Source organism: Pyrgilauda ruficollis, unplaced genomic scaffold (assembly GCF_017590135.1).
Source record: "Pyrgilauda ruficollis isolate IOZ18807 unplaced genomic scaffold, ASM1759013v1 scaffold62, whole genome shotgun sequence".
Lineage (NCBI taxonomy): Eukaryota > Metazoa > Chordata > Aves > Passeriformes > Passeridae > Pyrgilauda > Pyrgilauda ruficollis.
The window spans coordinates 1,171,029-1,448,933 of NW_024527933.1; the positions used below are offsets into that span (position 1 = coordinate 1,171,029).

General features: G+C 50.8%; 11 protein-coding genes across 30 annotated transcripts in view; 9 read left to right on the top strand and 2 right to left on the bottom strand.

Moving 5' to 3' along the window:
* The first annotated feature begins 36,212 nt into the window (after positions 1-36,212).
* Positions 36,213-78,155, top strand: NOTCH1 (notch receptor 1). Of its 2 annotated transcripts, none has more exons than XM_041483901.1 (34): positions 36,213-36,434; positions 38,156-38,237; positions 54,214-54,476; positions 54,744-55,082; positions 58,040-58,162; positions 58,312-58,545; positions 58,649-58,804; positions 58,894-59,079; positions 59,468-59,581; positions 60,205-60,318; positions 61,267-61,500; positions 61,854-61,964; positions 62,640-62,832; positions 63,067-63,212; positions 63,676-63,789; positions 64,691-64,810; positions 65,063-65,215; positions 65,612-65,840; positions 65,975-66,176; positions 66,288-66,441; positions 66,684-66,868; positions 67,054-67,186; positions 67,494-67,751; positions 67,861-67,973; positions 68,414-68,985; positions 69,682-70,110; positions 70,906-71,054; positions 71,676-71,892; positions 72,231-72,321; positions 72,540-72,705; positions 73,388-73,683; positions 74,023-74,170; positions 74,282-74,379; positions 74,796-78,155. In XM_041483901.1, exons 1-34 carry the CDS (start codon positions 36,377-36,379, stop codon positions 76,284-76,286), a joined length of 7,671 nt encoding a protein of 2,556 aa, XP_041339835.1. In that variant the 5' UTR covers positions 36,213-36,376; the 3' UTR covers positions 76,287-78,155. The 2 variants fall into 2 exon arrangements, with proteins under 2 accessions (XP_041339835.1, XP_041339836.1); XM_041483902.1 differs by having other exon boundaries at positions 67,632-67,751.
* A 4,294-nt stretch (positions 78,156-82,449) lies between these two features.
* On the top strand, positions 82,450-109,274 carry SEC16A (SEC16 homolog A, endoplasmic reticulum export factor). Of its 5 annotated transcripts, XM_041483896.1 has the most exons (32): positions 82,450-82,574; positions 86,549-89,094; positions 89,839-90,348; positions 90,898-91,040; positions 93,354-93,439; positions 94,137-94,266; positions 95,117-95,315; positions 96,341-96,512; positions 96,924-97,066; positions 97,496-97,557; positions 97,774-97,912; positions 98,171-98,413; positions 98,643-98,740; positions 99,217-99,298; positions 99,454-99,571; positions 99,793-99,904; positions 100,131-100,236; positions 100,706-100,846; positions 100,942-101,055; positions 101,641-101,842; positions 102,037-102,276; positions 102,952-103,040; positions 103,433-103,591; positions 103,843-103,920; positions 104,143-104,199; positions 104,364-104,475; positions 104,782-104,919; positions 104,996-105,096; positions 105,466-105,540; positions 106,154-106,213; positions 107,105-107,179; positions 107,598-109,274. In XM_041483896.1, exons 2-32 carry the CDS (start codon positions 86,620-86,622, stop codon positions 107,664-107,666), a joined length of 6,528 nt encoding a protein of 2,175 aa, XP_041339830.1. In that variant the 5' UTR covers positions 82,450-82,574; positions 86,549-86,619; the 3' UTR covers positions 107,667-109,274. The 5 variants fall into 5 exon arrangements, with proteins under 5 accessions (XP_041339830.1, XP_041339826.1, XP_041339829.1 ...); XM_041483892.1 differs by having other exon boundaries at positions 86,549-90,348; XM_041483895.1 differs by having other exon boundaries at positions 86,549-90,348; positions 96,401-96,512.
* A 528-nt stretch (positions 109,275-109,802) lies between these two features.
* Positions 109,803-119,810, top strand: INPP5E (inositol polyphosphate-5-phosphatase E). 4 transcript variants are annotated; one of them, XR_005956510.1, is made up of 12 exons: positions 109,803-109,922; positions 111,105-112,155; positions 113,616-113,739; positions 113,946-114,043; positions 114,580-114,704; positions 114,824-114,943; positions 115,312-115,419; positions 116,166-116,327; positions 116,867-116,982; positions 117,341-117,477; positions 118,458-118,952; positions 119,305-119,810. XR_005956510.1 is itself a non-coding variant. In XM_041484058.1 (11 exons), exons 2-11 carry the CDS (start codon positions 111,314-111,316, stop codon positions 118,588-118,590), a joined length of 1,965 nt encoding a protein of 654 aa, XP_041339992.1. In that variant the 5' UTR covers positions 109,803-109,922; positions 111,105-111,313; the 3' UTR covers positions 118,591-119,810. The 4 variants fall into 4 exon arrangements, 3 of the variants coding, with proteins under 3 accessions (XP_041339992.1, XP_041339994.1, XP_041339993.1); XM_041484058.1 differs by having other exon boundaries at positions 118,458-119,810; XM_041484060.1 differs by lacking the exon at positions 119,305-119,810 and having other exon boundaries at positions 117,771-118,594.
* A 192-nt stretch (positions 119,811-120,002) lies between these two features.
* On the bottom strand, positions 120,003-126,084 carry PMPCA (peptidase, mitochondrial processing subunit alpha). Its single transcript, XM_041484061.1, has 13 exons — positions 126,006-126,084; positions 125,635-125,837; positions 125,418-125,497; positions 125,032-125,114; positions 124,642-124,736; positions 124,397-124,497; positions 123,765-124,028; positions 123,478-123,570; positions 123,123-123,241; positions 122,611-122,701; positions 122,452-122,514; positions 121,941-122,085; positions 120,003-121,643 (listed from the first exon to the last, which is right to left on the bottom strand). Exons 1-13 carry the CDS (start codon positions 126,056-126,058, stop codon positions 121,474-121,476), a joined length of 1,560 nt encoding a protein of 519 aa, XP_041339995.1. The 5' UTR covers positions 126,059-126,084; the 3' UTR covers positions 120,003-121,473.
* Positions 126,085-126,153: 69 nt separating this feature from the next.
* Positions 126,154-128,968, top strand: ENTR1 (endosome associated trafficking regulator 1). Its single transcript, XM_041484062.1, has 7 exons — positions 126,154-126,279; positions 126,356-126,523; positions 126,948-127,021; positions 127,150-127,261; positions 127,765-127,827; positions 128,373-128,509; positions 128,811-128,968. The coding sequence occupies exons 1-7, from the start codon at positions 126,181-126,183 to the stop codon at positions 128,902-128,904; spliced, it is 747 nt and encodes a 248-aa protein (XP_041339996.1). The 5' UTR covers positions 126,154-126,180; the 3' UTR covers positions 128,905-128,968.
* A 90-nt stretch (positions 128,969-129,058) lies between these two features.
* Positions 129,059-142,763, top strand: SNAPC4 (small nuclear RNA activating complex polypeptide 4). 3 transcript variants are annotated; one of them, XM_041484057.1, is made up of 24 exons: positions 129,059-129,282; positions 129,314-129,722; positions 130,265-130,311; positions 130,583-130,750; positions 131,126-131,251; positions 131,926-132,004; positions 132,579-132,660; positions 133,177-133,281; positions 133,733-133,805; positions 134,068-134,232; positions 134,449-134,596; positions 134,892-134,998; positions 135,258-135,352; positions 135,471-135,565; positions 135,843-135,928; positions 136,374-136,775; positions 137,155-137,244; positions 137,463-137,697; positions 137,787-137,857; positions 138,170-138,268; positions 138,514-138,541; positions 138,972-141,022; positions 141,484-141,614; positions 142,239-142,763. In XM_041484057.1, exons 2-23 carry the CDS (start codon positions 129,557-129,559, stop codon positions 141,601-141,603), a joined length of 4,638 nt encoding a protein of 1,545 aa, XP_041339991.1. In that variant the 5' UTR covers positions 129,059-129,282; positions 129,314-129,556; the 3' UTR covers positions 141,604-141,614; positions 142,239-142,763. The 3 variants fall into 3 exon arrangements, with proteins under 3 accessions (XP_041339991.1, XP_041339989.1, XP_041339990.1); XM_041484055.1 differs by having other exon boundaries at positions 129,112-129,722; positions 136,377-136,775; XM_041484056.1 differs by lacking the exon at positions 130,265-130,311 and having other exon boundaries at positions 129,112-129,722.
* Positions 142,764-143,418: 655 nt separating this feature from the next.
* CARD9 (caspase recruitment domain family member 9) lies at positions 143,419-150,887 on the top strand. Of its 5 annotated transcripts, none has more exons than XM_041483882.1 (12): positions 143,419-145,199; positions 145,536-145,673; positions 146,027-146,352; positions 146,751-146,930; positions 147,097-147,297; positions 147,509-147,634; positions 147,723-147,914; positions 148,438-148,479; positions 149,060-149,105; positions 149,736-149,806; positions 150,314-150,399; positions 150,562-150,887. In XM_041483882.1, the coding sequence occupies exons 1-12, from the start codon at positions 145,016-145,018 to the stop codon at positions 150,656-150,658; spliced, it is 1,689 nt and encodes a 562-aa protein (XP_041339816.1). In that variant the 5' UTR covers positions 143,419-145,015; the 3' UTR covers positions 150,659-150,887. The 5 variants fall into 5 exon arrangements, with proteins under 5 accessions (XP_041339816.1, XP_041339819.1, XP_041339818.1 ...); XM_041483885.1 differs by having other exon boundaries at positions 143,420-145,199; positions 150,314-150,387; XM_041483884.1 differs by having other exon boundaries at positions 143,421-145,199; positions 150,311-150,387.
* A 61-nt stretch (positions 150,888-150,948) lies between these two features.
* On the top strand, positions 150,949-152,738 carry DNLZ (DNL-type zinc finger). Its single transcript, XM_041483888.1, is given in 4 exon segments — positions 150,949-150,990; positions 150,993-151,286; positions 151,702-151,841; positions 152,405-152,738. Coding segments are annotated over 4 exon segments (648 nt in total). The 3' UTR covers positions 152,577-152,738.
* A 3,114-nt stretch (positions 152,739-155,852) lies between these two features.
* GPSM1 (G protein signaling modulator 1) lies at positions 155,853-219,926 on the bottom strand. 5 transcript variants are annotated; one of them, XM_041483878.1, is made up of 14 exons: positions 219,820-219,926; positions 198,965-199,186; positions 198,401-198,536; positions 197,811-197,953; positions 196,566-196,689; positions 195,500-195,615; positions 194,860-195,015; positions 193,136-193,244; positions 190,584-190,710; positions 179,370-179,440; positions 177,127-177,291; positions 160,085-160,244; positions 157,886-158,094; positions 155,853-157,793 (listed from the first exon to the last, which is right to left on the bottom strand). In XM_041483878.1, exons 1-14 carry the CDS (start codon positions 219,876-219,878, stop codon positions 157,605-157,607), a joined length of 1,986 nt encoding a protein of 661 aa, XP_041339812.1. In that variant the 5' UTR covers positions 219,879-219,926; the 3' UTR covers positions 155,853-157,604. The 5 variants fall into 5 exon arrangements, with proteins under 5 accessions (XP_041339812.1, XP_041339813.1, XP_041339811.1 ...); XM_041483879.1 differs by having other exon boundaries at positions 177,139-177,297; XM_041483877.1 differs by having other exon boundaries at positions 177,127-177,297.
* Positions 219,927-246,411: 26,485 nt separating this feature from the next.
* On the top strand, positions 246,412-264,304 carry CCDC187 (coiled-coil domain containing 187). 2 transcript variants are annotated; one of them, XM_041484035.1, is made up of 17 exons: positions 246,412-246,509; positions 246,657-246,850; positions 252,371-252,468; positions 252,816-252,926; positions 253,213-253,325; positions 253,804-253,937; positions 254,421-254,545; positions 254,668-254,855; positions 255,604-255,691; positions 256,444-256,658; positions 257,803-257,986; positions 258,173-258,335; positions 259,059-261,400; positions 261,754-262,095; positions 262,436-262,579; positions 263,000-263,125; positions 263,410-264,304. In XM_041484035.1, the coding sequence occupies exons 2-17, from the start codon at positions 246,733-246,735 to the stop codon at positions 263,593-263,595; spliced, it is 4,677 nt and encodes a 1,558-aa protein (XP_041339969.1). In that variant the 5' UTR covers positions 246,412-246,509; positions 246,657-246,732; the 3' UTR covers positions 263,596-264,304. The 2 variants fall into 2 exon arrangements, with proteins under 2 accessions (XP_041339969.1, XP_041339970.1); XM_041484036.1 differs by lacking the exon at positions 263,000-263,125.
* A 2,434-nt stretch (positions 264,305-266,738) lies between these two features.
* QSOX2 (quiescin sulfhydryl oxidase 2) overlaps positions 266,739-277,905 on the top strand; it is a 23,126-nt gene continuing 11,959 nt past the window's right edge. The window contains exons 1-7 of the mRNA XM_041483865.1: positions 266,739-267,015; positions 271,474-271,574; positions 272,745-272,793; positions 273,889-273,997; positions 274,195-274,285; positions 275,493-275,638; positions 276,163-276,306. Coding sequence (XP_041339799.1) covers positions 266,739-267,015; positions 271,474-271,574; positions 272,745-272,793; positions 273,889-273,997; positions 274,195-274,285; positions 275,493-275,638; positions 276,163-276,306 — 917 coding nt within the window. The remainder of the gene's footprint in view (positions 267,016-271,473; positions 271,575-272,744; positions 272,794-273,888; positions 273,998-274,194; positions 274,286-275,492; positions 275,639-276,162; positions 276,307-277,905) is intronic.

Genomic DNA, 277,905 nt, shown 5'->3' on the forward strand with positions numbered 1-277,905 from the left:
GCTGTGCCAGCCCCTGTGCAGCCTGGCACCGCAGTGCCACGGGCTCAGGGCGGCTCTGCCATGCCACCACCGTGCTCTGCAGCTCTGTCAGGAATTGTGTGACACCAAGCTTTGCTGAGCTCTTTTTTTCTCCCTGTTGATAAAAGGATGTTGTGGCCATGCCCAGGGTGGGGTTCTCTGTGGAAAGGGGGATCCATCTGGCTCGACCTGAAGCTCCCAGGATGGAGTCACAAACTTCCTTGGAAACTGAGGGATGGGACATCTCCTTGGCTTGGGCATAACCAGAGGTGGGCAGGGCCAGATTCTTAGGTCTTGTGGCCCTGGTGACACTGACCACCATGCTGCCATCCCCAAAATGCTGGTGCCACGTGGCCCTGGCAGGGGACAGCTGCTGGCACCCAGCACTTGGCAGGGCTCAGAGGAGGATCTCAGGAGTTTGTGTTGGAAGCCACGGGCAGCTGGGGCTGGGGGGTGTGGAGAAGGGTGGCTGCGTTTTCAAATCCATTGGTTCACAGAGGAGCCAGCGAGGGAGGGGCAAGGAGCAGCCTGCCTCGTAATTATAATTGTAATTGTGTTAATTACCCGGGCTGGCTCCGAGCAGGATCCCACACTGAGGCAGGTGCCTCATCATCCCCTACCCTGGCCACCATTCCCTCCTGTCCCCAGCATCCCAGCACAACATCCAGCCAGGCCTCTGCTCCAAAGGTGGCTCCCAGCCGGCGTCCCCACCCCTGCCACACACCCAGGGTCACATCTGGGGCCACCCCGAGCGTGCAGCTCGTGACACCACGGCTTTTGGCTGAGCCCACACGCTGCTGTCGGGAGGGCAGGGCAGGGATCTCATGATGCTCAGGGGTGTCACCAGGGTCCCTGAGTCCTGTCAATCACTCAGGGCTGTGCTCTGCAGGAGCAGGCAGGGTGGTGTGTGTGGGATCTGGCCCCGGGGCGCTGGCTCAGCCGGGTCCAAGTGACGCAATGGAAAGCAGCAAGCAGGAGCGTGCCTTGCCCCTACTTGCAGCTCTTCCAGCTCTAGGGCTCGATGCTGGAGATAAACGGCCTTGATGGGACGGCAGGACAAGTTCCAACACTGCTTCCCAGTGGCTGCTGCCAGCTCCAGAGCGTGAGAAAATACCAGGCAGGGAGGGAAGGATCAGCATCGCACGGATGTTTGGAGATGATTGATATTTTTATGGTGAAGTTGGGATTTTTGGGTTCCTCCATCCCCTCCACGTGGCAGGTTCCTTGGCTCGGGCTTGCACGCACGTGTTGGGCACTGTGCTGCCCACGGGCACCCAGGGACATGCCAAGGGCTGGGCTGCACCCCAGCTCCTCACCTGGGCACCCACAGCGGGGTGCAGGCACCCTCTGAGGCCCTGCACAGCAGCCCTGTCCCTGTCCTCTCTTCACACCAGCGTCCCCCAGGCTGGCTAGGATGGACCCTCAAAACCAGCGAGTTTGAAAGTAAATCAAGCAAAACACTGGAAGCACAAGTGCCCCATGAATGTCCATCCATCCCAAGGACAGGGATTCCCTTGGTGCTGTCATGAATGTCCATCCATCCCAAGGACAGGGATTCCCTTGGTGCTGTCATGAGTGTCCATCAATCTCCAAGCACGTGGACTCCCTGGGTACTGTTATGAATGTCCATCCATCCCAAGGACAGGGATTCCCTGGGTGCTGTCATGAATGTCCATCAATTTCCAAGGACATGGACTCCCTGGGTGCCTGTCATGTGTCCATCCACCTTCAAGGACATGGACTCCCTGGGTACTGTTATGAATGTCCATCCATCCCCAAGGACAGGGATTCCCTGGGTGCTGTCATGGCTGTCCAGCGTCCATCAATCTCCAAGCACGTGGACTCCCTGGGTACTGTTATGAATGTCCATCCATCCCAAGGAAGGGATTCCCTTGGTGCTGTCATGAGAGTCCATCAATCTCCAAGGACAGGGATTCCCTGGGTACTGTCATGAATGTCCATCCATCCCAAGGACAGGGATTCCCTGGGTACTGTCATGAATGTCCATCCATCCCAAGGACAGGGATTCCTTCGGTGCTGTCATGGCTGTCCATGGCTGTCCCAAGGACAGGGATTCCCTGGGTGCTGTCATGAATGTCCATCAATTTCCAAGGACATGGACTCCCTGGGTGCCTGTCATGTGTCCATCCACCTTCAAGGACATGGACTCCCTGGGTACTGTTATGAATGTCCATCCATCCCCAAGGACAGGGATTCCCTGGGTGCTGTCATGGCTGTCCATGGCTGTCCCAAGGACAGGGATTCCCAGGAGTTGCCACCTCCCTGCCCACGGTGCAGCTGGCTTCAGGGACTGGCCGTAGGGGAGGGCTCTGGTTAAAGAAGCAGCAGAGAGAACTTGTTGCTCCTCAAGCAGGCAGTGAAAAACCCTCTCCCCTCAGCTCCCAAAGCTGTGGGGATCAGAGGGTCTCTCTCCCCGCCTTGTTTTGGCTCTTTGCATTTACAGCAGCTCCAGCACTGACTGAGGGAGTGAATTCTGGCCAGCTGGGAAGGACCAGACTCTCCTCAAGATGTCCTAGGCCATGGCCTCCCTCTCCTGCCACCAGTTCTCCCTTCGTAGCACTGGGAAGAAGGAAAGCAGGGCAGGGAACACTCTCTCCTAGCTCTCTCCTAGCAGGTTGTGGGACATGTCTGGGCATAAACCATCTCCTGCTGCAGATGTGGAGCCACCGTGTGCTCCAGGGATGCTCCCTCCATGCAGGGGTCTGATGTGGGCAGGAGCTTCAGGACATGTCCCCAGGAGGGCCCTGTGCCGATCTGGATCCCACTGGAGAGGGGAAACCACAGAAAGCAAGCTCAGCTCTCTGGGAAAGCTCCCTGCCTGCATCCCTTGGGGTCGAGCAGAGGAATTCAGCCTGATTATCATTAGAATAAAGGCCAAAGGAGCTCGGCTCACCCTGGCTCCCTGCTCTCAGGTTCCCACCGTGGATCCAGCTCAGGACCTGCTCTGGGATGCAGCTGGAGTCCTGCCTGGTGCAGGAGCTTGCTGTGGGGCAGGCAGGGCTGGTGTGAAATGGCAGGAGATGGGCCACGCTTCCAGCAATTCCATTTTATCAGCTCCCAGGCCCTCCAAAATCAGCCACGCTCTCTGTTACCTGCCTGACCATCAGCACATGAAATTCAGGAAGGGGGAGATGGTAAAAGGATGCACTCCTGACCCTCCTGCAGCATCTTGTCAGTGCTTCCACTGGGTCAGGAGCAGGTGAAGCTGGAGGAGGGAGCCTGCTCCTTCCCAGACCTACGTGCCTCCCCGAGGTGAGGCTGCAATTGCTAAAAGGGACTATTTTCCTGAATAAAGATGAGGCTTAGCCACAGAACTGAACTAAAAAAGACACAATCTGCTTCAAAATGAATGTCCGGAGCGGCTGCTCCGGGCAAGGAGAGCCTTTGCAAAGGCACTCCCCACCCAGCAGTGCCCCCGGCAATCCTCCCGCACCACCTGCGGACGCTCCAGAAAAGAGGGAGACAAACCTACCCGGGTAACTGGGTGTTCTATCAATTAATTTATATCTGAGTGTGCAAAAAAAAAAAAAAAAAAACAAAAAAAAAACAAAACAAAACAACCACCACGCACCTTGGAAGCCGGGCACGGGCTTTTTTTTTTTTCTTTTTTTTTTTTTTTTTTTTTTTTCTTTTTTTTTTTTTTTTGCCTGGGGCGCTCCCAGTAAACGCCGCGTTTCCGACAGCACCCGGGGGCTCGCTCTCGCCTCCTTATCGCAGCCGGGACGCGTGTGGTTTTGTGATGCGGAATTGTGGCCCGGGGCTCTCCACCTGCCGGCTCCCCCCGGCCGCTCCCCGCGGAGGAGGAGGCTCCGCACCGTGGGATCCTCATCCTCCGCAGCAGCGGCCGGGGAAGCGGCCGTGCCCGGGCAGGTCCCCGCAGCAGGCAGAGCTGGGATTGCTGCTCCCTGGCCATGAGCTCACCCCAGACACTCAGCCCGGCTCTCTCGTGTTTTCCCCTAAGGAATTTTGGCTCCTCTGTGCAGGTGTGAGAGGAGGCTGGACTGGGGGTTTCAAAGCCCAGACCCTCACGCTGTCCTCAAACACCTGCACAGCCACGCTTTAACCCCGCTCTGGTCCCTCTCCAGCCTTTGGGCAGTTTCCTTGCAGGTCCAAAATGTTTCTGTGAGGATTATGATCCTGCAAATTCCTGCAGTGGGGCTGGAGCACAGGAAGTGTTTCTATCCAACCTCTAAACCAGTGGTTTTCAGGGAACTGATCTGCATGAGCAGGATTGTACCAGCCTGTCCACATCCCTGCGTCAGTGATGCTGGCAGGGCTGGAGGGCTCAGAATGTCCCCCCTGTCCCTGTCCCTGTCCCTGCTGCACTGGCCCAGCCTGGGGACACCCATCGGGCAGCACCTGATATGGGCACACCTGGAAAGTCCCAACCAGCTGTGCCAGGAGGAGCAGAGGGGACACTGAGAGCTGTCCTCATGGATTGTCCCTGCCCTGCTCCCTGAACAGAGCTCGATGCTGCCCCAGCTGAAAGGGGGCTGGGGCTGAGGTGCCAATGCCTTGGAACAAAAGGTTGGGAGTTTAATATTACAGCAGGAAAACAACTGGCTGGAAAGCTGCCACAGTTCCTAAATAAACAAGGCACCAGCCCTGACAGGTCCAGCTCACAGCTCTGATGACACAACCGTTCTTCCCTGTGCCCTTTGAAAAGCAGGAGTGTGGACAGGGAGCATCCTCCCCCTGCACACCCCAGCCAGGGATTGTGCCAGGCAGGCAGCTGCTGCACTGGCCAGGGACAGTGGCTTTTTCCCAGCCACTGGCCATGGCTCATCCTGGCAAAGCCACAATTCCTGTGGCCCATTCCCTTGGCCCATCCCACATTCCCCATGCTGGACACTGCGAGGTGGGGAGTGGTACCTGGGAATGGTGATCCTTACCTGGGCAATACCTGCCCTGACAGCAGCAGGGAAGCCCAGGACAGGAGGAAATCTGATCTCTAGAGCATGACTAACCCCTGGAAAGCAGAGGTGACTGACAGCTGTCAATCAACAAATGACACAAAGCAGGAATGGCAATTTGGGTGCATCTGGCCTCCAGTGGGGGCCCAGGCCAAGCATCTGCCTGCCGGGCTACTGATAAAAAATGGTGTTTTCATAAAACTGAGATTTGGGGGGAGGGCGCGTGGGGGGTGACATTTCCAACAAAACTCTTCTCTAGTGCCGGAACAGCAATCATTTTTATCACTTTTTGGCAGCCAACCAGATTTACAACGGCCTTTCACTGAAGAAACAGAGCTTCTGTTTGTTTTCGGGGCACCCACATTCCCAGGGTTTGACAGAAATTATTATTTTCCCCCCTTTTCTTCCAAATGTTGACACAAGAGTGAAACACTGCTGCCAGGCTGAGAAAGGGAAATGAGCTTGGCCAGAGGAGAGGCCAGGCCATGGCCCTGGGATGCTCCACCCAGCCAAGGTTGTTCTGAGCTCAGAGCAGCTGCTCTGGCCCTGCTGTACCAGAATTCATCTCTTGGCTTCTGGGCCAGAGCCTGGGGAGGGGGATGAGCCACTGGGAGCTCCTCTGACACTGTCCCCCCACCAAGGCTGAGTCCAGCTGTGTCCCATGGGCTGGCCAGACATGTCCCTGCACAGCTGCCTGTGTCTGTGGCTCCTTCTGCAAGAACTGGGAGCTGCAGCATCCTCCCCCTCTCCTGCCTGTGCTGGGTGTTTGCATCCCCTGGCATGGGGGAAGCAAATCCCCCCGGCCATCCGCTTCCCCTGCTGCTGCCAGTGCTGGCTGTGCAGCCCCCAGAGCCATGCAAGGATAAATCTGGGGGTGCAGGGCTGATGGCTGGGCCCCGTGGCACTGTGGATTTACATCTCCACTCTTGGGGATGGTGTTTGCAGACCCAGACCAGAGCAGGGGGAGCTCCCAGCTCTCTCTGCCCACCGTGGCAAAGCCCCGGCGCTTGGGAAGCTGGAGCACCCTTCCTCTGGGAAACACCAGTGCCAGATTCCCAGGGAACTTGAAACAAAGCAAATCCAGTCCAAGACACGCATCTCCAAGCTCTGTAGCTGGAGGGCACTGGGGGAAGCTCAGGGGGGAGCAGGCTGAGGGGAATCAAAACTCCTTTTTGCAGCCAAGTGCTGGTTTTCCCAAATCCTTTGCAGCGCCTGCATCAGAGGCTGCAATTACCCCGACTTGCCCTCTCTGTCTGCACGAGGCTGCCGTGCTGGGTGCTGCCCCACGCTTTGAAGTTGCTCCTCACAGCAGGGTGAAGGTTCATTAAGTCTTTGGGGGTGAGCAGAGAGACCTCCAGCATCCCCTGGATGGTCAGCAGGGAGAGCACCCGCAGCACCACGCTCGGCCTCGAGCTGATGTGCCAAACACCTGCCCCTGCCACAGCTGTGCCTGGCAGGGCCATCCTGCCGTGCTCCTGCCCTGCTGCCAGATGGGGACATCAGCCCAGCGAGGGCTCAGCCACGTCCTGCAGAGCTGATGCTTCCTGCATCCCTGCAGGCGCTGGCCAGCGGCACGGCCGGACGTGTCAGCAGATGGCAATGTTTCTGTGCTCTGCTTATCTCTGCTGCTGGCTGCTGTTCAGCCCACAGCCCACCACCAAACCCCAGCAGGACCCTCCCCAGGGCTCCAGTCATCACCCAACCCAGAAAATCCAGAGCAGCAAGGCCCAAAGGTGCAAAAACCTCCAGCACCCTGCTAGCAGGATCTCCCAACCCTTCTCCTCTGTCCGTGGATGTGGTCATCTCATCCTCTCCATCGTGGTGGTGCTGTTTCTGGCCTCAGCCCCTGCCAGGAAGGGCAGAGGCGCTGACAAAAATAGCCAACAAACTGTTCAATGAAGCTGTTTCAGACGCTTGGGTGTGGTGTGACTTTTGGGCAAGAGATCAGGGGTTGGCTTTTCCCATCCAGCACTGCACTGGCTTGGCCCGGTTTGGCTCGGCTCAGCTTGGCTGCTCCAGGAGTTTGGGAGCACTAAGGGAAGCAGGGAGAGGCTGGGAACAGCAGAGGAGGTGGAAGAAGTCTGTTCCGGTGGTTAAATGTCAGCCAAAACATCCCTGTGGGGAGCTCTGCAATGCAAGGTGTGAAGGGCAGCAGGTCACAGGTCGGGGCTCTCTGTCCTCAGCCTCCTCCGGCCACAGCACCCCCTGAGCTGTGCCTGCCTGGCCAAACCCAGCCTAGCCAAGCCAAACCCAGCCTAGCACGGTCTGGCCCAGCCCAGCCCAGCCCAGCCCAGCCAAACCCAGCCTAGCACGGTCTGGCCCAGCCCAGCCAAGCCAAACCCAGCCTAGCACGGTCTGGCCCAGCCCAGCCCAGCCCAGCCCAGCCAAACCCAGCCTAGCACGGTCTGGCCCAGCCCAGCCCAGCCCGCCTCGCTCGCAGCGGCAGATTTCGATTTCCCAGACTTCCTCTTTCGGGTGAGATTTATGGAGGTCTGATCACAGCAATTAGGAACCGGGAATGACCCAGCCAGGCTGCCCCAGGGGGTAAAAATAGCCCTGGCTGGTGACTCACTGCGCGGAGCCCCGGGCTGGGGACACGCTCCTGGCTGGGGACACAGCCCTGCGTCACCCTCTGTGCCCTCCTCCTGTCCTGCTGATGTGTCTCCCACACTGATGAACCCCATGGGGAGCTTCCAGAGGCATCCAGGTGTGCGGAGTGCGGGGAAAAAAAAGCTTCATTGAACAGCATGTTGGCTATTTTTGTCAATTTGCATGGTGGAGCTCCAGGTGTGACCCAGCTCGCTGGAGCTGATGCCCACGGCCTGGCAGAGCCTGGCCAGCGGTGCCCATGGATGGGGGCTGCCTTCCCAGGAGCCTCACGCCCTGCCTGGGAAAGCACCATGGCAGCAAGGATCTGGAAAAAGCCAGGCTGGACCTTGGGAATGTCTGGGGATTACCTTTTACCTCCCGATGCAAACACCTGCAGCCCAGCAGCTCCGTCCCTCCCTGCCCGCAGGCTGGGACTGGAGGGGGGCCAGACCCTTGGTGTGAGCACTGCGTGTCCCTGCCACATCCCCGTGCTGTTCCCTTTCCCTGTCTGATCCCATCAGGCACCAAGCTCTGCTGAAGCAGAAGTGTCTGCTGAGGGTGGGTGTTCCTGCAGGGCAATTGTGCTTCCTCCCTGCCAGCTAAAAATAGGTGTCAGAGCTCAGAGAACAAGGTGCTGGGTGCACCTCAGCAGTGCAGGGCACGGGAAGCAGGATCTGGGGAGTTGTTGCAAGAGCAGCTCAATTCCAACGCTCCAGTTTCAGGACTCCCCTTTTGTTTTCACGGGAGATTTGCACTTGAAAAGCCACTGTCAAATTTGCATGCACAAACATGTAGCCAGGCCAGGAACAGGAATGGTGCCCTCTGTTTTCCAGAGCCATCCCAGTGCCTGTTGCACACCCACGGAGCAGCACCAGGCTGCCGAGCTGGCCCGGAGTGGAGGCTCCATGGCACATCCACCAGCACCGCTGAGTGCTGAACCCTCATCCCATCACCAGGCAGACGAAGCTGCCCTGCCCGCTGATTAATGACCCTCTGCTGAGGTTTCCCAGGAGGAAACAAGCGTCTTCCCACTGGAAGGAGCTCGTTTCTAACGACAGGGCCCTGACAGCTCCCGCCATCCATGGCAAAAGCGGCTTTGACCGTGAACTCCCACCCTGCAGGCTGACTGTGCATTCCCGACTGGGGAACAGCAGCAGTGCCAGTCCCTGCGGTGCCCTGTGATGCCCTGCGGTGCCCTGGGGCACTCAGGAACAGGCACACATCGCCCTGGAGCGGAGCAGAGCTGATCCCTGGCTCAGCCCCTCTCTCCTTTGACAGCGAGCTGTTCCCTCGCGTGGCGACACGTCCCCAGCCGCGCCACCCAGCGCAGGCAGCGCCGTGCCAGCTCCTCTTTAAGGCTGAATTCTCTTTAAAGCTGAATTCTCTTTAAAGCAGCTTAAGGGAGCTGTGTGCTCCGAGCATCACCACGAGGCTGCCCCGTGGGGGCTCGCTCCCAGCACACGAGGCTGCACGGTGCCAGGGCCTGCGGGGAGCGCGGCTGCTGGGAATGCTGAAAGGAGCCACTTTTAGGGCCAGGGTGTCCCCACACGCATGGTTTGCACTCCTGTGGATGGTTTTGCATCATCTCAGAATGGGGGAAGCCACAATCCTGGCAGGCCTCAACCATCCCACTGCCTCAGCTGGCATCCTTGGGGCTGGCCACATCCAGGGAGAGTTTGCTCCAAGTGCTTTTGGTCAAGCACAGAGAGCTGGAGAGGGTTCGTGCCAAGAGCTGGTCCTCTCCCACTCGCTGCTGGAAGGGTTATCAGGACAGGAGTGAAATCTGGAGCACGGCCGAGGTGGGAGAGGTGTGGGAACGCAGACAAGGCAGGGTTATTTCCCCTGCTCTGTGGAGAAGCCAGGCAGGAAAGACACACAAATAGACATAATTGAGGCTAAATGTCTTAGGTTTTTGAATCAACATGCACCACTGAGAGCACAATCAAAGGCTCTTTAGTAATTTATTGACTTACCACGAAGTAAAATTATCTGCGTGTATTTATCACACCCACACCCACCCCCACCCCTTCCTATTAGGTAACTGAGTCCTTCCACAGCGCTCAGCTCCCCAGTGCCACATGCCAGGGGGAGGAGGACGGGATGTGGGACAGGGAATTCTGTGCAGGAACCAGCCCCACACCAGCCAGGTGCACAGCAGCACCCACAAGGTGCAGCTTTGCTGAAGGTCAGCGGACACAGCCGGATCCTGCTGCTCTGAAATTCAAATTACATCCAAACACAGCTCCTGACACATCCCCAGTGGCTCTGTGGGCATGGGACACAGGGAGATTCCTTGGCTGGCTCAGCAGCACCGTGGCATCCATCACACCTCCCTGCCCAGCCCAGCAGCACAGAGGTTCCCTCAGAGTGCTGGGAGGTGCCTTAAAATTATTTTGGGTTCATCACCCCACGATGTCCCACCTCCCCATGCTGGTGCTCCTAGTGGGAGTCATCACCTCCCTGCCCAGCCCAGCAGCACAGAGGTTCCCTCAGAGTGCTGGGAGGTGCCTTAAAATTATTTTGGGTTCATCACCCCACGATGTCCCACCTCCCCATGCTGGTGCTCCCAGTGGGGAGTCATCACCTCCCTGTCTATGCCCAAGCAAACTCAGGGCAGGGCTGTCCCTTCCTGCCTCCAGGCCAGCTCGAGTGACGTGCCAGGCTCTCCTTGCAGGCAGAAAGGGGAAGGTGGCAGTGACAGGCGCAGCCAGCAGGCCCCGAGGTCAGGCTGGGTTCCAAAAGGCACGTGCAGGTTCTCTGCGCTTGCAAAACTTCCCCAGCCCTCCTCTTACGAAAGACCCTCGGCTTGCAAAAGAGCAGGGCCTTGGGAACAGGCGGGAAAATAAACAAATGGTAAAGAAAAACCGCACTTAAGGTGTCTGGCTCTGAGTTCCCCTCCACAGCAGCGGCGAGGGCGGCTCGTGCCTCAGTTTCCCCTTCAGCTGGGGGAGCAGCCAGTGCCACAAGGCTCAGGCTGTGCTCCCAGTCCTGCTCCCATTCTGGCACCCAGCCCTGGCCCAGGGGCTCGGAAAAACCTTCCCTCCCCACCCCAGAGTGCAGATTCAGAGAGCTGATTTTGATTACTGGCACATGAGGCGGCAGACAATGGAGGAGGAGGCCAATCCTGACCCCGCATCCCTGGAAAGCACCGACTGCAGCTGTGGGCAGCTGGGATGCAAAAGGGCTTCCATCGCTTCCAAAAGGGCTCCAGCTCCCACAGAAGGGGAGATGAATCACCAGGAGATGAAGCTTCTCCAGTGGGAAACCCCAGCACCAGGCACAGCCCTCCCACAGGGCATCACCACACCCCGGGGTGGTTATGGGGGGGTAAAACACAACTGGAGGGGGCAGAAGCAGTTTGACATCCCAAGGATTCACCCCTGGGCACCAGTGTGGGGTAGAGCCAAGCCAGAGGGCTGCTCCAAAGGAGCAGAGGATGTTCAGGCTCCAGCTGGAGAGGTGCAGGGTCCAGCCTGACCCATAAATGAGGGGGGGGATCACACACACCAAAGCCCCCAGGGGGATTTGGGGTGTTTTCCCTCTCCACTCCAGCCCTATCACCCGAAACCAGCATGGGAAACTGTGAGTGTGACAAAGATAGTGCCCAAGGGCAGATATCAGCCGCACTTCCTGCAGCACACTCAGCCCTCCACCCACCCACAGCCCCTCCGGCCCCCAGCTCACCCACCCTGGCATCAATTAGCCTGATTAACACCAGAACTTGTGTAGTGATTAGAGGGAGAGCCCCAGCCCGCTGCAGCAAAGCCTGGTCTGTGCATGGATCAGGGGATGCTTCTTCCCAGGCTGGTGTTACCCCAAAAAGGAGCAGAGCTGATGGCCCTGATACATTTTGGTTGCAGGCTGGCCCTGGATGGACAGTGTCCCACGACACAGCTGGGAAAAGCTTCAGCCTTCCCTCCAAACCATCTCTGGGTGTGCCCACAACCACACTGCCCACGTGGCCCCAGACCTCTGCCAGACACCCCCTGCAGGGGCCTGATGGGGAAAGATTTGACCCCAAAAAACCCCAAATCCCATATTTCTGAGCAGAATCATGCCTGAATCCCACTGCTGTGCCCATACCATGGAGAACAGAGAGCCATGGGTGTGAGCAGGCACAGGTGAGTGTGCAAGGACAAGTGAGTGTGCAAGGACAGGTGACACCTCGGGATGTCACTGGCAGCAGGCAGGAGGTCAGAGCCCAGGTCAAGCCCTTCCCCGTGCAGGCTGTGAAGCCCAGGAGCTGGGAAGGGGCAGGGACGGATGCTGGCGTGGTCCCCAGTGACAAAGCCAGCCTTGGGAACAATCGCCAGCAGCTCGGCTGGGGCTGCCCTGAATTATGGACACCAGTCCCCGCGGCAGAAGGCACTGCTTGGGTTCAGCCCTCCCAGCTGCCTCCCCAGGGCTCCCCGGGGATGGCAGCCCTGGGAACGGGCACGGGGGGAGCTCATCCATCCCAGGATGGGACCTGCAGCTGCTGCTCTGCCCTGGCAGCACCACTGCCGTGCCCTGGGGTGAGGCACAGCACCCAGAGCGCTGCAGAGCCAGCCCGGAGCTGCTCGTGCTCCCAGCACAGCCCACGGGGGTCCTGCAGCTGGGGAAGGGCAATCCACCCCATAAATCCATCAGTTGTACTGGGAAAATGTCTGGGAAGATCACACAATCACAGAATCCCACAATCACAGAACCATGGAATCCCATAATCCCAGAATCCCAGAATCCCACAATCTCAGAATCACACAATCACAGAATCTCAGAATCACAGAATCACAGAATCACACAATCCCACAATCTCAGAATCACAGAATCACACAATCCCAAAATCCCACAGTTTCAGAATCCCACAATCCCAGAATCCCACAATCCCAGAATCAGAGAATCCCATAATGACAGAATGCCACAATCACAGAATCCCATAATCACACAATCACAGAATCAATCACAGAATCACTGGGTGGGAAGAGACCTTCAAGGTCATCGAGTCCAACCCAGCCCCAACACCTCAACTCACAATCCAGACCCAGTGCCAATCCAGGCTTTGTTAAACACACCCAGGGATGGTGACTCCACCACATCCCTGGGCAGCCATTCCAGAACTTCCTCACTCTTTCCATAGATGTCATGGTTAAAGTCAGCAGGGTGCTGTGCTCAGCTGGGGGGAGGTGTGGGGTGAGACAACACAGAGCTGCACAAGGGCTCCCAAAACTCTGGCAGCAACCCCATCCCCACACGCAGGATTGGATCCACTCATCCCTATCCCAGGGCCAGGGTGTCCCATTGGGGTTTTCTCACCCAGTCCCACAGGTCTGAGTGTGGAGTCCCTGTGCTGGCTTACAGCAGGATAAATCCTGGCCCTGGAGCAGTGAGGAGCCCAGCTCGAGGCAGCTGGGGACAATCCCTGGGCGAGGAAGATGTGTGGGGGCAGGAAAACACAAGGCAGGGAAATGTGGCAGCACTGGGAAAAGTCAGCGCTTTTTTTTTTTTTTTTTTTTTTTTTTGGGGGTTTTTTTTTTTTTTTTTTTTTTTTCTTCTTTTTTTTTTTTTTTTCGGAAGGTGCCTGGGAAAGGAAGCGATTGTTTGGAGCAGATCTTGATGGCTCCAGGCCCCTCATTGGGGAGATAACCAGGCACAGCCCCTCTGCCGTGTGAGACCCGGCCTGGCCCCCGGTGGGAAATGTCCCTCTGCAGCTGGGCAGCTGCAGGGGGGCTCAGACACCAAAACCCACCCCCCTCAGAGCTGGACTGACTCGGGGAGGGGGTTCTTGGGGTCCCCCAGCAGTGCCACCCCCACAGCCGCAGCTCCAGGCCGTGTCCCCACCTCGGTCCTGTCTGTTTGAGGCTATTTTGGGGGTAAGCAGGAATTAGGCAGCTTTAACTCCTTTCTGATGTTGCTGCCAAAAATCTTGGCTAAGCATATGTAATGAGGGACTCGGTCATTCCTGGAGCTGTTACCCCCCTGCCCAGCGCTGATTTGCAATATCCACCTCTTAAACACCACCGGCCTGGCCCTCTCCTCTGCTTCCCACCACCTCTCACGGCTCGGGCTGGAGATTAGGAAACAAGAGAGGGGTTTGGGGCCTCGCTGTCAGCCAGGAGATAGAGCGGGGTTTGCTCTGAGGAGGGAATTATTCTGGGTATGAATTATGTCATTTTCCTCTCCGGAAGCGGCGCATGCTCCCGGGTGTCACAGCTGCCGGGGCCGAGGGGGAGGCTCCTTCCCCGGCACGTCCCGGCTCCCTGGCTCCCCAAACCACGAGGAGAACAACGGCAGCAGCCAGAGGGGGAAGGAAAATGAGCAGTGGCTCCTTTTCCCTGTCCCCCTCCATCCCAGCTGCCTGGAGGATGCGGCCGCAGTTGTGCCGGGGCCGTGCTGGGCCCCGCGGGCTCAGCTGTGCCCGGAGCAGGGGAGATGTGCGGAGGATCAAAGAGCCTGAGCCCCTCTCCCAGCCCCCCGAGGAGCCCCCGCAGGGTCCGGGCTCTGCGGCACGTGGAGCATCCCAAGAATCAGAGCAAATGGTGGGGGGCTGCATCCCCCTGCCCTTGGCGGGGCGGTTAAAGATAGAAATGAGGGGATGGGATGGTGAGCGGAGCCAGGCTGGGGTGCAGCACCCCACACGCTCCCACAAACCCCTCTGGGAGCTCCTGAGGAGCAATGAGCACCCCCCAGCCCCTCTCCCGACGGCAGCCCTTGGATTCCTGGTGAAAGGGAGCATTTAGGGCCACGCTGGCACCCTTGGCAGGCGCCGGGGCGCGCGGCCGGCCCAGCTGCTGCCGCTGGCGCCAGAGCCGGCGGCGCGGGCCGGGGGCAGGTGGACGGCTGGCTCGGCCGCCTCGCTCCCCACAAAGGCTCCCCTTTCTCCGAGGCAGGCAGCATCGGAGCTGAATGAATCCGCCTGATTTATCTGGCCTCGTTTCCTCAAACGGTTTTTCCGCCCCGCGAGCGTGTCCGTGCTGCCGCTCCCCCTCCTGCTGCTGGCACGGCCCTGGAGCTCCTGCAGCAGCAGGTGGGGGGGTCACAGCTCTGGGGATCCCCCTGAAAATGTCCAGGGAATGGGACACATGAGCATTTTTTGGGGAGAGGCCAAGTGATTCACCAGCACCCAGGGAAGATGCTGGGGGCATGTGCAAGGAGTGAACTGCTGGTGGGACTTGCACCAGAGGCTCACATTTACCCCAAATTCCTTCAAAAGCACACTGTGACCTGCCCACATCCTCCTTGAGTGCTGGGCACGCAGAGGGAGAAGCACAGCAAAGCCCTGCTCCATGCCTGGGGGTATCACCCTGCCCACCCCGCACCCTGACCCCAGCAGCACCCAGGGGCCCGGGGTTCTGCGGGAGAGCTGGGGCTCAGACATGAAAAGGGCTCTGTGCTTTCTTCTTCCTGGTGTTATCCCAGCACAATGTCAATTAAAACCCTCTCTGTGTGAGGATGCAAATGCTGCCTGGCGTGCCGGTGCAGACCGAGGGAGTCACCCCGTCTCTGTTGGTGAGGGCCCAGATCTGCTCATTTCGCTATCTCACCCCGTCAGAAACCTTAATTAAACACTGCCTTTGATTCGGGTGTGCTCCTGCACCCCGTGCAGCTCCTGCCGGGGCGTGCAAGCCTCCCCCAGCACCCACCCACTCCTCCTGCCCTACACCCACAGATCCTGGGGGTGGTGGGTGCAAACCCCCCCCGAGTCAGGGGGTCCCTGAACGCCGTGACATGGCACCACACGTGCGGCAGGTGTGGTAAAACAGGACCTGAGATAGGAAAATCTTCATCAGCTGTAGAAGGCTGAGATTGGAGGCTGTTGGAGGTGCCTTTTCCTTCCAGGGTTTTCCACTTCAGTTGACATCCACCCAGCCGGCCATGCATGGCTGTGTGTCAGGTGCTTAAAAACTTTTTAAAAAAAGAGAAATATCAACCCCAAGAAGACGCCGGGAGTCGTGGCTGCTGTTTGCACACCCTGGTGACAGATAAAAAGCCATCCACGCTTATCAGAGACGCCTTCCCCCAGCATCCCCCCAGCCCTGGTGACTTTTGCCGGCGCAGCCCCCTCCTCCTGCTCGGGACACGCTGCCTGCGGGGGGGTTCCAGCCGGAGGGAGAAGCCAGGCGGGTGCCTGACAGCTCACAGATGGGGCAGAGCAGCAAAGTAGGACAGCTTGGGGAGGCAGCTCTGCCTGCCCGGCCCCATTGTCCCCTTTTCTTCGCGGGAGGACGCGCGGGGCTCAGCATCACGCCGTCGGGTTTCCATGGCATTTCCCTGCCAACCCCAGCCAGCGGCTGCCCCGATCCCGGCCCCTCCGTGCCTGCTGCTGCCTGAGCCCCGCGTGCTCGGCACGGCCGAGCCTCCCTCCCTCCTTCCCTCCCTCCCTTCCTCCAGCCTCTCCTCCGAGCTGGACCATGAGCAGCCGTTGGGGATGGAAGCTGCGGGCAGGAATTCATTGACCTGATGGCAGCTGCTCCAAGGATGTGTTTCACCTGCCTGGTGAAATCTGGGACTTTCCTGCCCGGCTAACTTGGACCAAGCACAGGATCAGCTCGTTTGCTGCTAATTTGCTATTTTGTTCCTGCTGCTACGGCAAATATTTGTGTGTGGTATGTGTGGAGAAGTTCCTCCTTTGTTCAGCTGCCTCTCCCTCTGCCAGTCCCTGCAGCAAAGGCAGTCTGGGCTGACTGTTGATGTAAAGTGGTTTGGCAAGGAAGATCCTGTCTCTCCCCAAAATCTCCATCAGCGATGGGCTCGGGATGGCACCAGGCTCCACTTCCCACCTCTCCCCCTCCCACAGACCAAGGGAAGAGGGGCTGTGCAGGGAAGTGAAAAGTCTGTAGGAATCCACAGCCAAGTTTGCAAAGATTTCAGGCATGCACTTCTGCAGACTCCTCTGTAGCAGAGCCAGAGGAGCTCCTGCTTCCCAAGGCATGGGAACAAACTGTTCACAGACTCTGTGCTGGAAGCCTTGATGACCCGAAAAACCCCCAAATCCCAGCTCAGGGCACCTGGGCTTGCTGGAAATACTGCCCTGTCCCAAGGACCTGTCCCTCCTGCAGCCAGTGTGCTGGAGCAGAACATTCCTTCATGGAAAATCAGGGGCTTTTATTGGATGCTGAGCTGCCCCACAGCTCCTGGGGCCACCCCTAGCCACAGATGGTGTCTGCTGCAGTGCAGGGAGGGGTTGGAAGGATGGCAGGGATGGCTGGGAGCATTTACACACCCTGGTCCGTCCTGTGCTCCTCACAGAGCTCCAAAATGAGGGCAAGTACCATGCCAAATCCAGCCCTGAAGACAGAAACCAAAATTCATTTGCTTTGTTAATTACCTAATTACCCTGGAGATAAACAACAGAGAACATCTTGGGGGCCTTTCAGTGTGTTGGATGTCAAATCCCTCCGGCCTCTGAGCCCACCCACAGCACACCAGACCGATTTTGGGGTGCCTTGTGCAAGGGGCAGTGCTGCTGAGCTGGGCAACAGCTCAACTCCCACCCTCCAGGGCCAGGAAAGGAATTTGGCCTGCAGGGCCACGTGAATTAGGATTCCTCCTCGCTGCTGCAGCCAGGTTCCCTTCACATCTGTGAGCTTTGCAAACACCCACATCCCTGCTGTGGGACATGTGGGTCCAAGGAGCCTGGGATGCACCAGCCCAGCTCCACAGGTGCCTCCACATCCACCTGCTGCCCCATCCCCGGAGCCGAGACAAAGCGCGGCTGCTTCCCTCACCCTCCCGCTGCTGGGATGTGCCCGGACAGATCCCCCTCGCCTCGATGCAGCCACCCAAAACTGGCTCTGCTGGAGTTCAAACGTGCAGGGATGTCCCGGGGCACACGCAGAGGGGACTGTGCCGACACGTCGCCCGCGCGTGGGGTCCTCGTGCCTCTGTCGGGAGCTCCACAAACCCTCTGGAGCTGGGAAGGAAGGATCCCAGCTGGGATAATTCACCCCAGGCCTCCCCGTGGTGCCAAACCCCCCCGAGGTGCCCATGGAGGTGCGTGGGCAGGGGGTGCTGGTGCCGGAGCTCCCCGAACCGGCCGAGCCCCGCGTTTCCGCAGCCGCGCTGGTTTCACGGAGCAGGCAGGGCTCCAGCTGGGGCCCAGCCAAAACCAACCCATTCGTTACAGTCCGGGTCTCAGACTGGGCTTTACAGCACCCGCGGGCCTGGCGTGGAGGGGGGGATGCCCAAACCCACGGCTCCTGCCTGTGTCCCTGCCTGTGTCCCTCCAGAGCCAGCTCCGGAGCTGCGGGGTCAGAGCTCTGCTGGCAGAACGGAGGGTGGGGCTGCACTGCTTTAGCCGTGGAGAGGATTTTCTGCTCCCAAGGGCCAGGTTGCTCCCAGGAAAGCCTCGTGGTGGAGGCACAAAAGGTGCTTCTGCTCCCGTGGGGATCCTCAGGAGCCAAGCCCAGTGTGGTGGCAGGGAGAGTGCAGGAAACGCTCAGGCTGGGACTGGGGGGGATGAGGAACAGGGAAAAACATCTCCAACCCTCCCTCCACTGGGATCCTTACGCTTAACACTAAACGCCTTTGGCACAAACGTGCCGCTTGCTCAAGCCCTGAGGAGGCTCCGGGGGCCGGCGGCGAGCCGGGGGCGTGCAGGAAGGCGGCTTGAATTACCCCAGCGGCCTCTGCAGAGCCAAGACCTTGGAAAGACTCTCCGGAGCCTGGGAAGGGTCTCTCTGCCAGGTGACGCTTGGGAGCGCAAAACCCTCTCGGCGTTTGGGATCCCGCATCGCAGCCGGGGGATACGGGATGCGGGATGCGGGATGCGGGATGCGGCGCAGCAGAAGCGGCGGCTGCGGAGGCACGAGCAGCTCCCGGCTCGCTGCCCCGGGGCTGGGATGGCTCCAGCTGGAGCGAGAGCAGCCCCGTGGGCCGGCCGGGGGGAGCGGTGGCACAGCTGGACGCAGCGGTGGCACTGGGGACAGAGGCGCCGCAGCTGCCGTTCCGCAGAGCTGGAGCGGCTCGAGTGCCTCGCTTTCCCTTGCCGCAGTTTGGGGGTTTGTGCTTGGAAAGGCAAGAAGCGGTCCCCAAAAGTTTGATGATTTCTTCCGCGCCCCCCCTCCCTCCTTCTCGCAAGCAGCGCGAGTTGAATTTAATGTTGTTAGTCAGGCAGTGCCTGGCTGGCTGTGCCGCTCTGCAAGCTGATGGGGAAACCAATTGAGGGCAAAATTGCTGCAAACAATTGTCCTTTTGTCCCTTTCCCTGGGGTCTGTCTGCCAAGGTTAGTGGAGCTGAATAAAACTCACTTGAGCTGCAACTCACACAACATACCAAGGGCTCCTTTCGGGGCTCGGCGGGGCGAGAGGAGGGGGAGAGCAGAGCAGGGGAGGATGGGGAGCAGGAGGGAACGGAGAGGGGAGGACACACCAGCGGGCACCGCGATGTGGAGGTGGCACAGGGAGCATCCTGCAGCCCCAAGCTCTCCATGAGCTAAGCCGCTGGGATTGGGGCTGTCCCGGCACCAAGGGTGGCTCTGCTCACCCTCAGCACCCCAAAACTGCCAGTGCTGCCTGCCTGGGGAGCCCGGAGGGGCTGCTCTCCCATTGCCCCCTGCCCAGTGCCAGCCCAGAAGCCGTCTGGCCGGTCCCTCCTCATGCCCTAAGGAATCGTTCCTCCGTGCCCGTGGGCAAACCCGTGTAAAACACACGGAAATCAATGCCTCCTCCAAATAAATAATAGCACACTTGTTTGATTTCCTGAGCACAATAATTAAAAAGCCCGGGGGCAGGAGGCATTGTCTGGGCGCCCCTGGGACCCAGCTCCCTCAGCTGACTCTTTCTATTCCCCCAGTTATTCTTTGCATTCTTTTTTTTTTTTTTTTTTTTTTTTTTTTAGCTTCTCCGTTGGCGAATGAAAAATAAAAGCACTTTTTTTCCATCAATCTGGCTTTGTTACTGGAAGCTGATGCCTGAAAAGAACTTCTGTGGGGTTTTTTTCATGAGTAATGAGCACTTCTGTTCTCGCTGCCCAAACATGTATGTGTTTTCCCATGGGGATGCCCCTGGCTTCCTCTCCCCCCACTCCTCCACGTCTGTCCCAGGAGATTTCTTGTGTTATCTGTGTGATGTTTTAGAGTCACTTTTCCCTTTCCCTGCCATGGTGCTCATCTTTAGGTATTTCCTCACCTGCCAGGTGGTGCAGCAAGGCCCTGGTGGGACCAGCAGGCTCGAGGTGAGGGGCTGCTGAACTTCTGGACTGGCACATCTGTCCCAGCCCCATGCCAGGGGAAAAGTGACATCTCACAAGGGAAGGAGAGGCTCAGCCTCACCAGCACCTGACACAATATTTGGTGCTCCTCTGCTCTGATATGGAGACACTTCAGTCAGAGGGGCTGCTGCAGCCTCCAGCCACCGCCAGACCGTGGTGGGAAGCTGCAACGTGCAAGAAAAACAAAGCAAAACGACACCAAAGAGGGACTGGCTGCATCCCTATTATCATTCCTGGGTTTGTTTGCAAAGCTGCACTGGGCAAAATCCAATTTCTGGGGCTGTCTGGGAGCTGGTTTTCTAGGAACCAGCCGTGGGAAGGACGAGGGGCAGGCGGGCTGGTGGCGGCTGTGCTGCCGTGACAGGAGCGGTTCGCTGCCAGCACGGGCAGGTTTCGGTTCCTCCTGGGATCGTCTGCCGGAGCAGAGCGGGGCTGTTCCCCACCTGTCCGTGCTGGCAGCCCCAGGAAAGGCACATTCCCACCCTGGGCTGGGGTCCCACAGGCACAGGGGAGGGAAGAGGGGCTGCTCCAGCTGCTGGGGTGAGCGTTCCCACAGGTGACGGTGCTCCGGGTGTTTTTATTCCCCCCTGGAGGCCCTGATTTGCCCAGGGATGAGAAATCTCTCGCCTGCTTGTGAAGAGCAGCTGGGACAGCTGCCCCTAACTCAGTGCTTCCAGTGTCCCAGCACAATCCACGTGGACACAGCTCTGGCCCAGCCACCCCTGGGACACCCCACTTGTACTGGACCATGAGCCTGAGGAGACCAAGCCCTCCTTGCACACCCCATGACCCCCAAAATCCTGCAGCATTCGCAGGAGAAACCTCCAAGAGGGACATCAGGAAGGGTCCCATCACCTGGCCACCACCTCGGAAATATTTTGCCTTTCCATTTTTAGCTTTGCTGATGAGGAAAACCAAGAAACACCCCCAAAGGAGCTGTGGGAAGGGGAGAATGCCTGAAAACAAATCAGCCAAAGCCAGGCATTGCAGTTTGCAGCCAGGAGTGCTGGGAAGAGCTCAGCAAGTGCTGCACCAATGTGGCAATTAGGTTCATTTCCCAGGAAAACATCCTCGAACACCAGCTGAGTGTTGGTTAACCAGGCATTGGGTTTGGTGCTTGGTTTGGTGAGCTGGAAACCAGAGAGGCAAAGTAATATCCAACAAAGGTTTGCCAGCACTGCCCACAGAGCTGTGCTCCCACCAGCCCAGATGTGATTCCGACCCAGAGTGGTTTTAGTTTACAGTTGTGAAATGCAAAAAAAAAAAAAAAAAAATCAAGCCTGAACCATTCTTTTTATCCCTTTTTGGCAAGTTTTGTTCTGAAAAACCTCGGAGTGCTGTAGTATTGTTGTCTCTTTCCATCCCAGAGCCTGCCTGGTGATTTGAACCATCAATGAAAGCTGCTGCCCCGGCCACAGCAAAATGAGGCACTTTGAGCAGCCTGGACGTGTCGTTGGGAAGTTGCCATCAAACGCTGGTTAAAAAAACACAGCATAAAAAAAACCCTCAAAACAAAGGCAAGAGTACAAACAGACAGAGCTTGGGATCAGACCGAAGGCAGGAAGAAAAAGGAGTTATGAACTATATTTACTCTGCCCGAGATCCTTCACTTCTCTGTGTGGTTATTTATTCACCGAGGGCCAAATCGCAGGAAGCGCTCGGAGCCGGCGGCTCCTGGCAAGTCACTGGAGCTGCTGCAGCTGCCACGGCCATCCTGCCTCCCACACCCCTCTGGGACCCTCTCCCAGCAATCCTGGCTCCCTCATCCCTCAGGGAGCCTCTCCCAGCAATCCTGGCTCCTGCATCCTCAGGGAGCCTCTCCCAGCAATCCTGGCTCCCTCATCCCTCAGGAAGCCTCTCCCAGCAATCCTGGCTCCCTCATCCTTCAGGGACCTTCTCCTGGCACAGCCTGGAGTCAGCGTCCTGGCTGGAGAGCGCAGCATTCCCAGAGGCTGCAGTGGTCCCTGTGGTGGTTCCCCCACTTCCAGGTGGTGGTTCCCAGCTTTTCCAGGTGGTTTTTGTCCATTGCAAGCTGCCACCACCAGCAGCGTCTCAGCAGAGCTGAGTTGGTTAAATGAGAGCCCAAATTTCACGTGTTTGACCACAGGAGCTGGGGAGGGGCTGGTTGGGCACCCAAAACTGAGTCCAGCCCACTTGAGTTTTGTAAGGCAAGTGCAGAGGAGTTCAGACCCACCCCAGCATGGCCAGGCTGCTCAAAAGCAAAATACAGCAAACGCTGATGGCTGCGTCCACATCATTTTTACTTTTGTTACTTAATTTTTTCCACTGAAATGCCTCCTGCTGGGGCCTGGGGTTTTCCTAGGGAGCCCCAGGTGGATCCCTGACCCTGCTTTCACCCCTTTCAGGGGCAGCAGGTGGGGAATGACTTGAAATGCAAAATCTCCCTTGTTTTCAGATGCTCTTAACACCTCGCTCAGGCCGGCAGTGAAAGCGTGGGCAGCCCTGCCGAGCACTTCACACCCAAGTGTGCAGTGCTGTGCCATCCCCAGCCCCAGATGCCGGCACTGGGACCAGCCAGAGGCTGCAGGAAGGTTTCCCTTGGACTCTGCTGCTTTCCAGGAGCAGCAGCCCCAGCGAGGGGTTTCTGCTCCTGCGGCTGCCAGGGCTCAGCATTCCCACGTGCCTCCACGCAAGGTTATTTTTCTAACATTTCTTGGTTGTTTTTTTTTTTTTTCCACTCATCCGGTACGGTTGTTGTGACACTGCAGTCAGCAAATATCACTGAGCAGTAGGAAACGTGAGGTTTTACTGCTTCAGTGAGACTCGGCTGATGAAAAGGGGAAGAGAGAAACCCTCTCTGAGAGGGTGTGAAGCCTTCGTGTGTCACCCAGGGCCTCCCTGCACCCCTGCACTGCTCAGACCCCAAAATCTGAGCAGGGTCTGCTCCAGTGAAGCACACTTGGGGTGGGTGGGACTGTGGTGTCACCCACTGAGATGCCAGGGTGTCACTGCTTTCCTGGCACCCCTGGGCTGGAGAGCAGGCTGGGACTCCCTCTCTGCAGGCAGCACACGAGTGGGGTGCTGCTCCCAAATTCTGTCTAAACCCCACGGGCTCGTGCTGGTGGCCATGGGCAGCACAGCTGCTTTATCTGATGGGACATTTCGAGGGAACAATGTCCCCCGTGGCAGAGCTGGGGTGAACAATGGGCGCGGGGCCGCTGGGCGGCCGGGCTGCGGGACCCCGGGCGCCCCGGCCCACAGGAAATCCTTTTATTTTTCACTTGTGCACTGAAACAAACACAAGCTCCTGTTTATTTCCTGGTCGATTGTATTTTGGAGGATGGAGGTGGCTTCCCCACGCCGGCGGTTTAACTCCTGCCGTGCCAGCTGGGACTGTCCCCCCCTCTCTAGCGAGGTCGTTCCTCGCACGCCGGTGGCCACGAGCGGGACCCCGCTTCCCCCGCCCCCGCTAATTTATGTTTAATTTGAAAACCTGCGGGTCATAAATAACACGTGCTGGCGTGGGAAGTCTGGGAAGCGGGAAGCCAGCCCATCCCCTCCCCTGGATGAGGCCGGGGAGTCTGGAGCTGCTGCTGGAGGAGTGATGCAACATCCCTGAGGCTGCTCCACACCAGCCACGCTCCCGTGGGATGTCCCGCTCTGAAGCACAGGGAAACGGGGTGGCTCTGGCTCAGCTGGGCACCTCTGTCCCTCCTGTCTCCATGCCATGCCCAGCCCAGACAGCCACCATCCCTCGAGCAGGGGCTGGCATTGCCCCAGAGCCCTGTCCTGTGAGGAAGAGGCTCCCACGGTGAGGCCGAAGGTTTGCCGACCTCAGGCTTTTCTCACAGCTTCCCCATCACATCCTCCCCTCTCCCACGTCTGCCGTTCACAGGCGCTGCTCTCTTGGCTCCCGGCCCCGGGGCCTGTGCCTGGGTGGAAACAGCATCCAGATGGAGCTATTTTTTCACATTTTTGGGGGGGAGGGGAGGAAGGTTTGGGAAAATGCTGCCGGGACCAGGAAAGCAGAGGGAAGGAGAGGATTTGAAAGGGGTCTGGTTAGCATGGCCCCGTTTCTGCAGGGAATGGAGGGCTTGGCAGGGAAACTGAGGCACAGAGCATCCCACCAGGGCAGTGTCCTGGCTGACAGTGAACTCTGACTCCTGCCCCAGGAATTAAATCCTTTAGCTCCTGCCCTCAATGCAATTAGGGCCACAGCACGGTGCAGATCCCACTTCCATCAGCGGGAGCAGCTGCCCAGACAAGGAATTCGGTGCCACAGGCAGAACCCAAACTCATCTCTCGCTCATCCAGAGCCCAGAGGGGGAGGAAAAGCCCTTCCACCCCTCCAGCCTTAAATCTCATCCACAGAAAACTTTTGAAACCCCACCATTGTGCGAGAGGATAAACATTTATTGAATATTTCCTGTTTGGCACAAATTCTCTGCGAGTCCTCTACAGCCTTTTTCTTCTCGGGTCTTTAAATGAGAATTATTTGAGTTGAATGTAAAGGAAAAGTATCCCCCGAGCGTGGAGCCCCTGGGAGCAGGGAACGAAGGGAAGCCCACGTGTGTGCCATGCCTGCTTGCTGTTAGCTATTAATTTCTGTCTCCCGAGGTCTGACATGAGCAATGCATTATGCAAAGGTTGTGGGAATATTTCAGACTCCGCATCCCGGGAGAACTACAATTTCAGTTTTACAGGGTTTGGGGTATTTTTTTTTTCCCTATTTCTTTCAAATGTGTTATTTCACTGAGTTGGAGCAGTGGTTATGAGTTACACGGTGCAGGGAAGGACGAGATGGGTCTGGCTGGGGTGGCCAAGGCATCAGTGCCTGGCCCCTTGTGTCCACAGAGCTCTCCAAAGTGAGTATGCATCAAATGCAGGAGCAGCAGTGTGACCCCACTTGCATATTTGGGTGCAGGAAAAACCTGTGGGGGTGGAGAGGGGCAAAAATCAGAGCTGGAAAGGGGCTGGAAGTGGGGATGTGAACCCTGGGCAGCTGATGCTGAGGCAGCAGCCAGGGTGGGAGGCTGGTGAGATGGGGAACACACTGGGGTTTGGGCCAACACTTGGCATACCCTGGGCTGGGAAAAGCCTTGCAAAACATGAATTTTTCCAGCAGATCAGTCTTGCAACAGGCAGCAGCCACTGGGGGTCTTCTGCTCACCACCAGTGCTTGGGATGTGCCAGCACAGAGCCTCTGGGCTGGAGCTGGAGAAGGTGGGGGCACTCAGAGCCACCCTGTCTTGTGCCAGAGGCAGAGAGGCTCAGGCTGAGATGAAGCTGAACAGGGTTTGGTCTGAAGGCATTCTAATTCTGGCCCGGGCACAATCCAAAGGGATTTATTTTTAGGCTCTGGGCTATCGCTGCTTTGGGTAATTGAATGGAAAATGTATATTTAGCTTCTTTGGTGATATGCTTAGAAAAATAAGCTCCTGTCACTGTTGTGGGTGGTGATTTGTGCCAGCCCTGCCCTTGCCAGTGCAGGGAGGCATCGCCCACCTCACAGCTGGAGCCCTCAGCCCTGGATCTCTTGGACAGCACGGAGCTGGGGGCTGGATTCCAGGCTTCCTTCTCTTTTGCATCTCAGAAGGATCTTGCCACCCATCCCGCAGGCTTTGCCCTCGCTGTGCAGGTGTTGAGGGCAGCACCAGGTGCCCTCCGTGTCCCCCACATCCCCGTGCCATGGGTTATCCCACCTGGCATCCCAGCCGGGCCCAGCACTGTCCCCACAGCAGGGACACTGTCACTTTGTGCTTGGTGCCCCTGGGAAGCTTTGGGGGCCTCTCTGGTGTGGAAGCCATGCATGAACACACCACAGGGAGATGGGGTTTCCTCCCTGAAACGCAGGTGAGAGGCAGAAGGGCAGCACTCCCGAGCCTCTCACACTATAAATACACCACATGCACAGGAACCCGGGGCTATTTTTGCCTGCAGGAAGCCAGGACGAGAAGGAGAGCATCCCTCCCTCCCTCCCCAGCACGTTGCTGGCAGTGGGACGTGCCCAGGGCCAGGACTGCCTCTGGCAGAGGGTGCAGGGTTCCAAGCTGCTTCCCATCATCTCCAGGTGATGGGAATGGCTGGGATAGAGCCTGTGGTGGGTGACTCCAGAGCCACTGGACCCCATCATGTTCCCCAGCACCCTCTGGTTGGGCAGCTAATGGAATAGCTTGGAAAGTTGCCTTCTGCAGGACTGAAATCAGCTCCACGTCCCACGGAGATCTGACTGATGTCCTGCTCCTCTGGCATGGGAAACACCAGCACTGGGTGAGGCCTCTGCAGCCCAGCCAGTGTGGGAGGCACCACTGGGGCTGCCTCCTCCTCCGATCAGCTCTCAGACAGCTCTCTCTGTCCTGACTGCCTCCTTGCTCAGCTGTGTCTTGGCTGGCATCACTTCCCTGGAAGAAGCCAAAGGCAAAAATTGCACAGAACCAGGCACCATCAATGGCAAATCCCCAGCAGCAGCATCACTAATTGCACAGATGTTATCACCCCCTCCAGCAGTGCCTGTCTGTCTCTGCATCCTCTCACCTCTGGAAACTGGGACCCAGAAATGTTTCTTGGTGCAGAAAAACTTAAAGCAGAGTCCTGTCTTTGCCAGGTGCTTGCTCAGTACCTACCTGTGTGTGTGCCTCTGGGATTGAGTGTGTTTGTGAGCGTGTAGAAAGCACATTTTGCAACAGACAAATGGGGACGAAATATTTCAAGAATGTCTCTTAAATCAAGTAATCTTGGGGAATTTGACAGCCAAGGTCACCAATGACTTTTGGTTCTTGTTTGCTCAGTGTGGAGCCAGGGCTGGGCTCTGCCTGGGCAGGGCCCCATGGCTGAGGGGGGTGTCTGGTCCCCAGCACCCCGAGGAAAAGCTGTGTGTCTTGAGATCTATGTCCAAGAGCAGGAATAGCTTCAGGACGTGGCTGGAACCCAGAGCTTCCACCTCAGGAGCAACCCTGCCTGGGGAGTGCCTCTCCTCCGAGTCCTGGCGTGACCTGCCGGGGCACGCTCCAGCTCCGGCATTCACCAAGAGAAAAGAAGCAGGAAAAAAAAGTCAGCTCCTCGTGATGCAGCCCAGTAATTACCTGTTATTCTCATATCGAGGTAATTAACAATTAGGCAGCTGTCTGAATCACATGCAGAAGAACAATCATTTTGTTATTAATGGATTCTATTTAACAGGTCCGATTTTCCCAGTTTTTTTTTTTTTCTTCTTCCTTGTGCTCTCATGAATTATCCTCGCAATTAAACCTGCACCAGAAAGAGGGAGGAGTAGTCCTAATATTTACTGAACCTTGCAAAGCATCACATTTCTCAGCTTATGAACCTGTCACAAGCCATCGGGGGGCTCTGGCGGTGATGGGGAACCCGTAACCCAACACCGTGCGCTGTCACCTGCGCAGCCCCACCGGCTCTGCCCCGCTGCTGCCGGCAGCTTATTCATTTCACTGCAGATAAAAGCCATTATTTACAGTCAGTTACATATTTCCGTTGGAAAACCTCCTCCCTCAAGAGCAGGTTTGAAAACATCCCGCTCAGCAAACTGAAGCCAGCCTGCTCTGGCATGGGGAGCGGTGCCCCCCTGCCCGCCCCGTGCCCCGTGGGGCTGTGCTGGGTGTCACCCCGCCATGGTTGTGGTTTGGGGGGCAGGGATAGCCTGGATGGGCCCCTCACCCTCGTGTTCCCTTTGCTGGAGGCACCTTGGGCTGTCCCCAGGAGTGCTGTGGGGTGGGATGAGTTCCCCTTTCCTGAGCGCTGTGTTGTTGCTCCCGCATTGCTGTGCCTGAGCAGAGAAACACATTCGTGTTTTCATTTAAATAATGTTTTAATTTAAACCCCCTGAACACTTAGCACAGCCCAGATCTGACCCTTAGAGTCATCTCCCATGGGTGCAGAGGGGGTTTTGGTCACACTGCCAGGACTCTCCAGGGATGGGGACCTGCTGGGCTGCCTGGGGGACAGCAAGGATGAGGTGGAGAGGAATAGGCACATGGGGGATAATCCTTCTCCAGGGAAAATTTAGTTTTCATTTTCTCACCTTTTCACTTTTTCTCATGCCCCAAAGCAGGAGGGTTTGACTCCCTCCCAAACCCCTGAGTCTGGAGTTTCTTTGGAGAGGGGATTTTTTTGAGTTGTTTCCTCCATTTCTGACTGTGGACCAGTCCAGCTCCGGAGTTTGTGTTTCCAACAGCCAGCCAAGGCTGTGCCCTTGCAGCTACCCTGCACAGGGCCAGGCACCTGCTCCGCTCTCATTTGTTTGTTCCAGGCATGGAGTTAGGGATTTCGCTGAAAAACAGGAACTTTGCTGGACAGCAGCTGCTCCGAGGCAGTGAATCAGCTCATCCCACTGACGCCCAGCGGAGCCGTGCCAGCGCCGCGCTCCCACGTCCAGTGCTGGCATGGCTGGGGTCCCCACGTGTCCCCAGCAGTGTCCCCAGCAGTGTCCAGGGACTCAGCCAGTGGTGTGACCACCCACAAGGCAGCAGTGAGGGGTCTGTGGCTGCTGCCCTGGCCCCACCACTGTGCGGGAGTCAGCGGCCACGGCCAGGCACGGACAGCTAATGCCTTTTGTCCCAGCCTGACTTTTCGCCTCCCAGCGGGATTAGGATGGGATGACCGGCAAGGAGGACCTTAATCCCATTAGGGATCCTGGCGCAGCCCTGTGGGGCAGCCCTGGGAACCGGCCTAGGCTCTGGGGAAGCAGCAGGAGAAGCAGCAGCCTGCAACACCCCGTGTGCCACCATCCCACTCAGCCCTGTCTCCACCAGTTGTCCTAAATCCACTTTGCTCAGAGCGCTGAGCACAATGCCCTGGTATGCACGGGCAGCAAGGGGCACATGGGCATCCACAACCCCTGGCAGGGTTCAGCCCCCCACAGCCACCCACCCAGCAGCATTTGGAGCAGGTGGCCCTTTTGGCCCATTTGGCCCATTTGGCTCATTTGGCTCATTTCTCCACAGGGTCACAGCTGAGCAGGCAGCAAACCTTCTCCCGCCTGGAGAGAGAGTTGTTTTTCTCCCCCGCCAGTTGTGAGGAGCCGTGTTTGTCTTTCTGTCCCTTCCTGTTTACTCGCTGCCATCAGGACACGCTTTGATGTGTTTATGCTGCTGGACATCCGTGGGAGCATCGTCCCGCGGGCTCCTGCAGCTCCCTGCTCCATGGGGCAGGGCTGTGGCTCCATCCAGGCCTTGGCAGAACCCAGGTGCCACAGGGGCACGGCTCAGCCATGTGCCAGAGCAGGACACCACCACCCTCGGCAGCTTCTGCACTCCAAAGTCCAGGTGACAGCACCAGCCCAGCCCAGCTGTGCCAGGAGCAGACTCCAAAGGCACAGAATCCTGCCAGGAGTGGGGAGCTGGTGCTGGCACGTGGGTCCCACCAGGCAGCATCACCTTGTCCCCATATGTTGGGACAGGGGGTCGTTCCCATCCATCCTGGGCTCCAGGTGTGTGTGGTTTCTTTCTCTCTCCTGCAGTCCCTGCTTCCTCCCGGCCTGGGAGTCTCCCCGCCCTGCGCGGGAGCTGCTGCATTTGAAAGGTCACCGGGCTTTGAAGTCGGCGGCTGCGGGCGGCGGAGGAGGGATCACACCTTGCTGGCATCTCCCGGCCGGCCGGTTCCCAGCCCGCCGCCCGCGCCGGCCCGTGCCGCAGGCGGAGGTGCTGCCGGGGGTGGAACGGCACACGGCCCGGCCCGTGCCACCGGGCTGTGCCCGCAGCGTGCCACGGCAGCAGCGACCCCGTCCCTGCAGATGGGGGAACAGCCAGGAAACCCCGAGCCCCCACCCCGCTGCCTCTCCGGCGAACAGGAGTGACCTCTCCCCGCGAAGGGGTGACAAAGGATTCTGGCAAGGCAGGGACTTGTAGTTAAATTTATTTTTCAGGCTAAAGCTGAGAAAAACAATAGTTATCTAGGAAAGCCAGTAGATGTAATCATTGTGAACTTCAGCAAGGTTTCGATACCATCTCTCACAGTATCGTGTACAGGGTCTGGAATTGAACTCCACGATCCTGACAGGTCCCTTCCAACTCAGCATACTGTGTGATTCTGTGAAAACCCACAATGATTTTCTGGGAAAGAAATCACTCACGTAGAGCTGCCCATGAGCAGAGGTCTGGGAATGGGCTCTGGGGCTCCTCCAAACCCTTTGGAACCGGCTGTGGCACCACCAAACCCCACAGCCAGCGCTGCGGCACGGGGCAGGGGATCCGGCCCAGGGGGTGCACTGGGCATCACGGGGGATTCCTGCAGCTCCTGGGTACCCCAAGAATGGCTTGCAGGGTCCTCCCTCCCTGCCAGGCTGTGGTGGGACACCCTGTGATAGCACAGGGGGCTCCGTGCCACTGCTCTCCCAGCGGAAATGGCATCTTTGGGCCGATTTCTCCTGGTTCCCGTCTTCGTGTGCCTGGCTTTGATTCGCAGCCGAGCCCTGTGATAATGTGGCTGCCTGGGAAGGAAGGGAGTAGAAGGAACTGGCTATTGTGTTTGGCCCCTCTCCAGGAGGTGTTTTTGCTGGGAGGCACCAAGGTCAGAGCTGGGTGGGAAGCGTTCCCCGACAGCAGCCCTCACACATGTGCCCAGCCATGGCAGGGGGGGACAAAGGAGCACCCCCAGCACCCCAGCACGGGGCTGCCATTGCTACTGCAACAGCCCAGCACACCCTGCAGCAGTGCAGAGGATGTGTGGGCCTCCCTGTGGGTGTTTCAGGGGGCAAAGACTGCTTTGCAGACGTTCTGGAAAGTGAAACATCTCCCAGTCTTCCCGTTTCCATGAGGAAGGAAAGAGGGGGCGGTGGGTGGGAGTGCCCGTGAATGGAGCATCAGCAAAGGCTGCTGTGCAGAAAATCCTTTTTTACTGTCTTTTTGTAATCACTTAAGAATTTCAGCTGTCTTCATCCCAGCACAGGAGTCCCAAATCCCAGAGCTGTGAGAACAGAGCTGGCACAGAACTACCCCTGAAACTCCCTGCTGGTATCAGTGGCATCCCAGGACCCTGCAAGGCAGCCCCCCCAGGGCCAGCACAGCGAGAAGGGGCACGCCCAGATCTCTGTGAGTGATGTCTCCCAGAAAACCTGCCCGAAACCTCTGCGGGGCGAGTGTCCACACGGCATGACGTTTTTCTTGAGCATGTGCCCTGGGAGAGGCAAATCCCAGCAGCACAGAGCCGGGTGAAACTGCGGGGATGCCAGCGTGACTTGGATGAGCTTGGCATTGCACCACGGTCCAGAAATCCAGTATCAGGTTCATGCCTGGGCTTGTGCACAGAGAATCACGCTTGGGTTTTCACTGCTGTGAGCGATGGTTTTCGATTATTTCATGGAGATATCAGAGGAGGTTTGATCCTGATTTCACACACCCCGGTGAGCAATTTATTTGCTGAGGTGATGAAAACTGCCTCGGCAGGAAAAGGGGGAATGGAAGAAAAAGCAAAGAACGGATGGCCTTGAAGGAAGATGCATGTGAAATACAAATGTGTCCCACATGTCCCCAGGACTGGGACAAATCTGGGCTGGGGCCTGCACTCCAGAGAGTCGGGGTCACTCCCTGCACCTCCTCTGTGGGTGGGAGCTGGTGTGTGCAGAGCTGCCCCATCCCCGAGCTGGGTGTCTGTGACACCCTGAGTAACCGAGGGACAGGAGAGGGACACGCAGGGTCTGCAGCACCAGGGTGCAGACAAAGGCGTGAACAAGCACGGAGGGAACAGGGACACGCACCAAAGGACAGGGAGAACTGCATTTCCAGCAGCCCGTGTGGTTGGGATGGGCCTGGGGACAAGCACATTGTCACTCGCAGCTCCATAAACCCCACCAGGCTCTGTTTACACAACAGAGAATGTTTCAGTTGTTTTATGGAGCTGGATAGGAACAGCACAGGGACCAAGGGGCCAGGGCCAGGCTGAGCAATGCCTGCCCAGCACCTGCTCTCCCCTCACAGCCCATAAAGACATTTTATTTTAAATGTGACACAGATTTTATAGCGCAATTCTGCAGCAACACCTTTCACCCAGGTACAAACAGTGCGGGCAAAGCTGCTCCTCGGGGACGTCTTCCCGCCTGTCACTAATCCCTGGGTGAGAGTTCCTGAGCTGACTTTACACTCTCAGAAATGATGGCCAGGAGCAACCCTGCAATTAAAACCAGTTTCAGCAGCCCGTGAGGAGGAAAACTCCGTGAGTGCCAAGCCTGGTGCGGCAGCCGTGCCAGGGCAGGGACACACATGGCACCAATCTCTGCCCATGGCAGCAAGGACTGATTGTCCTTTGTCCCATCCCAGCCCTGGACATCCTGATGGGACCAAATGCCACTGCACTGGTGGGAGGAAAGTCATCTTTCATGAGGACGTGCTGCCAGAGCACTGTGGCAGAGGGATGGCGCTCGGTGTGATTTAAGCTGTGACTGTTCAGGCACAATCCTCCACTCAGCTATTTAAGAAAGATAAGATTAAAACAAATCAGGATTTAGACCATTCTTGCAAATCCAGCCTCTTTTCTCTGGTGCCCCAGAGAATCATGCCTTAATCCCATTATGGAGAAGTTTGGGGATAGTTTCACCTCACAGACTCCATGACCAGTGCATTTTTATCTGCTCAGACTTTCCAGGATGCTCTACCTGCTTTGATTCACACTTAATTACTAAAAATTAGGTTTTTTCAGAGCATGAGGGAGGGTGGGGGTGCATGTACCAGCATGAGGAGGGCTAACGCTCCGTGCTGCTCCAAAATCCAGGCGGCAAAGCAATGCCAAGTCAAGCACGGTGGGGAAAGCAGGAGAGATCCAGTTTGATGTCTGCCTTATCAGTCTTATTTTTATTGCGAAGGTATAAGAGCAAAATATTGATTGTGATGATAAAGAGATGAAAGTGTCAAGAAGGAATAGGCACACAAGTTACTCAGGCGATTGGAAGCCGCCTTGGTTGTATTTAACAGGCATTTGCCATTAAAGAAAAACGCCTGTTTTTATTTAAATAGCCTCGGGCAAATTTCTCACTAAACCAACTTTCCCACGCCAGCCCAGTGCTCTAACTCTGGTTTTTGGCAAATTTTTTCCTGAGCTGTCAAGGCAAAATATATATAAGAATGCTGGTCTCACTTAGGTTTTTTTCCAGCCCCTGGAGACATGAAAATAATTTACAGATGTGCATTACCTGTTTATATTTGTATTAAGTTTTGCTTAACGGACATGATTTTCTTAGCTTGCAGTAACAAAAAAATATTCCCAGAGTTTCACTCATTTAATTTTAACTTATTAAAACTTTTAAACATGTGTGGAGGTTTCATGTTTTTAAATCACTAATCACATGGACAGTTGCCAAGGTTTCTATTAAAGCCTTTTACAAACACTATTTTTAAAAGGACCTAAAATCCCATTATTTTTAACCCCTGAAGACCACTCAAAAGAAAAAATTTCTTTAGATTTATGTCTTATTCACCTCTTATTGCAAAAAGATTTATGCTCAGTGCTGACTTCTGCCTTCCTCCCTTTTTTACTTTTGCTGGTAGGAGTCTCTGGAGGAGGCGTGTGGGAGAAGGAAACTTGAGGAGGTTCCCCACGAGGATCTTGCAGCAGATCCCTCAGTACCAGGGGAAGGATGGAACCAGATTAAAGCGGGACATCTCGCAGCAGCGCCTGCCTGGAGGAGCCATCCTCGTGTTCAGGCTTCCATGGGAAACCACAGAGGACCCTTTTAGCTCCCTCCCAGCAGAACCTTTTCCCCAAGCAGAGCCCCAGAGCTGCGGGGTCACAGAGCCCCGGGGTGATGGCAATAAATAGATGTATTTGACCTCCTGTGCTCGGGGGACGAGGCGACGCGGCTGCGCGGCCGCACGCCCGGTCCGCCTGTGTTTATGCTGTGGACACCACACAGACCCTTCCAGCCACGGAGGAAACCCAGGGCCAGGGCTCTCTCCTGGCTTCCCATGTGCCTTTCCAGTCCAGCACCTCCAGGAGCAGCCTGGGACACACGGTTATCCGGTGTCTCCACCGCCCTGCACATCCCTCAGCATCACCAGCTCTCCATCCTCAGAGGGCACATCCCCTTCCTCTTTCCCAGATGTGGCACCCTGAGTGCCCCGTGTCCCCTGGCACGCCCATGATGATCCAGAAGGGCAGGGGGGTCTCTCCCAAGTCTCAGGGATCATGTCCCAGAGCGCAGCTGAGCTGAATGCACGGTGCTTTCTGCACATGGGGAACAAGCCCGGGCAAAGCTGCGGCCGGTATTTCCAGGCAGGTGGAGCTGAGATGCTCCCTGCTCCAGGGGCTCTGATGGAGAGGGGGAAAAGGGGGAGATGGAGAAAGAGCACAGAGTCTCCATCTCCAAGGATGGCCAAGTGGAGAAACCTCAGGCTGTCCTCACACCTCCAGATGAGGCTGAGGATGGTGACAAGGTTGTGGTGGCACAGCTGGGGTCACATCCCACTGCCCAGTTGTTGTCACCATACGTGTGTCTGCATGGAGGATAGAACAGGCAGCATCCACATTTTGGAATTATTCCAGGCTCAAGCTACCAGTGGACCCTGAGTGGCACCACAGAGGGCCCTGGCTCCCCAGCCCTGATCAGGGCACTGCTTTAGAGCCCAGAGTGGGGAAGGCAGGAGGAGCAGGGAAGGAGGGAGCCGCGGGAGCGAGGTACCGCTGCAGGGCTCACGCCTTTGATCTGGTGAGCAGACTCTGCCCTTCGGTTTGTTTAATTGTTTCACACTTGCTCTGGAAATAGTTTACAACAGGAAGCAGTGGGATAACAGCAGGGCTGGCATGGGATGGGATGAGCCCGGGGGCTAGTGGAGAGGTACCCTGAGATGAGAGACACAGATGACCACGGTGTCACCTCCCTCCCATTAACCCGTTGCCGACCCTCCTTCCCCTTCCTCTTTCCCAAGCTTTCAGCCAGATGCTGGCAGCCATCCCTCCATGTCCTCACGTTTAGAGCTGTAAAAGCACCATCCAATACCCTCCAACAACCTTGAGGTAGACACAAGGGTCCAATGGGATTTGAGTACCCACATCCCATGAAGAGCTGGTACCCCAAATTCTCCACACTGAGTTTTTTCTCCCCACTTTTGCAGGCACTGCAGCCTCGCTGAACAGGACTGGCCGCCAAAACCTCATGAGGAAACATCATTTTTAAGTACCCTCACATGGGCTGTTCCCATCAGTGGTGCTCTGTGGGTACAGCCCTGAGCACCCCCTGCAGCCACTGCTTGCAGGAGACATCCACAAACACTGGATTAAGGGCTTCAACCTGTCCTGGGCTCAGGGCCTGGATGGATTTCAGGTGGGGCATTCCAGCTTGGTTTTCCAGGCTTGATTGTGGCCCAGTGGCAACTGGGGCAGGAGTGGGGCTCTGGGGATGAGGTCACGGGGACCCCCTGTCACCACTGCTCTAATAGGAACCTGCACACGTGTGGGGGTTGTGGGGCTGCCCCTGGGTTTGGCTTCCCCGCTTCTCCCAGAGTGTTTGTTTATTTGTGGATGTGGTGCACGGGGCTGGCCAGGCTCTGCCTGGGAGTTCATGAGTTCACAGCACAAAACAAACAACATCCGACCCAGCTGCAGCACCTGCGGGGGAGCTGGGTGGGAAACGGCTCCACGTACCTGTGCACACCTGAGTCCTGCTGGGGGTCAGAAGGGGAACCCCACACTGCGCTTCCCAGCACCCAGGGGTGGTCAGTCCGTGTCCTGGTCCCCCAGTAAAGCCACCCCATTGCCGTGTGTCCCATGGTTTGTGTGCCCCAGGTCCTTGCAGGGACACACCATGGGACGGGCTGGGCCTGGGGTCTCCTGTGGTCACTCAGTGGCTACTGCGGTCCCAGGGACTGTGCAGGAACTGGGGGGGCTGTGCAGGAACTGGGGGGCTGCGCACTGGGGAAGTTGTGCATGAACTGGGCGGGCTGCACTGGGGAAGCTGTGCAGGAACTGGGGGGCTGCACTGGGGAAGTTGTGCAAGAACTCCACTGGGACCATGGAGGAGCTACACTGGGATTATGAAGGGTGTGCATGGGGGAGGGCTGCGTTAATACTGGGGTGGGGGCTGAACTGGGGGTGTCCGGAGCTGCACTGGGGAAATGCGGGGCTGCTTGTGGGGGCTGTATGGAGGTGTCCAGAGCTCTGCTGAGGCTCTGTAGTGGTTGCACGTGAGAACTGTGCTGGAGCTGCACTGGGAATGGGGGGCTGCCCTGCGGAGTTTGGGAGACTGCAGGGGGAGGCTGCACCGGGGGTGAGCGGTGGCTGCACGGAGAGAAGGAGCTGCACCCGCTGCATCCGTGTCTGCTCGCGGGGGGCTGCACCGGGGGTGTCCGGTGGCTGCACAGAGGGACGCGGCCACCCCGGGGCTGCCCGTAGAGTCTGAACGGACCCCGCAGCCCCACTCGGGGACCCTCCCTGGCGGGAAGGGGGTTCCCAGCGGCGGCCCCCCGGGCTGGGCAGGGAGGAGCGTCTCTCCCGTCCCGTCCCATCCCCTCCCGTCCCGTGGCGCCCGGCCCGCCCCGCACCGTCCCGTCCCGCCCCCCGCCGCCCGGCCCGGCCCGCCGGGGCTGAGCAGCCGCGGGAGGCGCCGCGTTCGGAGTCGCTGCGCTCGGGCGCGCTGTGTTTGGGGCTCCCGGCGGGGCGGCGCGGACCCGCACAGGCACCGGCTCGGCTCGGCTCGGCTCGGCCGAGGCCCCGCGGATCTATGCGGCTGTGAGCGGCGGGAGCAGAGCGGGATGGAGCGGCTCCTGGCGCCCGGCCTCCTGGTGCTCCTGCTGCCCGCCCTGACGCGAGGTGAGGGCCGCCGCCGCGGGCCCCGCACCGGCCGCCCCGCAGGAAGTTTGCCGGGAGCGGGGCCGGGAGCGGCGGGCACCGGAGCCCAGCGGGGCACGGCGGGCACCGGAGCCCGGCGCCGTCGGGGGGTCCGGGCCGAGAGGTTCCCGTGGGAACCGGGACTCGGCTTCTGCGGCGGGACCGGAGCGCGGCGCCCTCGGGGGGGTTCCGGGCGCGGGGTCCTCGTGGGAACCGGGGTGCGACGGGACTGGGCTCGGCTCTTGCGGGAGAACCGGAGCTCGTTGCCAGCGGGAGACGCGGGACCGGAACCGTGTTGGGAGAGCGGGGCTGAGCCCCGCGGGGGTGGCCGAAGCTCGGGGGAGCCGGGGCCGGGACGGCGCGGGAGAGCGCGGCGGGGCCGGGGCTCGGTGCCCCGAAGGAGGCGCTCGGGGCCACCGGGAGCCGGAGCTGGGTGCCCGGGGCTGCCGGGGGAGCGGCGCACTCTGCCGTCGGGGGGAGCGGAGCTCGGTGCCGGGGGAGCCAGGAGAGCCGGGGCTCGGCCCGGCGGAGGGGCGCGCAGGGCGGCCGCGCTCCTGCTGCTGTTCTGCGAGAGCTTTTGACCGTTTTGCAAATTTTTCTCGGTTTCCTGTTTCTTGAAAGTCGGGGCCCCCCGGGGCCCCCCCCTCCGGGGCGGGTCCGGGGGTTTCGCCGCAAAGCGCTGCGCGACCGTCGGGGGCAGCGGGTCGAGGCACGGGAAAAGAGCCCCTAAAGCGGCCGGGGGTGCGGGACGGAGTGGGGAGCAGCCCATCCCGGGGGGTCGGGACCCTGTAGTGCCCTTCTCCCCCGGGACCCAGCTAGTAGCCCCCTCCGGAGAGCCCTGAGAGGATTTTGGGGAGCGAAGGCAGCGGTGCTGCTCCCACAGCAGGGCTGGGAGCCGTCGGAGGCGAAGTTAGCAGAAAGTTGTGGCCGGCCGGAGCGGTCCCCAGCACCGCTCTGGAGCGGTCCCCAGCACCCCTCTGGAGCGGTCCCCAGCAGCGCAGTCCGTGTGCCGTGGAACACGGAGCCCCCGCGGGGTGACCCCGGGCTGCGTGGGCTCGGAGCCCATCCAGGGCAGGATCTGGGTTGTGGCGGTGGCGGTGCGAAGCTGCAGTCGCTCAATGTGAAACTGGCCCGGCTGCACACGCGTGTCGCAGAACCAGTTACCGTGAAGAGCGAGCGGGCAGAGAAGGGGAAGAGCGAGCCGGGGTGGAAATCGGAAGCGATTCTGGTACTTTCAGCGAGTTGCTGTGGTAACTCTGCAGAATTTGGCTCTCAGGGCCAGACAATGAAACCTTTACTCATAGCAAGTTATGACGGGAGACTCATTTCGTTACCGAGCTCGTGGTAACTAATGGGCCCCGGGCTGGATGTTTTTTCCCAAATGGCATTTGTCAGTCGAGGGCCTGATCTGGGGTTTCTCTCTGTCAGTCCTCCTGCTGGAGGAGCAGGCACAGCCTATCCTCAAACCCACCCTGGGTTTATTTTTAGGTGAGCCTCTCAGTGCAGGGGCCACACAGTCCCTGTCCCGTCCATCACCCTGCGGGTGAGGGCTGCCAGGTGCTGGACCACACCAGGCTGTGCAGGCACAGGGGGTCTGGGGGTCTCAGTGAGCCTGTCCCCAGCCCAGGTGACACCAGGGGATGCAGCCCCCCTGCTGCCACCAGGGCCCTGAGCTGTGGCTAATGCTGTCCCTCTGTTTGCAGGTTTACGGTGCTCGCAGCTTGCCGAATCCTGCCTCAACGGGGGCAAGTGTGAAACTTTTCCCAACGGGACGGAGGTGTGCCAGTAAGTATGGAACAGCCAGAGGATTTTCATCTCCCCCGACCAAAGTTATTGACATGCATGTTGACTTTGCTTTGAAGGCTCTGGATTTAATAGGGCAAGATGCGTTTTCTTTCCTTGAGTGGCAAGAATAACCTGCTTGTGTAGGAGTCACCGCGAGTTTGGCAGGATTGGGGCTTTGTTCCTGGCTGGGTGGAAAAACATGGGCAAAGGGCCATGTTTTGCTGGTGTTAGCCTATGCAGACTGCCCTGCTGATGGAGCAGGAGGTAGGGCCAGCCTGCGGCGCTCCTTGGACCGTCGGGCGGGGAGGGAGGCTGTCTGTCTGTCTGTTTTCCAGCTACTCCCTCCTGGCCCCGAAGCATTGCCTTTCAGTCCCTTGCACACCAGGGTGACCGGTACATCTCCAGTAAACACTCAGGAGAGGTTCCATGGCATGGCTCTGGCTGCTGGAGCTGCCCCAGTGGTGTCCGTGGGCTGATGAGGCACTGCCAGGGGAGCAGGGCACCTCCTCCTGCAGCTCTGCCAGTGCTGGTGCCAAGCTGTGGTCTAGCCTGGCGTTCCTGGTGGGACCTGGCACCCAGACTGGGTCTTTCTCCAAGCTGATTGTGGGGGAACGGATGTGTAAAGCGTTGGGACTCTTTGAAGGACCAACCGACCCACCGCAGCGATGGCCGATTCACTCCAGGCTCCCAGGGAACAATAACCAAGAGAAATGAATAAGACTCCAGCTCCCTTTTTAAAACTATTCCATAAAAGAAATGTGAATGGGCAAGGCTCTGTTTTCCGGCCAGATTTCCCCTCTGCCTGTTGAACATGGCCTGAGCTGCGAGCAGGCGGGGAGACGTTCCCACCCACCCCAAATTTCCAAATAGGAAGTCCTCGGCGGAGGAACCTGAAGGCATTTCCAATCCCAACCTGTTGAATGGCAGTTTCCCTTGACAATGTGTGTTGCTTTTTTGCAAATCCGCCTGGGTGCCGTTACTCTGCCCAGTAGCCGGGCACCTCCCGCCCCTTCTCCAAGCTGAGCCCCCCATCCCTTTGGTGCAAATAAATCAGCAAATCAATCAGGCACATGAGCAATTTAATGGACAAAGGCTGGGTCCCTTTGTGAGGCACTAATGAATGCACGCCACTTTTTTTTGCACAGAAGCCCTTACCAACGCTTGACGCTCTAAATCTTGTTTTCTTTCATTCAAAGAGCGACAGCTGGGATTCGGTCGAAATTCGGCAGCTATTGTTAAGGGAGGCAGATTAATGCTGTGTGACTAATCATGTATGGCTTCCCAGAATGCCCAACCCTCCACCCCCTCCCCAACCTTACACCCCTCCTTTTCCTTGTGGTCATTCTTTCCTTTTTTTCTTAAGTCTCTGCAACTCCTGATTTACATTTCATGTGCAGATGGTGATGGAATCTAATTAGATCTGATGTGTGCGAGCTCTATTTGGAGAAGCCTCCAAAGTAGGCTCGGGGTGGGTTGGTTTTTTTTTTTTGAGAGAAAAAGTTAACTTTAAAGAAGTTCTTGGTTGCTGGCTGTGAATAACCACTTCTCTCTTGGCTGCGGATGCCTTGTGAGCGGGTGTGAGTTATTTTTGCAGGAGCACAAGGTGCGTGCTCTGGGTGTGTTAAAGCTCTTGTCCCGTGCAGGGCGATGGGGGCAGATACTGGAGTTACAGCCAGACTGAAGGAGGTGCAACTTCCCAAGTTACCTGATAGCGACTCGCAAAATCCTGGTTTTTCACTTTGTTTGAATATCTCTTGACGAGGAGCTTTGCTTCCAAGCTTCTTAAACAAAGCAGAGCCAAGAGCACAAGATACCAGACACAGAAAAGCTTGGCACTGCCCTTTGGCGCCTGCGTGAAATGCACCATTTTGGCTGCTGGCCACATCTCTGCTCGGCCTGGCACTTAACAAAGTTTGGCCATAAAGCCCCTTTGTGCTGCCCCCACAAATCCAATTAGAAAGTGGAGTGAAATAAATAGTGTACGAGGGGGATGCTGCTCCAGAGGACGAGTGTCCTGGCGTTTGTGGCGGGACAGAGCTCGTTGGGTTACGTGGAGCCAACTCTGATAACTCCAAGCCCAGGTTATCAGCCCTGCTACGGAAGGGAAACCGCCAGTGCAAGACCAGGAGCTTTCTCTGCTTTTTATTATTTTACAAGGATAGTTTGTAAAGCTCCAGGTGCCTTATCTTGCTTGTCCCTTTGCCAGGCAGTGCAGGGCACGCAGGGCTTTAATTGAATGGAGGGACCAAGCATTGGATTGGAGGGCTTGAGACAGAAGCACCCTAATTAGGCTCCTTTGGAGCTGCTTTCCATCTTGGCAGGGTAATCGGGGTCTTTCAGCACAGGCAGAGCAGCAGCAGTTTTGTGGGTCTTGCACAGACCCCAGCTGAAGGCTCTGGGTGTTTTTGTCCCAGAGCTGGAGCTTTAAAAGGTCCAGGCTGGAGTTGGTGGCTGCTGCAGGGCTTGGTGGGAGGTTCCGTGCTGCTGGGAGCTGTGACATTCCAGAAAAGGCCCTTGCCTTGGACTAAGGCATTTTCCCAGACTAAATGAGAAGGTTTTTCCAAGAGGTCGTTTTTGACTTCTAGTGATAGCTCCTAATTAGACTGTTGGATAACCCTGGTTTTGACTGGCATCCCTGCAAATGAGCCGGGCTGATTTTAGCTCCCTGTGCCATGTGACATTTATTCCCAGGACCTCCCTTGCTCCGCTAGTTAAAAGCAGATGGCATTGAAAGAGGGCTGAGCTTCCAGCCCTGCCCCACCAGTCTCTCACCATTAAAGCCAGAGGAGCTGTGCCTGGGTTCTCCTCTTGCTCAGAGAAGCAGAAGAGATGGTGGAGGGAAAGAATAAGTTAAATTAATCACTGGGCTTGTGCTGAAAAGGGGGAAAAGTCGGTTTGCTAAAGTACTTCCTCTGTTTATGAATCAGCACAGCGTTGTCGTTCAGCCAGGGCAGTGGCTCCTGAGCTGGTGCCCGTTGCCACCACCAGCTTCCATGGGCAGCGGGCCAGAAACATGGGAAGAAACATTCTGAAGGGGACCGTAGCGGGAAGAGGTGATTATTTTAGCTCAAAACTCTTTCAGGAGACAACCAGGAAGGCAGAGGAGTGATGTGAGCCCCGCGAGCTTCTGTGCCCTTCAAGTTATTCAACTGCTCAGTCATTGTTATCTCATTGTAAAGGGCGGAAGTTTCCTTCTGGTTTGGTTTTTCTCATGTGCTTTAAACCCAACGTTATTTCCATGAAATAATAACAAAGAAAAAATGCAGTCTCGGTGCTGGAGAGGAAGAGGGTGGAGTGTTGAACAATCAACCAGAGGAAGCTCTTAAAGAAGTAGACGAGCAGTGATTCAGCCATGTTGAGAACTCTTGTTGGCTCTTTCGAGTCTGATCTCATTCTCGGAAAGAACAAGGTGGAAATGGGTAAGAGGGGAGATTAAAAATACCAAAGTGTCACCTGTTGCGGATTCCAGTGGAATAGAAACTGAAGCCCAGCTGCTGAGGTCATTGGGACAGCAGTGGGGGTGTTAGCTCTTGTCTAAGAGAATCTCTTTGTGTCTCTGCTCTCTGCAAGGTGTCTCAATGGTTATCAGTTGTCTCAGGTGGTCCCACTCACTTCTGCTCTGTGTCCTTGCGATTTTATTGCTTGGGCTGAGGTTTTTTTGCTTGGTTTTTCTCGTGGCTTGGATGCCTGTGGTGGCCAGAGGGTTGTCCTGTGTGACGGGCGTGGGATGTGTTTGAGGGGAGATCTCTCAGCAGGTGCCACAGCACAGAGGTGAGCAGGAGAGATGGGGTGATGCAGAGGGGATCAGGAGCTCACAGTGGTGTTCACCACCTCGCATGAGTGGGGCTGTCCCCCACCAGGCACTCGAAGCTGTGTGCTCACAGAATGGTTTGGGTCAGAAAGGACCTTTAAAGGTCATCTGCAGCGAGCAGGGACATCTTCAATTTCCATGGTCTCGTGGTGTGAGCAGTGCACGGGGCTCTGCTCCCTGGGGCTGGAGGTCACTCACTCCGTGGTGTGGGGTATGTTTTATTCCACCAAAATCTCTTCCATCTCAACACCTGACTCGCTGTCTTCCTTCCTGCTGGCAGCCACAACACGTCCATTTGTTCCAGATGATACCTCACACCTGGCCTCACCTCCCAGGCTATTATGGTTTATTGTATGTAGCATGAGGGTGACACGTATAAGTCACTGCTAGACCAGGCTATTCACCAATTAAGGGCTCGGACAACATAATCAGGAGGCAGTTAGCAAGTTTTAAAATAACATTGTTTGGAAATTAACCTGCTTTTTCCAAGCCTGGAGGTGTGGTGACCCTCGTTTTGCTCGTGTTGGTTGGTGTCCCAAGTGGTGGCAGCGTGTGTACATGAGTGGAATGTGAATTTTATAGAGCATCAGCGTGTTTAACGAGGGAGTAGCCCCAGGGTGCACTCAGGGAGAGCTGGTGAGCTCTGGATCTGGATGGAGACTTCTCTGTGGTTAACGTGCTGCCAGGTGAAGGTTTTGCACCATGTGTTGGGGCTGCAGAGTGGAAGAGCCTCTGAGGTATAACTTAAACCCCCCTGAGAAAGCAGACCTGCTGTGGGGTCTTGGTTGAGTCCTGCCTTCTTCCCAGTGGCCAAGAAAGTACTCAGGGTCCCCTGCTGCACTCAGGGCTGTGTGCAGGCATCCTTGAGGACCTGCCTGGGATGGGGCAGCACCAAGGGGCACTTGGGCTGCTCACTCACCACTCCCCAAGCTGGGCTACCCTGCAGCTCTGCTTTGTGTTCAGAGTTAGAAACACCAGCAGTCTGAGGAAGTGATGGTTTGGGCTGATTCCGGTTTCTTCCCAAATGGTGTTTTCATCTCATTGCATGCCCCTGGCACAGGGTGCTGAGCCCCATGCCTGAAGGGTGGTGCTATCCCCCCATCCCAGCAGCTGTGCCCAAATCCCATCAGACCCTGATGCTGCCTTGCTGCAGGGTGCCCTCAGGAGCCCGGGTTTGCTGCAGCCAGAGTTCGGGAATAAGGACGGAAATGCTGCTCTGGGGTCAAGGGAAAATGCTGGATTTTTGATTTCTCGGGTCTCTATGAGTGTGGAGGCACCCAGGAGCAGAGAGCTGTGAGGGTCGGGCCCTGCTGACTGGACTGCATAGCAGAGCTCCTGTGTGTGATGTTGGGAAGTCTTTGCAGCACCTGCTGGTGCCAGTGACACCAGACCATGGCAGCTCCCCAGGACAGTTAGAGATGCCCAGCTGGGAACTCCCCGGGGTTTAACACCTGGGTTGTGCTGGTAGAGCAGCTCAGTGCTGCTTCCAGCTGAGCATCTGGCCAGGTGTGATGGTGCCTGGACACCCACATCTGGACTCTGCCTTCCTCTTGTGCACATCTGGTGGGTCAGGTCCTCTCCTGTCACCTCCTCGTGCTGGCAGGTCCCCCACGGGCAGGTCTGTGGTTGGGGTTTCCACATATCTCAACAATTTGCTGGTGGTTGATAGGGTGATAATGGAATTGTGGAATAGTTGGGGTTGGAAAGGACCTTAAAGGTCTCGTTCCACCCCCTACCACGGTCAGGGACACCTTCCACTAACCCAGGCTGCTCCAAACCCTGTCCAGCCTGGCCTGGGACACTTCCAGGGATCCAAGGGCAACCACAGCTGGAGGTTCCCACTGGTAAATGCAGTGCTGGGTGTGAGAGATGCATGAATAAAACCTCTCTGAGGTGTTTGGAATGGGGGAGAGATGTTTGGCTGGGCTGTATGGGGAGCTCTGCCCCCAAAAAGATTATTTTCTGTTGGAAGGAACCTACCATGATCACTGAGTCCAACTCATGCCTACCACATACAGCAGAATTTGTGCTGTGTTTAAAGCCAGCCATACCCAAAATCAGTTCTGTTGGGAATCCCAGAACACCCTGAGCTGGAAAGGCCCCACAAGGATCATTGAGTCCAACTCTTGGCCCTGCACAGAACAAACCCAAAATCCCAGTGTGTGCCATGGGAGCAGGATGCTGGTGAGCTCAGGGTGTGCCTCCCTCACACAGCAGTAATTAATGTCTGCTTTAAGCTCTCACCCATCACGTCCTCCCCTTCCCCCCGTGGCAGCCTGGAGTTAATATTGGAAAAGCCAGTTAAACAGTTAATGTTTAGGCCATGGTTATTAGGCTCTTGCACATTTCCAGCAAAGGGAGCCGAGTCGCATTTTAATGGGAAACTTTCATGCTCAGTCAAGTTGCAAAAATTTATTTGCGCCGAAGTAATTTTCTTTTAACAAGTTTTCACCCTAATTCCCTTCCCCAAAACCTGGATTTAATGGTATTTATATGGGAAATGGATTTATTAAGTTTTAATGATGCTATAACGTTGCCCTTATTTAATAGAAGGGGCACCCTGCAGGCAAGTGGCCAGCGGTGGTGGGCTGGGAGGGCTGGGTGCCACAGGGGCACCCAGGGGTGGGGAACCTGTGGCTTTGGGCTTGATTTAAAGTCACCATGGCTGAGAGTGGCAGTGCCAGCTTTGCTTCTCCCCTCTGGGCTGTGCATGATCTGTTGTCAGGCTGGAGTTTGGCATCCTCCTCATCCTCTGTGGTGTGATGTGATGCTCCCTGCGCCTGTCACTCCTGTCCCCAAGAGGAGCATGGCAAGGAGCCCTTGGCACTGTGGCTTTTGACTTTGTCAGTGGGGTGATGGGGACCTCAAGGGCCCTGCTGGCATCACTGCTTGGGGATGGAGCATTTGTGAGTGTCCCGTGGTTTATTTCAAGGAATTTTCTGTTGTCAGCGAGCAGCCATGGAGGAGAGCATGTCCTTAGCACTCCCACCCTGCTGGAGCATCCCTTCTTGGGGGGAACAGGATGAGACCCTCCCAAAGGCACTCCTGGCTGGTTAACCCATGGGCTGGCTCCTCTGGAGCAGGTGGAGGAATGTGCCTGTCCTGGGATGCTTTGGGGCGGGCTGGGAGAGTGACCCCACGGGGGAGCAGCAGGGAGGGGGGGCTGTCCCCGGCCCCCAGCCCCTATTAAAATGTTAGACACAGACCTCCAAGTCAAAAGGCAGGGCGACAGACGGCCCTTTCACAGGGCCTGCTGCTCCCCACAAAAGGGGGGTTTCCAGGGGAGGGGGGCAGGAATGCGGGCTGCGGCCGGAGGGCAGAGCCGCCACCATTGTCCCTGCTCCCTCGGCGAGGGCGTCATGTTGACACAGGGATTTCTGCCGGCAAAAGGTGTCGGAGGCAGAGGCTTCCCTCCCTCTCTCGCCGTTTCCTTGGTTAAACTCGGCAGCAGCAGAAATCCCGGGATACAGATCCCAGGAGTGACACCCCGTCTGCTCTCGGGGCCTTAAGCACATGGTTTCCAAGTGGGCGAGAGTTTTGTTGCTAATATCTATTTTTGGGAGTTTTGCTTGCAAAGGGAGAGCAGCAGTTCCATGGCTGTGAGGTTGAGGGGAGCTGGATCCATCCCTGCCTGGCTATTGCCACCTCTGCCCACTCCCCATCCCGCTGAAACATCCCCAGCAGGAATTTCTTTGGCTTTCGGTTGGCTTTGTGCCACGGGGCACCCGTGTGCTCTGCAAAACCCCCCTCTCCTCCTTGTTTATAAATATCAGGGCTAAATTTAGCTTGTTTAAACTTTTGGTGGCTGTTCAGATCCTAATCGTAGGTTTGAAGTTCAGGATCAGACGAGTGGGATGGTGGGGTCACGAGTGGGAGTTTTCCATATTTGGCTCTGGGGCAGCGTGGTGTTTAGCCAAAATTCGGTTTGAGGGGGAAAGGGGAAAAAAGAGGGAGTCCATCATCACTTAGTGAGGTGGTGACACTGGGGCTGTGTGTGTGGCAGAGCTCTGAGAGCACAGCAGAGTGAATTCAACCTGCATGGGCAGCAAGTGCTGGGTCCAGAGTGGGGAAATCCAGCAGTTACCCCAAAAGAGGTGGTGAGGGAAGAGTGACCTCAGGCAGTGCTGGGCTGGCAGGCAGCCTGGGAGGTAGAAATTCCTCATCTCCCCCAGATTCTGGCTTTTTCTTCTGCTGGCTTAAAGAAGAAAAGATTTTTAGAGGGCAAAAGCAGGGAGTACTTGCAGGGGGTGTTCTGAGATGCCACAGGGGCCGGGTGCTGTTCCAGTGTCTGATGGGCACTGTGGGTGCTCACTGGGGGACCTGCCCTACAAAAGTGACACAGGTGGGTGATGGGACCATGTGCCAGCCCCAGCCCAGGCTGTGTTCCCTGGGGACCCTCTGCTGGAAGCACATCCTTCGTGGTCACCCCATAAATGGGCTCCTGCAAGAGAAGGAGCAGGGGCCAGGGTGAGCAGAGTGAGCCGTGCTCCCACAAACAATGGGGCTGTGCAGCTTCACACCGGCAGAGGATATAAAAAACATCGACTGGGGAAAACAAATATTTCATAGCAGCCATTGTTGAGGGTGGGAATGAGGCAGAGTTTTGTCTTGGGCTCTTCCTTCGACATCTTTCATGTTTGTTGTGAATGAAGCTCCATTGAAAGGCAGCTCCTTCCCAGGTAGCCAGTTACCACCCGTGAATAGCCTGGCCACTCTGCTTAGTAATGGGATTATATTGTTTTTCATTACAATGGGAACTTTGATTCCCAAACTGTCCTGACTAATGTCTGCTTAAGAAACAAAGCCATTTTTTTTTTCCTTAGTAGGAGGAACAGGGCTCTAGCATTGTTTTTTCCCCACTCCTGTCCACGAGTATACCCAGCTTTGGGAATTCCTTTAGTTTCTCTCCAGATGAAAGTCTGGATCTTAAAATCTCAATTAGATGACTTGGGCTAGGTCAAAAATGAAATGGAACAAGAGAGAGAAAAAAAAAAACACATCAAAGACTTGGGATTGCAGTTTGCTTTTTTAATTAAACAAGAATGGAGATCTGCTCTTGCTTTATTAACCTGATGTCACTTGGAGTAACCTGCTGCTTTGCCAACCACCTCCCTGTGTGAAACTCTGCTTTTTTCCCAGGCTGGTGTCCCAGAGTGTTTAATAAAGCAGGACCTGGATGAGACTTCTTAAAAAACCACCACTTAGGTCTTGAGTTTTGGGTTTTGGTTCTGGGAGCTCCGTGGTGGCTGCTGGAGGTTTCTGTGGGGCTGTGCTGGCGCCGGGGCAGCTTTAGGGTGCATCAGCCAGTCGGGGTGCCCCACATGGGTGAGGGCAGCTCTGCCTTCGTGCCTTGGCTCTCCTGGCAGCTGTGGTGAAGCCTTTGGTTTGTTAACAGCCACACGTGCCAGGAACCACCGAGCCAAGCTGCAGGTGAGGTGTGGAGCCAGAGGGGGCTCAAGCAGCCCCCCAACCCCTGGCTGCCAAGGAACAGGGAGCATCCACAGCCCCATGTGTTCCAGGGAGGTCAGGGCAGCACCCAAAAGTATTCCTCATCCCCCTGCACCCGTTTCCTTCTGTGTGCTCCTGGTGATGCCAGGCGAGGTTGGGGCAGAGAGCAGGGTCCTGAGCTCTGATTCCCCAGCAGGATTGTTTTCCAGACCTCCCTGCCTTCCCCTGGCTCCAGAGTGTGCTCCAGTGTCAGCAGGATGTTTCCAAGGCAGGAAACCATCCTGGAGACCACAGTATGCACCTGCTGCTCCATGCATCACGGGAGGGATTCCTGGGGAGGCAGTGGAACAAGAATGAACGGAATAAGCTGGAGTAAGAAGCAGGTTTCTTCTCTCAGGGAGACATATCCCCAAGCACTGGCCTTTCCTCTGGTCAGATTGGAGCCAGGGGAGCTCAGAGCTCCCTGGGCTGGCAGTGAGCAAACGTGTCTTACGGGAAAGGGTGTAACTTCAGGAGAAAGCTGGGGTGTCACTGCCAGGCTGTGCCAGGCAGGGAGCCACTGGCACAACTGGAAAGGTGACTCTTGTGCGTGGCAGCCTGCTGGAAAGCAAGCTCCCTGCTGCCTGGGCTGTGCAGCTGCTGGGGTGCAGGGGAAGCTGTGGGGCAGGAGGCTGTGGTTCCCATTGTCAGCCCAGGGGCTGGGGTGCAGGGGAAGCTGTGGGGCAGGAGGCTGTGGTTCCCATTGTCAGCCCAGGGGCTGGGGTGCAGGGGAAGCTGTGGGGCAGGAGGCTGTGGTTCCCATTGTCAGCCCAGGGGCTGGGGTGCAGGGGAAGCTGTGGGGCAGGAGGCTGTGGTTCCCATTGTCAGCCCGGGGGTGACGGTTACCCCCAGAGGTGCAGGGCTGTGTCACTGCTCTGCACCTGGGAGCAGCCTGCACTGCCTCTAGGCTGTTCTGCAGCTAAGGGAGGCTCTCCTGCGGGTTGGTTCTCCTTCCCTCAGCTGTTGCCAGCAAACATGTGAAATCTGAGTGTCCTGCTCACGTTCGGCCACTTGCTTCGCTCCATGGGGTCCCGACCACGCTGGCACAGCCACCCACGGGTCACACAGCACATCTGCTGCTGCACAGGGCTCTGGGGGGGTGGAGATCCCAAGGGGGGACCCTCTGCACCACTCAAGGTCACAATTGTGCTTCTGAACCTTCTCTGTGCTGGGGTGGCTCTGCCTGAGACTCTGGGGCTCATCTGAGGTGGCTGTTCTGAGCCACAGGTACCACGGAGCAGAGAGTGGCATCCCCCAGCCCAGCCTGTCGGGGTGGGGGCCTCTCCCCATGCTGGGAGACCCTACACCCAGCACCAGGGAGTGTCCTGGTCCCATTAGTCTCAAGTGCCCCCAAAATGGTGCTCGAGTAAAGAGCTGAGCCTGCCCTGCTCAGCTTTCCCACGCTGCTCGTACCTTGGGGAAAACAACCACGGCCGTTTATGCTTCCAGCAGCTGAGGGTGAGGAAGAGGTTAGGTGATAGCAGAGCAGATAAGAGGCAGCCTGGATGTGGGGCCAGGGGCCAGGCTGGGGCTCCCCACCAGCCCCCTGTCCCCTCCTGCAGTGTGGGGCTGTCCCTTGAACCTCCCCCTCCAAAGGATGGGCATGGGGACAGCCCGTGCATGTGCTCCAGTTTACACCCGGTTTCCACTTTGCTTGTTGGGGTTTTTTTGTACATTTTAAGCCCAGAGTGAGTTTTACCTCCAGCCCTGCCACGGTCTCAGCATCCCTTGGGAGGACACGCTGTGGCCAGGCAGGAGGGCAGCGGGTGGTGTGAGCTGGGGGGTGATGCCACATCCAGGACATCCCCCGTGCAGCCCGCAGCCCTGAACACACCCTGGCCCTGGGCTGTGCATCCTGAATCTGAACAAAGCCCCCGTGCTGCCATGCGGGAACGCCTGGGTGTCATCTGTGCCGGCCGTGGCAGATGGCAGCTTAGTGCAGAGAGGAAAACATTAGTCTTGGGTCAGAGGTCACAGAAACATCTGCCTCGGGATGCTTTCAGTGCCCGCATTGCTGCGGAGGGACAAAACCTGTTGCTGGTGGCTTGGAGGAAAAGCCTTGAGCACCACGAGCGGGGACAGAGCCAACAAAGGGCTGGCAGCACCAGAGCCACACACAGGGAGCACCCAGAGCACAAACCACAGGCTGGGGGGCTGAGGTGGGCACCCCAGCTCTGCCACCTCTGCCAGAGGGGCTGGAAGCTGTGGCAGCGCAGCGAGCAGAGCTGTGGAGCAGAGCTGTGCCAGCAGCTGGCTCTGATACTCCTGCAGCTCATTCATGCTGTTGATTTTCTGATCTGAGCTCTCCTGGAACCCTGCTGGAATAGCTGCAGCGTTGAGCCTCTGGTTGTAACTCCTCAAGGATGTGCAGCAGACACAACAAATGCACGTGCCCGTGCTGAGCAGATCCAGATTTGGCCCAGGCTTGGTGCTGGGAGCAGAGTGGGAATTCAGGGCTGCTGTTGCTGTTCCCAGGCTGTCCCCAGGGACTGCTGTCTGACCTTGGACAAGGCCTTCTCCATCACCCTTCACACTGGCCATGAATCATGCAGATTTATGGCCGGCAGCTCGGTGCATTATTAATCGTGTCCCCCCTCACCACAGTTTGCACTTGGATGCTCATTCCGAGGGGCAAGACACATCCCAGCCTGGTGCTGTGGGAATCCAGCTCCCAGCCTCTGCCTGACCCCCAGAAACAAAAAAAAAAAGCCACTGGGATGGCCGGCAGCCCCAGACACCCGGGGGGTGTAAATCAGAGTGTTCACCCCTGCAAGGAGCACCCTCATCCACAGGGGTGGGACTGGCTGCTGTCCCCTGTCCTGCCTGCTCCCGTGGTGGAACACACCCCAGAAGTGTAGAGTTGGGAGATTTCCTGCTGCAGTGGTGCTGGGAGAGGGAGAATTGTGTGTTGGAGCAGGGCTTGGCCATCACTGGGATGGGGATGGGGATGCTGTCACCTTCCATCAGTGGCTAAAATGGAGCACTTGATGCCTCCTCAGCACGTTAATGAGTCAATGGAAACAGTGAGGGAGACACAGGGGTATTTTTAGCCATTCCTGCCTGGTTTGGGAACTGGGTGCTCGTCATTCCTGGAGCTGGGACTGTGACCACACTGGCCTAGCTGAGGCTTTCACAGAGGCTCCTCAGGACCCCAGGCAGCTTGGCCACATTTCACTGCCTCAAAGCTGCTTTCTAATGGCCCTCCTGAGCTGTTTTGATCCTGCAGCACCCGCCCTGTCCTCTGCCAACACGTATATCTGTAATTAAAGCCGAGCTTTAATGTCTCCTATGCTAATTTCCATGAGCTGCTTGGGGTTTGGTTTGGGTAGCCCTGGCTTGGGAAATGCCAAAGGAAAAACCACAGGGTGATCTTCACCTGGCTGAGCCTGCGGGGATGTCGCATCCTCCACGTCTGCTCACCTGGAATCCCTGACACCACCTCATGTTTTTTTAAAGAAAATAAAGCTCAGCTCCCTGGGCTGAGCTTTAGGAGAGGTTTTTAGTCCCTGGAGAAATAGGTGAGGTTGTAGCAAAGCTGGGAGTTGAACTTAGCTCTGCTGAATCCAGCCTTTCCAGACCTGGAAAAGTGGAAAAATAACTACAACTTGGGTTGCCCTGGTTCTTCACCTGGTTTTTGATCTCTTGCTTTGCATGCGAGACTTGTCTCCAGGCTTTCCTCTGCAGCCAGGACTCTGAATCTGCTGAGGTCGCTGGGCTTTGAAATGCAGCTCCAGTCTCTGTCTGTGGGTGAGCTCTGGGACTGTGAGGGGAGGGAACAGTGAAATTCATCCTGTGGCTTCATCCACAGCTGGGAATGTGCTCTCCCCTGCTTGTCCCAGACCTGCTGTTGCAGAGAGGGCAGGAACAGCCCCGTTCTCTGCTGGAGCATCTACAGAAGATGCAGGAGCGGTGTGGAATCCACCAGGTGTGAGGGAGGAGGATGTCCTGGGCACAAGGAAACCAAGATGACTTAGAAACCATGGAAGGATTTGGGAGGTTCCCCGTGCTGGGAGCTGTGTGTGCAGGTGGGGAGCTGCTGGGCACCTACAGAGGGTCTGTGCTGCACAGCCCCACGTGGAATGACAGAAACTCCTCCCTGGCTTAGAGCTGTGGCTGCTGGATTGGAAGGGTGCCTGTGCTGTGGTGCTTTTTTCCTGAAGATTTGCTGGGAATGCCCCTTTTGGGAGGAGAAATATGGAGCATGAGTGTACTCTGGACTTGATGGGCCACCTGTGCCCGTCTCAGCCCTTCCAGGCTGAACTCTTCCCTGCCATCTGCTGCACTCTCCTCCCTTCTGGAGCTGACTGTGGCCATAAATCAGCTCTTAACACAAACAAATAGAAATCAATTTTAAAATAATCTATGAACTCCATGAAACGTGAGGGGTTTCCTGAAGCACAAGCCTGGAAAGCCCCTGAGCAGCCCAGCCAGGTGTGAGGCAGCCCCCAGCCCGGGCACTGCCGCTGACCCCAGCCCACCCTGTGCCTTCAGGCAGGGCCTTCCCTGTCCCTCAGGCTTCTTCTTCCCATCACTAATTAACCTCCTGGCTAATAACCACGCCCAGATTCAGGCTGGGATTTACTTTGGTTTCCCATCCATGTGTTCAAACCCCCACTTGCCTGCGCTGGAATCTCAATCAGTCCGAAAATTAATTCGGTGGGAGGGCGCTGAGCTGTGTGCCCCTCTCCCCGACCTCACAGCGCAGGAACCCCAATTCCAGAGAGCCTTCCTGGCCTCCTGCCTTGGCCTGGGATGCCGAGCATCCCCTCGGGTCCCCCAGCATCCCCTCGGCTCCCCCAGCATCACCGTGTCCCTCTCCCTGGTGGCACCACCGCGCCCAGCACTTCCCGCGCTGCCACCGGACCTCTTTGTCCAGCATCATTTTTTTTTTTTCCCTCTCCTTATTCCCCTTTTTTTTTTTTTCTTTCCCTCCCACTGGACCCTCCGCTCTCCGCCATCCCCCGCCTAGCGCGGGGGGGATTGTTTTAAGAAAAAAAGCGTGTGCGCTGCGCTCAGGCGGGCGTTTTACCAGATGACTGCACAGCCCAGCGGCGTGCCTGTGCCTGCTCCTCTCGCTGTCGCTGCTGCCGTGCCCGGCCCCGCACAAAGAGCCCTTCTCAGGCGGCCCCAAGCTCCGCATTCCCCCGCGCAGCCACCCAGAAGCGCCGGCGCTCCGCGGCCGCGGCGCCCGGGGCTCGGAGCCGCCGGCGAGCCGGGCACGGTCCGCGGGCGCCGGCAGCTGCTGTGCCTCATTAGGATGCACACCTGCTCCCCGCCGCCCTTTGTGTGCCGAGCAGATGCCCTGATTTATTATTATACACATTTTCTTTTTCATTTGGCCTGGATAATGCCGTCTCATTAACTCAAAATGTCTCCGAATCCCGACAAATTCTCACACAATCCCCGACAATGAAATCAGAATTGGGTTAAAAAAAAAAAAAAAAAAAGAAAAAAAAAGGGGGGGAAGAAGAAAAAAAAAAAAAGTAGGAGGAGAGGGGGAGCGGGGCTGAAACGTGGTCTTGTCGCCGGCAAAGGGATGTGGCTCCGGGCTGGGGCGGCTGAGGGTGGGGTTTGCTGGTTGTGCTTCACCAGAGGAGCCCCACGGGCTTGCTTTGGGTGACTGCTGTGCTCTGCAGCACCCTCTGGGACCCCCTGCTCACCCCCTTGCCACAGGAGGCTCAGGAATGCGATGTCCCCCCAGATCTGATGGCAGCAGGTGTGAGCTGCTGGTGCCCTGAGCCTGACCTGCCACAGCGCCCTGGGGACCCCCGGTGCCCAGGTGCTGTCACCTTCCCCACCCACCACCTCCAGCTGGGGTTGCCTTACCCCCAGGCAGGGGGGTTTGTGCCTCATCCCTGGGATTTTTTTTTGTGTCAGGTGCTCAGCCTTGGTCTGTCCTCATCCCCCCTCCTCTGCAGAGTCCTGCCAGCCACACATCCTGCCCAGGCCCACCAGGATGGCTGGTGGGGTTTGCCCTCAGGGCATATCTCTGGTGCCAGCTCCAGTCCTGCTCCAGCCCAGGTGGCCAGTGATGACAGATGGTGAAGCTGGTGGTGGCATCAGGGGTTCTTTTCTCAGGGTCCCCACGCAGAGGGATGCAGCAGCCAGAGCCACTCACTCTCCTTGTGCAGGGTTTGGCTCTGGGGAAGCTCTCAGCTGACTTGGAGCAGCAGGAACTTGTCCCACCTGTTGCCAGCCAGTGCTGAGCCCCTGCTTAATTGTGTTTGAGTGATTTAGGACTGAGGGAGGATAAAAATAGCCCTGGTGCAGCAGAGACTCCAGCGTGGGCAGGAGCAGGCAGGGAGCAGGGCTGTCCCCATGCTGCCTGGCCCTGTGGATTTGGTGTGGGTATGGGGATGCTCCTCTTACCCTCACCATGTGTCCCTTGTGCCTCGATTCCCTCTTCAGCAGAGAGGGAAGGGAGAAGAATCTCCCTGCCATGAGACGCAGGATGTCAGCGCCGTAACTGCGGTTGTGCAAGTCAGCACAGGCCCCTCCACGGGGGACGCCTTTGTTCCCAGCACCTCTTTCATCCTCCCCTTCCCAGCCCGGAGCAGCCAGGGCCGAGCCTCGCCGCTGCCAAACCCGCCGTGCGGGGCTGGGCCGGTCCCCCGGGCGCACGGTGCCCTCGGGGCCGCTCGGTGCCACGCCGCTGACGGCGCGTCTCGCCCCTGCCAGGTGTAGCGGTGCCTACGTGGGCGAGCGGTGCCAGCTGCCCAACCCCTGCCTGAGCTCCCCCTGCAAGAACGCGGGCACCTGCACGGCGCTGGTGCGCGGCAGCACCGTGGATTACAGCTGCGCCTGCCGCCTGGGCTTCACCGACGAGCTGTGCCTGACGCCCCGCGACAACGTGTGCCTCAGCAACCCCTGCCGCAACGGCGGCACCTGCGACCTGCTGACGCTCAGCGAGTACAAGTGCCGCTGCCCGCCCGGCTGGTCAGGTGAGGGGTGGCACCTGGGGACGCGGCTGGGCTCGGCAGGGATGGATGGAGTGCCACAGGGGTGGTGAGGTGTCTCTGAGTTTGGCTTTGGGGAGGTGGGGAGGGTGGTCTGCCAAGCTGGTTGGGGGTGGGTGGATGGCAGCTGTGGGAATTGTGACCCCACTGCACAGGTACAACCAGATGCGGGTCTGCACCCTGGTGTAGATCACCGCCACCAAGAGCTGAGCTGCTGTTTGCATCCTCAGCCTCCCTCCTTGCCCTCCCCAGGCAAAACCTGCCAGCAGGCCGACCCCTGTGCCTCCAACCCCTGTGCCAACGGGGGCCAGTGCGTGCCCTTCGAAGCCCACTACATCTGCCGCTGCACCGCCGGCTTCCATGGCGCCAACTGCAAGCAGGACGTCAACGAGTGCAACATCTCCCCGCCCGTCTGCAAGAACGGGGGCAGCTGCACCAACGAGGTGGGCACCTACCAGTGCTCCTGCAAGCCGGCCTACACCGGGCAGAACTGCGAGCACCTCTACGTGCCCTGCAACCCCTCGCCCTGCCAGAACGGGGGCACCTGCCGCCAGATCGGGGACACCACCTACGACTGCACCTGCCTGCCAGGTAGGGAGGGGAAGGCATGGGGCAGCACCTTAGTCCACCCGAAATGAGTAGTGCCTGAATTTCCAGCAGGTTGTGAGGCTGGGAGGGACAGAACCCTCTGGCTGTGGGCTGGTTGTGCTGTGTGTGCTTTAGGGTAAACGTTGGGCAGCGATGCCTGAGGAGGAGAGTTCATCTGGGGGCTTTATATACTTTGTGTTTCACCAAAATAGCTCTTCCAAAACAACTGTTTGAGCAGAGGCCCCTGTGCGGATGCTCATATTCCAGAATAAGAGTGCCTTTTTCCGCTTTAGCTTAATCCACTTCCAGAATGGAATAATTAGCCCGGAATAGCTATTTTGGAAAGTTTCCGAGTGCTAATGGAGCTGGGGAAGGAAGACTCTCTCTGTGCTCGCTGCTGCTCCCTCCGGCAAACTCTGGAGCAGGCCAGCAGGATTGCAGCCTCTGGCATGGAGAGCTCCTGTGGAGGGGCCTGGTGGGCACTGTCCTGGGAGCTCAGCGCCCTGGAAGGGATCTTGGTACCCTGGAAAGGAGCTTGGCACCCTGCAAACCCTGGAGAAGAACAGCAGCTGAGAAAGGGCCTCCTGACCCCAGCAAGCCCTTTCACTTCTGCCCTCAGACTGTGAGTCTGCAGTGCAGTAAGGGCAGGGAAGGGACTGAGCAGCTTCACCCCATCCCTGGGTCAGCTGGAGAAATGAAACTGGAGTTTCAGCCCAGAGCCACGCTCAGACCAGGTTGTGTTTCCTGGGATGAGTGCTGTCCTCACCCGAGCCAGCCAGCTGTGGCAGATGTGGAGGGGAGGCACCAGCCCTGTCCCTGGGAAGGAAGCTGTGGGCAGCAGTGCCCGGCCTGAGGAGTCCCTTGTGGGGTTGGTTTGATCCTCTGGTCACCCATAGCCCAGCAGTGGCCAGAGTGGGATGAGGGTTGGGTGGTTTTCCCCTCTGCACCCTGGGCAGGGCTGGGCATTGCCATGGGGAGCTCCAGCCTCTCTCCCTGTAGCTCCTGCCCCATCTCTGCTGGGGATGTGGCATTAAGGTGAGGATGGGGTCTCCCAGGTGTCACAGACACCCACACCCTGCTGGCAGCCCAGCCTGGGCTAGGGAAGATAAATAATCCCTGTGAGCTGTGTGGGGGATCTTGTCTTGATGTCTGACACAGGTTCAGAGGTTCCACCCCCTTCCCAAAGCTTTTGGTTGCAGTACCTCAGGAATCTCATCAACCATCCAGGACGGACAGGGCCCTGCAGGATCTCCTGCCTCACCCCCACCACAGCTCACCCAGGCTGGAGCAAAGCCTTAGGGACAGGGATGTGTGGGGATGACCGAGCGAGCAGTGCCAGGAAGGAAACCTTTCCTTCCAGCATGAGCTCCCGGGAGCGATGCTCCTTTGGAGCAGCTCCGAGCCCTGTCCCGCAGGGATGGGCAGGTGGAGGTGCAGGAGGAGCTGTGCTGGCCCTGCCCTGCCGTTCTGCTGACGAGGCACTTTCACCGAGCAGCCCCAGCGTCGGGCACGGCGGGGTGAGGCACAGCCCGGGGCAGAGCCCTGCTCCCGGCAGGATCGGCGCTGTCACACCCAGCTGCGGCTCCGTGGGCTGCTTCCAGGAGATTTGCATCCTGCAGGAGCTGCTTCACCTCCCGTGGGGTGGCACAGCCCCTGCTGCAGCGAACAGGGGGTCCCTCAGCAGCTCCTCCTTCGCACACAACGCAGGAGCTGCACGGCAGCAGAGGGACAGGGGGCTGTTCCTCATGATAAGGGGGTGATTGATATGCTGGTATGTGGCACGGCAAACGTGGAACAATGTCCCCTTTTCATTCCTGGAGAGGCCTGGCTGTACCGGGTTTCTTCAAGTTAAAGTAATCTTGGCTGTTTTATCGTGCCATCGCTGCAGAATGTAACCCTGAGTTTAAAGTAATTGCCCTACTAATTACTCATTTGGATGGTTCAAAATGAGTTAATCCTGGTTTCTAGGACATTGGGAGCTATGGCTGCTCAGGCTCAGCCCCGCTGCTTAAAAATGAGGTGCAAATCAATGTTATCTGCTCTGGGCCCCTACCAGCAATCATAAAAAGCTGTGGATGCTCCCCATGTGATGGAGCTGGGGAGAGGAAAACGTGGAGAGAGTGAGGGGAAAGCTCCCAGCTGGGCCAGGCTCTGGGGTCCCACAGAGAATCAGTCTGGGCACCTGGTCCTTACCTGTGCAGGTGACCTGTTTTGGTGCCTGGGTGGGGAGCAGCCTGGTCTGGACCTGCAGAATGCCCTGGGGAGTTTGAGGGAGCTGCAGATGGACACTGGCACTGTGGGCTGGCATTGCCATCCCAAACCCCAAGCAGCTGGGTCGAGAGCTTTGAGGGTCGTACAGTAAATGCAGCTTTTAACACAAATGTCAGTCGGAGGTGGCTTGGCAGATGTCCTGAGGAGGGCCTGGCTGCTGTGCTCCTACTGCAGAGGCTGGGGGCGGCAGGGTTTCCTTGCTATCAGCTGGAGGTGATAACAAACCCAAGCAGAGGTGGGCTGGGATGAGCCCAGCGCCGTGTGGGATTGTGGCTCGCCCCGGCAGGGACTTGGATCCCCCTCAGGGGCAAGCGCTCTGCTGAGGCTCTTTAAAAGGGAAATTAAACGCCAGTGATTCAGCACTGGGTGCCACAACCCTTCGTGGGAGCAGCTCTGCTTCGTTCTGGCTTGTGTGGAGTCAGATCTGCACTGCTCGGGGCAGGCGTCTCCAGGGCTGGAGGCTCTGGCAGCAGGGACAGCCTGCCCTGTGCTGAGGAAGCTGCTGCTGCCAGGCCCTAGCAGAGGTGGATTGGGGATGAAGATCAAACCAGGCAGTGCTTCAAAGCCACCTAGCACACGCTCAGCACCTGAAAATGAACAACCTGCTGGTGGTGGGAGGTGACGAGGGGCACGGTGGTGACACAGCCAGTGGGTGAGTTGGCATCATGGCAGCTGTCTCCTCTGCGCAGGGTTCACGGGTCAGAACTGTGAGGAGAACATCAACGACTGCCCAGGCAACAACTGCAAGAATGGGGGCACCTGCGTGGATGGCGTCAACACCTACAACTGCCAGTGCCCACCTGAGTGGACAGGTAGTGCCAGGAATGATGGTGGCATAGGGCTGGGCTGGGAGGATGAGTCCTGCCCGGGGGGATGATGGGCACAGTGTGGGCAGAGCCGTCCTGCTTCACATCGGGAGTGGTCAGTGCCAGCTTCACGCAGGTGCCCTGTCCCCTGGCAGGTCAGTACTGCACTGAGGACGTGGACGAGTGCCAGCTGATGCCCAACGCCTGCCAGAACGGTGGCACCTGCCACAACAACCACGGCGGCTACAACTGTGTCTGTGTCAACGGCTGGACGGGCGAGGACTGCAGCGAGAACATCGACGACTGCGCCATGGCCGCCTGCTTCCACGGGGCCACCTGCCACGACCGGGTGGCCTCCTTCTACTGCGAGTGCCCCCACGGCCGCACAGGTGAGGCCCTGTCCCACCTTGTCCCCTGCCCTGCATGTCCCCTGGCTCCTCGTTGGCAGTGACTCGTGTGCCCATCATCCTTGACGTGCCTTTGGCTGCCCAGGTTTGCTGTGCCACCTGGATGATGCCTGCATCAGCAACCCCTGCAACGAGGGCTCCAACTGCGACACCAACCCCGTCAATGGCAAAGCCATCTGCACGTGTCCTTCGGGGTACATGGGGCCAGCCTGCAACCAGGACGTGGACGAGTGCTCGCTGGGTGAGCTCACATGGGTGACAGCAGCACGGCTGGGGAGGGCTCTGGCACAGCCAGGAGCGAGTCCTGAGAGCTGTGCTTGTGTTTTACAGGAGCCAACCCATGTGAGCACGCAGGAAAGTGCATCAACACCCAAGGGTCCTTCCAGTGCCAGTGTCTGCAGGGCTACTCAGGCCCTCGCTGTGAGATTGATGTCAATGAGTGCCTCTCCAACCCCTGCCAGAATGATGCCACCTGCCTGGACCAGATTGGGGAGTTCCAGTGCATCTGCATGCCTGGTGTGTGGGCAGCCCTGTAGACTCAGCCTTGGTGCTGGGGGTGGGCAGTGGGAGGGTTTTGAGTGGCCCTGAGCTTTAGCTCAGTGTGGGGTTGGGTCAACATTTCCTGTGTGCCTGAGGACAGCACCAAAAAGAAGGAGCTCAGTAAAGGTTGTGTGGTTGGGGCACAAGAAGTGAGATTTGGGCACCATCAGCCCTACACTGAACTCATCCTCTTGCCAACCTTGGCTTGGATTGAGCCAAAACCTGTTGATCCAAGGAGCAGCTCATGCATCAAATCCCACCACGTGTAGAACAGCCCCTGAGCTGCCTTTTAAAGACAGGGGATCCATTGTGGGGCTGTGCCAGCCCCATGCCGTGGTGCTGACAGTGCTGGGTCTCTCGGCAGGGTACGAGGGGGTTTACTGCGAGATCAACACGGACGAGTGCGCCAGCAGCCCCTGCCTGCACAACGGCAACTGCCTGGACAAGATCAACGAGTTCCACTGCGAGTGCCCCACTGGTACGTGGCACCAGCCAGCAGCCATCCCACTGCCACTGTGGTGGAAACAAAGCCAGGATGCATCCTGGCTCGAGCCAAGAATGGGCTCCTTAAATTTCATAGCCCTGCGAGATGGGGAGAGCGTAGGGAGCACCTCTTGGTGCTGTGGAGGGAGCTTCTCCAATTGCCATGAGGAGCTGAGCCCCGTGCGGGCCATGCTGCTCCAGCTCCCGCCCATGGGAGAGGAGAAGGAGGATTAAACCCCACGGCTTTGCACTTGAAAAGGCCCCTCTTTGGGAAGGAGGGCTGGGGGCTGGGGGGGGCCGCACCAGCGGCTTTGAATGCGGTGTCAAAGTCACGGGGTGGAGCAGAGAATGGGGAGACGGTTAATCTGTGAAAGGAGGTTTTGAAGTTCAGAGACTTTGCTCCTCTAGAGATGTAAATAAGATGCTCTCAATGGTGGGTCGCAGCCCCGCATTCAGGGCCCCCAGCAGCCGTCCCCATGGAAACCCGGCGCCCCAGCCGGGATGCGGGGGGCCGGCGGGAGCGGGGCAGGGGGGCCCAGCGGGAGCTGCCCGGCAGCAGGGAGGGGAGCCTGGAGGGTCTGGCCGTGAGCAGGGAGGTGACTTTTCCCTCCGTTCCAGGCTTCAACGGGCACCTGTGCCAGTTTGACATCGACGAGTGCGCCAGCACCCCCTGCAAGAACGGTGCCAAGTGCGTGGATGGCCCCAACACCTACAGCTGCGAGTGCACTGAAGGTGAGGGGATCCTGGGGGGCTGCGGGGGTCCTGCCCTGTGATGTGCTATAAAACCACATTGACAAATCATTTAGTGCCCAACTCTGCAACCACCTGCTGTGGCAGGTGTCCCCAGCAGTGAGGTTGGTCCCTGCTGATGTGACTCCTGTGGTGCAGGATGTCCCTTTCCCTGGTGATGGCAGAACAAGTCGAGCTCTGGAGCCTGCTGGCCCCGGAGCCAGGTGTATGGAGCCTGGCACTCCTTAGGTGTGGCCCTGCAGCAGCCGTCCCACCGTGCTCCCGCCCGGCAGCGAGGGGGAAGGCAGGAAGGAAGGAATAAAGCTGCCTCTATGGGGACGCAAGGTGCAGGGCCGCGGGGGCTCGCCGACCGAAACCCAAGGAGCAGTTGCACAAAATGATGACTTGAGCCCTGGTGGCAAACAGTGGCTCTTTTGTGGAGCAGCTCCCGCCAGAAATCTTCCAGCTGAATGGCCTCTAATTAGTGTCTTGCTAATGCCAAGCCCCGATGAAAAGCTGCTATGTGGGCTTGGCGGGGTCTAGTCAAAGCTGTACTTTGTCCTCGGCTCTCCACCCCCAAACCCGGCGGGGAGGGAGCCGGCCAGGAGAATAGGAGCTGCCGGGGGGGTTATTATTGGGGGGTGCTTGGGGCCGGCCCCCCCGTGCACGCTGGGACGAGCGCGGGGCCCCGCTTGCAGCCGAGGCTGCTTTAATGCAGGTCATTGTGCACCCCAGGACAAAGCCCCCCGGCTGGGGTCTGACCAGCCCCCCCATCAGCACATCGGGGTGCTCCCTGCCTGCACCCCGCTCCTGGGGATCCCAGAGATCACAGTGGGGCAGGTAAAGGCTCCCCAGTGCACTGCCTCACATCTGGAGAGGGTGGGAAGGAGTGTCCCCCATCCCCAGCCCATGTCCCCCTTGCTCAGCCTGTGTCTCTCCTGCTGGTGGCAGGTTTCACGGGTGCTCACTGCGAGATCGACATCGATGAGTGTGATCCTGACCCGTGCCACTACGGGACCTGCAAGGACAGCATCGCCTCCTTCACCTGCCTCTGCCAGCCCGGCTACACGGGCCACCGCTGCGACATCAACATCAACGAGTGCCAGAGCCAGCCCTGCAAAAACGGGGGCACCTGCCAGGACAGGAACAACGCCTACAACTGCATCTGCCTCAAAGGGACCACGGGTGAGCAGGAGGGAACCCCTGTGGCTCCACATGGGTCGGCAGTGCCGGTGCAGCATCCCGCTCCCATCCTCTTCCTGGGGCAGCTTGGCCCTGGGCCACCACCAGCAGCCGCCCTGGTGCCAGGGCTGGCTGGGGCACCCTGGGTGAGGGCGAGTTCTCCCAGTTTGGTGCCCAGCTCAGGCAGGAGCCGCGCCCCAGCCGGGAGCTGCCCATGGCAGAGGCGCTTTGTTGTGGGGTGGTGCTGGCAGTTGGTGCCAGCGGGGTTCATTTTACTGCTTTGACGGGTCTGGGGACCTCCTAATGACAGCCCTCTCCTCTTGGGGACCCCTTAACAAACCCCCTCTCCTCCCTAGGCTCCAACTGCGAGATCAACCTGGATGATTGTGCCAGCAATCCCTGTGACTACGGCAAGTGCATCGACAAGATCAATGGCTACGAGTGCACCTGCGAGCCGGGGTACACAGGTGAGAGCAGGGCCTCACACCCTGGGGACCTGCAGCTGCTGGTGCCTCACAAAACCAGGACAAGGGTGCAAGAAGGAGGGGGGATGCTGCCATCCCGCTTGTAGGAGGTTTTACACCCTCCAGCGCTCCTGCTTGTTCAGGAGGGTGACCCCGGCTCAGTCCGAAATCAAAGGGGTGTCTGGTGCTGCGAATTCGACTCCTGCTGCGCCCACTCCCATGGGTATCAGGTTGCTGCCTTGTCCAACTGGTTTGTTTGATGGCTGCTGGAAATGGTGGAGGGCTTTGATGGGAGCAGCCCCCACCGCTCCCCGCTCGCGCGGCCCCTTGTCCTCGGGCCCGCCGGGAGCTGAAATAAAGCCTGGCTTTGTCAGGCATGGCAGGTAGGGTTACAGGCTGAAACCTCCTCCCTTTGGTGTTCCCTCCTGGACCAAAGCAGCCCAGGGCACGGCCTCTTCCCAGTCCCGTTTAATGAAGGCAGGCAGGCGATGCAGGGTGTGAAGTCACCCTGCCTGCAGGGCAGCCCACTCCTCTGCAGCCAGCACAGTGTGTCCTGAGATCCCAGCCTCCAGCAGACACTCCCTGGGTGGCTGGAGGGGGAGCTGCCTGGTGGGTGCACTCCCCAGGCCATGCCGTTCATGCTTATGGGGTAACTGTTCCTTGCTCCCCCTTTCCCAGGGCGCATGTGCAACATCAACATCGACGAGTGTGCCAGCAACCCCTGCCACAACGGGGGCACGTGCAAGGATGGCATCAACGGCTTCACCTGCCTCTGCCCCGAGGGCTTCCACGACCCCAAGTGCCTGTCTGAAGTGAACGAGTGCAACAGCAACCCCTGCATCCATGGGAAATGCCATGATGGATTGAATGGGTAGGTTAGAGGGTGCAGGGGCTGCTGGGGGGCTGCAGAGACCAAAGGGTCCCCAGCAAAGTCAGGGTTAGAGGAGGGTGAGCATCTGTCCCCTGAGTTTGTGCTTGTCCGTGCTCTGAGCCAGTGCTATGGGGTATTTCCCTGAAGGAACAGGATTTGTTGGCTAAATGATGGCTGGTGCAGCCTAGAGGACCAGGATGGACCAGCTTTTTATGCTCCAATTTTTCCCCAAAGCTACAAGTGTGACTGTGACCCTGGCTGGAGTGGGACAAACTGTGACATTAACAACAACGAGTGTGAATCCAATCCCTGCATGAACGGTGGCACCTGCAAGGACATGACCAGTGGCTACATCTGCACCTGCAGGGAGGGCTTCAGCGGTGAGTGAAGCGGCTTAGGTTGGATATTCTGAAAAATTTCTTCCTGGAAATGGTGGTCAGGCACTGGAGCAAGCTGCCCAGGGAAGTGGTGGAGACACCGTGATTGGAAGTGTTCAAAGTGGTGTGGATGTGGAACACAGTGGTGCTGGGTGAATGGTTGGACTTGATGCCATGTTCCCCCCACACCAAGGCCTGGGTGGAAGCTGTGGGTGGGTGTTCCATGCCAGATGGGCTGGAGGCTTCATTTTGGGAACAGTGGAGCCCCAGGTGTGGCTGGGAGCTGTGGCAGTGCAGCCCTCCTGGAGACCTTCAGCAGAGTTCAGGGCTGGAGCTGAGCACAGGAGGCTTTCCCAGGGCAATGGCTGTGCTGTTGTCATTGCCACCGTGTCCCCACTGTACCCTCAGCCCCCTGCCACCAGCACACCTCCATCACAGCCACTTCTGTCTATTTTTCTTAACACAGGCCCCAACTGCCAGACCAATATCAACGAATGTGCTTCCAACCCCTGCCTGAACCAGGGCACGTGCATTGATGATGTTGCTGGCTACACCTGCAACTGCCTCCTGCCCTACACAGGTGAGGGGAGCACCCTGTGCCCCACCACAGCTCGGTGGAGTTTCTGCTTCACATGTGACACCAAACTGGTCCCCAGCACATGCAGTGAGCTGGCACTGAGCATGAAAGCTTCTCTCATTCTGCCCTGCTGAGGGGCTGCCCACAGCCACAGCTCCACCTCTCCACGGCGCAGCTGGAGGAAATTGGCAGGAGCTTTTTTTTCCTCCCTTCCTCCTCTTCCTCCTCCTCCTGGAGGGTGGCTCGGGGGCAGCAGCACCCAGGGGCTGCCCCACTGACACCCCAGCGTTCCCCAGCCATGATGCCCGTGCTGGAAGGGGCGATCCGAGGCCGAGGGGCCAGGGGATTCTGCTGAGCCAATTCCTGTTTGCCGGCCCTGCGCTTCCGCTTGCGCAGCCCAGCACAATTGCAGGAAGCCATGAGCTGTTTCCTGCCCTCACCAGTGGCCATAGAAACCCCTGGGGGGGGGACGGGGACTGGGCAAGCAGGGAGGGGAAGGCTCTGGAAAATAGCAAAGGCCAGTTCAGGAGATATTGGCTGACAGGGAAGATAAGGGTTTGGAGGGAACGTGTCCCTTGGCTGGACGTAAACAGGAAAAGCAGCGGAGAGGGAAGGGGGGAGGGAATGCAAGGGGGAAAAGACACCCTGAGCAGCACTTCCCTGCCAAAGGAAGTGTGCATTGCTGTCATGCAGCCCAGATAACCAGGGCTTAAAAGGTTGTGGGGGTTTGGGTCATGAGTGACCCAGAATGGAGGAGACAGCCCCAGCTGGGCTGCCCTGGGGTGCTGGGGAAGTCCAGAGCCTTGCCCAGACTGGCAGCAGCCCAGGGCAGGGGACAGGGATAGCGGGGTCTTGGGCCACCTGTCCTTTTGGAGAGTGTCAGCGTGTGCTTGTGCCTGTGCAGGAGCCACCTGTGAGGATGTGCTGGCCCCCTGTGCTGGCAGCCCCTGCAAGAACGGTGGCGAGTGCCAGGAGTCAGAGGACTACAAGAGCTTCTCCTGCAGTTGCCCCCCTGGCTGGCAAGGTATGGACAGGGCTCTTTTGGAGGTTAGAACCCCCTGCTCGCCTCAGGGAGGGAAAGGCACAGGGGAGGGAGTCAGGCCTTGGGGAGGGTCCTGACCTGCCCCATGGCTCAGCTGGGTGGATGGGACACAACCATTACCTGCATCCCTTGGCTTGTGCTGTGGTGTGAGCAGTGCCCAGGATGTCATTGTCACCCCTGGGGCTTTCACCAGCACCCCCAGCCCGCACAATCCCTGTCCTGCTCTGTCCCCAGGTCAGACCTGTGAGATTGACATCAATGAGTGTGTGAAGAGCCCCTGCAGGAATGGGGCCACGTGCCAGAACACCAACGGGAGCTACCGCTGTGCCTGCCGCACCGGCTTCTCCGGCCGCAACTGCGACACCGACATCGACGACTGCAAGCCCAGTAAGAGCAGGGGCTGCCCCTGCCTGCACCCAGCCCAGCCCTGGGCCTCATCACCCTTCCTGGGGCTGGGATTCTCCTCTCCATGCATGGACCAGCTATGAGCTGTGCTATGAGCCGTGCTTGGCTTTTGGGCCACCTCAGGCATGTCCCTGTTGAGCCGTGTCAGTGCAAGGCAGGAGGAAGGAGGCTGGGGGACAATGTGTGCCATGGGATCTCCTTGTGCCCAGTCTCCTGGAGGGGTTGGTGTGGCTTCTGCCCAGTCCATGGGCTCAGTCCCATTCCTACACATGGCCAGGGAATGTGTATGGGGGCAATGCCGTGGGGCAGCTCCCGGGCTGGGCTGCAGCACCACATCTGGACCCATCACATCTTCACATGCACGTCCCTCCTCTCCAGATCCGTGCCACAACGGTGGCTCCTGCTCCGATGGCATTGGCACGTTCTTCTGTGAGTGCCTGGCTGGTTTCCGTGGGCCCAAGTGCGAGGAGGACATCAACGAGTGCGCCAGCAACCCCTGCAAGAACGGGGCCAACTGCACCGACTGCGTCAACAGCTACACCTGCACCTGCCCCTCCGGCTTCAGCGGCATCCACTGCGAGAACAACACCCCTGACTGCACAGAGAGGTACAGTCCTGCCAGCTGGGACAAGGGGCTGGGGTCCCTGTGCTGCCCCATCGCCCTGGGTTGGTGCGTGGGAGCTTTGGCGTGGGGCACGGCCAGCGGTGTGACTCACCGGGGCGCGGTCTCTGTGTCCCCAGCTCCTGCTTCAATGGTGGCACATGTGTGGATGGCATCAACACCTTCACGTGCATCTGCCTGCCCGGCTTCACGGGCAGCTACTGTGAGCACAACATCAATGAGTGTGACTCCAAGCCGTGCCTGAACGGGGGCACGTGTCAGGACAGCTACGGGACGTACAAGTGCACCTGTCCCCAGGGATACACCGGGCTCAACTGCCAGGTACAGGAACCTTGGGTGGATGCTGCTCTGGGGATCTGGGGGTCACTTCAGTCTCTGCTCCTGCAGGAGCCCTGCTGGGTCCTCACCCTCATCTCTTGCTCTGCTCCCCAGAACTTGGTGCGTTGGTGTGACTCCTCGCCCTGCAAAAATGGAGGCAAGTGCTGGCAGACCAGCAATCTGTACCACTGCGAGTGCAACAGCGGCTGGACAGGGCTCTACTGCGATGTCCCCAGCGTGTCCTGCGAGGTGGCTGCTAAGCAGCAAGGTAAGGCCATGTGTACAGGGTCAGGCTGGGGTCCCCAGGTGTCTCCTGTGCTGGGCACTGAGCAGGGATGTGGCTGTTTCTCTTGATGCGGATCTTTGGCACAGAGCGATCTCAAGGACTGCTCTAGCAATGCACACCCAAGGCTGTGATTCCCTGTGGGGTGTGTGGTGGCCAGGACATGGCCCTGTGGTATGTGTGGGTGTCACCAAGGTCCCTGCATCTCACTCTGCTCTCCCTGACAGGTATCGATGTAGCACATCTCTGCAGGAACTCGGGGCTCTGTGTTGACACTGGCAACACTCATTTCTGCCGCTGCCAGGCCGGCTACACCGGCAGCTACTGTGAGGAGCAGGTGGATGAATGCTCCCCCAACCCCTGCCAGAACGGAGCCACCTGCACAGACTACCTGGGAGGCTACTCCTGCAAGGTAGGTGCCTGGGGGGCAGGAATTCCCAGGGGAAAAGCCTCAGTTACTGCCTTTCTCCTGCCCAAGAGGCTGCCCTTGCATGACGCCCCTTTACCAAGTTGGAGATTCGGGTGCTGGCTATGCTTCTAGAGCCATGTGGGAATGGAAGGAACCTCTCTGATAGTTCCCCTCTTTCCTCCTTGCAGTGTGTGGCTGGTTATCGTGGAGTTAACTGCTCAGAGGAGATCAATGAATGCTTGTCCCACCCATGCCAGAATGGAGGAACTTGCATCGATCTCATCAATACCTACAAATGCTCCTGCCCCAGAGGAACTCAAGGTAAATTAATTCCCCAGGCTGGGGCATTAGTGGGTTGAGTGCAGATATCCTTGGATTCTGCTCATTAGCTGCTCGGGCTGGCGGCAGCAAACGCAGCAGGTGAGGTTTGTGTTTGCTCGTGGGCTTAGCCATCAAGGCCAGGCGACCTTGGCCACGTGGTGCCACGTCCCTACTGCCCAAGAGGTGGCTCAGGCTGCCACTGACGTGGTCAGGCTCAGCCCCTGGGCAGGGAAGGCTCACACAAGGGAGCAGCGGGCCCCCCGATACTGTTTGATGAGCTGTGTGGGTTGTTCCCCCCTCTCTCTAGGGGTGCACTGTGAGATCAATGTGGATGACTGCAGCCCTTTCTTTGATCCTGTCACCCTGGGGCCCAAGTGCTTTAACAATGGCAAGTGCAAGGATCGGGTAGGTGGCTACAGCTGCATCTGCCCCCCTGGCTTTGTAGGGGAGCGCTGCGAGGGAGATGTCAACGAGTGCCTGTCCAACCCCTGCGACGCCCGCGGCACCCAGAACTGCGTGCAGCGGGTCAACGACTACAAATGCGAGTGCAGACCTGGCTATGCAGGTGAGCACTGCATCCCCTCTGCTCCCAGGGCCCAGCCTGCAGCCCCCAGCCCCCCCCAGGCAGCCCTGCACGCCTTCGTCTGCTCCTCACACGCTCCTCTCCCTCGCAGGCCGTCGCTGTGACACCGTGGTGGACGGCTGCAAAGGCAAACCCTGCAGGAATGGGGGAACCTGTGCTGTTGCCAGCAACACTGGCCGTGGCTTCATCTGCAAGTGTCCCCCGGTAGGTGCCTGCTCCTCTCCAGGAGGAGGGAATGAGCGTGAGCATGAGGGGTGGTCAAGAGGCCAGTTTAGCCCCTGAGGCTTCCCCAGCTGGGATAGGCATGAATGGGAGGATGCTTTGCTGTGGGTGCATCCATAAAGGTGCACCCTCCACACTTGCAAGGATGCTGGAATAGAGTTAAGGAGAAGATGGCTCAGGCCTGAAGGTAGAACAGGCTGAATGTTATTGGCACCACTCAAAGTGAGACAGGCAGCTGTGGAGGAGCTCCCTTCACTTTGAGGGGATGCTCTGACAGGCTTTACGTTTACATGGGCAAGATTATTCTTGCCCATCACCAGTTTTAGAGGGTGAGTTTTAGTTTCCCAGAACACTCGTGTGTCAATGTTGCTCGTAGCACAGCATCAGTGGTTCTGACTCCCTCCTTGCTGTGCCTTCCCCAGGGATTCGTGGGCGCCACCTGCGAGAACGACTCGCGCACCTGCGGGAACCTGCACTGCCTGAACGGTGGCACCTGCATCTCCATCCACAAGAGCTCCAAGTGCATGTGCACGCCGGCCTTCACGGGCCCCGAGTGCCAGTACCCGGCCAGCAGCCCCTGCACCTCCAACCCCTGCTACAACGGGGGCACCTGCGAGTTCTTCAGCGACGCCTCCCCCTACTACCGCTGCAACTGCCCCGCCAACTTCAACGGCCTCAACTGCCACATCCTGGACTTCGACTTCCAGGGTGGCATCGGGCAGGACATCATCCCCCCCAAGATCGAGGAGAAGTGCGAGATCGCCGTGTGCGTGGGGTACGCCGGCAACAAGATCTGCGACGGGAAATGCAACAACCACGCCTGCGGCTGGGACGGGGGCGACTGCTCCCTCAACTTCAACGACCCCTGGAAGAACTGCTCCCAGTCCCTGCAGTGCTGGAAGTACTTCAACGATGGCAAGTGTGACTCTCAGTGCAATAATGCTGGCTGCCTCTACGATGGGTTTGACTGCCAGAAGTACGAGGGGCAGTGCAAGTAAGTGGCTTCTTTAAAACTTTCTTGTTTTGAAGCCTATCATGGTCACCATCTCTGGTGAGCCTCTGGTTGTTCTGATTGTATCTGGTAAAACTCCTAGACTCAGGCCTGCTGTTCATTCCCAACGTTCTGTTCTGCTGCCTGTGGGGCTGCAATTCAAGCAATCACATCTCCCTGTGGTCCTTCTGAGTTTACATCTACTTGGAAGCTCTCTGGGTTTGACTCATTGCACATGGCTTCCCTGTCCTTGCTTGTATCACTGCACAGAAGTGAATTCTCCAACTCACAGCAGTAACACAGTCAGTTTCAAGGCAGGGAGACCCCAGATGGAAAAGCAGCCAGGAAACATGATGATGTTAACATCCAAGCATTTCCCAAACATTGTCTTTGGCAACAGCAGGAACTTAGTCCCAGATTCTTGGACCAACTGTGGTCTTAGTAACTATTCTGTGTCCCCATGCCTTCTCTGAGTCACAGTAATTTGTCCCTTTTTCTTTTATAATTTATCAGCTGCTCTCTCTCACCTGCAGCAGTGCTGCATAAAACAGCTGCTTTCTATGTAAACTGGTTTAGTGTCTGTCACGGTGAAGAATATTTATACAAAAGAGAGACCACCACTGCTTTTCTCAGCAGATAGGTGTTATTTGCACTACTTGGTCTAATTCTTCCTTCTGCCTTGCTTCTTCCTCCACCCAGCCCTCTGTATGACCAGTACTGCAAAGATCACTTCTCGGATGGTCACTGCGACCAGGGCTGCAACAATTTTGAGTGCGAGTGGGATGGTCTGGACTGTGCTAACAACATGCCAGAGAAGCTGGCAGATGGCACTCTGGTGGTGGTGGTCCTCATCACCCCCGAGAACCTGAAGAACAACTCCTTCAACTTCCTGCGGGAGCTGAGCCGTGTGCTGCACACCAACGTGGTCTTCAAGAAGAACCCCAAGGGGGAGTATATGATCTTCCCATACTATGGCAACGAGGAGGAGCTGAAAAAACATTACATCAAGAGGTCCACAGAGGACTGGTCAGATATGTCCAGTGCTGTCATCAACAAAGTGAAGAGCAGCCTCTACTCCAGGGCTGGCAGGAGGCAGAAGAGGGAGCTCGATCAGATGGACATCAGAGGGTAAGAGGGTTCCATTTTCTCTGAGCAGCACTCAGAGCGTGTTCTCTGTGTCGACAATAGTAACACGCTAGGAAGGGAAGGATGTAGGCCAGATAATTGTATTTAGATGTTGCTTTCTGTGTGAACAGAAACCGGATTTTGCTCTCATGTGGGAAAATGGAGTGATCATTCAGGAGTCCCTGATACAATGCTGCCCGACTCTCACGATTGAAGGAGTCCTGTGCATTGTTGGGAGCCGGGGCTGGGCTGGGTGGGACCTGGAAGCAGAGGTTGGCCTGACCGACTGTCTGACTTCAGGAAGTCATTAAGTTAAGCCTCATTTTCTCCCTGGGAAATGCTTTCTAGAGCTTTGTTGTAAAACTCAATTACTGCAATCTGTGTTTGGAGATCTTTGGTGTAAACATACACATCTAACCTGCTCCCTCTCTGTGGACTCAATCAAAAACCCCTGAAAGCAAAGGAGTTAGAGCAGTGAAACTGATATGAGAACATCTGAAGGCTCCCAAACAGCATTATTTAAGATACTGTAGTGTCTGGGTAATTATAAAACATTGTGAAGCAGAGACTCACTTCCATTCCTGTAGATAAAGAGCTGGATTTTACAGCATTCACTGAGGCAAACCCAACAGACCATGAGTGTGAGCTAGAGACTTCGGGCCACAGGGGAGCAAGGAGATGGGTTCCCACCTTCTAATTCCCACTGATGGGGGTTAAAGAGGGAAGGGAGGCAGGGTTTGCCCTTGTCCTCGGTGTGGTCATCTCTCCCTGTTCCTTATTGACTCTTCTCTCTCACAGATCCATTGTCTACTTGGAAATTGATAACCGCCAGTGCATCCAGTCATCTTCCCAGTGCTTCCAGAGTGCCACTGATGTGGCAGCATTCCTGGGAGCCTTGGCCTCCCTTGGCAACCTGAACATACCCTACAAAATAGAAGCTGTCAAAAGTAAGTACAGCTGGTCACTTGAGGAGGAGAGACAGCCAAAACTTTCCAGCCTTCCTCGAGTTTGGTTATCTGTCAATTGGCTGCACTTGAGCACAGTCTGGTTTTAATAACCTCACTTTTTTTTTTTTTCCTTTAAATCTTTTCTTTAAAAAAATTGCAAGCCCACTTTATTATTTTTGCTTATTCCAGGTTTTATTTCAAAATCATTATCACTCTAAAAGTTATTAAAAAAAGAAAAGAAAAAGAAAACCCAAGCAGCTCCAATCAATCAGTGACATGCAAGGAGTTGAAGTTTGTATCTTGAAAATCCCCCCTAAATCCTTTTGTCTTAACAGCTCAATGCAAGCGCAATGATTTGAAGTTTGCTAATCCTTTTCCTTAAAGGAGAAAAAAGTGAAGCTGTCTCCTGGTGCAGGCTGCCTTGTGCAGCCGAGAATTTGCCGATAGTTTGCAATTCTGATTAATAGCGTATAAAATGACCTTATTTTGGGGGGGGGGAAGAGCTGATTTAGATCAGACTTAGGTACCTCTATTAACAAATTTTCCTTCATTTCCACTCCGTCCCTGGTTTGCTATGCAGCTTAATGTCTCAGCATCTCTCTGTGCCCCACTGTTTTGTAGGTGAAACAGCCGAGCCCACGAAGAACTCCCAGCTGTATCCTATGTACGTGGTGGTGGCAGCGCTGGTCCTGCTCGCCTTCATCGGGCTGGGGGTGCTGGTGAACCGCAAGCGCCGCAGGGAGCATGGGCAGCTTTGGTTCCCAGAAGGCTTCAAAGTGACAGAGTCCAGCAAGAAGAAGCGACGGGAGCCCCTCGGGGAGGATTCTGTTGGGCTGAAGTGAGTAATTTGCTTGCTAACCCGATGGACGTGGCGCAGCAGGGCTGCTCTGGGCTCCTCTGGGAGAGCCTGCTGGAGTGTTGTTCTCTAGTGCATCGTAGTGGTGTGGCAGGGAGGAGAAGAATCAGGGGTCTTAAAGTTCTGCATGGGGAAGAAAGCAGTGTTCTCTCTGGTTCGTGCTATGTAATCATTTTTCACTTAGTCAGAAATGAAATGCAGCCTGAGGGAACCTCCTGGATGTTGGTTGATTCCTCTTTCAGTTTGTGCCTGTACGTGGACAAACACCACAAACAGTTCCTGCAGAGGAGATAACTTTTTCTGTGGTTTTCTTTTTAAAGACCCCTCAAAAATGCTTCGGACGGCACGCTGATGGATGACAACCAGAATGAGTGGGGTGATGAGGAGACCTTGGACACCAAGAAGTTCAGGGTAAGCCCTCTGCCACATTCCCTGCCTGTGCTGCAGGCAGTCCCTCCTGGGTTTGTCACACAAGGAGCAGAGGGACCCTCAGGGCCCCTCATTGCTGCTCTCAGCTCCTTTGCAAGCCTGCCTGTGACAAACACACACCTTGGAGCCTCACAGAGCTTCCCAGGCTGGAGAGAGCCCAGGGTGCTTTCCTGGGAGCTCATCCCTGCTGTTTCCCTCAGTACGAGGAGCAGGCGATGCTGCCGGACACGGATGACCAGACGGATCACAGGCAGTGGACGCAGCAGCACCTGGACGCCGCTGACCTGCGCATTTCCTCCATGGCCCCGACGCCTCCTCAGGGGGAGATCGATGCTGACTGCATGGATGTCAACGTCAGAGGGCCGGGTAAGGACCCTTTGCACTTCTGCACTGGCTGGCAGCTCACGTGGAACCCTCCCTGAGCCCCTGCAGAGGAGCAGCCCCACGGCCCTCCCTGTCCCTTGCTGGTGCAGAGTCACTGCTACAAGCTCTGCACCACAGCGTTGCTGTTGTGTGTGATTTAGAGAGGGACCCTGTCACATTTTGCTTTCCATGAGAACTCTTTTGTTCAGTAACTGAGGTGGAAATTACAGAAGTACCTATTAAATCACCCAGGTTATCTCTCTGCTGCTCCTGTATTCTTCTCCTCCCACCCAACTGTACATTTCACAGTCTTCCTTTAAGGTTTTTTACAATGGTTAGTAGCTTTTTAAATTCTTACAAACACTTGGTCTTCCCCACGTCTGTGAAATTGTCCTCTGAAATAATGAAGGTATTTACCATACTCTATTTGCTTTGAGCAACCTTCCTTACAAACTGCACCTTACATGGAGCAGATGAAATAGGAAAAGCAGTGAGATACCACTAAGGAATTTCAGATCCATATCAGAGGAAGGATATTCGTGTTTGATGTTCAGAACTAGTCAGGAACTCAGTCTTGGTGCACCCGGGAGAATAAGCATCTATCGCAGGCAGAGCATCTGGCAGAGCCTCCTGCATTACAGAGGGTAAAAAGCCTTTTTTATCCTGGGCTCCCCTGTGCTTTCAGACGGCTTCACCCCCCTCATGATCGCCTCGTGCAGCGGCGGAGGGCTGGAGACCGGCAACAGCGAGGAGGAGGACGATGCTCCCGCCGTCATCTCCGACTTCATCTACCAGGGAGCCAGCCTGCACAACCAGACTGACCGCACGGGCGAGACCGCCCTGCACCTGGCCGCCAGGTACTCGCGCTCGGACGCTGCCAAGCGCCTGCTGGAGGCCAGCGCTGATGCCAACATCCAGGACAACATGGGCCGCACGCCGCTGCACGCCGCCGTCTCCGCCGACGCGCAAGGAGTCTTCCAGGTGAGCCGTGATTTGGCCGCCAGTTTTGGGGTTTTCGGGGGGAAATCGTGGGGCTATGTGGAGGGTCTTATCACAGGGTCTCCTGCTCAGCTGGGCAAGGTGTGGGGTGACAGTTGTAAGCGAGGTGTGGGGTGACTTTTGGAAAAAATGAAGCTCCTGTTGTCTTGGGGAACAGCAAAACAGCAACCCCATGGCAGCAGGCCTGGACTGGGAGCAGAACTGGGGAGATGAACCTTTGGAAAGGGCATTGCAGGTCCTGAGACCTGGATACCTGGAGTGCCTTGCTGTCTGCTCCTCCTAATGTTTGTGCTCCCTCTGTTTTGGCCCTGCTTGTGGCAGATCCTGATTAGGAACAGGGCGACAGACCTGGATGCCCGAATGCATGACGGGACCACTCCCCTGATCCTGGCTGCTCGTTTGGCTGTGGAGGGGATGCTGGATGACCTCATCAACTGCCATGCTGACGTCAACGCCGTGGATGATTTAGGTACTGAGGCAGCAAAAACACCAGCTCACCCAGACATGGGACAAAAGGGCTGCTTGCTGTTGATCTCAGCACTCTCTAATGTGTGTTGTATTTCGTGGTTTTCCTCTCCAGGCAAGTCAGCCCTGCACTGGGCAGCTGCTGTGAATAATGTGGAAGCTGCAATGGTCCTCCTGAAAAATGGTGCCAATAAGGACATGCAGAATAATAAGGTAGGCTCTCCTAGGCTGATAAATGTGAGTGAAGAACCATTTGGGGAGTCTGTTAAAGAGCAATTTCTGGCTAAAATACAAATGTCTGGCGCTGAGACTCTGATTCGATTGTTCTGCTGTGAATGAAGTTGGATTTAGCTCAAAGGAGCACTGTGGGATTTGGTTGTAGGGGTAATGTTGAGGTGCCTGGTGAGCAGTGTCTTTGGGGCCACCTCCAGCATGTCCTGGGTCACTCACAGGATTCCTGGTTTGATATCAGTACAAGGACATGGCTCAGCAGGGTAGGAAAAAAAAGGAGCAAACCCTCACCAGAGGAGAGATGGTGGCCACCCAACAACATGGGTGTGGAGCTCAGGGCAGCGCTAGCCAGGAGAATCTGTGAACTCAACCCTAACCAAACCTTGCTGGCTTTCCAGGAGGAGACCCCACTGTTCCTGGCAGCCAGAGAAGGGAGCTACGAAACCGCCAAGGTGCTGCTGGACCATTTTGCCAACCGGGACATCACGGACCACATGGACCGGCTGCCGCGGGACATCGCCCAGGAGCGCATGCACCACGACATCGTGCGCCTGCTGGACGAGTACAACCTGGTGCGGAGCCCCACGCTGCACAACGGCCCCCTGGGGGCACCCACCCTGTCCCCCCCGCTCTGCTCCCCCAACAGCTACATCGGCAACCTCAAACCCGCCGTGCAGGGCAAGAAGGCCAGGAAGCCGAGCACCAAGGGGCTGAGCTGCAACGGCAAGGACGCCAAAGACCTCAAAGCCCGGAGGAAAAAGTCGCAGGATGGAAAAGGGTGTCTGCTGGACAACTCCGGGGTGCTGTCGCCAGTGGACTCCCTGGAGTCGCCGCACGGGTACCTCTCGGACGTGGCCTCTCCCCCTCTGATGACCTCTCCGTTCCAGCAGTCCCCTTCCATGCCTCTGAACCACCTGCCAGGCATGCCCGATGCCCACCTGAGCATCAACCACCTCAACATGGCGGGCAAGCAGGATATGGCCATGGGCAACTCCAGCAGGATGGGCTTCGACTCGGTGCCACCGCGCCTGTCCCACCTGCCGGTGTCCAGCCCCAGCACGGGGATGAGCAGTGCCCCCATGAGCTTCTCGGTGGGCAGCGGGGCCAGCCTGAACGGGCAGTGTGACTGGCTCACCCGGCTGCAGAACGGGATGGTGCAGAGCCAGTACAACCCCCTGAGAGGCAACCTGCAGCCCGGGGCGCACCAGCAGCCCCAAAACCTGCAGCACGGCATGATGACCTCGCTGCACAACGGGCTGCCCACCACCAGCTTGTCGCAGATGATGAGCTACCAGGCCATGCCCAACACCCGGCTGGCGTCCCAGCCCCACCTGATGCAGAGCCAGCAGCTCCAGCAGATGCAGCAGCAGCAGCAGCAGCAGCAGCAGCTCCAGCAGCCCAACCTGCAGCCCCCGCAGCAGCAGCAGCAGGCGCAGCAGCCCCAGCAGCCGCCGCAGCAGCCGCAGCAGCACCACAACCCCAGCGGCTCCAACGGGAGCGGCCACCTGGGCCAGAATTTCCTCGGTACGGAGCTGAGCCAGCCCGAGCTGCAGCCGGTGAGCGGCAGCGCCATGGCCGTGCACACCATCCTGCCGCAGGATTCCCAGATGCTGCCCACCTCCCTGCCCTCCTCCCTCGCCCAGCCCATGACCACCACGCAGTTCCTGACCCCTCCTTCCCAGCACAGTTATTCCTCCCCCTTGGACAACACCCCCAGCCACCAGCTCCAGGTGCCCGACCACCCTTTCCTGACGCCGTCGCCGGAGTCGCCGGACCAGTGGTCCAGCTCCTCTCCTCACTCCAACGCGTCCGACTGGTCCGAGGGCATCTCCAGCCCTCCCACGAGTATGCAGTCGCAGATGGGACACATCCCCGAGGCCTTCAAGTAGAAAAAAAACAACAACAACAACAAAAAAAAAAGGTGTTTTAGAGACGCTCACTGCGAGCCAGAAGCTGGAGGGAGATCTTTTTCTTTTTTAAAAGGACGTCGGGATGCTTTTATTAAAGGATCCTTTTTAAATATGTTTTTATAAAAAAGGAAAAAAAAAAAAAAGAAAAGAAAAAGACGAATTAATTCCTTTTTTTTTTTTAGTATTTATTTATGTACTTTTTATTTTACATGAGAACACTGCCTTTTTATTTATATGTTCTATTGTTAAGAACTCAGTGTGGGACACCAGTTGTGTTTTGAGAAATCAACAAATTAGGTTTTTATAGGACGTTCTCTTTTGTTTGGGGGGGTTCATTGTGTTTGATTTGAGAGAAAATGTTTATGTAAAGCTATAAGCAATGATTTCTGATTCTGAAATGCCATTAATTTATTTTTTTTCTCTTTCAACTCAGAAAGAGAGGTGAGAAAGAAGAGGGGAGGGAAAAATTGACTAAATACCACTCCTTAAGGGGAAAAAAATTAAGTATGGACAAATTTTTTAAATGTACTTTAAAATGTTTCCTTTGCAATTATATGAGAGGACATTTTATGGTACCAGTCATGAATCTTTGTTTAAATTTCAGTATTATATAGTTGTACATTTGCCTTGATAATAGAAATTTTTGTTCTCTCTTGTTTTTATATATATAAAAATATATATATTTAAATGATTTTTATGATCTAAAAAAAAGAAAAAGAAAATCAGGATTATAGACCTGTAAGAACAGTTTCTAAGCTAAAAAAAAACCACCCTACAAAACATGAATACTGTCCCCCATCAAAAAGAAATGTATTTACCAAACTTCCAAGAGAGCAAGCCCATAACTATGGAGTATATACACAAAAGAGACTTAATTTTACTTTGAATATCTTTACTGATTTTTTGTTTTGTTTTCGTGTTTGAGTAACTGTTTTAAGAAATAAATGCCAATATAAACTTTGTAAACCACATCCTTATTTTAAGGATGGCCTGCCTATTTTTTAGAAGAAGGTGTGTCTGGCAGTGCAGACACCCTGAGTGAGATTACAAAGCATTATCACACTGCCACCCCCACGTGCTCCTCTGGCAGAGCCCTCACTGGGTGCCCAGTGGGATGTGCTGCTGGTTTTGGTGGGAGGCTGGACTGGCCAAACTGGAGGGCGAGGGGCCAGCACAGCTGTGCTGTGAAACGTTGACATTTTGCTCTGTGTTAGCCTGGAGTGATGCATCTTTTTTTATATTGATGTGCACTCTTTCTGTGTATCATGTAAAATATAGTATAAGCCTGTGGCAGATTTAATGTTTGTAAATATGGGGGTTTTTTTGGTTTGGTTGGTTTTTTTTTTTTTTCAAGAAAAGGTGGATTTTGTTTCAAAAATCTAAATGAGCAAGTCTTAAATATATCATAAATATATCACCTTATAGAGGTGTTGGAATATCACTCACTCGGGTGCAAAAGCAAGCAGACACCCTAAGACTAGATAATGTGTATGGGACAGGCAGATAGAGAGCAGTTAATCAAGAAAACCTAAGAAAAGGGTTCCTTTTCCTCATTCTTTTCTATTAGAACACCAAATAAAATGGATATTTCTCAAGGCACAGTGCCTTGCTGAGCACTCATCTTAGTTAACATTTCAGACCATTGTTATTGTGACACGCCTAATATGAGTGATAAAAACATCACGTGGTGTTGAATCTTCCTATGTTTTATAAACTAGAGTGTAGTTTAAGAAAAGATATCTTCTGTAATAAAGTTATCTACATGCAAAGTTGTAGTTTGCAAAAATGATGTATTTTTTTTGGTTAACTGATTTGCAATAAATGATGCTTCTGGGCATCTAGATTTTACTAAAACTGGAACTTGGTGTTTTTGTTACGGGTCAGTTGAATTCTGGATTTGACACCAGCTGCTCCTTGCACAGAGGGCTGGAGCTTCCTCAACATCTTGTTCTCTGTGAGAAAACTCAGAGAAGAGCTTTGGACAATGAAAACTTCTCTTTTCTGCTAAATTCTCACTGACTTGAGACACCTGAGCAAGGCAGGAGGGGCTGTGCCCAGGTAGCTCTTTACCTGCTGTGGGTGCTCTGATATCCTCAGGCCATCAGGTCAAGATCTAAAAGGGGAAACGTGGAAAAATTGTTTTAAATACTGTCCCTCATGCATCTTCAAACAAGCCAGGAACAGCAGCACCAGAGGGACAGTTTTACTTGTGCCACTCTGGGGACAAGCACCACCCAGAAATGTTTGCTGTCCTTGCTGTGCTCAAGATTTTTAAGGTAATTTCATTTAATTTCATTTCATTCTTTCTCTACCCCACAGGGACTCTGCAGTGCAAATGCAGCTGCAAAGTCCCCAAATAACTGGATATAAATAGCAGAGCCATTGACCTCCTCCCAAATCACATAAGCCTGGAATGCTGGTATTTTCCACTCCGTGGCTGGGGAGGGAGAGGACTTGTGTGTGCACGGGCCTGGTGTCCATCCAGGGCCACCAAACACCTGCTGCACAGCTGGTGCTGTGACAGTGGCATTTAAGTGCCACCCACAGCAGTGAAATGCACCTTCAGAGGTCAGGGAGGTGACATTCCAGGACAGGGAGCCTCAAACTCCATGGAAAGGGGTATTTTAAGGGAGAACAAACCCCTCTTCCCCCTGCAAAATGTGTCACCAGTGAGGATCTCAACAGGCAGAGCTGGGCTTCCCAGGATGTGTCAGCCCCTGCCTGTGGCTGCATCCCATCTGGAATGCCCTAAATGGAGTTTGTCTGCCTCCAGCGTGACTCACACACGAGCTGCTCACAAATCCCACCCAGCCCAGCCTTCCAGGCTTCTCCCACACGTTCCCATCCCTGAACCAGCCCAGTGCTGCCACTGGGGCTGGGGCAGGCGCATCCCAAAGGGAGGAGGCTGTAGAAGGATGCTCTCCTGCCTGGTCTGCTGTAAAACTCAGTCACTCGTGGGCAAGGCAGGAATTTGGCCTGGGATAGATTTATAAAAGGGGTTTATGAGGACATGGAAAACAATGTGACATTGCAAGAGGCAACACATGTGGGCTCGTTTAACCAGAGGGGCTGCAAAGTATGGGATTTTCCATGAGGAGTGGTCAGAGGGACAGGATGAGGAAAGAGGGGGCTAAATACCGTGGAAAGAAGCAAATGGATAGATACTAATTAATTGTCCACAAGCTAATTCACACTAGAAGTCAGTTAAGGTTTCTAAGGAGTAGAGGAAAAAGGATGCAAAAATTTCAGTTTTAAGTGTTTAGCCCCAAATGACTTTGATTTATGAAGGCATCTGGTGACCAACCAACCTGTGGGTACATGAGATGATTGTGGTGTCACAGATCCAGCTGGCATGGAGGCTAAGTTAAAGCAGAAACAAGAGAAATGGCCCCAGTTTCAAACTCTCACACTTAAGGCTTCTTCCCACACCCACCAACCCACCACAAGCTCATCTTCACCTCGTGTGGGTAAAGATTTTTTAGGAGCTGAACTTCAAGCTCTCCCAGCACCAGAAGATGCTGAGGAGTTATGGATTATGGCAAGCACAGCTGCCTCAGCATTCCAGGTGAAAAAAGCTGAGAAGCACCAAAATCACATCCCAGGCTGAGGGAAGGGTTCAGGAGCGCTGGCGTAAAACAAGATTACCTATTGCCATGGCAGGTATGTTGGTGCTCTGAGGAATCCCTGCACCTGAACTATTTGTTTACATGCTGGAGGGCTTGGTTTTTTTCACCCTGTTTTCATTATTCCTGCTCAATTAGATGGGACATTTAGAAACTGCTACTCTGTATTGCTTCTCCCTCCAGGCTGTTGGTGTTCACTGGCAGCTGCTCCAGCCCCGATTGAGGAATTGTTGCTGGAACTGAAATCAGCCCCTGAAGAATGTGCCAAAGGAGCCAAATTCATCTCGGGTTTAGCCTCACACAGCTCAAATCACACAGGGGTTAATGTGGCTGGGGTAGTCTGAATAAGCACAGCAGCTGAATGAGGAAATAAATAAAACTCAGGTTGTCCGGTTGGCCAACACGGTGCAGAATACTGGTAAGAGATAGAGATACTCTCCTTTAGCATTTTCCATGTTTCTAAACTCAAAGAATGATCCTTTTCATAGCAAGCCCGTGGGGCAAGGTTGTGTTTCTGGTTGTGTGCAACCTGAAGACTGAATAAATTACCAGAAAAAGGTCAGAGTCGTTTGTGTTGTATCTCAGGTGAGCTGAGGAACAGAGCAGCTGTGGCTGCCCCTGGATCCCTGGAAGTGTCCAAGGCCAGGCTGGATGGGGCTTGGAGCACCCTGGGATAGAGGAAGATGTCCTTACCCCCGGTAGGATGGGGAATTGGATGATTTTTAAGGTCCTTTCCAAGCCATTCTGTGATTCTGTGAAGCAGGAGACAAGGACACACACTGTCCTCACTGGCAAAGGTTTTCATTTATAATGGATCGCTCCAGAACTACTGCTGAGTACAGCAAACCAGCTGGAAAACTTCAGGTTAAAAAGGGATTGCATGTTTTAATTGGAGATTCTTTATAATCACATGTTTATCAGGAGAACAGCAAAGGTGAGATCCCATTGTTGGTGTTTGCATCGTGTTCTCCTGTATAAGGGGGTTAAATATGTAACATAAATATCTAACTATAGGCACAGACGTGAGCCATTGATGCTATTTAGCACACAAAAAGCCAATCAGGCTAATTAAAATCATGTTTCCTCAGATTACACCTGTTGGGGGAAATATCAAGGGAGAACCAGGGCTTTATCTGCAACTCATGCCTGCACAGGGAAATTGCATTTGACAAGCTGGTTTATAAGAATGTTCCTACAAAAGAGGGAGATGAAAGGCACTTAAAAATCACAGCGCTGCCTCTGGTTCCCACACCAGCATCAAAGTGCTGCTTCCCCTGCCTGGCTGGGGCTTTGAGGATATTCCCCTGCTTTAATGATGCGGAGTGCAGGAACAGCTCTGCACTGATAGCGACCCTTGATTAAGATGTTTGTTTAGGTCGTTGTGTTTTCCTCTCCAAGGCTTGCTGGGTGCAGGGCGTGACAGTTTCCATGCTGGGGAATGACAGGCATTCTTCTGGTGGCTGGAACAGGGGTTCACACCTCCTAAAAAAGCTTTGTGTTTGTAAAATAAAGCTGAAACTCACAGAGATATGAAGCTGATGAAGGGTCTGGAGCACCAGGGGCGGATGAGGGAGATGAGGGGGCTCAGCCTGGAGAAAAGGAGGCTCAGGAGGGAACGTTTTGTGCTGCTTCTGTGCTTTTGATTCCCAAAAAAGCTGTTTTCGTGGAGTCACAGACTGGTGTGGGTTGGAAGGGACCTTCAAGATGATAATTTTGGATGACCTTGTCCATCATCTCCTTCTCCCTGTCCATGGCTCCCTGACAGGAGGATGGACACGAGGGACAGGGTGAGAGGAAGCGGCCTCCAGTCGTGCCAGGGGAGGCTTAGATTGGCTATTTGGGAAAATTTCATTGTGGAAAATTGTGAAATTGTAGAAGAGGGTGGCTAAGCCTCGGAACAGCGCTGGAATCAGCATCCCCGGAGCGTTCAAAAGGGATGTGGGATGGCGTTTAGCGGTGAGCACGGTTCTCGGTAATCTTGGAGGGATTTTTCACCCTTAAGGATTCTGGGATTCATTTCTGATTCTGCTGCTTTTGGACACGAGCACCCCAGCCTTCCCCAATTAACCTGCCTTTCCTAATTAGTCCCCCACGGACGTGCAGGACAGCACAGCACTCTGTGAGGGAGAATCTCGTTTTCCGTGTCTGTAAACGCGGATTTCTCAGCCCCGGCCCGCTGTGGGCAGCCCCCGGCCCGCTGTGGGCAGCGGCTCCCCCGGGCCTGGCACCGGAGCCGCGGAGCTCTGTCCCGCCCTGGCGGCCACCCGCGCCACTGCACCCGCACCGGCCAACCGAGGGCACCGGGACGTGCACGGGGCCGCGCTCCGCCGCTCCCCGGCCGAGGGGCGAGACCGCGGCGGCACAGGGGAGGCACCGGGCCGAGGCGGCGCGAACGGGACTCGAACCCGCGACCTTCTATCCCGCAGCCGCCTCAGCCGGGATTCGAACCCACGGCCCGGCTCGCCGCCGGGTCTGCGCGCGCCGCCGTGACGTCACCGCGCGCCGCGCCGTGACACGTCGGCGGCGGCGGCGGCGGAACCCCCGAGCCGGATGTGCCAAGATGGCGGCGGCCGGTGCTGGGGCCGTGCGGGGCGGCGGCGCCCGCGCCCGCTGCTGAGGGGCCTCGGCCGGCGGGAGCTGCCAGGTACCGCGGGGAGCGCCCGGAGGGAGGGCCGCGCGTCCCGGGTGGGCTGCGTGAGCAGCGCCGGGCTTGAGGTGCGGGCCCCGGTGTCCCCGGCGCCCACCCCGCCGTGCCTCAGCGTGGGCCTCAGGGCTGTCGCGGCGCAGGGAGCCGGCGGGTCCCACAGCCCCGGGCTCGGTCCCCGGCCCGGCTGCGGCGGGCCGCGGTGCCGCAAGGAGGGGCGAAGGCGCTGGCGCAGTCGCGGGCTGCGCTGCCCGGCGCTTTCCCCGCAGGATTTGGGTTGCTCCGGGGGGTTTCGAGTGGGGCGGCGGGGCAGGGACACTCTGCGGGGCTCCGGAGGTTGTTCCGTGGGCTGCGGGAGGCGGAAGGTTCTGACTGATGTTGGCTGTCGCCTGGGTATCCCCTGTGATGGCTGCGGCGGCGGTCGGGGTTGTTTTGCGGGCTGTCAGGTGCCCCAGGTCGGTGCAACTGGTGCTGACTCAGGAGTGCGGCTGCCGGGGAGCCTCGGCACCCGCTGGGCTGGGGAACTGGCAGCCGGGCTCCTTTCAGAATAAACGGGAGCCATTTGTGCTCCTTCTGTGCTTTGGGTTCCCAAAGAGCCGTTTTCATGGAGTCACGGACTGGTTTGGGTTGGAAGGGACCTTAAAAATCATCAAATTCCACCCCTGCCGTGGCAGGGACAGCTTCCACTGGCCCAGGGTGCTCCAAGCCCTGTCCAGGCTGGCTTGGACATTCCAGGGATCCAGGGGCAGCCACAGCTGCTCTGGGCATCCCCACCCTCACAGGGAAGGATTTTTTTCCCCCCTGATATCCCATTAAACCTGCCCAGTGCCCGTTTAAAGCCCTTGTCCTTTAACAGCATAGCATTTGCAGCCCTGGTTGCTGTTGAGGAAAAGCCCGGTAGGAATCTGTCAGGAGAGTGAATGATGTAGAATGTGTTCAATCTGTCACCCACATGTGTGCAGCTGTCTCCATGAGATAAAATTGAAAAAGTACTTGCTGATTTTAAAGCTGCAAATCTCATTTTTCCAGCTGTTCCTGTATTTGAGGTTGCAGTGGGTTGTTTTTTTTTTTTTGTTTTTTTTTTTTTTTTTTTCACTTTGTTCTTACTAGGAATCTGTGTATGTGAGCATATTATTTATTGTTTGCTTCATGTGTGAGGATGAGAGTTAATATTAGTCCTCTGTAACCTGCTTTATGGGCATAGTTATTCTGTTTAATTTATTTAGATAGGTTTAATTTAATTGCCCCCAAAGGAATTACTTATTTATAGATGAAGCTATAGAGCTCATGACATGAACTTAATTTTATGGCCTTGTCTAGAGGGTTTTAATATTTTTTTCCTCTTTGGCAATGTTATTTTGGTACACCTTGAAACACCTTCTGCAATTGTTGCTCCTGGTGACTCATGTTTAGCAGGCTGCTCTGCTTTATCAATTAATATTAATATAAAACCAGCTGAAATATGAGGATTTCCAAACTATACAAAGCAGAGGTGGATTGCTCTTAACTTGAGTAGTTATTTCTAAATTCCTTAAAATCGACATTTGTGTTAATCCTGGATAAGGCACAAGGGAGGGTCAGTAGCACTGAGTTATCTTCTGTTTAAATTACCTGACATGGACACATTCATTTTATTTGGACTCAGTTCCTCAAATCTTGCTTGCTTTTACTACTGTGTGCAGTCTGTTAATATTAACTTTGCTTCTGAGGAAGCTGATCTCTCATATGGAACCTCTGTCATGCACCATCAAAGATCCTGTTAGAGGAATGACAAGTTCTGCCTTAAAACAGGACTTTACACTTATTTTTATTAGCTAATTACTGGTGCTGGCTGTTACAAAAATATGGTAAAGTATTAGGATTTTTTTTTTTACTAAGACACTGCAAGGAGTAAAGTCCACATTAGACATTTGGAAGTGGGTATTTGAGTTGGCTTTTGTGCTCAGCTGTATTTCAGAAACAACTTTTCCTTGAAAAACAGAGCTATTTAGTAGACACCAATCTTTTGGTCAGTGAAGTTTGTGCTTTCCAGGACATAAATGCCTTGGCAGATGGTTTCATTAACTTTTTCCCTCCCCAGCCCAAAGTATGCTGCATAAACCCATGTGTTTGTTTGGAGGGGAGAGAGAAGTTTTTGAAACGTGGTTAACACAACAAAGAACGTGATGAAAAAGCAATGGGGATGCCCAGAACTGCCAGAGGGTCCTTAAATTGGGGTGGGTGTTCAGGCAGGATTTCCTGGAAACGTGGTTGGCAGCAAGGCTGGTAAGCATGGCCAGCTGGAAAACCTTCACCTCAGGATTGTAACAGGAGAAAAGACTGCAAAGTCCTGAAACCTCTTTGTAAGCATTCCTTGATGGAATTCAGCAGCTGTGCTTTAAAAAGAATGGTGAGGGCACGTGCAAGTAATGCATGAAACTGATGGAGCTCTAATGCCTCTGCTGAAATCTGTTTGGTGTTGTCCTTCCCATCTTAATGAAACACAAATGTATGGAGTCTTAACTCTAGGTGTGGCTGTGGAATATCTGGAGTGGATGTGGGGGAGAAATTGAGAGTCTCTGTTAACTCTGAAAGAGGGACCTGGATTGTACACAGGGCTGTTGGAGGCGTTTTTCTTTAGGAGAAGTTGTACTGATGTCCAGTAAAGGCTGTGTGCTGTGGTACTTCAGTGTGCCTTTTATTGGAATTCTTTAGGTATAAATCTTTATTAAATACATGTAGTATTTTTGATAACAAGAAACCAGAAGTGCTTTGCATTGAACTTCTCTGTAACTATTTCAGTTTTGTCCTGATTACAAACATCTGACTTTTCTGGCTTCCCATTTTATTACTCTTACTGACAAGATGCTGAATCTTGGAAGAACTACAAATAAGAATTGCCCAGCTTTTTTCTTTTATAAGCAAAAGTTCATCTGGTGTGGAGCAATTGCTGTGGGTACTTCACTGTGCATATTGTAAACAATATTTGAGAAAACAAGATTATCATATGCTGCTAAGGCTTCGCTGAGCTCCACTAGCTAAGTATTGATGAATTCCTCTGGTTTGTCAGCCTCCATCCTCCCCAGATTGTTAAGAGGTGATAAAACTGAAAAAGACACCCTGATGAATTTACTGAACTTCCTGTGTACCAGATTCCTGCCTGGTATTGTTTGGAGCTGAGGTTGGATTACTTCTGAGCGTGTCCTTTCCACCCTGAAGTGCAGCTGTAACTCTGATACTGTGCCAAAGTCCCACTGGTGTTAGTGAGAATGGTCATTGATAGGTGGGGGTAGTTGATTGTTTTTCTATCCTTAAATGCACTTTTGCTATGCAGCATTCATCTAGAAGAGAGAATATTTGTGATGAAGATGTACTTGCCTTTCTCAAAATAAATAATAATGCAGTACCACACGATGTTTTCTTGGTTAAACCAAAAGTGGACTGTTGAGGGTGATAACATCTGATGAATTCTTTCTAGGGATGCTTCTCATCTTACCTGTGAAAAGGTCCAGTCACATGGAGTGCCAGTGCAGCAGGGCTGAAAATCATCTCTAACAGAATTAGAGTTAGATAATGACTTCTCAACTCTTCATAATGAAATTGAGCAGGGCATGGTGCTGCAGGCTCTGTTCCAGGCTGGTTGCTGTCCTGTCTGATGCAGATTTCTGGGAACAGTGGGATACCACTGGAGGGTTTGACACTAGCACAGGTGTGAACTGTGTTTCATTAGTCTTACTTGGATACGTTTAATAGAATTGTTAAATAATGTGCATTGAGATCACACAGCCTTACACTTCATTAATGCTGGACTGGATTTAGAAATACAATGGAGTTTGTCAGTTCCTTATGCATTCTGAAGAAAAGGGAGATACTGTCCACTTATTTGACCAATTTGTCCAATTATTTGAGTGATTTTGTTTCTAAAATAAAAGTTGCTGAAGTTCTGCACGTATTGTGAGAAAGGGAACTGACTTGTACCCGTGTTGTCTCAGCAGGCCAGAAGAAGAAATCTCTGCGCTGCCTCGGCGGGAGGTTTGTCACCGTGTGACCCTGCCAGGAGGCCACCATGCAGCAGCCACCGCAGCCTGTCCCTCCGGGGGCGGCTCCTCCTCCTCCCGCCGGCGTGGCTCGCAACATGTACTGGAGGAACAGCCCGCTGAGCAAGCGGGCAAACGCCGCAGCTGCGCCGGTGCAGCCCGTGACAGACCCGTTTGCCTTCGGCAGGCAAACCCCCCAGGGCTCCCCCTTGGATAATCCATCCAAGGGCAGCGCAGCGGCGTTCCCGCAGCCAGCCCTCGTGCCTCCGCCGCCCGCCCGCGCCGGGGACAGCCCTCACGGACCACACAGCTCTCTGTCAGCCCCTGTCTCTCAGGCAGGGATAAGCAGCAGTAGCTTTTCCAATGTTCCAGTTCCTTCTCCGTGCCCGGGGTATGTTATAAATAGTGCTGCAGAAGGGCATCCCAGCGCCGATCTCGGACTCCGTGGGCCTGCAGCGCCGTTGCATTATAACCCAGGAGCAGCAGTGGAAAATTCTTTCAGTGTGCATCCTGGTATGGTGTCTGCAGCGAACAAACCTGGAGCTAGACAGGATGTTGGCAGAGATCCAAATGATGCAGCTTCAGCACCCAACACGGCAGCGCTCTTCCCACCACCTCCCCAGCAGCCTGGGCCCCAGTGGAGGCCTGTCCCAGGGAACCTGCAGTCTCCAGTTCGGAATTTTGTGCCCTATCCTGAGCCGTCTCCTCAGACTGACGTTCATCACATTTCTCAGCCTTCCATCAGCACTTCTCACCCTCCTCCACACGTAAATGTCCCACAGGGTCCTGGGCACCAAGGTATTCCACAGAACATTGTGCAAGCGCCTTTATCCGCTGGTTGCGAGAAGAACGGCAAAAATGGCCCTGCAAATAGCAGTCATCACATGAACAGCATCCAGCCTGGAAATGTGTTTAGGCAGAACACAGACATGACTAACCCTTGGTCAAACCAACCTTACCAGGAACAGTTTTACCCACAGCCACCTTTGCAAGACTCCGGTTTTGTCCTTCCCACAGCTCAGGAAAACAACCCCAAAAACCAGTCTCCAGCTATGTCTGAAACGTCAAATAGATCTATTCCCACAGATCGAGATCCAGGAACTCTCTCCATGTTTTTCAAAGGGGATGAGGCAGAAAATGAAGAAATACTTTCATCTGAAAAAAAATACGTAATGGAGAAAACAGAGTTTGATGCCTGTCAGCAAAATTCGGCCTCCCTGTATCACCAGCCTGTGCATCCTCAGCAGGTGGCAACCAATATTCTCTCTCAGGCACAGCTGGGTGCAGCTGGTGAGATGGTACAGAAAGGAATGGATGTCCAGTACTTCCCTAAACTTGTCAGCCATCAGGAGGCACAGGCTGCTAAGCACTCTCTGTTTGCTGGTGATGACAAGGCACAGATAGGTGACACAGCTGCTGGGTCCCAGTACGAAAATGTGGAGAACCTGGAGTGCATTCAGAATCAGGAAGTGCTGCCGAGTGAACCACAGAACATGAGCGCTTCATCCCCTGCTGCTGGTCCCGATCCGTACAGGTACGGATCCTTCCCGGGTCAGATGCTTCCCAAGAACGCTGCTGTGAGCCACGCTGAAGGAGGACCAAACTTGGAGGCACCTGATTCCTTACCTCACCCTGTCCGACCAGACAGCGTCTCTTCCAACTACAGCAACATCAGCCACAGGAGCACTTCCAGCTCTGCACGGCCCCCAGAGCAAGTGGGTACGTTTATCCAGCAGGAAATTGGGAAGCCTGATGAGGAATCCTCTGCCAGCTTCTTCAAACAGATTGACTCCTCTCCTCTGGGAGGTGATTCAGGTGAGCTAAACCTGAGCAAGAACTACCATGGCAATCTATCTCAGCCTCCCACTCCAAGTCCTCCTAAGCCTACAGGAGTGTTTCAGACAAGTGCAAATAGCTCTTTTGAACCTGTGAGGTCCCATGGAGTTGGTATAAAACCTGCAGAGATTGATCAAGCAAAGATGGTGGTGGAATTAAGAGAGAACCACTCAAACCAAAAGAATATTAAGAAGAACACAGCAGTGCCTGCTGCATCCCCTGGTAATCTTGAACAGCCACCAGATAATCTGGAAACAATTTACATGCCTCAGGTACACCCAGGGCCTCTTGCAGGCGCTGGGGAGGCTGGAAACACGCTGCACTCTGGACCTGTTGTGGAAAATGTACAATCAGTATCTGAGAGACGGTCCTCAACCAGAGCTCAGGGAGCAGTTAAGAAGTGTGATAGCCCAGCAACAACTTTATGGGCTCACAATGAGTTACCAAATTTTGGGGGAAATGTTCTCCTAGCTCCTGCTGCTCCTGCCGTGTACGTACCTGCCAAACAGACTGTGGAAGTCATTCAGCCACCAGAAGAAGGCCTGTCTAATCAGCAGCCATGTAAACCAGGGACTATTGCTGTGCAGCATTCCCAGGATGGAAATATAGCTTTTGAAAATCTTGAGAATCCTCCCAAAATGGGAGAAGAGGAAGCACTTCAGTCTCAGGCAAGTTCTGGTTATGCAAGTTTATTGTCTTCTCCACCTACAGAGTCTTTGCAAAATCAGCCAATCCTGATTGCTCAGCCTAATCAAAGCTATAACTTGGCTCAGCCAATTAATTTTTCTATTTCTCTATCTAATCAGCTAAGCAACAATGAAAACAATCAGCCAATGAAGGACTCTGGAGTTGGGGACAAGCCTGCAATGGGTCCCCAAAGTTCACATGCTGGTGGGGAAAACATGCCGTTACCTGTGATGCAAGTTGGATCTCTCTTAGTTAATGCACTTCCAAATACTAATCTGTTAAAACATAATTTATTACAAAGTCCTGTTAATTCCTCTGATGCTGCTTCTAATCAGCCTGCAAACTTGCTTATGAAAACTCCTCTTAATTTGACTCCAGAAGGGCAAAAGAATGTTAATGCGGAAGGCCTGGTTCCCGAATTTGCTAGCAAGCCAGGGTCTAACTCATCTGTTTCTCCTGGGACAAATCTTCCCAGTGGAAGTGCAAGTGGCTTAGTCTCCCCTGTTAATTACATAGCACAGGCTAATAATTCTGCAAATCAATCAAGTAGCAAAGAAGCTGCTGGAGTGCTGGACTTCACAGTGCCTCGGACGTTGGAGAAAAGCAGCACAAGTAATTCTGTCCAGGTGCACAATCAGTCACCCTCTGGTGCTCCAGTCCAACAGGCAGCTGGTGCTGCTCAGGTGCGTCCCGAGGTGCCTGACAAACAACATTTCTATCAACAGGTGACAAAAGATGTGCAGCACCAGGCTGCAGCAGACCGAGCTGCACAGGGAGTGCTGCCACCCCAGCCACAAATGCAAACAGCTCAAACGCAGCCACCAACATCTGGGCAGTCCTCAGTTCCTCCAGACTCCCAGATCTCCACAGGGGCTAAAGCCATGCAGAAGGGGGACAACCAGGCGCTGGGTAACCGTCCCCAGCCTGGGGGGCCCCAAGAGGCAGGTTCAGCCCAGCCAAGGTACGACCAGACGAGTCCTGGGAAGCAGCCAGTGTCAGAACAGCCTCCAGGTGCTCCAGCTGCCACAGCCCCTCCTGCCACCACTGCTCAGGCAGTCCCACCCAACGGGCAGCAAGACCTGCAGCGTCCACCCCCTCCTCAGACCCCTCAGGAAGCCTTTGGTCCACCCCAGAACCCTTACTACTACTACAGACATCCTTACGATGCTTACCAGGCCCCATATCCACCACCTTACCCTGCAGACCCCAGGACAGCAGCTCACCTTTATTACATGGTAAGTTTATATTTTTCCCTTTCTTCCCCCTTAGTATGTATTATTAATTTTCATTTTTGAGTTACGAATTTAAACAGTTGTGTCATGATCAACATTGAGCAGAGAATTCACGCTGAGTGTTTAAGTGTAGGGAAAATGCAGACAGCAGTAACAAAAGTGAAACTACAAAGATCATGGAAACTTCAGTGGTTGCTGATACCAATTCCATTTGGCACAGATGTCAGCTCATAGCAGTTTGTTTGGTTCTTTGGAAAAAGTTGGCAGTCCGGGTGCTCAGACTTGGTTCCTATCTGCTGCCTGAATTATTGATGGTTTAGTAGAGAGGTTGAAATGCCTTTAGCCCGGACATAATGGGGTTTTTTCCCTTAAGTTTAGGATATTAATAACTTGACTATAACTTCTGCCACAAAAAGTAATGAAAGCGAAGCTGTGGTTTATTAACCTGCATCTCTTCAGGTGTCACGGCTGTGGTGTGAATAGTGATGTTTTTTGGTTTGAACTGTTCATTTTGGAGGTGTGAAGCCTTTTCCCTTGCCTGTGCTTTTGCAGGAGGACAGCTATGGGCAGTACGACCCCCGGTACCGGCACTACGAGAGCAGCGCTGCCTACATGGAGCCCGGCGGTTACCGCTACCCCGAGCCCGAGCGGCCCAGCTCCAGGGCCAGCCACTGCTCTGACAGACCTTCCTCCAGGTGTGTGATTCCTCAGCTGAGTCAAGATTTGGGTACCCCCAAGCAGGGGGTGTAGTGGTGCCTGCTGAAGTTTGGCAGCAGAAACCACAGGGAGGAATTCAAAACCTCTTTGTGTGCTGCCCTAGGGATGGACGGTATCAAGTACCATGTCTGGAAAGGATACAATTTCCCAGCCTTTTCTCTTGCTTGTTATTCCTTACATTCAGTTCTCTGGGGGTTGTTGGTGTTTTTCCCAGGCAGGAAGTTGCTGTGATAGCCTCAGTGCTGATGTTTGCTGTGAAAGAGCAGTGCAGGCCATGGGGTTATTAATCAATACTCATTTATTTTCTGCCTTGCACTTAAGCAGGGGCCCCTTGTTCTGTTAATGAATGGCAGTTTTGCACATTGGGTGGGTTTGCCTTGCAGCACCATGGGTACACAGTGGTCCAGGTGCTCAGAAGAGAGTGGTGAGTCAGGTGACAACATCCTGGTGCTGTGTCAGGTCCATTTGTGTGACAATTCCCTCAGCTGTGGATAAGCTTTCCTCACAGAGCTCCCAGAATGTGGCCTGGCTGGCAGAGGAGCTGTGTGGGCATGTCCCACCCACTCCTTTCACTGCAGATTTTGATTAGGGAAACTTAAAAGCCTTGATCTGATTAATACAAAATAAAGACATTCGAGAGAGGGGAACAATGTGTTCAGATGCTACTTGAAAATGTTAAATAAAAGCAGGATTAAATCTCTACTCAAGCAAGAAGCAGCAAATTACCTTGAAGAGATTGCTGCTTTCTGATGATAATTGTGTAAGTTATTTGTATGAACTTCAAATTAATGAGAAAATGTTATTGTTGTTATCTGCTGAGGGGTTTGCAGTTTCTAACAGAGACTCCTGTTACCTCTCTGGAAATTATTAAACCATTTGTAGTGTTTATCTGTTGTTGGTAGTTCACTCATGGAGCAGTGATCAAATTACAAACATCACATTTTGTTTACCATCTCCAGAAGATTATAGATGTATTTTGGTCTTGAGGAGAACAAAACAATGGCTGTAGCTCCATGTGATAACTTTTACCATTTTCTTAAGTGAATTTCAGTGTGCTGTGAGCTCTTGAAATGAGATGATAACCTCTAGTAGCACTTCCTGGTGTGTACTCTCCTGAGGTGCTATTTTTAGAAGGGGTTGAAGTTTCTGTACGTGGCAGTGGGCAGATCAAAGCCTGTTAGAAGTGGCTGTGTCAGGGCTGCTGTGTGAGAGCCAGTGCAGGCAGACAGGGGCTGTGGTGTGGGGCTGCAGGGCAGCAGAGCTCTGTGTGTGTGTGAAACTGCCCTGAATGTGCAGTGATGGTGAAGAGGCTTTGTAAACTCTGCTTGGAGAAGGGAATAAGATCTCTCTGGAGGAAACTGGGGAGACTGGTTGGGTGGCTAAAGCTGATGTGATAAGATCAGACCTCCTGTGCAGAGTGAGTGCTGTGTTAGCAGACTTCCCACACTCCTGGACTCGCTGGGCCACTCTGGAGTTTGCACTCTGAGTTGTAGGACCAGCTGTAGGAGAAGGTGGAAGTTTCCATCACTCAACACTGGCATTAAATGTGCGTGCACAGGTGTGTTTGAGAGATTCATGCATGTGTAGGTACAAACATACATGGATGTATACATATATGTACATTTATGTGTGTGCACATACATGCAGACACTGCATTTTTCGTCTAACATTCATCCTCTGGCTTTTTTCAGAAATTCTAGGATGATGACCTGAAAATGTTGTATAATAAAAGCTCATGATATTTCAAATAATGGCCACATCTTTCTTTCTTCATCAGAATAAATCATCTTTTTGTATGCACTGACTCTTTGCTGTGTTCGTTTTAGCAAGGTTTTTGTGCTTGTTTGGACAATCAGCTCTGTAAATGAGTATTTTCTTCATCATAAGCTGTATAATAAAATACTGTTAAATTTGGGACAGCTATTATTTCTTAATGAATTGTTAAATTATCTACTTCTTTGTTGAGACAGTTCAAAGGATGCTAATTATAGCAGTACTTTTTGTGATTAATTGTCTGTAAGTAATTAAACTTATCACCAAAGCAGTTTATAAAGCCACTAAATTATTGTATGCTAAGGGCTGTCAGCTTTCAATGGCAAACAACAATTTAGTGGCATATTGGGTTGTAAAGTCTTAATTTTATGATTCCTTGCTTTCTTGGAAATGCATTATTTTAACTATGCAACTCTGTCTAATCAATTGTGGCAGAGAGTTTTTCCTACTTCCTACTGAATTTAGAAGAGATTAAGGAGAAACAACAACTTTTTTTATACTTGTGTGCTTTCTTTCAGGCAAGGGTATACAGAAGACTATTATGGAAAAGGTGGATGGAGTGATTATTATTCAGGCTATTACCCAAACTCCTATGATTATGGAGGTAAGGTGTCCAAAAGAACTCTGATTTTTTTTTTTTCCATAGATTTTCCTCACTTGACCCTTCAGTTTCCCTTTCCTTTGTGCAAACCCTCCACTGTAAGGGTACAGAGCAGTTTTGTTCCATGTGTTGCAAGGCTCCCTTTCAGTGGGGTGTGTCCTTGGTGTGTGACCCAAAGGCAAACCTGTAAAGTGAATTTTGGGTGGGTGTAAACAGAAGTTGACTCACAACTGGATTTTGGTTTTGTCCATCATTATCCAAGTGCTCACTGAGACAAGCTGGCGTTGGGAGTCTGGAGGTAATTGCTTGTGTAGTGCCTGGAAGGGTTTTGAGCAACATCTGTCCACATCCTGAGATGTTTTGCTTGGCAATCTGCAGACTGATCACAGAGATTCTGTGAATGTCATAACAAATAGTAGGATTGAGTTTTAAAGATGTTAGAAAAGATCTGATGGCAAACACTGACCCCTCAGGAGTAACTAACTCTAACAGCCATGTTTCTCTGAAAGGTGTGAAATTGATTTTTAAGCTTTTTTTCAAAATAAAAAGGAGTGGACATATTTATGTAGTTTTAAGTATATTTATTTGGGTTTGCTGTGTGCTTCAGCACCAAACCAGCATCTAATTAAAGAGAAAGGAGCAGAAAAAGATTATAGGCAAACCTACTAACATCTGAACAATTTCTTTTTCTTTTCCAAAGATCCAAGTCGCTGGGAACGATACCCATATGACCCCAGGTACAGAGACCCAAGAAGTTATGACCAGAGGTACTGGTATGATGCTGAACACAACCCTTACCAGAAGAGAGAAGCATATCCATATGGCAGCAGGTTTGTCCAGTCAATCCACGTTCTCCCAGTGCTCTTTCCAGAGCTGGGGCAGCAGATTCTCTGGAGCAGGCTATTGAAATGCAGTGTTACACATATTTCACAGTCTATGTGTGTGTGTGTTGCTAGTTCTTTCTGTAGCTTTAACACAGGTCATTGAGGGAAACCAGATGAGCTGTCACATCACTCTGAGAGAAGGATTGAAGGTAGCAGCACTTGTTTTTAGAGCAGTTGAACACTCTGTAGGTTTTTAGAACACACTCTGAGTATAATGTTGGTTTTGATCTTGAATAATCTGGATGAACTCTGTGAAGGATTGTCAGTTTATTTACTGTAACAACAACTCAGTGTAGGCAGCGATTTAAGAGCCTTTCTGGAGTGAGGTCCTGTCACCATGATATTTTTATGAAAAATCCCTTGGCCAGGATTTCTTCTCCTGGGAAGATGAGAAGCCTCAGAAGAAAAGAAAAACCAATTTTTTTGATCACTTCTCCCTGTGTTTTGCTGCTTTGGCATGTGGCAGGTGCATCTTTGATTGGTCTCATGTGAATTGTTTTTACTTAATGACCAATCCCAGTCCATCTGTGTTTGATTCTCTGGTCTGTCACAGGTTTTTGTTATTCATTCCTTTCCTAGCCTTCTGATGTATTCCTTTCTCTATTCTTTTTAGTATAACTTTAGTATAGCATTTTAATATCATATCATAATATAATAAATCAGCCTTCTAAGAAATACGGAGTCAGATTCATCTCTTCCCTCATCCTGGGACCCGCAAACATCCGCCGCAAGATCCAGCTTTCCTCCCTCATTCCCTCGGGTGCCTGAGCTCATTCCATCTCTCTGTGTCCCTCAGGAACGAGCGATACGAGGACAACTGGAGGTACGACCCCCGTTTCACCGGGAGCTTTGACGACGACTCGGAGCCGCAGCGGGATCCCTACGGGGACGACTTTGACCGGCGCAGCGTCCACAGCGAGCACTCCGGCCACAGCCTGCGCAGCTCCCGCAGCGTCCACAGCCGCCACAGCAGCTTCAGCTCCCGCTCCCAGCAGGTGAGCTCCAGCTGCACACACAGCCTGCCACCTGCGTTAGGAAATAAGAAAATATTTCAGGGGTTAGCACGGGGAATGTGTGTTTTTTTGAAAGCTTTCGTTAAGTTAAGGGTGGTTTGTGATGTAGTTTTGAATGTTTGTCGCAGTTGTCAGGAGTTGCCACACGCAGAGAAATGGAAAACTTCCTCTGCTGAATCCATTTGCTGTTTGTGAGAATATTGCTTCCCTGTGCTTGGCTGTAGTGGAAAGCATGCCTGGCTTTGTGTCATGTCATTTTTCTCATCACAAGCTTGGCTGTGTTACTGAACTTGGGATGCATTAAAGGACTAACTATATTAGTATGATGTTATTTTGACTTTCAACACAAAAACCAAAGCTAACTGATTACTCATCCACTTACACCACAAATACAGATAGGTGAAAAGCTCAGAGAATAATTGGCTAATTTTTGAGGTAGAATTTTTGTTCATGTAATGAGTAATTTCACCTGTACGTGCATTGAAAAGCCCCTGCATTGAAAACCTGTACTTGGTTCATCATGTTTCTTGGAAGTTTAGATACTGTTCCAGTCTGAATTCCAATTAATTCAGTAATGTTTGAAGCAGTATTGCAAATAATTTAGGCATTAATCTTTAGGCACCTGCTGTCATTTGGCATTTGTTGGGGTTTTTCAGTTGGGATTTTCTGTCTGTTACAGCAGAAGTGAACATTCATTCTGACCCACAGTTGTTGGCAACAGAACTGGTGCTATAATCTTAACTTTTCACACAAGCACATGGAAATTCTGTTGTGAGAGAACTGAACATTCTTGGATGTGAACAGATCAAACGATGGTAAAAACACTGGGGGAGAAGACAAAATGATGAATTATCACAGAAGGGTCTCACAGGGGGCCTTTCTGCAAGGCTGTGATGCAGTAAGCCTGTTGCACAGCAATGGAAGCTGTCAGGAAGCAATGCTGACTGTCTGCAAAGCTGCTTGCTGTGTGTAATCCCAGCTAACCCTGGCTAATCTGCCCTGCCTAGAGCCAGCTCTACAGGAGCAATCACGATCTAACGGGCAGTGCCTATGAACCTCCTGCACAGGCAGTGCACCCAGAGTATCCCTACGGAGCCTATGACCCCAGCTTTGATGGACAGCAGCCTTTCCCAGACTATGGCTACCCTGCTGAAACAGGCTGGTCAGCTGTGGAGCAAGGTATGGACACGCTGGGGAATGAGGGAAAACATTGTGCTATAGATACAAAGCATTTCTTCTGGAAAAACTGCCAAAGTGTTGATGTCTGTTTAGCTTTTTGAAGATGTGTTAAATGTACAGAGATGACAGGAATGTGTTTGATACTAACAATCAAAGCCCCTGCACTGAAAAAAAATAACTGGATTTTAAAGATCTGGAGTTTAGTTTTGTTCTAGTTATTGCAAATCTTCAGGTTTTGGGCTTTGGGATTATAAAGGAACTGTTTGTTTCTTACAAAGTTCAGCCAAATTCAGTAACAGGGTGTTTTCCACTAACACGGCAGGATTATGGAATTGGGTGAATACATCAGCAAGTTTGCTTAGCTGCAGGCCAGGTTACCTGTTCTTATTTTATGTTTTCTCCCCATTTCAGCACCTTTAAGGCCCTCAACACCTGAGAAATTTTCAGTGCCTCATATCTGTGCCAGGTTTGGGCCTGGGGGCTTCTTAATAAAAGCACTGCCAAACCTGCCTTCTGAGGGTCAGCCAGCTCTGGTTGAAATCCACAGCATGGAGGTAAAATTTAAAAGGAAAAATGGGAATTAATGGAATAAAGGTCTTTCTTTTGGAAGGGAAATGGGGAACTTGAATCTCTAACTTCCTGATTTCTCTTTTTTTTATGTCAGTGCATGTATCTTTATCTGTTTGGGCTGTAATCATAAGTAAAACAGTAAATTTAAAAGTTCCTTTCCTCTGAGAGATGACTTAGTCATGATGAGATCATCCAGCTCCTTATAATTGTGTTCAGGAAGATGTACAGAGTAATTGCATGTAAAGTAGATTTCCTAATTTATCATCCTTGTGCAGGTTGTGACAAAGTCACCCTTTAAATTTTGCTTAAGAGGCTTGATTACATGATGGGTCACGTTCAGCTCTGGGGGTTTTATCAGTAAAAGCAAAATTTAGAGTTACAAGAATTTCTTATGGTTTATTTTTGTGTTTTAGACTATGTTACAACATTCTCCAGAGCAAGAAGAGATGAGAGCCTTTCCTGGTCCTCTTGCTAAGTATGTTCCTACAGTTTTCAGAAATAATTTTCATACATTCAGAAATTATTTCTTCATTGCAAATTATAGGATTTAAACGGACTTAAAATATTTGTGGCTTTTCACCTGCTTAAATAATACATGAGCTTTAAATTTATTCCTCAGACTAATCACAATTAATGACCTGAATGTTTACATTTGTCTCACTAAAAACTTTTTTCTTCTTTTTTTTTTCAGGGATGAGACGCATAAAGTGGATGTTATTAATTTTGCACAAAGTAAAGCTGCACAGTGCTTTAAGAATGAAAATTTAATTGACAAAGAATCTGCAAGTCTTCTTTGGGACTTTATTGTACTGTTGTGCAGGCAGAATGGGGTATGTCTCACTGCTGGAGTTTTTCTCTATCCTAAAGTGTTTTGTACACAAATAGTTTTTGTGCAAAGATCAGGAATTTGTGTTCTGGTCACTGATCTTGGAATATGGTACAGACTGAAGGAATGTGTAAACTGGGCACTCACCCTCAGCTGCTCAGAGGTGCTGATGTTCACATATTGCTGTTGAAGTGCCAAATAAGATGCAGACAGTGTTGAAATAACAGATTTTTCAATTTTTCTTTCCTCTCCACACACACAGACTGTTGTGGGAACAGACCTGGCTGAACTTCTGCTCCGAGATCACAAAACAGTGTGGCTTCCTGGGAAGTCCCCTAATGAGGCAAATTTGATTGATTTCACTAATGAGGCTTTGGAACAAGTGGAAGAGGAATCTGGTGAAGCCCAGCTCTCGTTTCTCACTGATAATCTTGTAACCACAGTTGACAGTTTTGAGAAGGAGACTGAGAGATTCAGGGAGTTGCTGCTTTATGGCCGGAAGAAAGTGAGTGCCTGTGCTGCTACTTATTTTGTAGTGCATGCAATATTTCATGGCACTGTATTACACTGATATAGAAATTTATACCCTACAGCTCATAATCTAAAGCAAAACTATAGTGTGTTAGCTTTTATCTAGATATATTTTGATTTGATCACTAATTACTATTGTAAAACTGGCTTTTATGGGTAATATGTGAAGTTATTCCCAGGAAACTAATTTGTGTGTTTATCAGGATGCTTTGGAGTCTGCCATGAAGCATGGTTTGTGGGGTCATGCTCTGCTCCTTGCCAGCAAAATGGACAGCAGGACACATGCAAGAGTGATGACCAGGTACTGGGTTGCTTTTTGATGAGTGAAATTTGGCTGCCTGTTCTGCTAATGAGGTGGAGAATGTCAAAATTATGGGTTATGCATAGTAGTTCATGCAAGATTTATGCTTTAATTTTACCTGTGTATTTATTTGTTAATTACTACTTTTTTATTCTGGGGTCTTCTGGCTATAAATTTAGACCTGAGAAGTTGTTCTCTGCCCCCTGATCCATTTAAGGAGTATTTGAACAATGTCATCTGTGGCCTTGCTTGGAAAAAAAACTGCAAAAACTCAACTGTCAATTTTCTTAATATTTTACTGGTAATATTTTACTTTTGAACATCATCCACTGGGTAATTTCCTCTTCAGTGTAGTATTTTCACACAGCACTTCCTTCTCTTGAGCTAGGTTAGATTAATTGCCTCTGAGAGCTGAAGTACATTTTAACTGCTTGCCCCATGTCTGTGTTTTGTTTTTCTCTGCAATGTCTCTGTAGATTTGCCAACAGCCTCCCAATTAATGACCCTCTGCAGACTGTTTACCAACTCATGTCTGGAAGGATGCCAGCTGCATCCACGGTAAGATTCACTGGGAGCTGCAGGGAGGAGTGGAGTTCCCAACAGAAATCTTTCTCAGAATGTCAGAGAAGTTGTTTTGGTCCCTTTTAGGTTGAAACACTTAACCATGCAGAGCTCCAGTCACTGATTTGACCTAGTAATTATTTTAATTTTAGTGCTGTGGAGATGAGAAATGGGGAGACTGGAGGCCTCATCTAGCCATGGTGTTATCCAACTTGACCAACAACATGGACTTGGAATCCAGGACCATTGCAACCATGGGAGACACTCTTGGTAACTCTTGGGCAAATGAACAGGGTGGTGATTGAAGGAAAAGCTTGGATTGCTCAGCCTGGTTTTTTTGAAAACAGGCAATTTCTTTATAAAATATAAAGTGGAGAAGTTCTATATGGGCTTGTCTCTATTGTGAAAGCATTTGAATGCAAAACCAAACAATACAGGGCACTGAACGTGCCACTGAAATATCCTGAGCTCTGTCCTTTATTTCTCTACAGCTTCTAAAGGCCTGCTGGATGCTGCTCATTTTTGTTACCTTATGGCCCAAGTTGGGTTTGGAGTTTACACAAGGAAGACAACAAAGCTTGTCCTGATTGGATCAAATCACAGGTTTGAATTTCTTTTTAAACACAATTTTCTCCATACAAAAATGAAAGTTTGAAAGACTGAATTGCACTGTTTCCCTTATCCTCACTAGCTGGTTTTGAGATAGCTATTTGGTGTCTTGTCTTACAGAAGTTGTTGATATTTTGTGTCTAACAAAGCTGTGTGTCTGACAGTGACAGTTCTGTGTTTGTCAACTCAAATCATGTTTTCCTTCTCCTGTTTGAAACAGCTTGCCATTTTTAAAGTTTGCCACCAATGAAGCCATTCAAAGAACAGAAGCCTATGAGTATGCACAGTCACTAGGAAGTCAGCCTGGCTGCTTGCCCAATTTCCAGGTGAGGAGCTGTTCCTGTTTTGGTTTGGCTTCTGTTTTGGCAGAACTTCTAATGTTTTGTCATGTTTTTAGTCTCTCATGTGCTGTAGTCAGTGTGGCAAATATTTTCTCTGTTATAACATGAAATGTTCATGGATAGTAATGCCATATAACTGTTTTCCTGTAGTCATTTAATTTTCTTTTCTTTTTTAAATCTCTACATCCTGAACTTCTGAATTTTAACTTTATAAATAGTAATTCTGTATTCCAAAAGGAAAATCCAGCAGGATTTGCTGGCACTAGGTGTAGATAAATAGACAACTTCCACTGGATGCATTAGGTGGAAGAGGAGAATTGAATGCTTTTTCCTTTAATTTTAGATGTGATAATGAGATATCTGAGCTTTCACCTGAAATCTCAGACTGCCTTTTATTTGTTACTACCCAGAGTGTTGTGATCACTTGTTTTATTTGTCCTGCTTGCCTCCCCAGGTTTTCAAGTTCATCTATGCCTGTCGGCTGGCTGAGATGGGCCTTGCTGCCCAGGCTTTCCACTACTGTGAGGTGATTTCCAGAACTGTCCTCAAAGATCCACATTACTATTCCCCTGTGCTGATTGGCCAGCTAATCCAGGTAACACGAGGAACAATGAAGTGTTTGTGGCTGGATATTGTAGGTGGGAAGCTGTGGCTGATGAACTCACACTTTGCAATGGTTCCTTTCCTCAGATGTCATCCCAGCTGCGCCTGTTTGACCCTCAGATAAAAGAAAAGCCAGAACAGGAATCTTTTATTGAACCCTCCTGGTTAGTGACACTTCGACATGTGGATGGACAGATCAAGGTATGGTGTGGATTATTCCCTGTAAAGGATTAGTGTAAATCCAGTTTTTAAAATGTTTTGTTTACACTGCTAATCACAGAAACACAGGAAGTGACCTTATATATTCATGTCCTAAATGGCAAATTATTATGGTGTAAACCAAGTGAATTTACCACACTTCAGTGCCCTGAGATTCAATACAGAATAATTAAAGTTATGAGAGAGAGGTTTTTCTTAATGCCATAATGCAAGGAGAACTGCAGGACTCATTAGGTTGCAGTAATCAGGGGATCTGCTTGCCATAAAAGTATTTTGTATGTGGATTGGTGTTGCTAGATTATAACAGTGGAAATAATTATTGTCTGTTTAAAGAGATGTGTTGGAAATTGGAACCCTGAGCTAATTAACTGTGTTTCAATTTTTAAAAAAATAAACCCTTCAAATTATTGGTCGATCTTGGCTTATAAAGGGCTGACAACTCATTTTTCTTTGACTGAACACTAAAAAACTATTTTCACGCCTAAGATTTCCTTTGCTCTGTGTTCCTTTGTTATGAACTGAATGTCTGGTACAGATCACTTAACAATACCTTGTTTTTTCCTGCAGGAGGGTGCAATAGCCTATAACACAGACAGATCCACTCCCCCTCCCTATGAGTGCAGCACTCCCAGCTCTGAGCTGGACCGTGCCAGTCAGTGTGATGGGGGAGGTGGCCGTGACGTGGGGCCAGGTGCTGAAAATGCCCTGCTGGCATCCTTGTTACCCAATATGGCTCAACAGATGCAGAGCGTGCAGCTGATGCCTTCAGGTTGGTGTTTCATATCCTTTATGACAGAGAGAAAACAAAGGTTTTGGGTTTCTGATACAAGAAACCACTTAAGAGGCTGGTTGGAACAGGGAGATTTCACTTCTGCATTGTATCATTCTTAGGGTAAAAGGTTCACACTGGAATTTCTGCTTAATTTTAACTCTGGTTTGGTTTTTTTTTTTTTCATGTTGCAGTACCTCAGGCTGTCCTTGATGGCTCAGCTGCCATGATTCCTCCTGGTGACCAGGGAAGTGTCCCCTTCTACCCAGTGGCTCCTCAGCCTCTTGGCCAAGGACCTGGCTTTGCACCTCAAGGATTTTCAAATCCCTATGGAACTGAACCATCCCCACTATATTTAGGGACAGCACTACCCCCAGGAGGGCCACCACAAGCCATGGAACCACAGCCAGAAGAGCAGACAAACCTGGAAACAGGTCTGGGATCTTAATAAACAGCTTTCCTTCCTTAAAAAGAGAATGAGGTGTTTCAGGGAATAATTCAAAATATCTCAGTATTTAAAAAACAGTCATGTTTTGGGTAATGAAATTTAAAAACACCATGTAATGGTATAGAAACATCTGTAGAAAATTGTAGTGTTCATCCTGCTCTTTTGGCTTACTTTAAAAGAGAGGTCAGACTCAGCAGATCATGATTTAGACCTTGACAGGTAATCCCTGAGTGCAGTGAGATTGACAGTTCTGTTTCCAAGGGATATCAGGGATTTCTGCCCCTGGACATGAGTTTTTAGGACCCTGCTAAGTTTTAACTCTGTGACAGCAGAGCCTGACACATGTGGAGGGAAGGAAATTTAAGTTTGGCAGAGTTTGAGATGTGAGGAGCCTTTAACTGCTCCATCCTGATGGTTGCATCCCTCAGCATGCTCTGGCCTGTGTTCAGAACAAACACAAGCCCAGACAGGATAGGAGAAAAATCACAGCAATTGCAGCTCTCATTCTTTAAAAAACCAGGTTCTCCCTAGCACAAATCTCTGGTGGTAACTGGTGAAAACTTCTGCCTTAAAACTATTGTGGGGCTTGGGGGCTTTGGTGTTCATTATTGGGTTTTTTGTTGGTGTGTGTCTCTGCTAACATAATCTATTTTTTTTTAAGGAATGCAGAGAATTGCCCCAGAGTCTCCTTCACAAAACTCCTTCCCTGAACAGAGAGAGGATGATTTCTATGGCAGAATGGCTAACATGGTATTGTTATTTCACATGTTTCTTCTGCTGCATTGCAGCACAATGCAAACACAAGAGGATTTGGGGACTCTGTATTGCTCTTCAGCAAGACTTGAAGCTTGGTTTTTAGAAGTCTCCAAAGAACCAGATTAAATGTCTTTGTGTGGAAATTCTTGATAAAAAATTAATGCTGTGTCAGATATTTATCTGCTTATTTATTATGCACTTATGTCCTGGCTTTTTATCTAACCAGGCAGCAGGACAAAGATCCATCTTAAGGTTTATTTCATATGAACTTCTAGATCTGTTCTGTTCATGGATTTTTCATAGAAGGGTTGTTTTTAGCAAGATGGAATGTGATCCATCACTGCAGCAGTGACAACTTTGTGCTTTCCTGTGTATTTGTCACCCAGGGCTACGGACGAAGGTCCCGAACAACCTCGGAGTCCTCTGCTCATTCTGTGGGACGAGAGAGATCCAACTCTGCAGCAAAACAACCCTCTCCTCCTCCCTCTGCTCCTGCAGGGAAAGACACTAAAAAAGAAACAAAAAAGGAGGCAGCACCCAGAAAGGTAAACTTTCTTAGAAAGGTACCTACAGCTGGAGGAGATTTGTTAGTGAACGTGGTAACTCCTGGTTCACTGTACTTCAAAAGTCCTGACTAAACTATTTCTACTTATTAGTTGCAACTCTGGGCTCAGAGTTGAAGTCCCTGACAGAAAATGTGTTGTTGCATGAAAGTTTGTTTTAACTTGCCTGTAAAGCGAGACAAGAATTAACTGAGAGGGAGAGAATTAACTGAGTGGATTTAATTTGTTTTTAGAGTGGTGGAACCTGGTTTCGCTGGCTGATGGGAAAAGGAAAGAATGAGGCTCACCTGCCAGATGACAAGAATAAATCAGTAAGGCCCCAAGAATCACAAAAACCTTTATATACTTCAGTTTGTTCCTGATCTTCTCCTGGATGACAGATGAACATTGTTTTGATGAGTAACAGATGATTGTAAAACTTTGAAGATTATTCTTATTCTAAGACCAGCTTTAAAAAAAAAAGTTATGGTTATTTTAAACTTTTTTTGCAGCTTGCTTTGAGCTCTTTGTTTTTGACTGTGATTTTCTTTTAGATTGTTTGGGATGAGCAGAAACAACGTTGGGTTAATCTGGATGAACCAGAAGAAGAGGTAAAAATCTGAGTCCTCATGATTTCTCCAAGTGGAAAACAAAAATCTGTACTTGGCACGCAATTTTCTTTAGTGTGTTATTGTCTCTTAAGAGCTGCTTTTTACTGAATTTGGATTAAAATGTGCTACAGTGATGTGATTGGATTTGTTTTGTCTCCTTGCAGAGTAAACCTCCTCCACCCCCTCCAACAGGATTTCCTAAAGCTGCTCAGGCTGCTCCCCCTGGGCCTGGAGGCCCACCTGGTGCCTCTGTCAACGTGTTCTCCAGGAGAGCAGGTAACAGCCAGCACTGATATTTGAAGACTTTCTCCTGCATAAAATATGAAGGCAGAAGTTCTGACTTTTCCCTGGGTTGCTTGGGAGCAGCTGGCAGCTCAGTGGAGCTGTGGCTCTTGCTGGCTTTGCTCGTGCCCAGCTCCTGCACTGCTGTCACAGTACCATGACTTGGGTATTTCTGTTTGTATCCCTGGAGTGTTTATTTCCTGATCCTGAAAGATGCTTTAACCAGCCAACTGCTCAAAATAGACACAGGCATGATAAACACAAGGGTTCTTTCTGTTTTTCTGCGTGTTTCTGGTTTAGCTGGAAGCAGAGCCCGGTATGTGGATGTCCTGAACCCAGGAGGAACCAAGGCAAGTGGTGCTGTTCCTGCACCATCAGACCTGTTTGCCCCCCTGGCACCCATGCCCATTCCTGCCAACGTGTTTGTTCCAAACTCAGGTGTGTGCATAGGATTGTGGGGAGGTTTTATGGCTGTTTATGGGGTGTGTTTGGCTAAATCCCATTTCCTCTGTAGTTCCAGGGGAATCCCAGCCTGTGGAGGGCAGTGGAGCAGCAGAGCACACAGCAGCTGCAAACCAAACCAACACAGACCCTGCTGCAGCTGTGGAGCCAGAGGTGGGTTCCAAGGAATGTTTTATAGGCAGAACCCACCGTTCTGATTCAAACCCCCTCAGGATTCTGAGCAGCAGTTTCACAGCCACATCCATAAAGCGTGATGTTTTTGTAGGGTTTGTGGTTTTACTTAAAGAACAGGGGAGAAATACAAGTGAAAATGGAGGTGGGAGCTTGCATTTCCTAATTTGACAGAGCTGCAGCTTCCATGGGTGCAGGAAAGGGACTGAGAACATGGGAGGAGTTTTACACTGCACATTACACCTGCCTGATGTGCTGTGACATTGTTCTGCCCCAGTGGGATCTCTAAGGGAAATGTGGAATAGCCTCGTAGTAATGATGATAAACAGAAAGTGCCTTGTTTTCCTTCAGTACTTAAACCCTGCAGCCCTTCCTCCTGGATCTGGACTTCATGTTCCTAACCCTGATGGCTCCCAGTCAGGCGAGGTAAGGCTTGATGCAAAGTATTTAATTAAATGACTTTTTACAGTTAATTGTAGTGGCCTTACAATGGGCCATCTAAAACAACCAGTAACTGATTCAGTTGGTGATAGGTAGGCAAGATGTGATATGACTGCCTCCAGAATTGTACAGAAAAGACCTCTAAGCCCATATGAGAAGTTCAGCCTCCACATCCTACATTCTGTGATCTCCTTTTCCTATATAATTACTTTTAAAAGCCTTTTTCAGAGTAAAATGTCAGTAGCAGTTGAAGGGTCTCTTCTTGCCTCCATGCATGCATATAATTTCACTAATATTAAGTGCAAGACACAAGGAGAGCAAGTTGCTGTGTGCCAGGCAGAGTAACATGACCTTTGTTCCTACTAAATGTTTTCTATACCTACATAATTTTGTGCTTTAAGAAGTCCTTTTGATTTAAACTAACTTCTGGCTTTACGTTTGTTTTTGGTTTTTGTTTTTTTAACTTGAAGTTGGTTTAACCTTTGGCAGTGAGACTTTGACAATGAAATAAAACAACTGAAAGCTTGGGGCAGTGACATGCATGACGACTTTTTTTATTTGTGTTTTTTTGTATTTGTGTGTTCTTGCTGTTTTGTAGCTTTCGCGCTCTAGTTCAATGAGTTCATTATCACGTGAAGTAAGCCAGCATTTTAATCAGGTACATGTGGCTGGCCATTCTCATTTATGTTAACTTATTTACTTTCCCCCCTCCCCTCTTTATTTTGCATTCGCTCAAATACTAATGCTACTTTGAGTCATTTCCCCCTCATTTCACAGAATTGCCATTAAAAGTAGATCATGATGTAGTGTTCCTTTTTACACTCAAACAGGGTCTTCAGTTTTGTGTATTTATGGGAGTGCATGTAATCCAGGCATGCTTTTTATTTATGTTCCTAAGAGATTCATATAATTTCATCATGTTATTTCTGGGATACTAAAGAAATCAGTTGATTTTAAACAAAAAAAACCAAACATCCTCCAACAAAACCAAACCAACCTCCTAAAAAGTCTCAATACAAGCAAAACTTGGTCATTGTGCTGCTGCCAGTCTCAAATTGTTAATAAACCATCTGCAAAAGTCCCTGTAGGAATTAAAGGAATGCTTCATCTCTGCTGGAAGTTCCAGAGCTGTGGGGTCACCACAAAGGGGTGACACAAACCTTTCTGATATTTCTTAATAAAGCAAAACCTGACATAGAATGTTTATTTTGGGGCAAGTCCTGAGGTGTGTACTAACAAAGGCAGAAGGTACTAATTGAGTGGAGTTGCACTGGTGTCTTGTGTTGGTTTTTGCATGCTTTGGACCTGCAGAGCTATTTGCAGTTGATGCATGTGACACTGTTTGGCCAACTCCTACATTAAGCCAGACCTGTTCTAGATCTGGATGCAAACTGTACCAGCACTCTGGAGTTGTTCCAATAGGCTGCGCTCTCCATGTTGTTGGCATTATTCCTGTGAATATTTGCTCTGTATAACTTAGCAGACCACATTTGAGAGGCACTGCAGTTCCTCTCAGCCCTTGTCTGATTTCAGTGTTTTCTCTTCCCAGCCTGCCACTGTTCCACCCTCGGGGGGACCTTCAGCAGGGGCAGTGCCATTCTACAACCCCTCTCAATTTGCACAAGTGAGTGAAGGCCTCATCTTTCCTTCTCCTTATCCTTATTATCCAACATTTCCCAGAGCAGCTGTGGCTGTCCCTGGGTCCCTGGAAAGGTCCCAAGGCCAGGCTGGGCAGGGTTTGGAGCAGTCTGGGACAGCAGAATTTGTCCCTGCCTGTGGCAGGGGGTGGAATGTGGTGGGCTTTAAAGTCCCTTCTGACCCAAACCAGTCTGATTCTGTGCTTTGAACAAAACATGATTTTGTGCTTTATCAGCTTGATCTGGGTTGTTGCACACAGAGTGTTAAACGTGCACAAAGATCAGTCTGGCACCTGTTCAATGTAACAAGTTCCCATTCAAGACTTTATTCCTGATTTCTTGAATTTTTTGTCTCCAGCATGACACTTTTACAGAACATTTTGTTTATCCCTGTTCTTTTTTCAGTCTCCTGCAGCCACTGGAAGTTCAAGACTGGGAAGAATTGGACAGAGGAAGTATCCAACATTGAAGTAGAATACAATGGCTTTGTATTTGGAGTCCTTACTCACGTTCTGAGGATGCAAAGAACTGTTCAGCCTTATGGCACGTGGCATCAGCTGCAGTTGACATGACAGAAATCTAATGATGGGTGATCTTTTTCATGCTTGCACCTCATCTACGCAAACCATTACCAAACATGAAATATATGTAACTTTTCCTTTTCAAAACCTGGCTAGAAATAGCTTTGCTGTGATAAAGAATAGGCACAAGAGAGGAAATAGTTGCTGTCTGTTACAAAACCTCTTTGTAAATTGCATAGGCAATTTATTCCTTAAGTTTATTTTAAACCTTACTAGCGTGACCTTCCAAGACATAGTTTCAGGGATTCCTTAATTTCTGAAGGATGCTCCCCTCCCAGCAGGGGTAAAAAAAAAAAAAACAACAAACATGTCCACATTGTAAGATAACACTGTGGCCTTAAGAGGACCATGCACAATCAGCCAGAGTGTGGAACCAGAGATGCTCCCCTGGGAGAGGCTCACCCAGGAGCTGCCTGGTGCTGGTTTGGTTTGTGGGAGGAGGGAGGGGGCCACAGCTCATCCAAATAAATCGACTTCTATTGAATGAAAACTGTGACTGTAATCTAATCCTGCTTTGATTTGGATCTTTCCTAGTCTGTATGTAGTTTGTGGTTTAGACTACCTGTAAAGCCAAGTGTATAGTGGGAAGGAGCTCTGTATCATAGCCAACGCTGTTCTCCTGACGAGTGAGTGTTTGTTTAAGTGCAATACGGTTACTTTGCTTTCTCTCCAACTGCTGGCACTCTGCACCTGGGGGGTAACAGCTTGAAAGTTGTTTATTTTTTCCTTTTGAGAGTGCCAGAATCAGTGTAATAATCTGTTCTTGAATCTCCCTTACTAAAATAACCAAGGTCTTAAATAGCTAACAGCTAAATTTCATACTAAAAGTAGGTGGATTAGACCTCTACAGATGGACTTCAAAATCTTTAGGTTTAACGTAGGAAATCTTGAAAACTATGGTATGCAGCGTTTATATTCACTGAAGAATCTGAATTATCTGCAAAGAGAGAAATAAACTTTAAATATTTATTAAATCATTAGGCCATATTTTATTTAGAACTTGCCACCAAACTATTTGATTTTACTTGAATTTCTGCCCAGGAGTAGAAGTAATACGAATGTGAAATTGCCAGTATTTGTCCCCAGTTGTGGTTTTTGTTTTTTTTTTTGTTTTGTTTTTTTTTTTTTTCCTGAATAACACCACTTTTCTAAGATTGTGATAGCCTTATCTATGTCCCAAAAAGTTTGTGTGCATCCCAAATAAAACACTATTTGGGGGGATTAGAAACCTTTGTGTGCTGCTCCATTCTCAATTCCCAACATGGACAGCAGCAGTCAGTGTGGTTTACTTTTCTATAATTGAAACCTAATCAGACACTTGGCTTTCCTCTAGTCCAGCCAGGCTGCTGATTATTTTCTCCTTTCAGTAGAGACTGCCAAACAACTTTCATTCAAGGAGGCTCCCCATGAGCTGGGAGCAGCTGTCTTTCCTAAGTGTAAGATTTGACACTGTAAATTCTTAAATAAAATATTTTGCGCTCTGGAGCACTTTCACATTTTACTTTCTTCTTGTGGTTATTGCTTTAATGAGGTGGGTGAAGGGACCTTTCCTGTTTGTCTGGGAATGATCTGCGTGAGGAAAGGCAGCCTGAAGTTTTTGGAACAGCTTCATCAGAGCAGATTTAGATGCAATATTGGGAAGAAATCCTTCCCCGTGAGGGTGAAGAGGCTCTGGCACAGTTGCCCAGAGAAGCTGTGGCTGCCCCATCCCTGGAGGTGTCCAGGGTCAGGCTGGACAGGGCTTGGAAGGTGTCCGTATCCATGGCAAAGGCTGGAAACCGCGATCCTCAAGGTCCCTGCCGCCCCAGTGTGATTCTGTGATCACTGCTTGTACTGAAATGTTCAAAACTGAAGCTTTAGGCGTAATATAGGCAACTTTTACATTTCTTCACGTGTGACACGTTCATTTTTAAGCCGCTTTTTAAACGCCGCCTTCATCCCGTGTCGCGACAGCCGCGACTTTCCGCGCGCGCTGCCGGGCGCTCCTCCGGCCGCCGGGGGGCGCTGCGGGCGGCCCGGCCCAGCGCTGCCCCCGTTGCCACGGCCGGGCCGGGGCGGCCTCAGCGGCACCGAAACGGGCACCGGCAGCGAAACGAGTACCGGCAGCGACGCTGCGACCACGGATACCGGCGAGGAGCCTGAGCAACCCGTAAAGAGGCTCTGGCACAGTTGCCCAGAGAAGCTGTGGCTGCCCCATCCCTGGAGGTGTCCAGGGTCAGGCTGGACAGGGCTTGGAAGGTGTCCGTATCCATGGCAAAGGCTGGAAACCGCGATCCTCAAGGTCCCTGCCGCCCCAGTGTGATTCTGTGATCACTGCTTGTACTGAAATGTTCAGTAATATAGGCAACTTTTACATTTCTTCACGTGTGACACGTTCATTTTTAAGCCGCTTTTTAAACGCCGCCTTCATCCCGTGTCGCGACAGCCGCGACTTTCCGCGCGCGCTGCCGGGCGCTCCTCCGGCCGCCGGGGGGCGCTGCGGGCGGCCCGGCCCAGCGCTGCCCCCGTTGCCACGGCCGGGCCGGGGCGGCCTCACCGGCAGCGAAACGAGCACCGGCAGCGAAACGAGCACCGGCAGCGACGCTGCGACCACGGATACCGGCGAGGAGCCTGAACAACCCGTAAGGCCCGGTTTGCGTCCCGCACGCAGCGGCGGGGAAGGGGCGGCCCCGGCGGGCGGGGGGCGCGGCCGGTGTGAGGGCGAGGGCCGGGCCCGGGGCCCTCCCGCCCCGCTTGGGATGCGGGCGGCGGCCCCTCGGTGCCGAACCTGCTGCGTTCAGCCCGGCGTGTTGCCCTCGCAGAGCCGGGGGAGGCCGGCCTGAGGTAGCCGCAGAATGACGAGGTGCTTCCCCCGTGTAGAAATGTGCTCGGAGCCCGGTGCCGTACCCTAAAGCCATCCCCGGGGCGGTTTCTCGGTGTCCGCGGCGGTGAGCGGGGTTGGTGCAAGGCAGGGAAAGGCGGCAGCGATTTCCCGGCTGTGGGATCGCTGGAAATTTCCTGGCCTCGGGCAGCCGGTGCTGCGGGCTGGTCGTGCTGGTGACGCCTGTGTACAGCAAGGACAACGAGCGGTGGTTTCTGTGCGGCTTAAATTCCCTTTCGTGCCAACAGAGCACGAAAGGGAATTGCCTTTCCTTAAAGAAGGGTGTACACAGCCGTACAGGAGGTCTCTGCTCTGCTTTTGGGGTAAAAACGGGAAAACAGTGATTTTCTAACAAGGTCACGTTAAGGTGTGAGTTGTGCTAGTGGGAGGTCCTGCAAGGAGATGCTTTCTGATCGGGGAGTACAGCTCAATAACTTTTCATTCTTACCTCTTTCTCTTGGGGGAATCCAGGTATCCCACGTCTTGGAATTTTACAGACAATGCCTCTGCCTGCACATTCACCTGCCCTTCGTTCCCAGCTAAAGGCTGAGCTGTGTGCCATTGCCATGCCTTGCTGGCTGAGTAAAGCCCTGTGAACCCACAGGGTGATAAAGGGAAGGAAGCTATGCTTTGAGGAACTTTTCATCTGGAGCAGCATCCACAGCTGGTACCTGGGGGACATGAGTACTCCAAATGGATTTCCGCAGCACTCAAGAGTGTGTCTTACTCGGAGCATGGAGGGTGGAGCAGTACAGGACCTGCAGGCAAAAAAAGCTGGAAAAGCAGCCAAAAAGGAGGCTAGGGGTGATGGGGCACCTCCGAAAATAGGCACGCCCATAAGTGAGACCTTAAAGCTTCTGCCAGAAGAGCTCAAAGCTAATATGAAAATTAAATCGATCACTCCAAGGCCCCCTCGGAAGCCCCGGCTGGAACGTGCTGCATCCCTGGATGAAAAGAGCTGGAGGAAGTGGAGACGATTTAGGACAAGCCAGGAAAGTCTGACTGATCCCAACGAGACGAGCTCCTCCAACGGTTCCCTGCAGGAAGCGTCCCCCAGCCCTCCCACCAGGGGCAGGGCCAGCCCCTGCAATCCCTGCTGCCAGCAGGATTCCTTGCACAGTTCACCAGACGCCTTGGAAGCCAGTCCCGGGGGGAAGAGCAGGGGAGGCGCCTCGGACCTGGGCAAACGAGCCTCCGAGATCTCCAGTGCCTTTGGGGGGCTCCTGCGGGGCAAGGGGTTCGCGGGGGGCAAACCCCGGCTGTCCCAAATCATGCCGGCCCGCCCCCTGCCCCCCATGGAGCTCAACGTGGCCTCCCACTCCCTGAGGACAGCTAATAGGATCGACTCAGATTGTCTGGATTACCGACATTATTCTCAGCACAAGTTTGGGAGGGTGAGCAGCAGCCTCAGCGACTCCAGGCTGCAGGGCAATGGGACTCTCTATGACAATTGCTCCACAGACTCCATGAAATCCACCTTCAGCGTGCTCACTCCCATCCGAGCCAAGGATGTGCGCAGCAGGTAGGGCTCCCCCAGGTTTCTCCTGCTTTTGGGGTGTCAGCAGGGAGGAGAATCCCACTGGGCAGGGGCAGGGAACTTCTGAGCTCCTGGTAAAGCACAAAAGCCATTCTGTGTTATTTAACCTGCTGTGAAGAGTGTTGGAAGATGGAGATCAGTTCAATTTGCTCCTTTGAGCTAAGTGTTTTCATAAACACAAGTCTGGTTTGCTGTCAGTTTCCTTGTAATATTTACATAATCTGGTTTGAGAATTAAGAAGTGGTGGCTGTGCATGCCAGCAGTTGGGAAAACTGTTTTTTAGAAAAATCTAAAAGTACATCAGGCTTGAACCAAAATAATAAATTACAGAAAAAAACGCAAATAGCACCAGATATTTTAAATTGAGATTGTCATGAAGCATTATCACAGTCCTGTGAGGTGCTGAGCAGAGGTTGCACTTGTTTGGTTTCTGGCAGGATCAAATGATGTGCTGGGAACTACTCCAGTATCCCACAGGAGCTCCTCTGCAGGAGGGAAAAACCTAATCATTGATCCAAAGGGTGGGAGTCTGTAGTAGAGAGGAAATAATTCTGAGATAAATTGAAGTGTTACTGGCTGGTAAAAAAGCCCCAGAGATAGATTGTTACTTGTTTGCCATGAGGGTTTTTTCCATTCCTCCCTAAAGCAGCTGGAGCCAGCTGGGTTGCCCAGAACTCCCCGACATTATTCTCTCATCATTATTTGCAGAGCTTAAGCAAGATTAAAAATGCTTATTCAACATGCAGTCCCTGTGCCAGCATCCCTCACCTCTGTAAGCATGTCCTTCAGAGAGGCACGTGCTGTGGGATGCATCTGTCTTTCCCAAAGGGGATATTTTGAGACCTCAGGCTCAATAAATTATTTTCTTGAAGCTGATTTGATGAGCTGAGTTGAAGGAAGGATGTGAGTTTGAGTTTTTGGTTAGAAGAAACCTGATGCCAGAACACTGGGCATGGTGGAGCTGTTTTTATGTTTGAAGTAAACTGAGCTGCTTCAAGGTACTCAAATTTAATGGAATCACAGAATGGTTTGGGTGGAAGGGACCTCAAAGCTCATCCAGTGCCACCCCTGCTGTGGCAGGGACACCTTCCACCGTCCCAGGTTGCTCCAAGCCCTGTCCAACCTGGCCTTGGGCACTTCCAGGATCCAGGGGCAGCCACAGCTGCTCTGAGCACCTTGAGGTTATCAAACCAATTTGTTTGTTCTGTGTCTGGATGAGTTTAGTGGGGCTGAAGACTTTGGATGTCTTCAGCCTTCTCATCACAGCATCATCCTCATGTCCTGGCTTTGGAAGGAACTTCAGGCAAGCAGAACAATTTATAAATATTAAATTCCTTCCTCCTAAATGTATATTCTTGATTACTTCAAGATTCAAACATTACACATCAACATCCCAGCTGCCATGCCCTTTCCTTAGATGCTTTTTTTGTGTCTTCTGTCCACAGGAGCTATTTGGAAGGCAGCCTTCTGGCAAGTGGTGCCTTAATGGGAGCAGAAGAACTCAGCAGATATTTCCCTGATCGGAATATGGGAATCTTTGTGGCCACCTGGAACATGCAGGGGCAGAAGGTGGGTGCACAGAGATCTTCACAGGTCCTTTGGCAGCAAAGTTACCCCAGCTCTACTGAGAGGACTGGGGTGATGTTTTTCTGTTCAAGACTATGTTCCTTGTCAATCATCTTTGTCAAATTATAAGGTATTTTTCTAGTAAATCTTTGCATAACTAATACTGCTTTTCTTTTCTTCCCTTTTGTTTCAAATTTCTTTTGTAATAGGAACTTCCAGTGAATCTGGATGATTTCTTATTGCCAACAGATCCAGACTTTGCCCAGGACATGTATGTCATTGGGGTTCAAGAAGGCTGTCCAGACAGGTAGCAAAAACAATGTAATGAACCATCTTCTCTTACTGTTAACTAATCATTTTGCTTTAAATTAGACTAGAAATAGTCTCCGTTGTATTCCTAATATTTTCAATAATCAACCCATTTAACAAGACTGAATTCTATTGCATCAGCACCAGAGGAAATGGAATTTAGAGGAAAATGTCACAGAGATCTGTAAATCATAAAATCCCAGAATGGTTTGGGTTGGAAGGGACATTAAAGCCCACCAGTGCCACCCCCTGCCATGGGCAGGGACACTTTGCACTAAACCAGGGTGTTCCAAGCCCTGTCCAGCCTGGCCTTGGACACTCCCAGGGATTGACCAGCTTCTCTGTGCATACAGAATTTCATCCTGATGGCAAAGCTCTGCTGGTCTCTGTGGCTCCTCAGCAGCCACCCCTTAGCTGAGTGCAGGGAGGTTTGATGCTGTGTGTGAGAGGGTTTGCTCTGTGAGCACAAGGCTGCTCTGCTCTCCTGGTTGCTGTCTGCTGTGCTGTGTGTGATGCAGCTGTTCTGTCCTGCAGGAGGGAGTGGGAGATCCGCCTGCAGGAGACGCTGGGCCCGCACTACGTCCTGCTGCACTCGGCTGCCCACGGGGTGCTCTACATGTCTGTCTTCATCCGCAGGGACCTCATCTGGTTCTGCTCGGGTGTGTGGGGGGCTGAAGGCACTGTGCCAGCCTGTGCCCTGCTTTTTTCTCCCTCTCCTAACCTCCCTGCTCGCTGTCAGAAGTGTTTCAGTAACAGCGTCTTCTTTTCCTCCTTCCAGAAGTGGAGTATGCCACGGTGACAACTCGAATCGTGTCTCAGATCAAAACCAAGGGAGCTCTGGGAATCAGCTTCACGTTTTTTGGGACCTCCTTTCTCTTCATCACCTCCCACTTCACATGTGAGACATTTGCAATCTTGCTACGAGTGTCCTGGTTGAGGGAGGAGGGAAGGGAGCTGAACAGAGGTGAAAAAGCAGGACAGGCTGAAGCCAAAGCTCAGGATTGCTGAGCTGAGAAGGATAAGGGAGGTTTGTTTGGTAACAAACTCACAAAAGAACTGTGTTTGTGGAAACAGAAATGAACTCTGCACCATTGTGTCCCTTTTCCCTCACTTTCTGCCATCATTATTCAGTGCAGACACTTCCAGAGTGTCACATTTTATATGTGGAAAATGTCTGATACCCTTTGGAAGCTCCTGGTTTAACCAAAAATGATCATTGCATGAAAATGATTCACTGTTGGCAGTAATGGGGTTTCTATCTTGCAGCTGGGGACAGTAAAGTGAATGAGAGGAAACTGGACTACAATAAAACCATTCAAGCCCTTACACTTCCCAAGAATGTTCCGGACACAAATCCGTATCGATCCAGTTCCAGTAAGTGGGAAACCATGAGCGTGGGGGAGCCCAGGTCAGCAGAGTCTGGGCATTGTCTCTCAGTCTGCACTGGGAAAGAGACAAGAAGAGTGATAATTTGAGAGTGTAAAAAGAAAATACAGATCTTTTTGTCTGAGGATGGTTATGACTCCCATGATTTTTTTTTTCTTGAAATTGGGGATTTGAGAAAAAATTGAAATGGGAGAGAGAAAATTCAACAGGGAATTTTTACGTGATGTATTTTTTTAGCAATATGATAATTTTGGTTTAATATTATTAATATTACAGACGTGTTTCACTTTCCCAAGTTTTCTGGGACAATTAGGAATTACTTTATTTCTAATTTAAGAGGATAAACCTTATGTCACTGCATGTACATGGGTCAGAGCATTGTTTGCCAAAGTCCATTATTGTTTCCTTTCACTGTGCTGACAACTTGATACCTACATAGATAAGTAGGTCCTTTTACTAGGAAATTGAATATACTCTTTATCTACAGTGTAACATTAGCTTTTTGTGTTCCCTCTGGTGTTAGGTCCCATAGAGAGTTTGGTCTCTTTTCAGCTTTTTCTATGGTTTTTAACATTTCTGTTCTGTTTTCTCCTGGGTTGTTAACTCCCATATTCAGTGGTGCTCACAGGTAGAAAACATACTCAATATCACATCTCCAGGTAGTGAAAAGAAGGAATTTCTTCCTCAAACACATTCAGCAGCATCCCTTGAACACTTGTGCTGTGAATTTGCAGGTGATGTCACAACTCGGTTTGATGAAGTTTTCTGGTTTGGGGACTTCAACTTCCGGCTGAATAAGGATCGGGAGACGGTGGATTCCATCCTGAACCAGAACCCGGACACAGACGTGTCCAAGCTGCTGGTGTATGACCAGCTGACCAGTGAGATGAGCCGGGGTAAGGGCCAGCTGTTCATCTCCCTGCTCTCCAGAAACAAAGATACCTACACACAGGAGTAATGCCAGCCCAGTCTCCATTTCCTGGAGACCTTTCCTGCTTTCTTTGATTAAGTTCCCTGAAGAAGGGAGTCAGCAGCTGTCAAATGCAGTGGCAGTGTGTCAAGGGACTTGTTGCTGTAGCAGGTTGTTCTGTTTCATGAAACCTCCCAAGCCATTTGCTGCTGTTTCATCTGACTCCTTCATAAGCTGGGTATCTCTCTGTCCCAGTGTCCAGGGAATTTAGATTTGAACAGCATTTACAAAGCAGCATGAGCTTTCAGTGGAAGTGCACGGACCAGTTCTTCTTTGTTTAATTGACCACTGACTAAACAGCCACTGGCTATTTTTTATCCTCTCCATGTCAGGATGGGAGCTTGCTCCCTTTCTGGAGCCCAAGCCCAGGTTTTTGATGTACATGGCTCTTGTTCTAGCCAGCATTAGTAGACACAGTTCTCAGGAAGGAGAAGTTTGTTCATGCCATTCCCCCTTCCCTTACAGGGTCTATTTTCAAAGGATTCCAAGAGGCTGATATCCATTTCCGTCCTTCCTACAAGTTTGACATAGGAAAGGACAGCTATGACACCACCTCCAAGCAAAGGACTCCCTCCTACACGGTAAGGAATAATTTCAGGAGTCAAAGGGGATTCAGTTGTGCTGAGATTGTTGCTTAAGGGCATCTGGGACTTGTGGAAGAAAGGATTGTAGAATCTGTGAGCACAGGGAGAGTTTGGCCCAGGCTGTTAACCTTATTTTCCCTGCCTTACATCCTGAGTGGGCTCTCCCCTGTGCTCAGAGCTGGCACAGAACTGTTGGGATCAGACAATGAATGGATCCCCATCCAAGGACACGTTAACTTCACCAAGTGGAGCATGATGACTGAATGGATTTGTCTCTTGTGAAGCAGTGCTGCTTTCCAGGGTGGGTGATGTGCAGGGAAGTCACCCTCACTGTCCCCTCTCCCCCTGCCTCCAGGACCGAGTCGTGTTCCGCAGCCGCTACAAGGATGACATCCAGGCTGTCAAATACTCCTCCTGTCCTGTCATCAAAACCTCAGACCACCGACCTGTGTTTGCCTTGTTTCGTGTGAAAGTGAGGCCTGGCAGAGACAAGTGAGTACCTCCTGCAGCTCCACATGATTGATTGCTCCAGTGACCCTGAGGATATCCTCGGGTGTCTATCCCTGCAGCCTGTTTGGGTTTTACCCTGTACATGCTGGTGGTCAGAGCAGTAAGAGCTTAAACCTTGCCCTGCCAGCTGAAATCCCTGCTGCCAGGTCTCTTAATCCTTCTGAGGGGGATAAACAGAGCCCATTGGAATCGAATGCAAATATCTGAGATGCAGCTCTTTGTTTTTCCTATCAGCATGGGCAGCTTTCCTCTTCTCTTCCTCTTTCCTTCTTTAGGATCAGTTCTGTTTTCCCTCCCCAGTGATGGCTGCAGTTCAGCACAGCTGGATGTCAGTGGAGCATTTTGAGATCCTCCAAGTTCTTCATGTCCTACATAGGCTGTTGTATTAGTAGAACTCCTTAGGAAATTTGGTTTGGAATTATTCTCTTTTTTGTGAGTAACATGGTCAAGGATTTCAAGACCTCAATATCTAGAAAAGGGATTTCTCAAAGTATTGGATCAGCAGTGCAATTACAATGGGAATTTTTGTTTCTGGGTATTAAATACCCATTAAATAGCAGTGTGTGATGGGCTGCTCAGGTTTCCTCTCTAAAAGAGACCAAGGTAAGAATTGTTGAGATGAACCACACCAGTGAGTACACCGAGTCAGCAGTAACCTGGTATAGCTTTTCAAATGAGTGGATTTTAGTTCAGAGTAATTAAGAAAGTCCTCTATATATGAAGGCAGGTGAGTTCATGCTAAAATTTAAAGTACATTTCCCTTTTACAACCAGCATTTTAAAGTATTGTGAAAAACCTTAACTTTTTGCTGTGAAAGCTCTTGTTTCTCCCACAGCAATCGCTGAATGCCTTAAGAAAGTAAAAATCAGATTTATGGCCTTTGTTGTGTGAAGTAGTAGGAGATGCTGGGCAAACAAGCAGCTATTTATGCCCTGACCTGCTGGCTTGTGTTCCTGTTGCAGCATCCCCCTGGCTGCAGGGCTGTTTGACAGAGATCTGTATTTAATTGGAATAAGGAGGCGGGCCACGAGGGAACTTCTGAGACGCCGGGAACAAAAGGACCAAAGATCCAGCAGCATATGTAGCATTTCTTGAGCTGAAAGCTCTGCAGTGCTTGTGGCAGAGGTGCCCCGAAAGAGGATTTCAGACCATGGCAAACTCTGCAGGGAATTGTCTGCATAAGCACCTCTGGCAGTTGCTGTGGCTTGTGAAGAATGTCTTAAACCTCATCCTGGATTCATTTGCATGAGCTAATCCATGTAGCTCAAGTGCTTCTGCCTAAGAAAAGGAGTCAGTTCTTTAAGACATCCATCCCAGCTGGTGTAATTGATTTATTTTTAACCAGACTATCTTAGGAAGCCACTGGGTGCAGACCCTTGGTTCCCCTCCACGCAGGGGCACAGCTGCTGGAACTGTCATCACCAAGAGCAGGGGACCTAAGAAAAGCCTGCAGAAAGGTGAATTCTTTGTTTGTCTCTTTGGTTTGGTCAGATTACCTTCCATCCAGTGTGGGGTTGGGTTTGCTCCTTCTCTGTAGCCAAGTGTTGGTATTCTGTACAAGGAGTAACAGGGACCAGTTCATGGCAGTTGTGTGTATGGATGGTGCTCCTGTGTTGGGCTTTTTGGGTCCTCTACAGCAAATTGTTGTGAATGTACTCCTGTACATTGAAGTGTAGAAACATTGCCTTTCAATAATCATTCTATAGGCCTTCTGTTACTAAGGGGGTAAATACCAAACTCTCAGGCCATATATTTATCTGCTGAGACTGCCTGAAGCAATCCCTTCCTGAACTCACTTGTCCTCCCCAGGGCTGATTGAGCACTACCTGCCTTCAGCAGCAGGAGTTGGAATTTACCTGAGAACAGGCACTGTGTGATGCTTCACCAAAGTGATGCCAAGTGAGTGCACCAGGGAGGTTTGCAGAGCAACTGCAGCCACTCAGCTCCACACAGCTCCATTACCTCCAGTCACAATTCCTTTTGGTTTTATTTTTCCAGATCAGTAAACTGTGAATAACTTGCTATTTCTGAGGTAGTGTTGTCTTAAGGCTATATATACTACAAGGACCAGTATGGCACTGGTAAAATGTTAAGTACAGCTAACAATTAAGAACTCCTCATGGGCACAGATGGGATCATTAATCACCTTAGGACCTAAAACATCATGCAAACACCTTGGAGGAAGTGCTGCTGACTATGCAACCTGTCCAAGACAGGCTCCTGTTCTGCGGTACATTTATGGCACTGACCTGTCTGTAGCCATCAGGTATTTGGATTTCCTTTCTTTTTAAAGGAATAAAAATAAATTAATGCAATACCTTAAGTGAGAACTAGCTTTTATTGTCAGAACCAGAGTTCTTTGCATGGTGTGTTTGGGTGACCTGGGCTATGTCTTCAGCTGGGTGGGAGAGATTTCTCTGGAATTGTTTGCACTGAACAGAGCATACTCCACTGGCCAGCTCAGGAAAGCTTTGGCAGATGAATTTCAGAACTCTTACTACTTGCTCAGTTGTTCAGAGGTCTCTTTATTTCCTCACAAGCATACACAACAACTGAACAGGACTTCCACACTGTGTGGGTTAGGGTTTTGAAAAGCACAAAGCCCAGGGCCCCAGGCACACTGCAGCTGCAAAGGGCATCCCAAGGGGAACACAAAACTGCCACAACGTGCCTTCCTTCACAGCTTTTTCCATGGAACCAGCCCTAGCCCTAGGCTGCTTTTCCCTCTGCAGGGAGCAATGCAACGTTTTCTTTGAGTTGCATGAGGAAAGGATGGGGTAAAATAGGTCACAGCAGCCTCACAGTGCTCTGCTCCCAGCTGCATTGCTCCTTACCACACACATCTAGCAGTAAAGAGCTGCAGTGCAGCCGTTTTGTATTTTTAAACCCATTTATTAGGGGATTATATAAATCCAGTGGTTTATTTCTCTTTTGAGACTCCATTTCTTTAGCATGTCACACATGTGGCACTTGGCGTTCTGTGGCAGGGTGTCAGTCAAGATTGTGTTTCTAAATGTTGTGATTTTGTTATCTTGACTTCCAGCTGAGCCACATCTCTGCTGTGAGACTGATTGTGTCTTCTTTTTGCAAGGCCTTAAGTCCATCTGGATGACACTGAGGAAATGAGGCACGAGTTTAGGGTGCAGCAGCAGCAACTCCTTTAATAACTGTTTTTAAAGCAACTCTGGAGGAAAAGAACATCTACTCTTTAGCACAGTTCATGTCCAAGTGAAAAACCTAAAAAATAGGATCAATCTCATTCTCAAGTAAGTGTCCATTATGTACAGTACCTCTGCAGAGAAACTCCACAGAAAATTGGTTCTGTCATGGGGCTGCTTTCCTTGGAACTCTAGCAAGATGATGAAGTTACTCCCAGGAGGGTGATTCCTTGTCAGATGGTGAATTACACTGATGAAATGGATCCATGATTTGTAACAAAATCTGGATTGCAGGAAACTTTTTGCCAACTTCACAGGGACAGTAACTATTATTTTCCTAATTCAGTTTGACCAAGTCTTAGTTCACCTTGGTAACAGTCATAAATATTCTCTGAATTCAGACATGAAGCCAAGCTGTTTAAGGTGCCACACATTCCTCAGGAAGGGCACGGTGGGGCCTCATGTGACAGCCCCACTTCCACTGCTGGGGTGATGAAGAGGCAGTGACTCACTGCTCAGAGATGTGCTTTCACTGTAGTGATGAACATTTTGGCTTGCTCTGTTCTCCCCAAATCCAAGAGAAGGGTCTCAACACCCATCTTCTCTTGTAACCTCCTCCGAGGGTCAAACTCCTCCTCCAGAGCCAGCTCCTAACACGAGCTCTTCACAATCCAGTGCTCCACAGCAGCTTTGCTCAGCTCCATGGTTGCACAGAATGCCTGGGAGCATTGGGGGGAGGGAGGGTGTTACAGCAACATGAGAATAAAAAAAAAAAAACATTAAAAAAGAAGGGATTTGAGGCCGGGCAGGAGGTGCTGCTCTATCGGAAGAGGCGGTAGAGCCGTGGGAGCCGCCCGTCCTTGCTGGAAAGGGCAGCCTGGATGTGCTCGTAGGTGGGCAGATCTGTCAGGTCACCCAGGGCAGCCACTGCTGGCTTCTTGTGCAGCATCTTAGTCACCACCCTCTTGATATCACTGGGTTTCACCTGACCTGCAGGCAGAAGAAAGGCAGAGCTGTGATATACCTCCATTGTGAACAGCACAAAGCAGCTTTGGGCCCATGCTCAGAAAACCAACTCCATATCTTCTCCACCATGATTCTTGTTTTACCTTCCTTCTGACTAAAATAAGCCCTGTGTTGTTAATTGTGAAAGCAATTAAGCTCAGTTTGAAATGTATTTCTGTAGTATTTATGCCCCCACTTTCAGAGGTAATTCATCAGTGCTACAAGAGTATTTTAACTGTACCTACAGTTCCCTCAAGGCAAGGCAAAGCATTGTCTACTCACTGATGAGGTCACAGAGCTCATGAGGTAGCTTCCTTGTGTTTGTTGCCAAAACCTGCCTCCCCACATCTTCAAAGATCACTGGCCGAGACTCCAGGTTCATCATGAGCATGGACTTGAGCTGTGTCTTTGCTCTCTCAAGTTCTACCTGTGAATGAGCAGGAAAGAAAAAAGTTCTGGTTGCTGCTCTGCAGCACAAGGTAACATGGAAGAGCTCTGCAGACACCTCTCTCCTTGTGGATGCATTGCTAATGTTGCTGTATTCTTTTACAGAAATATATAACAAAATTATCTATAAAAGTCCATTCTAGCACAGTCAATGCAATGCATTCACAAAATCCCAGATGGTTTGGGTTGGAAGGGACCTTGAAGCCCACCCAGTGCCACTCCCTGCCATGGGCAGGGACACCTTCCACTGTCCTAGGGTGCTCCAAGTCCTGTCCAGCCTGGCCTTGGACATTCCAGGGATTATTTCAGCTCAAAAACCATCTGCAAACTCAAATGTGCTGCTGACCTCTCCCACTGCTCCTGCCATGAGGATGAATTCCCTGGTGATGATTTCCACCATCTCCCGAACCTGGGGAAAACAGATCATGGAAAGAAGATCAGAACAATGCTTCCTGTGTCCACAGAACTCTGGAACTGATGTGGTTACTGTTTAAGGACTCTGTACCTGTTTTGGATCTGCACTGGCATGGATACACAGGAGACCTGTGTCCTCATAGCTGTGGTGGTAAGAGGTGGCATTGTACATCCAATGGTGCCTGTGAGTATATAAAGAGTAATTTAAAATTTAAAACCCAGAATTTACAATGTAAAAATTAAACATGGACAGTGAGCACCCTCCTAGTGCATTCTCAGGATTCTCAGCAGTGCAGTGAGAATTGTCAATCCCTTCTTTGATAATTTATGCATGTGGCATCTACTCCCTTCTCTCCACTTGAATCCCTGACAATACAGAGCAAATCCTGTTAATACTCCCCGATTAAAGCAAGGACAGGGCTACCAGAAGAAAACACAACTCCTGGTCACTTCTGCCCTTTACTTTCACCCTCTCAAAATGCCAACTGACACACCAGTCCCAGCAGATGAAACTGATGTAAAACCTGGTGGGGTTTCCTTTTTCCCATGCAAAGCTGCTACAGGATTGTTTCTGGCAGCCCTTAAACAGCAAGACAAACCCACCTGTTGAGCACATTGAGGTACAGCCGGGTGAACATGCCCTTGCCAGGTCCTCCAGCTGAGAAAGAGCCACCACCTCCCATCATCATGTTTAGCACCGCAAAAGGAATGAAATCATCCTCCTGCAGTGGAACAACAAACTCAGGTAAGGGCAGAGCTCTCGAGGGTCTGGGGTGAGTAGAGGGGAGGGAAAAAACACAGCACAAGAGCAGTGTGAAGGTCAAGGTCTTCAGTAAAGTGTCCTGGAAAATGCTGCTTGTTTTTATGTGCAGCAGCAAAATGTTTGTGGAATGAGTCAGTGTTCCCGGGATTCTCCAAGTATAAGGCACACAAAAAAGGATTTCAGGTTAATACTTACTAAAAATGAGCAGCTTTCTAACCCAATCATGATGTGGGTGAGCTCTGGGATGGGAGTAGGGCCCAGACTCACATCTGACATGTCTTTTTCAACCTGTGGGAAGGGCAGACAGATCATTAACCCCGATTTTCACAGCAGTTTGATACATTCCCAATAATGACCTCGCCACCCAATTTACAGCTATCATAGCCAGTTTGGGCTCATACCCATGAAATACAACTTAAGAAAAGCAAAAGCCTGTAGAGAAATCAGCAAATCCCAGCAAGCTGCTGGCTGCCACCACGTACCTTGACGATGCCTCCGGTGTACTGAGCCACGGAGCTGTCCACAGCCCTGCCCTGCCCCGAGCCCCACACGGGCTCCACCCCCAGCAGGTATTTCCTGGCACACTCCACCAGGTGCTCGTGCTCAATGCCCACCCCAGCCAGCACCATCCTGTCTGGGGTGTAGTAGCTGCTCAGGTAGGAGTGCAGCACGTCCCGGGTGATTTTGTCCGTGTTCTCCACGGGGCAGAACCTGTTCAGTCCCACTGTGTTGTCTCTGAAGGCTGCCTAAAAGGGAACAGGCACATTAAAGTCACAAACCACTTCATTTTTCCCTGAACACCCCTCTAAACCTCTTTTTGCTTTGGAATCAAGCCCACATCTGACAGAGGCAAAGCTGAGCATATTTAACTAATGTCAGTGCAACTCAGTAACATTTTGTCACCCACATCAACAAAGGAAAGTTACAAATAGGTTTTTTTTAGTTTGGGTTAGAATCTTCCACATGTGGAGAATGCTGGATTTCAAAGTGAAGGGACAGCAAAATTCTCCCATCACAGAAACTGAATAACAGAAAATCTGGTTTTAGAACCAGATAAAATAAACCCTGAAGCTGCCAAAACAAGAAAGAGAATGCAGAATTTCCAGTGTGTTACCGCATGGATCATTTCTGTCAGGAGAGGCTCTGGGTCAGGCCTCATGTTCAGATCCTCCAGCTCAAACCTGATGGCCATTCGGGTCATCTCAATTTCTTCATCTGCAACGAGACAAAGCAAGGGATGGCAACCCCTACAGAAAACCCCAGCTGCTGCAAGGTCACCTCTGAGGGAATTTTGAGCTCTTGGAGCAAGCCATGTGGTGGAAATGGTTTTATTTGAGGCAGAGGATTGTGCTGCCAGACCTGATAACCTGGGCTGGAGGGTTACATCAGCCAGCAAGTTGACCACGGTGTCCAGGCCTCTGGCATCAGCAGAGACTGCATACATGATGGTGTCCCTGCAACACAAAACACAGGTTCTGCACTGAGACATCACTTCTGGGGTCACTCAGTGTCATCTCAGCGTCAGGAAAGCACAGATGAAGCTGTTCTAACCATTAAATGCTTCTCAAATGAAATAGATTTGAGTTTTATAATCCTTTCAGGCTTGCTTTTGTAGCTTCCCAGCAGCCCAAACAAAGGGATTTCTGCTGCTTGGGAACAAAAAGTGGATTTTCCTGCCCCACACCAGGAAGAGAGATTCAAAGTGCTGTCAGTGCTGCAACACCCAGTAAGAGCAGAAGGAGCACCCACCTCGATGCCTGGCAGTCACAGATGCCTCCATGCTTCTCTAAGGTGAGGAGAATTTCGTCTTTGCTGCCAAACTGAGCTGTGGACTAAGGAAGAAGATACCAATGTTATTAATTAGTAAAGCAATAACTGTTTATAACCCTTCAGTGTAACCCAGAGCATCTCTGACATTCTTTCAGTCCAATGGTTTGATCACTATGTACCAGCCTTGGAGGTGAAACCACAAAGACTTTTAGAATTTAATTACAGTCATGCTAATTAATAAGCAATTAAGATTCTGTGACTCTGTCGATGCTCTCACCACTGTTTAACAGCTGAGTGCAGAGAGCCCTGCGGGTCAGCCCTTTGGCTGCTCTGTGCGGATTTGGGGGCCCCAGGGCAGTACTCACAGAGAACGCCAGCTTCTCCAAGAAGTGGGAGATCCCACTGAGGTATTTCGCTTCGTGTCTCGATCCCGAATTCACCAGAACTGGTGCAAAGAAGAGAATAAACCAGCGTGACTTTTACACCCGCGGGCCTCGCAAGCACAGCCCGGCTCGGGGGGACACCGGGGGTCCCCAGCCCCGCCCGGTACTCCGTGCCCGGTACTCCGTGAGCTAAAAGAAGTGCCCACGGTGCAGAACTGCCCGAACTTGTTCTGGGAGGCGACGCGGAGCCCGTTCTCCAGCACCGTCACCCGCGTCTCGAAGCGCTCCCGGCTCTCGGCCGCCGCGAACACGGCCTTGGGCACGCCGGGCAGCGGGCAGGTCAGCGACACGCTGGGGTACGCGCCGCCGCCGCTGTAGCTCCGGCCGGCCGCCAGCCCGCACCTGAGGGACACCGGGCACACCGTCACGGGCCGCGGGCGCGCCGCTCGGCCAAGGCCGGGACCGAGCGCTGAACCTCCCCCCAGAGCGGGTGCCGCCCGTCCCCCCGCTGTCCCCGCGCCGTCCCCAGCGGCGCCGTGCCCTCCCCGCGCGGTGCCGGGCCCCGCTCACCGCCGGGCCGGGCCGCAGGCGCCGCGCCGTAGCCACGCCATGGCCGCCGCCATCTTGCCGCCACCGGGAGCGTGCGTCAGGGGGCGGGGCCGCGGTTGGGCGTGGCGGCGGAGAACGAGCGCTCATTGGTCCGCTCCGAGCGGGAGGCCCCGCCCCGCGCCGCCCTCAGGCGGCCATGGCCGTGCCGGAGCCGCTGCCGGGGGCCCCGGCCGAGCCCAACCCCTTCTCCTTCCGCGAGTTCGTCCGCTCCAAGTCCCGCGGCGGGGACGCACAGGTAAGGCCGTGCGCGGCAGCGCGGCCGGGAGCCGTCCCGTCACCACGCGCCCCTCAGCCCGCTGTCCCCTCCGCAGGCGGCTCGGGCCGGGCCCGCCGTGCCCCCGCTGCCCGCGGTGCCCGCAGAGTCGGGGGACGAGCAGGAGGACGAGGAGGAGGAATGGAGCGAGAGCTACCGGCCGCTGGCCGTGGAGCAGGCCCACCTGGGCAGCGCCGGAGCCGCCCCGGTCCCGAGCTACGAGCAGGTGAGCGCTGCCGCCCGCCCGCCGCTCCGTCGGAGCCGGGCTCGGCCTGCCAACACCGAGGGCTGCCCAGGAGGAGAACGAGCTCTGGAAATGTGCATTTCACCACAGTCAGGTCCAGTTTTCTCTCTGTGCTGCTGAGACATGACCCGGGTGACTTCCTCGTGCCCTGCCCCTTGAGGTCATGTTCATTTAGGACTGGCAGCATTAATTAGTCCCGTTTACATTGGTGGTTCAGTGCCACGTTCCTGTGCCCCACAGTGGTTTCCAGATGGGTAAGCTGAAGGTAAAATTAAGCTTGAATGTATTACAAAGCACAAGGATTTCTAGTATTAAAGTTGAGTATTCTGCTGTTGATCTCGGATTGTTGGTATTGTTGTGAAAATGCACCTCAGTGTTAATAAGAATTTTTTATTTCTTTTTTTAGCTAAAAGAAGAGAATGCTATTTTGAGAAGCAAGATCAATAAGCTTCAGATTCTGGCTGAAACTCAAGCAGACAAGTGAGTGAGAAGAATTCATTTTCCTTGTAACACAAAACCATGAGATCCTTGATCCTTTCCCAGAATTTCCCTCCTAAAGTATTTAATTGTACAAGTGCTTACTGTGTGCCATCTCTTATTTTTTTAAGGATGAGGAAGCTTGAGAAGAAGCTTGAGGAAAACAAAATCAAAGAAGAAAAGGAAGCACAGGATTTGGAAGCAATGGTGCAGCACGTGGAGCAGAATCTGCAGCTGATGACTGTAAGTGTTGGCTTTAGGCTGAGATCAGGTGTCAGAAGAAATTCTCCCCTGTGAGGGTGGGGAGGTTCTGCAGATCCCAGAAAGGAGCAGTGAGGAGGGAAGGAGGGAGCTGTTCCTACCTCCTAAAACATTCAGAACACAGTGTGGTGGAACACAAACCCTATCCCTCCAGGTTCTGTGCTGGAATCACTCATTCCCAAGTGGCTAAGCCTGCCTGGGTTATTATTATTATGATTTCAATTGAGTTATTGTTATTATTATTATTATTAGTAGCATTATAATATTCTTTTCAGTGATCAATTTGATAATTATAAGTTATTATTATTATTAGTATTATAATATTATTTTCAGTTATCAATTTGATAATTATAATTCTTATAGAATAATTATTTATTATATATACACTAATATGTAACATTAGTAAATATACTAATATATAATGATATTCTATCATAAATAAATTTATTATTATTATTATTTCAATAATCTCTGTTCTGTTGCAGAAAAGGGCTGCCAAGGCTGAGAACAGTGCTGCCAAACTGAGGCAGGAGAATGCCCAGCTGCAGGTAGGCAGCAGCACTGCTGGGGCTGCAGGGACACATCTCAGAACTGAGCTGCAAGGGTTTTGCAGGCTCTGAGGAAAATGCTGGGTGTGTTTTTAGGCTCAGTGAGGGCCTGGATGGTGCCAGATTTCAGTGGTGAGGAGCAATGGCCACAAACTGAAATGAGGAAGAACTTCTTTCCATGGAGGGGGGCAGAGCCCTGCAGCAAACTGCCCAGGGAATTCAGGGAGTCTCCTTCCCTGGAGACCTCTGGAATTGTTCCTGTCCCCTGCTGCAGGTGACACTGCCTTGGCAGGGGTTGCACTGGATGCATCCAGAGGTCTTTCCAGCCCTGCTGATTGTGTTTGTGGGCAGACACTCCCTGCAGGCAGCTGCTTCTGGGCTCTAGTCACTATTTATTGCATTATTTATTGTATTCCCTGTCCGTGTATCAGTTAATGATTACACTCCACGCCCATCAACTGCTGTGGGAAGAATGCATCATCAGCTGCAGAGCATCTGCTGCCCTTCCGGGCTCGTTTCTCATGGACTGTGCCCTTTTTGCTCAGGCTGAGCTGAGGAATTCCCGGCGGGAGCAGGAGGAGCTGCGGGCGGGCCAGGCGGGATTGGCCGCGGCCAGGCGGAACGCGGAGGCGGCGCTGCAGCAGCTGCTGCAGGTGACAGCCAGCTCCCGAGCATCCATCAGGTCAGCTGCGCCGGGACAGCGCTCCTGGCACCCCTCGGGCACGGGGGCTCACGGATAAACGTCCCCAGTGGGTGTTTTTAGGGTTAAAATCCAGGGGTTTGTGCTGTGTGCCAGAGGAGCTGCTCCGTGTTCTCACCCTCCATGTGTTTTCCTCCAAGTGTGAAAATAAGTGGGAATTGGGAGTCTTTGAGTTTCCAGTCCTGATAAAATGCTGCTTGATAAATCACAGAATGTGGGGAAACTCCCCCAAAACTGCCTGGCTGCCTGTCCCCACCTGTAACACTGCATCTCTCCACTGCAGGCAGCTGCTGTCTGGGGCAGAATCCCTGCAGCTCGTGGCTGATCTCCTGAAATCCATAGACAGAATCTCTGAGGTGGCAGAGCACGGACAGTGAGTGCCTCACACAGCACGGACGACTTTGTTTTCATATGGAAACCGTTACTAAAAAGTGAATTTTTCATACTTGGCCTCATTTTGACGCGTCCAACTGCACACCTGGGCTTCTCCATCCCCTGCCGCGGTGCATCCACAGCCAAGAGATCCCTGAACCGGCAGGGACCCGCCTGCAGCGCCGCTCCCGCGGGGCCGGCACCGCGGCTCCTCCTCCGGGGCACCCGCCACCCCCGGGCTGCGCTCGGCGAGCACCGCGGGCTTGGCTGCGGCTCCCGCTGCCGCTCGGTGCTCTGCCGCGGAGCGGGGAAGGCCCGTGGGTCCGCCGGCGCTGGCGGAGTCCCGGTGCCACTGCGGGCCGGGGGTCCCGGTGCCGCTGAAGGCCGTGCCGCGGTGTCCCGGTGCCGCTGAAGGCGGTGTCATTAAAGGCCGTGTCCTGGTGCCCCGGTGCCATTGAACGCCGTGTCCTGGTCCCGGTCCGATCTCTGCGGGTCCCGGGTCCGCCCCCCGGCTGTGCATGTGCGCCGAGCCCCGTCCGGATTGGCTGCGCCGTGTCACGTGCCGTATCACCTGACCCGCGCTCGCAGCAGCGATTGGCGGAGCGGGAGGGCGGGGCCGGGCGGGGCCAGCGCAGCCCCGGGAGCGGCGGTGCCGCCATGTCCCGCGGGCCGGGCCCGGCCGGGCCCCTCCGCTCCCCTCAGGGCCTCGACCTCGATGCGGAGCGGGAGAAGATCCGCCGCCAGATCGAGCAGCTGGAGCGCAGCCTGCAGCCCGGCGGGACCGACATCCAACTGGCCCTATCCGACTCCAGCCTCAGCTCCGGTACGGGTTCGGGGCGCTCCCCGGTACCGGCGCTTTGCACGTTCCCTCTGCAGCCGAACACCGGCAGCCGTGAAATCCCGGGGCCCAGAGCGCTGGGTGAGCCGCAGCGTGCCCAGCTCCTGCGGCTCGTTCAGCGGAGCTCGGTGCCAGCGGGAGCAGCGCTGTCCGAGCGGCTGCTCCCCGGTGTTGGGGGCTGCTCCCCGGTGTTGGGGGCTGCACCCCGGTGTTCGGGGCTGCTGGTGCCCAGTTTGTGTCGTCCTGCCTTGGAATTGTCACTTGGCTCACTCCCGGGAGCCTCTCAAGTGCAGGAGCACCGTTCAGCTCTGCTGTGCTTACCCAGAGCTGCTCGTTTTTATCTTCTCCAGAACAACAAAAAATGCATAAATGGGCTATAACAATGCACTTTTTACATGACAGCGTCGTCAGTATCCAAACCCACTGATGGTCATGTCTCTCGTGCTTTTTCCTCTGTGCTTTAATTGGAAATATTTGGGTTTAAAGCTTACTACAGTCAGCATTTTTGTGTTTTGTTTGTCTGACAGATGGTGATGATGAAGATGATGATGATGAAGTTTCTTATGCTGAAATGGTAAATGTTTTTTTGTTAAGTCTATATTTCCAGCTGTCTATTGAAGGGAACAGGAGGAAGGGAAACCTCACTCTGCTCTGGGGAAATCCAGGCAATTGCCTTGTCTTTGTGCTCAGTAAAACCTGGATTTGGGGTGTTCCTGCCCAGGATTTTGTGATCCACAGGCTGTGGGCACACAGCAGCTTCAGCTGAGGAAGGGCTGAGTTACAGCACTGCTTTTCAAACAACTGCTTTTCTCTCTTTTCTCCCTAAATGCCTTCTCTGCCTCAAGGAAGTGGAAGTGGATGGAGCAGAAGACAGCAGTGATGATGATGATGATATTGAAAGCTTGCCCCAGGATCCAGAAACCTGCCTGCAGATGAACCATGTGTACCAGGACGTTATCAAGGAAAAGATTGAGGAGGTGGAGCTGCTCATTGCACAAAACAGAGCACAGCAGGTGAGCAAAGCAGGAGTGAAATGCTCATTTCTGTGCTTCTCTGGGTTGCCATTTGCCATCCTTCCTTCCCCTCAAGCCCAGGACTGAGCTGGTTTATTTAACTGATGGTTCCATGCTTTCTTACAATAAAAAAGAGTATTTTACATGTTGTATTTTAGCTTGCTGTGGCAAGTTAGTATTTTATTAAGCTTATAATTATCTGCAGTGTGCAAACTGAGGAAGTTCCAAATCCTTCCTTTAGTCCTGCACTGATTTTGGAGTCTGGTGCTGCAGTTTGAGCCCTGCCTGGGGTGTTTGTGAGGCTCAGCCTCTGCTCTCTGAAATCAGAAGTTTGGAGGAGACACTGAGGCTGTTCAATTCATTTTTGTATTGCAGAAAGAAATCGTGGGTGAGCTGCATGGTTCAAAAACAGCCAAGGCAGGAGATGGCAGAAATCTAGCAGCAAATGTGTTTTTGGGTCATTTTCTGAAGCCATACTTTAAGGATAAAATAACAGGAATTGTAAGTAACAGACTGATGTGTCTTCAGTGATGGTTGTACACTGTAATGTGTTTAAACTGTTCTCATTTCAGGTGTGTAACTGATTGTCACTCCTCAGCCTGAAACATTTTTGTCCTCACTTGTCATTCTCCCTCTTTTGGAAATGTTTGTTCAGCCCTGTGAGGTCTGAGGAGTGGAATTGCAGCCACCAGGGGCTTGAAAGGTCCTGGGTTTAACTTAACTTTAATTGTCCATGCTGCTCTTTAAAGCCCTCACTGAAATCTGATTGTCTGTGAAACTGAGTTTTCTCAGTTCCTGAGATTTTCTGTATTTTTTTATATTTTCTGGAACAATCAGTAGTACTTTTTTTTTTTTTTTTCATGTGTTTTTAAAAGGCCATCAGGGAATGCAAATATTGGCTTTTTGTGGTAGCCAAGATGTCAACTAACATCATCCATATATTAATATGGATATTAATATTATATATATTCAAGCAATTACTGGTAATATTTCTGTATAATTAAATGATGTACATGTGAGCTCTTGCTAACAAGTGTAACTAAGCAGTGTGAGTGTGACAGTTTGCACAAGTTTGAGTTTTCAGTTATTTTTGTAGCAGTTCATGCTGGAGTTTTAAGAACAAACAGTAATTTTGCCTGACTCTAATTGTATCTAACTTTTCTAATACTCATCAGGGCCCTCCTTCCAATGAAGATGCCAAGGAAAAGGCAGCTCAGGGCATAAAATCCTTTGAACAGCTGCACTCAGCCAAGTGTAAGTAAGTCTGGGTGCTGTTCAGTGCTCTAGAAGAGCTATAACATCAGTTTATTAGTATAACAAATGTATATATTCATATAACAAATGTATATATTCATATAACAAATGTATATATCAATATTGTTTGTGTGTGTGTGTTCCTGCTTGCAGTTAAACATCACCACCTCTGCCTGACTCACAAAAAGTTGTTAGAAGGGAATGGGGTGCTCTGTAAATTCTTTCAGTGAGTCATTAATTAATGACTCCTCTTTCATTTGTTCTGCTGCTCAGCTCCTTGAGCACTCCCAAACCAGGTAAGGTGGTGCAAGGGTGGTGCCCAGATGAGGGCAGCTCAAGGGACAGCTGCAGCTCCAGATGCTCACGGGGTGGTTCCTTTTTTGGGGTCCCTTTGCAGATCCCAGTAAAACTGAGCCAGAGGCTGTGCCCTGCCCAGGTCTGACACAACCTTGGTGATTTATGCAGGGAGCTCTCCCTGCAGAGCTGGAGGGCATTCCCAGGGGTGCTGGGAGCACTGGGTGTCTCCTGGCAGTGGTTCTGCACTGATGTCTGCCTGCTCCCCTGTCTGCTTTAGGGAAAGCTGCAGAGAAGACCCTGCTGCAGAAATCCGTGGTGAGCGACCGCCTGCAGCGCCTGCTCCAGCCAAAGCTGCTCAAGTGAGTTCTGCCCCAAAATCCCCTCTTCTCCTGCTGAGAGCATTGCATGGCAAAGGAGGAGAAGGGACATGTGCAGATTTCCCCTTCCTGTGTTAATTGCTTGTCTTTGTAGGATTTTGCCATCTATTCTTCCCATTGGCACTGTGGTGTAGCTTAAAATTCTTGGCAGGGCTTGAAGCTGAAATTGTGATGTGTGGTGAGGCCTAATGGTGTGTCCAGCAAGGGATTTCTGTGCTGGAGCTGGCACAGTTCTTTATGGCTAGTGCAGCAAGCATTGGTTCTCTGTGTAAACACCAAAATGGTTTATCTGAAACCTCTTGTGGGTCAGGGATTGCATTGAAGGGGCAAAAATGAGTGTGCCTTGAGGGAAAACGTGGGAGAACAGTTTTGTGTGGAAATAAACCTGAAGGGAGGAATGATACTGATGGGGAAGGTGTCTCTGCTGTACATCTTCTGATGCTATTGACCTCATTCCCATCTGTCCTTTTAAGTAGTGATAAAAATGTCTTTGAACAGGTTGAGTTACTGGAATCAGAAACTGGAGAAAATCACGACTGAAACAGAAAAACAACCCTTGGAAAAGCAAATCAAAGACTTGGAGCAAGAAATAGAGGCAATTAAGTAAGAAGTCCTTCTGTGTTCTTGGTGAAAAATGAAATGTCTTAGAGTTTAGCTCTAAAACTTCCCTTCTTCTGCTTCTAGATGGGTCGTTGGTGTTGGGTTGTAAAAAGTTAGGTGCTGTTGTGGCTCTGCAGCTCTCTCCTCTCCACTGTTCTTCACTAAGAAATGTGTTTGGGTCTTGATATACAAAGTGCCTGCACCCAGTGTTCTTTAGCAACAAAGGAGCAGAACTCTGATTTTTTTTCATATTTTTGAGCTTTTGCTCATGAACAAATCTAGAGCAACATGTTTGGATATGACATTCATTGTTTCTCCTGCTAATCCAAGTGTTCAGTTCTTGTGGCAGTCAGGAACAGGTGGGAGGAATGAGATGAGGCAGGATCAAGAAGACAAAATGTTTCATTAACCCTTTAATATGATTCTTTCTTCCTCTTTGTACCTTCTGCTTTAGCCAACTCCCAGAGAGTGACTTAATAGGAAACAGATTTGATGAGCATGACTGGGACAAAATTTCAAACATCCATGTGAGTTGGGGGATCAGCTGTTTTATTGCTTCTGATATCTGGGTCCTTCCTCTTGAGAATCCCTGATCTGCTTTGCATCCAGTGTTTCCATCTTGCATTTCTCCAAGCTGACTTAAGTGATCTCAACTTGTTAAATTTGGTGATTTAATTTTGGAAAACTTGTCAGTAAGACATATCTGGAATGCAAATACTGGTTTTCCTGTTTGTCCAGGTGTCTTAATCCCAGCTCTGAGACTAAACATATTTTTGTTGGTTTTTTTAGTTTGATGGACAGCGTAGCTCAGAAGAACTGAGGTGGTTTTGGCAAAACTGGGAGCATCCAAGCATCAACAAAAAGGAATGGACTGAGGAGGAGCTGGACAGGCTGAAGCAGATAGCTGCTGAACACAACTGCCTGGACTGGCAGGCCATTGCCCAGGAGCTGGGGGTAAGGTCTGAGCTGGCAAGTTGGTTCATTCTGGCTTTACTTTGCCTCTTGTCAGGTTTAAAAAACAATGTTAATATTAATTCAGTGTTAATTCATGCTTTCTGAGGAGTATCCAAGAACAGTACCAAAAAGGTTTGGTGCTTTAGCTTTTCCCTCTTGCTTTTTGTCCTCATAAATAACTAATTACCTGCTTCTCTCTGTTTTCCCTGTATTAAGACAAACAGGACACCTTTCCAGTGCTTGCAGAAGTACCAACTCTCTAACAAAGATTTAAAAAGGAAAGAATGGACCAAGGATGAGGATCAGATGCTTTTAGAGCTTGTTCAAGAGATGAGAGTGGGAAGCCATATCCCATACAAGAAAAGTAAGTGGCCCACAAGTGACAAACCTTACATTCACCTGGAATGCTTCACTCTCCCATTCTCTTTTCCTTGGTGATCTCTGCCTTTCCTGTACCTATCTGGGAGTTTCATTGTATCAGCAAGAGCTTAATATCTCTTAGAACCTTTATCTATATTGGAAGTTTGGCTGAAACTGGCTGAGCACCATTTTTTAAGAGATTAAAGTGCTGCTTATGGCAAGCACTGCTTGCAACTGTTGTCCAGATAAAGGAAGAAGCATTAATTACAACAGAGTTAAATAAACCTTTTAATTTCCAGTTGCCTATTACATGGAAGGAAGAGATTCTGCTCAGCTGATTTACCGCTGGACAAAGAGTGTGGACCCCAGCTTGAAGAAAGGACCCTGGACACCAGAGGAAGATGCTGTAAGCTCCATTCTCTGGGTCTGGAATTGCAGGGTGGGAATGTTGGGCTGCTGAGGTGTGGCATGGCTGTAGATCTGAGCTTTAGCAGTGGCACAGAGGAGTCAGACCAAGGTGGGCACTTCGCAGCTTAAGAGGGCTTAGGAGCTCCTGAACAGTTTTGTCCAGAGATTTGCACAGAAAACAACTAGAACTGCTGCTGTCTCAGGCCTGTTGGGTTGATCCTGGTGAGGATTTCAGCTCTTGCTCTGTCTGCACACAGATGCTGATGGCTGCAGTTAAGAAGTACAAGGGGAAGAGCTGGTACAAAATCCGGACGGAGGTGCCGGGCAGGAGCGACGCGCAGTGCCGGGACAGGTGAGTTCAGGCCAGGCACCAGCCCCTGAACAAGGGAAAGCTCTGACTGGGAGTGCTGGGTTTCTGATTCTTACAAACAGGATTGAATGTTCCTGGCTGTAATGTTTTCATTTTGAAGGTATTTAAAATCATTGCACTGGGATGTAAAGAAAGGAAGGTGGAGCTTGGAGGAAGAGGAGCAGCTGATTGAACTGGTTCAAAAGCACGGCCTGGGTAGGTGCTTCTGTGGCATGATCTATAGAAGTTTAGAGGTGTCATTGAGGTTTTCCCTTCTTTTACTGCAAGCCCTGCAGGCTCTGCTTTGTACTGATGATTGCAACTTCTTTGTATTGTGTATTGTGGGTATTAAGGGTTTGACATCCATTCAGGCAGTAACTCTGTCTCTTATCCAGGGAAATGTATAACGTGTGTGTAGTGGCTGCATTGAAAGGCCTGTTGCTCAGTTTGTGGCACAAATAAAAATGTTCTGCACCCTCTGCATCCTTTTCAGGTCGCTGGAGTAAAATAGCTTCAGAGCTGCCCCATCGGACTGGTGCCCAGTGCCTGAGCAAGTGGAAACTCATGATTGGCTCCAAGGTATTGTGGGAATCCTGCTGTGTCACAGTCCCATCTCTTCAATTAAGTTTCTCTAAACTAAAAGTGGAATCATGTGAAATCAATAAAAATATTGACACTGATTCCACACAGTCAAGGTTTTTGTTGTGGATTTCACCGTTTGATTTTTTGGTGGGTAAAGCAGCCTTTGTTCTGAAGGGCTGAAGTTAATTTGCTATATATTTGTATATCATCCAGAATCCTTTCCTGTCTTGGAATGCCTGTAAGAATGGGATATATGTAGGTTTTCATGTCTGTACCTCATGAGTTGCCAATTTTGGTCCCAGGCACTCAAGAAATTCTGGCTGCTTAAGACCATATTAAAGATGGTCTTATTTCCTTTGGAAAAGGAGACTTCCTGATTTGAGAGAGTTGCAAGCCAGGGGTGAACACTGACTACAACTTGTGTGTGCTTGTTTTGATCAAGAAGAAAAGATCTGAGGCAAGCAAACGGCGCCACGCTGAGGAGAGCTCCAGCCCTTCAGAGAGCAGCAGTGAGGAGGACATGGAGCTGGAGCTGGCAGACAGCTCAGAGGAGGAGGTGGTGACCAGCAGCACAAGAAAGAAGTTTGCAGTCCCCAGCATTGACCTGTGGATACCAACAGGGACAGACACAGAGGAGGCAGCCAGAGAGAGATGCCACATCCAATCCCTCCTCTCTGCTGCCGGGGCTGACGCAGGGAGCAGCTGCAGTGACCTTCCAAGGGCAGGGTGTGATGGAGACAGAGCTGCTGATAAATCATCTGAGCTGAACACCCTGCTGATGGGCATTGGATGTCCCCACTCTACAGATGTGCTGGTGAAGAATCCAGCAGAAGTGATGGCCAAGGTGAGCTGGGATGGGAGCTTGGATCAGAAGTTAGAAGGGAAGTGCAGCTGCTGCAGTAAGGGCAGGATGTGATGAGCAGGTAACATCTTGCTGTTCATTCCCTTGTGTTGTTAAGTACAAAAATCTGAAGATAATTACCCAGCAAATTCTTGGTTTTGGGTTTTTGGTAGATTCCTCACACAAAAGCTTCTCTGAAATAGGCATTTGGTGTTGTGATGATGCACAAGGTTTAAAAGTGAAGGTCTTCGGAGTTGATTTCATTTAATAAGATACCTTCAACAGCAGGAATGTTGAGAACTTGTACCTGCTGTGCATATCCAGTGCAAATAATTTCCTTTGACTTTTCCTTGTGTGTTTTCTTGTGTTCTTTCATCTTCAGGCTTCTCAGAGTGGAAAATACGTGCTGCGGGTTAGCCTGGAGGATATGAGAGCAATATTAAATAAAAACATGAGGTTCCAGAGGAAACTGGTGAGTGCCTCTTGTGTCTTGTCTACTCTTGTGACGTGAGCACTGCCAGGCTGTGCTTAGTAGGAATTTATTTTTATATAATCACAGATATTGCACTGTAATCCCAAGAGGAAAAGCTTACAGTTTTTTGTCCTGTGATGATTTGTCCTGGGACTAATGGCAGAACCTTCCTAATGGGAACTCTTAATTGTGTATTTTTTCATGCATGGCAATTAAAGATGCTGAGACCTCTTACCAGCCTTTTAGCCAGGCCCCCTGGAGTGGCTGCAGCATCTGGCCAGGATGATCAGAAGCTGCTGGAGTTCTCCAGTAGAGCTCAGCTCTGGAGCAGGGAGCACTGGAAGAGTCTGAACCTGGACAGGAAGCTGCTGCTGGCAATGACCCCTTGGGTGGGCAATGTGCTGCTGCCCCGCACCCTGCAGGCTGGCAGGATGGCTTTCCAGCACACAAAAGGTACTGGGGACCCATCCTACCTTTGTCCCTACTTTCTGATGTCTTCTGAGTGAATTCCCAGCTGATTTTGATGTTGGATTTCTTCCCAGCTGCTGCTATTCATGAGAAGGTTAAGTCAGTGAGTCTCAGCAGCACTCCCCTGTTTGTACTGCTCATTCAGGTAAGTTTTACTGTCTTAATAGCATTGCCTACTTTCAAACAGTGGGAGTCTTTATTTTTTGGCATTTGAGGCTTAAATAAATGATTTATCTTTGTTTCTTAAACAAATAATCCAATTATTGGACTAATCTGCCCTCATGATTTGCACTTAAGTCCTGCATCCAAAGTCTGGTCCTGCCAGGGCTTTTACTGTAAGTGTAAAATGTCCCCAGAATCTTGCATGTGAAGCATGTCCTTCTATCTTGCTTTGTCACTGACCCCAGCAATACATTTTTGTCCTCATTTAAATGTTAATGAAGCTCTCACCTTGCAGCTCCTCCAGATTGATACCAAAGGCTGTATGAAGATTATCAAGGAGAGGAAGCTGAGGCAGTTGGAGCTGCTTAAGGCTAATGCAAGGAGCCCTCAGCAGGTATTGTGGTTTTAAGCTGTCCCCACTGAAGTCTTGACTAAAATAAGCACTCTAATTGTGTGGTCACACAATTTACATGTGTGTTAGCTGTTTTGGTTCAGAGGCAGAATAAAGTGCTGGCTGTATGGCCATTTGTTCAGGAGGTGGCAGATGTGGGTTTGATTCACATCTGTGCTGTTTTAATCATCTTTAAATTTACCAGAAGTATAATTTAATATACTTTTTTTTTTTTTTTTTTTTTACAGGCTTCCCAAAATACAGAGACTTCTTCAGGTACCTACCAGAACATTTATTTTTGTGATGTGCAAGAGCTTTCACATAATTCATCACTGTAACATTAATAACCTGTTTAACTGAAGGAGAGCCTTTGGGGGACAAACCTGCATTGTCATGCTCATTTTTGCTAGCTCTTGGATCTTTAAGCATGTTCCCCTTTGGTAAGGACTGGAAAAAACCCTGGAGGGCTGGGGAATCAGTGGCTCTGGACCAGTTCAGTGGGGGGTTAGGGTGCATTCCTGGCCCATCTCTGATTTCTGGGGGCAGTTTTTACCCCTTGTTCAGTTGTTGGGACATGGCTTGATTAAGTCAGGTCTGTAGTGTTGCAGGAATTCTCACAAACAGGAACTTTGCCACATTCCTTGACGTTTAATGAGAAATGGCTTTTGGAAATACTGTTCATTCATTGTCATTTTATCCTCTGCAGGCAGCTCATCCCAAGCTTGTTCTCAGAGGAATTCCCAACAGGGCATGCCAAAGAGTGCTGTCAGGAAAACTGCCTTGAAAGGAGCACGGGCCAGAGCTGTGCAGGGGCAAAGGCAGAGGATGAAAACTGTCTCAGAATTGCTGCAGGAGAAGCGTTTGAGGCAGTCCCAGGCCAAGACAGCCATGCAGAGGACAGTGGTGGTTGCCCCACGGGTGCTGGTTTCAGGGCCTTTGATAATCCAGCACCCAGCACAGCAAATCATTCCCTCTGCACAACCTGCAGCAGCTGCTGGGACAGATAGCCAAGTACAGCGTTCACCAGTGCCCACAAGGACTTCTGCTGCAGGTTCTGCTTCTGCTCCTGTGCCTGAAAACCATTCCTCAGCAGTGCCAGAAACTGGGGAGAGCCCTGCCTGCTCACAAGGGACAGATCTACAGTCAAGTAAGGAGCTAAAAAAGGAAGTTCTGGAAAGCAGCCCTGAAGGAAGGGTTTCTCCAGGTGTGAGTCCAGCTGCAGCAGAGAAGGCCCCAGACCAGGGAGGGTGCAATGGTCAGGTCACAGCCAGTAGCTCAGCTTCAGCAGTGTTGCAAAACCAGGCTTTTGTCCCTCAGCAGATCAGAGTGGTGGCCCTTGGCCTGGACTCTGGCACCAAGAAATTGTCCCTTCCCACACCAGTCAGCTGTGAGCTGAAGAGTAACAGGCCACAGCAGAGGCCAGTCAGACTGCAGCCTGCTCCTGTCACTCCACAGGCTGCTTCTCCCGTGATTCCCAGCAGCATCCTGCCCTTCAGGTGGGTTGTAACCCCCCAGGGTCTGCTCCCCAGCCCTATGCAGACTGTGGTGGGTGTTCCCCAGGGAATGCCAGCTGCTCCTGGGGGAAGCCAGGGTTGGACAGCTGTGACTTCCAATGGCAATGTCTCTGCTTTGGGAGGGACTCCTGTACCAGCTGAAGCAAATCCACCTCACCCCAGCAGTGCAGAGACAAAAGGGCCAAGTTCCCAGCTGGCAGGAGTTCCTTTGGGAAAGGCAGCTGACCAGAGCACAAATCTCTTACCTGTGACCCCAGTGAGTGCTGGATGCACCACATCCAGCATTTCTGCTGTAACCCCTGCGTGTTCAGATGGCTCCTCCACGGCTCCAGACTCCTGTGCAGCTCCAGCTGCCCCTCCAGCTGCCAGCCCTGCCCTGTGTGCCGTGGTGCTGCCCCAGGCACAGCCCCCTGCCAGCACTCAGGGCTCTGGCTCCCAGCCTGTGCCCAGTCTCAGCGTGGGAAGGAGCGGTGACTCCATCACAACCAGCGGATCATCCTCCAATCCAGGCAGCATCAGGAGAGGGGTTGTGCTCCGGGAAAGAGCTGCAGCTCCTCACAGCAATGTCCCAGGGAGCTCTGCTTGCTCTGGTGCCCAGGCACGGAGGAACAGACCCATTGCCTCCAAACCACCAAGCACTGATGTCCCCCCCCAGCCAAGCACTGACGTCCCCCCCCAGCCAAGCACCTCCCATGAACAGAAGAATCTCCTTGACTTCAGCCTGATCTCCCTGGAGGACCAGGGGCTGGTGAAGGAGTGGCTGAGTGGGAAACAAGGAGTTCAGGTGCCATCACTGCAGACCAGGCTGCCTTATCTGCCACCTTTCCTCTGCAGCATAAAAACCCTCTCAAAGCTCCTTCTGCAGAAAACAGCTCTGGAGGAGCAAGCAGCCTCTCTCCTGCCCTCCGAGGCCAGCGGGGACGGGGGCACTGGGGATGTTTTCCATGCTATTGGAGAACTGGTGCAGCAGAAACTGGGGGATAACCCTGCTTACCTCCTGCTGAAAGCCAGATTCCTGGCAGCCTTCACAGTGCCAGCTGTCCTGGCAACTCTGCCTCCTCCCAGAGTGACAACAACTCTGTCAGCCATCAGGCAGCAACTTGAGGAGAGTGATGACGAGGAGTGGCAGAGTGAGAAAAAACTGTTTGAGGAAGAGAGCTGTGGGAATGAATTCACAGGAGTACAGGAGGACTGGAGACTTGGGGATGAGCCTGGAGTCAAAGATGCTGATCTACTTAATCAGGTAAAACAGATTCCAGGGGCTAAAAGTAGAAAATTACTGCCAGATAAATACTGCACTGGAATCCAGGGGGAAGCCCCCACTGTTTGGTCCTTTTGAATAAACACAGTTCTACAGCTGATGAAAGGAAAAGCTCTGCAGCTCAGCTGGGAGGATGAAATCTCATGGTTTATGTAGTACTTTAAACTTGCCATGACAGTTCCCAGAAGTGGGTATCAAAGTTCCCTTCCCCTTTCTTTTTATAATCTGCTCTTGCCTTTTTGAAATCAGGCCTTTGTTTTCATTCTGTAAACTGATGTTTTGTGCCTTCTCTGACGTTGGTAATGGAATGTTGTCCCAGGCTTCATTTTGAAGGTAAATGAAAGGTTGTTTAGAAATCTTGCTGAGCTCCCTAAATCAGGAAGGTGGCTGAAGGGGTTATTTGTAATTCTCGTGGTGTTGATCATCTCCTGCTTGTGTTGCAGGACATGGGGGCTGAGGAGAGCCCTGCTCAGTCTGCCTCGGGCTCCTGCACTGATGTGGCTGATGCCAGAGCTCCCCAAAGCAGGAGAAGTGCCCGCTTCAAGAAGAGGAGGAGGACATGAGAAGGAGATGTGTTAGTAGCTCCTCAGTGGTTTGTACATTTTGCTGAGAAGCTGAACCACGTTTGTCTGTGGTTCAGCTCAGACAGTGACTCATGGCCCCAGGAAAGGACTGAAATGATCTCTGCTCTTGTTCCCCAAGGACACAGAGTTCTGCAGTCACCATCAAGCACAGCCTAAGGCTGATAATATTTTGGGGAGAGGGAAAGTTTATGTCTCTACAATAAAATTATATATAATTCAAACATTTATTTGGCAGCCTTTTAGTTCATGCCCTGAATCCTACTTAGTATGCACCTAATTGGTAACACTCTACAGGCTTGAGAGTGGAGTTTTTCTTGAATACTTCATCTTTGAGCAACTTGGTGGGGTTTGGGGTATATTTCCCCTCTTTGGCTTCATTTCTGTGCAGTTATAACAGGTCACCTTCTGCAGGGTACAAGTGGGTGATGTCCTGATGCCTGCTGAGGCTTTTGGTGCACTGGATGGGATGAACATGAGCAGTGTTTGATTCACACAGTTGTCACATGAGACTGGTTAGAGATTTTTTTTCTTGAAAATCAGTTTTAGGAACTCCAAAAGGGCAAGTTCCCTATAAAAATGTGTGACTGATAGGAGCTGTTTGTGCTTTGTTACAGGGGTCACTGGAATGAGCACTGCCTTCCTGCATGGCAGGAGGAGATAATCTTTGCACTGTTCACCTTTACCACTTCCAATGCTGACTGGATGGACCTGGGGAGGAGGAAAATGCTGGATTGATTTTCCCATCCCTCAACAAAATCTGCATCTCTAGGCAAGGTGATTTCCTTTTCCTTGCCTAAGGTCATTTCCTTGAAAATGAAGGAAACTGGCTGGAGGGAAATCTTTCAGGCACAGACTTCTGCTCTTTCAAACTCCCACTTGCCATAGATTCTGAGGGGGAATTTTGCTGGAAATGTGGGGAAGCAAGCAATGGTGGTTATTTATTTCCTTCTTGTGTTGTTTATGTGAATGTTTATCCATGTTCAGAATATGTTAATTGGGTGATTTTTAGTGCTGTGACAGTGGCTTTGCTTGGTAACTGACTGAATACTGTGGAATAAGCAGCAGAAGAATTTTGTATCAAAATTGCTCTTAAGTATTTGTTGAAATACAGATGTTTTATTTTTCTCACTTAAAAATTACTGATGTGTTCTGTGCGGGTTTTATTCTTGGTAAATAGTGCTTTTAATAATGTGTGTATGAGAATGATTGCTAATGAGAAAAATGAAGTTTTCAGGCTGCATGAAAACCAGGGAAAATAGGGGGAATGAATATTCATGTGCCTAAAACTGCAGGATTGAATTAGGATTCTTCCTTGATTCTTCCACAGCCTGCCCTGTACAGACATCACAAAATCACTTAAAAAAAAACTTGTTTCTTCATTTATAACCCAGCAATTTCTGTCTCACAGAGAGGTGCAAGGTTAGCTGAGGCAAAGCTGGTAAAATCTAGAGGGAAAGTGCTATGAAAGCTTCATTCTACTGCACTGACTGAACTCCCCTGAGTGTAGTGGGGAGTTGGGAGTTTGAGCTTTTCCATGAGGGCTCTTCAGGCAGAGCTGGGAGCAGAGGGGCACTGGCTGCCAGTGTTGCTGTAATTTGGTGTCAAGACTTTATGGAGCAAAAGGAATGATTGTGGAAGGCTCTCCTCTTGCAGTGTACTCTGTTTTTCATAACCCATTATAGATACCAGTTTTCCAGGAAATTCAGCTGTGGAAAAGGAGCTGCTGCAGAGTTGTGGGTGCTGTGCCCAGGCTGTTACAGTGAGACACTGGTGGGAGAGGTGAGCTGTGCTCTAAATGATTGTTGGCCTTTGCAAATGCTGCTGGAAAGATACCCTTGTCATTTATTTGTGGGAAAACTGCGTAAGCAGCAGCTGGCTTTGTCCTTTTTCAGGATTAAATTGATTTGTCTCTAGAATAAAACCTCCCCAGGCTAAACTGGTCAATTAACAGACACACTGATTTACCTCCAGCAAGGGCACAGCTGACACAGGTACTGCATCTTTTTTTAGTGTAAAGCTAATTTAATGACAAGAAACACAGGCTGGAAGAATCTCTGAGCATCTCTGCCCTACTCCTAATGATAACAAGGAAAAACTCTCCATAAACTTAGAAAGCAGAACAAAGAGGGGAGTGGGAAGCTAACGGGAACATGTGTCATGCTGCCATGGCATCAGAGCCTCTGTGTTCTCCAGGCTTTTTGAAAAAACACTGAGTGAGTTCTGAGTTCAGCTCCAGGGCTGTGGGAAGGGGGGGAGGCAGGCTCAGGTCTTCTGGTGATGCTCAGCATCATCACAATGGCATTGTCAGCATTGTCACATAACCCAGCTGCTTGCTGGGCTGCTCTTTTATTGCTGCCATGGCCACAGCCTGTCATTTGGGAATCATGGGTGATGTTCCTTGCTTTGCCAGGACTTGATTCCCTCTCCCTTTCTTGTCATTATGCTGGAAGCTTGAGGACATCCAAAATTAGAGGCATCAGTATAGAAATCACCCTTTTCAGCTGAAGAGACCTGTATCTAAAGTGAGAGTGAGTTCTTGCTGCCACCTGTTTTCCTGGAGGAAGATGTTAACGGCTGGAAAGCCTTTGAAGAGCCTCTTCTAATTTTGTATCTTGTTTTGTCCCCTGAAATCAGCTGCACACACCTATGGCTGTGGCTTTCATTCCTTTTAGTCTTTCTGACCCACTGCACAAGGAGACTTTCTGGACCCCAGGAGGTCCTTCAGTGGGACAGATTAGAGAACAAAACCAGAATTAATCTAAAATCACTGCTTATGTGTTGCTGCTGACTCACGATGCCACTACCATCTTTCTCCTCCCCCACCAGCCATTCTGGCTTCTGCTTTTTTTATTTATCTGTCGTCTTCTTGTCCTTCCCTTTCCTGTCTCAGGGTATAGCTGAGTAGTTTCCCCTTTTTTCTCAAACCAATTTTGTTCCTGGAGTTATCTTTTCTCTAGTCAGAATACAGAGGGAGGCTGCACCCAAGACAGGTTTTCTCAGAGCCAGGACACAGCGGAGAATCAAGGAATCTTTTGTGACTGCAGAGGTGAAGGTTGGTGATACAGAATGGCTGATATTAACAGGGAATAAAAGTTTATTTCACAGCTCTGAGGTGAAGTGTCAGCTCCTGTGGGTGTTAGATTTGGTGTCTGCGTGGTCAGACAGAACACAGGGATCTCACATGCTGGGAGGTGGAGAAGGAAGAGTGAGTTGCTCATAAAGCAGAGGCAACAGCTGATTAGGGCACTTCTGCATTCTCACTCTTGATGTCCTTGGTCTCACCACCACTGCCCCACTGCTCCGAGAGCCTCAGGGGCTGCTTGTTTGGTTTTTCGGTGGTTTTTTTTTCCAGACAGGACAGTACTCCTCACTGATTCCCCTCACTGCTGACATGCTGGAAGAGGATAACGATGAGATCTGTTGGAATAACCTGGAGAACTTCCGTGTGAAGCTGATCTCAGTGATTGACCCGTCCCGGATCACCCCTTACCTGCGCCAGTGCAAAGTGCTCAGCCCTGATGATGAGGAGCAGGTTCTCAACGACCCCAGCCTGGTCATGCGCAAGCGGAAGGCAGGTGGGAGCACTTCAAATCCTTCTGTGGAGTTTCCAGGCCATTGGTTTGGGATTGTCTGGGGGGTCAGACACTGGAAGGGCTGCCCAGGGAGGTGCTGGTGTCTCCCTCCCTGGAGGTGTTTAAACAAAGCCTGCATGTGGCACATGGTCTGGTTGACAAGATGGTTCAGTCATAGGATGGACTTAATGATTCCAGAGATCTTTTCCAACCTAATTTATTCTGTGATTAGATCCCAGGGACTTTTGTATGTGGAGGAAGTGAAGCCATTTTTTCTTATGTTAAGAACAGGTGAAGAGAGAAATAACTGAATAGAATATCCTATTGCCATGATTTCAGGTGTTCTCCTGGACATTCTTCAGCGAACAGGACACAAGGGCTTTGAGGCATTTATGGAGAGTCTTGAGCTTTATTATCCCCAGCTGTATAAGAAAATAACTGGCAAAGAGCCCAGCAGGGTTTTCTCCATGATTATAGGTAATGTTTGTGTTCTCAACAACAACAGCTCTTCCTTTGGTGCTGCTGAGCAGAGTCAGGAGCATTCCCTGCCTTGCTCCATGCATGCTTTGGAAGGGTTCTGGGAAGAACAGCCCTGGTGTCACGGGCTGGACTGGGGAGGGGGAGGAGGAAGCAGAAGGATGAATTCTTCCCTCTGCCTCTTGTGCCAGTGACTCTGCAGTGCAGGAAGGCACAGAGCAGAGAGGTATGGTGGGGATAATTTGGTCACACACCATCAGCGTTGGCTGCAGTGATATGGAGGGGAAGCTGAGCTCTGGGTGTGCCTTGGCAGCAGCCAGGACAGCAGAGAGTGACCCCAGCCCCCCAAACAGACACGGCTGGCGAGTCTGGCCTGAGCCAGGTGCTGATGAACGAGATCATGAAGCTGCAGAGCGCGGTGCAGGAGGAGCGGCGCAAGGCGCAGGAGCTGGCGGTGTGGCTGCACTCCAAGGAGGACACCCTCAGGGAGATGTGGGTCAGGGACAGCCTGCTCCGCAAGCACCAGGAGCGCGCCCAGAGGATGAAGGAGGAGAGGGACAGCCTGAGCAAGGAGCTGCGCAAGTGCAAGGACGAGAACTACAGCCTGGCCCTGAGCTACGCCAAGCAGAGCGAGGAGAAGAGCACGGCCCTCATGAAGAACAGGGACCTGCTGCTAGAGGTCAGTCACAGTTTCTCCAGCTTCTCCTCCTTACCTGACCCTGGAAAGCAGGGCTGAGCACCTTGTCTTTGCCAAGGATGCTCCAGTCCAGCATGAAGCACTGAGCATCTTCTCTAGCATGTCTTTGTGGTCCCTAGCTCAGCCCTGTAGGCCTGAATTTTACAAGTTGTGCTGTGAATGATGATCAGACTTGCCCTCACTCAAGGCTGCTCTCACAAAGGCAGCACAGGAACATGGACCTGTTAGCACACAGGCAGGACTCTGGCCCCAGGGCACAAAACTTCCTGAGGAAAACAGCTGGGGAGAAACTTGGCCTGTATTTGGCTGGGGAACAGAGATCTGGTTTTGCAGGCCAGAGCTTTCTGCTTTCTCCTGCTGAGCTCTGAACCTTCTCGTAGATTGACCAGCTGAAGCACAGCCTCATGAAGGCTGAGGATGACTGCAAGCTGGAGAGGAAGCACACCATGAAGCTGAAACACGCCATAGAGCAGCGCCCCAGCCACGAGGTGGTGTGGGAGATCCAGCAGGAGAAGGAGCTGCTCTTGGCCAAGAACCAGGAGCTGGAAAACACTCTCCAGGTTGGTGGGGTGGTTGAGTATGGACTGAAGGGATTATTGGTAGCAGCCAGGGCAGCAATGCTGCAGTAAGATTGTGAGCATCAGCTGTTGTCCAAGAGCCCTGAGTGGACAGAACTGATATGAACTTAGATGGTGGCCCTGTCTCACTTCTGCCTTTGTCCTGCAGGTTGCCAGGGAGCAGAACTTGGAGAAAAGCCTCTCCAAGGAAACCCTGGAGAATGACTGCAGCCAGACTGTGGCAGAACGGCGGGAGCTGGTGAACACCATTTACAGCCTGCGCAAGGAGCTGCGCCGGGCCAGGGTGCTCCAGGACAAAGTAGGTGCTGCTGCTCCAGTCCCTGCTGAGGCTCACGGATCAGACAGGCAGGTGAAGCACCTGCAGTGTCCTGCCTGTGGAGCAGCTGCTCAGGAGCAGTCCCTGCTGCTCCTGCTGTAGTACCTGTGTTTCAGCACTGTGTGTGTGGCAGCTGACACCCCAGGGAGCTGTGGCCAGAGCAATCTGTGGCACAGAGCAGGAGTGGGGACAGCCTGGCTCAGGCTCTGCTCACAGGCAGCTGCTTTTGACCTTGTCTCGGCAGTTTGCAGAGGAAAAAGAGGTGCTGGAGCTACAGTGCACATGTCTGAGGAAGGACTCCCAGATGTACAAAAAAAGGATTGAGGCTGTCCTGCAGCAGATGGAGGAAGTGGCTTCGGAGAGAGACCAGGTGATCAAATATTCCTCACTGCTTTTTGGGCAGACAGTGCCAGCCTGTGCGTGCTGTTGTGTGAATGGTGTGCTGTCCCTCTGCACAGGCTCTCCTGACCCGGGAGCAGTTCCACATGCAGTATTGCAAGAACCTGCTGGAGAGAGACGCCTACCGCAAGCAGGTCCGGGAGCTGGGGGAGAGATGTGACGAGATGCAGCTGCAGCTCTTCCAGAAGGAGAGCCAGCTCCTGGCCACTGAGGCCAAGCTGAAAAGGCTGCAGCTGGAGCTGCCCACTCTGGTATGACTCTCCTCCCCTTGATGGATTGGGAAGCTGAGGGTGGGGTCAGACTGTGGCTGTTCCCAGGCCTTGGTGCCTGAGCAGCTCATCAGGCAGTGAACACCTTGCCTGAGCCACCACCAAAATTAATTAAAACCATTACCATGCAAATGCCGAGTTTAGAAAATTAAAGGTGTGATGGTCCCTCTGACCTCACCCTGGTTTCAGGCATGGAAAAGCTGGACAGATGCAAGCTCATGTCGCCTGTGTTTGTGTCTGGAGCATTTCCAAAGGTGGTGAGGGGTTCCTCAACCACCAAAGAGTGACTCTAAATAGAGACTGGGTGTGAGCCATTTGGATGAAATGGGGAGCTGAGTTTTCTGGAACTAAATTAGATATATTTTAATTAATATGGCATCTTGTGTACTTTCTTGAGTGGCCAGACAGGAGTGTAGGAGTTCTGTGTTTTGTGGAGCTCTAAGTCTCCTGTATTCTCCCTTCCTTGCTTATGAGGAATGATCAATCTATGCTGGTTTTGTTTCAGACCTCTGACCTGGATGACTCCTCCTCCAGAGATTCCCAGGAAGTGAGTAGGGTTCCTGGTTTACTTTTCCCTTTCCTCTGGGATGGTTTCATGTTGCTCACCTGTGCTCAGCTCCCCAGGTATCAGCAGTTTTCAGTGGCTCAGGCTCATTTCAGTCAAAAAGTCCAGAGGCAGCAAGACAGTGACAGAATCTCCCTGTGTCCTGAAGTTCTAAGTGTAAGACACAGTTATGGCATTAGTCAGCAAGATTTGTTGAGTCTAAGCAAATCAAGGGAATTTAATTATTTTTTAATTGTCTCTCTTGTGTAAGAACAGGCAAAAATAAGTCTTACCCTGGAGCCATCTGTAGTAAAGGGTTTAACTTAGCTCATAACTTCAGTGAGGGAGTGATTGTCGCATTGTCTGGAGGCCAAAAGTATAAATGAGGCCAAAGGAAGCTGGATCTATTCATGGAGGAGAAATCCATGAGCAAATCTGTAACTCCTGGCTCAGTGTGCTGTTTGCTGTTAGCAACAGGGAGAGGGAGGTTGGTTCTAGCATGTCCTGGGTTGTATATTCCTTTATCTGTTCCTACAGACTGAGGGACAGTTCTGATGTTCTTGCTCTGTTTTCTGTCCCACAGCTTGTTCTTCACAGTCACCTGGATGAAGACACACAGACAGCTAAAAGTAAGGGCAAAGCTCTGAGTAGAGCTCTGGAGGGGGTGGTCCATTCTGTTTTGCTCTCCTGGAAGATATAAATGATCTTTTAATTCATTGAGATGGGAGAATTTTCACTAAAACTAAACAGTACTGATCCAAAAAGGCTTTTTTTTATTATTATTCTACCTTGCTCAGTTCAAAAATATATACTGTAACACCTGGTCACTAGAGAAGGAGTTTCACCAAAATAGGATCTGGTGTGAAGTGCCATGATATTCACAACTTGGGGAGCAGGGACAAATGATGCATAAAATAATGATTAACACATTTCTCACAGATATGGCCTCAGAGGAGCTGCTTGGCAAAGGTTTGTTTTGCTCCTGCTGAAGCTGGAAGTGGGAAGCTCTGTCTCTCTCTGAGTGAGGTGGGGAACTCCACCAGCCTGGGCAAGATTCAGGGCTCTTAAAACGAGAAGTGACTTGTGATTGATTGATCACAGGATGGAGTTCTGAGTGCTTTGGGCTTGGTTTCAGTTCTGCTGTGGGCTCTGTGCACTTACATCACAGCTCTTCTGTTGGAAGAACTGCTGGAGGGAGAAGTTACTTTGCAATGGCAACTCTGACTAAAGCTGTGATTTTTTTTTTTTAAATCTTTCAGAAGATTGCCTGGAAGTACAAAACCAGGAACTCAGCCCTCAAGAGAGTCATCTGCCCCCAAAATCACCCAGTGTAAGAGAATCTTTATGGGCTCTTCTTTACTATGGCTGGGGTTTGTGATCTTTAATATTCTCATTAATTATGGATTTACCAGCTTGGAGAAGCATGTCAACAGCCCCTGCTTTTCCAAACTCTGAGCACTTAGTGCAGAATCCACCCTCCAAAAAGGGTGAGCTCTGAACAGCAAAACATTTACAGTGGACATTTCTCCATCTGTGTATAAAAACTTCTAATTACTTTCTGCCCTTCATCTCTGGATGGGGATATTTTCCAGCGTAATTACTGCAGAATTACTGTTGCTGCAGAAAACAGACTGCCAGAATTGAGATGTTGAGGGAATTAATGTAGTAAAACTGTGTGAAACAGCAGCATTTCCACCCTGCACACACAGTAAAGAACCTGCTGGTACTTGACTCTGTAGATGCAGGAAGCAACCTGGTGTTAACACTGATCTGATCAAGAAAAAATTCATATGTTTTTAGTTTGGTTGTTGTTTTTTTTTTTTTCTATTTCAAGGAGTGTGGCTTGGCCAACGAGGAACTGGCAGAAAAGGAGAGGAGGAGGATGAAGGACTGCTTTGAGCGTTACCGAAGGTCTGGGCTGCAGTAAGCAGGGCTAACCTGGAGATACCCATGATCTGGATTTCCCCTTTCCTGTCCCGAGCGCATAAAATGAACCACAGAGGGGACTGACACATACTAACAGTATGAAATGCCGCTTGTTTGCAGAAAACCTTCTGAAAGTTGCGTGTCTGGTGTTGTTTGCAGAAAAAGAGCAATGAGAAGGGCGCCCAAGGACCGGCACCACGAGGCGGATTGGGAGAACACCTCTGGCAGCGACAACACCGACACCGAGGGCTCCTGAGAGAGGGACAGCACCTTGGAAAGGGACACCACGGCCACCAGAGGCTCCTGGGGAGCCAATCTCTGAGGGGAACACCAGCTTCTACAGGGTGGCCATGCTTCTCAATTTCACTCACAACGGACAGTTTAGATTCTAAAACCATCCAAACACCCATTTATGAAAAGCACTACAGTGACACTATTGTATGGCTCTGACAGCACCTCGGTCAATAAACAGGTTGAAATGCCTACGTGTGACACAGGCCGAGCTGATTAATTACGGGTTAATGAAGGGCATTGCCCGACACCACCATGGCCGCTGCCCGCACCCAACATGGCCGCCGGCGCCTCAGGGCGCCCGCCAGGCGCGCATGCGCGGTGAGATGCAGCGCGCGCTGAGGGCGCTGCTCCGGGAGCCGCCGCCATGGCGGCCCCGCCGCCCCCCGCCCGGCCTGAGGGGCCCGGCCCGCACCGCCCCGGGGCCTCTCTGTCTGTCCGCCCGCCCGGCCCGCACCGCCCCGGGGCCTCTCTGCGGGCCTGCCCGCCCGGCCTGCACCGGCCAGGTTCAGCGCTGGGGCCCGGCCCGCCCGCTCTGCACCGCCCCGGGGCCGCCGGCGGCCACGCACTATCGCCTGGTGTACACCTGCAAGGTGGGCGTGGGGCCGGGGCGCTCTGAGGGCACCGTCGCTGGGGTGGCCGGGGGGCTCCTGGTGTAGCTGTTTCCTTGGTTTTAAACTTGCAAAGATTAATTCAGAGTGGAAGTGCCCTCTGGAGGTTTCAAGTCCATGCTCCGTGTTGGAGAAGGGTGTTCGGGGTTTTGTGAGTATCTCTGAGGGGGGAGATCCCACAGCCTCTGTGGATCCTCCTCATTAGGGAGCCAGTAAAGCAGTGAAACCTCTCTCAGCCTTTTTGTCCTGGGTTGAACTCACGACATCCTAACATGATGGAGCTGCCTTGGAATAGTTAGAGGTGAGGGAGGGAAAACGCTTTTATTGTCAGTATTTTTGTCTGAAAAGTCCCAGGAGCTGCAGTTACCGTGCTCATAAAATCCACATTGTTTTTCAGGTGTGCCAGACCCGCTCAGCCAAATCCATCTCTAAGGCCGCCTACCACCGCGGGGTGGTGATCGTCACCTGTCCCGGCTGCGGGAACCACCATGTCATCGCCGACAACCTGGGCTGGTTCTCCGACCTGCAGGGAAAGAGGTGAGTGTGCCAGCAGCACCCTCCCCACACCCTGCTCCCGCCTGCAGCTTCCTCAGATGATGCCTTGTTTCGGTGATTTTTTTTTTTTTTTTTTTTCCTAATGTGGTTCATACTAAAAGTTTCATCCAGTTCATTAAAACAGGCTCTGTTTTCAGTCATTATAATTTGACTGTTGCTGTCTAGGATCCAAATAAATTGGTGTGAAGCTCCAGTAGAAATTTTACAGAGATCCTTAGTGGTGCCAGCGGGTGATTTGCTGTTCCCCTCAGGCTTTATCACTTTACTGCTTTCCTTGGATGTTTCAAGTGTGTAGATTGATCTGCTGTGGAATTCCAATGATTTCTAACTTCCCAAGATACCTTTAAAAGCTTATGTTTAGCTGTCATTGCTAAATCATTGATCCTCGTGGATGAGAGTAGTCCCAGAAGGTTTGGGTGGTTTTCTGTGGTTAATTTTGGGTGGTTTTCCTGGTGATGTGACTCCCTGCATGGTGTCAGTCCTGAGGGCAGAGTGCAGCGTGCCTTTGCTGTGGTGTCACTGCTGGTTCTCAAATCCCTGTCCAGGAATATCGAGGAGATCCTGGCAGCCAGAGGGGAGGAGGTGAGACGTGTGGCTGGTGAGGAAGCGCTGGAGCTGCTGCTGGAGAGCTCGGCAGAGCCCGGGCCCCGAGGTCAGCTGGCAGAGGGGGACGACAAGGAGGCCCCCCCAGATGCTGGCAGCAAGGGACACACCTGACACGAGGGATTGTGGCCTGTGGGACAGATGTGACACGTGAGATTGTGGCCTGTGGGACAGACCTGCCACGTGGGATGTGGGACATTCTGCTTGTGGCAGGAGACTCTTCACTTTCATTCCCTGATTTCAACTGTTTCTAAAATAAACTGGGGTGTTGGGTTTTCTCTGTTGTGTGTCTTTGCCTTGTGTAATTTTGCCTTTGATCAAGCTGATGTCTTTAGAGATGGTGTTGGTATCTTTCCTGATACTCATTTTGCTGACTTTCAGGCAATTTTCAGTGCCCCAGCAATGCCCTGTGCCTGGCTTTGTTCCCTGCTGAGAAGGCAGACAGAAATTCTCTGTCTGTGTGTGTTTGACCTAGCAAGGTGCAGCTGGAGCTGGAGGTTTTAGGGATGCTCAGGTGTGGCAAATCAGGAGGGGGGCAATTGATACCACCTGAGGAGATGGGTCCCAGGATTCTAAAGCCAAAATAACCCTGCAGGAGGGTCAGATCACCTGCTCTTAATGCAGTCAAGTGCTGCTTTTATTGTTCTTTTGATCTCTTCCAGAGTTTTGTTTTGTGCCCCTCATGTCAGGGCTGAAAGTTTTGTATTTTGATCCCACTTGAGCTCCAGCGTGGGGGTTTTACCACTCCTTGTTGGTGAGGGGGAGTGTGGGTGTGAAGGCAAAATTAATAGTGGTGGAGAGAAGAAGAGGACCCAGAAAGTTGTCTTGGCAGATATTGAGGGGCTTATTAGTGCTACTGCAGTGTGTTAAGATTAGTTAGAAATTTAAAAAGAAATAAATGACAGATGTGGGAGTTTGTCAGCAGGCAGCTCTGGGGTAGTGGTGGATCAGCACTGAGATGATGATGTTGTGCTTTGTTAGGGCTTGTTCCCTCTGCACAGTGGAATACATGCTTTCTTAGGGTTTTGAGCTTGCAATCAAAGACTAATTCAGTTTGGAAGAGCCTTCTGGAGGATTCCAGTCCGATCTGCTTGTCAAAGGAGGATATTCAGGATCCTGAATCACAACCTCTATGGATCCCCCTCATCACTGAGCCACAGAAAGCAGTAAAACCTCTCTCAGCCTTTGTGTCTTGGGCTGAGGAAACCCAGTTCTCTCAGCCAAGCATCTCCAGCTGCTTGTGGTGCTTCATCAGCCACGGATTCAGTGAGGGTATTGCAGGCATTAATGAGTTTCCTTCATCAGGAGTGTTCATAACAATTTTATTTATGTTGCATTGTAGGTGTTGGGTCAGAACACCAGGAAAGTTGTCACGTTCCTGTGGGTGTGTCAGTGCAGAGTGATGAAACAGGGGCAGGAACTTCATCAGCCAGCTCATGTGTGCTCAGATCCTGGTGAGATGCAGCTCTCCCTGACACAGCTGCTGGAGTGACCCAGGACTGACAAACAGGAATTTGCATCTCAGAGCACTGCTGTGTTCTCCCCCTGAGCTGGGCTGCTGCCACCTATTAGCACTGCTGGAAAAGTGTTTGTTTTATTACCTTTAATCTGAAAATCAGCATTCTGCTTCCATGGTGCTGATGCCTTTGATGGGGTGGAACAGAGCAGCTGTTGCAGGATCCGTGTTGCCTTGGAAACAACTCATTTACAATCTGGCTTTTTTATACTGTTTTCCTTACCTTTCTTACCTGTTACTAGGTCCCAGCTACAGGAGGATGGTGCAAATATTTGCTGTGTTACAGTAAAAAATGTAGCAAAATGTAGCAAAATCTGTGTGCAGTGTTCCCAGATTTTAGTGTTTCCTTGTCCCCCTGCCCTTTGGCACCAGGTGCTCCTTGGGGGCAGGACAGAGACAGGTCCCTGTGCCCTGGGGCTGCCTCTGCAGCTCTGAGCATGGAGTGTAGCAGTTCTTGCTGCTGCTCTGAACATTCAGGCCAGCATCAGGGGAGGGAATTTGCACATAACACAAAAAGATTTGCTGCTAAGAGATTGCAGCTAAAAACCAGAATTTTTTGCTCCCTTTTGAAGCTGTTTTTTCTGTAAAATGTTGAGTCATGGGGGCAGTGGGTTTGCTCTGGAAAGGGGACACAGGTAAGCACATGGGCTTGCTCTAGCCAAAGGCAGGGAGTGAGGAGAAGCAGCCTTTCTCCAGAGTGCCTTTCTCCAGGCCTGACATCAGCCCTGTCCTGCCAGTGCCTCTGGGTGCTTGTGTACAGCTGGGTAGGAGAGGGCAGGCTCTCGTGTTTCTGCTGGATTTTTAGGGCTCTTCGTGAAGAGGACAGCCCTGCTCCCAGTACCTCACACCCACAGCTGCAGCAGCAGCTCACGGGCCGGCAATCCCGCGGCTCTCCAGCGGATGTCAGCATCAGAGAGCTCTTCCCGACGTGGGAACGAGCCGGGCAGCGTGGGAGAGAGGAGGATTCAGCACAGCAGCCACCGCTGCAGGCTGCTCTGGAGACTCAGTGGTAGCCGGTGCCCTCTGCTCACAGGAGCTCAGAACGAGCCTGTGCTGCTCAGGATGGAGGCACAGGAGGTGAGACACCATCACTCTCTCCCAGGGATCACCTGCTCCTGGGAGTCTGAGCCTCTGCACACCTGAGGGCACAGTTCTGGCCTCAGGTCACACGCATAGCTGCTCTGCCCAGGCACCCAGAGGTGTGAGAGCACCTGATGAGAACAAGCTGGTGGCTCTTTATTAATCTTTGATCAGGCAGTGGCCAGCACAAATGAGCCAGGCACGGGAAGCCCAGCTGTGACTTGGCTTTATCCTCCAAACTGCTGCTCCCAGGCTGCCTTCCAGCCCAGTCCAACAGCCTGCTCATGCCTGCTGTGCTGGAATGAGCTGTTGCTGCTGCTCTGTGTCTCCTCCAAGGGCCAGTGCCCAGCACTCCCTGCCCTTGTCCCCTGGCTCTGGGGAACAACCCAGTTTTGGGCCAGGCGCCGGGGTGGCACCGAGACCAGGCAGAGCCAAGCAGGGCCTGAAAGGAACAGCTCAGCCTCTCAGCCTTTTCCAGTGGCCTTTTCTCAGCCGTGCAGGGCTGCTCTGTCTGCCCTGTCGTCCTGGAAACTTCTGGGCAGGCAATTCTCATGGCTTTGTGCCTTCCCTCCACAGCCACAGCCATGCTGGCAGGCAGGCAGAGCTGGGATGGTGGTGGCTGCCACGAGACCCATGTGCTCATAAAGTGATGTGGAGGTGGGTGCACAATGCTTTCCTTAGCACAGGTGGTGGTGTCTGTTACCAGACCCCCCCCATTCACCCCCATCCTTATTCCAAATGGCCAGGATTAGCCCTGCTGTCAGCCAGGAAATAATGGAAATGAGTATTTGCACTGAAGCTTAGACACAAATATTTATTAAGCACAATTCCCCCCACCCCTTGCCCTTGAGCTGTATTCATTTCTAATATATTAATCCATTTGGCAGATTATTTTTTAGAAAAAAAACAAGTACCTGTGGGTTGGAAATTCCCCATTAAAATGACATTAGCAAATGCACATGTAAAAAATAAATAAGCTCATACATTCAAGTATATGGCAAATAATACCTCAATAATACCTCTGAAAGCTTAATGGTCAGGTTCCAGTTCACCACCTGGCTGAGAGCTACACAGGCCTGAGCCTGCAGCTGGTCAGGTCATCATCATCAATGTTTTTCTCTTTTACAAATGCCAGCTTGGCTGGTAGGCAGGGGATGGGCAGCTCCTCCTCTCCCCTCTCCAGAGCTCTGCCCAGCCCCAGGAGGGAGGCCCAGCCTCGGCCAAGCAGCAGGTGACTGCTCCCAGGTAGCAGGTAAACTGCAGCTACCACTCCACATGGTCAGTGCAGGCAGGGTAAATGCCCCATGAGCAGCATCACTGGTCTAAAAATATCTCCCTGCTGGCTGGGAATGTTTCCATCAAATGCATTTTGAATCCAAAGTGCTGATTTGTTCTCTGCAGGAGCGGCGCTGCTTCGGCACAACTCGGTGCTGGAGTTGCTGAAGTCCAGCATAGTCTCTGGTCAAGCAAAGGAAGAATACTGCACCTCCTCAAGTCAGGTCCCTGCTCTCCCCTCCAGCTTTTCCAGCTGGTCCAAAAGGGGAAGGAATGACAGTAAATGAGTTCCCAGCCAGCCCCCAGGCTGGGGCTCTCCTGAGGCTCCAGGGGATGGAGACAGGTGGACAGAACCAGAGAGCCTCACTGGGAGCAGCTCAGTGCTGGTTTGGGGAGAAACAAGAGGAGGGAAGGGCCATTGGCCCAAGCTGCAGTTGGACACAGAAGAAAGGAGGGATGAGCCATGGGAAGAAAGCTTTGCTGGCTGTTGAAGCAGGGCCCTGTCACACACAGGTTCTGTCTTGGACACCCTCACATTGGCTCAGTGGCACCAGGAGCTGTCCCTGATTGTTGTGGGCTGAACACTTGAGCAGAGACCTCTTTCCTCCTTCCCTCTGCCCAGGAACAGCCCCTGCCATGGGGCTGCAGAGGGCTCCAGAGGTAACAAATCCCACTAAAGCTTAGGGTCAGTGAGGCTTTTCCCCTGCTCAGGAGGTCCTGCAGGGCTGCAGCTGGAAGCAGAGAATGTCCAGGGCTCTCCAGAGAGTCCTCAGCAAACCTAAAATACACTCAGCTGGGATGGATAAGGTTTAAAGGACTTGGGCTTTTTTTCTCCTGTAGAAAGAACAAAGCTGAACAAGATGTTCCAGAGAAGGATCCAGAACCGTTTATGTCAGGGAAGACAGGAGGACTTCAACATGGAAAAGGTGTTCTTCCCTTTCCTTATTTAAATAATACAAGTGTTGTGGAAATAAAAGAAATCAAGGATGGAGTTAGCTACCCCCTGTGGGCTCCTCCAAGTCCCTGGGGTTTAGGTGATCAGCAAGGGGCTGCCAACGTCTTCCAGGTGCTGTGCCCAGAGTTACAGTGGCCAAGTGTCCTAAAAAAACCCTTTTTTAAAAACTGTCCCCCATCCGCTGGGCTCTCCCATAGAAACACGATGGAGGTGCAAGACTGGGAGCACAGGAGCACTCAGGCTTGAAACCACCTACTCTGTTCTTCCTTTTTAAAAAACAAAGCTGAAACAGCCCCCCCAGCCCAAAGCCCAGTTCTTAGCTGGAACCAGGCCTCTGCTGCTCCTCCTCGGCCTCCTCCTGGGCTGAGGCCAAATCCACACGCTGCTCGTCCATGCGTTTGGCCTGGACACGCTGGATGAGGCTGAAAAAGTCTTCATCGGGCATGGTGGGGCCACGGGGGATGGAGTCTGGGGGGGCACAGCGCTGGTCATCGATCCTGGAGGACTGCAGGGGAGAGTGGGGCATTAGCATTAGCACGGGGGGGAGGAAGGGGCTGGAGCAGAGGTGTCAGAGCTCCCCCAGCCCCGTGCCCGTACCTGACACTTCATGAGCATGTTGAAGAACTCGTCCCCGGGCTCCTGGGCGTCCCCCTCCACACGCAGGTGGCCCAGGTTGTTGTGGGTTATCCGCAGGCCGGGCAGGTTGCCCACGTTGGCACGTTGGTCATCCAGGCGCCGGCTCTGGGAGCTGGCGATGAGGTCGAAGAACTCCTCTGTCTGTGGAGATGCCATCAGGGTGGACGGTGCTGGGGGAGAGGAGCACAGGGCAGGGTCACCGCTCTGCCTGCCCTGCCTGGGCTAATGAGCCCAAATCCCTTCCCCAAACTCCTCTCCAACCCACACAAACGCAGCAGGCAGCAGCAGGAGAATCGGGTGCCTTGATAAAGCAGAACCTCACACACCCACCTTGCACGGCTGGGTCCCCTGTGGGGCTCCCTGCCTGTGCTTGGCCAGCTCCTGGAGGCCACCAAAGGTGCCACCTCAGCCCAGGAGATCCAGTGCCCTCGGGCTGACAGGCACCCACACAGTCCCAACAGCTGGGAATAATTGCAGACAGGCCATCAGCAAAGCCCAGGCCTGGCTGAGCCTCTCACCTGGCAGCACCTTCCCAGGTCCCCAGAAATCCGGGCTGTTTGCCCAAGGAGAGGCACTGCCGAGGTGAGTCCGGCTGTCACGGGCTGCAGGACCTGCATCAGCACCAGCCAAACCCTCCTGGGCTCTGCTGCTTCTTATCCCAGAGCCTGGGCTGTGCTGGGGGTGCCAGACCAGAACCAGTACATTCATCTATCCACCACTGACCCTTTGGAAACACCTCTGGGCCATGCTCCCTGGAAAAAGCCTGTTGGCTCCTGCAGCTGCTGGGCAGGGAGAAGCTCCAGAACAACAGACCAGCAAGGGAAAACTGAGAAATCCAGCCCAGGTGGCATTACTTTCCCTGAGCACAAGGCACTGGAGCAGAGCTCTGAGCCTCCCGACACAAGTCCTTAGAGCCCCAGCTCATGGAGCTGCAGAAACACAAGAAAATCTTAGTGCTGACGCAGTGATGAGTTTCCTCCCTGTCAGCTCACAAAGAATCCTCAAAAATAACACGTCCAAAAAGCTCAGAGCCCAAAAGAGCCAAACAAAATGTGGGGCTGCTCGTGCATTCTTTATAAAGCTCTGCATTTTCAACCCCATCTCCTAAATTACACAGCTGTTACAGCCAAATACAGTTGTGTGTCAGAAATGCATCTCTTGACAAAGCAATGCTCATTTCCACCTTAGTTTTAGACAATAAATACCCTCTCACCTCAGAGCCAACCTGCCTTCCTACCACAGCCTGACCTCTGCTTCAGCCCCTGCCCTGGCACACGCTCCTTGTGTTGCAGCTCTGGGAGCAGTGTCAGGGGGCTTCTCTTCTGTTTGCACTTCATATTCATTTGGAAAATGATGATGAACAAATCCATCAGCTTAAATAACTGGTTTGAGCCCTTTGTGCTGGTGATTAAGCGTGTGAGGGTGATCCGTGCATTTTAGAGCTTCTCCCCAGCTTGGGTTAAACAAAGGCCCTGAACACTGAAAAAGCCACGAAACCCAAGTGCAAACACCGCCCTGCCTTTCCTGCCCTATTTGTCAGGCGCCTTCCTCAATTTATCCCTGTCCTTCCTAGGGCTGAGCTGTTTGCCTGAGCAGCTTCCCACTGTTTATCCATCCTCCCAGCTCTCTGTCCTCACACAGCACCTATCACCACCGCATCCAAGAACAGTACAAAATCCAGAAGTTTTTCCTCCATGGCAACGCTATTACAAAAACTGGCAATATTTTAACTTGACTGAGAAAGCCTGACCCAGCCCTGCATGTTCCAGACCCCAGGTTCTCACAAAGCTCCCTCAGCAATGACCATCATCAATGACAACCCCTGGATGTACTGGAAGTGGCACAAGTCCTGTGCCAGCCTCCTTGTTCAGATTCCAAGACCTAAAGACCCACACTGAAAAAATCCAAGTGTGTTCTGCATTTCTCTCGCTAATTTACTCCCCAAACCTTAGCTCACATTCTCCAGCCTTTCCCTCAGCAACCATTTACATAAGAATGTTTTTTTCCTTCCTTAAGTAATGACGGAGATTGCCAAGGAACTGCTAAAGTTCAGAGAGCTGAGGCTCAGGGAAAACATCACGGGATGCACGGCAAACCACAACAGCTGGGCACGCCGCGGGAGCAGCAGGAACGGGGAGTTGGGAACGCATGGGTGCTCACATATCCGCTCTGCCAGGGCAGGGACCCGCGTGGCAGCTGCCTCGGCAGCCTCGGCTGGGCACTCCTCCAACGGGCAGCGCTGATCATCCATCCGGTTGCTCTGGAATTTGCTCAACAGGTCAAAGAAGCATTCCTCGTCCGAAGGGGTCCGGTTGATTTTCTGGGAAGAGAGAGGAGAGTCAGAGTCAGAGCACCCTGAATGAGTCCCTGAGTGTGATGGCTCTGTCTGGCACAGCCTCGGGAATAGCCGTGCCCTCTCCTGGTCTGTGCAGGGCTGGCTCCTGGCTGTGCAGTCTGGAGCCTGCTGCGGTCTCTGCTCCTTGGTCCCTCTGATCCCAGAGCTCCAGGCACTGCCACAGCGCAAACCCGTGCACGGATGAGCCTCATGCAGCTGCTGTCACTGCAGAGCAGCCAGAGGAAGCTGGAGGCTGAATGGGAAAGAGGGAAAAGGAGACAAGCATTTACCCTGGCACTGCTCTGAGGGGAGCTTCTGGGCTGGACAGGGCTGGGCTCAGAGCAGGATGAGGGAAACCATGCAGCCACCCTGGCTGAAGTGCTGCCCTGTGCCCAGCCAGGGCTCAGCCCAAGCTCAGGGTTTGCTTTTTCCACCAGCTAAATCCAACCTTTCCAGGACACTGCCCCTCACACCCCAACACTTCCCCTTGGTGCCTGTCTCCTCAGCACAGCACTTGTAGCAGTCACCCAGCTGAAAATGCCACAAAATTACAGATTTTCAGGACAACAGTTCTTGCACAAGAGCCCCAAATGAGCACCTTGCACTAGACAGGGATATATTTAAGTTGTGCTGCAGGAGGCTCGCGTTGGAGGCAGCTTCTCCAAGCCACTTCCAGCAGGGAGAGGGGCTGTGTGTCCTGATCTGGAGCAGACAGAGCAGCAGGAACCACAGATCCTTCCAAGGAGTCACTTGGAATGGGAAATAAAATTAGCCAGTGATAAGAGGGGCATCTGCCAGGCTTCGGGATATTCCCTACACACTGAGCTGGTCCCACCAGTTGCTGGGAAAACAACCACAACAGAAAGCAACCAAAACCTCTTAGAACTGGGTCTATCTGAGCTATTTTCTAGCCAGAAACCAATCAGAGAATGGGCACTGGGTCCCTCCAGAAGGGCTGCACATTCCACCAGAGAGATGCAGAGGGCACAGCCAGACATTACAGCAGAGCAAGGGATTCCCTTGGCTGCTGGTGAAGCCAAGTCCCTCTCCCAGCTCTGCTGGTGGCCACTCTGGGCAGCCTGGGAGCCCTCCCAATCCCACCACACACAGTGCTGCTCCCACCAGAGCTCTTCCCCGTGGCAGGGGCAGGCAAAGCCCTTCACGGGAGCTCTGCAGTGGGGAGAGACTTGTGCTGACAGGGTTAAAGCCACAAGTTGGATTGGGTAGATGAAGGAAAACAATTTTCCTGTATGCTAAGCGAAGCAGATGAGATGCACTCAGCTTCTATTTAGGGCAGCGTCAAAATTAGCAGCAGGCCAGAGAGGAACATTGGCAATGTGGGAGCTGATCAGGGAGGGGAAAAACCCCTCTCACCTCCTGCCTGCCACGTGCTGAGCCACTAATGGAGCCACAGTCCACAACACAGGACCCTCTGAACCATCAACAGTTGCACGTCAGAAATCAAAGCTGGCTTGGGCTTGAACTGAGGGTGAACTAATCTCTCACAGCTCTGCTATGTTGGGTTGTGTGACCCAAATTTCAGGGTAGAGGAGGAAACCGGTTCATTCACACCGAGCCTCCCTCCCGCTGTTCCACGACTGCCTGGAGTAAACCAGAGCAGTCCTGGATCCAGGGGGAAGTTCCAGCTTGCAGGAACAGCCTGGCAATGCATGCCAGAGCCCCCAGCTCAGCTCCCCTCCACAGATCCCCCCACAGCACCTCCTGCAGAGACCCTGCAGTTTGGGGTGGCAGGATCCTGCTCCCAATGCACCTGGCAGAGAAAAGGATGCTCTTAATCAGTGGGAAGAGCAGCCAGAGCATGGAGGTGTGGGGCAGGGCTGGCTGTGTGCCTGGTACCTCCCAGTGGCACGCGAGGGGCAGGAGGTCAGTGCCCATGGGCCACGTTAGTGCTGACAGGGCTGTGCCAGCCCATGGGCAGCCCCAGGGCAGCACCTGCGGGCACCAGGCTCCCTCCAGCCAAACCCTGCCTCTGAGCCTCTCTAATTAAAATGCCCAAATACAACAAAGCAGGGAGTGCTGGGCTCCTTCCCTGCCAGGCTGCTCCCAGCCCCGAGGCAGGAGCTACAGGGCAGATGGAGGTGTGATCATACCCTGGGGCTCGCCATCTGCTCGGAGCTGTGCTCGCCCAGGGCTTGGCACAGCCAGGGTCAGGAGGCTCCCCGAGAGCCAGGGCATCCCCTCGTGGGGCTGAGCAATGCCCTGCCACAGCACAGACACACAGCCACATCCCCAGACAGCTCCTGGGCAGCAGCCCCGAGACCACCTCTCACCTCACAGCCAGTGTCCCTTTCTGGCCTCATCCCACATCCTCTGCCTCCAGCGCTGCAGCTGCCCAAATTCTGCCAACTGTCACCTTCCTACGGCAGCCAGATGCTCCCACAAGGAGTAAAACCAACCCCATCTGCATGGGGTAGAGGGACCCGAGGGCTGCTGGCACTGCAGAGATCACCCCAGGGCAGATTTGGCTGCAAACACACTTGTCCTTGGCACGGGCACAGAGACACTCCCACCTCTGCCCACACAGGGACAAGGACAAGTGTGGAGCCTCTGCTCCTGCTCCCTGACCTCGGGGAGGACAGGGATGGCACCATCCCAAGCAGATGGAGGTCAGAGCTTTGTTCACATTTTCTGAGAGTGGCAGGGAGCAGGATTCCCTCTCCTCACACAGGCCACTGGAAAGCATCCAGGCTTTTGCACACATTCTCATGCTGGAGGAACAGGCTGTTTAACCTGCCTGGGTGGATTCAGGATGTGTAAAACCACAGCTGAGGTGTTGGAAAGGCAGCAAAAAGCAGCTGCAGTGTGTGACAGGCGCCTGCTCTGCCACTGTCCCCTCTCCCTGCAGGCTGGGACCACCAGCTTTCTCACGAGCCTCAAGCCAAGAACATGACACCCCGTGGAGAAGCACAAATCCACCCATTTTCTTCTCTGATAAACTGTCACACCACATAACACCTGTCACAGTTGTGGGCTGAGAAGGTCCTGGGTGGTCCTGAGAAGGTCCTGCACCCCAGAGGTGCAGGACATGGAGCACCCAGAGGTGCAGGACATGGAGCACCCAGAGGTGCAGGACATGGAGCATCTGACCACTCCAGATAGAGGTGCAGGACATGGAGCACCCAGAGGTGCAGGACATGGAGCAGCATCTCCTGTGGAAATCCCTCCGTCTGACCACTCCAGATGTGCAGGCGAGGCAGAACAAAGTCAGAGCTGACTCCTGTGCCTCACCCCCCTTGGCCATTCTCACTGGGACTCAGGAAAGCCATTAGACAAAGGCAGAAAGTCTCACTGCAAGAACTAAACCAGCTCCCAGCACCTGAAGGCACAGCCCACAAATGCCCTGCAGGGCACTGGACCCACTGCCCACCCGGGACTCTGCTGAGAACCTTTCTCGGACACGTTCCCAGTGCCAAGCCTCATCCTGGGATCAGCACCCTGTCCCAATCTCTCTGTGGCATCTGAGCAACCCAGACCCCCAGCCAGCCCCAGCTGTGCCCCCACAACACCAACATCTGCTGCCAGAGATCCCTCAACCCAACGCTCTGGTGGTGGCTTCTCCCACAGCTTCCTGCTGCCCCCACAGCACACGGGATGCAGCTCTTCCCACAGCCCTCCTCCACCAAAGCCTGTCAGATCCACTCTGGGACAGTGCCCTAGAGGTCCCCAAGCACCACAGCAAGTATTTCTGTGCTGGCCAAGTCATGGCACATCCCTCAGCGATTCCATGGTCACCCAAACATGGGTGGAAAGTCCTCTTCGGAGAGAGCTTCACCCACCAAACCAAACCACACCACGGACACCCAGCGGCCAAACCTTGTCCCTCTGTCAGACCAGCTTCTCTCACAGCTGGTGTCTCCAAGGCACTGACCTGCCTTTGGTTCCCCTCCTCTCCTCTCCTCCAGGCTCAGCTTCTTGCAGCCCTGACCCAGCACAGGATGGAGCCGTCAGGCTCGAGGGCTGCTCACTCCGGCTTTGTCCAGCCCTTCCAGGGGACAGCTGGTTGGGACCTGCAGGCAGGAGCCAGGGGTGGATGGACCCTGGTGGGTCTGGTACAGCAGATCCAGCTCAGGAGCTGCTGCCTGAAGGAGCTGGTGAGCGCTCAGGTCAGGGATGAGTGAGGAGGGCGGCGGGTTCAGTTCAGCAGCTGTCACTGTCACCCTCTCAGAGCACGCTGCCTCTGCATTTAAACACGTCCACCACAATCCCACCTCATTTCAGGAAGGACACGACCTGGAGATGAAGTGACCTGACCACATCCCACAGTAACAGAGCTGGGACAGGACCCAGCAATCAGTGCCCAGGACCAAGTTCTCCCCTGTGGACAGCCCTTGGAAATCCGTGCCCTTGCCCAAGCAGGCGCTTACCTGCCCTGGCAGTTACCCATTCCCACACATCCGTGCCCACGTGCCCTGCCCTATCTGCCTCTCCCCTGTGAACCACACATGTCACCGCTCCTTACCTCTGCTCTTTTCAAGGCAGCCAACCTCAAAATGTCCAGGCAGGAGCAGGGCTGGTGCTGCTGATGACCACCAGTGCTGGGAGCACCTCATCCAGGGCTGTCAGTCCCCTGCACGCAGCTTTTCTTTATCCTGCACCACCCCAACCTCACCCCGGAGAACTCACCGTGGGGGTTGCGCCTTCGGCACAGCCACAACCTCAAACCCCAAAATCATCAGGCACTGAACTTCCCAGCCTCACCTGGAGCAAGGCTCTGAGGGGGAGGCTTGCAGAGAGGCAAGCGGGGGCTGGAGGGGAGGAGTGGAAGGAAATCCCTGGCTGAAATCCACAGCCTGTTTTACCAGGAGCTGAAATGCCTGGAGAAGCGTCCCTGTGCTCCGGAGCGGGGCTGTCCCTGTCCCCAGCTCCTCGGCTGGAGTCCCCACTCCTGTCAGCTTCAGAGGCAGCAGAGCTGTAAAACTCGCCCGCTCTTTGCTCAGGACACGCTTCCCTTCCCGTGCCAATCCCCCGCGGGGCAGGGCTGCTGACAGACACCCCGTGTCCCCCCAGCACGGCTCAGGGACCCCCCGCCCACCCTCTGCTGCGACACCCAGCACACGGAGCAGCCTGAGCACCGCTGCAGCAGCATTAACAATACAAAGTTCAACCGGAGCTACCTGAAAACTTTAAACCCCCGAGCGCACACACACGGCACATCCCGGCCCGAGCGAATCCTCCGCGTCTCCGCATCCACCACCACCTTCCTCCTCCCGACGCTCTCATTTCAGAGGAAGAAGGAGCCACGAGCAAGCCCCCGTTTCCCTCACTGACCTCAGCAGCTCCTGCCGGGCTCCGGCTCTCGCATGGCCGCGGGCAGCAGCGCTGCCACCGCCCGAGGCTCTGCCGGCCCCCGAGCGGGGCTTGAACCGAGCGGGGCTTGAACCGAGCGGGGTCCGAACCGAGCGGGGTCCGAACCGAGCGGGGTCCGAGCAGAGCGGGGTCCGAACCGAGAGGGGTCCGAACGGAGCGGGGTCCGAGCAGAGCGGGGTCCGCGCAGAGCGGGGTCCGAGCCGAGCGGGGCTTGAACCGCGAGGGGTCCGAACCGAGCGGGGTCGGAGCCGAGCGGGGTCCGCGCAGAGCGGGGCTTGAACCGAGCGGGGTCTGAGCCGAGCGGGGTCCGCGCAGAGCGGGGTCCGCGCAGAGGGGGGGTCTGAGCCGAGCGGGGTCCGAACCGAGCGGGGTCTGAGCCGAGCGGGGTCCGAGCCGAGCGATGTGAAGAACGTCGCCGGCTCCAGTGACCCGCTGGGTGCGAGCCGAGGTTTAAAGCGACAGCCCCGCTGCCACCTCCCCCCGGAGCCGCTCCGTGCCCGGGCACGATGGGGGGGCTCCCGAGAACGCTCCTGTCTCCCTCACCTCGCTGCCACGATCCTCCCGTTATTAGATGATGCTCTTAAACACACAGTGCAGCTACGTGAATATTTAGCTTCCCTTCCACCTCCTCACCTCCCACCCGCCACACTCACTTCACCTTAAAAATAGATTGGGATCGATTCTCCCAAACTACATCTGCAAACACGCTCGGCTCCGCAGGCACAGGCAGCACACGCTCTGTGCACACACAGACACACTCTGATCGTTCGGATTTAAAGCACCAAAATACTGAAGGACCATTTTTAGCTCCTGATAGTCCTCCTGCTCCTTGTATTATTAGATATGTGTGGTTTTTTTGTCTTATTGCAAGAGCCTAGGCTGCTCAGCCATAAGCATCTCTTGATTTAAATGTAACACAGCTCGACAGAGGGAAATTTCTAATTGCAACAGGGTTTTATACAGGGGAAGATGGAAATGCCACGCAGCAGCCAAAGAGCTGTTCTTACCTCACGTTTGTGAGACGGGAATTACTGACAGTGAAATGGGAAGAAAAGCACTTTTCCAAAGGGGCAAAACGGGGACAGAGCCCCACTGGCACTCTCACTTGTCCTTCATTCTCATTTTTCACTGCAAAAGTAGGAAATTGCGTTAACCTGAAAACGAAGCTTTGGGGAACTGCCCATGCTGTTCCACACCAGTAAATTCATTTCCAGGGGTCACACAGTAATTTCCAGAGAAAGATGAAAACTGTGTGGGACCTGAGATCAGGACTCCTGGCTCAGTACGTGGCCCAGACTGAAGAGGAAGAAAAGGGCTGAGGGAGGGCAGGGCACAGCCACAGCTCCTGTGAGCTCAGTGCTGGTGCTGCAGCCCCGTTCCCACTGGGGCTGAGATCAGGGATCCATGGACAGAGAGGGGCAACAGGGAAATGAACCAGGATGGAGACTCTGCCCCTGATCTGCAGAGCTGAGCCACCTTTGGAGAGCTCTGAAAGGGGGAATCTGCAGCTGGTATAGGGGGAAATGCAGGAAAGAGGTGTAACAGAGGGGGAGAGGTGCTTGGAACAACATGAGGAAATGACATTTTCCCTCTGAGTTTAGGATGCAGCAAAGAATAATGAGCGAGACATCTGTGATCTGCAGAGACACCACCTACAACGTCAGGCTGGAGCTCAGGGAGCTGAGCGTGCCCTGGGCACACGTGTGCCCTGCACTGTGCCGTGCCCAGCCCCTGGCACAGCCCATCCACACCCTGCCCAGGCCCAGGACGTGCACACGCTTCCCTTGGAGTGTGAAATTATCACCCTCACTTGGACAGTTTTCAAAGATTTTTTTCCCTTTAAACAACTCGCCCACTCATCCCTATAAACGCCGGTGCTAAAAGCTGGTTCTGTTGTTAAGATTTCAAATAACTCGGGTTTTATTGTTCCAAACAAAATCAAAATAACTCACCCACGCTCCCTCCTTCCGAAATACAGTAAGTGCTGACCTGTTGGGACCGTGCCCTGCTGCCACACACGGCTCCAGCACAGGGCTGTGCCTCACAGCAGGTGACAATATCGTTCCTGACTGCATTGGAGGGAGCCCTGGGGGTGTCTGCCTCCAGTGCTACTGACACCTCTGCTGCTTGCAGGGCTCATCTGTCTGGAAGCCACTGCCACCAGACCGGGTCACTTTGTGCCACAGCCACATTAACACGGGATTTACTCTTTTTCCTCAGCTACACAACAACCTGTCCTGAGATCATGGGTCAGTCCAGCCCTCACTGCTGAGAGCAGGGGGAATTGCTCCTGCTTTCTCTTCTGTGTATTCACACAATCCTCTGCAGTTAACGTAGCAACTTTTCCACATGGATTTTGACAGCATTTACCATGCCAGGCTGGGTTTCCCTGGCACTATTTAAAAGAAACATACCAGCCTGGATTTAGCATCTGGAGCTTGTTTTACTAACCAGGGACACAAGGTAGGAGCATTCTCACTCCAGGTCAGTCCCTGGAGAAGATGAGTGGCTACAGAATGGCCCATCAAAAACCTGGGGGATCCCTTAAACACCAAAACTGGGAGTGAACCTCAACTACTGCTTGGAACAACCCAGGCTGGAGGTGGATAACAACAAGCAGTAAGTTTTTGGGGTGTAGCTCTCACCCAGGGCTGTGGTACCTGGCTGTGCACACCAGCACACACCCAAAGCAGTAAAACACAGGGTTTTGGCTACAACTCACTGCAGTGATTGACCCTGCACTTGGAGAGGAATGGAACCAGGACCACGCTCAGCCGTGGAGTCTCAGCTGAGCAGCACTAATTTGCTAAACTGAAATAACTCTGCTGCTTGAAAGGGTATAACCCATATTCCTGGTTAATTAGCACAAGGTTAATATATAGAGCACTTTCTCTATCCACCTCCCCACTCCAAGCCCCACGGAGCAGGGCAGGTGAGCTCCTCTTCAGTGATGGAGACAATCCAATGCTGCAGCTGCAGAGGTGCCCAGCTCTCCCCATCCCTTGCACTCCCTGCACCTCACACTGGAACCTCCTGACAGTTTGCTTTGAAAACGCTTTGCAAAGAAAGCCTGCTCGTCTCTGGATTGCCAAAATTGTGCTGCTTCCTTGAATCAGACTTTGATTTAGACACCTACTTGCTCTGAGCACAGCGAGGTTTTCAGAAGGAGCTGAGCAGATGCAGCACCTTCCTCAGGGGTGCTGGGGATGGGGGAATTCGGTCGAGGAGCTGTGCACACCCATCCACATCAGCACCCATAACACATCCAGCCTGCACATAAACACCCCCTGCTCAGCACACGCCCAGATCTTAATTATTATTTACTCACAGCCCCGAAATGCCTGAAGGCCGCGTTCGAGATCAAGGCTTTGTTGTGCAAGGCACCCCACAAAACACGAAATCCTGGCCCTGCTGGGGCAGGGAGGGCTCCTGGGGCTGGTCCCTGTGGGTTTGCCACTGCAGCCATGGTCTGTCTGACCTGCTCAGGAGAGTTGAAACAGGCAAGACAAAAATCACATGCAAAGGCAGGAGCAGCTTCTCCTATCAGCCAAAAGCATCTCCTGCTCTGGTACCTGCTGCTGCAAAGGGCAGGATGAAACTGCACCCTGTTTGGGGTTTGCTCCATGTGACAGTGCCCAGGGAACACTGGGATTCAAGTGGCTTTAAACACAGGCAAAAAATCCTCCTGGGACTTCCCTGCAGGTGCCAGGGAGTGGCACCTCCTGCACCCGGGCACAGGCAGAGCCTGGCTCTGCTGGCTCCCAGACAGGGCTGCATTGACTGCTCCTCAGTGAGCACTGCAGGGAGCTGGAACTTCCCCTGTGGCACAAACAGCATGATCCAGGCTGGAAAAGTTGGATCCATGGGATGGTTTGGGGCCCTGCTCTAACTGCACATCCCCCCAGGGGAGCCCCTCCAGCCATCCCTGCACTCGAGCACCTCACTGGGCTCAGCTCTGCCAGGGCTTCTGGGGCCACTCGGGGAAGGGGAAGGAGCCAGGGGCTCTGAAAAACCATTATTTGGGCTCTTTTAGATTAATTGGTGTTAACTGCCTAGGGAGGCTTAAAAATAGCACAGCTAATGGGAAATGTGGATGCTGAAGGTGAGGGGTGAGCAGAGGCCACGTTAACCTGACACAGGCTGTGCCCAGCCTGCAGCCAGTGCCCAAACCAGGGGCACCTTCTGTCCAGCTGTGCAGGGGCACCTTCTGTCCAGCTGTGCAGGGGCACCTTCTGTTCAGCTGTGCAGGGACACCTTCTGTCCAGCTGGGAATTGCTGCCTGCACCTCTAATTCTGCCCCCCTCAGCTGCCTTCACACCCATCTGGGGACAGGAGGAACCTCCTGCTGCCACTGCAGGTTTTATCAGGAGAGCTCCAAGAAACGGTCCCTAAATCCTCCTGTGATTCATGGATTCCCATCCTTCTCCTGCAGCCAGCCTCAGTTTCCTGCACCCTGCAAGGACAGCTCAGAGAGACCCCAAAGCCTCTGCTCGCCCCAAGGCCACCCTAAACCCAGAGGAGAGGACTGCATTGATGGGACAGTGTCTATCCTAAAGCAGTGATTTAAGGAACAACTTGTCCCCTGAGGAGGTCACTGCCCCCTTGAGCCCCCCTCCCTGCCCACAAACTGCAGGGATGGAGCTGCCTGGTGCCAGTGCAGGCAGCAGGGTGGCCTCTGGGCAGGATGCCCCCAGTGGCTGCTCTCTGGGGGTGATCTGGCCTCCCCAAAACTGGGCAGTAACAGAAAAAACCCAAACCTGCCCCAAGGCTGTGCTGTGTTTGTGTCCTCTGGGGGAGCCTCCACTGCTCAGTAGCTAAAAACAGCCACAATCCAAGATAAGGCTCAGACAGAGCTGCTCTGGTTGTACAGCTCTGACCTTCAGTGAAACCCTGAAAACACAACAGCAGCAGCATTTCCTGGGTCTCAATATAACTTTCAGAAAGAGAAACACAAGTCACTGGTACAGAAAGGATTCTTTAGGTAGCCCCAGCAAGCACAGCCAGACCATGAGCCCTTCCCAGCACAGGGACCTGCTGGATCCACCCCTGCCAGACCCCACCAGCCACAGCTGGGAGCTCAGGGATGGTTGTGCAAGAAAATCAAACACAGCCCCGAGTCACCAGAGGTCCCCTTGTCATCTGGTGTCACCCCAGCTCCAGGGATTTAAGCCCAATTAGGCTGATTTACATCCAAAGAGAACCTGGGCTATGATATTTTTCAAGCTCTTCACTCAAGTGAAGTTTAATAAATGCCAGAGGCCAGAACTGTGAAGGTACAAGGTGCCCCAGGCACAGCAGAGACCCAAGAAAGGAATGAAAAGTTCCAGATTTTGAGAAAATCAAACATTTTGAGGTTTATCACTCTGGGTTTGGCTTCAGTTCATCCTTTTTTTTTCCTGTGCTGTTCCCTTTAAAGTGACAGTTTCTAGGAAATGGTGAGTGTAACATCTCTTTTACTGTCTCATCCCACTTGATGGCTGACAGTTTGCCGGGAGAAAAGGTTGTGCAAGGAGGAAAGCAGACCTCAATTACGGTTTCAAAGTGCCAATAACTGCAAACTCAGTTACAGTGAGTCAAGGGGAGAAGAATGGATTTGGGGAGCTTGGTTTGTCACCTCCAGCCTGGCTCATCGACCTTCAGACCTCCAACACGAGTCTGCTGGGTGGCCTTGGACAACCAGCTCACCTTTACCTCCCTCCTCGAGCAGATTGCTCTGGTAAGAGCTTTTCCTCACAGTTTTCTAGCCCCAGAGCTGGCCTCCACATGGAGCCAGGTAGGGGTGGAATGTGAAGTCCCTGATCCACAACCAGAGACACACCCAGACCCTGGGTGACCTTGGTGTCACCCCTGCAGATCCAGGGCTTGGGCAGCCTCCTGCTCGTGGCACAGCCCGTGGGCTCTGCCCTGTGTGTGGCTGATGCACAGGCACAGGCTTGTACAAACCCTGGCTCCCACCTCCTTCCACAAGGCTCAGCTTTGATCCACAGCCTGACCTCAGCCTGGGAGGAGGGAAAACACAGAAAGGGTGTGCAAGCAACAGAAATATCCCAAAGGGAGAGCAGGGACACTGATCCCTTGCAGCCCAAACAGACACTGCCCTGCCAACACCAGCCCTGTCCCAGGGAGCACATGAAGTCTCCTGCCTTCTCAGGAAGGGCCATTCCCAGGTTCAATCCCTTGGATCTGCCCCTCAGGAAGGGCCATTCCCAAGTTCAATCCCCCAGGCACGACACTCTCCTGCAGCAGAGCCAGCTCTGCCCTGCCTCCCTCTCACTCACACAGGCTCATTGGATAATTACAGAGAAAACGAAGGCAAATCCCAATTTTAATGCCATTATAAAACAGAGAGGGGGAATTCATTACCTGGCAGCTGTTCATATTCAAGGAAGAAACTGATAATTTGCCTCTGAGGCAATGAATGCAGCAGAGGCAGCACAAGCCAGAAAACGCTGCTGCCTCCCCCCACCTTCTCTGTGCAGCCACTTTTTGCAGAGGTTTTCTATCCCCACGTTTATTTCCCTGCCTCCCATGACCAAAGTCCCAGTGAAGAATTACTGTCAGGGCTCTGCAGAACTCCTGAGAGCCTTGGCTCTGCTGCAGCTCCAGATTTGGGGGAGCAGCTCTTACACCTCTCCTGGCTTGTGCAGCATCTGTGCAAGGAGCCCACCTGAGAACAGGAGATGAGGGGACCTACAGCTTAACAAGGAGACTCAGAGAGAAAGACAGGTCAGACAATCCAAGATGACTCTGGGGAGACATCCCTGACTGCTTCTCCCAACAGCCCAAATCCCTGGAAGAGCCTCCCCATACCTGTCAGGCTGGAGCTCTCCAGGTTTTCCTGCACATCCTGCCTGCAACCAGGAACCAGCACAGCCTCCCTGCCCCGAGCACTTTGGAAAGTCCAACCAGCAGAACAGGGAGAGAAAGCACTCAGAGAACCAGGCACGGCTCTGTGTTTACCTGCTCACTTCCAAGAGGACTGACACCACCACAGCAGCCTCCAGGTGTCATAGGAACAGTCTTAAATTTAGCAGCAGCTGCCTTTCCTCTCTCCCTGGCTCTGGCTTCTCCCTTCCTCTCGGAGCACGTTTACAGCAGAAAGTCTGACCAGCACTAATGGCATAATTACAGCCCTGCAGCTGAGCAAAGGAGGCTGTGGGATGAGGGAGGGTGTGATCTGCACTGCCCCTCTGTTGTGGGATTCACACACAGGGAGATGAAGCAGGGACCAAGCTGATGTTAAAACAGGGAAGATGCACAGAGCAGCGAAGGCTGCCTGCTGTAAACCCCACATCCCAGCTCCAGAGGGAATTGGGGAAGTGCCAATCTCCCCTCAAACAACACAAGGCAAGCAGGGAAATGAGGCTGTGGGGCCAGCAGCCCCAAGGCTGACACATCCCTGCACCCCAGCACCCATCCAGCCCATTCTGCAGCTCCCAGTGGAGTCACAGGGGAGGGATGGGGACACATGACAGCCAAGAGCTGCCTGGACAAGCCCTGATTCAGCAGGGACAGGCAGGATCCTGCAGATCTGCTCCCTGCCAGCACCCTCAGGGCTGACCCTCAGAGGGTCAACCACGAGCATCCTGCAACCCAACAGTCCCCCAAAAATCCTGAGACAGAAAAACACCAAAACAACTCTGGCAACCTGCCTCAGGGGTGGGGATGTATGACCTACAAAAAATTCCTCTCTTTTATGGCTGCTTCTCCCTGTCATCATAAAAAAGGCCTTATAAAAACATTAGTCCCAGGGAATGTTTGGCGATGCAGAGTGCTTGAAAATCGTTCAGTGTCTGAATACATCAGCAAGCCATCCCTGCAAGTCATCACTGCCATCACACACAGCTCCTCTTCGCCTTGACTATAAATGGGCCTGGCTGGGGACAGGCTGGGGACAGCTCTGGAGGGTGAGGAGTCACTCCCTGGGAAGGGGAGGGTCTGAGGATCATTGCCAGAGCACACATCCAGAGAGGGCTGGGTTTGATCCTTACCTCACTCCGTGGGTTTTGCTCCAGCTGTTGGACCATGACATAACAAAGTGGTTTAACCCTTGAGCTCTGGCTGATGCTCAGGCCCTCCAAGACCCCTGACCTTAAACACAGGCCCAGAAGTGGGGCAGCTCCCCAGGAAGTCTTTTCCAGGACACACAGCCCCTTTCTTCCCTGGGCCCTCTCCTCTCTGCACAGAGGAGGGTGAGGGACAAGTGTCAGAAAAATCCCATCCTTCCAGTAACCTTCTAATAACCCCCTAAAACACATCTGCTACCAAGTCAAACCCAAGCTGCAGCATTCTGACCTTCAGCACAGTGGAGAGAGGGGTTAAATTTATGAGCAAGCCTTTGATGTCTGCAAGTTTCATGTAGTACAAAACCCCTGCTTTGATGTTCCTTTTAAAAGAGAGGGAACTCAGAAAGGTGTGCACTGCACGAGTCCCAGGGAGGGATTTGGAGGGACTTGGATCTGGCTGCCCACAGCTGCAGGCACAGGGACAGAGCTTCAGTGCTGCACCAGGGCAAAAATGTGACCAAAAGCACCTCGCCCTCATCAGCTTCTCCCACACCAAATCCTCCTGAGGGCACTGACAGCCCTGAGTGTCCCCAGGGCAGCTGCACACCTGAGCTCCCAGGTGAACAGGACCCTGTCCTTGCTCATCCCCACACCCTGGCAGGGCTGCTCCTTCTCCTCCAAGTGACCACCAGCCATGGCTGGGAAATCTCCCCTCTTCAGGGGGCCCTGGGAAGGGTCAGGACCCTCCTGCAAGAGCACCACCTTCACCGTGGCAGAAGGTCTGAGGCACAGGGGACCTGCCACGCTCTCCTACCTTCGGCAGCAGCTGGGCCATGGCTTGTCCCATCCATCCCAGCATCGCCAGGCTTCTCCCGCAGGCTGAGCCCTCCTCTCGGGGCCCCAGCGAGCTGCCAGGAGGGACAGGATCCTCTCCATCCCCTGCTCCCTTCCCTTTTCCCTGCCTCCCCTCCGCCTCCTCCCAAGGGGAGTTTCCCAGCAGTTTCTCGGTAATTAGCAGCATCATCACCGATGCTAATGACAACCACCAGGGCTCCTGCCATCCCAAGCTCCAACAACTTCACAGCCATCATCATCACGCCTCTGGAACCTCCCCGGGGGAGGCAGGAGAGCAGCATTACCCCAGCACACCGCGGGGAAGAGGCAGGGAAACAACCGGGGATGGGTGGCGAGGGCAGGAGCTCTGAGTCAGGACCTCGCCCCCAGCACCTCCCCAGCCCGGATCTGCCCCGGGATGGAGCTCAGGGCAGTGCTGGCAGCTGGGCTTACCCACAGCTCACCTTGCTGCAGCTGGGATGAGCTTTTTCCCTGCTCACACTCTGGGTTCTCCTCTGCCATGGACAGCAGGGATTGTGGCACCTGAGATCAACCTCCAGAGATCAGCTCTAACTAAGGACTCACAGTTTAAAGTGGATTAAAGTGGATTTTTGCTTTGTTCCTTGCAAAATGAGGAATCTGGGGGAGTTGTTGTCTGAACAGGAGCCTGACAGGAAAAGGTTCTCTCCCACTGGGGTGGGGTTTGCTCCCTTTGACTGCAAAGGCTGCCATGGATGGAACTGCAGCTTTTCAACTCCCCTACGACAGCAGAACACAGAGGGGCTGCTTTGCTCCTGGCAAAACCCACAGGACAACGCTGACTTTGACCATCCTGAGGTCTGGCCCATGCTGCAGAGTCAGCCTGGCAAAGTCGGGAGCACCAACACAGCAAAGCTGCCCTGAAGTGACCCTGCTGTGTCCCCAGAGCCCTCTGGCCTCTCCCCAAACCCCAGGTGTGCTGCCAAGGGGGCACCAGTGGCTGGCAAAGCCCCACAGGGCCATTTTTCAGGCACAGCCCATGGATCCAGAGCTACACTCCTCAGGAATGCTTTCCCCAGCTCTTGGTGGAGCGTGGCTCTTGTTTGGTCTCTGGCTGAATGTCTGAGTTAAAAATACAAGGCTATTTCTGGCAGAAGTGGTTTTTTTTCTCTCTTTGTATTGCCTTGTGTGCCCCCATGCTGCTGTCTCCTCTCTGGCTCAGATGAGCTTTGTTTTCCTTCTCACTGATCATGTTTGCACCGGTGAGCTGCAGGAAATGTTTTTCCCAGCAGACCATTTCCATGAGCACTGTTGGGAACGAAGAATGAGCTCAGAGAACTGAAAATCAGGAATGTGTGTGGTAAAGAAGGATGTGTCCACACTCATGCACACAGGTAGAGCAGGATATGTTCTCCCCATGATCCACAGCTGAGAACAAAGGACTCAGAGCCAGAATTCCCTTCAAGCATTCCCACTCCACAGCCAGGCTTCATCCCAAGCTCTGCAGCTCCGACTCTTTCTTAGCCAGCATGAAAATATTTAATTTCTCTTTTTCTTAAATGCCAAGGAAAAAAAAATAGGCCTATCTTTTCTGGCTTGGATTTATTCCATCTGGAATCACTGCATGATCACAGCACTGTGACAGTGTGCTAGAGACCCAGTGCAAAGCAAAAACCTGAATACTTCCCAGCACCCATGAGATCACTGATGGTTCCTGTTACACTTCATCTCTCCTGGCAACAAGCTGAGGATCTGGGGCTTTCTCACTTGAGATCACTGAGTTCAAACACCTCCAAGCCCCCTCCCACGGTGCAGAAACGTGCCATCATTGTGGGGGTGAGCCCTGCTTCCAGGGCTGGCACCAAACCCAGCATAGCTGCAGGAAAGCTGCCCAGTATTTGTGTTTGCCACAACAAACATCAACATCAGCAAGGGAAGGGCCCAAAGCCAGCAGAACTGTCAGGTTAAAAACAGCAAAAAGGCACCTGGGGAGCTCCCCAGGACAGGGATCCTCACCACCCTCCAGGGAGCTGAGCACAGACTGAGCAGAGCTCCAGGAACCTGGAAATCACCAACACCCCAGCCAGCTCTTGAGGAAACGAGCTCCATCTGTGCTGCTCCCAAAGAAAAGCTCCTGGGTGATGATTTCTGCCATCTCTGATGAATTCTAAGAGACCACTCTGCACGTTGACCATCAGTGTGATCACAACATGAGGGAGAACTGCTACAGTTCCACATTTGGCAAAGGCAAAAAGCAAACCAGCACTTTTGGCTGCTTGCCACAGACCTGGGAAGGGCTCTGCTTTTTCAAGGCACCAATCCCACTCCTCATGAGCCCCAGGAGCTGATCAATTCAAGCTCCACAAAGCACCCAACTGCTGTGTTTTTCTGGAATTCAAGGCATCATGTCCTGACAATCCTGAACTCAGCTGAGCTCAGCTCCAGGCTCCTGTCCCTCAAGAGAAGGTTATAAATGTCACCACCGGGACACAGTTTGTGATGGAGACTGGTTCCACTGCTCTGCTAAAAGGAGAGTGGTGCTGAGGCTCAAAAAGCCAAAAGGATTTGCCCACAGCTGCCCCAACAAACAGAGCACAGCCACAGAATCTCTTTTCCAGCCCAAAGTCCCCAGTGCCACCCCCACACCCGGCTGGAAATGAGGTAAAAACAAACACGAGGCACTCCCAGATCAGCACTGGAGATTAAAATCATCTTCCTACCGACTGTGGCACCTGCACTCTGACCTCCCCAGCATCCAGAGGGGATCCCTGGGGTTTCCTCCCCGAGCTGGCCTGGTGCTCCCGGGGCTTCCTCGCTCTCGCAGGCAACGACAAGAACTCCTTCCCTGAGATCTTCAGCTCTCCCACGTGGTGGCTGTCCCCATTCTGCTCCTTGGGAAACAAGAAACATCACTGCAGCAATTGCCTGGCTCGGGTTTTGGTGGAGCTCTACCCACAGAGCAGGAGAGGCACAGGAGCACAGCTAATGGGGGGCTGGTGCTCAGTGCTCCCACAGAAACACAGCACTGAAACATAGGACAGAAATACAGGATAGAAACACAGGATTGAAACACAGGATAGAAACACAGGATTGAAACACAGGATTGAAACACAGACTGAAGTACAGGATTGTAAGACAGACTGAAGTACAGGATTGTCACCCCAGGTGTGGGGAAACACAGGTGACAGAGATCCCAAACAGGAATAGTGAGAAGGAAGGAGAGATTCATTGCCATGTTGGTGGCACCAGCACAGCCAGGCCAGTGTCCACATGTTAAAAAGCAGCCACAGAAATACAAATCAGAAGCAGAGAGTGCCTTGCAGTGCCTTGGTTGGAGCCCTCACAGCGCTCAGTGCATGACAGCAGCAGAGATGACTCAATTACAGCACGTGGGCACCTTCAGGGTGAAACCCAGAGCGTGAGAAAGAGATTTCAGTCTGGTACACAAAGGAATAAACAAGAGGCTGGGAGACAAAACCGGAGGAGATGAAATGCAGGAGTGAGAGACACGCTGGAGAGAGCAGGGAGCAGCGTTCCTGCAGTGTGCTGGAGCTCCAGAGCCAAGGTGGGGGCTCCTGTGCCCAACACACACCCCTGTGAGAGGCACTGCAATGGGAGGCTGGTACTGGCTGCGCTGCCTTTGAAGCATCTCTGGCAGAGAAGAAAAATAAAGCTTTTCTGGCAGAGACAACACTGGGAGGATGCTGGAGAGCTCAGGGCTCAGTCCGTGGGTTTTTACTCCTTCTCACTCCCAGCACAGGAGCCTCTCCCAGGGCTGTAACCCAGAGGGACAGAGCAGAGGAACTGCACCTGAAGGAGAGCTGACCTCACACCCTGCAAGGACACTGCAGGGGGAACAGGAGTGCTCCCAGCTGGCCCCCAGCTCCTGCTTGCCCCATGCTCCCCACAGAACCCCCGAAATCCTTTCCCTGCCTGAACTATCCATGGGCTCAGCTCTTACAGCAAAGAGCAGCAAACCAGCAGCAAGAGCAGCCACTCTCACACCAGCACAGCCCAGGCCAGCCCTCAGGGCTGTGCTGCTCTCATGGGGACACCACCAGTGTCCCCTGACCTTGGGCACTGCTGTCCCTGCCATCGACACCCCGGAGATGGAGTCACGTTGCAGAGAGCAGGAAAAGCCAAAATAGCCAAGGGGCACTGGGAGAATTGATAAAAATACATCAGGACATTGGGAATTTATTTTCCAAAGAGAGCTAATTCAGGGAGGAGCTTTTGCCTGGCCTTCCCAGTGTTTAATGGGATTTTTAGGTACCTAAATGGTTTCTCCAGCCTGAGGTTGTGTCCCATTGACCACCTGCAGCTTGGGTGAGCTTTTTCTCTCTGTGACAGCTCTGAAAATGCTGTGCCTGGAAAGCACTGGGTGAATGGGGACGATTTGTGCCAAAAACATCCCAAAAAGGCAGCATGGCCAGCCCCTCTGGGAAAGGGGCAGGGCTGAGCCAGGGTTTTCTGAGAGGCTGGAAGGGCTCAGAGCATCCCTGTGCTGCAGGAGCAGCCCTGGGGACACGGAGGAAACACTGATCTGCTCGGATCTGACATTCCCAGGAGCAAAGCAACCCCTGGAACAAACCCTGGAACAAAGCCTCTCCTCCTGCAGGGCTCCATCCCCTGTGCCTGCCCTCTGTGTCACTCACTGGGGTGACAGGCACTGGCAGCCATCAGGGGCTAAGCTGCTCACCATGATCCTCCCAATAAAGAGCTGCTTTTGCAAAAAAAGCCCAGAAGTGACTTTTCAGCTCTGAGTGTTAAGTGCCTTTTTAGTCAGACCAGCTGTTCCTCTCCTCCAAGCTCTCCAGAAACCCTCTTTGGTTAATCCCATTGACTCCAATGATATCTGCTAATTGCATATTTCCCTGCAAATGAAGCCAGGCAGCAACAAAACAATTGGAATCTGTGCACAGATTCCCACTGACGATCTCTGAGGCCAGACATCTTTGCTTACCTTTTCAGAAGGGAACTTGAGGAGGTCTAAGCTGTCCATGCTGTTCCTCTGGAGTCTCTTTGGCCTGGCTCCTGCAAAACAACACTCTGACATCAGGGAGGTGGCACCAAGACACAAATGTCACACAGAGAGAACCCAAACCACGGCAGAGCCTCTGCTCTGCTTAACTAAAAGTCAAAGGGGTGGGATGATGCATCTGTGCTGGCATTGAGACCAAATGTGGGGATTTTTTCTTATTGTTTTGGGTCCTTTTAAAGCACTGTCACAGGGCAGTGTGAGGCTTTGGCCGTTGAGCTGCAGCCAGGTCACACCACGACCCTGATCTCAGACAAGGTCTCTGGAATTCAGGACTTACAAACCTCACCCTAAACCACAAAAGCCATGGGACTGGCATTGAGAAAAATCATAACAAAGAGACAATTCAATACATCTGTGGAATTTCTGCTTTATCATCATGTTTTTAGCTGAAAGAATGTTTGTGGGACTCAACTTTGAGCTTTTCTTTACAGTCACAGAGGCCAGAAAACTAAGTGAAGGAGCAAATGTGTTCTATCACAGGCCCAGCCTTAAGGGCAACAAAATCTTGCCTTGAACCTGAAAGAGGAATCAAAACTTGGCAGGATTTATAATATTTATTTGAGATTTCATAAGATTTTGATGTTTGATTCCAACAACAACAGAGTGGGTGAAACACAGTTCACTCCTGGTTTCCAAACCCTCTTTACCTCCAGAGTCTCCCTTCAACCTCCTTCAGCTGCTCTTGCCCTGCTGACAAACAGCCAGGATGTACCAAATGGCTCTGGGATGCTTCCACCATACCTGGGAAAGCTTCTGCCCTGCCCTGATGGCTCCTGAAGGCTCAGCTGAGCTGTTCCCATGGGACACCCCACTCCAGAAACACCACACAGGGCAGAGCCCAACACTCTGCACTCAGGGTCCTGGGACACCTTCCAGGCTCGAGGGGAAACCCTTGGGTGGGGATGATCCCCGAGCTGAGCCCTGAGAACAGAAACCACAGAGCTTTGGGGGGTTCCTGCAGCAGCAAACTCCCCAAACCCACCATTCCTGAGCTGCCCCAGCCCAGCACTAGTGCCCCTCTGAGCTCAGGGGCCACAGAGCTGCTCACTGGGCAAACCTGACAGAGAAAAAGCACAAAATTCACAGATCAAGGCTGGCTGAAAGCAGAGCATGGGGGTTAAATGGAAAAAGGCTCCAGGGAACCCTGCACCAGCACACCCAGGGCTCCAGATGCCACCACAGCTGGATCCAGACTGCACCAACTGCAAGGACAGCACTGCTGTGAGAAGCTCAGATCAGCAGGGTCCTCACCAGGGTCACAAACTCACAGCTGGGCCAGAAGTGACCTGAAATTGATGTTTGTGCCCCTCATCCCTGAAGGGATTTGATGCTTGCAGCCACAGAGACTCCAACCAGCAAAACATTTCTGCACATTCCTGCCTCTCTCCTCCAAAAAGCACACCAGCACCAGCTTTGTTTTAAGGTGATTCATTACCAGGCTTTGAGTTCAGGGGACTGACATCAGGGCTGGAGGTGGAGAACAGACACTGAACACACGTCACGAGCAGCAGTTCCCACCAAGCTCACCCCCTTCCACACAATGCCAGGGGCCCACCTGTCAGCAGCTCAGAACATTTGAGTTGGTAAAAGCCTCCAAGACCTTAAATCCAACCAATTCCCACCCTGTCACCCAGATCAGAGCACTGAGTGCCACGTCCAGTCACTCCCTGAGCACCTCCAGGGGTGCTGACTCCCTGGGCAGCCCCTTCTGATACCCAAGAGCCCCATCCCTGAAGAAAACTCCCCTTGCTCCACCACCTTCCCACCACCCCCAGCAGGGAGGAGATGGCTGTGAGAAGGCTGAAGGACTTTTGGCTGCTGCCACGTCGCTCAGGCAGGAGGGGACAGCAGCGCTGGGCTGCTCCCAGTGGCTCCCAGTTACACCCTCTGGACACTGCTACAGCTGCTCCTGGCTTCCCTCAGAACAACCTACAGCAGCAAGGTGGATCTGGAGTAAAAAGTCACCCACAAACACCTGAGCAGAGGCACATTTGGGTTCCAGAGGCGAGCCCAGCCCCTGGAAGTGAGCGTGCGTCACGGCTCCGCTTAACAGCCACTTCCAGGAAAGCAAAAAGCAGCAAAGTGTGCCCAGTTAGATAAACACACATCATTTCCAGCTGTCTAAAGAGCCATTAATTACACACCTCCATCCCCAGGTGCTTTTGTGTGTTCCCAGAGCACTGAACTGCTGGCCAGCAGCCATTAATCTCCGAGCAGAGAAAACCTGCCTGCTGTTAATTTAATACTCACACGCAGCCGAGTTTACCCCAGCAGAACAACTCATCTTTTTCTCTTGCTCTGATGCTGGTGGCTGTCTGTGACTGTGTGAGGTTTGCACACACTTGAGGTGAGAGACAAAGAAGTTCAGAATTACAAAAAAACTTCATCCAACTCAGCTGCTTCTTCCAGAAATCCCAGCCAGGGCTGGGGGCACTGTCCCCCCTCAGCACCACTAAAACAAGCAGCTTTAAGAGGGTCCCTATCACCCAGGGCTGCAAGAAACTGGATCCACACCAGCAGCAACTCCCACCAGACGTGTGGGAGCTTCTCCCCTTCTCATCCCACACATCCTCATGCACCTTCCAGGAGAGCAGAGCTTTCCATACTCACAAGCATCCCACGGCAGGAGAAGTCCCTCTAACTTTCTGTCTCCACTCCCTCAGATGGCTCCAGATGTAACTTCCAGCCTTTCCCAACTTATTTTCCCCAGAAATACCTGCAGCACCACTTAATGCTGAGCCAAAGCTGAGCTCTGCCTCCTCCTCCCCAGGGCTGATCCTCAGCAGCAACAGGGATGTGAAGGATTGAGCAGCTCAAAACCCAGCTCTGCTCCTCTGGAAGGTTTTTTTCCCCTCTCTCACTCCAGCATTTATTGGCATGTTTACCAAGCCTGCTGCAGAGAAATGGAAAACCTCAGGGGCCTTTCTAAATGCTCTCTCTGTCTTGGAGGTTTACTGAGGTCTCAAAGAGAGCAAGTTGAAACCTTCTTGTGAACATCAGCTGAGCAACGCTCCTGACTGGCTGCATTCATGCCCTGTTTTCCTGGAGCTCCTGGGATGTTGCTCTTTTCAGGGGTGTTGTTCCTTTTTTAAATATTTTTTTTCAAAATCTCTTCCTCCCCCCCATCTATGATGTCAACAGCACCATGAACCAAGGGGATTTTTTAAAAAAAAATTTTAACTTTTTGCTTTTGCAATTTCGTTGCTGAGGTGAGTTTAACGGTTTTGACATTCTTGTCTTTAATCTGCAGCCACAGAGAACACAAGGAAGGTTTATCAAGGATGGTGATGGGATCATCTCATGGAAAGGAGCACTAGGGCAAGCTGGGCAGACACAGCTTTGTTCCTGCATGGACAGACTCCATCTCCAAGAGATTGCAGTTGATAAGATGGAGCTGAACATGTGCAGAGATTGCAGTTGACAAGATCAAGCTGAACATGTGTAGAGATTGCAGCTGACAAGATCAAGCTGAACATGTGTAGAGATTGCAGCTGACAAGATCAAGCTGAACATGTGTAGCAACAGCTCAGGGAGCCCTGGCTGGAGCTCTCATCAGGCTGACATGTGCCTTGACAAGCCCCAGCTCTGCCCCCTCTCCCGCAGCTCCAGGAGCTGCTGCCTCCCTCCCAGAGCAGCCCACCCCCCCACCACAGCACCAGTTCTATATCTGCAGCTGGAACAGGCTGGATCCCTCTGGGGGGCTGTGCCAGAGCAGGCAGAATTCAACCTGACAGGGGATCCATGGAAAGCCAGCAGGGAAAGGTTGTGGAGCAGCATCAGCCCCGGCTGCCTGCAGCACTCCTGGGTGACAGCCCCACAGAACACGGGCTGGGCACCACCAACAACACAGCAAACCCACATCAGGACTTGCTGTATTCTCATGAAAAGGTCATTTCCCCCTGTACCTGCACTAACCAAGGGTGAGTTCTCTCAGCCCTGGACAGCGCCTTGCCCCTCTGAACAGACCCAAGCCTTGATCCGGGCAGACAGCTCTAAATACGGCTGAGGACAATTCCACCAGAGCAGCCAAGGCAGCTGTTTGGGGTGGAATGCTGGTCTGGAAACCCTTCCCAGCCCCGAAGTGACAGTGGAGATACAGCCCAGTGCTCCCAGAGCATCTCCAGTCATACACTGCTGACATCTGATCAGAGGAGCTCTGGCAGCCTCGTGCTCCTTTATTACAGCAAAGCTCTTACACAGGGAAGGGGGAGGGAGAGAACAAGCACAGCAGCAGGAAAAGAAAGAAGGGGAAAAAAAAAAAAAAAGCATCCTCCAGTAGGACAAGCATCTCATTTAAGGCTTTAATTAGTCTTCAAACACATAATGGGTTCTGGCACTATAAATCCACTTGACCTCCATTATTGTCAGCACTCGCCTGATAAATGGTGGCATTTGTTTTCCCAGTTGCTACTGGGGTAGAACAATACTTTTCTCTAAACAGAGAAAGCAAATAATATCAGTTATTTATGATGACTGGGCCATAAAATGCTGGTGCCAAGCTGCTGTGTGCCCATCCATGGGAAGGACCATCTGCTCACCCTGCTCCTGCAGGCAGGGAAGGACCAGGGAATCCCAACAGCTCCGGGTCCTTCTGTGTCTGAGGATACAGAACTGGGAATCACAAGGACAGGAATGATGCTGCTCTGCAGGGAGGCACTGATGAGCTCTGGCCAGAGCACAAGCAAATCTCAACCTCCCAACAGGCCCTGAGCACAACAAAGCCCTGCTCCAGAACAAGAATCCTGCAGTTTTCCCCTCTGTGGCCAAAGCTGCACACAGTCTGTGGCAATAAAGAAGTTCCCTTTGCATCAAGATGCTCTGTGTTTGTGTCACCCCAGCTCTGCACCTCCACAATCCAGTCTGACAGCTGAGCAAGGGGCTGAAAGTAACAGAAATAACAGAAATAACAGAAGTGCTGCCCAGCCACATGGCACCCAGAGCCCTGGGGCATTTCCTGACTCACTCAGGGTGAGCAGCTGGCACAGAGGCTCCTGGATGGGGAGAGGGAATGAGGATCTGGATCACTGGCCAAAGAGCCCTCACAGTCACATGGAAGAGGTAAAACCTGGAAAAAGAATCCTCCTTGCAGGTAGAAATGGCACAAGGCAGCTACTTTTTTTCTTATTTGTTATTTATTTCCCCCAGCAGGAGTAAACTCAATGTAGGAAAGCTGCAGTCTTGGCATACAAGGGGATCTTATTTGTAGCCTCACAACTCTTGAGTAATTGCTGTGGTGTTGGGCACATCTTTGATTTCAGTTTTCCCCCAAATGTGCAACAGGCATTAGCTTTTCTCTAACCAAAGGTGATTTACAAATAAAACGTTGGCAATTTGGGTCAAAGAATGAAATATTTAGGAGGGGTATTTGCAGAAAACACCCTGAAACACTTGACAAAGACAAGCCTGGAGGCTGTGGGGAGGTTGGGAATGTCAGGCACAGCCTCCTGTAACCATAAACCCCCCCAGGCAATCGCCTGCTCCAGGGAGGAACACTTGTGGGGACACAGGGATCTTTTGGGAGATCAGCTGAGCTGGGTGGAGCAGCCTGGCAGGAGGCTCATAACCCCAGGGCTAATTCAACAGAGGTGGGATGGACCTGGCAGCAGCACCTGCCTTGCTTCAAGGGCAGGATTTTCCCTCCAGGATGCAGCAGAGTCTCATGACCTCCCACCATCCATTATCTGCTGGTGTTGAGCAAGCAGAGCTCAAAACCAGGGTTTAGCTAAAAGTGACACGCAATAATTAACAGGGGTAACATCTCCAGCAGGCAGACGAGCCCAAGGACACGATTCTGTCCTCCAGACTGACTCAGGGAGGGCAGAGAAGGAGCAGCCACGTGTCAGCTTAGCAGCCTTCAAACACCCACAGTAAAATCCCCTAAAAAACAGGGGGGATGGACTCGATCCCTGCTCCTGTGATCAGCCAGCAGCTCCCAGAACACGCTGCCCACGCTGCACTGGGCTCCTGAGCTCTGCCAGGGGTTTTTGCTAAGCCAAGGTTGGCTGCCCCAGGGCTTGTCCCTGCCAGGGAATGCTCCTGAGGTCACCCCAGGGGTTACAGGGACCCTGCTGAGGGTCTGGCCTTGCCCTGCTCAGAGGAATGCCAAGGCACACCGTGGCCATCCTCACAGAAAGGTTTAAAAGAGAAAAAGAAATTCCAGCTGGGCAACAAAGAGAACTTCTTCCTTCTCTTTTCTTGCTCTGTGCTGGATAAAAGGAGCAGCAAGCAGAGGAATCTTGTTCCTCAGGGCAGTGCTGTGCTCTTGGCCAGAGCAGCTTCACAGCCAGGGCATTTCCCACCCAGCAGCTACCAAGGAAAACTGTCTGGGGAAGGTGCACTGAGGAACCAGACAGCACAGCAGAGCTGGGAGCGCTGCTGGAGTCTGGAACTGCAGCCAAAGGGAACTGCAGCCTTCCCAGAACCAATGGATTCCAAGTTCTCCCTCCCCACAAGAAGAGATTTAATCTTGAATGGATGGATGGCTTCGCCACAAGCCACGTTGTGCCTTCTCTGCCACAGGCTTCAAGAATTGGCCTGTTCCTCATCCTCTTTTCCAGCACTTGCCACCTCCCCTGGCATCAAGATAAAACAAATTTCAGTAGCACAACATCATCTTCTCCAGTCCTGGAGCATTTCCTGTGCTGTGAGCCAAGAACTCCTGCTGTATTTTACACCAAGGCTGGGAAAGAGGCTCATGTACACAGCAGGATGAGAGAGGAACGTTAAAATACTTGGGAAGAGTATTTTAGAACTTCCTAAAGCCAATACTGGGGCAGTCTGAAGTGAGTGCTAAATTACTGAGTTTAAAATCCAGATGACTCAGAGGTTCATCCCCCCCACCAGCGCTGCTGGAATGACTTCACAGCTGTAACAGCAGAGGATTTAGAAAAAACTCATTACAAAGAAGAGGTATCTTTGAGAAGTCCTGAATGTTGACTGCAGAATCCCCCTGTGGAAGCAGCTCTCCTGCCCTGCTCCCTGAAGGGCCACACAGGGTTTTTGGACACCTTCCTGCAGCACATGGGAATATCTGCCCCAGCTGTGCCTGGGAGCACCTCCTGGAGCACAGCAAAGCCACCAATCCTTCCTTCCCCACGGCCAAAAGCCACTCTGCTTCTGCAGCACCCCATCCATCACCCCTGCTCAGCAGGTACAATTAACCAGCACAGCCTCGGGCTTTCATTTTCACAATGGAGAAAAAAAAAAAAAAAAAAAAAAAAAAAAAGGCTGAGCTGCAGCCCAGCAGCTCCTGGGAAAAATCCAATCGAGCTGAGGAGATTTCACACGAAGCACCTTCAGTGGCTGCCCTCACTCAGCGTGGCTGCAGGGACAGGTTCCACGCTGGGGATGCGACCCCGACTCTGCCCCAGGGAAGGCAAATGCATCCCAGACAGTGGAATCACAGCCCGAGGGAGCAGGGCTGGCCCACTGTCAGCAAGATGCTGCTCTCACACGGCCACAGCTCTCAGCTGACAGTTTTCTGCAGGAAGATTGAGCAAACCACAGGGAAGGAACATCCCTGTGGCTGGGCAGCATCCCAGCCCCAGGCACAGGCTGGCAGGGCAGCAGCATCATCTCAGGGATGGTCAATCCTGCTTGCTTTATCAGCCCTAAACACTTTTTAGGTACTTCAAAGATATTTAAAGCGAGCAAACAAACAAAAACAAACAGGCTGGAAAACATAAAAGCAAATTTTTTTTTTTCTATTTCAGTCTGATTGATCCGAGGGTTCAAAGATTCCTGTGAAGAGATGAGCTCAAAACTGCACTGAGGATGCAGAGCCCCACAATCAAAGCCCCACAGAGCTGAGCAGTGCTCAGGAGGGAGTGGGGTGCTGTGCCCACTGCAGAACACAACGTGAAGCAGGGCTGCCTCACACAGGGATGAGCAATCCCAGCACGGAGCCTCTGGAACACCAGACAAGCAGGGCAGCCTCGTGCCTACCACTCCTCAGCAGGAGATAGCAGAGGGGCAAGCCAGGCTCATTCTTTAACCCAAACTGACAAGAATTTTCCTGTAAATAAGCCTTGCTCCAGCTTGGTTAGAGAAAAGCTGATGCCCATTGCACATGTGGGGGGAAACAGATGTGCCCAACAGCCCCTCAGAGCTGTGAGACCACCTTGTACTCCAGCATTGCTGGGTTTGCTCCCAGTCAGGCTCAGGGCTGAGTCCTGCCCTGCCCTCAGAGCAAGCACAGCAGGGCAGTGGTGTCTGTGCTCCAAAACCAGCACAGGAACCCGGCCAGCAGCCAGCTCTGGGAGCATCCCCATGCCAACACCCCCTGAACACCTGCAGCCCTCCCCACCCACCTCCAGCTGCCAGCAGAGGCTGTTTCTTGTTTGCTGCCTCTGCTGCTGCCAGCAGGGATGGCTGAGGCTGATGAGAGCAGAAGAAAAGCAGCCCAGAGCCATTTCTCACTGTGGAGAGGTGCAGAGGGGGCCAGGGCTCCTGAGGGATCCCCTCCCAGCTGGCAGGATCCCCCAGAGGATCAGAGCATCCCCAGCCAGGCAGGGACCAGGAAGGGTCAGCTCAGTGCTCCCAGTCCACACTAGGAACTCTGCTCCTACAGAGCAGATCTGCAGCTTCAACTCATCTGGAAAAGGGCACCAGTGCTGTCTGTCTGCACCCCAGGACATCTCCAGAGCTGATTCTCACCCTGCTTGCCTTCACCCCTAAAAACAACCCCGTGGAGCCACAGCAAAGTCCTTCACTTCTCTCCAAAGGCAAAGCCTACCAGCACTCAACTCTTAGCTTGCAGTGTGTGAAAGAGAAGCAGATTTATTCAGGGCCACATTTTTGGTTGTTTGGAGAAGCAAAGCCAGCCCCTGTTTGTTTACTTCGTGTTCCAGCTCCTCTCCAGCTTCCTTCAGTTTGTTGCTTTAAGCTCTCTGTGTTTGCCTTTCTCAACAAGGTCGCTGCTTTCACAAGACTTCTGCAGCACTGCCCCACTTCCCCGGCCTCCAGCTTTGTCTTCTGACATCCAAATACTCTCAGAATATTAATTAAAATCATCAAGAGCTCAGCAAGGGGAGCCAGAACAGCAGAGGGAAACATCAGGCACTCCTTCCACCCCCAGAGCCCAGGGAAGGGCAATGACCAAGAAGGAACCTATGAAGGACACCACAGTGAAAACCTGATCCAGCCTTTGCTAGGAAGCTTTGCTTGATGAAACTGATGTGTCTTATCACATTTGCCTAACCAGAGGGTTTTAGCATCCTCAGGAATATGCAGCCATTTTGTAACCTTAAGCAGGAAAAAGAATCTGAATAAAAAAAAAAAAAATGGAAAGCTCTCCTCACCATGGGATTTGTCAACATCAAAAGGCATGGCTGGTTCAGAAGCCAACTCAAATCTCACCTCTCTCACCTGCTTCCTACTACAGAAACAGATGTTCCTCTGGCTGGAAATTGCTGCTATTAATAATATAAATAATTATGCTCTTCTAATCATTTAATAGGTGCACAGGAGGGTACCAAAATTTCTGGCAGTCATAAAATACATCTCCCTCCCCTCAAGGGCTCAGAGACACATTGGTGGCCTCTCCAGAGAGCTGGAAAGGATAAAAGCTAAGGAGAAATCAAGGAGTCAGGCTCCTGTCCACATCCCCCTGTGACAGCCCCTTCCCCACCTGTAAGGCACTGAGTGTTCAGCCAGGTGTGACCTCAGCCCACCAACACAGAGCTGATTTTTACCTCCCCAGCAGATTCCCAGGACCTGGAGAGGGGAAACGTGCTCTCGAGATCCTTCTCTCCCTGCACTGCAAATCCCAGCTGTTTGCTGGTGCTCCTCCCAAGAACACTTTGTCCTTCTCTCAACAAACAGCCCCAGCCTTGGGAATGTGAGCGAGAGCAGCACGGATTAACGGGGTCACTGCAACCTCCAGAGCTCTGACTGCAGCTGCTCAGCCCCTTCCCACCCTCCAGGGATCCCACACACACATCACTGCTGGCTCCAGATGTTAACACAGCACATCTGCATCTCCAGAGGGCACTGAGCAGCCCGTGGGCCACATCCACACTTCCTCTGACCCAGACACAGCACCAGGTTCATTTGAGGTTCATTTCCTCTCCCCCTTTCACAAGAGAGTAACCTGCCAGAAGGAATCCCCTGAGGAGATGCCAGGCATGAGTTCTGCAGGAGTTACAAGAGATGAGGTGCTCAGGGAGCTGGGGGAGCTGCTGTGGCCCTCCAGCATTTGAGGCAACAGCTCAGCTCCAGTGGGGCACAGCAGGACACGCTGGCTCCCTCACCACAGCTCCACTTGCCAGGAGAAGCTCCAGCACGAGGCAGCAGGTTATCAATGTGAGATCAACACAGGGCACACACAGAGCCAGCCTCTCCTCCCCTCCAGGGCCCCAGCATCATCCCCTCCACGTCAGTGCTGCCCACAGGGCAATGTGCCCCTGCCACAAGGTCATATTTAATCAGTGCACGCTCCTGGGATGCAGGGTGTGTGAATTCATAACTCTGCCCCAGCATGGAGCTGCCAGCTGGCAGTGCCCGTGCCAGGCACCACCCTGGGCAGTGCCAGGACAGTGCCCACGTCAGGCTGGCAGCACGGAGGTGAGCTGTCTGTGCTACCCTGCTCCCTGGCAGCACAGACAGAGACCCAGAGCCCAGCAAAGCCACTCTGGCTGCTGTGACCAAGTGTTGCCACATCTTCTTTCCAAGTTCAGCACTGCTGCAGGTGTTCCAAGGGTGAGATGTCACCAGTGTGTGCTGATGGTCCAAACTGCTTCCAGCCCCTGCCATGGGATTGTTACTGGGTGCTAATCAGAACAAGAGCAGACAAAAATCCCTGCCAGTCACTCCTGAAAGCCTCAGGTATCAGTCAAATCAGAGAAAAGAGCCCTGCAGAGCTTTAAAAGACACAAAAGCTGGCTTGCTGCATGGCACGTGGAATTTCATTCCCAATGCAGATTAATTCCATTAACTCCTTCTGTGCCCTTTTTTGGGGATCCTTCCCTGCCTTTGCAGAGCAAACCCATCACAGCCCCCTTTGTGGTGAAGGCACTCACTGCACAGCCTTATTCTGCTCTAGCATTTCCATTTCCTGCCCACTCGCAAACGCCTTCCCCTCCCCACACCACCCAATTCCTGAGACTTCCCAACAGCACCAAAACCCCAGGAACTCACCTTGTGCCTCGTAGCCAGAGTAGGGATGAGCTGCAGCCATGTCCTCCTCCCCGGGGCCCAAGCCAAGGGCTGCCCTGAGCTGGGCCATGTTCAGCTGGGCTGTCAGCTCCCCACTCCTGTCCCCAATCTGCAGCAGGAAAACCAACAGGGCAAGGGTTAAAGGCATGGGCTGCCACAAAAAAAACACCCCCAGCCAAGGGTTTGCCAGTGCCACCCCAAAATCAAACACAGAGACACCTAAGAGAGACACCTGAGAGACCACCCAGCTCTCCAGAACTATTCCCCAGTGATAATTTGGGAGAGTCTGTGCTCGCTGTGCTGCAGCTCAGTGCAAGGCACTGAGAGGGCTCAGCTCGCCCACTGCCACAGGACTGAGCCTAAATGTGCTTGTCTGGGCTGTCCTGGAGGCACACATGGCTTGGCAGAGAGCCCTGGAGCTCCCAGCCCCCTTCCTCAAGTATTTCCATAGTTACTGAGCACCAGACACCACGCTGCCATCAGCCACGTGGGCACGCACCAGGGCCCTGGAAGCCCTTCTCTCTTGGCTCCCAGCCATACAACTTCGAGTTGTTCCTAGTGATCCACCCACACAATGCTCCAAAAATTCTGTTTCAAGTCCACATTTTCCCCAATTCCCACCTCTCGCTGGCCCGAGGCTAAGGAAGCTGATGTTCCATGTTTGGACAGAGATCTGTCCAACAGCTCCTGCTACTTCAAACCAGGAGTTGTGGGACACAACGCTGGATCCTCCTCAGAGTTTAACCCAAGCAGAGGGCTGTGCTGCACACCACAGAGGTCACCCAGAAACAGCCTCTGATCCCCAGAGCAAGAGCAGCCTGTGTGACAGAGGAGGACCTTGGCTGTTCCCCTGGAGAGGCCAGCTCCTGTTAAATGCCTGGCAACAGCTCTTTTGTGTCCCCTGCCACAGTCTGCAGCACAGAACAAAACCATAAATCCCCACATTATTTATGACAAAGCCCCAAGCTCCAGTAAAGGGAGGCAGATCAAAGGGCTTATCACCAGGCATAAATCCCCCTGCCAATTACAGGAGATTTGCTGTTGACATCATCTCCAGAGAAATTACTATGTCCATGTTAGGTCTTACAGTCCTTGATGCTCATTTATTAAGTGCTTCCCTGACTTCCACTCATTTCAGATCATCTCCAAAGCCTGTTAACAACCAGGAACAGACAGGCAGGACAATGACCCTGGGCAGGACCTGCCACACACCAGAGTAGAGCCCTGATTCCTGCCCCCAGCCTCCCAGGAGCTGCACTCTGAGACGACAAAAGTACTCCAGAGCAGTGGCCCAGAGCTGGGGCAGCTTCCAGGGTTTTTAGGTACATATCCTTTATTCCAGTGGGATTTTGTGAGTAACCTCTGATCAACCTGCAGCAGTTTCCAGCGTGGTTACCCTGAGCTGGCTTCATTTGGATTCAAATGCCACCATTAGTTTGTTGGGAAGAAGGTGATGGGAAGTGAGTTACGAACATCAGCATGAAAAGATTGAATTCACAAGGTTTCTCCCGGCCAAAATCCTGATGCTTGTCAAAGAGACAGTCTTTCCACTGCCCCATAATTCATGATGGGGGGACTTCATCAGGCACCTGCCAGGAGGAACCCACTCCTGACACCGCTGGAGCCACAGCCAGCACCCTGAATGACAACCCTGGGACCCCCCACCCTGCTGGGTGTCCCCTCCACCCCCAAAGGCCCCAGGAACACCAGGGCTGATCCTCCCAGGGCCCCTCAGATGATGTCTGGCTCTGAGGACTCAGCCCCAGCCTGAGCAGAGCTGGGAAAGTCTTAAAATGTACAGGGCCAAAGAACAGTATTTCTTCTGTGTGTCTGATAATTAAATCTGTAATTAGGCTGCTGTGTCAGCCCTACTTGGAGATTTAGCCAACCTAACAGACAGGCAGGAGAACACCCAGCACACTTACAGATGGTGATTTCAATAGTGCTTCAAGAGGGCAATTTCTTCATCTGGGGAACTAAAGAGGCCACAGCCGATTTCCTCAACACACAGCAGAGAGCAAACAGTGGAATTCTGGCTTTCTGCACCTCTGAGCCACCTGAAAACGGCAGGAAAGCTGCAGAGAGCTGGGCCAGGCCAAGGTGAAACCAGAGCAGCTGCACACACAACCCCCAGAGGGGTGGCAGTGTCACCCAGGGACAGCATCCACTGCACCAGGACACCGCAGCTCCAGCTCAGCTGGGATCTCCCTGTGCTCAGCAACGTGGGATCTCACACACTTCAGACTGCACAACACCTTGGCCAGCCAGGGGACGAGTCCCCAGGTCCTTTCTCACTCAAAACTGTGGTTAAGAGCAAACTACAGCTCACATTTGCTGTAATTAAGGGCAAGGCTGGGAGCTTCCCATCAAGAGAGTTTTCCAGCCAAGCTCTGCAGTTCCTACCACCACTGAACCAGCACAGAGAGAAGGGCTTTCCAGAGCTGTGAGAGCATCAATATAACTCACTGGCATAAAACAGCCTTGCTCTCAGCAGGGGTCACAGGTTCCCTCTGGTTTGCACCAGCTTCTCTTACCTCTTGGGAGATTTCCAGGTGTTTCCTTGCGAAGTGCAAAGCCTGCTCGTGGCTCCCCAGGGACACGTAGGCATTTCCCAGGCTCCAGCAGGCTCTTCCTTCTCCCACCCTGCAGGACAGGAAAGTGTCAAACCACAGAAATGCTGGGCAAAGCCCAGCAGGGCCTTTTGGAGAGCACTGACAGCCAGGCTCCCTGCTCTGCTTCCACCTCCACAGAGGTTCTACGCTGAAAATGAAGCGTGCTGGACATTTTCAACTCTCCTTACACTGGGGATGAAGAGCCTGGGAAGCAGGACTGCACCCACAGGGACAAAATGCAAGCACTGCAGCAAGGGCCAGGATGCTTTGGCTTCACTGGTGAGCCCCAGCCTGAGAGGAGAAGCCAAAGCTCCTGCCCAGCTTCCACCTCACACAGCCAGGGCTCCTCTCAGAGCTGCACGGAGAGAATGCAACATCCAGCTCTGGTTCATCAGCACCCAGAGCTGAAGCAGCAGGGAGAGAACGCTGCAGGCAGGCAGCAGCTCCAGCTGAGCCCCAGCACTGCATCCCCAGGGCAAGCACACAGCATGAAACTGCACCCAGAGGGGACAGGCACAGCTTTCCACGAGGTCTCCAGGGCACTGCTGCTGGTTTCCAGGAGCCAGGGAGGGAATGTGGAGCCCACCCTGGGCAGCCCAGACCCCCAGCCTGGCTCCCTGGAGCTCCAGCAGCTGTTTGCAGGAGCAGGCAGAGCCTCCTGCTCCCCAGAGCCTGCTCAGCTCTGCAAACGAGCAGATGTGGGGGGAGAAGGGATAAAAAAAGCACCTGGGGGCGCAGGGGGAGGTTCAGCATGACTGCAACTCCCTTTTCAGAGGTTTGGGCGGGTTGATCAGCATTCCACCGTTTTTCTTGTCACCCTGTTCAATACCTTCTGCTCACAGGGTGTGTTCCCAGAAATGCAGGAGCCCACAGGCCTGCACCCCCACAGCATGATTCACCCTTGGGTGGGATTGTGCCTGCCCTGAGCAGAGGCTGCCCGGGTGGTGGCACAGCTCTCCCATCCTGATGTCCCTGCTCCATCTAGTGGAGGACACCCGGGCTCCCAGGGAATCCAGCACCACGCTCAAGGAGCTGGCTGCAAAGTCACTTCAGCTGCAAGAGGGCTCAGGATCAGGATATTCAGCAAAAAGGAACCAACCTCTCAAAAAAAAAAAAAAATTAGAATTTAAGAAAAATTGAAGGCCGAGCCTTCTAAAGAACGAGGAGCAAGACCAAGATACATCATCTGCACACTCTCTATGCAACATCATCTCTACATGGAGCTTTCCAGCACCAACCCAGAGCAACAGGGCACAGTGGCACGTCTTGTGTGCCCCAAATACACAGCTTTTAAGGAAAATACAACTTTTGGGAATATAAGGGAGCTCTCAAGAGGCCCTGCTGGGATAACACAGCAGCAGCACTGGCAAGGCACTGAGCACGATGCATTTTCTTGAAGTACTTCTTGTTAGAAATCTCACTCAGCCCATACAGACACAGCACTGAGGGCACAATCTCCAGGTCTGAGTGACACGACAAAGGTGAGTGAGGTCAACTTTTTGACAGATGACTGGACTAAGGACTGGCTGCCAGAGATTTCTGATGCCTTTCAAGCACACACATCACTGGTGCTTAACCCCAGCAAGAGAGAACAGAAGTCAGAGAAGGGTCAGGGCTCTCCAGCCTCACCTGAGGCCCTCCCTTACCTGTCTCCCAGCTCTTGGGCTATCACCAGGTGCCTCAGGTGGTATTCAATGGCTTTCTCGTAGTCTTGAAGCAGTGTGCACGTGTTCCCCAGGCTGTAGCAAGCCTGGGCTTCCACTGCTTGGTCCTTGAGCTGTCTGGAGAGCTGGAGCGTTTTCCTGCAGGGAACAGAGGGAACCAGGAGCCCTGGTCAGTGCCAGGCCACAGGGAGGTCACCCCTTGGAGCAACACCCTGCATCACCCCACAGCAGCCCTGTGCCACCCTGTTCTTTTGAGTTCTTCTAAGCCTTCTGATGTTTGCATTCTTGAAATGAATTTTCTCACACACTTTATGTAAACAATTAATTGTTTTACATTCCTTTCTAGAGGAGAAACCTGATAGACTGTTAGTTTGTCCAGTGTCATTGGAGAGGTGGCATTTTCACCCTCCAATCCACTGTCACTTTTGGAAACCTATAAATGTTAGAGTCAGAAATTAAACTCCCCTTCTTTTACCTTGACAGTTCCAGCGTGTGTGTCATTTTAATTCCTGTCCTAGAGTGACAACCCTGCCACCCCACGTCCCTTGCCACAGCCCCTGGAGCTGAGGGGCTGGCTGTGACAGCTCAGGATCCCCAGGAAGGAGCAGCCCCTGGCACTCACTTGTAGTACTCAGCAGAGATGTCGAACCTGCCCAGGAAGATGTGGGCATTGCCCAGGTTGCTGTAGGCTCGGCGCTCGGCAGCCTTGTCCCCAAACTCCTTGGCAATGGCCAGGCGCTGCAGCAGACACAGCCCAGTCAGCACTGACCCCTCTGGCCCCTGCACTGACCCCCTGTCCCCAGCACTGACCCCTCTGTTCCCCAGCACTGACCCCTCTGGCCCCTCTATCCCCAGCACTGACCCCATCCCCAGCCCTGACCCCTCTGTCCCCAGCACTGTCCCCTCTGTCCCCAGCCCTGACCCCTCTGTCCCCAGCATCCCCTGCACTGACCCCTCTGGCCTCTCTGTCCCCCAGCACTGACCCCTCTGTCCCCTCTGCCCTGGGGATCAGCTGCCAGGGCTGCAAAGCTCCCACCCCAGCGAGGTGCTGAGCCTCCCTGGCAGGGTGGCTGCAGCAGGAAACCTCTCCCTCTTCTGCAGCTCAGCATCAGGAAGGGCTCTCGGAAAAGTGGGAGTGATGCTGCACCCCAGTGCTGTCCCCCCAGCATTGAAAAAACAGAGGAGCAGTGAATTTTCACCTTCCACTGCAAGGGAACTGATACACACTCTGCAACAGAAGCTAAATTGCATTTGAATTGGGGCAGGGACTTTGTCACCTCACCTCCCTGTAAAGCTTTGCAGAAAGTTATTATGTTCTACAAGCAGCATTTATTCTTGATCAACAGCTCTTTCAGCAGCTTAATTAAATTCATGGCTTGCATTTATTAAAATCTAGACTGAGACAAATTAAGAGCAGAAAAAAACCTCCTTGCTAGACCCAGCTGCAATTTGCCCTTGGATACCTCCTTTGGTTTCCAAGCCAACAGCACCCTTCCCTCAAGCTGCTCACGAGGTGCTGATGGGACTGGAGTAAGATTTGCTCAGTGTGAGTTGGTACAACAGGGCAGAGCCCGGGGCTCACACAGGAGGAGGAAAACTGCTGGGGGAAACATCTCCCTGTTCTGCTGAGCTGGGGTGAGAAGAAAATCTGCTGCCAGGCCAAGGAAGGGAGCAGAGGTGTCTCCTACCTCCTTGTGGAAGGCAATGGCCTCACTGAAGTTGCCCAGGAGGTACTGGGTGTTGCCAAGGTTGCCATAAGCCCGGCCCTGTGCAGCTCTGTCCCCCAGCTCCTTCACCAGGGACAGGTTCCTCCTGAAAGAAACCAGGCAGAGCATCCATGAGGCACAGCCCTGCAGGGGACAGAAAGGGAGGAGAGGCAGCCCTGGAGAAGGCATTTCCCTCCCAAGCACAGGTGACAGGCTGGTGACCTGTGCTGGACAGCCCTGGCAGCTGAAGCCAAGCTGGGGTGCAGGTCCTGCTGCCCTGTCCCCTCAGGCAGTGGGTGGCTCTGTGCAGAATCACAGCTGTGCTCACACAGCTGGTCTGATCCATCCCACACTAAATCAGAAATGGCCTCGCTGCAGCACCAGGGCCACAGGAAGAAGATTTCCCTGTCCTGCTGCAGGGAGAGAGGCCAGACCCACAGTGCCACGCCAGGGCTCTGCTCTGGGAGCCTCCTGGCATTTCTTTATCTTGCTTTTACCCCCTTCACACACTCAGCACACAGGGAATAGTGGAGCACTCATCACTGGCACATGTTCACCCCTTGGCTATGCTACATGCACCACTCCTTGGAAAAAGGGTGGTGAGCTGTTCATGGGCACTATCACATCCTCAGATACCACGGGAGGGATAAAAGATCTTAGCACTCTCTTCACTTAAAAAGCCTGTTTAAAAAACTGCATCACAAAAGCAGAACTCTGAAGCACAAGGAGAAAAACACAAGCCCCAAATTCTGGTGCTGACCTTCCCTGGTGGCACATGACTGATCTTTGAAATGATTTGGGAAAAGGAAGGTTGTGGCAAGTGAGACAAAGTGCAGATCCTCGAGAAGAACCAGGACTTCAAAGTGCCTCCTCCCTTGGGTGAGAGGGATGGAGACACACAGGGATCCATCCTCACAGAGGCCAGCAGAGAGCAGCAGGGGCCACAGGAGCTGCGAGTTCAGCTTCCCAGCACAGCTCTGGCAAGCAGCAGACTGTTGCACTTCATTGCATGATGACAATTCAACCCACAGAGTTTTACAAAGCCAATGCCAGCATGAATTTCAGCTCAGATTTTATAAAAGACCTTTCCTCACCTTCCTTGAGATTAATTTGCCAACACAGCTTGGCATCTCAGGGAAATATTCCTAATCTATTACAACCTGCAAATTCTCAGCCAGTGGCCCCATTCCCTGCAGGAGAAGGGGCTGGCCAAGCTTGGATACTTACTCATAATATTCTGAAGCTTTCTGTAGTGTGTCCTTGACCTCCTGAGGCAGGTAGCCCGGGTCCTGGGCCGTGTTCCAGGATAAGTGCTTTCCCTTTGCATGGTAAACATTCCCTATATTATAGAGAGCTCTGGCCTCACCTACCTAAAGGGAGGAAGAACAGGAAACAGCAAGGTATCACACTTCACATCCCAGCATGGACCTCCCACTGCTGGGCACAGATGGCCAGAACCACGAGCCACATTGTCCTTCCCCATCTTTCAGAACCATGAGCCCACATTGTCCTTCCCCATCTTTCAGAACCATGAGCCCACATTGTCCTTCCCCATCTTTCAGAACCACGAGGCCACCAAGTCCTTCCCCATCTTTCAGAACCATGAGCTCACCTTGTCCTTCCCCATCTTTCAGAGCCACAAGCCCACATTGTCCTTCCCCATCTTCACCCTCACAGCAGCAGATGTGTGATGGCAGCCAGAAGGGAGAGCTTCACCCTTCAGCTCCTCCCAAAGCCCACCTTCAGCAGATCACATTCATTGACGTGCAGACAGGTTATTTTCAAAGCCAGGAAATATTTCCTGCTGGAACCATTACCTTGTCTCCCTGCTCCCGAGAAATGTCCAGGTGTCTCTGGCAGCAAACCACAGCTTCATCAAACTGCCCCAGGATTTTCAGGGTATTCCCAAGGTTGCCACTTGCCTTGGCCTCTCCAATTCGGTCCCCAATGGTTCTACAAGATGAAGATGTTGAAGAGCTCAGAGACTTTTATTCACCAGCTGCTGGAGGTAGATTTAAGCTGCAGCTTAGCACAGACATCTGGCTGGAGAGCTTCCCACAGGCTCCCACAATTCTGAAGGCAGATCCCTGTTCCAAATTTGCTGTTTCAGAACTGTTCTAATGACTGCAGGTCATTGCAGGCAGTACTGGGGACAGAAGTGGACCCTGCTCTTGCTCCAGGCACCCTCCCACATCCACATCCCTTTCTCCATCTCCCTGCTCTGAAGGCAGCTGCCCCATCCTTGGTGAGTCCCAGGTTCTCCACAGGACAATCCCCCTCAGGGCCCATTTGGGATGTGTATTTCTGGGTTCAGGCCCCACAGAGCCTGCCCTCACTCAGGGCTGTGCCTGATGAGGATGAAACAGTGCTGCCACACTCACCTGGCCAGGGTGAGGTCGTGCTTGTGGTACAGCAGGGCCTTGGAATACTCCTTCAGGTAGAAATAGGCATTGCCCAGCTGGCTGTAGATGGCACTGAGAGTCTTCAGGTCCTCTGTCCCCACCTGCACTGCTGCTTCAAAGAAGGCTGCCCCAGCTTTGAAGTCTCCAGCCTTGCACAAGCGCTCTCCTTCCAGGGCCAGCTCCAGGCAGGATGCCTCCATCCTGCCAAAAACAAGGAAATTGTTTCTAGGGAGTGGCTGCAGTACTCCCACTCTGCTCTGCAGTGCTTACAGGGTTTGCTTCATTGCACACCTTGAATTTTTCCCCTGGACTCAGAACACAGGAGCATCCAGATTCCACCTTCCCGTGGGAGATGTCCCTGCCCATGGCAGGGTTCGGGATGAGAGGGTCTTTAAGCTCCTTTTCAACTCAAACCATTCTGTGATTCTCTGATTACAGACCACATCTGCAAGCAGACAAAGGCAGCCCCTGGGCTCCCAGCAGGATCTGCACAAGAAGCTCAGGGCTCCTGGCTCCAAGGCACGGAATCATCACAGCAGTAACACCTGCTTTCCTCCAGGTGCTGCAAAGCCACATATCCAGGACTTTATACCTGGACCATTTTCCCTGGGGTAACAGAGAGGGAAGCCAAATGGTAACAGGTTTTTCCTGGATACCAGAGAAAAGCCTGGACTGTGCAGATTTTCTTGGCTGAGCAGCTCCCAGCTCGGTGTCTGCTTTCCATTAACTGTCCTGCTGTCAGTTTTCCACAGGCACTCAGCACACTGGCCTCCAGGGCAGCTTTCCTCCCGTGCATTTTCTGACACCTTTGGCACTGGCACACTCCATGCTGTCAGAAAGAGCACTGTGAGCAGTGACACTGCTTCAAGAGACAGAAAACACTCCCCTCTGAGTGCTCCAAGCCCTCCCTAAGTCACAGCTGTCCCTGTTAGACCATGCCTATCCCAAGCTTACATTGGAAATGTCCAGCCTGCTGCAAAGCCAGCCCCTTCCCAAGGGGGATGGACACAGCATGTTCCTGCTCCTCTATCCTCATGCTTCTCTTTGCTCTTTTTCTGCTCAATTTATTTTTAAAAGTCAAAACTATCTAGGTCAAAGGTGGACATCTGCTGAGAAAAATACAGAGCTCCCTTGTCCAGAGGCAGAACAGCAAGGGTCTGTCAGAAGATAATAAATGCCCACAGGTGGTTTCCAGTCTGTTCTCAGCACTTGCAGGGAGTCTGTGGTACCCAGCCCAAGAGCACAACTTGCCCAGCTGACTCCTGGAGCAGTTTCCTGCTGAGCCCTGGGAGATGCTTCCCCAGAGCCACCCAGGAGCCCCAGCCCAGCCCTGAGGGGCTCTGCAGAGCAAGGACAACCTGCCCTGCACAGAGCAGCTCCAGGACACAGCTCCTGCTGCTCCAGCCTGTGCTGCCCCATCTCCTACCACCCACACCAGCTCTGCCTCCCCTGCCACCACGGGGCACAGGGAGGGGCATGCAGGACACACCAACCCTGACGTGCTCTCCTACAAACAGGCAGCACAGTGCTTGCTCAGCTGCCAGGAAACAGAATCACAGAATAACGAGGTTGGAAGAGACCTCTAAGATCATCGAGTCCAATCCAGCCCCAACACCTCAACCAGACCAACAGCACCAAGTGCCATGTCCAGCCTTTTTTTAAACACATCCAGAGATGGTGATTCCACCACCTCCCTGGGAAGAGCATTCCAGTACTTCACTATTCTTTCGATGAAAAGTTTTTCCTAATATCCAACCTATGCCTTCCCTGACGTAGCTGGAGACTGTGTCCTCCTACAAAGGCAGCCCCTCCAGGAGCAGTTCATGAAGTGCCTGAAATGCAAGCCCATTTCCCTGGCAGTCTCCCTGCTGATGTCCCTGCTCCTGTGGTTCCAAAGACACAACACCTGGCATCCTCCAAAGCAGAACAAGGAGTGGCCAAACAAAAGAAAAACAGCACAAGACCTGGTTTGAAACTCTCCCTCCAAACACACCTGTGACCTCTTCTGGCTCGCTGTCCATCTGTCCCCAAAGCCACCAGGTGACAAGAGGAGAAGGAGGTTGTGAAGCAGCTCCTGTGAGCTCCCACCTCAAACTCCCACACACAAACATTTCATTCCAAAGCAAAGCCCACATTTGAGTGGCTATCTTATTTATACAAGAAAGCTGCTTGTGCTGCCAGTGCAGCATTTGTCCCTGCCTCAGCTTCTGTTTGACAGCAGGAATAAAAATATTAGGATCAAAAACATTTAACTTCTCTCTGCTGATCCTCTGGCTAGACCACATGAAAATTAGTAAGAATGAGTTTCTACCCAGGGATCCCACCAAAATTTCATCAGTCCCAAGGTACATCCATGGTTTGTAGATCCTCCATCATCTTCAGGTATTGACAAGTCTCTGCTGATACATCCCAAACAAAAGGAGCTTTGGGACTGAAGGCAGACAAGAAACAGCTTGTACTCAAATCAGCAGGATTAACTTCAGCCAGCTCAGTGGGGATGAATCTTGAGAGGAGCTGAAATGCAGCAATGAGCCACTACCACTGGAGTTCATGTTGGATTCCAGTTAGAAGGTGGCAGAGACAGAAGCAAACTAATTTGAACTCCAATTTCAACCCAAACAAAACTCTTTCCAATATCCAGGTTGTCTTTGAGCAATTGAGTTCACCAGCTGTAAACAGTCCAAAAAAGTGGGGTGGAGACCAATCTCCCAAATCCATGGCATTGCTGTACAGCTTGTGTGGAATTCTTGGGGTGATTTTAAGAGCTTGAACTGAAGGTTTCCATTCCCACAGGAACAAAACCCAGGTACACATTGCAGGGGTGGGAGCATATCTGCCACACCCCAAAGTGAATTTTGTGCCCCCGAGCCCACTTTGTGACACTCTCACACTCTGTGGGTGCTTTCCTGGTGTTCCCATAGTAACTGTCCAGGCACAAGGCAGTGACATGACCTTCCAGTGCACACAGCCCTTAATTAAAATCTGTTTGTCCTTGAACAGGCCGCTCTGCAGAGTATCTGACTTATCTAATTAACATCACTGCTCAGACTGGGACCTGAGCAAACAAGGGGAAGGCACAGGAGGCTTTTCCCTGCATCCTGCTCTGCCAAGCCTTCGCTGCCTTGGACAACAAACAAGGATTGCAATTGTTAACAGAAACACAATCCACTTGTAAAACCCACCTGCCCTCCAGAGCTGCTTTTGCAGCACCTCTGCATGCAGTTCAATCACTTCAGGCTCACAAGCACGCAGCAAAACAATGCCAAGGGCAGAGGAATCAACTAAAGGTCAAGGAACAAAACTCAAGCACACTAAAATTCCACTTTAAAAAGCTTCCAAAGCCCACAGCTCAACCAGCCATAAAACACAGCTGCAAGGATGAGCCTGAACCAGGCAGTGAAGGGAAAACAGTCAATGACAGCAAAGTGCAAGCCCTGCCCTACCTCTCCTGCTGTCTGCATTTTCTGAACATACACCCACAGCCCCAAAGCCTCTGGCAGGAGGAAGCAGTGGGGCTGAGGCACATAACTGCAGTGTTTGGCCACCAATGCACTCAGAAATCTGCCAGGGGAGTGAGTGGGTGGCACGATGCTGGCACATGACTTGGTCCCCAGCAGTGTGGCACCTGCCAGTCTCCAGCCCAGAAGGGATGGCACTGCTCACACTCATTTCCTCCTTCCACTGTGCAGGGACAGGCAGCAGGAAACCTCTGCCCCATCCAGCATGGGCAGGGCCTCCCTCCCTCCTCCTCAAGTCTTTCTTTAAAGGATAACTGATGTGAAGGCAGAAAGAGCTGAGAAAAACGGGAGGAGCAGCCTTGAACAAGAATTCCCAGGGTCACCCATCACTGTCAGGCAGCAGCTAATGAGGAGCTGGAGCACAGATTGCCTTTTGCCTGCTGCAAGCTTGTTCAAAGAACTCCACAGCAAAAATGTGCCTCTGGAAACGGTCAAATAGAAAGATTTTCACGTATCAAACGTTTTCAGCAATTTGGAGAAGGCAGAGAGAGTCCCAGGAGTGCTGGGGAAGCCAAGGACACTGTGAGAAATAAAGGGAACACACAAGGTGCCACCAGTGCCATTATCAGTGATCACCATGACTGCTGTCAGACACCATAATTAGGATATTATAATTGGGTGATGATAGAGGTCCCCAGAGTGGGAACACCACACACTCAGACCTCCCAACACCCTGCTCAGGGCTGCCTTGCCCACAGCAACCTGTCACTGCTGACAACAGCTCCATCAGGGCACACAGAAAATTATCATGTCACCAGACAGAGCCTGGGGTCACCTGTCTGCTGCCTTAAATACTGCAAATGTCACAGGGCAAGAGAAACTCTTCCTGTCTGCAAGGTGAAACTGCCTTTAAAAAAAGGAGAGAAGGGAAAAGGAAAGGTATTTATAGATATTTGATTCATGTTAGTGGGGGCGATTGCAGAGCTCATTCCCAATCAGACCTCGTGTAGTTCAAAACTCCAAGCTTTTAGACAGAAGGTAAGGCAGAAAAAAACCCATCAAAACCACCAAGAGTAGTAAAAAAATCCCCCTTAGTATTTCTATTGATTTGAATTAGTGAAGCAACAGATTTTAGCATCTTACTTGCAATCTGATTAGGTTTTGTACAAAAATAAATCTAATTCCAGAGCGCTGGTGACGGGCAATTAAACATTTCTCCAGAACCAAAAAAACGATCAGATTTACCAGGTGCTCAGTGTAAATGCATATTCACTGCCTTAACGAACTAAATATGCATTTCAAGAATGACTTTCTTTAAGGGTGTGCTGCCAGTCAATCAAGCCGGGAATTATTCCCCTTCGGCAATTTCCTCTCCCAGCCCTGCATGGCTCCTGCACCTGAGAGGGAGCTGATGGCTTTGAGGCACCAGCTCCAGGTGGCCTCAGACCCTTGGGGATGTGTCCCCTCCACTGATGGAGAGTGGTCTGAATATTTTCCTTTGCCTCCCTACTGAGGAAAGCTGTTCCAGACCCTCCTGAGGCACAGCCTGAGTTATTCACAGTGAATTTATACCCATTTAGCCTCAGGCACTGCTCTTCTCTGCCTGGGGCACTCTCCCAAGGGTTTGGGGCAGTTTTCCCTGTTTACTGTGCCCCAGGCAGGGTCCAGCACATCCACACCTGCCTCTCTCTCTCTCACTTGCTCCCAAATGAGCTCCAATCTTTAAGAAAATCCCATTCCTTGCTCCTAAACACAGGGGATTTCAGCTTCCTACCCTCAAATAGCATCTCCTTTCCACAGCACTGCACCCATCCATCACTCAGTCCCTTTATCCACACTGCTCCTCTCCATCACCAACACACCCAGCAGCAACCTGGCAGGAGAACAATGGAAATACTCAATTATCTCTCTCCCAAATCCAGATCTGGTGGGACGTGGCCAGCACAGCCCCTCACTCCCCAGCCACATCACATCCCCAGCTCTGATCCCCTCCTGACAAGCAGGTTTCTGTCTCAAGCACAGGCTGGCAGGGAGGGTGACAAACAAACCAAGATTTCCACGAAATGAGCCTGATTCAAAGCATTTTTGGAAGCTGGAAGCAGCACACAGGAGCTGGTTCCTCTGCAGCCAAAGGGCAGAACCCCTGGGACATCCTGACCTACACCTCACCTCATCAGTGAGGGGAAGGAAACAAAACCTCCTGTTAGTTTGGAGAGGAAAAGGTCAGAGATGAGACCATGAATGCTGCACCCAGTCCTCCCCAACTTCTGAACTGGTTCCAAACATCTGGGCCAGACAGACCCCTGCACATCTGGAGGGGAGGAGGCTCCCACTGCACACACTTCCACTGCTAGGAACACTGCAGTGAGTCCTTTCGGTGACCCCTGAGCTGGAAATAACAATATCCACACACTCCCTGCTGCTGGGGAAGTGTTTGCTCAAGCTGGAGCTCTGGGGATTACCCAGACCCAGCGATTTTCACCGCAGGCTTTTGCCGAGGGCATGAAACAGAAAATCCAGAGGGAAAAACTCCAGGGAGTTCTGGAAGCTGCTGGGTCTGTGTGCTGGCTCCAGATTTCCTGTCCTCTCTCTGCTGCAGCATCAGTGCTCCACAGTAGTCATTTCAGCTAATTGCTATCTACCATTAGCTGCAGAGTACTTACAAGGGATTCAATTCCACTGCATATTTGCTAATAAATCCCAAATGACACTGAGGAAGACAGCTGTATTTAGCTGCCTTTACCCTCTCATTAGCAGTGCTGAATGAGACCCCATTTCAATGGGGAATGGCTCCAGCAAGCTGCGTCATTGTCACAAATCCAAATCCGAACTCCCCACTGCCTGCTGGAAAGCAAAAGTCATCCCTGCTTGCACGACCTCTGTGGTTTTGATCCGTGGGGATGGGGGAGCAGAGGACAGATGGGAGCTATTTGCTGTTTTCAGAGTTATTTGATGGTTTTTTTTTTTATGACTCTGAGTTGCTAGGTGCAGGTTTGCTGTTTTCAGAGTTATTTGATGGGGTTTTTTTATGACTCTGAGTTGCTAGGTGCAGGAACTTTAACCTAAAGACTCCAAATATTTTGCAGAGGTGTGAGGGCAGCAGTTACCCCCTTTTTCAGACAGGCAGTGAGGCTCTGGGGGAAAATTATGCCTTGCTGTGAGTCAGCTGTAGGGAAGGGAAAGGAAGCCAGGAGCCCTGGCTCCCAGAGCCTCTGCCAGCCCCTCCCTCCCTCCCAAGGGGAATGAGGTGCATCCCTTCCATCCAGGCAGGGATGCTCCCAGCTCAGCACCACCCAAACAACCAAAGAAAAGCTCCCAGTTCCAGGAGCTGAAGAGATCCCTGACCTGCAGAAACCTGACCCACACCTGGGAGGTTTGGGCTGTCAGTAAATGATACCCTGGCAGCAATTACCTTGAATCCATGACCCAAATGCTGCCCACAAATCCAGCTGGACCCACAGGAAGAATAGAGAGCACAAGGAAATTTTTCTGTGTCAGTTGAGGAGTGAAATTTCTAACGGGCAATGTGCAGAAATTTAAGTCATTGTGCTCCAAAATTACTCAAGTATCAAAGGACTACCATGGATGTAATTAACTTCCAGCACTTGAAAATGCTCAGACGAGATTAAGGTGCAAATGTGAATTTCATCTCAGCCTGGTTAACAGTTTCACTTGATAGCCAGTTTCAAAGCACTTAAATTGTAAGATGCAAATACTTTGCAGGGTCTGAGGAAGTGATGATTAAGGAGATATCAATTTGAAAATTAATTCATTAAAACATGTCCTGACTCCCAAACGGGGAAAAAAATTATTATGAATCCACCAAGTGTATGAACTGATCAAATTCTCTGAAGGAGAACTGTGCAGGAGAACTCACTTTCAAGAAGAGTGAGAATGAAATGAGCCTGGAACACAATTTCTTTGCACAGCTCATCAGCAGGGCATAAACCCAACCACCAGCAGCCATGTGAGAAAAACAGGAATAAATGTAGAGGCCAGGAGCACCAGCTTGCCAAACACAAGTGGAGTCACGATGCTGATGCCTGAGGATGCTCTTTCCTTCCCAGAAACACAAAATCCAGCAGTTTGGGCTGTTCCTGCAGCACCTGACCCCTGAAATGTGCCCTGCAGAGCACCAGGCAAACCAGCACCTGCAGCAGGACGGGGTTTAGACATTTCTGTTTTGTCAGAGGAGGCTTGGAATGAACTCAGCACAACGAAGGAAGCTTCCTGAGTTTTCCAGGAGTATTTTGCTTTCTTGTACAACACTAGCACCTTTAATGAGGTTAATCCATCACACTGCCATTAAACAGCTCCCTGGGGATGGTTTCACCAGCAGTGAAATGCTGTTTCCTTCAGTCACCTCCAGAAGCCAGAGAGCAGGAGAGGACATGGAGGCTGAGAGGCTTTTCATGACAAACTTACTTGGGCAACTGGGTCAGCACATCTCTCACTAAAATATATGCTGTGATTTAAACAAACATACTGCAGAATCCAGCAGGTTACAATTACCACATACACTAGAAAAAATAAGTGATTGCCTTATGCACAGCCACACAATGAAAATAATGGATTTATTTGTTGCCTATTTTATTTATGCCATTCAGCTTATATTACCCACCAGTATAGAGGAGCTCATTCAGGTCAAACTTAACATGAAAATGGGCAAGTCCTGCTTTGGGGGGTTCTTTTCAAACTCACAAGAACCACAAATAAGAGATGTACAGACATCTCCTCTCTAAAACTGCCCCAGACACCCAGTGGGGGCTCAGCCAGTTGCCATGGGACCAGCCTGGATTCTTTCCTGGGATGGGAGAAGGGGCTCCTGAGCCAGGCATGAATCCTCATGGATCCCAGAGGATCCAGCAGGGCAGGAGCAGCTCAGGACCAGAACCAGCTTTGACTGAGACCACCCCAGCCTCCCCCAATTCCTGCCACCCCCAGCTGCTGGCAGGGTCAAGCTCAGCCCCACAAGTGCCACCAGCACAATGGTCCCAGTTGTTCTGGGCAGCTGCACAGGCTGTGTGAGGTTTCCCTTCCTGCACAACCTTGAGTGAAAGCAAGGCTTGTTTTCTCACAGGCCCCAGTCTATTCTCCATTCAAGCTGCCTGGAAACCCCTCCAGCTGCAGCCCCCACTTCTCCTTCCTCTCTCAGCCTGCCAGTCACTCCTGCCTGCAGCAGGAAAACAACTGTGCATGGAAAAGGTGCTGCCAAGCCCCAGAACCACCAGGGACTGTTACAGCCAAGCCCAGGCAGCCAAAGGAGCCACCTCAGCCTGTCCCAGGTCCCACCTCATCCCAAAGCTCCTGCAGGCTGCACAGTCCCCATGTGGTGCCTCCTTCCTGCCCACAGCCCCTGCAAACCACAGCCCAGGCTCAGGGCACGGCCATGGCATCGTCACCGTGATGCAGCACAAAGGAAACCATGACAAAGTTCACACCACAGCTTTTTCCACTAACTCCACAGCAGCCTACAGCCAATTCGGTTCTGCTCCCTTCCTGTCTCATCTGCTTCCTCCAGCCCCAAGCCAAGGGTTCCAGTCCAAGAGAGATCCTTTAGGATCCAGCACAGAACTCACCCCCTGAGCCTGGGCCGTGCAGGCTGTGAGCCAGGGAGGGGCTGAGCCATCCCAGCTCACCAGAGAATGCTAAGAGTGCTCACACTTGCACCTGAAAGGTGTTTGGATGGGACCTCAGTGACAGAGCCAGCACAAACCTGGCCCTTGTACTTCCTGCAGAGCTCTCCAAGGAGCAAATAGCAGGAACCAGATGAATCCAGTCAATCCAAACATGCAGCAACTTCTTTTTCAAATGACCATCTGGTAAAGCCTGTGTGGAGGGTGAAATCCAGCCAGGGAGAGCCCGTGCTCTCAGTGATTACAGCCCTGAGTGCCCAGAGCAGCAGGGTTCACAAAGGTGGCTCTCCCAGGTCACACAGGGCACGTGGCAGAGCTCCTGCCAGGGCTGAAGCCCTGCCAGCCACCAGGACAGAGTGCTGCTGGCAGAGCTGCAGCACAGCAGATTGCACCAGTTTGACGTTGCTTTTCTGCAGCTGCCTCCTGCTCAGAGGGCTGTTTAAAGCATTGTTGTGCTCTCCCTGAAAATTCCAGGGGTGCCAAAAATCAGGCATCAGCCCAGAAACACTCAAGGATTTAGAAAGCCAAGAGAACAAGAGCTCACACTGGACACTGCCCTTTCCCCTGGCTGTTACACAGCCACAGGGCATCCCTCCAGATTTTGTAAAGATAATTCCACATCTGTCTGAAAAACAAGGGAAGAGGCTCCCCCGGAGCTCAAATATCAGCCAGGTGTCCACTGCAACCCTTGCCAGCATCTCTAAAACTGCTCCTCCAGCTCCTCAGTACAAACCCAAACCCAGCAGACCAGCACCAAAAGTACTTCAGGGCACTCTGTGGCACTGTGGAAAAATCTGTGTATCCTACCAGGTGGGAAGCCCCCAAAAATCCAAGCATGGCAGGAGTCCCAGAAAGCCACGTGGTCCCACACAAGGTGAGAATTCCACTCAGCCCCGCTGTCTGGCACTGTGCTGGGTGTCTGCTGCCTCTCAGGGAATCCTCCAGCACCCTGCCAGCTGCTCCCACTGCTTCCACAGCACCGTGGGACTGAGTTCTCCACCACATCCCCCCAGATTTTTAGCACTTCTGTCCCAGCATGGCTCCATGGAAAACAACCACCCTGGAAACGCTTCTGTGCAAATCAAGCACAGGGAGGCAGCTCCTGCTCCTCCCCACACACCATTAGCTTGGTCCTGACACTGTGGTATTTGTGCAGTTCATTCACAGGTGTAAACAGCAGCAAACACACATTTTGAGAAGAGTTTGTCACGTAGATCACATCCTTTGTGTGTGAAGTGGGCTCTGGTCCTGTTCTTCCACAGGAGGAGTTTGTATGAACATCATGTTTCTTGAAAAGTCTTCCCAAATCCAGCAAGAATGCTCCTCTCCACAGGCCTATTTTGGGTTTAATTTAGATCCTTCTTGCGATCTCACAGGTACTGCAATGAGTTTACAGACCACAGGCTGCTGCTCTGGAGCTCTGGGAGAATTCCCTGCTCCCCTCCTGCCTCACACTGGTGAGGGAAGGGAGGATCCAGCATCAGGCTCACACACATGCCCAAATCCAGGGAGCCCATTTATCCTGACAACTGAATTATGCATGTCTGCAGAAAAAGAAAATCTCTGCTCCGGCACAGAGACATCATCATCACCCAGCAGTGAAAAAAACACATGGCACAGCACCAGGCTGCATGGGAAATGTGCTTCAGGAGACAGCTGACAAGACAGCTCTTACCTTAACCCCTCAGGGTGGTGGGCTGGGGGAGCTGCTGCCACGCAGGAGCAGCTCTGCTTCCACAGGGATTTCGTGTGCTGGAGGAGCCAGCCTGTTCTAATCCAGGGCATTCCAGAGCTGCTGCATTTGTGCTGCACAAACAGCCTCCACCAACCTTCCAGGAGCAGTTCCATCCACCAACACACATGGCTTTAATTTGGGATGGCTTTTTTTTCACTTCCATTGCAGTCACATGTTGGGAGCTGTTACTTTTCTCTCTTCTGTGTGTATCTGGATGGCTGCATCCTCACTCTCCTGCCTGAGCCATGCCAGCCTCAGGCAAGCAGCTCTGAGAGCGTCAGCCTCGACAAATGACTCAGTTCTGTCTGGAGCCAGGGCTGCAAAGCATCTCCTGCCTTCCCTTCCCTTCCCCTCCTGAGCTGGCTCTCTCACAGCTGCCCTGGGCAGCTCAGCTCTGCTCTCAGCACGTGGGCTTGGAGCATCACAGAGCAGAGCTGGAGCCCCCAGAGAAGCTGAGGGGAATTCCTGAGTCACCCAGGGCCGTTCAGGAAGGGATTTCCACCAGCACAGGGGAATCACTTCGCTCAATGCAAAGAACACAACATTTTTCTCTGCTCACTCCTCATCCTTACGTGACAGATCCGCTGCTGGTCCCCTCTGCAGAGTGGTCACTCACTGGCACAGCTGGTGACAACCTTCTGCCAAAACCACTGGTGCCAAAGGATGGTTTGATTGAAGACAACATCAAGCAGAGTGAGTTTTGCTTTTCTTCAGAACAGCAGAGGAAAGTGTGAGTATTTTCAGTCATTTCATTATTAACTCCTCAGACACCTGAGCTCTCTGTGGACCAGCATCTCCTCAGAGCTTGTGGTACCTGCTGGAACTCTTCCTGCCTGCCCTCCCAGCAGGGCACACCAAAGGGATGCCCACACAGAAAACAGCAGCTTTCCTTCCTCCCCTGCTTTACCCAGGAAGGCATCAAACCACAGATTTCCATCAGCCAAGCCGTTCGTGCTCGGAGTTTCCTGGATTACTGCCCTGATGGAAGCAATTCATACCAGAGCTGGCCAAGGGCTGCAGCCTTAAAATTCTGGGCACATGGTAGGGAACTCATATGTTTTATTATTTAGATCCATGCAGACACACAGACACTCAGCTGAACTCGGAGGCCAGGAAATGCCTGGAGGTACACGTGGAGGATCACAATTCCAGGACATTCAGCTGCCTTTATGGGTGTCAGTCTCCTCTCAAGCACTGTGAGATGCTGGCCTGTGGGCTTCCCAAGCTGGAAATCACAAGGGCTTGTTTGTCAGGGGGGAAAGAGAACCACCCGTGGCTTAGGAAGCTCAGTATTTCCATGTGCTAGCTGCTGGTGGTTTGTATTCCTGCCTTCATGCTGCAGCAGGCTGGGCTGATAAACAAGCTCAATCTGATGGCCTCTGTGTTTTGCAGCAAGATCCAATCCCCAGAGCATTTCCTCCATACAAATCTCTGCAGACAGCTGCTAAAAAAAGGGGCTGTTGCTGCTGCAGCACCAGCTGGGATATGGTGAGTGCACAAGGACAGTAAGGACAGGACCCTCCTCAAAGCCCTGGCAGCTCCTGCCCATCCCAAATCCCTCCTGCCTGACTGGAGCTACAGATGTGTGCTTTTCTCCCTCCATCTTTCACCATACCCAAAGGCAGGGCAGCTCCACTCACTCCCACAACTGAACGTGCAGGATTTTCTGACAGGGAACATTGCTCTGTGTCCCTCTTTCCTTTTTAAATTAACTGCTTTCTTCTCAAAGCCTGAGAGACAGGGAACTCGTGGAGTCACAGGTGCCTGAGCACTCAGGGCTGCTCTGCTTTCTTCAAGCTCTGGGCTCTTCTCAGTGACCAGAGTGACCCAGGCTGCTCCTTCTCCTGTGGTCTGCAGGGTTCCCTTTGCAAGGGACACCTTGTAAACAGGCAGAGGCTGGAACTTAATTTAATTCACCAGCTGGAAACTTCCTCCTAAACAACTTTCTGCTCCCTGTTAGAACAGCAGAGCCACTGTAATTTCGTGTGACACCAGTGCTGCAGTGCCCAGCAGGGCTCAGTGAAGGACAAAGCCAAGGTCTCCAATTCACAATTAGCACAATTACCCTCACTCTGACGTGGGTAAGGAAGTGCTGAAGGAAAGGAGTGGGAGTCAGGACATTCAGCTCCCAGTTTTACCACCTCTGTTCTCTTTCACCCTGAAGACTATACAATTTCCCACCCTTGAAAACAGGAACAATATTTCCCAGAAAAGCTGCAATAAAACATTGGTGTTTACCATGCACTCTGAAGCCCTGGAACGGATGCAACCCTGCCAGGATCCACTCAGCACCATCACACAAACCATGAATAACAGTAATTAACAAATAGCCCCAGAGAGATGAGTATTAATCAGCACTTCCCAGCTCTCCTCAGGCATGAACGGATATTCCACAGATGGAGTGCACAAAGAGCCACCTCAACTCTGCAGCGTGGATCACAGAAACTTCTCCCACAACTAACTAATTTGGGCTGAAGCTGCTCCAGAGCACAGGAAAAAGCAGCAATTCACACCAAAGTGCCCAAGGAAGCACCACCAGGTACAGGTGAACACTCAAATGGCACCTGCTGTGACAGCCCCCAGAGCAAACACAGCTCTGCAAAACCACAGGAGTGTCAGGAAAGTCCTGGAAACAGAACTGGGAAGGCACTTGGTCCAGCAAACCCTCTGTTCTACCTGGAAATACACATTTGTGCAGCTCTGTTCATCAAGGCATGCAGAAACTCCACCACACACAGGGACCACTGTCCCAGCAGTGGGCTTCCCCTGAGGAACTCACCACAACTATTCATTATTTGTGCTGCCCTATGGCAAAGCTGATCTCCTCTGCTGCAATCCTATAAGAGAAGCCAATCCTCCCAGGGAGAGGCTGCAAATCAGGCAATCTGCCCCAAACCCCAGCACAGATGAGCAGCTGGACCTGCAGCCACAGCACCCAGGAAAGAGCTCCCTTTCTCAGGAGCCAATTCAGTGTGAAAGCAGCCAGAAAGGGTGAGGGGAACAGAGCAGGGTGCCCAGGGCAGGAAAGGAGCCCTGTCAGCCCCTGGGTGCTCAGAAAAGCCCCCAGCAGCCACCCTGTGCAGCTCAGAGCCAGCTGCAGACAGAGCTGACAGCTCCCAGCCCTGCCCATGCATTTTTAAAAGCAGCTTCCAAGACAAAACATCTGCTCCCAGGTGGAGCATGAAACAGCTCTTACACTGAGCTGTGTTATTAGTGTTTTCCCCATTTAAGTCCTTTTTCTTGGCCTTTCTCTTCCATGAGCTCCTAACTAGCAGTGAGGAGCCCCTCCGGCTGCTCCAGAGGGTGGAAGAGTAAAGGGTAACAGAAAAGCTTGAGGAGAGCCAAGACAATCCAATATTCCTCTTCCAAAAATCCCTCCAGGGGTAGCAGCTGCACAGAGCTGTGGTTCACAGCAGAAGATGAAGCTTCTTTGGATGGATCCTGTCTAATCTCAGAGTCAGAAAGGAAACACCTGTGGTGCCAGTGCCTGCCATCCTCGGGCAAAATCCTCTTGCTGGAAGCAAACTGGGAATAGATTTTTAAGCTATTTACTCCTACCCTGAAGGTACTGAACAGACAGCAGCACTGCTTTCCAAAACATTAATTCAGGGTTTGTTGCTGCTCCACTGTCCAGGGCCTTGCAGAAGGTCTTCTTATATCCCTTCCACTGAAATAAGGAAGGGCAGATATCAGTGAGGTGCTTCAGCAGATGCTTGTCCTCCCTTTTCCAGGTTTCAGTGGGACAGGGATCCCTCCATGACATTGGTTTGGGGTTGGCTGCCCACTTTGAAGGCTCTCAGTCCCATGCCTCAGACTCAGCTCTAAAAAGAGCCTGTCTCTGCCCCCCTCCTCAGGGAACAGAGGTCATGGCTATTGTCCTCAACCAGCCCTGTTAATTTTATCTCAGGAGAAGTGAGTTAAGTGACTTAAGTACAGAGCCGTGCTGCAAATTGCTCATTTAATATTGCCCTTGAAACTGCACTGTAATGATAATTTTTCACTTCCTTCCCTAGGCAGTTGCATAACATTGCTGGGCATTGTTTAGAGAGCTCCAAAGCTGAGGCAGCCGTGTCCCTTTCACCCTCTCCTCACCAAGCACTGGCAGGGATGTTGACTTTCTGGTTGTGGGGGGGTTTTTGGATTTTTTTTTTTTCATTCTATTAGCTTATTACATTAAACAACAGATGGACGTGACTCTGAATGCAAATAGCCTTCCAACAAAATGATTCCTACTTTCTTCAGCTTTCAGTGGGAAAAAAAAGTCCCATTTATACCAGTTAAATCTAAGCCAATTAGAAAGGCAGATCTGTCAAATAACATTTAATTAAAAGTGTCTTTAGGGAGGGAGCAGCTTGGTCAATGAAAAGCTTTCCCACTGACAATATAAATAGCCCAGGCCCAGAATTCAACAGCCCAAATTTGTGGTTGGGATACTCAGCCTGTGTGTCCAGACCAGCAGGAATTTGGGTTTCATGGCTTTGGTTGGCACAGGATTTTATAAGAGGGAAGTGGAATTCTGGAAGCTGGGCTGGCTGATCAAAGGGGCACAGAGAGCAGGACTGGGATGGGAGGGACAGCACCAGACACACCTGAGAGCAATTTGGACATAAAATTGCTCTTCAAGCAGAACAGCATCAAGAGTTGGGTAAAATCCCTCTCTCCACTTTCAGAAACTTGCTGCTGGTGGCTTCTTGCAGTGTAAGACCTGACAGAGTTCAAACCTGTTCTCCAGGCAAGTCTGGACACCACCTCCAGTGCAAAATCATGAGACAGCAAGAAATCCACATACCACAACAAAAATACAGCTTGTGTTCTCCAGTACCAAAGCCTGATCTGCTGGAGAGGAGGCAAGAGAGCACAGAGGGGAAAAGAGGAGCATGAGAGCTGGGGAGATGGGGTTTGAGACACAGAGCATCTGCTCTGTGGGGAGCTCAGAACAAAGAGCAGTGACAAAGGTGTGTCCTGGGGATGTGCTAAAGCAGCACAGATGAAGGGAGCCACATCCACAAGTGCCTGGATCCAGGACACAGGCCAGGCTCAGGGCAGGTGGCAGCAGGGTGGTCCTGCAGGGACCCCCTGTCCCACCCCCTGCCTCGCTCCAGCTCCAAGCACAGAGAAGCAGAGGTGGGAATGTCACCCCTCAGGGCACACCTGAGCCCTCCTGCTTTAACTGGAACACAGACACACTCCACAGGTCTGAACCCAGGCAGGATCTTCCATCCTGATGAAATTCCTTTAACAAACTAAGCCATTCCATCACTGCCAGCCCCTAAAAGCATCCCCTCCTATCTGCCTCCCACAGATGCTCCCTCCAAGCCTAAGGCTTGGATCAGTGAGAAGAGAAGCTGATTCCCCAGACTTTTACCAGCATTTCCAATTTTAAGCCTTTCTGCTTCTGGCTATGACTTTGCTCATCCTCAAGGCACCACCAAGGCAAGGCCCTGTGGTTTATGTAATATATCAGGAGAAAATCAAGTGTCTGGGACTCTCATCCCTGAGCTGGAGGAGGGGAATGCCAAGGGAGCTGTGCAGCCTGTTCCTGTCCCCAATCACCAGAATGGGAATGGTCCAGCTGCATTTGGCTCAAGACAGGAAAAGCCAAAAAGGATTTTAAAAATCACTCTTCTATAACAAATCAATTTCTCAGCTTTCATAACACGTTTTCATCCTTTGGTGTAACAGGCACTGCTTCCCTTAACTTTGAAAATAAGGGGCAGCAGATCCCTAATTGGCCACATCCTCCAGGAAAACAGGAATTAATCACACACAGGATTTTCCTGTGGCATAAGCAGCTCATGCTGTGGTATCAGCCAGAGCTCTGACAGGACCTGGAGCCAGAACAGGACCCACCACTCAGGGAGTGAACAGAACCAGTCACCACGACCCAAACACCAATCTCCTGCTTACAGGAACTCTTCCCAGTGTCCCTCCTCTCCTGCTGGCCACGAGCTCTTGCACACACCTTCCCAGGAGAGAAGCAGCCAGTGAGCAATGCAACAGGCAGCAAAAAGCACCTCAGCAGCTGGGCATGGAGCTCTGGGCAGCACAGCTCCCTCCTGCCCCACAGCCAATATTCCAGGTGGGAAGGGTCACAGCTGCTTCCAGACCCAGCTCTGGTGTGATTATTATTTATCTCACAGAAAACTGGCTTTGAGGGGCATCCTCAGGCCACAGCCAAGTCACAAACTGATTTGACTTCAGCTGACTCAGAGGCAAACTTGGAATAACCACAAACACGTGGCCAAGGCACAATGTTCTCTTTCTGGTCTGCCTGGCACAAACATCCTGTACAGGGCAAATTTGGGGTTCAAGCATCCTGAGGGACTGCTGTCACCCAGGAGAGGCACAACCCTGGATCAGAGAAGTGCAAGGCAGCACAGGAGAGGGCAGAGCATCAGCTCAGCTCCATTTACATGTGCACACAGTCCAATCAATGCCCTGAGGACAAGAAGTGTTTGTATGGCAGCAGCACCTACAGGGCAGAGGCAAAGCAGGATCACTGTACCAGGCACAAAGCACAGCCCTGTCCCACAGGAGACCAGGGGCAGAGCTGCTCTCCCCACATCCCACCAGGTGAAACACAGAAGATCCAAAAAGAATGCCCAAAATCCTGGGGAAGCCTGCAAAGCACCAAGCCCCAGGTCTGCCCAGCAGATCCCTCTCCCTGCTGGTGTGGACACTCAATGTCCTGCCTGGCTCCACTTTGGGATGCACACATGACTCACCAGTGCTGAAAGTACAAGTGAGAAGTTCAGAACATCCCAAGACAGATGTCAACAAAGCCAACACTGCCTGCTAAGCTATCGTGGAATTTTTGCCCAGGCCAGCTATTAAACAGCACAGCTATTTTAGAAATGTTTGTCCTGTTTTACACGTCCTTCTGCCGGGTGGAGACTGCCAACAGAAGAAAAATCAGAATCTTTCAGAAGCCTCTGAACCAGCATTCAGAAATGTAATAAGCAATTTCAAGTTTAATCTACAGAGTAAACAGAGACCAAATGGCCATTCCCAGCTTTCTGGAAGTGCAGCTGAGCCCTTTCCCAATTCCACAGAGGAAGCTGATTGCACTTTGCCAAACCCAGCACTGCTGCTGGTGCTAATTTTCACCTCAGGCAGATAGAATTAAATACCACCTCTTGGAAAGAAAATAGCTGTTAGCCTTACATAAAGTCCAGATTCAAAAGTTGTGTGAGTTTACAAGAACTGGGGAAAATACCAAGTATTTAATGGTATTGTTATCTCTTGCTGACACACAAAACAAAGAACAAATCCACCCCAGACGTGGATTTTCTCCCCAATTTGCTTTGCAAACTCCAGTTTACTCTGCCTTAACCACCAGGCTGAGTTGTGCCCTCTCTCACTGCCTTCCATGTCAGAAGGCAGCAGTTTCTGCATCCCAGTTTTCCCATCAGAGCAGGAGAAAGGAGCCTCCTCTCAGAGCACTCTCTAATTGCCCGATGCACATTCAGGTCAGGTCCTCACCCTGGTGACACTAATGAGTGAGATGGGGACTGTTTGTGACACAATCAAGGGAAGTTTGTAAACATCACAAAAGCCAGGAGTGCTTTGGAAAACAGAGCCTGCAGGAGAGCAGAGAGCAAGGGAAGGGAAAGGTGTGCTTTTATCTGAGTTCTCAGGGCAGATGAATGCATTTCTGCACTGACTGCAGCATTATCTAATGTTCTTTCTGTGTGGGATCGATAACATCTCCATGATGTCAGTGCAGGACAGTGAGGGTTTCCCCAGGACATGTCCACGTCTCCCTCCCAAACCCAGAAATCTCCACAGAGGCCTTTTAAAACAAGGGCCCAAATCCAGGGGAGATCTCTGGGCAATGGTGGACCTGTCCCTGTCCACAGTCCAGGGGAACCATTGGATGGATTTGGTGCTTCCAACACCTTCAAAATCAGCCAGCCAGCACAAAAGGGCAGGTTAGAGCACCTGCAGCAGAGGAGAAGAGCAGGACACCTGCAGCCAGCAGGTATTTCACAGCTCCTACAAGTCCTAGTCTGCCCAACAAGTCCTCAGAGGTTACACACAGCTGAGTTAATACCAGCTGAAAACACCAGGGAAGGTAAAGCAGCAACTCAGGCTCACACAGAACACACAAACTCAAATTTGAGGGGCACAGTCACAGAACTGGACAATTCCAACAAGCCCCAGCAGTGACCCCACAGATACACCAGCCCTGCAGAGTCACAACTTCCAAAGCCCTGGACTTCCAGCAAGTCCTGCCTGAAACTCCACAGCTGTGTGGAGCAAGTGGCATCAGAAAGGTGAGCAAATGCAGACACAGAGCTGCACTGGGGCAGAAACACCCTGGGTTGTGGTGTGTGACTGCTGTAGCAAAAGTTTTGACTCCAGTCTCTGTAAATAGAGATGTTTGGCCCAGTCAGCACACAGATTATTTGCTGCCAGCACAACAGAGCAGATGCCTTTGTTTAGGAGGGGTTGAATTTAGGGAACTGCTAAAGGCTGTAATAAAATGAATAAACACTTTCATTTTTGGCATGTTTCTCCCCACCTCGCCCTGTTTCCTAGAAGGAAAATACCTTCCTCAGCTCTCCTGCCTGCACAGGTACCTTCTGCAGTTCTTGCACCTCAATGAATGCTCCCAGGCAAAAAATAAAACACCACATAGTAAGATTTTAGTAGCAGTTATTGGATTTTTAGTCCCAGTCACCTGAGGTTCCTCCCATCACACCAGACAGAGTCACTGAATTCACTCTTGTTTCTGCACTGTAATAAAAGTGAAATTAAGAAAGAAACTAAGTTACCACTTATTTTACAGAGCAGGGACACAGGCTCCACCAGCACTTGCTTTCAAGGCCTAAAAGGCACAGCAGAGACTCATAAAACCACATGCCCTGCCAGAGCCACCCAGATAAGCCACAGGAAAATGCTTCCCATTTCTCTTCCCCAGCAGCTGGGAGCAGAGCTCATATGCAGGCACACATTTGTGAAAAGCAATCTCCCACTATAATTTCCTTTGCAAAAGTGACCAAAATCTAGTCTCCAAAAAGGTTCCATGAAAAACAAAGAGAAAGAAAGAAGAAGCCCAAGTCTGGTTGCAATCCAGCAGGTTTTTCCCTCGCTCTAGCTCCCCCAGACAAGGCAAAGCAATGATATTAACTCTGCTGCCTTCTTCTTCCCTGGAGTTGCTCTACAACATAACCAAGAAACACCTGCTGCCCACCCTAATGAACTCACACTCATTAAAGCAGACAACCCACTAGCTGCTGTGCTAATTACTGCAGAGCCTGCAAAGAAAATTGGTGAAAAGCTACTGTATCCCATACACTTGCAGCATTCTTGGGCTTTTTTGGCTCTATAGTCCAGTCACTGCATCACCTCCAGCCTGCTAGAGGAGAAATAAAACACCATGGTGAACAGCATGGACAACACTGTAAGGCCTCAAAGTCTCTCATTTAGTCTTCTCTGGGTTTAATGTTTTCCAGTTTTGATCTAAACGAAGAGAACGAGCCTTGCCACGAACACCAAACAGCCTGGAGCTATTTGTTTTCCCCCCAGCCCCGTGTAAATTCCTGTAGCTCCCAGTTTTAAAGCTGAGCCTCGAAGTCTCCGCAGTGCGATCAGGAGCCTCCCATGCGAATACCCAGCACCGAGGAGCTTCGAGCATCACCCTCCCCAGCACAGGATCCGAGGATCCCCCCGGAGCCCACCGGAGGGAGCGCCGCGTCCTTCCCGGCTCCTCTCGGGCTGCATTCCCGGCCGTGCAACAGCTCCGGGGGCAGGAGCGCTCCCTCCGCCCGCTCCCGGGGCTGGGCACGGCTGCGGGGCCGGGCTGTCCCCAAGGACCGGGATGTCCCCGGGGCTCGGCGGGCTCGTAGTTCGGGGCCGGGCTGTCCCCGGGCTCGCAGCTCGGGGCCGGGCTGTCCCCAAGGACCGGGCTGTCCCCAAGGACTGGACTGTCCCCAGGGCTCCCCGGGCTCGCAGCTCGGGGCCGGCTGTCCCCAAGGACCGGGCTGTCCCAGCCCCGCTCACCTGCAGTGGAAGCGCCGTGCGGCGGAGCCGGGGCTGTCCCCGCCGGGCGGGCTCGCCATGGGCGCCGGCCCCGCGGCGGGGAGCGGGCAGCGGAGTATGGCAGCAGCGCCGGGAAGTGATGCACCGAGCAAAGAAACTCGCGGGCAGGCCCCTCCTCCGGCTGATGTCACCCGGCCTGCCTCCCTCCCTCCCTGCCGCCCGCCCGCCCGGCTCGGCGGGTCCCGCCGCGGGACAGGGAGCGCAGCCCCGGGCACGGCATCCCCCGGGCTGGCAGAGCCCCCCTGTCCCCCCGGGACATCCCTCCGGGGACATTCCCCCCGGGGACATGCCTCAGCGCTCACCTGGGAGCGGCCCCGGACACGCAGCGAGGCGCGGGCACCACACCTGCACGTTGTCGCCGGGGAGAGCGGAGCAGCATCGCTGATTCCTGCCCAGCTAGAGCTCTGGAAAGCAATAATGGGTCTCGGTTTTGGCTTGGCCACAGCCCTTTTGTCTTCGAAAGTGTCTGCACCTGGAGGCAGCCAGGATGAGCAGCTGGGACCAGGCAGGACCTGGCAGGGCTGTGCCACAGCCACAGAGCAAAGTCTGGCTGCTCTCTTTGGTAGTGAGGAATCCCCCAGGAAAAAGGATTTTCCCTCCAGCCCATTGCACTTTCTTTCAGTTAACTATGTCCTGTTGGATCTTGGGGCCTTAAGTTTTTATTTCCACCCAAATGCCTAGAGAAGGATGCAGGTCATCTTCAAACACTGCATCCATCTCCTTGTGTTCTCCAAAGCTTGAGATGCTCCTGGAAAAGTTAGGGACTTAGTCACTCAGCAGAAACCTGGCTGAAAGTTTGGGCCCCTTACCCAGTAACATCAAATTAAACGTCATTTTCCTCACAGACCCACCCCCAAATAAGCACAGCTATGAACTGTGGTTTTCTCTGGGTTCCAGCAGCTTGTTCTGCACACACAGAACCCTGTAGTTACTGGGAATCCTGGGGACCTGCTCAAAACCCCTTTCAGGAGTAAACCCAGATCCTGCTCAGGAAAGAACATCATCAATAACGCCCCACTAGCAAACCACAAAAGCCTCTTTCCCAAGAGCTAATTGATTGGGCATTTAAATTTGAAACAAAACCCCATAAACAAACCTGTGTCTGTGTCTCAGCTTAGGAATAGTCTCAATTCTGTAGATAAACCACAGCAGAGAAAGCTGAAAGGTCCTGCTGAGAGCTGTCTCCTCACCCACGAAGGTGTGGTGCTGTCCTGGGTGCCTCATAATCCCAAAAAAAGGAGCCCCCTGCACCCCTGAGTAACCAGCCACAGAACCCCTCCTGGAAGGAGCAGGCTGGGGCACTGTGCCTCACACCAGCCAGTTTTTACCCAGCTTTGTGGTTTCACTGACAGCAGCAAACATCCTGGTGCAAAGCAGCTTTTCACAAGCCATGGAAACATGGGACTTCTCAGCCTAGGAGACTTTGGCACTTCAGAGGGGGTGTCTGTCCTTGCCTCTCCCTCTTCCAGACAAGGACAAATGAGTGCAAAAGATGAAACCCAGGCTGTGCTGCTGCTGCTGCCCTTCCTCAGCCCCGGGCACTGAGGATGCCAAGCTGAGCTGGGCCCCAGCGCTGGGCTGGCATTCAGCGAGTGTGGGAAGACAGAGGAATTGCCCTTTGGAGAAACAATGCTGGAAAGGAGAGCAGGGGAAAGGAGGGAGGAGGCCAGCTTCCATTTTGGGCTCCAGCCAGTTCTCTGGTGTTCCACAGAGCTCTGGGCAAGCGGGTCACCCCCACGTTAATGACACAGGAATGGCTCGGGCACATTCCAGGGCCTGGGTTGTGCAGGAGGTCAGGCTGAGATGAGTGTAATGGTCCCCTCTGGCCTTCCAACTCATGAATTTGCAATGGATAATTTATCATCTGACAAACTCAGCTTCTCTTTCTTCTTGTACAAGTGGCAAATGGGTCACAATAGATTTGAATTCATTAGATGAAATAATTCAATTACTTTGCTGTGGGTTGGGTTTGGTTAACCCTACATGTTCATGCCAAGAAGCTCCCTGCAAGCACTTGGACCTCAGCCACAGCTCAGATCCATTGCTCAGCAGCAATGAAACAGGGAAATTGTAAGAGTACCGAGAGAAAGAAGCCCCAGTACTTCAGAAATGCCACTAATTCCTCTGGTGAGCTGTGTGTACGTGTGCTGGGAAGGACCCTGAGCAATTAGAGAGGCTCCAGATGAATGTGACAAGTGTGACCTACCAGAGAATGGCATGAGAATTGATTTGTTCAGTGCAGATAAGATCAAGAAGTGGAGCTGGAATCTTTAGCCATTAAAAGGGCTGCTGCAGAATGGAAGAAAGGAGGAGTGGATCCTGAAGAACAGGGCAGGGTACAACACAGCTGGGCCAGAATCCAGCAAAGGCAATGCAGGGTTCATTTTCCTTTGACCTTACACAACATCTTTGTGTCCCTGCACAATGTCCCTGCAGCTCCAGCATCTTTTGTCTCTGCAATCTTAAAGCTCAAAATCTTGTTCCTCCCAGATCCCGAGTGTCTCTACACCTTCACTTACCAACAGACAGAATCCCAGCTCTAAGCAATAGGATTGCAGGATCCTTAAGACTTCTTGGGTAATTTTTAACATTTCTTTTGTAAACTGATACCCAAAGCTATCACTACACAAGATGAAAGAACTCCAAGTATTGCCATATTTCCTTCCACTTGGAAGAGACAGCCTTGAGAGCAGGAAGGCACAGAAAGCTCAAGGGAAGACAGAGAGACAGAAGTCAACAGTAAATTTTACCTATCAGTTAAGAACTGCCAGGACATAGGAACATCCCTCCACTGCCTCCATGTCTTCATCATCCAGACACACCAGAGCCAGACACTCCCTTCAAAACACAAAGATTTATCTTAATTAGCACGGCAGCTCTCCTGCAGCTCAAGGAATGGATTGCTGGGGGCCTCTGCTGGGGTTTGTGTGCAAAAAGAGCTCTGCAATTCAGGCTCCCAAGCCGACAGACCCCAGCTGAAATCACTACAGAACTGGCACTGTAATTGTCTTCTCTTTCTGGCAACAGCTGTGATTAATCACCAGACTTTGCACTGTCTTTTTTTTTTCTTCAAGCTGGCAGGTTCCAAAAGCACCTTGCTATTGTCCTGCATTCCATTTTCTAAATCCCTCTAAACATAGCCTGCAAGGAAGTTCTGGGTTTGAACCAGTCTAAAAAAGAACCACACAGCAAAACTGAAGAAACTTTGTCTTGGCTTATATCAGTATCGCAGCTGTGAATTTACATGGAGATAAACTTATCTTGGAGGAAGTTTGCATCTTTTTAAAAACAAAATACCCCAGTGGATGTAGCTTCCTTTGTGTGCAGGAGATGAGAGCTCACAGTGGGGATTTTTCAGCTGGATCCAGCTCTTCCCCAGCACACAGAGCTGGAGGGGAGGGGATGATGTGCAGCCTTGGCCAGGGCTGCTCTCCTGTGAAACATCACTGTTGGTGCTGCCTCATGCCAGTTTGTAAAGTGGAGATAACAAAACAACTTCTACTCATTCCTCCTGGGGAAAGAGCAATGGCTGGAGATCTCTTATGTGTCACTGAGCTGTGAGCACACGAGCTTGAATCAGCCTGACAGCAGTGTGAAGATGGGTAAGAGAGGAGTTGGCTTTGTGAAAGAAAAAAGGAATAATAAAAATGCCCCTGGAGGGTCTGAGGGCTGGTGTGCAAAGCGGGGCCACACACGGCCTGTCTGAACCAGGAACATTTGCCTTGGCTTTGGGGTTTTCACAAAGCATAATTACATGAGTTGCAACAACATCCTCCTCAGAACAGCCCAGAGCCACGCAGGACAGTGGGGAGGGCGCAGGGATGGGTTTCAGCAGGAGTGCTTAGCTATTCCTTTAGTTAAAACAACAAATTAAGAACAAGGTTCAGTATCTGTGCTTGGGGAACAGAAGCCTCCATGCCTCTGAAAGATTGAACAGGTCTAAATAAAACTGCTGTACCACACAGCTGTTTTTCAGGAGCTGGAAAGAAATTACAGTTTTCAAGGGCTTTTACAATCCTTCCTTCCTCTGAGTCTGATCCTAAGGCAACAAAACTCCTCTGATCAGAGGGAAGGACTCAGTGAGGAACCATTATTTTATCTCCAAAGTAGAAGCACAAAAGGTTATTACAATCTGCAGATAACCTGTAATAGAGACACACAGCCAGGAATATTATTCATACCTGAAATAAAGAGGATCATCTGAGAGTGAAGAGTTGTTTTGCTGACTGTGATTGTCTCTTTTAAAAACCTCTTGGAGCACAGACATTCAGGAAAAGCTCTGAGTAACGAGCTCCTCTGAATAATTCAGCTGTGTGCAGGCACTCCTGAACCAGCCCCAACTGCTGAGCATAGAGGGGCTCAGGAGAGCTCAGCTGCCCAGTTTGGGGGTGGGTGAGCTGGATTCAAGCCCTTCCCAGCACCTGGGCAGGGACACAGCCAGTGGGCTCTCACCTGTCCTTCCCCACCCTCCTGCCACCCCTCTCTGCTGGTGCAGCATTGAAAACACACATCAAGACCTCAGTGATTCTCACAAGTTCCATCCCCTCGTGTTTGGGTGCACCTGAGGATCTGGCCTTTGCTTTGTGCATATTTTTACATCCTGTGTCTCTGATGTCCCTGAGTTTCCTTTTCATTAATGCTCCTCTGGGCATCAGAGGAGACAAACAAAGCGACAGAGCTCATCCGCTTCCTTCAGCCTTCAAGCTTGACTGCAAATGCTTCATCAAATAAATAGCAAGAGATCCTTAAAATGCCCTTGCTCCCAGCCTCGTAGAGAGTTTGATGAGATGGAACCCTGTGGGCTGGCACTGGCCTGCTGGGGAGATGGGGATGTTTTAGGCAGAGCCAGAAGGGACTGTCCTGATGCCTCTGTGCTGATGTCATGTATCCCTTGGATCCACCACCCAGCAGCTCCTCCTGCACTGGGATCCTGCTCTTTGCCTCGGAGCAGAATGACTCTGCAGAGTGCCTGGGAAGGCTTTTGAACTCAGCAAGGTTCAAGCACAGGAGCTGATGTGGCAGAGTGTTGCCTCATGCCAACCTCCCCTGTGGCCTGGCATCTCCTCTCTGGTGCAGCTTCCTAGGGGGCACTGGGGCAGCTCGCCCTGGCACCCAGTGATGTCTGCAGCAAGCTGGACGTGCTCGAGCAACATTTCTGCTTCTTTCTCATCCCTTGGTGAATTCCCACCCCTTCTCACTGCCTGGGAGCAGCTCTTCTGTTCCTGCAGCAGAATTCAACAGCCTGGTGGTGCCTGGTTCCAAGAGAGCTTCAACCAAGAACCCAGCGGGGTGGTGGGAGGCTCTCCTGGGGCTCAGCAGAAACCTGCTGGATTTTCCTGGCCTTGGAAGCCTTGATGGCAGTACCAGGGAGCTCTTCTTGGAGAAGCTTTATCAAAGCTCTATTGCTCAGACAAATATCCCAGAGCTCAGTCATGATCAGTTTCTATTTACAATGTTGGCAGTGGATTTGTTTAACCAACTTCAATTTCCAAGAGTCAACAGACAAAACACCAATTTCTTCTACTGGAAGTCTGGGAAAACCTCCTGTTGGCATTGACTGAAATGAAGAGTAATATTGTGTTAAGAATTGAAAGCCCAGAGGGGGAAATAAACATTTTCACCTTTGAAGGGGGCTTTATATCCTTTTAAGTTGTAACTGTTGGTACTGACATTAATTACAAGCATGTTTGGATTTGTTTTTAAGCAGACTGTCAATATTTGCAGTGTAATTGCATTATTTAGTCAAGCTTCTGCAAGTGCTTTCCAAACAGGGTGGAACTCGTTTCTGTGTAGCTCCCAACAATTCTGAACCAGAGACAGGCAGAGCAGAAGTTGCTGCTGAAGTGACTCTGTCACCAACCACAAGGTCACCGAGGCTCCTGCAGCAGAGCCCCTCCAGCCCCCAAACCAGCACGTGGTGGCAGGAAGCACATTCTGGTTATCACCAAAACTGCATCAAACCACAGGCTCAGGTCTGAACCCATCGACTTTCTAATCAGCAATGAAAGGCAGTGCAAAAATAGCACCATTTACAGCTCAGCTCTGCTCAGTTTATCCACATTTCTCTACATTTCTTGCGTTTGGAGGTAAGGCTGTTCTTAGCATTCTAGTTGAATATAAGGATAATATTTTAGCAACATTAAGCAGCATAAAAGTAATAATTCTCATTTATACTTGTCAGTTATAAAAGTAATAATTCTCATTTTAGGACTGGTAACTGGCAGACACCATTAATGCTGATTTTTGAGCAAATAATAGAATACAAGGAAAGTTTCAAAGGCCCAAAAAAATTCTTCCCTGTGAGGGTTGGGAGGCCCTGGCACAGGGTTCCCAGAGCAGCTGTGGCTGCCCCATTCCTGGAAGTGTCCAAGGCCAGACTGGACAGAGCTTGGAGCAGCCTGGGATAGTGGAAGGTGTCCCTGGATGAGCTTTAAGGTCCCTTCCAACCCAAACCCATCTGTGATTCTGGGATTTTATTAAATATCTTAGAATAAAAGTAAGTGGGATTACCCAAGTACCTCATTAATCCAATACTGGTGCAATGCTAATATGGGAGGCAGTCAAAAGGGCTGAGGAATGTCAATCCCTTGCTCCAGAAAACTGTTCATCAAAGAAGCAATCTTTCATATAATTTCAGTTAATAAAGATAATTCTGCTGACATAATATATTTAGACTTCTGCAAAGCAATTGACTTAATCTTGCATGACATTCTGTTAAAAATAGTATCCAAAAGAAGAAAAAAAAAAATCAATGTAGCTTGTTTTAAATGGATGGAAAAATTAGTAACATGCATCAAAAAGTAATTATCTGATGAAGGAATTTCTAGTGTGTCTAAAAGGATTTACTCTTGCTACAGTGTTATCCAAGACTTTTATCAATCCAGCCTTTCATCAAAGCACCATTGTGGCCAAGACTGTAAATATCACCTACAGGAGTGATGCAAAATTTGCAGGTGAATTGGTTCTGTTTGCTTAAGTGGCGTTTAAAGTCTGACTTAATTTTAGGTGAGAGTTAACTTTATCAACAAGAAATTTTCTGGCAATAGGAAGTGTTTTAGTCCAGGAGAAAGTGGCACACCCAGAACTTGTAGCGAGGCAAACTCAGCCTGGAAATAAGAGGTGATTTTTAAATGTGGGTAATTAAACAGTGGCACAATTAACTTCTCAGGAGCAGAGTCAGCCTGCATTAGGGGGTGTCTGGAAGAACGGTGCCTAAAAATGCTGCAGTTCAAACACGAGTCCTGGGGCTGATGCAGCGTTCACCCAGTGTTTGTGTTAAGCCAGACCTTTAATTAGACAATCTGCCCTGTTAGCTGTGAAAACACTCTTCTCGTTTTACCCATTGATCAGGGTTATCCACCGATATTTGAGATGTTCCCTGGCAATCCCAGTGCCGCGTTTGTGGAGTATCGATCCCGCGGGTGATTAACAGCCCGCGCGGCCCGGGGGGATGGAGATGGATGGGAGCGTTTGCTCCAAGTGCTCCCTGCCATCAAACATTGCTGTCCTTGGCTGTTCGCAGGGAAAGAACAGCCCTGGTTCCGAGGGAGAGGTTTGGGCTGGCAAAGCGGCGTTTGAACATCTCCATCCCCTCTCTTTTCCTTGGAAAGGCAAAAGCAGCAGCCCCTCGGAGCAGTGTCTGTCCCTCTGGCTGCTGCTGTTGACTTTCACTCCAGAAGTGATGTTGTCACAGGAACCAAAAAGGGACATGTGGGAGCCCTCCCAGTCCAGGCTGTGACAGGACAGCACATTTCCCTCGCCTCATCTTGGTCTCTAAAACTCAATACCTTCCTAGCAGAAAAATTCATCGAGCCCATATTTTCCTACCAAATTCTTGCATAGTGCTGGCACTCCTTGCCCCCTAAATAACCATCATTTCCAGGTGCCCAGGATCTGCTGTCTCTCTACACCCAACAGAAACTCCTCGGGGTCAGCTTCCCTGCTTACACAAACTGGGAGAGCTCTGGTTGCTGCACCACTTTACATCAGCAGGGAATTAAGCCTTCAACATAAGCAGGGTTTATTTTCCATTGGAGATGGGCAGGCACTGGTATCTGTTTTTCTTTGCACTTGTCTCCATATAGATTCATTTTGTCAATATTAAGGCAATGTTTTTGTTGGTTTGCATGATTATCTGAAGAGACAGAGAGAAAAAAAATAAAAATAAGGCCAGACAAACAGATTCCAGTCAGTCAGAAATGATCTTGGGTTAAATGACTGCCCAGCATCCCAGGGGACAGCAGGAATGAAACTCCAGCAAATCTGAGGGCAACCTGACTTGACAGAGCATAACAAGGCAGGAGATGGCCTGTTGTGTTGGCTTAGCCTGCTGCTTCTCCACTGACACTGCTTTGGATTGGCATTTAGTGGCGGAACAAAGATAATCCAGGGGAATCAGGTGAATTTATGAGCAGAGGGTCAGTGACCCTGGGGGCTGTTCTTGGCAAGTGGGGTTTCTAAAGCTCCTCTGCTCTCATAACCTCTGCTAGTCGTGCTGGTGTCCCAGCTGGGACTGGGCAGAGCAGCTCTGATGCCAGGGCTGAGATTAATGGCCTGCAAATTGCTGAGTAGATAGAAAGAGCTGAAAGGTGGAAGGAGGGAATTTGAAGGCTGAAGGCCCAAGGAGAGCACTCCAGAGAGGAATAAATGCAGCAGGGAAGTGGAACTCTGGCTGGCAGCATCTGCTGTGTGGGCAGGACTCAGGAGGACCCAATTCCCAGATTCTGATTGGACTGTTTGGATTTTGAACACATCATTCTTGTTGAAGGAACAGGCTAAATCTTGCCATTCTTGGTAGCTGTTTGATATCTTGTTGAAAGGTTGAAGCAGAACAAAGTAACATATGAAGAAAAAGATGTGGAGCACAATAAAACACCCTCACAGAGTGCACAGAGCTTTGAGACTTTGCCACCAAGGACTCTGAATTTCCAGCTCAGAAGGAATTTTGCTTCTTATATTTAGTGACACAAATATAGCCAGGTGTGCAGCAACCTGCACACTAAGCCATGGTAAATCAGGAGATTTTGAGGTTTGCAGGATAGGACAAAAAGGCAAAATAGTTAAACTTAGAGGAGCTAAAGCCCACCCTGGCCCCATGGTGGTTCCACATAAGTCAGATTTAACCACTGGCCTTAGCTGGGAATGGGAGCACACAGGTGTGTAATCCACAGAATTATGGATTCAGGCACTCAGGACCTGGCAATACATGGTGATGAAGGCAGCACTGCAAAAATAATGTTGTTGCTGTCTCACAGCACTCCATAGATCACTGTGCTTGAGTGCCAATAAATTGGGGCATCTGAACACAGTAAATCATTCCCTATTTACCTGATCCCTTGTTACAGAGCAGGGCTTGGGGCTCACAGTAAATTTTGTCTCACTATTAGGTGTAACAGGCTGGTTTGGGAGCTTTACCAGATGGGCTCTTCCCCAGCTCCAAACCAAAAGAACAAATTGGGAGCATCCCTGAGCTGTGGGGTCTCCAATCTGTGGGTTGTGCAAGCAGGGAATGGACTCTGCTTCTCGTCCCTGTGAGGTTGTTGGACACAGGGATTGTGCCTCCTGCTCTGGTTTGGGGCACAGGGAGCACAGAGCTGCTCCTGCCCCCACCAAGATCCACAAGAATCTTTGCATCAGCTCCTGAGCGTTTCAGGTCAGGCTTTAAGACACCTCATCACTCTGTACTGTAATTCTCACCACCCACGTCCCCTTCCTTTCTCACTTGGCAGTGCAGGGAGACAAGGTGGAAGGAAATGTGCTATTTTACCTGTAGATTGGTGATTTAAATTGCCCACTCCCGACCTGGCACTATAAATCCTCTCCTGCAGCTGGAGAGCCCCGTTTACTACAGCGGGTTTCCATGGCAATGCTGTGCTCTCTCACATTCCACTGCACCGTGCAGGCAGCCCCCCCTTCTCACTTCAGATTCCATTCACACAGTCTCCTATTGATAGGAAAAAAACCCAAATGGGCCACGGATAGCTATTTGCTATCTTAACACACTTTCCCCAATAACTGGATGATGGATCTGTATTTTAGCACATCAAGAGAACACTTGCCCTTTGCCAGACACCACTTGGCAGGCAGCATAAAATCCAGATATTCTGAAGGTCTAGTTCTATCCTGACACACATTACTCCTGTTATTTTAGGACATCAGTAGGAAAACACGAGCTTGATATTCCCTTGTGTTTCTGGCTGCCAGCCAAGCTAAGTCAGTGTCTCTGTTGCAGCAAATCCTTCCCTGAGCTTGGGCAGCCTCGTGGCAGCCTCCCACCTGCAGCCAAGCTGTTCTCAGCACTCACTGCAACTCAGCCACTGAGGGGATGGCACAGCCCATGGGAAAAGGATCTGCTGCTTCCCAGCAGCGTGGGAAGGAATTAGGAATTTGGTCTGCTAGGACTGAAAACAAAAAAGAGGAAATGTTATCAGTGGTACCAGGAAAAAATCAGACTCCTCCCCTGTCTCTGGGTGTTTTACATGAACACTGATATCTCACAACATTACCTGTGGAGGAAGAAATTTGTGTCTTATCTCAGCAACTGTGACATGGCACCATTAACGGGGCAGCCCATTTGTCTCAGTCTTATTATGCAGCTGATTTGAGAGATGATAAGTACTGCTAAGAATGACTTCAAAGCTTAGTGGTCACCTAAGCTCCTTGCATGTTCAAATCAAATCCCAATTTATTAAGTGTCTTTATCTTTGTCCCTTTTAACTTCAGGGAGTGTTTTGTCACAGATTCCAGGGGGTGCAGGACTGGGGTCTTGGCTGTCAGACCAAGAGCAATGCACTTGGTTTTTTTATCAGCTGCCTCTTCCCTCCATATGCTCACTCCAAAATTCATGTCACATCCAGCTTGCAATCGAAGTCTACATTTGGGCTTCGATTGTTTGCTAACTGAGAATTGCTGTGAAGATGGTTTACCATGAAAATTGCTTAGTCAGGCACTGTAAAAAAATCAACAAAGAAATACCATTCTCTTTCTTTTCAGCTGGAAGTATTTCCCAGAAGTGAGGGAACTCACAATACTCCCACAAAGCCAGGCACGGGGAGCAAACCAGCAAGAGAATAAAGGAGTGTGGCTGCCAGAGCTGTGGGCTTTTTGTAAGATTCTTGGAGCACGTCTGGAGGGTGCAAAAATTTCAAAACACCGAGACTTAGGAGGAATTTCTGGTTTTGGTTCACATACATCTGCACTTCCTGAATTTTGCTAGACCTTGTGGGTTAGTGGGTGAAATATTTCCTAAACAGTGACAGTGCACAGCAGCAGAAACTGAAGCCTCTGGGAGGTGAGTCCATATCAAACAAACCTTCAGAGTCCAAACAGCCTCGTACAGGGTTGAGTAAATACCAAAGCCACTTGCCTTTGCCTTGCAAAACCACCAGAAGTCCACACTGGAGCTCTGAGTGCCACACTGTGCCAGAGCTGGGCACTTCTTGCCCCATTCAGCATCTGTGTGCAAGGGGGAAGTGCTGGCTGGGAAAAAGAAGACTCAAACCCAGACCATGTGCTCCTCGTGGGATAACCCCACGTGGGGGGTCAGCAGCACCTCCCTTGGCAGGTTATTAGATGAGAAGCTCTGCAATATCCTTGCCAGAAAAAGCTAAAATTCCTTTGTAAAACCTGCCCTGAATAGGCCATAGTTCCTTGTCTGATTTGCTAAAATGAGTGGGTGGCAGTTGGAGTATCTCATTTGGGGAAATTCAGTGTTTTGGGGGCTGGTGCCTCAAAATACCTTTAGGAGTTAAAACCCAGGGCCTCTTCCTGCCTTGATTCAGTGAGACAGGAGCTGTGGAATCAGCAGGACAGAACTGTACATGACTGGCTCATGTTGCTCCTGCAGATCTAAAATACAAACCCTAATGGATTTGCTCCTCTTTGCCTCAGCTCACCCTCAGCTCCCTCACTTGGGAGTTTCACACTCTGCAGAAGTGGGATTTGGCCCAGTGATAGGTTTCACTTCATCTCTCAGCAGATTTGTGGTCTAACACTCCAGGATGTGCAGCATAACACAGTGGCAATCTGTCACTCTCCTGGCTCTTGTCAGCTCCAACAGCTTGAGAAAATACAGAGCCAAAATAGGCACCAGTCCGACCTGAGGGACCCAGAATCACTGCCTGCAGAGAGCTCTGCCTGTCACAGCACAGACATTCCTGCTCCACTTGGCTCTCCCACCATCCCAGCAGGCTGGGACCAGCCCTGGGCTTTCCTGGCAGCTCTCACAGCTCCCCATCTTCCCAAATCTTCCCTGAGCGTTGTTCTCCCACTGCTGAGGCTGCACATTGTGTTCTCTCCCCTCTTGGAGGTTCCACCCCTGAGCCCTGGGACTGCAATTAGGGCTCTTATCACTCGTGCACCCGGAATAGCTGTGGCTCCCTCTCGGGCAGGCTCTGCATTCCCACACTGAAACCTCTAATCAGGCCAGAACGTTGGCTTGGAACTGCTTGAAAAGGGAACTTTGCGACTCCAGTCTGGAATTCCTTGTTTGGTTAGGCTTGAAAAGCTGAAATTCTGGGGATGTCTGAGCACAGGCTCTGAGCAGGGACGTTTATTAGATTAGGCTGAGTCTGTTTCTTCAGGAGGAATTCTCAGAGACCACAGGGATCCGTGGGCATGGAAGGAGGTGGTGCCAGTGTCTCACCTCACCCTCTGAGGCCTTTCCAGGAATAACCAACACTCACAATCCTGACATTGCTGCTAAAAGCAAATCTTGTAGACTTATACAGACTTACAAATAATTGAAGATATAAACCAGAAAAAGGAGTCGGATTCAATATAAACCAAAATGCTGATGGAACAACACACAGCTGGCTCTGCCCTGCAGTGGGGTGGGAGAAGAGGATACAGAGCCTTTTCTTGGGGTACTCACTGAAATTCAACCCACAGCAGCAGTAAGTGGGGTAAGAAGAAATGTGTTTTATGGCTTTGCAGAGGTAATTTTGAGGGGTTGTAAGAAATGCACTGTCAGGCCTCAGCCCAGGACATCACAGCTCACTGAAGACCAACAGATGCCCCATAAAAAAGAATAAAAACGAAAAGGAAAGTGAATTGTTTGTGTTGTGAGAGTTTTGCTGCTGTTTCCCAGCCCAGGCTGTCTTTGTCCAAGGTGGCACCTGTCCCTCCCGTGGGCTGTCCCGGCAGAACTGGGGCCGGGAGGCTCCGAGTGCTGCAGCTCCAGTGTGCAGGCTGCGTTTGCCCTCTGCTGTTGGTTTATCAGACTGTTCCCTCCGGATAACCCAAAACCTGGAGAACCTCAGTGATTACAGCCCAGATTTCAAACGCTTATATTTAAAAATTTGTGATGCTTAAAATAAGTGATAACCACAGAGGGGGAAAAGCTTCACCTGAGACTTTAGTATACATCTATTTTATATTATCAAGTTTTTGCTTATAATCATAAAGACCAGAAACTTTAAAAAAAAAATTCCCCTAAATAGAACCCAAAAATGAAGCCCCTTGTTCTCTTGAAAGCAGGGGTTCTCAGAACAACAGCTGGGACATCCTCTGGGTTCTCCCTGTCTTATCATCCTCTTAGTAGGGAACATGGTGGAGTTGTGATCACAGCAGCTGCTATCATAACTGACATTCCTTGGAGAAATGCAGAATACTATCCAAATCCACGGGGTGTTGCTTGCACAGCAAAGCCTGACAGCAGCATCCCACTGCTGAAGTTTCTCTTGGCTGGGGTCACCTCCAGTTTAAGCTGTTTTTCAAAACATCAGTAAAAATCTTAGGCACACAGACATGCAACGAGTAAATAAAGGAGAGAGGTGATTTCACCTCTTATCTTCCCAGTCAATTGCATTCTTTCCAACTGTAGGAAATAGCACAAGGAACATGCTCAGACAAGCCAGTATTTACACAGTAACTAGGAGCTGCAAAACTAATCAGAGAAGCAGCGGATGCCAGCAAAAAGCGTCTCCAGAAAAAACCCAAAACATATGTCTCCCTTCAAAAGAAAAATCTGCTTTTTCACAGCTACAAAGGATTGAAAACAAATTTTGTCATCAAACGTGGAGCTGTGCCAAATCACAGGCAGCCAGAAGAAAGCTTTGGCACGAAAAGAGCTTTGGTGAGTTCTGAGTTCCTGGGAAACTGCTGGGATGGGACTGCTTTGGTGCTGGAGGGAAGGGAAGGTGACAGGAGACAGGAGACAGGGAAAACTCTCTTTATTGAGACAAGTGTGTATTTTCATCAGCTTTCTGCATGTTCCCAGCAAAATATCACAAAGCACAGGAAGTCATACCTTGCTGGGGAGAGCTCAGGCAAAAGCTGCAGCATCAACACCCACCAGCTACAGCACAGAAAAGCTCCCTGTGCTTCTCCTCTGAGGGTTCCTTCCCTAGAGATAAACTGATGTAAATGCAACATTTTGTTTGCTAACTTTGGCAGGAAATACATGATGTGTTTAAAATCGTTTCTAAAAGATGAAGTGGGAGAAGGAAACAGCAGGAAATTTAACCCAATTCCAGAATGTTCTTACAAATTAATGACAAGAACAGACTTCACTTGTTATTTTTGCATCTGTTAAATATTTGTTTCTGAGGTGGTTTCTTGGCTGGGAGCAGTTTCAACTGCCAGCCTTTAATATTTATTTAATATTTATGGGCCAGGATTTTTGGGGAGTAGTCCCCAGTCAAAGTTGCTCTTTGAAAATTTAATGGTTAAGGAATATTTTTGACATTTTGACATTGACATAGCTTTGATTTGCTGTATATGGTGAGAGGAAGAAAGATGAAACAGCTTTGAGTGAGAAAAAGAGCAATGAGATTGCTCTAGCCCAAAGGTAAATAATAACCTGAGTGTACAGCACTTGGGGGGTGAGCTGGTAAAGGCACACATAAAGGGATTTAAAATTTGGGATGCAGGACTTCAGAAAAAGTTTAGCACCTTACTGTTTATTAAGGAAAAAAAAGGAACAAAAGAGTCACCAAACAATTTCTCCCCCAGCTGTGACCAACAAGGCAGTGGAGGAAGGCAGTGCCTGGTATCAGTTCTCTGCCCATGCTCATAATTTCTCATATCAGATCACAATTTGCACTGTACTTCCCTAACATTATCTTCATTTGCCAGGCTGCTGGTGGCTGGCCAAGTGCTGATTCTGTGGAGACGCTGAGGTCATGAACAAACTCAGCAGTCACTCATGTCAGTGTATTGACCAATTTAATAATTTTTAACCCTACATACTGACCCTTGTTTCTCTTTTTCCAAAGAGAGAGAAGCTCTGCTGTTCTCTCCCCTGCTCACTCACAGACCTGTTTGCCTGGGAGCCCTGCTGTGATCTCTGCTCCATCCCAAATGTCCCTCCTGTCCCCCAGGGCAGCCTCAGGATGCTGCAGCCCTGCCAGGAATTGTGCTGTGCATGGAGAAGGCTCAGCTGAGACATGGGTGCCTGCAAAGAGCCTGAACAGCCCAAGAAGGGACAATTTCAGGGAGCTGGGAGGTTCAAGAGCATTCCCAGCACAGAAGGAAAAATCTCCCTGCTGTCTGCATGGCCCACCTTGCTGCCCTGCAGGGAGCAGCTCCTTCTCTGTCCCTGTGCCCACGGCTCTCCTGCTTCCCACATCCCACCTGGCAGCAGCCAGCAAGGCCAGACAGCAGAGGCTGGAAGAGCTCTGGGGAAAATCACCCCAAAATAAGTTAGAGCAACTCAAGAAGAGGATCCAGGAGCAGAAGAGAAAGCAGCAGCAAGCAGCACTCCGGGAGCAGGAGCGCCTGATTTTTGCTAAAGACCCCCTGCCAAAGAGAGCCCTGAAAAGAAAGGTTTGCAGAGTGGCCTCTGCTCCTCCTGCTCCAGCTCACAGAGGTCAGTGGTGGTCAGGAATCTCTGGAGAAAGGCTGGAATTGGGTATTCCCTAGCAGTGCTTTGGTCTAGCTGAATAACTTAGCACAGATTCCACCCTGTGGTATCTGGGGGACATCACCCATGTTCTTGTGATAAATCCATTTATTTCTGCAGGTCCAAACTTCCCTGTGCTGTACATCCCACCCTGCTCACTGAGTCCACTGGATTTACTCCCCAGCACACACAAATTCATAAATTTCCTCAAAATAGTAAAGAATTTGCTGCAAATCTCCCCTTTCCTCCCACACCCTTCCTTTTGCCACATATAAAACATGGAATAGGAGGCAGTACAGCAGTGAGGAGAGGCACCACAGGTATTTAAAGCAGGAATTGTGTAGTTCAGAGGCATTACAGGGGATTTAACAGTTCATTCACTGGAACTAGTGTGGATCTGAAAGCAAATATTATTAGACCTTCTTATCCTGCTTTGCTGCTAAATTTGGGGCTGAAGAACCATCCATCTACAGCTGTCACTTCAGTTTAGTGTGGTTTGAGATCTGGGATTGCTGCAGCAAGGCGTGGGGCCGGGACTGCCCGGGGCCAGCCCAGCCCAGGGGGATTACTGAGGGAACACTGCATGAGAGGAGCCCAGCTGAAAAGCTGCACGTAATAAATCCCATTGCTGTAATAGCATTAGTGTTAATTCACTGGGCACTGGCATCCCTGGCACACCCTGCCAGCTTCCAGGGGCGTTTCCCTTGGATTTGCTCCCTGCCACCTTTGGGAGGGATGTTGTGGTGCTGCCCCCAGCTCTGTGGCAGCCACGTGTCCCTTCCCAGCTGCATCAGGCAGCTCTTTCTGTCACCAGTGCCTGATGTTACCCCTCCTAAAGCCAGCAGCCAGAGCCACAGTCCAGGCTGAGCCAGGACATTCCCAAGGGAAGGCTAGTTCAGTTTGTTTCTAACCCAGACCATTTTATCTAACTGAGAGAGGGGACTGCCAGACAAACTGTTCCACTTGTGGGACACACACAGACTCTGAGGCTGGGGATTCACAGCTCCACACACTCAGTTCAGCTGCATCTTGTTCACTTTATCTGCCTGTCCCCTTCCACTGAAAGAAGTGTGTCACAGCTGCTTTGCCAAGTGTTCCCTCTGCAGACACCCTGGGAGCCCAGTGCTGCTCTCCACACCTGCAGGAGCTCAGCCCAGCATCTGCACAGCTCCTTGTAGCCTAATGGCTCTCAAACATTTGTTTTTCTGGGTTTTAGTGCTCTGGACCCAGCTCTGTTCCCTCCTTGCCTGATGAAGAGCATAGAATACCAGGCAGAGAAGGATTTACCATCCCTGGACAAGGAAGGGATTATAAAAAAGCCCCAAAGATCCCAGGTTAGCAATGAGGTATCACAGTTGGGAACTTCCCCAAGTATTCAGTGCTTGCTCTGCATGGAAAGGTTGGCCTGGATCTCCAGAGACACCAAGGGGAGGTGTCCCACTGCACCCACAGGATGCAGCAGTCAGGGCAGGGCTGTTTCTTGTGTTGTACGGATGGACAGGGTCATGGATAGAGCCTCAGGGATGGATCCAGGCCACTGCTTCCTTTGCTGGGACATCTGCACAACAAAAATTAAATAAAGAAGGAGTCCTGCATGTTTGTGACCAGTTTCAATGAAAAGACTCCTGTTCTTGCATTCCAAGGGAATGGGGCTGGGATTGAAATGTTGGGTTCAGCAAGTTTGATTTTAGCTACATTAATTCTTTTCTGTGTTTTATTTTCACCTCCTGATTAAGACCAAGGAGAGAGAAGCTCAGCATGGAGAATTCAAACAGAACACCAGAGGCAGCTTTCATCCAAGCCCTGTGCTGTGGAGAGAGCAGTGGCAGGGAAAGGTAAGGCTGAAAACCATGAGAAATTACAAGCACTGATGAAGAGAACTGCCTGCAGCAGTTGAATTCCAGACCTGCCAGGATTAAAATTCATCAGAAATGAAAAATAAGTTGTACATCCTCAGTGGGAAGAGCTGTCTGTCACCTCTTCAGTTCTGTTTCCCTAATGAATTAAGGGTGCCACCAAAGGCAGGGATTTCCTGGCCTGCCAAGCAGGGACTGAAAAGTCACATGAATTATCCAAGTCCCAATTTCTGGTTCTCAGTTTTATTTGACAGGTATTTCTAAGGGCAGGTTGGAATTCCTGGTGTCATTTTACCATTTACTGCTATGGCTTTGCATAGAAATGGTTGCATTCAAATGTTGTGGGGAAGAAGTGGAAGTGCTGTGGGTTGTACTTTACACCAGCCAAGTTCCCAAATCACTTGTGTGAAGCAAAATAAAAAAATTCAAACTCTCTAATCCAGATAGAATTATCAGGATAGTGTGCTGTATTCCCTAAGTATGATTTAAAATGCATGAAATATATAATAATTTCCTTCTCCCTCCTTTTTTTTTTTTTTCCATTGACTGAGCACTGAACCACAAGAGCTGAGGCTGATTTCAGAGTAAAATCTTTCCTGTTAAAAAAACCTTGAGCATTTTAATTTGGGGAAATATGGGGAGGTAAAATTTCCATGCAAAATCCAACTTAGAACCTGTTCAGCCGCCTTGTGCTGGAGAAGTGTTTGCAATAAATACATAATTGTGCCAGTATTGGCATGCTGTGAATGCAATCTGAAATTATGAAGTAAAACAGTGATAAATGTTGTCTATTATGTGACACCACCTATTAAGCAAGAGTAATTTGTTTGTGCTGCATTCTGTACAGTTTATTTCTGCATTAGACATTGTCCCTCGTGCTGTATCCTCCATTGATTCTTTCACACCACATCCTGCTGATTCTCACCAGTTTAAAAATAAATTAGTTTCCTCTGGTGAGTTTGAAGTAAGCACTTCAAAGGAAGGAAAATAATAATTTTGTTATCTCCTTCCCTTCAGTTCTCAAATGTGCTGGTACCCAGGAAGTTCTGACCTTTTCTCAGTGTTCTTGAGGCCTCTGGGAGTCAGTGATTTCTGAGTAAAACTTGTAAGAACTGTGTGAACTTACTACAAGTGTTAAATTATATATTGGCTGATAGTAAAGCCTTAGGAAAGCACTGAACCTTCACATTTTACACTACTGAACTCATCTGATTCATGACCCTGGCAGCCTTCAAAGTTTGAGTGCTTTAAAAACTTTTTGTTATCAAAGTAGCACCAATTTTTTTATTTTAAACCTGCTCTGACTGAAACTTTTTCGATCTCCCCACACCTTGAGTGTGATTCCTGGAAATCACCATTAAATAGATTTGAATAAGAGAGTTAAAATATTCTTTCCAAGAACATGTGGGGCTTTAATAATGAAATACAAACTCTCTGTTTCAGGTGTGAATCTACCTGGTGTTTCTGCATGGAGAGAAGGTCAGAAGTTGGCTAGAAGGCTGCTGGGTCCATCCCCTCCACTTCCACACTTGAGGAGCAGAACTGGAGAGCAGAGCACAGCAAAGACCTTTGGTACAGCTGTCCTTCTACAGCACTGGCTGTTTTAGCACAGCTAAAAGTTAAAAAAAAAAGGCTTATTAAGCCTAATTTAAACAAAAGCTTTCCAGGCCCTTCTGAGCACCTTTCTTTAATGGCCCTTGCAATAACAATTGGCCACTGCAACTTCAAATTCCACCTTTACAGGTTTATTTTCTCCCTTGAATATCACAGATTTTACAACAGATAATGCAAATAGTCCTCAGAGCTGTGGTAGGAAGCAGGCTGGGAGATGCACACTATAGATACAGAAATTGTTACTCCCTGAAATAATTACATCACTGTTGTTTCCACATCTTTCCCACAGAACCTTTGGAAGGAGGTCAAGGATTTGGGGCAACGCCAGTGATGGAAAGCAGCTCCAGAGTGAAGGGAAATGAACGTGTGGGGAGGAGCCCTGGAGCCCAAAGTGCTGTGGTCACTCCCAGCAAGGCTGAAAGGGGCAGCAATGCACCCACAGAGGGTACAAACCAAGCACTCAGGAACCTTCTCTTGCAAAAGCAGTCCTGTGAGGAACACGGACACATCAGGGTGTCCAGAGAGGCTGTGAAACACCAACCCCAAGGGATCCATTCTCCTTCCCCTGGATTTTCATTAATGAAAGATGGAGCCAAGCCCAGCACCTCAGGAAGCTGCAGCAGAGGGAAAAGTGCATTTCCTCAGAGACAGAAAGGGCCTGAGAAAGAAAACCTTAAGCAACCTTCAAAGAGGAGGGCAAATCTTAAAAAACCTCACCCCTACAGCCCTGAAAGCATTCGGGAATTTATGTATCGAAAAAAGGCAGAAAGAAAGAGAAAACTCCTCAGAGAGAAAAAGTCTTTGGCACAGGCTGTGGAGATGAAGAAGAAGAGGTTGCAAGAATTGTACAGGAAACAAAAAGAAGCTATTGGGAAGAAATCTTGTGCTGATGAGATGCACAAACCCCTTGGGAAAATGGGTTCTGCCAAAGGAAATCCTCAGAGTGAATTGGAGCAAGTAAGTCCTAAGGAGTGGCAAACTGAAACCCCTCCAATCTTGATCAGTGCAGCACTGTGTAGGACATGAAACACTTCATACAAAGCTTTGGGAGAGAGAAGAAGTTTTATCTAGAAAAGCAGAGCAATTAGCTTATAATTATGGCATAAACTGCTGGGCTCTTTGGTAGGGCTAGAACCCTCAAGTTCAGGCCAAAAACCTGGAAATCATCACTGCCTGAGCTAAAAGAACAAGTTTGCTGTGTTCCATGAGCAAATTATTAGGTGGAATAAAAGCCAAACATTACCCTTCTGTTGCAACTGTTGAGTGCTTACACTGCTGGGCTCTTCTCTTTCAGAGGCAAACCAGTGGGGGAGTACTGGAAAGGAGTTTCATGGCCTGGGTGGATGAAACATCCTCTCCTCTATCACCAGAACATCACACAGGCAGGTACTCAGACATAAAAGGCATCCTAGAAAGCCATTTTCTCAGCTCACACTGCAGACATCTCTCTTGGTTTTTTAAACAGGAATCAACTCCTGGAAACAGCTCAATCACCTAAAAAAGGAGAAGCATCAGGTCCTCCAGCACCACTGGAATCTGAACACTGGGTTCTCAGTCCTCTGAAATGTGAAGACTTGAGGGACTGCTCTCCCCCAGCTCTGCATTCATCTCCTGTGAGCTTTTCTGTTCCTCAGAAAGATGCAAAACCTTCCTCCAAGGACTCATCTTTTGGACTTTCTCCACACAGAAGCAAACAGGATCGAGTGAGAGCCATTCACAGTCTGTGCAGGGAACTTGCAGAAAGGATTGACGTGGCAAGGAAGAGGCTGAGTGCAGCCAGCTGGGCTAAAGCCTCTGCTGACAAACAGAAAACAGAGACAGCTCTGGGTCTGTACAGTGATCCTCCTTGTGCCCCAGAACCTGAGACTTCCAGGGATAGGCAAGAGAGGACAATGACTGCACAAATGCCTCGGGACACCACGGATCCTGAAGTGCTTGGTGTGCCATCCCGTAGGGAATGCCATGGGCTGGGCAGGATTGGCCTTCTGGGCAGCACTGAGGGGGCAGCAGCCCTGGGCACACAGAGGGAAATGTCAACTCCTCTGCCTGGTGGGAAAGCTGAGAGGGAACAATTGCCCTGGATCACTCATAGTGCAGGACAGAGTCACCTCAGCTCTGCAGGAGAGCTGAGCAACACCTTGCAAGGTAAATCCTTTCCACATGACACAACAGGGATGCTCAGGTGCCACTGCCCAGGTCTTTCAAAGCTACAAGCAGGAGTTAAGCTTCATCTCCCCTTGGCTATTTATTGGAAATGTTGTGCCTTGGAAAATCCCTGAGCAGTGGCTCTCCTATGTTTTACTTTCCTCCCTTCTCCTTACACCTCTGAAACTACATCTCATAATTTTATCTGTGGCTTTGCCACCAATTTTGGACATGTCACTTTCTGGTGCCTAGGCTTTCCCAGAAGTAAGAGAATTATAAACCTAAGCCCATGTAGTTAAAAAACCTGTGGATAAGAAGAGATGTATTGAAATGAAGTGCTCACACATAAGTAGGAAGTGAATAGATGCCAAAGCTTGGGCCATTTCATTTCTATGAAGAGCATATTTATTAAATGTCTTCATTTGTCTTTTTAAAAGGTTTCCCTGTGAATAAGGGCTCCAAGGTGGACATAAGTCTATGGCATGAAAAGCCAATAACCAGCCCAGCCTCTCCAGCTCACAGATTCCTCACTAGAAGGTAAACAAAGCTGCATATTTTATTCTCTGCTTAATGTGCCTTGCATGTATCTAAAATAAAGAGCATCAATTCAGCATGGAGCCAGACTCAGGACAGTGGGTCTTCTAGACTTCACTTTCTTCTCATTGCATCTGTGAAATGACATTTCCTAATTTTATCTGTGGCTTCACCACTGATTTTGGGCACATCACTTCCCCTTCTGCTGCCTAGGCTTTTCCAGAAGTAAGAAAGGAAATATAAACCCGACTGTATGTAGTTGGAAGTCTGGGGATAACAAAGCTGGATGTATTATCCTCTGCTGGATGGGCCACACAGACTTAAAATAAATAGCCGGGATGGTGAGTTCCTGGAGCTGGTGGATTCCTGGGATCAGCAGATCCCTGGGAGCGGTCAGTGGATCCCGGGTTCAGTGGGTTCCTTGGGAGTAGTGATCCCGGAGAGCAGTGGGTCCCCCGGGAGCAGTGGATCCACGGGAGAGGTTGGTGGATTCCTGGGTCCAGTGGGTTCCTAGAAGTGGTGGATCCCTGGGCTTGCTGGATCTCCCAGGAGTGCTGGATCCCTGGCTCTGGTCGGTGGATCCTGGCTCCGGTGGATCCCAGTTCTGGTCAGTGGATCCTGGCTCCAGTCAGTGGATCCTGGGTCCAATCGGTGGATCCCAGCTCCAGTCGGTGGATCCCGGATCCGGTCGGTGGATCCCGGGTGGCTCCGGTGGATCCCAGCTCTGGTCGGTGGATCCCAGGTAGCTCCGGTGGATCCCAGGTGGCTCCGGTCAGTGGATCCCGGGTGGCTCCGATCGGTGGATCCCGGGTGGCTCCGGTGGATCCCGGGCCCGGTGGATCCCGGCCGCGCTGCCATGACGCTCTCCCGCCACCGGAGGGCGCCGCAGCCGCGGGCGCGGAGCGGGACGGAGCGAGCCCCTGGGTAAAGCTGCCCGGCCTCCTTCGGGCGGAGATTAATTAAAAAAATTAATTTCTAGTGATTGTGTTCACTCGCTTTGCTACAAAAGTAGGTGAAAGATTCCCACCAGTGCAGCTCTGTAGGTTGTGTGCGTGAGGAGCAACACCTGCTCACACACAGCACCTTTCCTCGCACAGCACTCGTGTGATTATCGTGGAAAACTGGTTTGGTAGCAGGAAGTGTAGAAAAAAGGATTACATTAATGTAGGTTGTTGTCAGCCTACGTTAATAAAATATTTAATGTAGACAGCAATCTTTGAATTTGGCCTGTCTTAGAGAGCAAACTGCCCCATTGGGTCCTCTCTGGTGACAGGGGACACCATGAAGGGACAATCATTAACTGCAGGTCAGAGCGTGTCCCTGCCCGGCCACAGAGAGGGACAAAGCCAGAGTTCCCACAGAGGCCGCACGACTCTGCAGGGAAGAGAATAAATCCCCTGAGCCCTGGAAGATTAAATATGACCTGGACATGCATAACCAAAGAAAGGACATATGTGCAGCAAACTGGCCACCGGGTCCCCAGTGTCCCGTTCAGAGACAAGGACAAGGAGTTGGCGCTGTGGGATCCTGCCCAGGCAGGAATGGCCTGGATCTGCTCCATGGGCACTCTGATGGTGCCTGGGAATGAGCTGGCTGGGCCAAACTACCTGCAGCTAAAGTTCTTTAGTGGGAAAAATAGTGTTTTTTCTCTTTTTAATTGAAGGTAGGATATTAGGCCCAGCATTCTTTTCAAGAATATTGTTCACAGCTTTACAGTGCAAAGTAACCAGGAGGAAAATGAAAACTGGGGCGATAAGTCCAGACAGATGAGCTTACCAAAGTTATGAGGAGTAATTACTGGAATTACCAAGAGTTAAACCCCTGTTCTTTGTGCACAACCACTACACTCACAAAAGTTGGGCTGATCTCTGCTCCGAGAGATCGGTTGCAAGGATTATGGAGCAGTTCTGTCACAGAGGATGGCAAATGTATAAAACATGAGCAGTGGGCACTCCGAGTGTGCAGCGGAGAGTCAGAGCTGTGTCTGCACTGCACCTTGGGGAGCACAGCCCAGCAGCTGTGGGCTCCATCACTCTTGTGCTGACAGCACCCAGACTCACAGGAATGGTGGTAGGTGCAGGATCCCCTGGGTGCAACAGGAACAGCCCCCACCTGTAAGGGACAAGCATCAAACCAAGGAGAAATAAGACAGATTGCAGCGATCTGCTGAACAATGCAATTACTGAGAAAGCAAAGCAGCCAGAGTCAAAAAGTCCTCAGAGCATCACCGAAAAAAACGCCAATAAAACCTCTCAGACAATAAATCACAACCCTCTTGCAAGTGCTGCTTCAAAAGATGAGGAGAGCTACTTGCAGATAAAATATCGCTGTATTTAGAGATTAGAAGTGGAAAGTGTGGCTGTATTGTGAATGACTCCAGACTCATCTCCTGGGCTGAGGGCTCCCTGTATTGCAGCAGCAGTGACAGTGAGGGGACAATCTAAGGGAAAGAGCACCCCATGCCTAGCCCTTCCATAGCTACTGGTAAAGTACCTAATTAGCACAAAGGCTCAGAGTAGAAGCCAGTCTTTTGTCCTCAGCTTTTACTTGTATATAATCTAAAGTCTGATTTAGCACCTCTCCTGAAGTCTGCACACTCAGAGGAAACAAAAGTGGATGAGTCCTTTGGCACACAGAGTGAGGCTCCCATGATTAAATTATTCCTAAAGTTGATCTGGTATCAACTGATTCACTACAGATCAAATCAGACAGAAAGCCACCAGATAAAGGAGCTCTAAGGAGGTGACTGAGGAACTTTGCAGGGCCATAATTTCTCCTTCTCCAGGAACATTTGCACTTTGAGTGCATGAACTCTCTGTGGGGAGTGTCAGCAGGCAGTGAAGGGAGCCTGTCTCTTAACTTGCACACAAACTTCACAGGCTGTGCTAACAGGAGGGGTCCATGCTGTGTTCTTGGCCTTGTAAACCTGTTTCTACAGAGCTCTCATTGATGTAGCTAGAGCTGGGCTAGAAAATGTGCTGGTAAAAGCAGCTGAGTCGGATCTGTGCTCAGACTTCCACTGCTAAGGAGTTAGGAGTCCACATTTGGCTACAACAGCCCAAGTTCTGTCTCTCCAATAGCTCATCTGAACAAAGCCACCTGTTAAAACTGACTGTGGGCTGGCCTCATTCACAAATACAAAGCATCCAGCACTCCAAACCCAGCGCTCTTGAGCATGACCTTCTCCATAGCCAGTTTCAACAGCACAGTTTGCTGTTTACATGTTTAATTATAGCTGAAAACAGCAGCTTGTGTTCATGCACGAAATCCTGCAGGTGCCTGTTTCCATAAGCAATGTTCCCATTTCATGCCCGGCTGCTCCCCCGTCCGCAGGGGCGGCTGGCGGAGGTTTGGAGGTTTGTTGCTGATGCAAATGACTCACTGATGGGAATTCTCCAAACTGCCAAAAGAAAATGTGTGGGCAATTCCATCTTATTTTGTTTCAGTTGCCTCTATAAGTGGTTACACTCTCGAGAGTCAAAAACATCATCAGGTTTTTGCTGTAAGTTCAGATTTGAAAGTGCTCTGGGTGGCTCCAGGGACTGGGACAGAGGGTGGTGGCTGGAGAGTCACCTGTTGGATCTGCCTCCTCCCGTGGACTCAGCAATGCTTTCTCTTCAGTGCAAACCCAAAGAGCCTCATCTGGGAGTTTTGGTGGTTTATGCAGAGCTGGCTGTGTCTGGAGGGCAGGTGTTGCTGACCCCTCCTGTGGAAACCCAGTGTTTTCTGTAGAATCTGCATTAATTTCTACTGATGCCCTTCCCAGGACACAAACCTTGGCATCAGTCTCCCCAAGCAGAGGAGGCATTTGCCAAAAGCCAAAGAGAACAGTGCCTAAAAAACCATCACAACACAATTGCAGAGACAAAACTCAGCACATTTAACCAATGAATATTAGAACTGTTTTGTAAGAAATCTCTGTTTCCTCTGTTCTTTCTCTCTCATGCACCTTTGCTCCCACTTTCTGAAGACTACATCCAAGACGCGTTAGTGGAAGCTGTACTAATCGTTTTAGCAGTTTCTGGGTCATGAAAAACAAAGAAAAGCTTATTAATGAGAAAAATGAAATAAGATTTCCCTAAGCTGATTGCTGATAAAAAAAAATTCCACGTTCATTTTTCTGTATAAAAAAGAAAACATCTGTCACCATTTCAGTGTCTCAGTGTCCCTGCGTGTGGTTCAGCTGAGGCTTGATCAATAAATGCCCATTTTCACACCTTCTTTCTTAATCTTTTTAGTTAAGCTCAGATAGTTGCAGACCAAAACAAAGTAAAATCAGCTAGCTGAGGTCTTCATCTGAGGGACTTGGAGCTGACAATGTTTTGAAATATTAAAGTATATGTATCACTCCCAGATCTTAGTTGGGCCACAGCCATGCTCAGCACAAGTCCCAGAAACACTAGAACAGAGTTCAGGACTTTGTGTTTCTAAACAGATTTCTTTGCCAAGGTTCAGAGCTGGATTGTGCAACCAAGTCCCAACAATGGCACGGATTGTACAATGCAGCCCCCATAAATTAAGCTTCCGCATTGCAAGGTTGTTGTTTGTGTTTGCCACCAGGTTGAAAAATACCCAGCAGTAATCAGAGTAGGTAAAAATGAGTGTTGTTAGCTTTCCTGACAGCATCAAGGTACAAGACAGAAGATTTTGTTCATTGCCAGGTATGACTTCTCAGGGAGCCTTTTGTTTCCATTTGACAAAATGTAATAGTTCTGTTTAAATGAAATAACCTTTTTTTTTTTAGGTTCAAAACATTGCTTTATACACATCTCAAAACCTTAGTAATTGTTGTTGTTACCTTGACACAGCCCGCAGGGAGAGCTCACAGCACGGAGGGATCAATGCGGATGTGAGACTGCTTTGAAAGTTCAGAACCAAGAGGAAATGGCCAACCCATCTCCTGGAGAGAGCCTGAGGATCTGGGACAGCCTGAGGATCTGGGACAGCCTGAGCTTCCAGCCCTCTGCCACTCTGAGCACTGGCAGCTTTGAGCAGGACTTGGGTAAGGTGACATCTCCCAGAGGGTCACTCAGTGCCCTCCCGAAATATTTCTTGTGCTGTGGCAATAGAATGAACAGTCCCTCATTGCAACAGAATTCTTGATGATGGTTCTGGCTAGGGCTGAAAAATCTTCTGGGGTGAGGGGGAATTTCAAATAGATAGTTCTCTTCCAGAATTCAAAGGTGAAAAAGGAGTGCTTGAAAAGTTGTCCTCTCAACATTCATGCACAATCTAAGAGATTATATGGAGTTATTATTAAAATTGCATAAAATGCAGAAGCTCTTTGCCTTTTCCATGCTGTGCTGTCACAGGTGTGAATTCAGCTCACTGTGACAGCTACAGGTGGAGCAAACCCCATTTAGCTCAGAGACATTTTCAGCACCTCACAGCTTCATCTGAAGGTCTCTGGGAGCCTTACAATTAACTCTTCATAATTACCCCATCCCAGCAGTGTGGGATATTGTCCTGCTTGGACAGCAAGAGACATCAAGGCACACCACATGGGCAGGGTGCAGGGAGAATGGAGGGATGTGCTGCAGGGTGCTCGGGGCTGGCCAGGGGTGCAGGGCATGGCCATGTCTGCCAGGAGCAGAGGTTTGCACGGAAACAAGAGAAAGTTTGTGGCTGAAAGGGTTAAAAGCCGACCAGTAGCGTGCAGACCTCTCTGTCTGAAGAGATCTCTGCCTGCTCCCACCAAACAGGAGCAGATGGTGCATTGTTTTAAGGGCTTTTCCGAGACAAAAGAACAAGATCAGATAACCTTTCCTCAAAGAGGGTACTTACAAAAAGCCTTTGCTCTTATTAAGGATTCTTCATTGTTTTCCTCACAACATTTTATACATCATATTGGATTTTGGGGTGGTGGAGAAGCCAGCATTGTTTACTGTGCTTCTCCCTCCCCCCCCAGTGACCAGGAGGGCATCTTAGACGATATGGCAGCAAGGCCGTTGTCTGAAGTGTTTTATCCTAAGCGAAAGACAACCTATTTATTTACTATTAATAACTGAGGGCCCCAATTCTGCAAGGCCCAGCCACCCACTATTCACCAGAGGAACAATAGGAGCTGCTGCCTCGTGTCTGTGCCAGGAGAAACCTCTCCCTTCCCCGAGCATTTGCAGGAGCTGCCAGGCCAAGGCTGCACTGGGAAGCAGCGCTCCCACCGTGGCCACGCTGCTGCACAGGAGGCACAGAACTGTCGTGCTCAGCACAAACTGGGTTTGAAATATGGGTCACAAGTGGCTCTGTCACCACCCAGAGCAGGGACAGGGCGTTCAGACTGAGGCTGCATTGTCTGCTCAAGGCATCACCCAGCAGTTGGCTCTGTCCTTTCATGGGACACAGGAGTCACCGTGCACATGCAACATAATGAGGTGTAATTCTGCAACTGCTGCCAAATGCACATATTTACCTTTCAGAGGGACACACATCACCTGGCCATCCACTGCTGTGCCAAAGAAAGATTTTCTGTAGTAAACACACTTGGCAAAATAACAAATTTCATTTCAAACATCTTAAAGCAGAGAGAAGATATTCACAGAATATTTACTTACTGCCTGGGGTAAGACAGTGAACTTGTCCTGAATTGTTGAATTTTCTTTTTAAACACAGCCAGTATAAAACCTAGGATTGCAAATCCTGTAAGCTCATGCTGTGGTGAGCAAAAATTGTCTCCACAGGTAGTGTTGGGAAGTATTTCACTTACATGAATTTCTCATCAGTTTAGGCACAAAACTTGCTATAAGCAGTAAGCTGATAAGGAAGGACTTTGCATATTACAGTACTTTGTAAAAATCTTTCTGTCATTCCTGCCAAGCCACCAGGGCTCTCCCACAGGGAGCTGAGGAGATGAACTGTCCTCTCCTTGCTACTCCAGCATGTCCTCTGTATACAGCTCACAGTATCCAAATTTCTGTATTTCTATTAAATAAGAGAACTATATGATTTTTTAAAACCCCAACATTTTGCCTGTGCGCCTTCCTGCAGTCTAGGGAATGGCCTTTGAAATGGATTGGACTGAATGAGCCAGAAATCTCATTTCATCAGAGCAGACTTTTTGTTTCCTTTTTTTTTTTTTTTTTTTTTGTATTTGGGAGATATCAACACTTAAGCTGAAACTAATTGTTTAAAAAGTATTTTCTAAATGTTGAAGCTTAATCATGGCTAATTCTTTAAAATAATTTGCATTAGGAAAGCAAATGGAATGTTTCCCATTGTTCTTGAAATGCAGAATTTTAACCTGAACTACAAGGAAAATGTATTTATATGTATCATCTTTCCCCTAAACTGCTGATTGACATATTTTCTTGTGTCACTAGAGGGAGCTGCCTTCTTGCTTCTAGAAGAGGGAGAAATTATTAAATTAGTGGAATAAGCACAGAAATGTATCAGCGTGGCTTCAGCTAATTGTGCTCTGATGGAGAGTGTTGAGCTGAGGCAGCTCTTCATGTTCCCTCCAGGATCCTGGCTGTATTTTGTAATTCCCACACCTCCAGTGAGCTCCAGCCCTGCCTTCAGCACCCCTGGAGTTGTCTGCAATGATGTTGTCACTGACTGAGAGAGTTTAGAATAACTGATGAGGAACAGAAGGACCATTCCACGGAAATTCAGGATTCTGGTTAGGTCCAGGTTCAGGCCCAGCTCTGTTGCTATCCTGAGCCAAGAGCTGCCCTGCAGCTCCGTGTGACAAGGGGCAGCAGCAGGGTGAGACACTGCCATGTGCTGCAACATCTGGCTGGGAGCTGAACTCAGGCCAGCCCTCCACACCAGAGGATTTAGACATAAATACAAAATATGCAGAGCACAGGAGCAGCACAGGCCACATTAATCCCCTTGTTTGGTAAGCAGCCACTCCTCAGTGCCAAGCAGGATGCCAGACGTGTTTAGAGAGGAGAGAAGGACCTGATCCAGCAGCTGTGGAAATACAGATTCTCCAAGGTACTCCAGAGTGCAGCTCAGCCCATGGATTTCCTGAGGGACCAGGCAGAGCCTTCACACTGAGAGTCTCTTGCTGGGGGATTGCTCGGGGCTCCCAGGTCTTGTGAAGGGCCAAACTGCCCTTTGTGATCAGAAGTTACCAAACCTCTTTTCTTCCTCTCCTTTTGCCTGTCATCACTGCAGGTCCTTTCCTGCACAGAGAGTGCTGAAGTCTGGGTGGTTTCTCACCTTACCTGGAGAGCACCCTGAAATAATAAAACAATTGAGCTAACATGGTAAATTTGGAGAGGGGAAGGACTGCCCAAATGGGGGCTAATGGGGAAATTCCTTCTGGATCTGCTGCTGCACTCCACAGCAGCATTTCAGGACACTTTACACCCCATATTCCTACACCTCCAGGCAATAATGCAGACAAAGTCGTGCTTACAGTTAAAGTTGCAACTATGTATTTTTATAATAACTGGGTTGGTCTGATTGCTGACATGGGCAGAAAGAGAAAAAGCTGTCCTTGAGTAAAGCAGCAGTAAATGCTTCTGCCTTGCTTCAAGTGATTAGAAAAATGAGACTTTTAGCCTGGCTTTTTTAATTACATGTCAGGGAGATTCTACAGGGCTTTGCTGAGATTCTGCAGGTGCAGCGGAAAGTGATTTAATAAATAGCATTTTTTTTCACAAGGCTGAGTGTATGCACATTGAAGCTATCTGGGTAGGCAGTAAATGCCATTCATCATCACCTAAAAGGACGTGAAGTTTAGCCAGATGGTATTTTCTTTAATGCAGGATGTTGCAACACAAGAAATGCATCTGGAAATAGCCACAATTAGGAAAATTACATTCAAAAGAAGGGAAAAGAGATCAGAGCAAACTTTTTAATCACTTTGAGGTCAATACCAGTGGTTGGGCTTTAGTCAGAATAACAAGAGCATTGTTCAGTGTGAAGCACAAATTGAAAATATTTGTCAGGTTTTAAATTATATCCTAATAGATAATCATATTTCTGACTGGCACAGATATTAACATTAAAAGCTACTCAGACAACTTAGCATCAATAAATATAGCTTGCAACTTTTTTTGTAGAATGACCTTATTTGTTACTATTGAAGGAGCTTTTGAAAGTGCTGCTGTGGACCCACTGAAGAATTGTTCACTTGTCTTTTTTTTCTATTGCATTGCTTAAAACCACTAATAAAACTTCCGTGTACAAAACCCAGCTTTTCCATCCACTCCATTTTCCTAAATAGGTCATTGCACAAAATCACCTCTAGTCAACTATCAGCATTAAGGAGTCTGACTCAGTCCTCAAAATTAGAAAGACTGGCTAAAATGAAAATTCTTTCTGAAACTATGAACTCTTAATTTGGCACGTCTAGATAATTTATTGTGATTTTGCCTTTCCAAACCACCCTCCAAAACCAGGAGAGGCCCATTTCCAAAAGAAAGGATGAGATTTCCATCCAGGCTGTTGACTCTGAAAAGGAAGGCGTTAAAAGAAGCCTTGTACAGTACCACTGTAGGAGGAAAGTGAAATCTGCAATCAAGGTGTTTATAAAAACAGAGCAGCATTCTAATAGAAAATCTGCATCAGGCTCAAAGATTTAATATTTTATTTCACTCACACCCACATAAACACAAAACTCATCCTGGCATGCAAACAAGCCCACATCTCTGCTCCTTCCCTTCAGTCTGTAAAACAAACACAAACTCTGCATGTCATGGGCTTATCCTGCACCATGGGGTGATTTGGATTCAGGTGACCTGGATAGAGACAGAGATTTTATCTCAAGTTTCCAAATCAAACCTATTTCTATTTATGACCCACACTTCCATTCTTTTATGACTCTGGTTGCTGTGACAGTAGCACAGCACAGAATAAACACACAACCTGTTTGCATAAGCTGAGCAATTCAATTGAGAAGCTCAAGCAGCCAAGAACATTTCACTGGTAAACATAATATCAGCTGCATTGTCACACACAGGCAGGGGAGGTGCAGTAAGGAAGTAGCAGTGAAAAAGGTGAACCTGGAGCAAGAGGGGAAACTTCCCACTTTAAAATGAAAGATTTTTTCCAGGGGTTTGTGTCCCTCTGTGACAAAACAGAGAGGAAGCAGCCTACATCCCAATGCAGATGGAGGGGACATGCAGGATGCTCCTCAAGTTCCCAGAAAAGTGACCTTTTTTCACTTGGGAAACCTTGTCACAATGTTGGGAATTTTTTCTTTTGTACCCAGTGGCTGTGATCCTGTTGGTGCAGCAAAAGAGCAATGGGATCAAGAGTGACAATAACCCACACTCTGAAATTCAGTCTTAGAACAGGAATTGTTCCTCATTCCTCTCTTCTTAAGTCCTGACAGTTTCAAATACTTCCAGGACTTTGTGCTAACCCATTTCTTGACAGGATGTAGGTACTGACATTTTCCTCCTCCAGTTATGGTGGAAGAGGTAAATGTATGCAGAGAAGTTATTTCAGTAATAAAGGCAGATGTCAGATGTAGGAGGCTTCCAAAAATAGGCCCAGGGAGGATTCAAAGGAAAATGCAGTTGGAACAATGTATACATTCCCCTTGTGATGATCCCCTAAACTTCTGCAGGTGAGGGAGATTTTGGCAGCACAGAGCTGGAGGACAAACACAGGAGACACCTGGACATTTTGAGGCAAACCTCCTTACTGCTGGCTCACAAAATGAAGGTCAGTAGGAAACCAGTGTAATGAGAAAAGGGAATTCCAGTTCTGCTGTCCCAGGGAAAAAGTGCTCCCTATCCCTAGATTCAGGTGTGCTTAGGCCATAATCAGTTGGCATCATCTGCTCTGAGTCAGGTTTATAAACCCTAAGGTGAGGTGCCAGCCCTCATCTGCTGTTTGGAGACATCAGTGTAGCTCCTGTGGGTAAGAGGATGTTGCTGTACTTGCCCAGGGCAGCAGGATGTGACAGGAGCTGGCTGTGCAGCTCCTGTCCTGCCCTTTGCCCCCCAGCTCTCAGGCGTTGTGTCACCTGGTTGGAGATACCATTTATAATGTGTCACTTCCTAACACAGCTCCAGCAGCAGCAGCAGAAACATCGGCTTTTGGTGCTGAGGGAGAAGGCAAAGCAAGAGGTTGAGGAAAGCCACAGGTTTTTGAGGGGCCTGCTGCACCTCAGTTCTGAGGTAAGTTATCATTTCAGATCCTGGCTTAACACCTCTAGCCCCAACTCTCATGAGAGCAGTTCCAAACACACAGCAATTTGTGAGCTGCTGTAGCACCTTACTCTCACATGCCCACAGAGCTTTCTCCCAGCCCATTAGTGAATCAACTCTTTAGGAATTGTTGGCATGGGAAAAGCATTGTCTACAACCAGAGGTTTTCCAAAGAAGATGAGGAAAAAAGGTTTAAATGTTTTGCTTTTCAAATAATTCAGATCATTGAGACGTGCGACAATTTGTGTGTGTGCAGGAGAGCAGGAATTCCAAAGGCAGTGATCCTGCTGTGACAAGACCTTACCACACAGGGCAGACACAGAGAGGACACTGGCAGGAAGGTGACCTTGCTGCTGGCAGCTACAGGAGGTAGGATACAGTGAGGCACTCCAAGGATTTGTGGTTTGGCTATATTACTATTTTGGGGCACTAAAGTAATTGCTCTATAGTCTTTTTAACTCTGATTTGTGCTCATACTACAGTATTAACACCTTTCCAATGTTGTGGGAGATCTTGCACTTTTAGAAAAGTAGAAACCCCTCTGAAACTTGTGTGAAAAGTATAATTTTCTTCATTTTGCTTTACTGTCATACCCTTGATATAAATTAGAATATTGTATGTGCATTTTTAAAGTGGCATAAAGACTTGAGAATTGCTTCCAGGGTCTTATGGATGCAATTACCAGAAAGGCACCTTTGCACAGGTAAAACTTTCAGTATCACATAAAAATGAGCAGCATTTTGGTTTGAAAAGATTCAGTTTCCATGGAGGACTTGGATGTGAAAGAAGGAATTGAAATAATATTTCTGACTGCAGTAAGAAAATATTTCCTTTTTCTTACCTTCAGTAATCAAGAGATGGGTTCACTGAGACACTCTGCATTGAAGATAGAAAGAGATCCCAATCCAGTGGATCCCAAAATATTGGGAGAAAGAAAACCTTTAGGAGGAGGAGGTTCATACTGCCTAGTGCTTCAAGGAGGTGAACGAGACATTAAAGGATTTAGTGGTATTGGGAAAATGCCCCATTCAACCTGGCCTGGAACACAGCTTTCTAACTAATTTTGAAAGCTTTAACCTGAATATTTATATTCATTATGCATATTTAAACTATGGCCACATTCCTTTGTACTCCTGGCCCTGCTAAGACAATCTTGTTGGGAGCTGAGAGTTATTTACCCTATCAATGGGCCCCCTTTTAAATTTTTACCTGTTTGCCATGATTTTACTTGTAAGGGAGGTTGATGTCCATACCTTGTTCCTGGAAGTGAACAGCTGAGGCATGACTCCTCCAGCTCCTGCTGAGGGCAGTGCACAGGCTCGGCTGACAAATATTTGCCAAAGGCACCTTGAGTTTAGAAACAGATGTTAACTTGTACTGGGGGAGTTGTTTTTTGTGTCTTTTCCTTTCAGTTATTTTATTTTTGGCGACATTAACTCTTTGCCTTGGGATCTCTGCCAGCAGATCACAGGCAGTCACAGCACAGCCATCACACCTCGAATCTGTTGTCACCTTGGGTGAATCTGCCCCATGGGGAGACTTGGGACAGCTCTGAGGACAGCAGTGACCAGGCCAGCTCCAACAGCCAGGTAACACCAGCTCTTGAAACAGTCTGAGGAGCGTTTCTGTCTCCGGGTTGGTTGGTTTTTTGGTTTTAGTCCCTCTATCAAACTGTTCACCTGATGATGCCAATACTCTGCTCTGTCCCCAGTGGAGCGCAGCCATTCCACGCTTCAGAAGCTCCAGCAACTTCCGTGGTTCCAGCCTGGCTGTGGTGGAGCAGAGCCTGAGGGCAGAGGAGCTGTGGGCTCGGCACCAGGCAGTGCTCCTGCGGCTCCGGAGAAAGGCTCTGCGGGAGAGGGCCAGGGCCGAGCTGGCCTGGCTGGGCCACCAGAGACGGTGAGGGCCACGGGGGCACCAGCGCTGGAGGCCTGCTAGGCCAGGACTGCTTTTCCTCCTTTCAGGGAAACACAGTAAATGTAAAATCTTCTTAGAAAGCAAGTAACAAGTAAAAAATTAGGAGAGGAAAGGAGCCTGCATGGTTTTAGTGTCTCCAGAGCAGATTTGAGCTTCTGTTGCAGCCTCCTCTGTGGTGGGTGATGCACCAACTGTGCTGAGGTGCCCTCAGGGATGGATGCTGAGGGCGTCCCTCAGTGCTAATGAGGATAAGGAGCCCTCGGGGCAGTGAGGGGCATTCCTCAGCACTGATGAGGATAAGGGGCTCTCAGGGAGAGTGAGGGGTGTCCCTCAGCACTGACCAGGGTGAGGAGCCCTCAGGGATGGATGTTGAAGGGTGTCCCTCAGCACTGACCAGGGTGAGAAGCCCTCAGAGATGGATGGTGAGGGGTGTCCCTCAGCACCGACCAGGGTGAGAAGCCCTCAGAGATGGATGGTGAGGGGTGTCCCTCAGCACTGACCACACTGAGACACTGTGAGGAACCCCCCAGTGCTCAAGAGACTCCATTTGCTTCAGGAGAGGTCCAGGCATCACAGCCCCAGAGTGGTGAGATATTTTTCAAGTTCATTAGAGCTTTCTGCAGAGCCTTCCATACCTACATCTGCTTGGAGAGGAGCTTTGCTCTCATCCCATCCATAGATTCAAGGCATTTAATGATATGACTCTGATTCTCATCCTTGTGATCTCCAGTGTCCTGGAAAACCTGCAGGATAGTACAGGAGCCTCTGCCATGGCAGCAAAGCAGCACAAAATCCTGATGGAGCTGAAACTGGAGCAGGTAATGCTGCAGTGAGAGGAGGTGGCATTCATCTCATATCCACAGGGAGGTGTCTGGAGTTGCTGGAGCAAGTGGGCTTTGTGTTCAAAAAAAACTATTACTTTGCATCCATTATTCTGTGTGTTTCCTACATACCCACAGTGAGGTGGCTTTTGTGCCAAAGTCAGCAGTCTGTAAATCTTGGATAAAAGAAAACATCTTTTTTTTTTTTTTTCCCTCTTCTGCTACCTCACTGTTATTGTGGATTTTTCTATTTATGCCATAACAAACAGGTCATATAATGTAGGTGTCCACTGATTTATGCTTGTGATGTTGAAATATATTAAATTAATCTGACAGCTAATTTTATAGTCTCAGTTATTCCACTATGCTAGATTCATAATTACACTTGGTAGTGAGAAAATGTCTGTCCTGCTCCTTACATAGTGTGAGCCTCTCATTTAAGTAAAGGAATTCCTAGTGCAAACCACAAGCACCCTGTAGTTTTGAATGATCTGAAGACAATTAATTTTTAAAGGTCTCACCACTTGACACCCCATCAAAACATTCCTTTACCTGCCACCAGTTTTCACAGGTGAAACCCCTGTTGAAAAATAAAACTGCAAATTTTTTATAAAAAAGGAAACTATTGAGTTTTCAGGGTATTTTGGGATTAATAGTTCCCTATATGAAGAGACATTATACATATTTTTAAGTATAGCTCTTCGTTATCTTCACTCTGTTATGCTCCTTTCTTTCTCTGCTTTGTTTAGGCAGAAATCCAGCACCTGAAAAACATCCACAGGGCAGCCCATCAAGAAAGGAAGCTTTTATTAAAGCAGCAGAGAGAAATCTTAATGATGCAGCATTCAACAGCACAACTCCAGGAAAAGCTGCACAGTTTGGCTGGGAAGCAGGAAGTGGTGAAGTCAGGGAGTAAAGACAATTGTGTCCAGCTAAAGCATAAAAAGAGCAAGAAATATGAGGGGTAAGTAAAACCTTTCTCCATGATTGCTGAAGGTAAGATCAAATCCAGTGGAGAAAATGGAGACAGGTATGTCCTAGATAATTGTGTGAGCTTTAGATACTCCAAAGAGGGAGTGTATAATAATAAATTTTTCCAACTTCTGTGTTCAAGCAGTTGACAAGTCAAGATCACTGCTTATCATTCTGTCCCAATTGGTGAGTTCCTCAGGGCATCTTTAATGATGCCACACAACTGCTAATGATAGTTCATGCTTTCATGGTGGCTTTTAACTACAAACCCAAACACTTTGCAACTATATATTAATTAGGCTTCACAATACCCATATGGAATGAGTAGAAAAGTATTGATTTAATTGGGGAAATTCACTCCTTTGTCACCCTCTGGCTCTGAGCCTTTGTATCACTCAGCCCCTCAGAGCTGGTCTGTGCTTCACTAAGGATTTAACCAGAGAAGGATTTTGTAATACACAGGGCTAAATTTTAGGCTTAAACTGAAGCACAGAGGTGTCATGTAAAATCCTACAGTGAGATATAATTCAGGAGTTTAGTCAGACTGAGAAATCCCCATCCTGCTGTTCCCCTGGAGCATCCCTGTCTGCTTCCTGCTGGGCTGGAGGAGCTGAGCAGTGTGAATGAGAGCCCCACAACATCCACACTGCTCCAAACAAAAATATAGTTTGCTTCAGGAAGAGAAAAAGCAGTTAAAGACATATATTTATCAATGTGAATTAAAACCCCCTTTCATTCAGTGTTACCCAGAGCTTTAGCAGGGTGGTGAGTCAGGTTTGTGCATTTACTTAAGTCCCCACAGGGGAAGGCTTTCAAATAAATCCCTGCATGGAACTGATCTATAATTCATGGTGTTATTGATTACAAGTCAGAGAAATCTTTAAAAGGTTTCTTGGCTGTGCTTTCACTTCTTATTACTGACAAGGCTGCTCGTAGGAGAACAGTGAATATTGGTGTCAGTCTGCAGCAGCCAGGGACTGGTGGAATCAAATGCACCCAAATTCTGGCTGATTGTCCCTAGATCTCTGTCCTGTGTAGGAGGGCAGATGGTGATTATCCTATTTATCCCCCTGCATGGGTATGTTCATATTTTATACTGATCAGGAACAAAGCATTCCATGTCTAACTGTTTACAGCTTTTCTACTGAGAACAAGGAATCACTGGTACAACACCAGAAACAGGTGGAGGAGTTGCCAGGTTTGGAACAGTCCCTTAATTCTCAGGATGATGTTTTCTTACCTCTGGAACCTACAAATTCAGCTGGAATGGAACCTATAGCCACACTCTTTACAAGAAAAGGCCAAAAGTGTGTATTTCTGGTAAGGCCCACCTCTGGAATTCCATGAATGCCTAAAGAAAGGGTGTCCCAGATTATATTTCCCTTAAAACAGGATCAGCCCAAGACTCATTTGGCACTTAGGAACATGAGGTCAAAATAAGTGTGTTGGTTATATGCAATTTTTCCTTAAGACATTAACTCTGTCTCCTAAATGTTTACATTCTAGGAATCTGTGCTGGAGGACAAGGCACTTCTTTCAAACCCTGATTCTAAAGATAATGAAAATATTAATCCATGTGGCAGAAAGTACCCAGTGAAAGGTTTGGGAATGCTTCCTACTTGGTGTAACTTAAGCCTGGTTCAGGCAGAAAATACTCTTGAAGGAACAGGTCAATCATATTTAATGCTATTATGTCCAATCTGTTTCAACTACTTCAATCAAATTTTAATCCAGACAGAAAGAGAGACAATCTTCTCATTTATTACCAAAGTGTCTTGCTCACTATAGCCAATGTATAAATCACTGCTGGGCAAGATGGTGGGGATCTCTCTGAGGTTTATTAGGAGATATGATTATACTGCTTCCCCAGAACAAAATCATAACTTACTCTGATTGTGTCATTAACAATTTGCTCTCTTTTGATACAATTTTTCAAGAATTTAAGGCTGTTCTTTTTAAAAGAACATAGATCAGTTGAAGATAGACTTAGGACATGCTGGAGTTATTTTTGTCTCCAGGTTTTATCCTCAGTTCATATTTCTTACTCTTAGTAGGACAGGTGAAAAATAAAACTGTCTGTTTATATATGAGTCAGTTATATCATTTACATAGTTCTGGGTATGCATAATTTCTGTAATATAAATATTTACATATTGTGGCAGTATTTCCTCTTTCTGGCCCTTTTCTAATGAACCATCTTTCTGCATATCATAGAATATCCTGATTTGGAAGGGACCCACAAGGATCATAAAGTCCAACTCCTAATTTACCCCTAGATATCATAGTGAGGAGCATGATAGATTTGAGTGTCCTAAGTGATCTATCAGCAAGCTCTTCTATAAAATATTTTTCTTTTAAATGCTGTTAAAAAAAATTCTTTTAAATGTTCCAGTTAAAGAAGTGGAAGTGCCTGTTCCTTGTGAGATCCATCAGGTGGATGCCAGTCAATGTTTGAAGCATTTGGACCATGTTTCTCATGAAGCTTCTGATGAACTAAATGTAAAAGTATTTTCTGAGGGATTAACTTCCATGGAACCATTATCCAAGTCAAATAACTTCTTTTTGCAATGTGAAAGTGCCAAATCAGACTCTTCTCACTCAGAATTTCAAAAAGTGTCTGCAGTTTGGATCAGCTTCTCAAAAAGTTCCGTTTCAGACCCAGAATTAGAGCTGAAACATGGAGATGACACAGATGTCAGTGTCCCAGAAGAGTTTGTCTGTGACAGTGGTGATGTGTTTGCTAATCTCTCAAAAGACATGCCAATAGCAATAAGTAATGGAAAGGAAACATCACCTAGTGGCAAACACAATGAACGTGAGCTGCCTGAAGATGACAGAGCTGAGACTTCATCTCTCTCCCAGAAATACTCTGGAGATGTGTTGGATCATGGCTGCACTGATCACCTGCTTTCCTTCATCCCAGCAGACAAAGCAAATGCCTCCAGAACCAAGTCAGCACATTCCTCCCAATCTGAAAACCCTTCTGAGGGAGTGGATGAGCCACACCTGGGTGCCTCACAAAGCTGCAGCAGAAACAAACCCTGTTCTCAGGAGATCCCAACACTGGGGAATGATGAAGCTGCCAGCCCTTCATGCACAGATGCAACCTCCAGTAGTGATAAGGGTCTCCCTCCAACTGACAAGGATACCTTGTCGGAAATGCTCTGTCCTGTGGGTGAAGTATTGTCCTCTGGAAGTGCTGACTTGCCATCTTCTAACAAAAAGGATTTGTCATTTCCAAGTGAAGATCTTCCTCCTCCCCCTTTAGGTGCAGATGCAATGAAAAATGGTGATCCTGCCTCCATCACGGATGATTTCCCATCCCCACTGGAACAAGTGACAGGCTCAGAGCCTAGTCAGGGCACGGATGAAGATATATCACTGGAAATGGATGCATTACCCCCATTACCTGATAACACCATGCCTGGAGAATTTCCCCTGCTCAGTACAGAGACAAGTGGTGCTTTTTCAACTCAGGATGATTGTCTCTCAGAACAATCTATTACAGCTCTTTCCAGCTGCTTTTCAGAAAACCAGCAGGGAGAACAGGAGATGCCTTTGCAGCATTTGGAGTTTCTGACTGTGTCAAATACAGATTCTTCTGGTGGAAGTAAAAGTCCTGAATTCCCAATGAAACAACGCAAAATGTGTGAAAAGCCGCCCAGTGCTGAGGACAGTGATGACCCATTATCATCATTTGAAATTGGGGACAGAGTGTTGGTAAAGCAGAGCCAGCCTGGAACTCTGATGTTCAAAGGCCAGACTCATTTTGGCAGTGGTCACTGGGCTGGTGTTGCACTGGACAAAGCTGAAGGTGACAATGCTGGAACTTATGAAGGGGTGAAGTATTTTGAGTGTGCTCAGCACTGTGGGGTCTTTGTCAGACCTGATGAGATTTCACACCTGTTTGGGGTTAACAAAAATAGTTCCAGTTCCATGGGGAATGAAGACTCTGACTCCTTCCATGATGATGATGACTCCCTCAAAGGAGACTGCAACTATTCTGAAGATGATGAGCAGAGAGTGGTGTGTGCAGAGGAGAAAGCAGAAGACACAAACAGTGCAGGAGGTTCAGAAGTGAAAGAAAACCAGTCTGGGTTACACACTGCCTTGCTGTGTGGAAAAGGGCAAAAGTTTCCCCATTCCAACCAGTGTAACTGTAATGAATTCCTCTGTCAAAAGAACTTAATGTGCTTGGGATCACATAAAGAAAAAACAGAACTGGCACAAATAAAACAAACCATATTTGCAGATGCTCTTCCAGAGAAAAGCAAGACAGATGAGGTAAACACAAGCAAAAATATTTGTTGCTTGGTAGAGGATCAGAAAAGAATTAAACTTGCTGATGATATTGCAAGTGAACTCAGTAAAAAACTTCTGTTTGACATTTTAATTGCATTTTCTGAAACAGCTCAACACAAATATAAAAGTGCCTTTGAAAAAGACATGATGAATTATGGCAAAGGCCTGAGGCAAGAAGACAATCAGAAACCATTTCCCCTCAAAGAAAATTCAGTTGCTGCCTTATCTGAGCCATCAGCAAAGGTTTCTGATGTTTTACTGGGTGATTTTGATACGCTTTGCATTCATGGTTGTCACACAGTAACAGACAGAATTGTAACTAAATTTATAGATGATGCAGTTAAAGAATATAAGAAGATTAAAAGAAAACACAGATCAAAAGCAGACAAGATACTTCATTTATCTCCAGAGACTTCTCCAACCACTTTGCCTGTAAGTACAGTGAGACAGTTTTTATTTCAAGTGCTGGGTCTATAGAGGCAAGAATTTGTGTGGCCCAGTTTTTCATCATCCATAGAAATTATATCAGTGTTAGGAACCAGATTGCCCACTTCATGTGACCCATTCCTTATCTAAGGAGTTATTCTGTGTCCATTAGATAGTACATGTATGGTCCAAACAAAGAAAATGGGAGTTCTTTATTGGAATTTTTAACAATACATCAGTAAGCCTTTCTTTGAGCCCATGAATAAAATGGTTTTAAGTGTAACCTTGACCAGTTGCTAATAATCTCAATACATCTGAAAAGATGGAATATATCTGTCTTTTCTTTTTCTCTCTTGAAGCTCCTTTTAAAAATCCTTGATGCTGGTGTTTTTGGAAGCTCTGAAGATTTTGATCAGCCTAATTCTGACCAAAACATGCTGGTGAGACAGACACAAAAGCAACACTTGTATAAATTAGACCAGTGGCACTCAGCTCCTTGGAAGAAAACTGTGGAAGTTCCTCTTGTGATACCACACAACAGTTCTTATGTTAAAAATTTGTCTGCGTATGCTGTGGAAGAGTTATGGACCCCAGAGAACATAAAATCAAATTTCAGGAACATCAACATGCCAAAGTACTTGGAATGTAGTGATCTCCCAGGGAATGATTTGGAAGCAGAAAGCAAGAGGATGTATAATCAGGTATTTTTAAAGCACTAACTGTTAATTACCTTTTGTAGTGTTCTGGAGGCTGAATCATATTAGCTAATATTTAATGTTATTCCAGTTGTTAACACAAAATATAACTAAAGGGACGCTGAAAGGTACTGCCAGGAGTATTTTGCAATTTGCTGCAGAATAATTCCAGTATAATAAACATCCTTGCAAAGATTCCAGAGTTTTGCTAGAGTTCCACCATAAGCCCTTGGACACCTGGCCCGGTGTCTGGTTTGGGTCTGTTCAGGGAAGGCCAAGTTCCATGGAAGGCTGGGGACTGGAATCCAGTTTTCCTGACTTCAGTGTCCTGCTGAGTTTGTTACAGGTTATATTTGATTTGAGCCATGAGTTGCTGTGTGCAGAATATCAAGAGTGTGCAAAGCCAAATATGTTCCCATGGATGGAAAAAGAAGTGGGATCTCCCTGTTCCAGGCATCTCTGCAGAAGGGCAGATGTCAGTGATGTCAAGGTATGTTCTGGCAATGTAATGTACAGGAATAAAAGTGAAAAGAGCAGAGATTGCAAAAAGAAATGTGAAATTTGGGAGGATTATGGTAATGTAACTGAGGTGATGGGAGAAGAAACAGCATCACCCTGAAATGTCTGAACAAATACGGACTGAGCTGATTCATTGAAATATTCCATATGTGTGGAGTTAAGAATGGGAATGGGCCTTTAAACTCTCCTAATTGTGACTATTTTGTGTGTAATATTATGATTAGAATGTGTTGGTTGGCCAGTATTGATCAGCTACCTCTAGGTCAGTCCCCTGAACTTTGGGATGTTTCTGGACTTAAAGCTGCATCTTCACACTGGCACCTGTCACTCATCTGGAACCGCACCAGAATTCTTATGAGGAGAGTTCTTTTCAGCCTTCTTTATTTTGTAGACGTTTGTTCAGGGTGAAATTATTAAAATAATGAACCTGGAAAAGAATGACTTAGAAATGAAAAGAAAATACCTAAATATGACCAAGTATGGAAACTGTAAGAGAGACAGAGTGGACCTTATTCTGGTAAGCAGAATTTCCAATGGGGATTTGTTTATTTCCTCTAGATTCAAACTAGAAATTCTCATCCTTTTGTGAGAATCACATTTACTTAAATTAACATCAGAACTTCAAATTACTGCCTTTTTAAAGTTGAATTAATAATCCAGTATTTCCAGCTCTTGTGAGTGGTTTAAATGAAAAAAAATAATGATGTAGATGTAAAGCTGTTGGATTAGTTGCAGTGTCTCAGTACTTCTGTGAAGCTCTTCTTTTTTGAAGTAAAAATTTGTTTCCATGTTCTATTTTAGATCCAGGAGCTCCGCAAAGAAGAATCTCAGTGGACTTCCTATGGTGATGATGAATTAACAGTGAAGATGAGGATGACTGAAGCCATATTTGATAGCTTGATCCTTGATACAATCAGAATTCTTAATAAGATTTATCTGAAAAAAGCCTGTTTGAAAGGTGACTGTGCACCATCTTTTTTCCTTTAATACACTTGGAACTGTTAAAAGGAGCCTGGAGATGGCTTCAGAGAGGTGGCACAGGGAATGGCAGGACCTGGAGCCAGACAATCAGGTTAAATGTCTATAATTTTATGCAAATGAAGTAAATACTAATGTGATGCACTTTAAATTGGAGATTTTTCTATCAGCACCTTCAATTCCTAACTAGATGTGTGCCTGCACTTGGGTTATTTATCATGCAATTCACAGGAGCTCATTGAATTTTTTACAATATCCAAATGTGGGGTACTGAGAATGTACTTTAATAGACAAAAGAGAGGAAATCAATAGTGCTTTTGTATTGGCAAAGCTGAAAAAAATCAAGATTTTGACAAGGAAATGGAAGCATTTCCTCAGCATGGTAATTGTTCCCTATGCTAATTGCTGTGGTCCCACCTATTTTGTATTGAGAAAATCAAATTTTTGTTAGTTCTTTTTAAAATAAATACTGTGCAAATATTTCTTACTGGAATTCAGAAACTGTTCATTGTTGAATAATTGATTGTAAAGAGATCAGATTTTTTCCAATCCCATTCATTCAGAGTGTCTTCCAAATAAAATTAAAATCAGGATCAATAAAGATAAATTATAGATAAATTTAAGATTTAAAAATACAATACTTAAAATCTGCTTGGGGAATAGAAAGACATTTTATGTTTGTATTTTTAAATACTGTTGGCTTAACTGTTTTTTGTACTTGTTTTCTGAATAAAATATGATACAAATGGCTTATTTTGTTTATTTATTTTCACTGAAATCACTTAGAATTACAGATTATCTTGCACACACTGCTCTTCTCAGCAGTGAATGGGTGCATTTTTGCTTTGTTTTGCTGGGCACATTAAACCCTCCCCTGCTTGTTGCCATATGAACAGAAACAAAAAGGCAACTTCTGCCCCCAGTGCCTTAACTGGTGATCTTATCCTATAAACTATTTTCATGTCTCTAGTGGTACATTTCTTTGTCTCTGACTTTATCCTCATTGATTAGTTAATCCACATAAGTTACTTGTTTTCTTGTTGTCAGTTTATAGCAGAATTTAACTCATTTTTTTTTTCTTCTGGACTTGGACTGTTGGATACAATGACAAATCTATAAATTGCAGCACTCTGAATCTTCAGTTTATTCTCACACTGGTTTTACAGCAGCAGGATCCCTGTGTTTGGAATGAAATATATTAAAAATATCACTTAGGTATGAATAAATAGCTGAAGTTTGATTTTAGCCTTATGCTACACCTGAGGCAGAGACCCATCAGATTACAATGAGGGCTGTGAGTGAAGCCTGAACCCTCACACGCTGCTCTGCAGGGAAGGACACAGCTATAAACCACCTCCTGCTGATGAGAATAAAAAGTGTGTACACAGAACATGTCAGACAGGTTTAATATCCCCCACCATTCTGTGTTCAAAACCTGAGATTCTGGCACCCAGATATATTGACCTGTTCACTCAGTGGCAAGGCTTCAATATCAAGATTACTCTCCTTCAAGGTCTAATATTTTGTTTGCCTTGGGTTTGATCAATATTAACCTCCTGGGTCAATAAATCTTGATACTAGCCTCAAGAGGAGTCATTATCTTTCATAGAAAATGATTATTTCTCAGTTAAACCCTACATTTAATTCTCCTGTAATCCATCTCTTTCATCTTCATACATTTAACAATTCTTCTAAATAAAATGTGCTCTAAAATATCTTAGGCACTGCAGATTTTTAAAATCCTAATTAGCAGCTGCTACAAGGTTTCTCAGTTCTTGGAAGCTGTTGTAGCTCTGCTATTGCAACCATCTATTTTGTTGCTTGCTGTACCCAGAAAAAAATAGAGAAAACCCCAATGCTGGGATGTGATATGAGAAACCATTTAGGTCATAGCTGTGGATATGGATCAAAAGATATGTGTCTGAACCATTTTAGATATAATGGTCAAATAAAAGAGTCAGGAAAAGGCAAAAGTAGCAGAATTTTTCTCTTGTACTCTTTGTGGGTTGTTGGCCACAAACAACGATGAATTAAGTTCTAACCCTGAACTCCCCGATGGGCCTGAAGTAAGAATTTAAACCCCTTTGTTCCCTACTTGTTCTTGAAGGATTAAAAGAAGTGCTTGTGAGCAACAGAAGCAAGAATTATCTTTTCAGAGACCTCAGTCTTTCATTATCTGAGTTTTTAAATCCTCTGAAACCCTTCCCTGGGGATGTTGTTGGGTTTCTGCTTCTCATTAAGGTAATGAAAATTCTTCAGCCTGTATTTAGAAATGAAAGGAGACTTCCATAGTGGGCCAGAGGGAAAAGGTGCTAAAATCCATTTTAGTGCTCATCCTGAATTTATGGAAAGGACAGAGCTTTTCTCAAACCACCTACACACAGCCTTTTATCAGAGCTTCAGTTTGAGGAGAGGCTCTTCCCTGCCGAGAGAGGTGCTTAGCGATGAAAGAGCTCTCGACCCAAAGGCTGCCCTGCTTTCATCTCTGCTCAGCCAGAAGACTCGTGAAGCTAAAACTTCTCTTTTTATATAATCACAAAAATTTGGCCACCGAGTGATCTCACAGAAGGAAGGGACCACGGTGGGTCCGGCAGTGCAAGCTCCTGGCGCAGCAGGGTTATCCCAGAGCACAGGATCGTGTCCGATGGCTCTGGAATTATCTCCTGTGAGGGAGACTCCAAACCCCCTCTGGGCAACCTGTTCCTGCTCCTGGCCACTCCGGTGACGAGCGCTTTTCTAACACTTGGAGCTTGTTGGTTGCTCTCTGTTTCAGGGATTGAATCAAACATCAAAGAACATTCTATTTTAATATATATATTCCGTATTTTTCACGCTCAGAGGACACAGAGAGTCCTTGCTCCCCTCAGGGACACCGGACGGTCCCTGCTTCCCTGAGGAACACGGACAGTCCCGTCAGGGACACGGACAATCCTCGCTCCCCTCAGGGGACAAGGGATAATTCCCGATCCCCTCAGGGGACACAGGACGGTCCCCTCAGCAACACGGACAATCCCGGCTCCTCCAAGGAACATGGGACGCCCGCCGTTCCCCTCAGGGATGCGGACAGACCCCCCCTGCACTCAGGCCACGCCGCCATGGCCGGCGCGTTGCTATGGCGCGGCCCCGCCCCGCCCCTCTCCGCGCGTCCCAACATGGCGGCGGCGGGCGGGGGCCGGCGGGCGCTGCTCCCGCTCCCGGTGCCGCTCCCGGTGCCGCTCCCGGTGCTACTCCCGGTACTGCTGGCGGCCGCCGCCACGGCGCGGCTGTACCGGCCCGGACACGACCCGCTGACCGTGCTGACGGCCGGCTCCGTGCGGCCGGCGCTGCTCAACTCCTCGGCCGCCTGGGTGGTGCAGTTCTACAGCTCGTCCTGCGGCCACTGCATCGCCTTCGCGCCCACCTGGCGAGCGCTGGCGGGGGACGTCAAAGGTGAGGCTCGGACCGGGTCACCGCACACGGCCCCGCCGGCCCGGCCGCTGTCCCGCGGCCCTTCGCGGCCTCCCGCGGTGCCCGGAGCCGGTGCAGGGCCGCGGCGGTGCCTGGCGGTGCCCCGGGGGGAGCCGGGCTGTGGGACCGCGGGGCCTCGGGCACTGTGTCACCCATGGGCCATGCCGTGTGTGCCGAGGGTTGTGTGAGCCGCTGTGCCTTGGCGTGCGAGCATCACCCTGATCTCCTGCTCTGGAGTGTGAGCATCACCCTGATCCCCTGCTCTGGAGTGTGAGCATCACCTTCATCCCCTGCTCTGGTGTGTGAGCATCACCTTCATCCCCTGCTCTGGTGTGAGCACAACCCCCATATCCCGCTTTGGTGTGTGAGCATCACCTTCATCCCCTGCTCAGGTGGTGCCACACAGCCAAAATAGCACATGGGACAGAGCAAGGGGTGGATGGTGTTCCATCCACTTCCAAATTAAAGGTTTTGAAGGAATCCAGACATGAAACATTACTTTGCCTGCACACAGCAGTGTGGTTTGCGTGTAAGTGTCCCTGTGAACCCGAGGTTTGTTTACACTGAACTCCTGAAGGCACGATGTTTATCTTCTATATGTTTTATAAAGAGAGCAGCTTGTTTCAGAAGATAAGCAAAAAATAATGTGGTACTGGAGAGGCTGTGCACACACTTGATTTATATCTTGCAAATTCAGTGTAGTGTGGATGGGCTCAAAGGGGGGAAAGAACCACCAGAAAGTAAAACAAAAATCAAGCAAAATGAGAACCAGGTTTTCTCATTCATCAGTTAGTGACTTGAAATTAATGGTGGCATCTATAGCTTATGCTGAGGGACCTGCCTTGCTGTCTCTTAGCCTGCTCAGTTTTTTTGGCAGGTGCTGAAGAGTTTTACTCTATTTGTAGATGTAAGGAAACAAATGGGCCCCTGAAGTATCAATTAAAGTTCATTACTTCTGCTGGGGAGGAAACCTGAGATCAGATTTGTAGGAAATGTTATGCTTAATATAGCAGTGTAAAAGGCTTTTAAACTACTCTTAATTCACATTTCACCCAGGAGATGTTTCCAGGATGGATACAGCAATTTTTAATGCACTTGTGGTTTCACTTTGAGAGGGACTGAAGAGCTCTGGCCATTCTGTGACACTCTGAAAAACATTAACAGCTCATGTGAAATGTAGGTGAAGTATTAGGTGTGCATTTAGATCTATGGAAATGGAAACCCACCCTAAAATAGGTGCATCACACACTGAGGAATTGTGATTGGTGACCAAAAACTCAAAAGCAGAGAAACACAGAGCAGTCATGGTTTTCAGAGCACTTCAAATGCTCCTTACTTGCATGAAGGGTTTGTTTATAAACCAGTGACTTTCTTCTGTTTAATTTGCATAAGTTTATGTAACATTTTCTCTCCTGCTTTAATCTGCTCATGGCCAAAATAATATTAGATCTTCTCCTTCTTTGAAGTAACAAGGAGATCTTTGAGCACAGCAGTGGAGAGCATGAGGAGCCCAAAGTGGCCAGAGCTTTGGCCAAAATAGGACAGGGATTTAGGTAGGATTACAGCTTGTAAAGACTTCAAATACATGTTTTCATTCTCACCAGCAGACATGGTAACTGCAGATGCTGTCATGCACTCGTATCACTGCAATCAGTGCCTCTCTCCTTTAATCCATTGAGTTTTTGTGAAAACTTTCATTTAGAAAGTGGATTTTGAATGTTTGTGGACATTGGCACAACCAGCAAATGCTATTGGCTTTTGGTGTTATTTGTCAGCCAAATGTTTCCATTTTCAAGTTGGATGAATGGATTTTAGGAGACTGAGAACAGTCACACTTTTCATTGGTAGCTTCATCAAAGAAACCAAACCCAAAACGTTTTGCCCACTTAATCTGTCTTAACATTTGTTTTTCAAAGATATTTACTCATCTGCTAGGATATTAAAGGATATCCTTGAGGATGCAGATTTTATTTTAGGGAACTCCTAGATCACTGGGGTTATGTTTGCTGATTTGGTGTCCAAACAAAATCCAGTTAAATTGGTGCAACAGCTTTGTCCAAAAAAGGCCTGTGCTAATAGACCTAATTTTAATTTTGTTTCTCATTTGTTAAATCTTGGCAATACTACCATTGCAGACTTCACAGCAGAACATAATCCTCCTGAAAAACAGGATCAGTGCTTGCTTTTGTGTAATTTATGTTTTTGTTTTGATACTCCCTCTCAGAACAGGCTTTAAGCTCTGTCAGTGCTGCTGCTTTTCTAATCACACATTTCATTTTATTACAGCAGTGGCCAAAGTGGCCATTAGAGTTAATTATCCTTTTTCTGTCTAAAAGATTATTAAGTTTATCCAGCAAAATACATACGGGCTGGAATTATGTGTAGTAACAAACCCTTGGAAATCCCACATAGGACAACCTGTGAATTATACACAGAATCAATTCACTCCTCAGGATTTGCAGTAACTGTCCAAATTTAGCAGGTTTTGTTTCAAATCCATAATGATGATTTCCTGCTTGAAACTGTTCTTTGAACACATTTGGTGAGGAGCTGCAGTCACCTTATCATGGTTCAGGAAACAGCCAAGTGTCAAAATAGGCAACTCTCAAGTAGCTGTGAGAGAGAGGTGCCTGTGATGAGCCTTTTACCCCCCTGACTGAAACTTCTCGATGGAAAACAGCCAGGTTTATGGGAAGGAAGTGAATTCCTTGTAATTCTCTGGTGGATGCTCTGTGGCATTTCTCACGTGGGAGGTTTGACCCACCTGCAGGATTCCGGTTTGTCCAACACAGCCCTGTCATTCACTGGAGCTTGTTTAGCATAAACAGAGATTGTGTTGGTTAATGCATCCCTCATCTGCCTCTTTCCCCTCGCTTGTGAGTCAGTATTTCAAAACCACTAACGCTAATTTAAAATTAATCAGCGTTTTGAAAACAGCCAGCCCAGCCTACAGTGCCGCAGTAACTCCAGAGTGTCAGCTGTGCACTCCAGCAGCTCTGGCACCCCTTGGAAAGGAGCAGCTCCGTTTCCAGCAGCAGGAATGCTAAGCAGCACATCCCAGCTGGTGCTCTTTAACCCGGCTGTTTCGCTGGGGTGGGGCTGCTTTGTTGTGCGGGGTTATTTGCATTGAGTTCTGAGAGCTCCCATTCATGGCGTGGAGGAGGATCCAGACAGGTGGAAAAAGGAGGAGGAGCGGTGAAAGTTGAATGAAGGAGATAACCAGAAGCCAAACTTTTCTTTTGTGTTTTGCGTTTTATTTGATGAAATGGGCTGTTGTGTCCTTTGTGCTGCTGTGAATGGGTGCCCATCTGCTCCAGCGTGTTTGAGAGCTCTCCTGGTGCCCGCTCAGCTCTTGGCACGTTCAGCACAAACCTCTCCATCAGCTGCCCTGCCCTCCTCCAAACACAAGCAAAGGTCAAGCTAAATTTCACAGACCAGAACTGTCCATCAGCTCTTGAACTTGATGAAGCTTTCATGCTCTTTGCTATAAAAGCAGGTTTAATTTTAATGCTTTCTAAATGTTATTGGGAATTGTGGGGGACCTTCAAATTCTGCCCAGGGCTGGTTTGATTTAACTTTGCTTTGAAAAGCAGCTGTCTAAGGATCCTCTTGGAGTGGTTCTTCCTTAAAGTGATTGCTACAGCAGAGGCTGGCTCAAAAAGATAAATTCCCAGCAAAAAGAGAAGGAAAAAGCTGTAAGTTAGCTGAAAGCTTTTACTGAAGTTATATAAGCATATTTATGGAAATCCTTGAACTCCCCTGGTTATTGCTATAAAGGAAAGTCAGAGTGATGCTCAAAGTCTGCTTAAAACTCAGGTATTTTTGTGGGTATAACTAATGCATTTCTGAACAATACTGCCCCATAAATACAGCTTTCAGCAGACACTGCATGAGTTGGAGTTGTTTTTTATTCTGAGGCCTCTCAGAAAACTCTAAGTTGGAGAAAAAGCAGCTTGTTAAAAAAACTCTAATACAAGGAGCATCACATTTATGGGTTTGTAATTGACATCCATGTGGATGAGTAACTGCTGGATGAATTTTATTCTGCATTCTGCATGCTCTATTTTATGAGCACAGCTAATGGGAAAAGCTGAGGAATTCAATCCAGTTCCTTGCAAGTGTTGGATTGGCCTGATTTCATCTTCCTGGATTCACCCCTGGAACTGCTGCACTGTGTGCTGGGATTCCTCTTATTCAGGTGCATGGAAAACACTGATGCAGCCAAGAAAAACAGGGAGGTTTTAGTTATTTTAAAAATCAGTAGATTGTATTACACCGGGGCATGGAAATGAATGGCAAATGAGAATCGACCCAGGGCTGGATTTTTATGCCACTGGAATCTCTCAGTCCTGTTGCTGGTTTCCATGGGAAGCAAGGTAATTCATCAGCTGGGATCCGTGGTCTCTCCTGCTGAAAATTGAAAGATATCTTTGTTTGCAGACTGGGAATCTGCAATTAGAGTTGGAGTGCTGGACTGTGGGGAAGAAGGGAACTATGAGACGTGCAAAGAATATGGGATTCACTATTACCCAACTCTTAGGGTAAGTGCAGAACATCCTGCTTTAGGCAGATGATGCATGTTTTCTAATAATTAAACTGTGTAACTCAATGTGCTGTAGCTTTCTTTGCTTTGCTGAGAAAACTGCAGAGCTGATAAAAGATTAATTTGGGGGGGTTTTGCTGAATGCAAGAGCTGATGCAGCTGTTTTGAGCAGTAATTCAGTTCTGAATCTGAAAAATTCTTATTGAGAGATCATTCTGTCAAGTATCATGTTATCACATGTATGTAACCCCTAGTTTCAACAGATTTATTAGATAATAACCATTTGTATAAATATTTTTCAAATTCAGCTGTTATGGGATTATTAATAATGTTTTTAGTTTTGGTGTGTGATGGTAAATAGAACACATTGAAATTGCCTCATAAAAACAGCTGATTGCATGACCAATTAAAAACTTATCCTTGCTAGATCCTTCACTATTTTTGTGATTAATTTAGTAATATTTTTCATAATAAAATGCTTAGACTGCCTTTTAAAGAGGATGCCACGTTAGCCAAAAGTATCTGCTATTGTTCATTTTAATGCAGTTTTTACCTTCTCAGTCAGTCTGTATTAATCACATTATTAAGTATGAGCAGAATGTGGTGGATGGAGAAACTGTTTGTGATGACAGGAGAGGGAGCAGGAGACATTTCAATGTAGGATTTGTGGTCTTTTACCCTGACAGTAAAACCAATATTTGTATTTTCTTTCACTCTCCAAAGTTTTAGGTGTAAATTGTGATATCCTCTTTATTAAACACAGAATCTTTTCCATGTTATTTTTTTGTAGCAGAAGGCAGCCAAGCTCCCTTAGATCTCCTGTTTAGCCACTGGAGGGAGTTGGGAAAATGTGAATAGTGTTCCAAGTGCACACACAGTTGGTAGCAGAGATTTGGTGATCAGTTCATTTGTGTTTGGGTTAATGTTTGCAGTGCAGGATCAATACACGCCGTTGAATTTTGCATTAAGGGATTTTTCCTCTTGCCCTCAGGTAGGTGAGAAGCAGCTTTTTGGAACTTATAGGCTAAGAGGGAAAACTGTCTCCTGAGCAGATAAATAAAAATGTTTTGAAGTTAGAGCTGTAAAAGTAAAAACTCTTGAAAGCCTTTTTTATTCCTAAACTGGGCTTTTTTGTCTGATACAGTGACTTTTCTTTTGTCCTACACAGTACTTCAAAGCATTTACAAAGCAGTTCACAACTGGAGAAAATTACCAAGGTAAGAACATTTTACTGTGAGAAATCCCCAGAGCAGTTTTCCTGTCAGCCAGGGCTGTGTCACACAACAAGCAAAATCCTGTCAGTTCCTTTGGGCAGGGATGGGGTGGACACTAAATAGCTCTTTAAGACAGAATATTTAAAGTACTCTACAAAGTGTTAATCAGAATTTTAGGCAGGCAAAACATTTCTCCAAGAAACTTAGGAACCACATTCCTTTTTTTTTTTTTTTTTTTTTTAATGTAGCTCCTAATTTTCACAAATGGCTTGTTAATTTTTTTAATCCCTTTTCTTCCCACCACACTCCTCATCAGCACGAGATCCAATTTACTCAATTCTGACTTTTGATCCCTCAGCCATTTTCCAGGCATCCTGAGTAGCACTGGGAGAGCCTCTATTCAGATGGTGACTCCCTGAAAATAGGCTTATCCCAGGGTTTGTCAGGATCACAGCTTGAGGTGGTTTGTCTGGGACAAAAGTAATGTTGTCCCTTTCCATGGATGAACATTTAAAAGGCCAGAGGTCAGAGGAGAGACCACCTGCACCATTAACCCTTCCTGTACAAGGAAACCTTAGTTTTAACTCTTGGGAATTTGAAGTATTTTCTCCCTTTTAATGTGGTTCCTTTGAAGCAAATAAAATATTTTCACACTTCAGTTATTTCCTCCTCTTGTTCCATGGTTTTGTGGCTTCTCCATTTGGTAGGAATATTATACCTTGGCAGATTTTAATTTGTGGTTATTATCCTGCTGAAGTTGCTCACAGCAACTGCTGTGTAAATGTTCACATTGAGAATCAAGCATTGTTTGAAGAGAAAATCAGCAAGGCAGGCAAATGGATACATTTGGAAAAGTCTTGAGGTTTTAGTAATTTTAGGGTGGGATGACAGCTTTTAAATATGATCTCACAGCAACATTGAAATGAAATCCTACACCCAAATCCTTAGTTCCTTTTCTTCAGCCAAATAGCATGCTGAGTTTTAAGTCTGAATTTAAAGGAAAAACCTGACCCAGAAAAGCATGCATAGCAAACCTTCATGTGAGTCATTTTTCCCCGGTTTTCTGAAGGGTTGTGTTTTTTTGGAACCTGTTCTCAGCAGGAGGAGATCGAGAGCTGCAAACACTTCGTCAGATGATGATTGATTTCCTGCAGAACCATTCCCAGGAGCTGAGACCTCCTGCTGGCCCACCACTGGATCCAGTGCTGTAAGTTCCTTGTTTTCAAATGTAGCTGCTCTCTGTTTACTCAGTTAATTAAATAGACTGTGGAAGGTTAAAAATCTTTAAAAAGTTTTTTTTTTTCTTTTTAATGCCAGTTCTGCAATGAGATTGTAAAAGGAAATTCTGTGTGTAACAGTGGATGTATTGCATTCTGTGCTAAATTGCTTTTCTTTTCCTCAAAGGTCCAGTGATCTCCCATCTCTTTTTGACAAGAACAGCCACCACTACACAGCCATTGTGTTTGAGAGCAACAGCTCCTACGTGGGCCGAGAGGTAACCTGGGACTTGTGAGGGACAGAGTGGCTGGGAGTGGATGTCACCATAAACCAGCTGGATTTGAGTTTATTTAGCCAAGCAACAACTCCCTGAATGCAGCTCTAGAGCAGGTCACACATGTTTGGGGGATCATAAAACCCAGGGATTATGTAGGGCTCTGGTGTTCACTCACACAGAGGAACTTGCTTACAAATGAATGTGATGTCTTATTGACTTCTTCCATTCTTATTTTAGTAGAAGGTTAATTTATCAGTTTCATTCTCAGCACAGTTTTCTTTCAAAAATTTGAAAGATCACAACAAAAATATTGCCAGATTACGTTATTGTTTTGTTGTTACTAGAGAACCATTTTTATTACTCGTTCTTTTGGACAACTGTTTGTAATAATCTAAACTCTCCAGTTCCCTTTCTTCACATATAAATTCTGGGAAATTAAGATGGTAGCATGAAATTATTTACCCAGTTCAGAAACACAGAGGAAGTGGAGGTCTTTAGGTTTTGCTTCCCAATAAAATATTTGATTGGGCACCATTTCCCCACGTAATGATGGCCAGTGTCATCATGAGTGGAGGAGGCTGTGCTGCCAAGAGTGGGAATCACTTTGGGATCAGGCTCCTTCCAGGCATTTGTTCTCTGGGAGCTGCTGTGGTGATGCAAGTGGGCATTACTGAAGAAATGTGAAGGTTATAAAGTTCCTCAGCTTTTTATCACACTGTTTTTATTATCTGCAGTTAGAGGGGAAGACTGAGTCATTTGATGAACACAAAGTGGAGTGTGCTTTCAGGATAAAAAATGTTTGTTAGTTTTATGTAGTATTTGAGCTTTATGGAATAGTTTAGTGAAACAGAAAATAGCATTGTTTTCATGTTTACAACACAAGACAAAATGGACAAACCTTCCCATACTGCTGAAGAAAAGGAGGCCATGTGTCATCACTGATGGAAGGAAGGAGGAAAAGAACAGAATAGACCAAGAAAAACTAAAATTTAAAAAAAGGAAAATAGGAGTAATAATTTCTAGAGAAGAGTAAATCTTCTTTAAGTGAAATTGTTTGTGTGCACAGAGCAGCCATAGCTGCACTTCCTGCAAACAGCTTAATGATGTCCTTAAAGGATGATGCTCTTCACCTGTTTATGTGTCTTGTCCTGCAGGATTGGCTGTTCCTTGAACAATTTATAATTCATGGCATCCTCTCATTACCCAGGTTATCTTAGACTTGGTCCAGTATGAAAACATCGTGGTGAGGAGAGCACTGAATTTTGATAAAGCTTTCCTGGAGAAGCTGGGGGTCACCTCAGTCCCCTCATGCTACCTGATACAGCCCAATGGCAGCCATGGATTAATTAACAAGTAAGCAATTATCTGTCAGAGGGTTATGGGGGTGTTCACTTCACTTATAAAAATGTCAAGATTTGGTGTCCTGACTCCTCATCAATACATTGTAGTGCCTGAGCTTGTGTGTTCCCTGTATTATCAATAAAAGAACTAATACTGCTTTTACTTATCACTGTTGCCTATTTATAGCTTCAATTTATTACTGTGATACTTCTGAAAGGAATAAAACTGTGGAGTAAAAGTGGAAAAAATAAATGAAGCATCAGAGTTCTTAAGAAAACTCATTTCTTGTGTAACGTGAACTGACATTTGGATAAACATTTGTTGGTATTTTGAATGGAATTTCACACCCCTAATCCAAGTGATTTGTTTTTCGTAAAGTGAACATTATTTCTTTTCACTTTGTATCAAAACAGGCCATGCTGCTAGGACTGTAAAACATAAACCAAAGTGAATATCTTATTTTATAAATGCAGTTATTTGCTTTGGACATTCACTTAGTCTGAGATTAAAAGTGATATCTCTTTGTCCATTTGCAGTTTGAAGCCTCTACGGTCTTTCTTCTCTTCATATTTAAAGTCTCTGCCAGGTGTAAGGAAAAAACTCCTTTTGCCACTGCAGCTGCCTGCTCCAGAAAACAAGGAGGAGAGCACAGAAGTCAAGGTGTGGAAGGAGTTTGATAAGTAAGTGATGCCCTTGATTTTTATACCTTTGGTTATTAAAAATTACCTGCAGCTTTTTCCTGCCACGTGTTAAGCTGTGCTATAATTTATTATAAAATCATAGAGCAGTTCCATATTTTACTTTATTTCACTCCAGTTCAATTGTGAGCAGCTTTTCAAACAATTCACAGGTGAAATTACTGAGGTGTTTTGGTTTTAGCAGCAAATGTCTGCACTGCTCTGGAAGGAATGTTTTTACCAGAAGTGTTGTGAAATATTCAATTGCCTTGAAAATGCCAAGGACTTATCAACCACAACCTGAAAGCAGTGATCAGTGTCCCTGAAAAAACACAGGGTAAAATACCAAGCTGTAACATTTCTGTAGGAGATTCTCTGTGTGTGCCATAGTGAGACAGTGCCCACTGGAAAGGGCTTGTCAAATGCAAGTACAATAGAAAATACTAAAGTCACTGTAAAAGATGTTTATCACCCCAAATCCCCTGAGGTTTATCTTCACCCTCTTTCCCTCTGTGAGAGGAGGATGCAAAGCCTTTGCAGAGAGATAATCCCTCAGCATCTTTAGATGGGAAAGATGTGGGACTGAGTGCTTTAATATAATACTTATTTTCCTTTCATGGACACTATTAGTGTCATCTTCTTTCAGTGACTATTATAAAATACTTTATATGGAACATTCAGTTAGCAAAACAACTTAGTTAAATTGAGCTGCTTTCCAGCAAGGCAAAATCTTGTTGACATGAATCTCAACTCCAAGTATCTTCTAAATAGGATCCTTTTGGAGAACCTCCTGCATTCATGTGGATGTCTCTTTATGTAAGAAACTTGAAGCAGAATTTTGCTGTTTTTTATAATTTAAGTGAGTACTTTATTAATTAAGGAGATAAATTCAGAATAAGTCTGTGGCTTAAATTAAATTATAGATGTAGTATATATGATTATAGATTATTCTGTCTTTTAATGTGTTCTTTCCTGCATGTTATTTAGGAAGTGGGAGCAGCCAGTTTTTTCAATGTTTGTTTTTTAATTCTGTTTTTTTTTTTTAGCAACAGCAATGCTGCTGAACTCTTACAAGAAGTGTGAGCTCTCTGAACTTCTGTTTGTTCAGTTCCATTGCTCTGTCTCACACTGCCTGAAAAGCACTGAAAGCTGGGGCAGTGTGCCTGCTGCATTTGTAATTTGTAAAGCAGGTTTAATTATGAAGATATTAAAAGCAGGTTTAATTATGAAGATATTTGCTTGTGAGAAGGAACTTGGAAAATGTTTTATTTGGTTTATATGGTTTACTTGTACCTGTCAGAACTCTTTGTCTTAAGAGCTGCTGTTTTTAACTGGGAGGTGAAGGACCTGCAGCAAAACTGCTGCATTTGGGAGAGGATTTCTAATCCAGTCCTTCCCAACAGTGACATTTCCAGTCTTGTTTGCACCCCTGCCCTGTGTGGGATCCCCTGTTGTTCAGAGCATGTCCTGTTTCTCTTTGTGGTCAGCCCAGCAGAGAAGCTGTAATTCCCTTACACCAGGGCTGTAATTTCATTACAAGGTAAAGCTGGCTGGGAAGCAAAAAGTTCAGTCAAATATTAAAAAAACCCAAACTTTCTCACG

Coding starts and splice junctions, on each gene's coding strand:
- NOTCH1 (XM_041483901.1), top strand. CDS start 36,377: ATGGAGCGGCTCCTGGCGCCCGGCCTCCTGGTGCTCCTGCTGCCCGCC. Junction 55,083..58,039: donor CGACTGCACCTGCCTGCCAG/GTAGGGAGGGGA, acceptor TCCTCTGCGCAG/GGTTCACGGGTCAGAACTGT. Junction 65,841..65,974: donor ACCCCTGACTGCACAGAGAG/GTACAGTCCTGC, acceptor CTGTGTCCCCAG/CTCCTGCTTCAATGGTGGCA.
- SEC16A (XM_041483892.1), top strand. CDS start 86,620: ATGCAGCAGCCACCGCAGCCTGTCCCTCCGGGGGCGGCTCCTCCTCCT. Junction 100,237..100,705: donor GCTGCTTGCCCAATTTCCAG/GTGAGGAGCTGT, acceptor TTGCCTCCCCAG/GTTTTCAAGTTCATCTATGC. Junction 104,200..104,363: donor TGGATGAACCAGAAGAAGAG/GTAAAAATCTGA, acceptor GTCTCCTTGCAG/AGTAAACCTCCTCCACCCCC.
- INPP5E (XM_041484058.1), top strand. CDS start 111,314: ATGAGTACTCCAAATGGATTTCCGCAGCACTCAAGAGTGTGTCTTACT. Junction 112,156..113,615: donor GCCAAGGATGTGCGCAGCAG/GTAGGGCTCCCC, acceptor TTCTGTCCACAG/GAGCTATTTGGAAGGCAGCC. Junction 114,944..115,311: donor CATCACCTCCCACTTCACAT/GTGAGACATTTG, acceptor TCTATCTTGCAG/CTGGGGACAGTAAAGTGAAT.
- PMPCA (XM_041484061.1), bottom strand. CDS start 126,058: ATGGCGGCGGCCATGGCGTGGCTACGGCGCGGCGCCTGCGGCCCGGCC. Junction 123,571..123,764: donor ACACCGGAGGCATCGTCAAG/GTACGTGGTGGC, acceptor CCCTTCCCACAG/GTTGAAAAAGACATGTCAGA. Junction 121,644..121,940: donor TGAGCTCTGTGACCTCATCA/GTGAGTAGACAA, acceptor TTCTGCCTGCAG/GTCAGGTGAAACCCAGTGAT.
- ENTR1 (XM_041484062.1), top strand. CDS start 126,181: ATGGCCGTGCCGGAGCCGCTGCCGGGGGCCCCGGCCGAGCCCAACCCC. Junction 127,022..127,149: donor GCTGAAACTCAAGCAGACAA/GTGAGTGAGAAG, acceptor TATTTTTTTAAG/GATGAGGAAGCTTGAGAAGA. Junction 128,510..128,810: donor AGCTCCCGAGCATCCATCAG/GTCAGCTGCGCC, acceptor TCTCCACTGCAG/GCAGCTGCTGTCTGGGGCAG.
- SNAPC4 (XM_041484057.1), top strand. CDS start 129,557: ATGTCCCGCGGGCCGGGCCCGGCCGGGCCCCTCCGCTCCCCTCAGGGC. Junction 131,252..131,925: donor AGGATAAAATAACAGGAATT/GTAAGTAACAGA, acceptor AATACTCATCAG/GGCCCTCCTTCCAATGAAGA. Junction 135,929..136,373: donor AACTCATGATTGGCTCCAAG/GTATTGTGGGAA, acceptor GTTTTGATCAAG/AAGAAAAGATCTGAGGCAAG.
- CARD9 (XM_041483882.1), top strand. CDS start 145,016: ATGCTGGAAGAGGATAACGATGAGATCTGTTGGAATAACCTGGAGAAC. Junction 145,200..145,535: donor CATGCGCAAGCGGAAGGCAG/GTGGGAGCACTT, acceptor CCATGATTTCAG/GTGTTCTCCTGGACATTCTT. Junction 149,106..149,735: donor AGACACACAGACAGCTAAAA/GTAAGGGCAAAG, acceptor TAAATCTTTCAG/AAGATTGCCTGGAAGTACAA.
- GPSM1 (XM_041483877.1), bottom strand. CDS start 219,878: ATGGCGAGCCCGCCCGGCGGGGACAGCCCCGGCTCCGCCGCACGGCGC. Junction 196,690..197,810: donor AAAGCTTCAGAATATTATGA/GTAAGTATCCAA, acceptor GGTTTCTTTCAG/GAGGAACCTGTCCCTGGTGA. Junction 160,245..177,126: donor GAGTGCAGGTGCCACAGTCG/GTAGGAAGATGA, acceptor CTCTCTTCCCAG/AAAATCAACCGGACCCCTTC.
- CCDC187 (XM_041484035.1), top strand. CDS start 246,733: ATGGCCAACCCATCTCCTGGAGAGAGCCTGAGGATCTGGGACAGCCTG. Junction 252,469..252,815: donor TGCTGGCTCACAAAATGAAG/GTCAGTAGGAAA, acceptor TTCCTAACACAG/CTCCAGCAGCAGCAGCAGAA. Junction 255,692..256,443: donor TGGAGCTGAAACTGGAGCAG/GTAATGCTGCAG, acceptor TGCTTTGTTTAG/GCAGAAATCCAGCACCTGAA.